At 46.6% G+C, this 288358-nt stretch overlaps 1 protein-coding gene and 1 pseudogene across 3 annotated transcripts; both read left to right on the top strand.

Annotated features, from left to right (window-relative positions):
- The first annotated feature begins 65258 nt into the window (after positions 1-65258).
- On the top strand, positions 65259-275981 carry LOC134910449 (rho-associated protein kinase 2-like). 3 transcript variants are annotated; one of them, XM_063918492.1, is made up of 11 exons: positions 65259-65397; positions 212967-213091; positions 214531-214617; positions 222929-223468; positions 233083-233208; positions 236812-237003; positions 238870-238965; positions 247176-247223; positions 256576-256744; positions 261442-261565; positions 273912-275981. In XM_063918492.1, exons 2-11 carry the CDS (start codon positions 213071-213073, stop codon positions 274042-274044), a joined length of 1536 nt encoding a protein of 511 aa, XP_063774562.1. In that variant the 5' UTR covers positions 65259-65397; positions 212967-213070; the 3' UTR covers positions 274045-275981. The 3 variants fall into 3 exon arrangements, with proteins under 3 accessions (XP_063774562.1, XP_063774563.1, XP_063774564.1); XM_063918493.1 differs by lacking the exon at positions 65259-65397 and adding an exon at positions 185886-185973; XM_063918494.1 differs by lacking the exons at positions 65259-65397; positions 212967-213091; positions 214531-214617 and adding an exon at positions 220410-220466.
- Positions 116220-116338, top strand: LOC134912954 (5S ribosomal RNA; annotated as a pseudogene).
- Positions 275982-288358: the final 12377 nt, after the last annotated feature.

Genomic DNA, 288358 nt, shown 5'->3' with positions numbered 1-288358 from the left:
GCTGACCAGCGCTCACTTCTGCACGCTGCACCGCCATTGAAAGCTGACCACCGCAGACCACAACTGGCGGTGGTCAGAGGGACATCAACGCCTCAGCGTAGAAGGACAGCTTAGTACCGCCGCATCCCCCGCAGACCATGGGCTCATCCGCCACCGACAACCACAGTCCCTTCCGCACCTCCGCTGCACATATCAGGTAATGTTACCCTATGTCCCTGCTGTCACGCTCTCAGTCCCTGCTGTCACTCTCTCAGTCCCTGCTGTCACTCTCTCAGTCCTTGCTGTCACTCTCTCTCCCTGTCCCTGATTTGTGGGTCATACCGTTTGCTATAATGTGAATTTCGGCTCATACCATGTGCTATAATGTGAATTTCGGCTCATACCATGTTGTAAAATCAGAATTTTGGCTCATACCGTATGCTGTAATGTGAGTTTCGGGTCATACCATGTGCTATAATGTGAATTTCGGTTCATACAGTGTGGTAAAATCTGATATTTTGGGTCATAGCGTGTTCTGTAACGTGAATTTCGGCTCATACCGTGTGCTGTAATGTGAATTTCGGCTCATACTGTGTAGTAAAATATGAATTTTAGCTCATACTGTGTGCTGTAATGTGAATTTCGGCTCATACTGTGTGCTGTAATGTGAATTTCGGCTCATACCGTGTGCTGTAATGTGAATTTCGGCTCATACCGTGTGCTGTAATGTGAATTTCGGCTCATACTGTGTGCTGTAATGTGAATTTCGGCTCATACGGTGTGCTGTAATGTGAATTTCGGCTCATACTATGTGGTAAAATATGAATTTCGGATCATACCATGTGCTGTAGTGTGAATTTTGGCTCATACCATGTGCTGTAGTGTGAATTTCGGCTCATTCCGTGTGCTGTAATGTGAATTTCTAGATAGTATAAGAATTTCTAGATAGTATAAGGGGTCCTAATACACTGAAGGACACGCCCCCATTTGAGTGGCCACACCCCCTCTTCCGGAGGCGTGCGCATAATTGCAACCTTCACTTTTCCATACCCCCACTTCAAAATGTCCACTTCGACCACTGTATATGTATATATATATATATATATATATATATAAAATCTCAGTGCCTCCCCAGCCAATGACCTCACCGCACGTCACTGCCACAAAGTTCTAGTTACAACCCTGGTGCCTATCTATAATACTGTATAAAACTACAGACTGTGGTATTATACTATATATGGATGTGGGGCTGGATGCTCTTTAACTTGTGTGCATTTAATATAATATTTGTCAGGTTTTCTTTTGCAGTTATTTGGCTGCTTCAGGAGGATCAACATACTGTTAACACAGCCTCTAGATAACGTGATCACTCCACTGTCCAAGCAACAGGGGAAGGGGAGGGACGGGAGGACGAGAGGACGGGGGGGGGGGGTGTAGGCAGAAATTTTGCCTAGGGTGCCGGGAAACCTTGTACCGGCCCTGGGCACACTGACATGCGGGGGGACGCCCAGCACAGGGCTAGTCTGCCCAGCATGTCAGGCCCGCAGAAGTACAAAAGCATCGCACAGCGGCGATGCTTTTGCACTTCAGGAGTAGCTCCTGGCCAGTGCAGCTTTTGCGTGCTGGCCGGGAGCTACTCGTCGCTGCTTGGGTCGCAGTGGCTGCGTGTGACGTTACGCAGCCGCTGTGGCCTGCCCCCTGCACGGTCCGGCCACACTTGCGTTGGCCAGACCGCACCCACAAAACGGCGGCCAAATGCCGCCGTGCCGTCCCCTCCCGCCCAGCGACCATCTCTGCCTGTTAATCAGTGGCGGCTGTCAGCCATGCACCGGCGTACTGCGACACCGGCGCATGCGCACTTCTGACATGATCGCTGGGCTGCGATGAACGGCAGCGTGCGATCAGGTCAGAATGACCCCCACGTGCACTGCAGGTGGGGCAGATATAACATGTGCAGACAGAGTTAGATTTGGGTGGGGTGTGTTCAAACTGAAATCTAACTTGCAGTGTAAAAATAAAGCAGCCAGTATTTACCCTGCACAGAAACAAAATAACCCACCCAAATCTAACCCTCTGCCTAGCCAATTTGATGCCCTAGGCAAGATTATGTCTTGCAGGATGACTCCTGCCGGCGCAGCTTAGCTGTGGCCGCAGGAGTCCCGGCGCCATTTTTGCTGTCGCAGCAGCTGCGTGTGAAGTCACGCAGCTGCTGCGGCCGCACCCCCGACATGCCCCCATTCGCACGTACCAACCCACCGTTTGGGCTGGCACGCCCCCACAACGCTCCGTTTGCACCCAGAGAACGGAGCTTTGCCGCCCCCCTCCCGCCCCACGACCGCTTCTGCCTGATTGACAGGCAGAGGCGATCGTAATTTCTGTGGCCCCCTGCAGAAAATGCGGGCGTATGCGCAGTAGGGCCTGCTGCGCATGCGCCCGCGGCCCCTCAGCAAAAATTCCGTACGAATCGCTACTTGCGATTCATACTGAATTTGCCCCTGAATTAGTTTACTGCAACATAGTAATGGTAACGAACATTACAGAAGTAAAAAATAAAGTAAAATCTATACATTGTATGCAATGACGTTATTTTCCTATGCAATTTGTGGGTTTAGCCTTTAAGTTGCTCTAAATACACTATGAATATGTGAACTTCTTGGAGCACATAATCTAAACATTTAAAATAAGGCAAAGGTGAGTTCCACCCATATGGAAGTCTTGTGCTATATTTTCTGTTCCTCTGTCGCCATCATGTGGGGACACACAATAAAAGATAGAGAGGCTCTTACAAGCTGAAGTCTTCTTACCTTCAATACACGATAATAAGCAATGCATATGAAAGCCTTCACGTCTGCTGCCCCCTTCCTAAACCAAGAGCTGCTGATATCCAGTTCTGTTTTACACACCAGTTAATATCATGTAACAACAGTTAGTCGCAGGCTTAGCTGTATTACTATAATTGGCTGATAGCAAGTATCCAACAGTGAATGGTGTGACCGTATACAAAAGGCTGACCAGCCCCCAGTAAATTACATTGGCTCTATTTCTCCACTTTGGACCTTTATGGATGACGTTGATCCAGATGTCTTTAGTTGTAACTTTACAAATCCATGCCATACTACAATGTGATTTTGGAAGGATGAGGCTCTACCTGTTTACTCTGGGGTGGGGACGTCAATGTGGCGTTTAGTGGGCAGCGTTGGGGAGAGCGCGATGCAGCCGATGCAGGCATGTCCAGCAACTGCCTTTGTAGCTAGGCTGCATAGGCTGGGGGCAACCTTAAACGATGTTCAGCAGGAAGGGGGGGGGGAAGGGGGCGACCGCCGGTCACTATACCGACAGAATCCCGCACGGGTGAAATCCCGACAGTCAGGGACTATACCCACTCGTGGGTGTCCACGACACCCATAGAGTGGGAATTGAACCTGTGGCGAGAGCAGCAAGCCACCGAGCCAGCAAGGGGCTTCGTTGCGCTTGTCAGAGGTAATGATTTATGTTTTTGCTGGTGGGTGCTTGGTGGGAGGCGGCAGTGGGACTGAAAGGGGCGGCCGCGGCAGTGACTAATGCCATTACACATTATGCCACACACCGTAATGCCCATTACACATTATGCAACACACTGTAATGTCCATTACGCAATATGCCCCACTCCGTAATGCCTATTACACACTGGGAGGGTGGGTGCAGCATCAGTATATATCAGTAAGTATACCGCTTACCCCTGCAGTGGAATCAGACGCACTGGGGGCTGCAGAAGCGCTTCCGTCCATAGCGGTGTAAAAAAAACCTCTTCGAATGCCCGCCGCCGAGGAGACAGGCAAATGTAACCTCTAGCGTCTGTCTCCTCCTTGGCGGCGGACAGTTTTGGGGTGTTTTTTTTACACTGCTATGGACGGAAGCGCTTCCACAGCCCCCATCACGCCTCAATGTACTGCGAGGGCTAGCGGCATACTTACTGATGCCCGCAACCGCCCTCCCAAACGTTACTGGGGCAGCAGCTGGTTCCGTGGGTGCTCATCATTTTCCGTGGGTGTTCGGGCCAGGGTGCACCCACGGAATCGGCGCCTATGGTGCTCACCCCCCTCCTCCGGCAACCTGACCTCCGGGAACCCGGCATCGGTATGGTGACTGAAGCCAGAGACTGTTTGGCGTGACTGAAGCTACAGTCTATAAGGAGTAAGGACACATCTGTTTTTAAACCAGTCTCTAACCAATCTTTTGATATACTTCCCCCTTCTGCATTACCAATAAGCTCTGCAGCAGTCCCCCAGCACTTGTATTAAGGGGAGGTTTAAAGAAAACATAAAAGAAACATCTTCACAAAAGGGCTTTCAGTCTTTGTGGGGAAACGTCTTTGATTAATCGTTCTGTATAAAATAAGGGCTTACCCACATGAGTGGCTTCTCTCATTGAAATACAAATGGAAAGTAATGAGGTAAAATCCCGGGTAAAAGACAGCAAATTAGAAATGTATATCTTTATACCATGCTGCATCAGCTGTCTGCATAGATGCAAATTAAATATACAGTATAGACAACAATGCAAAAAAGTGCACGGCACAGCCACGATTAGGTGTGTGTGTGTCTAGAACAGACTCGGTAGAGAGCTTCAGGAAGACCCTGCCCCTTCCCTCACAGCTCTCACTGGCTGCCAACTAGTCAGCCACACTTCTCCCCCAGCCCACTAGCCCATGCAGGGTGGGGGGAAGGGTTCTACTTTCTAACTACCCAGAAACCCTCCGTGATGGACCAAATGTATTTTTTTAAATCTGTCCATCAGCCAGCAATTGGTACCCTGCCCCTTGCGGCTATATGTATAGCAGCAATTCGCGGGTCAGTGGTTAGGAGCAGAGCCAATATGAAATGTTTCTCATAGAATGGTTTCATATTGGCAGAGCCTAATGATGAATGTTACCCGGGCCCTGCACAACCCCCAGCACTGCCAGCAGCCAGTGATTTACTCCTGCGGCATCAGACCTCAGGGCAGGCTCCATATATATCAGTGACGTGAGGTGGGGTGAGGCAGATGAGGCAGAGCCTTTCCTGTCATACTAACATTTGTTCTAGAGTTTTGATTGTATAAAGTATATGAAAAATAGAAAGAATATGTTTGAAATATCTTCTTTGCATTATTCAAATAATTTTTATATCCAAAACTCTGTAGTAAAAAGTCTATGGCAGGTTGGGCAGTGCCTCACCCGGCTAACTTTTCCGCACATCTCTGATCAAATCTCACCAAATTTCCAGGAGTTTATACTGCTGCACTTGTGTATAATGGCCAGATGTACGCTTTGGCTCATATATTGCGTGTAAATCTGGCTCTGGTGCTAGCCAGTACCTCCTGAGCTATTTAGCTCACCGAACGTCCCTGACAGGGCCGGCTCTAGGCATGTTCGAATAGAGCGGCCGCACAGGGCGCCACCCTTAATGGGCGCCGCGCGCTGGCGCCGCCATATTCGATGCTGGAGCCGGCCCTGTGTGTGCAGCATTGGCCCGTGTGCACTGTGCGCTATGCGCGCTGCGCGGCGCCGGTGTCTGACGTCAGACGCCGGCGCCATAGTGCACACAAGTGGCCACCCGGACCCAGGCTCACTCTGACTCGCCGGCCGCCCGCCCGCCCGCCAGCACTCCCGCCCGCTCGCCAGCACACTCGGACAGGCGGACAGCAGCAGTACTCCTCCCCAGCAGCGCCGCAGGTATTGGGGGGATCCGCACTGTGGGGGCATTTCTGGCTATGGGGGGGGCATTTCTGGCACTGTGGGGGGCATTGCATATCTGGCTCTGTGGGGGCATATCTGGTTCTGTGGGGGCATATCTGGCACTGTGGGTGGCATATCTGGCACTGTGGGGGGCATTTCTGGCACTGTGCGGGCATATCTGGCACTGTGGGGGCATATCTGGCTCTGTGGGTGGCATATCTGGCACTGTGGGGGGCATTTCTGGCACTGTGGGGGCATATCTGGCACTGTGGGGGCATATCTGGCACTGTGGGGGCATATCTGGTTCTGTGGGGGCATATCTGGCACTGTGGGTGGCATATCTGGCACTGTGGGTGGCATATCTGGCACTGTGGGGGGCATTTCTGGCACTGTGGGGGCATATCTGGCACTGTGGGTGGCATATCTGGCACTGTGGGGGGCATATCTGGCACTGTGGGGGCATTTCTGGCACTGTGGGGGCATGTCTGGCACTGTGGGGGCATATCTGGCACTGTGGGGGTATTTATCTGGCACTGTGGGGGCATTTATCTGGCACTGTGGGGGCATTTATCTGGCTCTGTGGGGGCATTTATCTGGCTCTGTGGGGGCATATCTGGCTCTGTGGGGGCATTTATGTATCAGGCACTGTGGGGGCATTTATGTATCTGGCACCGTGGGGGCATTTATGTATCTGGCACCGTGGGGGCATTTATGTATCTGGCACCGTGGGGGCATTTATGTATCTGGCACCGTGGGGGCAATTATGTATCTGGCACCGTGGGGGCATTTATGTATCTGGCACTGTGGGGGCATTTCTTGCACTGTGGGGGCATTTCTTGCACTGTGGGGGCATATCTTGCACTGTGAGGGCATTAATGTATCTGGCACTGTGGGGGCATATCTGCGCTGTGGGGGCATTTATCCATCTGGAACTGTGTGGCCATTTATGTAGCTGGCACTGATGGGGGGCATGTCACGTGTAGCTGCCACTGCTGGGGGGCATGTCATGTGTAGCTGGCACTGCTGGGGGGCATATCATGTAGTGTTCCCGCTAGGCGTCTGTGGCTGGGCAGTGTGTCTCAGTGCTCTACCTGGCGCAATGTGTCTAACGTGCTCTTATAGGAGGTTCTACCTGGTGCAATGTGTATTAGCTGCACTACTGTGTGGTGTAATGTGAATTGCCACTATAATGTGGCTACGCACCTTCCCCACGAAGTAACTCCCCTAAATTTTTGCTGCGCGCCTTCGGCGCGCACTGTCCATGCTTTAGCGTGTGGAAATGGGTACAACAAGCATTACAATATGTACATCATTTTGCCCACCTAACTTAAAAATGTGCCCTCCCTGTGATCAGCAACCTGCCCTAAAAAGTGAACACTATCATGTGTAGCTGGCACTGCTGGGAGTCATGTCACGTGTAGCTGGCACTGCCGGAGGGCATGTCATGTGTAGCTGGCACTGCTGGGGGGTGAGACCACGCCCACTTTTTCAGGAGGCCACACCCACTTTTTCAGGAGCGCGCGCCTTCGGCGCGCGCATAGGGGAGGGGGGGGGGGCACTTTTACATTTTCTCGCTCAGGGTGCTAGTAGGCCTGGAGCCGGCCCTGGTCCCTGATATATATACAGATGTGTCCACTTACATCTTTGCTAATTTGCTAAATTTGGCACAACATCAAAACATGGCTAAGGTGTTTTGCATGAGTAACGAGTGGATGGATTTTTAAATTTATGTTTGCCATAATAGAATATGTATAAAGTAACATATTAAAGAAGCAAGTTAAGAAAAATCACAAGGCATGGCTAAATCTCTGAGTCTATAGTATGTTAAACCAAGCCATACATGGCCGGATATAGCAAAGATGTATGTGGAGGACACATCTGTATATATGCAGGGCCGGTGCTAGGGTATTCGGCGCCCCCCTGCAAACTATACATTTGAGCCCTCCCATACTTTACAAAGGGACAGCCCACATTTTACCCTCTGTAGTAATAACGCTTACACACGTAACGGGTATGGGTCGGCACAACGTAGGTCGACAGTCATTAGGTCAACCTAGTCCATGTCGACCTAATGACCATGTCGACCTAGAAACCCTGTCGACCTAATGTATGTCAACCAATAGTGGTCGACCTAATGACTGTCGACCTAAGTGGTGTCGACCTAATGACCGTATCGCCATGTAACGCCCCTTGTAGTAGTGACGCTTACACACGTAACACCGCCTGTAGCAGTGACGCTTACACACATAACGCCCCCTTTACCAGTGCCGCTTACACACATAACGCCCCCTGTACCAGTGGCACTTACACACGTAACACCCCCTGTACCAGTGCCGATTAGACAGGTAACGCCCCCAGTACCAGTGCCGCTTACACATGTAACGTCCCCTGTACCAGTGCCGCTTACACACGTGACGCCCCATGTACCAGTGCCACTTACACACGTAACGTCCTCTGTACCAGTGCCGCTTACACACGTAACGTCCCCTGTACGAGTGACGCTTACATACGTAACACTCCCTTTACCAGTGACGCTTACACACATTATGCCGCAGTCACACATACACATACCACATATATATATATATATATATATACACACACATACACACATACATACTGTACATACATTACACACATAAATACAGTATACACACACACACACACACACACACACACACACACACACACACACACACACACACACACACACACACACACTCTCTTTCCAGACACTTACCTAAGGAAGTCTGGCAGCTGGCTGGCAGGAGCTGTAGCAGCTCATCCTCCTGCTGGAGCCTGTTCCCGTCTAGCTCCACCCCTTAGTCCCATCTAGCTCCTCCCCCTTTTGTCACACAGGGTAGGGGAGGGAGAGGAGGCTTCTTTGTGCTGCCAGCGCAGAGGGGGAGAGGAGGGGGCTTTGTGCTGCCAGCGCAGAGGGGGAGAGGAGGGGGCTTTGTGCTACCAGCACCTCTGCATGTCATTTAGGGGTCTATTCATGAAGCAGTGAAAAGTGTGGAGAAGTGAGCCAGTGGAGAAGTTGCCCATGGCAACCAATCAGCATTGAAGTAACATTTATAATTTGCATACTATACAATTGTACGGAGCAGCAGATTGGTTGCCATGGCCAACTTCTCCACAGGTTCACTTCTCCAATCTTTTCACTGCTTCATGAATAGACCCCATAGTGTGATTGCAGCAGCCGGTAGCAGTAGCAGGGACAGCAGCATCAGTTCAGCACAGGGATGCAGAGCAGGAAGAGCGCCTCTCCCACCTGGCGCCTACCTGCACTGCATCCCTTTGCTGAGCGGCTACCGCCAGGCCTGTATATATGTGTGTGTGTGTATGTATATATATATATATATATATATATACGATTTATTAGACCACTGCAACCGACATGTTTCGGGGCGAATCCCCGTCCTCAGGGTCAAACAGCAGATAAAAGACACAGTGCTAAACAACATATATATATATATACCAAAACCAATAAACGTGAACATACTCACCTGTTCATCAGCGCCTCCGCCAGCCACTCCGCTCAGCTGTAATCCACGTCACTGGATGATGGCGTGTCGGGTGCGCCGGAAGAACAGGGTGTCACTTGGATGGCACCGCAGCATATATGATTTAGGCATACAGGAGTGCCGGGCCATCCACAGCACGTATATATATATATATATATATATATATATATATAAAAAATCCTCCTTTCCTTGAGCTTAGATAAGCTTTTACTGCAGTGACCGAAAATCTGTGCACATTTTATCTTGTATGCTTAACTAGTTTTTTTTGTGTATGTGTATAATAAATTCTTTAAAAACATATTGCACTATATATATTTTTTTCTTTTTCAACTGTATATTATCCACTGCGAAATGAAATCCGGAGAGGACGGTGTAAGCGGAGAACCAGTTCCTGGATTTATTATTCATACAAGCGCTTTTAGCCCAAATGGTATACCCTGGGCTTTAATTTGGGTACGTGTGGATGAATACCTTTTATATGTCACCTTGAAAAATCATTTAATGCACTAGGAGGCGCCTTTTTGCCACTTTTTTTACCACAGGAATCCTGCTTATGGAGGCATAGGATCGAGTGTTGGGCAGCCACTGGACAATCCAGGGAGCAGTGCCGTTTCTTGCAGCGGGCAAGCCGTGCAACCGCACGGGGCGCCCGCCGCGACACTTCTTGAGGTCTTTGAATCCCCCCTCCTCCCGAGTTCTTAGCTCGGGGGGCGGAGTTTTGCGGAATGACGCAGGTGTGTCGTGACATCACGGCACAATTGCGTCATTCCACGAAACTCCGCTCCCCGAGCTGGGTACTCGGGAGAAGGGGGAGCCAAGCCGGCCGGCGCCGCAAAGACGAGGGAGAGGTGGCTGAAGAGCGGGAAGAACCGCTTGAAACGTAAGTCAGCCTCTCCCTCTCTCCCCCCTCGCCATCTGCCGTAATGTGTAAAATGGGGACACTTGCCTGCCGCAATGTGTAAAATGGGGATACTCGCCTGCCGTATTGTGTAAAACGAGGACACTTGCCTGCGTAATGTGTAAAATGGGGACACGTGCCTGCCGCAATGTGTAATATGGGGACACTCGCCTGCCGTATTGTGTAAAATGGGGACACTCGCCTGCCGTTTTGTGTAAAATGGGGGCACTCGCCTGCCGTAATGTGTAAAATGGGGGCACTCGCCTGCCGTATTGTGTAAAATGGGGGCACTCGCCTGCCGTAATGTGTAAAATGGGGACACTCGCCTGCCGTATTGTGTAAAATGGGGACACTCGCCTGCCGTATTGTGTAAAATGGGGACACTTGCCTGCCGTAATGTGTAAAATGGGGACACTCACCTGCCGTAATGTGTAAAATGGGGACTCTTGCCTGTCGTAATGTGTAAAATGGGGACTCTTACCTGCCGTAATGTGGAAAATGGGGACACGTGCCTGTCGTAATGTGGAAAATGGGGATTTAATGTATCAACGGCATTGCGGTGTATGGCATAATATATATTTTTTATTTTTTTCCTGTGCTCGCCGTGATCTGTCGGTGCAAGGTCAAAAACTATGGGTGTAAAGTAGTCTTTTTTTCAGATGAGGCCACGCCCATTTTACAGAGACCACACCCATTTTATCGATGCCACGCCCCCTTTGTCGGGAGTGTGCCGCATACATTTTACTTTTTATATCTATGGGGGGGTGGCGCATATTTTTGTTATGTCAAAAGTTGGGAGGTATGCATTTGTGTGTACTGTATGTGTTCTATGTGACGAGTGTATGTGTGCGCATGTATGTGTATGTATATATACGTCCCCACAAATCCTGCGTTTGCTCCTGCACCTGTTTCCCTTTGTCTACTTCGGCCTTCACAGCGCACATAGGGGGTCATTCCGAGTTGATCGCATGTAGCAACTTTTTGCTGCTCGTGCGATCAACTAGACACCGCCTATGGTGGAGTGTATTTTAGCATAGGAAGGCTGCGATAGCTTGTGCATCACTGCTATGCTAAAAAAGTTTTGTGCAGAACAAGACTAGCCCTGCAGTTACTTACCCTGTGCGATGGATCCAGCAACAAAGCGACAAAGGTCCCAAAATTTACGCCAGACAACCGCCCTCCAAACGCCTGGACACGCCTGCATTCGGATCTCCACGCCCTGAAAACGGTGAGTATCCGCCCCGGAACGCCTCCCCGCTGTCAATCTTCTTGCGATCGCGCTAACAATCACTTTCTTCTTTCTTCTGGTCTTTGCCCGGCAACGGCTGTTGCTGGGCAACGACGCGCGTGCGCATTGCGGGGCGCCGCTCATGCACAGTTCTGACCCAATCGCACTGCAGCAATGAACCGCTGCGTGCGAACAGGTCGGAATGACCCCCATACACAAAGATGCGCAGTGATACTGTTAGGATGTAACCTGGTACTGTCAATTTTCACTGACATAATTATTGATGAAAGTGGAACTATTTGTCTTAGCCTGAACACCAGCTTATTAGAGGCAATGATAAATTGTCCCAAAATGTGTTCCAAAATTGCTGGGAATAGAAAAATTTTTTTTGTACATTTATCACTATTTTAATGTATGTGCTGTTCTGATTTATTATTGCAGCAGCAAATGATTCCTACATAATTACGAATATTTACGTTTTAATGAGCATAGTGAGATATACCTCACTTACACACCTCTTACAGTATTTTAAAAACAAATGTTCAAATTCTGAATCATTACAGGCCTGCACTCTAGTGTGTTTTGGCGCACTCTTGTGGCAGCCAGTGGTGTTACAATGAAAATAATATTTAACCATGTCAAATTATAGTACTTTAAAAAAATATATATGCCTTGTGTCAGTAAAACAAAGAGAGATGCCTCATTCATGTGTGACTGCATAGGCACTTAACCCCAGCAATTTGTAATTAGTATGGAAAACTGTAAAATTTGTGACACTTATCTATCACTGTCTAAAGGCAAAATGAAATTTAACTGTGAAGAATAAGTGAATGTAGCTTATGATCATATAAACATGCAAATAAAATTACATGCGTATACTGTATGTTTTACTAGAAAAATAAAATACTCATGAAAGACTCATTTGGTCAAATAAATGTATAAACAGTTTATTTTTAACAGTTCAGCATATATTTTTCCAATCTGTAGGCCAAATATACAATTGATATTTGCAGTAGGCCGATGAAATAAGGACTTCATCTATTAACTTCACATTTATTGATCAGCTATTAAAGCTTTTCAGTTAGAAAACAGTGTAGAACACAAGGCGCCTGAGACACTTGCAGAAGCTTCCATTGGCGGTTGCCCATCTGGGACTTTATGCAAATGCAGCTACAAACTCCTTCCCTTGTGTATCCATGCACCTGAATGTGCAAAGATTGAGACACCCACTTTCCGTATTTGTACACGCTGTAATACCGACCGGTGTGTCTTTAGACTAGAGATTTGCGGTTTGGTTTTCCAAAGAAAGGGGTTTGGATGCCATTGAATTGAGCCCAGGGTTCCCATAATTTCATAAACGATTTGGAGGAACTATTAAGGATGCTTGTCTTAAACTCCATTTGATAGATGTACCAAAGTTTAGAGTTAAGACATGAATAGTAAGAGGACAAGGCTGTTTCCACGAGACTACAACTAGACAAGTATGCCATAGAGAGGATATGGTGAATCGTTTTGTTTTGGTGAAGTGTATTATTGGGGGCATCTATGAGGAGGAGGAAGTATTTAGGAGAAAATGGAATATCCACGCTTAAGATCACTTGAATTTTACTCTTAATGACTCGCAAAAAAAGTAGATAGCTTGGGTCAAAGCTGCCAAATATGGAGAAAAGTGCCATAAGTGTTGCATCTGTTGAGAAACTGCAATAGAGTGAGACTTTGTTGGGTAATTGCACAGGAGGAACAGCAGGTGGAGCTGACGTATATATGTGTTATGTGTTTTACAGTCTTTGATGTATGTCTCACACTTGTTTGTTCTTGTGTTCTGAAGGTGACATGAAAGAGAGAGATGGAGCATGCAGTGATTGCTGCTCATACACAGTTATACTGCTCTACCAGTTTGAATTACGATCGGTTCCAGTTTCATTATATAAACAAGTTATACCACAAAGAGCTTTCCAGTGTGTGCCTACTGATTCAAACATAGCTCAGAGGTGATTCTGACTGCGTGGGTAAAACACTCTAATGCCGACATCATCTTCTTCAACAAGAACGCGAGGCATCAGGGAAATATTTGTTCAAGTGCACTGCGACATTCCTCCTTGTCAAAAACCTCACCCAAATCCCTTTCCCAGGTAAATTCATGGGGGTCTTTCAGGATGGAACAAGAGGAAGTAATCTCCATGTACAACAAACAAATTAGTCTCTTTGTGGTGGATTTCCTAATGGAGAGAGTTTCGAGGAGGGTAAAAGGGCTACCATTTATGTGAGCAATAGTGGAAGCAAACAATCTGAATTTGCAGGAATTTAAAAATAATTTGTTTGGGGAAATTTCATCTATATTAAGTGTCCAAAAAATGAGGAAACACTTGAGTTTGAGTAATATTATAAAGGTACCAAATACCAGCCAAAAAGAATTTTTTTGTGGTTTGCAGCCTGAAGGAAAACTTGAATGATTAAAAAGAGGAACAACAGGATTAGGATAAGGCACCAGACCAAAGCGTTTAACAGAGTAGTCCTAAACTCTCAAAGAATGACAGCCGAGTGGGTGGGAGCTTATGGATTTAGGTCTGAAATGACGCGGGAGCCAGAGGTGAGAGGACGGCGACACCAACACCAAACTCTCACCTTCTATGAAAGACCACACTCTAGTAGAAGATGAGTTATTCCAGAGGATACACTTAGCAAGCTGCGCAGATATAGTATGGCTTGAAGTCTCGGATACCCAAGTCCGGGTAGGGCGCTGCAAGATTTTGAGTCAATTCTTGGTCTTTTTTTGCCCATTTGAACTTGAAGGAATTTAAAAACATGGGTAAAAATCGGTAAGGTTTGAAATAAATACAGCATAAGTCTACAAAGGATATTCATCTTAATGGAGTTGATTTGTCCGATCCATGAGATGAAAAGAGGGTGCCAAGTATCTATGTCTTTTTTAATTTAGGAAAGGAGTCGTGAGTAATTTGCTTGAAAAAATTGATGGTAGTGTTTAGTTATTTGGGTATTTAATTCTTTCAGTTGCCAATTAAAAGAAAACGATTGCTGAAGACAGCATTTTGAGGGCTCGTCTAATTAAGTCCAATGTTTCCATTTTATGAGGGTTAATTTTGTAACCTGAGTGAAGACCCTATAGGTTGATTTCTTTCAAGAGATGTGGAAGAGGAGAAGTGGGGGAAGCCAGTGAAAGAAGGATATTTGTCAGCATAAAGAGCAATCTTATGCTAAACCATCAAATTGGTAAGGGGAGAAAGGTAGTGGGTCTATACCAGGAAAAAGCAAGAAAAAGAAGAGTGGAGGGAACAGACTAAGTGAGAGACAAAACGAGATGAGAGGAAAGAGAAAAAAAAGGGAGGGGGGACAAAATGGGCAGTAGGGACAGAGTAGAGATATAGATTCAGTGAAGACAGCAGGTACTAGCAGATTGTAATGTAGACAAAAGGGGAAACCACCCTGCATCAATAAAAGTATATAAAAGGGGCACAAATAGCAGAGAGAAGTGTTAAAAACATACATAGAGGTATAGATGCAGAACAAGAGAAACGTGAATAAAAAACACAAAGATGGGGAGGAGCAGGGGAGAAAAGGGAGGCACAAGTCAGCTATATATATATAGGGAAATACAAAGTAATGTAAAAATGAGGAGACACGTTATCCAAAACTGAGAATATAAAGGAAGTCATACAAACAGAAAACATCTAAGTCAGGAGCCGGTAACAGCCATAAGTGTGGTAGAATAAATGACCAGTAAGGAACAACAGTCCACCAAGAATAAACACTTCAAGGAGGGGTGGAGTCACGGGTTGCCCGTTTGGAAGAATGGGACCATTCTGGGGCAGGCACTCTCGAACATTGAAGTTTGGGAGACAACTGTGGGGTTGAAGGAGTGACCAGTTCTATAAGAAGGCCATGCTTGTCCAGCATCTCTTGACCTTGTTGGAGTGTTTAACACTGAAGGAAGAGTTCTCCGTAGATACTTGAAGATGAAATGGAAAACCCTATCTATATTTCATGTCATGTTGTCGAGGAATTCTTGTAATCGGCTGAAGGTCCCTTCTTTTTTGTATGGAGGAGAGATCGAGGTCATGGAAAATTTGAATGCGCATGTCATGAAAGTCCACTGTGGAAGTGCTGCGAGTCGCAGACAGAATCCACTCTTTTTTCTGTAGAAGTGAAACATCACAAGGGTTTTGGGCTCCTGTGGGGTTGGTTCTCAGAGCTCTATGCGCACAATCTATCATCAAATCATTATTTGCAATATCAGGAAAAATATGATGGAAAAGTTCAGTAACAAAGTCAAAGATATTCATGTTTGTAACTGTTTCAGGGATGTTGCGGAGCCTCAAATTGTTTCAGCAAGACCTATTTTCGAGATCTTCCTGCTTTTCTTTCATAGATTCAAATTCAGTTCTCAAGGTCGAGATTTCCCAATTTAGAGTAGCTTGAGAGTGACATAGGTCATCAAGGCATCGGTTCTGTATCCAAGAGAGGAAAGTTCCCATTTGATTTTAGTAACAGCACTTTGCAATCCTTGGTGGAAAGACACCTGAATACTATTAATGAGGTTGGAGACCACTGCTCGTGTGACTGGATCAAGTTCCATCTCAGATGAGGAGGGAGAGCTAGATCCGTCTGAATGGTCCAGTGGTGGAGAGGAAGTAAAAGACTTCTTAGACAAAGAGAACATAAGAGCAATGTTGACTGACAATTGTGTCTTAGCTTTATGATACATCGTAATTATAGAAAATGGAAATATTAACTATGTTGTCAATTCTGAAAAATATGAAAGACAAGGACTCAACACCAGCCAGTAGAGCTGAAACCATGAAGATCCTGTAAGCCCATTCTGTTGTGCATCACACAGCAGCCAGACAGGGAAGTGAAGGAGGAGTCCGCAGGGAAACAGGAGGTCTGATAGGGATGCAAGAGGACAACTTGAAGGGAGAGACATCTGCGGGAAGCCAGAAGCATTCACCCTCTGCTTGCATTCCCTTCCAACACCCGATCACTGCAGCACCCAGACACACACTCTCTCCAGGAGTTCTGAGATGGGTGGTGTGGTGTGGGGGTTGGGAGGTGGGGAGGTACTAATTACCTGTGTGGATGCCTGTGCCACCTGTACAGCTGCGAGGAGGAGGGGATGTTAGGGTGGGGGCTGAGATGTGCATTCAAGAGAAGGTTTCTCCCCATAGGTGCCACCTGCTGTAGGAGGGGCCCTGCATCCAGCAGTTCACATTCAGCCTCCTCCTTCCACATTCGCTTCCACCACCCCAGCAGCACCCAGACAAGGAGAAGGAGGACTGCACCACATGCCCCTGGGCTCCCTGCTTATTCCTGCTCTGGGGCACATAAAGCAGAACCTGAAGCAATGGAGGAGGTCAGTGTGCCCCCTTCAGGGCTGGCTCCCAGCGGTGTCTGCCTTACGTTGTCTTCTGCATTTATTATTTATTTACTAACAGTTTCTTATATAGCGCGAAAAAAAGGAGGGGAGTATGCTTTGCGCTTGAAACAATATATCAAAAATTAGATGTGCAGTCGGACAAAGAAGATAGACTCAGTACAACTTCAAAATGATAATAAAAAAACACTTTTATGGTATCAATTAAAGCAGAGTATGCCACATATAGAATGAATTAAAATAATGACAGTTTTACAATTTGTTAGATAAACTAAACTGAAAATAAAAATAAACATAAGAATAAAAATAAAACAGTTAAATGATTATATTCAAATGGTGATAATAAAAAAATCACAACACTGGCGTCCCAGTGTATTATTTTGGGTTTGTAATTCCCGCAGGGATAATTGACAGTCTCACAGTCTCAGATATTAATATAGTTCTTTAAAGGAAAGGTGCAATCTGTAATTAATGCTCCCGTGCTGGTTCCTGCGTTAGTGTAGAAACAGGGTCCTCATTAAATGAAATACACGAGGAGTAATAATGTGTGCTTTATTTCCTGTTATAATTACAGCTGGTAGTTGCCGTCTTTCCCGGTAAGGTTTTGTTAATTATAAATATAGCAGCAATGTTCAATTTAGATGGATTTAGCCGCCGTGAACAAACTACTGGGAACGGTTGTTAGGCCCCACAGCGGGGGTCACACAGAACTCACCCGACCAGTGTTTGTACAGCCGTGCGGCAATGATGAATCCAGCGTGCGGCAAAAAGCTGTGACCGAAGCTGTCACGGTTATGCTGAGCTGCGGACTGGGTCCTTTCGGCGGGTATCACCAAGTGAGAAGTGTATCGAGAGTGGGCGTCAACGCGTTTCGTCTCCTAGCAACGGACTTGAGGAAGTCTCCGTTGCTAGGAGACGAAACGCGTTGACGCCCACTCTCGATACACTTCTCACTTGGTGATACCCGCCGAAAGGACCCAGTCCGCAGCTCAGCATAACCGTGACAGCTTCGGTCACAGCTTTTTGCCGCACGCTGGATTCATCATTGCCGCACGGCTGTACAAACACTGGTCGGGTGAGTTCTGTGTGACCCCCGCTGTGGGGCCTAACAACCGTTCCCAGTAGTTTGTTCACGGCGGCTAAATCCATCTAAATTGAACATTGCTGCTATATTTATAATTAACAAAACCTTACCGGGAAAGACGGCAACTACCAGCTGTAATTATAACAGGAAATAAAGCACACATTATTACTCCTCGTGTATTTCATTTAATGAGGACCCTGTTTCTACACTAACGCAGGAACCAGCACGGGAGCATTAATTACAGATTGCACCTTTCCTTTAAAGAACTATATTAATATCTGAGACTGTGAGACTGTCAATTATCCCTGCGGGAATTACAAACCCAAAATAATACACTGGGACGCCAGTGTTGTGATTTTTTTATTATCACCATTTGAATATAATCATTTAACTGTTTTATTTTTATTCTTATGTTTATTTTTATTTTCAGTTTAGTTTATCTAACAAATTGTAAAACTGTCATTATTTTAATTCATTCTATATGTGGCATACTCTGCTTTAATTGATACCATAAAAGTGTTTTTTTATTATCATTTTGAAGTTGTACTGAGTCTATCTTCTTTGTCCGACTGCACATCTAATTTTTGATATATTGTTTCAAGCGCAAAGCATACTCCCCTCCTTTTTTTCTCTCTAGATTTTAACGTTGCAACCTGGCAAGTTGTTTATGCTTAGCTGCTGAAACATCTCAAATATATAACTATTTACACTATTACAGCGCCGGGTTATCACAAACGGTCTCCGTTTTGTGATCTCTTTCTTTTCTTATATAGCGCAGCAAATTCCGTTGCGCTTTACAATTGGAAATAACAATGATATAACAAAACTGGGTAATAACAAACAGTCATAGAGGTAGGAAGGCCCTGCTCGCAAGCTTACAATCAATAATCTATATGCCCCTGTTGTTAACGTAGTCAGACAAATGAAAGTGAGCTGCGTCAAGAAATTGCAGTTATAACGCCGAAAATGACCCGCCGAGTGATGTAAAACTTCAGAAATCGATTACAAATGTGTATCAGGAATGAAGCCCACCATCTGGACAATATTATTTTCAAAACCAATTAAATATAAACTGTATTCCATGCCCTTTTAGATTATGTACTAAAAATGTAAAAATCTGGGAGGTTTTTTTGTGCCTCATTTGGTTGACATTGTTTGACATATCATATAGTATTATTTTTTTTCTGAGCCCAGCCAGTCTATTAGCCAGGACCCTGGCATTACATCCCACCCCACACCCTATGTCTTCAGGATCACTCTACTCTCTACTTTTATATAACTTCTGATGGGAACAGGGAACTAAAATAGAGATGTACAATATATAGGTGTCATTGTGCAAACATAACCAATCTTAAATGCCCAATGGAGATTAGTACCATAAGTATAAAGAAAAGACAAAAGAATTCCTTTTTGGGAACACTCTTATTTGAAAATAATAATAAATCAAAACAGTATATAATGAATTATGTAGTGATAAATAATCTAAAACGTAACATTTATTCTGTTCATTTAAAATATCGACCTGTACGGTCACAAAAATTTAAAACCTCTATCTTAATTCTAAAGAAGAGATAGAAAGGTGAAGTATAGGTTCAGATTGTGAGAGTGAGCAACATTAGTTGCTCCACCAGTGTTTCAGATGAAAGTACAAGTGATCATCTTGGTGATATCCACAGTGTCTGGTATTCCTAAGTGGTCTCCCCTCAAAGTACTGACCAGGCGTATCCTATCAGCTTTCGAGATTGAAGATCGGGCTACTTTCAGGATAGTATAACCTTGGACAATAAAGATGATATTCAGACCTGATCGTAGCAGCAAATTTGATAGCAGATGGGCAAAACCATGTGCACTGCAAGGGGGGCAGATATAACGTGTGCAGATAGAGTTAGATTTGGGTGGGGTGTGTTAAAACTGAAATCTAAATTGCAGTGTAAAAATAAAGCAGCCAGTATTTACCCTGCACAGGAACAAAATAACCCACCCAAATCTAACTCTCTCTGCACATGTTATATCTGCCCCCCCCCCCCCCCCCCATTCTCCCCTGAAGTCCACATGGTTTTGCCCATCTGCTAACAAATTTGCTGCTACGATCAGGTCTGAATTAGGCCCACTGTGCAGTTTGTTGTTACAGCCATAAAAGTTTGGCTCCATGCTTCACAAGCTGCATTGCTGTTCGTGCTTTTAAATAGCTGGGCCAACTTCACCATAATGATCACACTGTAGAATAACTTTCTGAATTTGGCAGAACTGTAACTAGACTGTTTGGTGCCCGGTGCCAGGGAGAGAATTGGCGCCCCCCATTTTTTTTCAATAGGGACACAAGGTGCATGCTTTGGGGGAAAGGGGCATGACTAGATTGACCCAGAGAAAGCCCATGCTATGATACCCCATTCCACATTATACAAATTTTCCAGTTAACAATGAGTTGGATGTAACTGTCAACATGTAAAAAATACTTAGCAGCTCTTCCAACACACCCATTAGGTGGCTACCAAATGTCGGGTTTTGTTTTGTTTTGGGGAGGGGTATCGCCAGTAGCCCTAATCCCGAGTTTTCATTTCTGTTCAGTTTTATAATCACTTTTACATTACGAGATGGGTTTTCCTTCTGTTATCAATGTTGCTATTCCAAGGCTTTTGAGTAGAGATGAGCGGGTTCGGTTCCTCGGAATCCGAACCCGCCCGAACTTCAGCTTTTTTCTCACGGGTCCGAGCGACTCGGATCCTCCCGCCTTGCTCGGTTAACCCGAGCGCGCCCGAACGTCATCATCCCGCTGTCGGATTCTCGCGAGACTCGGATTCTATATAAGGAGCCGCGCGTCGCCGCCATTTTCACACGTGCATTGAGATTGATAGGGAGAGGACGTGGCTGGCGTCCTCTCCGTTTATAGAGAAGAGACTAGAGTAGAGAGAGACACAGTATTTAGTAATTTTGGGGAGCATTTTTAGGAGTACTACTACTTGCTGAAGTGTAGTGTGACTGTATATGTATATCTGACTTGTGGGGGAGACAGTGGGGAGCAGTTAGAGTCTGAGAGCAGGAGTACATATTTTAACGTACAGTGCACACTTTTGCTGCCAGAGTGCCAGCCACACTGCCATTGTGACCACACTGACCACCAGTATATTGTGATTGTCTGCTTAGGAGTACTACTTGCAAGTTGCTGATAGTGTGACCAGTTTAATTAATCACCACCAGTTTAATATATATATATATATAATTGTATATATATATATAATTGTATACCACCTACCCGTGTTTTTTTTTTTTCTTTCTTCTTGATACATACTATAGTAGCTTACTGTAGCAGTCTGCGGTGCTGAGCTGACAGTGTCCATCAGGTCCGTCATCAGTCATTACATAATAAATATATATACCTGTCCGGCTGCAGTACTAGTGATATTATATATATATATATTAATTTCATCTCATTATCATCCAGTCTATATTAGCAGCAGACACAGTACGGTAGTCCACGGCTGTAGCTACCTCTGTGTCGGCAGTCGCTCGTCCATCCATAATTGTATACCACCTACCCGTGGTTTTTTTTTTTCTTTCTTCTTGATACATACTACTATAGTAGCTTACTGTAGCAGTCTGCGGTGCTGAGCTGACAGTGTCCAGCAGGTCCGTCATTACATAATAAATATATATACCTGTCTGGCTGCAGTACTAGTGATATTATATATATATATATATATATATATATATATTAATTTCATCTCATTATCATCCAGTCTATATTAGCAGCAGACACAGTACGGTAGTCCACGGCTGTAGCTACCTCTGTGTCGGCAGTCGCTCGTCCATCCATAATTGTATACCACCTACCCGTGGTTTTTTTTTCTTTCTTTCTTCTTGATACATACTACTATAGTAGCTTACTGTAGCAGTCCGCGGTGCTGAGCTGACAGTGTCCAGCAGGTCCAACATTACATAATAAATATATATATACCTGTCCGGCTGCAGTACTAGTGATATTATATATATATATATATATTAATTTCATCTCATTATCATCCAGTCTATATTAGCAGCAGACACAGTACGGTAGTCCACGGCTGTAGCTACCTCTGTGTCGGCAGTCGCTCGTCCATCCATAATTGTATACCACCTACCCGTGTTTTTTTTTTTTCTTTCTTCTTGATACATACTACTATAGTAGCTTACTGTAGCAGTCTGCGGTGCTGAGCTGACAGTGTCCAGCAGGTCCGTCATTACATAATAAATATATATACCTGTCCGGCTGCAGTACTAGTGATATTATATATATATATATTAATTTCATCTCATTATCATCCAGTCTATATTAGCAGCAGACACAGTACGGTAGTCCACGGCTGTAGCTACCTCTGTGTCGGCAGTCGCTCGTCCATCCATAATTGTATACCACCTACCCGTGGTTTTTTTTTTCTTCTTGATTCATACTACTATAGTAGCTTACTGTAGCAGTCTGCGGTGCTGAGCTGACAGTGTCCAGCAGGTCCGTCATTACATAATAAATATATATACCTGTCCGGCTGCAGTACTAGTGATATTATATATATATATATATATTAATTTCATCTCATTATCATCCAGTCTATATTAGCAGCAGACAAAGTACGGTAGTCCACGGCTGTAGCTACCTCTGTGTCGGCAGTCGCTCGTCCATCCATAATTGTATACCACCTACCCGTGGTTTTTTTTTTCTTTCTTCTTGATACATACTACTATAGTAGCTTACTGTAGCAGTCTGCGGTGCTGAGCTGACAGTGTTCAGCAGGTCCGTCATTACATAATAAATATATATACCTGTCCGGCTGCAGTACTAGTGATATTATATATATATATATATATATATATATATTAATTTCATCTCATTATCATCCAGTCTATATTAGCAGCAGACACAGTACGGTAGTCCACGGCTGTAGCTACCTCTGTGTCGGCAGTCGCTCGTCCATCCATAATTGTATACCACCTACCCATGGTTTTTTTTTCTCTTTCTTCTTGATACATACTACTATAGTAGCTTACTGTAGCAGTCTGCGGTGCTGAGCTGACAGTGTCCAGCAGGTCCATCGTCAGTCATTACATAATAAATATATATACCTGTCCGGCTGCAGTACTAGTGATATTATATATATATATATATATATATATATATTAATTTCATCTCATTATCATCCAGTCTATATTAGCAGCAGACACAGTATGGTAGTCCACGGCTGTAGCTACCTCTGTGTCGGCAGTCGCTCGTCCATCCATAATTGTATACCACCTACCCGTGGTTTTTTTTTCTTTCTTCTTGATACATACTACTATAGTAGCTTACTGTAGCAGTCTGCGGTGCTGAGCTGACAGTGTCCAGCAGGTCCGTCATCAGTCATTACATAATAAATATATATACCTGTCCGGCTACAGTACTAGTGATATTATATATATATATATATATTAATTTCATCTCATTATCATCCAGTCTATATTAGCAGCAGACACAGTACGGTAGTCCACGGCTGTAGCTACCTCTGTGTCGGCAGTCGCTCGTCCATCCATAATTGTATACCACCTACCCGTGTTTTTTTTTTTTTTCTTTCTTCTTGATACATACTACTATAGTAGCTTACTGTAGCAGTCTGCGGTGCTGAGCTGACAGTGTCCAGCAGGTCCGTCATCAGTCATTACATAATAAATATATATACCTGTCCGGCTGCAGTACTAGTGATATTATATATATATATATATATATATATATATATATTAATTTCATCTCATTATCATCCAGTCTATATTAGCAGCAGACACAGTACGGTAGTCCACAGCTGTAGCTACCTCTGTGTCGGCAGTCGCTCGTCCATCCATAATTGTATACTAGTATCCATCCATCTCCATTGTTTACCTGAGGTGCCTTTTAGTTGTGCCTATTAAAATATGGAGAACAAAAATGTTGCGGTTCCAAAAATAGGGAAAGATCAAGATCCACTTCCACCTCGTGCTGAAGCTGCTGCCACTAGTCATGGCCGAGACGATGAAATGCCATCAACGTCGTCTGCCAAGGCCGATGCCCAATGTCTTAGTACAGAGCATGTAAAATCCAAAACACCAAATATCAGTAAAAAAAGGACTCCAAAATCTAAAATAAAATTGTCGGAGGAGAAGCGTAAACTTGCCAATATGCCATTTATCACACGGAGTGGCAAGGAACGGCTGAGGCCCTGGCCTATGTTCATGGCTAGTGGTTCAGCTTCACATGAGGATGGAAGCACTCAGCCTCTCGCTAGAAAAATGAAAAGACTCAAGCTGGCAAAAGCACCGCAAAGAACTGTGCGTTCTTCGAAATCCCAAATCCACAAGGAGAGTCCAATTGTGTCGGTTGCGATGCCTGACCTTCCCAACACTGGACGTGAAGAGCATGCGCCTTCCACCATTTGCACGCCCCCTGCAAGTGCTGGAAGGAGCACCCGCAGTCCAGTTCCTGATAGTCAGATTGAAGATGTCAGTGTTGAAGTACACCAGGATGAGGAGGATATGGGTGTTGCTGGCGCTGGGGAGGAAATTGAGAAGGAGGATTCTGATGGTGAGGTGGTTTGTTTAAGTCAGGCACCCGGGGAGACACCTGTTGTCTGTGGGAGGAATATGGCCGTTGACATGCCTGGTGAAAATACCAAAAAAATCAGCTCTTCGGTGTGGAAGTATTTCAACAGAAATGCGGACAACATTTGTCAAGCCGTGTGTTGCCTTTGTCAAGCTGTAATAAGTAGGGGTAAGGACGTTAACCACCTCGGAACATCCTCCCTTATACGTCACCTGCAGCGCATTCATAATAAGTCAGTGACAAGTTCAAAAACTTTGGGCGACAGCGGAAGCAGTCCACTGACCAGTAAATCCCTTCCTCTTGTAACCAAGCTCACGCAAACCACCCCACCAACTCCCTCAGTGTCAATTTCCTCCTTCCCCAGGAATGCCAATAGTCCTGCAGGCCATGTCACTGGCAATTCTGACGAGTCCTCTCCTGCCTGGGATTCCTCCGATGCATCCTTGCGTGTAACGCCTACTGCTGCTGGCGCTGCTGTTGTTGCTGCTGGGAGTCGATGGTCATCCCAGAGGGGAAGTCGTAAGCCCACTTTTACTACTTCCACCAAGCAATTGACTGTCCAACAGTCCTTTGCGAGGAAGATGAAATATCACAGCAGTCATCCTGTTGCAAAGCGGATAACTGAGGCCTTGACAACTATGTTGGTGTTAGACGTGCGTCCGGTATCCGCCGTTAGTTCACAGGGAACTAGACAATTTCTTGAGGTAGTGTGCCCCCGTTACCAAATACCATCTAGGTTCCACTTCTCTAGGCAGGCGATACAGAGAATGTACACGGACGTCAGAAAAAGACTCACCAGTATCCTAAAAAATGCAGTTGTACCCAATGTCCACTTAACCACGGACATGTGGACAAGTGGAGCAGGGCAGGGTCAGGACTATATGACTGTGACAGCCCACTGGGTAGATGTATGGACTCCCGCCGCAAGAACAGCAGCGGCGGCACCAGTAGCAGCATCTCGCAAACGCCAACTCTTTCCTAGGCAGGCTACGCTTTGTTTCACCGGTTTCCAGAATACGCACACAGCTGAAAACCTCTTACGGCAACTGAGGAAGATCATCGCGGAATGGCTTACCCCAATTGGACTCTCCTGTGGATTTGTGGCATCGGACAACGCCAGCAATATTGTGTGTGCATTAAATATGGGCAAATTCCAGCACGTCCCATGTTTTGCACATACCTTGAATTTGGTGGTGCAGAATTTTTAAAAAAACGACAGGGGCGTGCAAGAGATGCTGTCGGTGGCCAGAAGAATTGCGGGACACTTTCGGCGTACAGGCACCACGTACAGAAGACTGGAGCACCACCAAAAAACGCCTGAACCTGCCCTGCCATCATCTGAAGCAAGAAGTGGTAACGAGATGGAATTCAACCCTATATATGCTTCAGAGGTTGGAGGAGCAGCAAAAGGCCATTCAAGCCTATACAATTGAGCACGATATAGGAGGTGGAATGTACCTGTCTCAAGCGCAGTGGAGAATGATTTCAATGTTGTGCAAGGTTCTGCAACCTTTTGAACTTGCCACACGTGAAGTCAGTTCAGACACTGCCAGCCTGAGTCAGGTCATTCCCCTCATCAGGCTTTTGCAGAAGAAGCTGGAGGCATTGAAGGAGGAGCTAAAAGGGAGCGATTCCGCTAGGCATGTGGGACTTGTGGATGGAGCCCTTAATTCGCTTAACAAGGATTCACGGGTGGTCAATCTGTTGAAATCAGAGCACTACATTTTGGCCACCGTGCTCGATCCTAGATTTAAAACCTACCTTGGATCTCTCTTTCCGGCAGACACAAGTCTGCTGGGGTTCAAAGACCTGCTGGTGACAAAATTGTCAAGTCAAGCGGAACGCGACCTGTCAACATCTCCTCCTTCACATTCTCCCGCAACTGGGGGTGCGAGGAAAAGGCTCAGAATTCCGAGCCCACCCGCTGGCGGTGATGCAGGGCAGTCTGGAGCGACTGCTGATGCTGACATCTGGTCCGGACTGAAGGACCTGACAACGATTACGGACATGTCGTCTACTGTCACTGCATATGATTCTCTCACCATTGAAAGAATGGTGGAGGATTATATGAGTGACCGCATCCAAGTAGGCACGTCAGACAGTCCGTACTTATACTGGCAGGAAAAAGAGGCAATTTGGAGGCCCTTGCACAAACTGGCTTTATTCTACCTAAGTTGCCCTCCCACAAGTGTGTACTCCGAAAGAGTGTTTAGTGCCGCCGCTCACCTTGTCAGCAATCGGCGTACGAGGTTACTTCCAGAAAATGTGGAGAAGATGATGTTCATTAAAATGAATTATAATCAATTCCTCCGTGGAGACATTGACCAGCAGCAATTGCCTCCACAAAGTACACAGGGAGCTGAGATGGTGGATTCCAGTGGGGACGAATTGATAATCTGTGAGGAGCGGGATGTACACGGTGATATATCGGAGGATGATGATGAGGTGGACATCTTGCCTCTGTAGAGCCAGTTTGTGCAAGGAGAGATTAATTGCTTCTTTTTCGGTGGGGGTCCAAACCAACCCGTCATTTCAGTCACAGTCGTGTGGCAGACCCTGTCACTGAAATGATGGGTTGGTTAAAGTGTGCATGTCCTGTTTATACAACATAAGGGTGGGTGGGAGGGCCCAAGGACAATTCCATCTTGCACCTCTTTTTTCTTTCATTTTTATTTGCGTCATGTGCTGTTTGGGGAGTGTTTTTTGGAAGGGCCATCCTGCGTGACACTGCAGTGCCACTCCTAGATGGGCCAGGTGTTTGTGTCGGCCACTAGGGTCGCTTAGCTTACTCACACAGCTACCTCATTGCGCCTCTTTTTTTCTTCTTTGCGTCATGTGCTGTTTGGGGAGTGTTTTTTGGAAGGGCCATCCTGCGTGACACTGCAGTGCCACTCCTAGATGGGCCAGGTTTTTGTGTCGGCCACTAGGGTCGCTTAGCTTACTCACACAGCTACCTCATTGCGCCTCTTTTTTTCTTCTTTGCGTCATGTGCTGTTTGGGGAGTGTTTTTTGGAAGGGCCATCCTGCGTGACACTGCAGTGCCACTCCTAGATGGGCCAGGTGTTTGTGTCGGCCACTAGGGTCGCTTAGCTTACTCACACAGCTACCTCATTGCGCCTCTTTTTTTCTTCTTTGCGTCATGTGCTGTTTGGGGAGTGTTTTTTGGAAGGGCCATCCTGCGTGACACTGCAGTGCCACTCCTAGATGGGCCAGGTGTTTGTGTCGGCCACTAGGGTCGCTTAGCTTACTCACACAGCTACCTCATTGCGCCTCTTTTTTTCTTCTTTGCGTCATGTGCTGTTTGGGGAGTGTTTTTTGGAAGGGCCATCCTGCGTGACACTGCAGTGCCACTCCTAGATGGGCCAGGTGTTTGTGTCGGCCACTAGGGTCGCTTAGCTTACTCACACAGCTACCTCATTGCGCCTCTTTTTTTCTTCTTTGCGTCATGTGCTGTTTGGGGAGTGTTTTTTGGAAGGGCCATCCTGCGTGACACTGCAGTGCCACTCCTAGATGGGCCAGGTGTTTGTGTCGGCCACTAGGGTCGCTTAGCTTACTCACACAGCTACCTCATTGCGCCTCTTTTTTTCTTCTTTGCGTCATGTGCTGTTTGGGGAGTGTTTTTTGGAAGGGCCATCCTGCGTGACACTGCAGTGCCACTCCTAGATGGGCCAGGTGTTTGTGTCGGCTACTAGGGTCGCTTAGCTTACTCACACAGCTACCTCATTGCGCCTCTTTTTTTCTTCTTTGCATCATGTGCTGTTTGGGGAGTGTTTTTTGGAAGGGCCATCCTGCGTGACACTGCAGTGCCACTCCTAGATGGGCCAGGTGTTTGTGTCGGCCACTAGGGTCGCTTAGCTTACTCACACAGCTACCTCATTGCGCCTCTTTTTTCTTTGCGTCATGTGCTGTTTGGGGAGTGTTTTTTGGAAGGGCCATCCTGCGTGACACTGCAGTGCCACTCCTAGATGGGCCAGGTGTTTGTGTCGGCCACTAGGGTCGCTTATCTTACTCACACAGCTACCTCATTGCGCCTCTTTTTTTCTTTGCGTCATGTGCTGTTTGGGGAGTGTTTTTTGGAAGGGCCATCCTGCGTGACACTGCAGTGCCACTCCAAGATGGGCCAGGTGTTTGTGTCGGCCACTAGGGTCGCTTAGCTTAGTCATCCAGCGACCTCGGTGCAAATTTTAGGACTTAAAATAATATTGTGAGGTGTGAGGTATTCAGAATAGACTGAAAATGAGTGGAAATTATGGTTTTTGAGGTTAATAATACTTTGGGATCAAAATGACACCCAAATTCTATGATTTAAGCTGTTTTTTAGTGTTTTTTGAAAAAAACACCCGAATCCAAAACACACCCGAATCCGACAAAAAAAATTCGGTGAGGTTTTGCCAAAACGCGGTCGAACCCAAAACACGGCCGCGGAACCGAACCCAAAACCAAAACACAAAACCCGAAAAATTTCAAGTGCACATCTCTACTTTTGAGTACACAATATTTTGTGTCTTCCCACTTCCATTTCTGTACAGTAATTTCTGGTCACTGAAAAATTGTTATTTCTGTCAGTTATTACAGTTCATTAACCACTTAACTGATTCATATTTTTTTCAAAAACTGCTCAAAATTGTTTTTTTTTTAAATAAAATTAAGAACATTTAAATGTATGTCCAATACAATTTTCTTTAAAAAAATAAATAAAACACACATATGTATGCCACGCATACATTAAACACAGACAAAGCTGGATTAACCATTGGGCGACAAGGGCAGTAGTCCCAGGGCCACGACACATAGAGGGCCCCCACGCACAGTGGTGTCTGCAGCCAATGCAGAGGAGGTGGCCGGAGGAGGAGGCAGCCGACATCGGGTAGGAGAAGACGCGTATCCAGGGAGACCCAGTGCACTGCTGATGCTTTGATCGTGCAGGTACAGAGCAGGGAATAGTGTGGATCCTGCAGCACCAGGTTTGTTGCCCAGGGGCCCCCACAGCCCTACACACAGAGTCACACATACATCAGGACTGGCCAATCTGGCTCTCTGTCCAGCATGCTTTGCCACAGTTTTGCTGGGATGTGTAGTTTTCCAACAGCTGGAGAGCCACGGGTTGACCATGTCTGCATAGATGATTACACACACATACATCCATATATACACACATATTCACTCATTCACTCATTCTCACCTGGCTTGCAGCTGCTGCCATGATGTAGATAGGCACCATTGTTATGCCCCCACCTTGTGGAGAAATACCACGATTGACAGGTCAATCGGGAGAGGGCGGGGCCAAAATGACATGATTTTAATGGATTAGTTTCATAATGGCTCCACCCCATCCCGATTAACTCGCAAATCACTGCATTTTTCCACGTGGCATGGGGCTTAATAAAACAGTGCTCCCTCTCCTCATCTATCAGGGGGGTTTCTGGGTACTCAGAACCCCCCTGAGTCCACCACTGTGACAGGTCACATAAGATACAATTATGTCAAGGACAGCCCAGCCTGGTGTGGGCGAATCTGATGCACCCATGCCAGGCAAGTGGTTAAAGTTTTCATCCAAATCCATCCATTGGAAGGCCCAGAACAGGCTTACTGGTTTAAAATTATTATTGATCTTCACTCACCGCTTTGGACTTCTGATCTTAGGATAAGGTTCACTGTTTCTGCTTCTGTTTGGTGTCCTTCAGATAAGGTGTGACAAAATGTCCAGGTCGTAGAACTTTGTGCGGCACATAGGGCAAACGCTGTTCATCTGTAGCCATTGTGTCAGGCAAGAAACATGGAAGGTATGGTGGCAGGATAATACAGCCATTTCCATTCCAACTTCAATGTCAGATTAGCAGATAGAGGAGTACTCTACTTCCTCTCCATCTGCAACAAAGCATCTGCTGTAGGTAGGAATACTGGACAGAATGGGTCTCAGGATGTTCTCCAGCCTCAGGAGTTTTGCCCTCAGTGTAGCTGCCCGATTTTCACTGGCAATGGGCTCATTTCTTCCTCTTCCCAATAATGGTCCAGCTCTTTCTCTTTCTGATGATGGTCCAGCTCTTCCTCTTCCCGATGTTGGTGCAGTTCTTCCTGATGATGGTCCAGCTATTTCTTTTCCCGATGATGGTCCTTCTCTTCCTCTACCTCAGCCATGTCTCACTGATGTTATGGGATGTTCCTTCATTTCCAAGCAGCTGGGCTAACTCCCTTTGGCTTATTGTAGCTGGTGACAGTACCTACACAAATTTAACTAAAAAAAACTGCCTCACTATTTTATTCATTTACAATGTTATCCATTTAAATGTTTATTCATTAAAAATTATTCAAATAAAGCAGCTTGTTCTGAACTATTTTTCCTCCTTTTCTGTATCTTATTTAACATATTGACCCACAACAGGGGCCATTTTATAACATAGATATACCACTATTGGATGTGCGGTTGCGCTCTGATATACACCCGCCTTGGGTAGTTAAAGTCCTCATGTGTATGTCAGAGCGTGACCGTATACCTAAGAGTAGTATATGAATTAAATATATATATACAGAAAATCTTATATCACCATGGGCAGAGTTAGGGGTCTATTTACTAAGCCTTGAGTTGAGATAAAGTGGATGGAGATAAATGTATGCAGGGCTGTTTCCAGCCAATTTAGCTCCGAGGTGCGAGATTTAAAAATGCACCCCCCCCCCCCCCCACTATTGACATAAAAAAATGCACGCACACCCCCATAGACATATAAAATATAAGTGTTCACGTGGCTATGACGCGTGCGTTCCTGGCAAGGGGGCGTGGCCTCACTGAAATGGGCATGACCTCGTTAAAATGGGCATGGTCTCGCCTGAAAAGACTACCTTACATCCCAGTTTTTGACCCTGCACCAACAGTTCATGGCCACATCAGGTGAAAAAAAATTAATTCCACCATATTAAGCCCCACACAGTAATGCCCCCTGCACCATATTATGCCACACACCACAATGCCCTTGATACATTATGCCCTACAGAGGAAGTTCCATACAAGAGCCTTACCCTCGTTTGGCTCCCGGTGCACGGCACACCTCACCCCCGTCTGGTTCCCAGCTCAGTCACGCTGCCTCCAGTGTGTAATGCTGCTGCCGCAGGGTCCTATATAAAAGTGTCCCCCGGCTGCAGCATCACCTCCCTGGCTAGTGGAGCCCGGTGCTGGTTTTAAAAATACGGGGGACCCCTACTTCTTTTGTCCCCCATATTTTTGGAACCAGGACCAGTCCAAGAGCCCGGTGCTGGTTGTTTAAATACGGGGAACACCTACTAATTTTTTACCCCGTATTTTTGCAACCAGAACCAGCTCAAAGAGCCTGGCGCTGGTTATGTTTTTTGGGGGTACCTGCACGTAATTTTTTTTTTTTTTACGTTTTAACTATTTCTGCAGTTTTCCAGACAGAAGCATGCACGGATCTCACTGACCTGTGCATGCTTCTGTCCATCTCGCCAGCCAGAAGCTGGTCTATTTTTGGGCGATTTTTTTTGTAATGTTTTAGGTATGACTTGAAAACTTGCATACTATTACATTGCCCGAGTTGTATGTTTGCAATGGCAAAACATCTGGATGTGATTTTTGCCATTGCAGGAAACATGCGATTTTGCATGTTGCCGCACTCCATTACATTTGCGATTTTCGGAAAACGTGCAATTTTTTTGGGGAAAAATCACACATTTTCAAAAATTGCAACCTATTACATCTGGCCCAAGGAGTCTATGTCACCCCAGAGCTTAACTCCTTAGGTAGAATGCAAATTTATTTAAGAGCATTGAGATGAGGGGCAGCTAAATACTATATATAGAAAAAAAAAATCCATGTCCAAACTGGGTTCCCCCAGACCACCATCTGCAGTAAAGGGTCTCAAACTGGTAGGGTCTGGGGCAGTGACATGTGGGGAGGTGAGGCATGTGAGGCAGAGCCTTCCCGGTCATACTCCATAGTTTTGATTACATAAAGTATATGAAAAATACAAAGAACATATTGTAAATATCTTCTTTGTGTTGTTTTAATCAATTTATAGTCAAAACTCTGGAGTAAAAAGTCTATAACAGGCGAGGCAGTGCCTCCTCTACCTGACTTGTCCACACATCTCTCATCAAAACTCACCAAATTTACAGCAGTATATACTACTGCACCTGTGTATAATGCCCTCATGAGGCTTGGGCTCATATATTGTGTGTACATCTGTCTCTGGTACTAACCAGTGCTTTCTGAGCCATTCACTTCACTGCACATCCATGGTCAGGGGGAGACAGAGCAGTAATTTTGAGCCTGAGCCAAGACACCATGCACAGGTCCTGGCATTAAGCAAAGTCAAAATACATTTTTGAACTGTAATGGCATTCAAGGAAAGATTTAAACCAATGTTCAGTTCAACCTCTTCTACAACATTTCATGTTTTTATGGTTAAGGGGGAATTTAGTAAATAGTGATTTGTAGACACTGGCACTCAATTCTCTATTTTCTTTCTTCTAAAGTAGCTGAATCTATCAAAGAGAAATGCCATAAAAACCACGTTTGAAAAGTTCAACATCTAAAAATGTAGAACATTGCAAAATCACAGTATCATTCACTTCTGCGCTGTAAGGTACAGACCAAGGGGAATCTAGTACACAGACTTTAAGTAAATTGTCCTGGATATCACCAAATACGAACTCAGTGGTTTTGGTCGGGATTGCCTCAAGATCAATGATATCAGTGAGCTGCCAAAAAAAACAAAAACACTTCCTTCCATCATGTACATGACTTTTCCTATTCATTTTAATGGCCCAACTGACCATTTTAAGGTAATTTGCACATACTTTAAACACAAGTTAAATAAATGGGGGTAACGCTCTTAAATAAATACAGAGCCTTCACCCCCATAAACCCAAATACTTCGACCAGAGAGCTTGGGTTGGTTTCTAGAACAAGAGGATCCCTTTGCTATCATGAAAACCACCCCCAGGCTAGGCTGTAGCTTTCCCCTCTAGAGACTACCAGCCTAGGACTGAAAAGCATTGCGGCACTTCCTCCACCACATGACCAGTGGCGCAGAGAGAGGGGGGAGAGGGTACAAATTACCAGGACCCAGGTCTAATAGAGGGGCCCAGTGAGGGCCCCAGGCTTCCTCCCCCTTGCAGTAGCAGCTGCAGCTTTTCTCCTTAGCCCCGCACATGCTGCTGTGTGCTGGGCTAGTATGTGGCCATGGTGGCAGGTAAAATACAATGTTTTCGGTATGTTTTCTAAGGATGTATGGTCACACCTCGTGTGATTAGGCCACGCCCCCTGAAAAGTACCTGGGCCCAGCCAGGCTCTCAACTGCCCTGCACATGACCTGGAGAATTTTGAGATATCTATCTATATTTGCCACCTCAAAGGTTTTAGAACAGTGGGAGAAGGTCCCTAAGACCCCTGTCCATTATATTGAAATGAAACACAACATGTAAAACAACATGCAAACACTATAGCTGCCTGCAGCTAAATAATTCAAGTGAGGAGTCCCAACTTTGCTGCCAGCCAACCCAAAGTGGTTTCCGACATTGCCTGCTTATTATTGGCTGACTCTGTATTTCACTATCATATCGTTAGAGCTTAGCTGAACTGATGGGAGAAAAAAAAAATGAATGGTTAGGAGCTCCATACATTTCAATTACCTGTTCAGTTCAGTGGGATTTCTACACGGGACACCCACTCCTTTGAAGTGAAGAGGAAAGGTTCAATATGTAGAAAGTAGTTTTACTAGAGATGTTCGGCGGGCACTTTTCGTGTTTTGTGTTTTGGTTTTGGTTCTAATTCCATTTTCGTGCTTTGGTTTTGGCTTGGTTTTTCCAAAACCACCCTTTCCTTTTTTTTTGGGGATCTGGATGATTTTTGAACCCCCCCCCCCCATAAAAACAGCTAAAATAACAGAATTTGGGGGTAATTTTGCTCCTACAGTATTATTAACCTCAATAGCAATCATTTCCACTTATTTCCAGTCTATTTTGAACACCTCACACCTCACAATATTGTTTTAAGGCCTAATAGTTGCACCGAGGTGGCTGTATGACTAAGCTAAGTGACACAAGTGTGCGGCACAAACACCTGGCCCATCTAGGAGTGGCACTGCAGTTACAGATAGGATGGCACTATTCAAAAACTAGTCCCTGTCACGATCCGGGTATCTGGACGCCATTTCTTACCCATCAGATGCCTCCTAAGGCTGGCTCAGCGCTCCAGGACCGGATCCCATCTGTTATCCTGATGTGTACATTCCTGTATCCTCTCCTGTCACTCTGGGACGCTGTCACAGTAAACGCCATATTACACCTGGCATGGCGTCTCCCGCGGCCTCCGCCGCCGTCCCTGAACTTCTGCATGCAGAGTGTCTGAGTGGCGATTACGTCAGCCGCGGCCTCCGCTGTGTCCGCGTGGTTGGATGTGCATCTGTCAGCCTGGCGCCTCCTGTCTCCGGTGGCCGGCGCCGCCATTACTGTTTTCATTACCACATGGATTACAAACCAAACTTCCCTCCAAGTGTCTGCATGGGCGCAGCCATCTTGGATTCTGTCAGCTGATCATTTCCACCAATCTGTTCTCAGTATTGATAATCTGCATAATTGCCTAGCCAATCCCTTCCTTGCTGCAGGTATAAATACACTGTGCCTGAGCAAGGAAGGCGTCAGTGCTTTGGTTGTCAAACCTAGTTCCTGTTTGTCTCTCTCCTGTGATTGTCTTCCAGGTTCCAGCTCCTGTCTCAAGACTTCCACCATAGAGACCCGCACCAGCATTCCACCTGCGGTGTAGCCTGACTCTCCAATCCATTGTGGATTCATCTGTTTCCAGCTACAACATTACCTGCTTCCAGCTCAGCTTTCAGCAGAGTACAGCTTCCCTTAAAGGGCCGGTGTCCTTTCTACACTTTACCACTCTCCACCGGTATTATTATTTCTCCGCTCTCAAGTTCTACATTTCAGTTCATATTTCATCGCTCCCAAGTTCATCTATTATTTTAACTGGTTCCAGCCAGTATCCACTCCGTGCTAACAACAGTCTGGTTCCAGCCAGTATCCACAGCAGCTGTTTTACCTTCAGCAACCCAGCTTTTCCTGGAACACCAGCTGGCACAATCCTGGGTTATCTCCATTGCTACAGTCGGGCCTGGTAAGGACTTTCCATCTAGAAGATCATAAGAACTATCTCACACTACCAGTGCCCTGTGGCTCCTGCCATCCTGTAGTACCCAGGAACTGTATTTATTATTTGCTGACTTTTACGTTTTCTTTTACTGCTGCTGTGTTGCGGAGTTGTCATAATAAACATCATTGACTTTTATCCAAGTTGTCGTGGTCACGCCTTCGGGCAGTTATTATTCATGTTACTTACATGTCCAGGGGTCTGATACAACCTCCCAGGTTCCGGTACATCTCAGCCCCTACAACTGAGGCTGCCTCCCGTCAGCTCAGGCCCTCAGTTGTGACAGTAAGCACTGACCTAATGAATCCAGCCGGAGACCAGGATCAAGCGGCCAGGCCGATGCAAGAACTGGCAGCCCGACTAGAACATCAGGAGGCTGCACAGGGCCACATCATCCGCTGTCTCCAGGATCTCTCTACTCGGCTGGATGGGATTCAGACAACTCTCCGTGGATCAGGCGCGTCTGGTGCGTCAACCACAGTGACTCCAGCTATAACCCCACCCACCTTACCCATTTCTGCTCCACGTCTTCATCTTCCAACGCCAGCAAAATTTGACGGATCTCCAAGATTCTGCAGGGGATTTCTCAACCAGTGTGAGATTCAGTTTGAGCTACAACCTGGCAATTTTCCCAGTGACCGTACAAAAATTGCCTACATTATTTCTCTTCTCAGTGGCTCAGCCCTTGATTGGGCATCACCGTTATGGGAGAGGTCCGACACCCTGCTATCTTCCTACACTGCCTTCGTGTCAACATTCAGGCGCATCTTCGACGAGCCAGGCCGGGTAACCTCAGCTTCATCCGAGATTCTCCGTTTACGCCAGGGGTCACGTACTGTAGGACAATATCTGATACAGTTCCAGATCCTGGCATCCGAACTGGCATGGAACGACGAGGCCCTGTATGCTGCATTCTGGCATGGCTTATCTGAGCGTATTAAAGATGAGTTAGCTACCAGAGACTTACCTTCTAAGTTAGATGAGCTAATCTCACTCTGCACGAAAGTTGATTTACGTTTCAGAGAGAGAGCAACTGAGCGTGGAAGATAATCTGCTCCAAAATCTTCTGCTCCTCCTCCTCGTCAACTGTCACCATCTAAAGATGAGCCCATGCAACTTGGCCGTTCCCGTTTAACTCCTGCTGAGCGCCGAAGACGTCTCTCCGAGTTTCTCTGTCTCTATTGTGCAGCTCCGTCTCACACCATTAATGCCTGTCCCAAACGTCCGGGAAACTCCAAATCCTAGCTCGCCAAGGAGAGGGCCGGCTAGGAGTAATGATCTCCTCTCCATCTCCTCAAGATTGTAATCTCCCAGTCTCGCTTCAAGTTGCTCAACGTTATCGGAACGTCATTGCCCTCCTTGATTCCGGAGCAGCTGGGAACTTTATTACCGAAGCCTATGTTAAACGGTGGTCCCTACCCACCGAGAGACTTCCTTCGTCCATTTCTTTAACTGCCGTGGATGGCAGCAAAATTTTTGATGCAGTTATTTCTTTAAGGACTCTACCAGTTCGTCTGAGAGTGGGAGTTCTTCATTCCGAACTTATTTCTTTTTTAGTGATTCCAAGAGCCACACATCCTGTGGTCCTGGGCCTTCCATGGCTCCGTCTTCACAATCCTACAATTGATTGGACGACTACGCAAATCCTGGCATGGGGTTCCTCCTGTGCTGAGACATGTTTGTTTAAAGTATTGCCTGTCTGTTCTTCCTCCCCCAGGTCGTCTGATGTTCCACCTCCTCCATATCAAGATTTCACGGATGTGTTCAGTAAAGCTTCTGCTGATATCCTTCCTCCTCATAGAGAATGGGACTGTCCGATTGATCTCGTTCCAGGGAAGGTTCCACCTCGAGGCCGAACTTATCCGTTGTCTCTGCCTGAGACGCATTCTATGGAGGAATATATTAAAGAGAACCTAGCAAAGGGGTTCATTCGACCTTCTTCTTCTCCAGCCGGCGCAGGCTTCTTTTTTGTAAAAAAGAAAGATGGTGGTCTGCGGCCGTGCATCGACTACAGAGGTTTGAACGACATTACCATCAAGAACCGTTATCCTTTACCCCTGATTACTGAGCTCTTTGACAGAGTTAGCGGAGCTACCATCTTTACAAAGCTGGACTTGCGAGGTGCATACAATCTCATCCGGATCCGTGAGGGTGACGAGTGGAAGACCGCCTTTAACACCCGTGACGGACATTATGAGTACCTCGTCATGCCCTTCGGATTGAGCAATGCTCCAGCTGTCTTCCAGCATTTTGTCAATGAGATCTTCAGAGACATTCTATACCGTCATGTCGTGGTCTATCTAGACGATATCCTCATTTTTGCCAACGATTTAGAGGAACATCGTTTTTGGGTTAAAGAGGTTCTGTCCCGTCTCCGTGTCAATCATCTCTATTGCAAATTAGAAAAATGCGTCTTTGAAGTCAAGTCCATTCCGTTTCTAGGGTACATTGTGTCCGGTTCCGGACTAGAGATGGATCCTGAGAAACTACAAGCAATCCAAAATTGGCCGGTACCCTTAACCCTCAAAGGGGTCCAGAGGTTCTTAGGGTTCGCCAACTATTACCGAAAGTTTATACGAGACTTTTCCACCATTGTGGCGCCTATTACTGCTTTCACTAAGAAGGGTGCTAACCCGTCCAAGTGGTCTGAAGAAGCCATGCAAGCATTTCATCTTTTAAAACAAAGGTTCATCTCTGCGCCTGTTCTGAAACAGCCTGACATCGACTCTCCTTTCATCTTAGAGGTGGATGCCTCCTCCGTTGGAGTAGGAGCGGTGTTATCTCAGAGGGCTAAAGATGGCCATTTACACCCTTGCAGTTTCTTCTCCCGGAAGTTCTCCCCAGCTGAGCGCAACTATGCCATTGGCGACCAGGAGTTGCTAGCCATCAAGCTCGCTCTAGAAGAGTGGAGGTATCTGTTGGAGGGAGCTTCTCATTCAATCACCATACTTACAGACCACAAGAACCTTTTATACCTGAAGGGCGCACAATGTCTCAACCCTCGTCAGGCCAGATGGGCACTTTTCTTTTCCAGGTTCGACTTTAAACTCCAGTTCTGTCCGGGCTCTCAGAATCGCAAGGCCGATGCCCTTTCCCGCTCATGGGAGCAAGAAAATGAGTCAGAATCTTCAGACAAGCATCCTATTATAAATCCGTTGGCATTCTCCACGGTAGGGATGGACTCTACGCCCCCATCAGGGAAAAGTTTTGTGAAGCCGATGCTAAGGAAGAAGCTCATGCATTGGGCCCATGCTTCCCGTTTTGCCGGACATACAGGTATCCAAAAAACCCTGGAGTTTATCTCTAGGTCCTATTGGTGGCCAACTCTGAAAAAGGACGTCTTGGAGTTTATTGCATCTTGCCCAAAGTGTGCCCAACATAAAGTATCCCGCCAGTCGCCTGCGGGGCAACTGGTTCCACTATCCGTTCCCCGTCGACCATGGACCCACTTGTCGATGGATTTCATTACAGACTTACCCATGTGCAACAAGTTCAATACCATCTGGGTGGTAGTTGACCGGTTCACCAAGATGGCACACTTCATTCCTCTCACCGGTCTTCCGTCAGCTTCCAAGTTGGCTCAAGTATTCATACAAGAGATCTTCCGACTCCACGGTCTTCCTGAAGAAATTATCTCAGATCGAGGAGTTCAATTCACAGCCAAATTCTGGCGAAGTTTATGTCAAGTCCTCCAAGTCAAGCTAAAGTTTTCCACGGCTTACCATCCTCAGACCAATGGTCAAACCGAGAGGGTGAATCAGGACTTGGAGGCCTTCCTCCGCATCTATGTGTCCTCCTCTCAAGATGACTGGGTTCAATTACTTCCCTGGGCCGAGTTCTGTCATAACAACCAGTATCATTCTTCATCTGCTTCAACACCATTCTTCACTAACTTTGGATTCCACCCTAAAGTCCCTGAGTTCCAACCGCTTCCAGCAACTTCTGTTCCCGCAGTGGATATCACCTTGCATCAGTTTGCCAATATCTGGAAGAGCGTACGATCAGCTCTGCTCAAGGCATCGTTCAGGTACAAGAAGTTTGCGGATAAGAAGCGTCGAGCAGTTCCTGCTCTCAAGGTGGGTGATCGGGTATGGTTATCCACGAAGAATTTGAGGTTAAGAGTTCCCAGTATGAAGTTTGCACCTCGCTATATCGGTCCTTTCAAGATTGAACAAGTCATCAATCCTGTTGCTTACAGACTCCAGTTGCCGCCCTTCTTAAAAATACCCAGGACATTCCATGTTTCCCTGTTGAAACCGCTGATCTTGAATCGGTTTCATTCCTCACTTCCTCCAACTCCGAAAGTCCAAACTCAACGAGGCGTTGAGTATGAAGTGGCCAAGATCCTGGACTCACGTCACCGTTACGGTCAACTACAATATCTTATTGACTGGAAGGGTTATGGTCCTGAGGAACGTTCATGGACCAATGCTTCTGATGTCCATGCTCCTGCCTTGGTCCGGAGATTCCATTCCAAGTTTCCTCAAAAGCCAAAGAAGTGTCCTGGGGCCACTCCTAAAGGGGGGGGTGCTGTCACGATCCGGGTATCTGGACGCCATTTCTTACCCATCAGATGCCTCCTAAGGCTGGCTCAGCGCTCCAGGACCGGATCCCATCTGTTATCCTGATGTGTACATTCCTGTATCCTCTCCTGTCACTCTGGGACGCTGTCACAGTAAACGCCATATTACACCTGGCATGGCGTCTCCCGCGGCCTCCGCCGCCGTCCCTGAACTTCTGCATGCAGAGTGTCTGAGTGGCGATTACGTCAGCCGCGGCCTCCGCTGTGTCCGCGTGGTTGGATGTGCATCTGTCAGCCTGGCGCCTCCTGTCTCCGGTGGCCGGCGCCGCCATTACTGTTTTCATTACCACATGGATTACAAACCAAACTTCCCTCCAAGTGTCTGCATGGGCGCAGCCATCTTGGATTCTGTCAGCTGATCATTTCCACCAATCTGTTCTCAGTATTGATAATCTGCATAATTGCCTAGCCAATCCCTTCCTTGCTGCAGGTATAAATACACTGTGCCTGAGCAAGGAAGGCGTCAGTGCTTTGGTTGTCAAACCTAGTTCCTGTTTGTCTCTCTCCTGTGATTGTCTTCCAGGTTCCAGCTCCTGTCTCAAGACTTCCACCATAGAGACCCGCACCAGCATTCCACCTGCGGTGTAGCCTGACTCTCCAATCCATTGTGGATTCATCTGTTTCCAGCTACAACATTACCTGCTTCCAGCTCAGCTTTCAGCAGAGTACAGCTTCCCTTAAAGGGCCGGTGTCCTTTCTACACTTTACCACTCTCCACCGGTATTATTATTTCTCCGCTCTCAAGTTCTACATTTCAGTTCATATTTCATCGCTCCCAAGTTCATCTATTATTTTAACTGGTTCCAGCCAGTATCCACTCCGTGCTAACAACAGTCTGGTTCCAGCCAGTATCCACAGCAGCTGTTTTACCTTCAGCAACCCAGCTTTTCCTGGAACACCAGCTGGCACAATCCTGGGTTATCTCCATTGCTACAGTCGGGCCTGGTAAGGACTTTCCATCTAGAAGATCATAAGAACTATCTCACACTACCAGTGCCCTGTGGCTCCTGCCATCCTGTAGTACCCAGGAACTGTATTTATTATTTGCTGACTTTTACGTTTTCTTTTACTGCTGCTGTGTTGCGGAGTTGTCATAATAAACATCATTGACTTTTATCCAAGTTGTCGTGGTTACGCCTTCGGGCAGTTATTATTCATGTTACTTACATGTCCAGGGGTCTGATACAACCTCCCAGGTTCCGGTACATCTCAGCCCCTACAACTGAGGCTGCCTCCCGTCAGCTCAGGCCCTCAGTTGTGACAGTCCCCAAACAGCAAATAATGCAAAGAAGACAAAATAATTACAATGAGGTAGTTGTATGACTAAGCCAAGCGACACAAACAATTAGGCCCATCTAGGCGTGGCACTGCAGTGGCAGACAGGAGGGCAGATATAAAAAAAGGCCCCAAACAGCACATCATGCAAAGAAGAAAAAGAATTGCAATGAGGTAGTTGTATGCAGGGGCAGATTGGGAACAAAAAGCGGCCCTGGAAAAAATTGTACTAGTGGCCCCACATGGGCAGCACCAGAGTTGTAAGGTCTAGCCATGGGCCATGGCAGCAGCACCCTCCCCCCAAGACTTTCCAGATAGTGGGCATGTCCAGCATCAAGGGGGAAGTTAAAAGGAAATAAAATTAAATATTATGAGCACATTATATGATACACCTTTAGAATTTAGGAAACTATATCATTCTTTAGAAAGATATATTTTCTTGCTTATTACACCAACCGCGTATCCCAATCACTATTCACTCAATCTTATATGTCAGCCAAGCAGACAGACAGAGCATACACTAGATCATCTGCAATCACAGGCTAAGTGGCAAAGAAATTTTCATATTAGCATCTTATTCATTATGTCTATAAATAGGACCACATGTCCTCAAACAAAACAGGCCCCGTGGGAGCGCCGGCCCACCTGGAATCTTCCCTGTGAACCCTATGGCCAACCCGCCTCTGGTTGTATGACTAAGCCAAGCGATACACACAATTGGCCCATCTAGGCGTGACACTGCAGTGGCAGACAGGCGGGCAGATATCAAAAAAAGGCCCCTAACAGCACATGATACAAAGAAGAAAAAAAAGGTGCACCGAGGTTGCTGTATGACTTAAGGTCCATACACACTTAACGATAAAATGAGCGACATCGCTCATTTTCCCACTCCTTGAGTGACGTCGCTCATTTTATCGTCAAGTGTGTATGCCGCCAGTGACGACTGATGCGCGGCCCCGCGGGTCGGCAACGATCGTCGCTGTCGGTAGGGCATGCATGAAGGATGTGGACTGTCGTCCACGACCTTCATGCAGGGCTGGCGGAGGCATGACGTCACTGAGCGATATGAGCGGTCATATCGCTCAGTGTGTACAGGCGGCCGCCGACCGGCCGGCCCGGGAGGGGGAAACATTAGACGATGTCGCTCACAGACTAATGTCTAATTTGTATGGGCCTTAAGTTAAGCGACACAGCCACCTGGCCCATCTAGTAGTGTCACGCAGTGGCCGAATGTCGAGAGTGGGCCGCAATTGTTCGGTCCACTGACAGCATCTCCAGCACGCTCCAGTCACTTTTAAAATAATTCTGCAATTGGTGGAGTTATACGGCAGTACCCCAGGACTAATACAGCAGTACCCCTGGACTCATACGGCAGTGTCACACAGGATGGCACTTTTCAAAAACTAGGCACCAAACAGCACCTCATGCAAAGATGTCGAAGAGGTGCAATGAGGTACAGTAGCTGTATGACTAAGCCAAGCGACACAAACAATTTCCACTGGAATTATACGTCCAAATCACTGTAATTATACGTCAAAATCACTGGAATTAATTGGCAAGATCACTGTAATTAATAATTATAAATCACTGAAATTAATTGGCAAAATCACTGGAATTATACGTCTAAATCACTGGAATTTAATGGCAAGATCACTGTAATTAATAATTATAAATCACTGGAATTAATTGGCAAAATCACTGTAAATATACGTCCAAATCACTGGAATTAAATGGCAAAATCTCGCTATCGCCTGCCTAGTAAAGTGGAATCTAGATGAGATTTGGTACCGGGGACACAATACCTCCATCAATGGTCTAAATCCCACTGCACTAATGGCGGATACCGGGCGCACGTCTAACACCAACATAAGTGTCAAGGCCTCAGTTATGAGGGCTTCCATCGTCATGTGACGCTGAACCACTAGTCATGAACATAGGCCAGGGCCTCAGCCGTTCCTTGCCACTCTGTGTCGTAAATGGCATATTGGCAAGTTTACGTTTCTCCTCAGACCATTTAAATTTATTTTTTGGGTCTTTTTACTGAACTTTGGCTTTTTGGACTTTACATGCCCTCTACTATCACATTGGGCATCGGCCTTGGCAGATGACGTTGATAGCATTTCATCGTCTATGTCATGGCTAGTGGCAGCAGCTTCAGCACTAGGAGGAAGTGGTTCTTCTTGATCTTTCCCTATTTTCTCCTCAAAATTTTTGTTCTCCATTATTTTTTGGGAGTTATATGAGACAATATGCATCACAGGAATGACTGGAATTACTGATGACACAGGACACTACCACTGGTCTGATGCAGCCCAACAGGTTGTTATAATTGTTATACTGCAGCAGTGGCTATATATAGCAGCAGCGTATATCGTCACTGGAATTACTGATGACACAGGACACTACCACTGGTCTGATGCAGCCCAACAGGTCGTTATAATTGTTATACTGCAGCAGTGGCTATATATAGCAGCAGCGTATATCGTCACTGGAATTACTGATGACACAGGACACTGACACTGCTCTGATGCAGCCCAACAGGTTGTTATAATTGTTATACTGCAGCAGTGGATATATATAGCAGCAGCGTAGATCGTCACTGAAATTACTGATGACACAGGACACTACCACTGCTCTGATGCAGCCCAACAGGTTGTTATAATTGTTATACTGCAGCAGTGGATATATATAGCAGCAGCGTATATCGTCACTGGAATTACTGATGACACAGGACACTACTACTGGTCTGATGCAGCCCAACAGGTTGTTATAATTGTTATACTGCAGCAGTGGATATATATAGCAGCAGCGTATATCGTCACTGGAATTACTGATGACACAGGACACTACTACTGGTCTGATGCAGCCCAACAGGTTGTTATAATTGTTATACTGCAGCAGTGGATATATATAGCAGCACCATATATGGTCACTGGAATTACTGATGACACAGGACACTACCACTGCTCTGATGCAGCACAACAGGTTGTTATAATTGTTATACTGCAGCAGTGGATATATATAGCAGCAGCGTACTGTATATCGTCACTGGAATTACTGAAATATATATACTGGAATTACTGATATATGGCAGCAGAGAACACCAACACTGTGAATGGCTGGACTGATACAGCACAATACACTGACTACACTGGACTGGTCTGCACAACACAGCACCACTTTACATCTACACTGGATATATGGACTAGACTGAGCAGCACAACACTTGTCACCCCACTTTCCCGCCCCAATAAACAGACACTGAGCACACTGAATACACGTCCACTCACTCTCCGAGACTGGAGTGAAAATGGCAGCGACGCGTGGCTCCTTATATAAAATCCAAATCCCGCGAGAATCTGACAGCGGAATGATGACGTTTTGCCGCGTTCGGGTTTCCGAGTCAAGAGGGAAATTCCGAGCCTGGCTCGGATACGGACTCAGAAGGCAAAGTTCGGGGGGGTTCGGTTCTCTGAGTTTTAACACATTACAGAACTGAGATCAATATATATAGTGATGGTTTAGCGGGTTGACGCTAATACACCCAAAAGAACATTCACATATTCCAAACCCCCCTAATTACCGGGACAGATGTGCTTTTAGAAGATGCACACATATATTTTATGAAATTTAACAAAATATCACATAAAGAACATGAAGCGAATGAGATATGACAGTAGTGTCATAAACCTCCAGGCCTGTACACTGGCACTCAGACCAGGCACTCAGGGGTTAAGGTTGTTGTAAGGAGGATCTGGTTTTAAATGGCAGGAATGGTTGATTGGTCCATTTAGCTGTTATGGGTGGTATTATGGGTTCTTGTTGGCTAGTTTGTAAGGATAAGGTACTCTTCTCTTCTGGACATTTGTCCTCCTGCCCTCCCTGTTGTGTATATTACTGTACAGTTTAAGAGTTGTTCAGTTGTGTCAGCTTTGTTGGGTGGTCGGTGTCAGAATGACTGTTGATAATTTTGGAATAATTTCCAGTTATTTCCCTGGGGGGGGGGGGGTGGGGGGGGTCAGTTCTGTCCACAGTGAAGGTTTAGGCGTTGATTCCAGTCTCAGGCAGGGGCCACCACCGCTCCAGGTGGGGCCCTTTCCTTCACCGTGAATGGGCGGTCGACTCAAGTCGATAGCGATGTGAGCAGATGGCCTCATTGTTTGGTGGTTATGCCCATCAATGGTTGGGCAGTAGGTCCTTCCCTTGTGAGTCGTTGGGGCAGGGATGGTGGCAGAAGGCCTCATCCTTGCTGCGGTGGGCCGTTGGCCCTTGTTTGAATTTCAGTTTAAGTTAATTGCTTATTCTTGCCATTCTTTACCCCCACCACCATACTTTAAAAATTAATCTAAAATTAAATCACCTTAAATAAAAAGCTGACCCCTGTCACCACAAATTCAGTTGTCCGTGTCATTATTTATTTTAGTAAAGATCGTGTGAATGGAGTGCGAGTGTATTGGCCGATAGAGAGTTTATGAATCCAAATATGAAATACTTAATAGAGAGCGCTTAAATTCTAATTTTCATTTATTACACATTATAAAGTAGATAAACATAAATCACATTTAAACACAACAATTATGTATGTATGGCACTTAAAACGGCTGTAAACCACTTCAATTTATATTAATGAACTATATAGCTTCGAAGTGTTCTTAAAGTTCATAAATGTATAGGCAGTCCATAACCATATGTATTTAGCTTATTAGGCTAATTTAGCCAAGATTAATTTAATATCCAGCTATTGGTTGTATATCCTAGGGGTTTCTTTAGATAAAAATATATAGGGGTATGTGCAATTGCGGTCGAATTCCCGAAAATGACAAAAAAAGGGACATTTTCGCCCAAAAAAAATATTCGACAATGCAATTTAGTACTTTTCGTCAAAAAAAATGGACTTTCCAAAATCGACTTTTTGAAATTCGACATTTGTCAAATTCGACATTTCTGCAATGGTACAAATGCGGCAATTCGACAAAAGTATATTCAATTGAAGATTGTAAATTCGACAACAGTGCTTTTAGACAGTAAATTCGTCATTTTCAATCCGCCACACTTTGCTGGCGGAATCTAATAAAAAAATTTAAAAACATGTTTTTTTTGTGTTTTTTTTATTGGTAATAGCATATCTATTTATATTAGAAGGGATTAGGTACTTGGTTTGTCTATTTTGGAGGCACAAGTATTATTTATATATTCTTAAAAATATATATATTTTTTATTTTTTTTAATGGAATGGTAAAAATCTGAAAAAAAATTGCGTGGGGTCCCCCCTCCTAAGCATAACCAGCCTTGGGCTCTTCGAGCCGGTCCTGGTTCTAAAAATCCGGGGGGAAAACTGACAGGGGATCCCCCGTATTTTTAAAACCAGCACCGGGCTCTGCGCCTGGTGCTGGTGCAAAAAATACGGGGGACAAAAAGAGTAAGGGTCCCTCGTATTTTTTACACCAGCATCGGTCTCCACTAGCTCGGTAGATAATGTCATAGCCGGGGGTCACTTTTATACAGCGCCCTGTGGCCGTGGCATTAAATACGCAACTAGTCACCCCTGGCCGGGGTACCCTGGAGGAGTGGGGACCCCTTCAATCAAGGGGTCACCCCCTCCAGCCACCCAAGGGCCAGGGGTGAAGCCCGAGGCTGTCCCCCCCATCCAAGGGCTGCGGATGGGGGGCTGATAGCCTTTTGAAAAATGAAAGAATATTGTTTTTTACAGTAGTACTACAAGTCCCAGCAAGCCTCCCCCGCAAGCTGGTACTTGGAGAACCACAAGTACCAGCATGCGGGAGAAAAACCGGCCCGCTGGTACCTGTAGTTCTACTGGAAAAAAATACCCAAATAAAAACAGGACACAGACACCGTGAAAGTAAAAGTTTATTTCATACATGCCGACACATACATACTTACCTATGTTGACACGCCGACTCTGGGCTCGTCTCCAATGTCGCCGACGATCCGGGGTACCTGTGAATAAAATTATACTCACCTGATCCAGTGTCCTGGTCTTTTATTATAATCCACGTACTTGGCAAAAAAAAAAAAAAACGAACACCCGGACCAGGCGGACTGAAAGGGGTCCCATGTTTACACATGGGACCCCTTTCCCCGAATGCAGAGACCCCCCGTGACTCCTGTCACAGAAAGGTCCCTTCAGCCAATCAGGAAGCGCCACTTCGTGGCACTCACCTGATTGGTTCTGCGCGTCTAAGCTCAGACGCGCATTGCACAGCCCCCTCCATTACTTTCAATGGTGGGAACTTTGCGGTCAGCGGTAAGGTCACCCGCGGTCAGCGGCTGACCGCAAAGTTCCCACCATTGAAAGTAATGGAGGGGGCTGTGCAATGCGCGTCTGAGCTTAGACGCGCAGAGCCAATCAGGTGAGTGCCACAAAGTGGCGCTTCCTGATTGGCTGAAGGGACCTTTCTGTGACAGGAGTCACGGGGGGTCTCTGCATTCGGGGAAAGGGGTCCCATGTGTAAACATGGGACCCCTTTCAGTCCGCCTGGTCCGGGTGTTCGTTTTTTTTTTTTTGCCAAGTACGTGGATTATAATAAAAGACCAGGACACTGGATCAGGTGAGTATAATTTTATTCACAGGTACCCCGGATCGTCGTCGACATTGGAGATGAGCCCAGAGTCGGCGTGTCAACATAGGTAAGTATGTATGTGTCGGCATGTATGAAATAAACTTTTACTTTCACAGTGTCTGTGTCCTGTTTTTATTTGGGTATTTTTTTTTCAGTAGAACTACAGGTACCAGCGGGTCCTTTTTTCTCCCGCATGCTGGTACTTGTGGTTCTCCAAGTACCAGCTTGCAGGGGGTGGCTTGCTGGGACTTGTAGTACTACTGTAAAAAACAGTATTCTTTCATTTTTCAAAAGGCTATCAGCCCCCCATCCGCAGCCCTTGGATGGGGAGGGGGACAGCCTCAGGCTTCACCCCTGGCCCTTGGGTGGCTGGAGGGGGGGAACCCTAGATTGAAGGGGTCCCCACTCCTCCAGGGTACCCCGGCCAGGGGTGGCTAGTTGCGTATTTAATGCCACGACCGCAGGGCGCTGTATAAAAGTGACCCCCGGCTGTGGCATTATCTACCCAGCTAGTGGAGCCCGATGCTGGTGTAAAAAATACGGGGGACCCCTACTCTTTTTGTCCCCCGTATTTTTTGCACCAGCACCAGGCGCAGAGCCCGGTGCTGGTTTTAAAAATACGGGGGATCCCCTGTCAGTTTTTCCCCCGGATTTTTAGAACCAGGACCGGCTCAAAGAGCCCTAGGCTGGTTATGCTTAGGAGGGGGGACCCCACGCAATTTTTTTTCGGGTTTTTTTCCCATTCCCCCCCGTTTTTTTAACATTTTTTAAAATCTAATCAAAATCCGTCAAATCGGACGTTTTTCGACAGCGGGACTGTCGAATCTGTTTTTTATTGAATATGTAGAATTCCGGCACCCACCTGCCGGAATTCGACGGTCGAATTGTGTCTAATTAAAAAACGGGCGAAAAAGTGCCGCGATTCGCCGGCAATTGCATATGCCCCATAGAGAGTTGCTATGTCAATTAGCTGTTATTGAGAGTGCAGTTATCGGATGGATATAAACGCTGCAGTCATTACATCCAAATTATCCTGGTGTGTGCACTCACCAGGATCCAGTATTTTTTATGCTCACCGCTCTATGTCACTTTCGTACTGCTAGCGTGGTATGTGGTCTAAACATATACCAATGACCGGTAAGGTCAGTGTAATGTTTTCACCTCACCTCGCCGCAGGCTGGATCGTGATTCTTCTTATTGAACGGGGTAGCCGGCGGCTGTAGCTGTATACCTCAGGCTGTATCTTTAACCAGAGCAAGACTGAATGGATAGTCTCAATCTACTTGGACCCAAACAGACCAAGTGTAGTGAAGCAGCAAGCAGCTGAAATCCCCTGTGGTGGAGCTGTATTATAATAACCAAAGGTGGCTGGATATACAACGCAAATGGAGATGTTAGTCCAAAGCCAGCAGTTTGTTCACAGCACCAGTGCCAATTTCCTTAACGCGTTTCTCCGTTATGTCAATAGAACGGTTTCCTCAGAAGGTATGCACCTGTGGTTCACATTCTGCTTTTTAAACAGAATCTCCTTCAATAGTGTGATCCTCCTCATTACAGGATACAGGCGTGCCACAGGTGTCCCATACATATAAAGTCTCATACCTGGATTAGTATTCGATCTAACCATAAATTCTAAAAGCCGTATTCCTATTACCTCTAATACAATGACATCTTTACAAATAATAATCCATTTCATATATACTCATCATTAAAACTTGGTTGTAAGGAAACTTTCATATCATTATTGTCAATGGCAACGCGTGAGCTTAAAGAAACTAGATATAATTGCAAATCATCAAGACAAATGGATGTGAGACACCACTTTTTATTAATGGCCATTATGGCCAAACGGTCAGAGACACTGACCCACAATCTCCCGACCCGGGTTCAAGACTATTATTTTATTTCTTTTGTGGTTATCACATCCATTTTTCTGTATATTTTCAAAATACTCCCTACCTTTATCATATCTAGATATAGACACCACTATAGACCTAAACAACAAAAATATATTATTGCTGAGAGCATGCTAAAGATGATTTTATCTAACATACTTCTTCTCTAAAGGACCCAGCCCAGATAGAGCTGTTTCTTACTTTATCCCACAGACATTTTTATAGCTAATAACTCTATGACCACAGTACATAGACGACATGTTTTTTATCTGGGAGGGAGATCTGTGCTCAGCACACAGATTTGTGGAATATTTGAATCAAAATCAGTTCGGATTAAAACTCACTAGTACAATACACGAGACTAGAGTCTCCTTTTTGGACATCGCCCTGGAAGTAAGTAATGGCTATATAACTACATCTACATTTAGAAAAGAGGTTGACAGCAACAAATTTTTAAATTATTCTAGCTGTCACTATTTACCATGGCTTAGAAACATACCAAAAACCCAATATATGAGACATAGACGCAATTGTACAGATATTGCAGAATATGACTGACAAGCTTGTGATCTTACCCTTGCACTTATAGAACAAAATTATCCTGAGAATATGCTGAATGAAGCAAGGGTACAAACTAGGGAGAAAGATCGAAAATCATTGTTGACCATTAATAAAACTAATTCCATTCCTCGTCAGGAGAATATGGAACTTAGGTTTATAACTAAACATAATTCTAGGTCAAGAGAAATTAAATATTTGATAAAGAAAAATATGTCGGTTCTGAAGCCAGATAAATTATTAGCACCTCTATTAGAAGAAGAACCACAGATTGTCTTTAAAAAGGCTAGAAATCTGCAGAGCTATCTTACACCTAGTCATTATGTGGGTATACCTCAAGATGCGAAAATAGATAAGACATGGCTTAATTATATTCCACTGAAAAATGTCTGCTTTAGATGCGGCCGCATAAAATGTATAACATGTAAACACATAATACATAAAAGTACACACTTTCGCTCGACAACCTATAATACTGAATTTGAGATCAAAGGGCATATTGACTGTAACGCCACATATGTGATCTATTTGATTACCTGTAGATGTGGCGTGCAATATGTGGGCCGCACTACTAGAAAACTTAACATCAGGTTTTTAGAGCATAGTCTGTCAGCACATATCAAAAATAGGCATCAGGGCAGTTTGGATTGACTAGAGATACAGGGGATTGAACAGGTACCAATAACAGCTAGAGGAGGGGATAGATATAAGAGATTAAGTAGAAGAGAGGCATTTTGGATCTTCCCCTTAGGTTCTCTATCTCCGCTAGGTCTTAATGATAATATAGAAATGAACAATATATGAAGTCTAAACTGAATACCCTTTGAATGACTAGGAAAATATATAAAGATATCAATATGTGAGACAGACTTTGGATAGACACTGTAATATGGATGTCTTTTGGTTCTTGATTTTTATGTGGCTTGCTCTGTGTTGTTTGCTTGGAAAAGGACACCTCTAAGTGAGTGTGTTGTAGATTAGGGATTATATTCTTGCTTAATACTGATAAGCAACATCTGTATGAATCTCTTTTAGTACTAATCCTTGTTGTCCGGTCTCCATATATAGTTGTCCTTTTCTTCTATATTTCTTTCTTAGTCTTTACTGTGGTCATAGAGTTATTATCTATAAAAACGTCTGTGGGATAAAGTAAGAAACAGCTCTATCTGGGCTGGGTCCTTTAGAGAAGAAGTATGTTAGATAAAATCATCTTTAGCATGCTCTCAGCAATAATATATTTTTGTTGTTTAGGTCTATAGTGGTGTCTATATCTAGATATGATAAAGGTAGGGAGTATTTTGAAAGTATACAGAAAAATGGATGTGATAATAACCACAAAAGAAATAAAAATAATAGTGATGTAATAAAATTATAATGCGGAGAGTGGGTCTTGAACCCGGGTCGGGAGATTGTGGGTCAGTGTCTCTGACCGTTTGGCCATAATGGCCATTAAAAAAAAGTGGTGTCTCACATCCATTTGTCTTGATGATTTGCAATTATATCTAGTCTCTTTAAGCTCACGCGTTGCCATTGACAATAATGATATGAAAGTTTCCTTACAACCAAGTTTTAATGATGAGTATATATGAAATGGATTATTATTATTATTTGTAAAGATGTCATTGTATTAGAGGTAATAGGAATACGGCTTTTAGAATATATGGTTAGATCGAATACTAATCCAGATATGAGACTTTATATGTATGGGACACCTGTGGCACACCTGTATCCTGTAATGAGGAGGATCACACTATTGAAGGAGATTCTGTTTAAAAAGCAGAATGTGAACCACAGGTGCATACCTTCTGAGGAAACCGTTCTATTGACATAACGGAGAAACGCGTTAAGGAAATTGGCACTGGTGCTGTGAACAAACTGCTGGCTTTGGACTAACATCTCCTTTTGCGTTGTATATCCAGCCACCTTTGGTTATTATACTACAGCTCCACCACAGGGCTTGCTGCTTCACTACACTTGGTCCGTTTGGGTCCACGTAGATTGAGACTATCCATTCAGTCTTGCTCCGGTTAAAGATACAGCCTGAGGTATACAGCTACAGCCGCCGGCTACCCCGTTCAATAAGAAGAATCATGATCCAGCCTGCGGCGAGGTGAGGTGAAAACATTACACTGACCTTACCGGTCATTGGTATATGTTTAGACCACATACCACGCTAGCAGTACGAAAGTGACATAGAGCGGTGAGCATAAAAAATACCGGATCCTGGTGAGTGCACACACCAGGATAATTTAGATGTAATGACTGCAGCGTTTATATCCATCCGATAACTGGACTCTCAATAACAGCTAATTGACATAGCAACTCTCTCTATATTTTTATCTAAAGAAACCCCTAGGATATACAACCAATAGCTGGATATTAAATTAATCTTGGCTAAATTAGCCTAATAAGCTAAATACATATGGTTATGGACTGCCTATACATTTATGAACTTTAAGAAAACTTCAAAGCTATATAGTTCATTAATATTAATTGAAGTGGTTTACAGCCGTTTTAAGTGCAATACATACATAATTGTTGTGTTTAAATGTGATTTATGTTTATCTACTTTTTAATGTGTAATAAATGAAAATTAGAATTTAAGCGCTTTCTATTAAGTATTCCATATTTGTGATATTAGTATAGTGAATCCTAGGCTATTAAGTGGGAGCAGCTTTTATAATTACCTGGTGATCAGTACAATTTTAAGCTACCCCAAAAACGGGGAAATGTAGTGATGAATTAGAGATTTAAGTGTTTACTATTGCGCCTGGATTTTTGTTCACTCACTGGTACATGAGGGAGCATCAGAAATATTCTGGTGTTTCCCTTTGCGTCTGTGAGTGCACAAAATAAAAGTGTTTTGTAGTTTATGAATCCACATGAATAGTTTAGACATTTATCAGTGAATTCATTTTAAACTGATGAACAAAAGTACAGATTCTCCCTGTAGTTTCCAGTTAAAGACTTTCACAAGGATGTTTCACATACAAAGAAATATATCTTAAATTATATGTTACCCAGAAAACTACAGAGGGTCTTTTTATTATTTCCCAAACATATTGTAAAATTTGAAAGAATGCATGACAACTCTAAGTAAACCATCGGCACAGACGTAGTAAATACCTAAGGTACACATATAAATATGTTGCATCTGGCTAGTTGCACCAGTTTTTATGACTTTACATGTACTGTTGTTTACAACTTGCAACTTTAGCACCTGTAAAATTGGGACAGAAATAATTAGTAGATTGCCAAAAAAGCATTCTTTTTTATAATTTGCAGGAATGCAAAACGGTGGGCAGCATTCTTATGAATGTCACAAAGAAAGTATTTTAATTAAGGAGATCTGTCTGCACATGATTTCTTCTGTATAATCGCTCACTAGTCAGTACTAGGTATGTTTAAACACAACAAGCTCTCCTGTGTGACTAAAGGTGCACACACACTGGGCGTTTTTGTACAATGTGTATGCAGAGAGATGATGTGAAAATAGTTGGCCGGAAAATCGCACAGTTGCATACACACTGAGCGATTTTCACCCGGCCCAGCGATTTTCACGGGGGTGAACCACTTTCAACAGTAGGAAACAGGTCGGTGAACGGCGATGATGCCGATCACCGCTCATCGCCCGGCCATACACACTAGGCGATTTTTGAGCTCAAAAGTGCCTAGTGTGTTCCCTAGCATTTTTCTATTGAAGTGATTTTTTGTGTATTTATTCCATTGCAATCCACAGTACATCATTAACCGAACAACTGTTTTAAGGGGATGTTATTAGATACAAGTTGGTTAATTGCCTTTGGTTTAAAGCTCCTTGTGCATTGTCAAGACAAATAGACTTTACATGATATTCTTTCTTGTAGGGGAGTCAGCATTTCCTAAAAAGTCAACATTTACCCATACTCTAAAGCAGGCATTCCCAACCTCGGTCCTTAAGGCACACTAACAGTCCATGCTTTACTGATATCCATGCTTGAGCACAGGTGACCTAATTAATACCTCAGTTATTTTAATTTAATCATCTGTGCTAAAGCCTAGATATCACTAAAACCTGCATGTTATGCTGGCTACACACTGGCAGATATATCAGCTGTTCAATTGAATGCCCGATATATTGATGGTCTGTTGACCAGTGTGTACCAGCGATGTATCTGTGAATGACGAAGTTCACAGACATATCGCATTGGCTGTGCAGCATAGCCAATGACCAATATATCTACAGATATATTGGTGCATTGTGCTGTGAGTACAGATGGTCAGCCGACTGCCCATAGTACAGTTGCTGCACAAGCCAGTGGTGATTGACATTGCAAGTGGCGGGCACATGTAAATGCCTGCACAGTTTGTGATGTCAGTCACTCACAACGGATCGGGCAGTGTAATACTATTCATTTATCTAGCATCTTCTAGAAGGTAATACATGAAATTTGATATGTTTCTATGGGCAACATCCCATCTTAAATAGGACTCTCATCTTAGTAAATTTACCCCTTTGAATCCATCTCCTAAAACAAATTGCTAGTTGATAAATCTTCTCCTGGCACTTCTAAATGTCATGTTGGCATTATTTAAAGACCAATTTGAAAGATCATCCATTCAGCAATATCTGTAACAATTATAAAGCTGCTGAATACTTTTTCTCCAACAGAATAGTTTCATATTCATCGTAAATTAGAAGTCCATATTGAATTAATTTATTTGATGTTTTAAGCTAGTTCTGTGTTTTCGCTCGAGCAGAGTATTTTTACATCATTGCAGTGAAGTGGAACAAATTGTCTCAGACTAAACACAAAATGCCCCTAGACAATTGTAACAGGCAGTGAATACAGAAATTTTATTCTGTATCAAGCAAGTACAGTTGAGACGTAACAGGTGAAATCTGGGAACATGTTTCTTGGCTTAGTAACACAGGCCCTCATTCCGAGTTGTTCGCTCGGTATTTTTCATCGCATCGCAGTGAAAATCCGCTTAGTACGCATGCGCAATGTTCGCACTGCGACTGCGCCAAGTAACTTTACTATGAAGAAAGTAATTTTACTCACGGCTTTTTCTTCGCTCCGGCGATCGTAATGTGATTGACAGGAAATGGGTGTTACTGGGCGGAAACACGGCGTTTCAGGGGCGTGTGGCTGAAAACGCTACCGTTTCCGGAAAAAACGCAGGAGTGGCCGGGGAAACGGTGGGAGTGCCTGGGCGAACGCTGGGTGTGTTTGTGACGTCAACCAGGAACGACAAGCACTGAACTGATCGCACAGGCAGAGTAAGTCTGGAGCTACTCTGAAACTGCTAAGTAGTTAGTAATCGCAATATTGCGAATACATCGGTCGCAATTTTAAGAAGCTAAGATTCACTCCCAGTAGGCGGCGGCTTAGCGTGTGTAACTCTGCTAAATTCGCCTTGCGACCGATCAACTCGGAATGAGGGCCACAATCTTAAATGTACTTTTCTGTATAACGTGCAATGGGGGTAATTCTGAGTTGATCGCAGCAGGAACTTTGGCCCTCATTCCGAGTTGATCGGTCGCAAGGCGAATTTAGCAGAGTTACACACGCTAAGCCGCCGCCTACTGGGAGTGAATCTTAGCTTCTTAAAATTGCGACCGATGTATTCGCAATATTGCGATTACTAACTACTTAGCAGTTTCAGAGTAGCTCCAGACTTACTCTGCCTGTGCGATCAGTTCAGTGCTTGTCGTTCCTGGTTGACGTCACAAACACACCCAGCGTTCGCCCAGGCACTCCCACCGTTTCCCCGGCCACTCCTGCGTTTTTTCCGGAAACGGTAGCGTTTTCAGCCACACGCCCCTGAAACGCCGTGTTTCCGCCCAGTAACACCCATTTCCTGTCAATCACATTACGATCGCCGGAGCGAAGAAAAAGCCGTGAGTAAAATTACTTTCTTCATAGTAAAGTTACTTGGCGCAGTCGCAGTGCGAACATTGCGCATGCGTACTAAGCGGATTTTCACTGCGATGCGATGAAAAATACCGAGCGAACAACTCGGAATGAGGGCCTTTGTTTGCAGTTGGGCAAAACCATGTGCACTGCAGGGGAGGCAGATATAACATTTGCAGAGAGAGTTAGATTTGGGTGGGTTATTTGGTTTCTGTGCAGGGTAAATACTGGCTGCTTTATTTTTACACTGCAATTTAGTTTGCATATTGAACTCACCACACCCAAATCTATCTCTCTCTGCACATGTTATATCTGACTCCCCTGCAGTGCACATGGTTTTGCCCAACTGCTAAAAAAATTCCTGCTGCGATCAACTTGGAATTACCCCCTATGTGTAAAAGATTTTGTGCATATTCAAGAATACATTTCTGTCTGCTGCAAGCATGACACAATAATGAATCAAATATGAAATTTTTTATACTAATATACTGTACTAGGTGATTCATCGCGCCCTACGGGCGCTCTTCACACGTCGTAAGGGGCTACGCCCCCTTAACCCTTGCAGGCCCTTGTGGTGTGCAATATTTTTATTATATGGAGTATTACCTCCAATCATAATTGTGTAAGTGGTTAAATATTGCACGGACAAAGGGCGTGCGATGGTTAAGGGGTTGTAGCCCCTTGCAACGGCGTGAACAGTGCATGCAGGGCCTGATGAATCGCCTAGTAGGTGCTGTGGTTGGGGGAGTGGCGGGTGCGGGGGAGACGCGGATGGGGGAGGGGGTCAAGGGGAGATGCGGGTGGGGGAGGGGTGGTTTGCGGGGTTGCCTCAGGTGGGGAAGGGGTTAGTGCGGTGGTGCTTCGGGTGGGGGAGGGGATCCGGAGCCACCACGGGTGGGGGAGGAGCAGTTGCCGGGGTGCCGCGGGTCAGAGAGGGGCGTGTGCGGTGGTGCCGCGGATGGGGGAGGGTCGGGTGCAGGGGTGCTGCGGGTGAAGGTTTGGAGCCACCATGGGTGGTGAGGGGGGGCGTGGGGGTGCCGCGGATGGGGCCCGGAGGTACTGCGAGTGCTTTTCCTGCTTCTCCACCTGGAAGCAGCTAAGCTGCTGTCCTCCTTTTGGCAGTGGCTCTCCCGGAGACTCGCACAGCAGCCAAGCAGCCAGTCACTATTGTTATCACCGGCGTCGCAATGCACCGCATTACAGGGAAGAAGATGCACTCAATAAACTAAGCTCCTGGCAGCCAATAGTATCGGAATGCTTCTGCGCTAAGGGCTGCTGGGAGCTGTAGTTTATTTAGTGCGTCTACTTCCCTGTAATGCGTCACATTGGGACACCGGCGCTAACAGTAGTGACTGGCTGGCAGAACTGACTCGCTGAATCAATGTAAAAGGTGAGTGCTGTGCAGTGATACTGCACACCCACTGCACTGCACAGCACTGTCACCTTTTACATTGATTCAGCATCCAGACATTACCCTCCGCGATATCACCCACTCTATCTGTTACATTAGCCATCTCGGGGCTTCCAGGCCGGCAGCCCAGGTGCTGTGTTGCGAAGTCAGGGCCTCTAGGAATCTGGGTGTGGCTGTGGTGGGGAGGCACTTCTGTAACATCACGCGCAGAGGAGGCTCCGGGGCTCAGAGAGTATGCGGCGCAAGAAGGGCTATGAAAGGCTTCCGCTGCGCTGATTTCATACACATCTATGCCGGTGGCCGCAGCAGCTTTTGTTCCACCTGCGCTGCGGCTAGGGAGTGGGGATTGTTGATGCCGGAGGGGGGCAGGCGGACTGGCAGCAGGACATAGGACGCTGCAGTAAAAAGTTTATTCCCCCCCCCCCCCCTATCTACAGCGCAGAGACTTGCTTCATACCCTCCAGCTCTACCTTTTTGGCAGGCACAGTACCTTTTTTTTATGGTCTGGACCGACTTTTGTCTCTCCAAACTTCCATTGAAAGTATATGAAAAGGGGTGTGGCCACACCGCTTTACCCATGGCCACACCCCTTTTTAGAATTTGTAGCAAATTTTATGTGTAAATTGTTGGAGGGTATGTTGCTACAGATGCAGTGGGCCTGTTTTGGGGTGTGGACCTGGAGCTGCAACTCCATCAGCCCCATTGTTAAATCTGTTCTGGTTTTGCCAAAATCACCCTTTCGTGTTTTGGTTTTGGTTTTGGATCTGGATTATTTAAAAACAACAACATAAAAACAGCTAAAATCACAGAATTTGGGGGTAACTTTGCTCCTACGGTATTATTAACGTCAATAACATTAATTTCCACTCATTTCCAGTCTATTCTGAACACCTCACACCTCACAATACTGTTTTTAGGCCTAAAAGTTGCACCAAGGTGGCTGTATGACTAAGCTAAGCGACACAAGTGTGCGGCACAAACACCTGGCCCATCTAGGAGTGGCACTGCAGTTGCAGACAAGATGGCACTGTTCAAAAACTAGTCACCAAACAGCACATGATGCAAAGAAGAAAAAGAGGTGCAATAAGGTAGCTGTATGACTAAGCTAAGCAACTCAAGTGTGCGGCACAAACACCTGGCCCATCTAGGAGTGGCACTGCAGTGGCAGACAGGATGGCAGATTTAAAAAATAGGCCCCAAACAGCACATGATGCAAAGAAGAAAAAGAGGTGCAATGAGGTAGCTGGATGGCCAAGCTAAGCGACACAAGTGTGCGACACAAACCATCTAGGAGTGGCACTGCAGTTACAGACAGGATGGCACTTAATAAAACTAGTCCCCAAATAGCACATGATGTAAAGAAGAAAAAGAGGTGCAAGATGGAATTGTCCTTGGGCCCTCCCACCCACCCTTATGTTGTATAAACAGGACATGCACACTTTAACAAACCAAACATTTCAGCGACAGGGTCTGCCACACGGCTGTGGCTGAAATGACTGGTTTGTTTGGGCCCCCACCAAAAAAGAAGCAATCAATCTCTCCTTGCACAAACTGGCTCTACAGAGGCAAGATGTCGACCTCATCCTCATCCTCTGATTCCTCACCCCTTTCACTGTGTACATCCTCCTCCTCACAGAGTATTATTTCGTCCCCACTGGAATCCACCATCACGGGTTCCTGTGTACTTTCTGGAGGCAATTGCTGGTAAAGGTCTTCCCGGAGGAATTTATCATTCATTTTGATGAACATCATCTTCTCCACATTTAGTGGAAGTAACCTCCTACGCCGATCGCTGACAAGGTTACCGGCTGCACTAACCACTCTTTCGGAGTACACACTGGAGGGGGGGGGGGGGGGCAACTTAGGTAAAATAAAGCCAGTTTGTGCAAGGGCATCCAAATTGCCTCTTTTTACTGCCAGTATACATACGGACTGTCTGACATGCCTACTTGGATGCTGTCACTCATATAATTCTCCACCATTCTTTCAATGGTGACAGAATCATATGCAGTGACAGTAGACATGTCAGTAATCGTTGGCAGGTCCTTCAGTCCAGACCAGATGTCAGCTTTCGCTCCTGACTGCCCTGCATCACTGCCAGGCGGTGGGCTAGGAATCTTATCCTTTTCCTTGCAGCCCCAGTGGCGGGAGAAATTGAAGGACGAACTATTAACGGGTCACGTTCTGCTTGAGTTGACAATTTACTAACCAGCAGGTCTTTGCACCTCTGCACACTTGTGTCTGCTGGAAAGAGAGATACAGCGTAGGCTTTAAACCTAGGATCGAGCACGGTGGCCAAAATGTAGTGCTCTGATTTCAACAGCTTGACCACCCGTGAATCCTGGCAAAGCGATTGAAGGGCTCCATCCACAAGTCCCACATACTTTGCGGAATCGCTCCATCTTAGCTCCTCATTTAATTTCTCCAGCTGCTTCTGCAAAAGCCTAATGAGGGGAATGACCTGACTCAAGCTGGCAGTGTCTGAACTGACTTCACGTGTGGCAAGTTCGAAGGGTTGGAGAACCTTGCACAAGACGGAAATCATTCTCCACTACGCTTGAGTCAGGTGCATTCCCCCTCCTTTGCCTATATCGTAGGTGGATGTATAGGCTTGAATGGTCTTTTGCTGCATCTCCATCCTCTGAAGCATATAGAGTGTTGAATTCCACCTCATTACCACCTCTTGCTTCAGTTGATGGCGGTGCAGGTTCAAGAGTGTTTGCTGGCACTCCAGTCTTCGGCATGCAGTGGCAGAATGCCGAAAGTGGCCCGCAATTTTTTGGGCCACCGACAGCATCTCCTGCACACCCCTGTCATTTTTCAAAAAATTCTGCACCCCCAAATTAATTGTATGTACAAAACATGGGACATGCTGGAATTTGCCCAGATGTAATGCACGCACAATATTGGTGGCGTTGTCCGATATCACAAATCCCCAGGAGAGTCCAATTGGGGTAAGCCATTCTGCGATGATGTTCCTCAGTTTCCGTAAGAGGTTGTCAGCTGTGTGCCTCTTAAGGAAAGCGGTGATACATAGCGTAGCCTGCCTAGGAATGAGTTGGCATTTTCGAGATGCTGCTACTGGTGCTGCTGCTGTTGTTGCTGTGGGAGGCCATACATCTACCCAGTGGGCTGTTACAGTCATAAAGTCCTGAGTCTGCCCTGTTCCACTTGTCCACATGTCTGTGGTTAAGTGGATACTGGATACAACTGCATTTTGGAGGACACTGGTGACTCTTTTTCTGACGTCTGTGTACATCCTCGGTATCGCCTGCCTAGAGAAGTGGAACCTAGATGGGATTTGATACCGGGGACACAGTACCTCAAACAATTCTCTAAGTCCCACTAAACTAATGGTGGATACCGGACGCACGTCTAACACTAACATAGCTGTCAAGGCCTCAGTTATCCGCTTTGCAAAACGATGACTGCTGTCATCTTTAATCTTCCTCACAAAGGACTGTTGGACAGTCAACTGCTTACTGGAAGTAGTGCAAGTGGTCTTCCGACTTCCCCTCTGGGATGACGATTGACTCCCAGCAGTAACAACAGCAGCGGCAGCAACAGCAGGCATACCACTCAAGGATCCTATGGAGGAATCCCGGTTAGGAGAGGACTCCTCAGTCTTGACAGTGACATCGCCTGCAGGACTACTGACGTTCCTGACTGAGGAGGAAGTTGACGTTGAGGGAGTTGGTGGTGTGGCTTGCAGGAGCTTGGGTACAGGAGGAAGAAGGGATTTAGGTGTCAGTGGACTGCTTGCGCTCTTACCCAAAGTTTCACAACTTGACACTGACTTCTGATGAATACGCAGCAGGTGACGTATAAGGGAGTATGTTCCTAGGTGGTTAACATCCTTACCCCTACTTATTACAGATTGACAGAGACAACAGATGGCTTGACACCTGTTGTCCGGGTTTGTGGAGAAATAATTCCACACCGAAGAGGTGGATTTTTTGGTAGTTTGCCCAGGCATCACAATGGGCTTCTTCATCCCAAGGACAACAGGTGTCTCCCCCGGTGCCTGACTTAAACAAACCACATCACCAGCAGAATCCTCATCGTCAACTTCCTCCTCAGCGCCAGCAACACCCATATCCTCATCCTGGTGTACTTCAACAGTGACATCTTCAATTTCAATAACAGGAACTGCACTGTGGGTGCTCCTTCCAGCACTTGCAGGGGGCGTGCAAATGGTGGAAGGAGCCACCTCTTCCCGTCCAGTGTTGAGGTCAGGCATCGCAACCGCCGACACACTTGGACTCTCCTTTGTGACTCTCCTTTGTGATATCATCTCAGAACGCACAGTTCTTTTCTGTGCTCTTTCCAGCTTAACTCTTTTAGTTTTTCTAGCTGGAGGATGAGGGCTTCCATCGTCACGTTAAGCTGAACCACTAGCCATAAACATAGGCCAGGGCCTCAGCCGTTCCTTGCCACTCCGTGTCGTAAATGGCATATTGGCAAGTTTACATTTCTCCTGAGATGATTTAAATTTCTTTTTTTTGGTTCTTTTTACTGAACTTTGGCTTTTTGGATTTTACATGCCCTCTACTATCACATTGGGCATCGGCCTTGGCAGACGACGTTGCTGGCATTTGATCGTCTAAGTCAGAGGTTCTCAAACTCGGTCCTCGGGGGCACACACAGTGCATGTTTTGCAGGTAACCCAGCAGGTGCACAGGTGTATTAATTACTCACTGACACATTTTAAAAGGTCCACAGGTGGAGCTAATTATTTCACTTGCGATTCTGTGAGGAGACCTGCAAAACATGCACTGTGTGGGCCCCCGAGGACCGAGTTTGAGAACCTCTGGTCTAAGTCATGGCTACTGGCAGCAGCTTCAGCACTAGGGGGAAGTGGTTCTTCTTGATCTTTTTATCCTCCAAATTTTTGTTCTACATTATTTTTTGGGAGTTAAATAAGACAATATGCCGCACAGGAATGACTGATGGACAGGACACTACCACTGGTCTGATGCAGCACAACACTGTAAGGGATTTGTGGTTGTTGTTGTTATTATTATTATACGTCAGTAGTGGACATATAGCAGCAGCATATATCGTCACTTGAATGACTGATGGACAGGACACTACCACTGGTCGGATGCAGCACAACACAACAACACTGAAAGGGACTTGTGGTTGTTGTTGTTGTTATTATATGTCAACAGTGGACATATAGCAGCAGCGTATATCGTCACTTGAATGACTGATGGACAGGACACTACCACTGGTCTGATGCAGCACAACACAACAACACTGTAAGGGACTTATGGTTGTTGTTATTATTATTATACGGCAGCAGTGGACATATAGCAGCAGCGTATATCGTCACTGGAATGACAGATGAACAGGACACTACCACTGGTCTGATGCAACACAACACAACAACACTTTATACAGCTACACTGGGTATATAGCAGCAGAGAACACCAACACTGTGACTATCTGGACTGATGCAGCACAATACACTGACTACACTTGACTGGACAGCATAACACAGCACCACTTTATACAGCTACACTGGCAGGAGTGGACACCAACACTGTGACTGGCTGGACTGATACAGCATAATACACTAGACTACACTGGACTGGACCTAGCAGCACAACACAGCACAAGACTCTCCACCCCACTTTCCCACCCCCACACAGACACTGAACACTGAGGACACGTCCCCTCAATACACTCTCCGAGACTGGAGTGAAAATGGCCGCGATGCGCGGCTTCTTATATGGATTCCAAATCCTGCGAGAATCCGACAGCGGGATGATGATGTTTTGCCGCGTTCAGGTTTCCGAGTTAAGCAGGAAAACCCGAGCCTGGCTCGGAACCGAACTCGGAAGGCAAAGTCCGGTAGGGTTCGGTTCTCTGAGAACCGAACCCGCTCATCTCTAAACAAAATACAAAACAAACTAAAATTATACAGCTCAATACAACGAACTTGGTTGGCATACTTATCTGTTTTCCTACTTGGAGGACCCCGATTCATGCAAGTGGGGCAGATGTAACATGTGCAGAGAGAGTTAGATTTGGGTGGGGTGTGTTCAAACTGAAATCTAAATTGCAGTGTAAAAATAAAGCAGCCAGTATTTACCCTGCACAGAAACAAAATAACACACCCAAATCTGTCTCTGCAAATGTTATATCTGCCCCCCATGCAGTGCACATGGGCCCTCATTCCGAGTTGTTCGCTCGCTAGCTGCTTTTAGCAGCATTGCACACGCTAAGCCGCCGCCCTCTGGGAGTGTATCTTAGTTTAGCAGAATAGCGAACGAAAGATTAGCAGATTTGCTAATAAATAATTCTTTGCAGTTTCTGAGTAGCTCCAGACCTACTCACAGATTGCGATCAGCTCAGTCCGTTTAGTTCCTGGTTTGACGTCACAAACACGCCCTGCGTTCGGCCAGCCACTCCCCCGTTTCTCCAGACACTCCCGCATTTTTCCCTGACACGCCTACGTTTTTTAGCACACTCCCGGAAAACGCTCAGTTACCACCCAGAAACCCCCCTTTCCTGTCAATCATTCACCGATCAGCACTGCGACTGAAAAGCGCTGCAGGATCCACAGCAAAACTGCTAAGTTTTTAGTTAAATAACTAAGCGCATGCGCCCTACGTGCCTTGCGCATGTGCATTTTGCAACAAATCGCAGCATAGCGAAAATCGGCAACGAGCGAACAACTCGGAATGACCCCCATGGTTTTGCCCAACTGCTAACAAAGTTACTGCTGCGATCAACTCTGAATTACCCCCAAGGTTTTGCCCAATTGCTAACTTTTTTGGTTTGCTAACAACTCTGAATAACCCCCTAAGTTCTTAAGAGTAGTATATCACATTAAAATGCCTATTTAAAATTAAAAAAAAGTTGCATGATGACACTTCTAAATTGCAACTCTGCTGTGGAATGGTTTTGCCAGATGAGGAGGTTTCAGTATCTCCGAATTTACTTATCTCCTGGGATTGGTCAGACTAATTGAAGCTTTCATTAAATAATAAATATATTTTCCATCATGTGTCCTCTGCTATCATCAAGCTCTAGAGAGCTGGCTAAAGCTGTCCTTGGCGATATATAGCTATCACCTGCCTGGTGGCTTTAAAAGATAAGGAGAAATTGTTTTTCTCCCTAATGAATAGACCCTTAAGATTAGTAATAATGTGCAAGCTAATTACAATTACATGACAGTTTACTAAGATAATGTTTATGTCACTTGTATTATACCTAAGGCTTAAGCAGACAAACATTTTACTACGTACTGACAGAACTAAACAGGTTAATGCGCAGTAATACAGTCAGCTCCCAGGTTTGGCAGTTCCATGAACCTGCCAGTGGGTTGCCTGTGGTAAAAGTTCTGTGTTGCTGAAAGAAGATGCTGCCAGAAAGAAAAAAGAAACACTTTGCACTCCTGCTTCCCTAGCCCACCCCCCTTTCTCCTTCCTCTCCTGCCTTTCCCCAAACCTCCCCTTATTCACATGTGAAGAACTCCCAGGGAATGAGATAGACTGGGAACCAGTCACACAGAACAGCACACACTGCAGTCCCTCTTGTACTACAGTTCTTCTGCTGTTCTCACTCCAGATGCTGAGAGTAAGCTTGTGACAACCATGGATGCTACACTCACCTCAAGTCATGTGACTAGACACAACTCTGCCATCAGGTAAGTCATAGGTACTAAATTAATAAATAATGCTTTCAATTTTCCATATAGTGCTGAATTTTACATTCCGTATCGTTGTATTGCTTACTGACACAAAAAGTGGTCAAACCATGATCAGCTTAGAGAGGCAAGAATTTTAAGAATGTAATCAATTATAGACTGTGTGTTCACACTCTTCTGCTTTTTGTTAATTAATAATGCTATTCACTAACTCAGGGGTGGGGAGCTTCTGTCCCTCCAGCTGTTGTCGAATTATACATACCAGCATGCCCTGCTACGGTTTTGCTATCTGGCCATGCTAAAACTGTTGCAGGGCATGTTGGGATGTGTAGTTGAACAACAGCTGTATTGTTTGCAAACTGCAATTGTTTTATTAGGATCATCCAGAATACAAAAATGTCATTAAAAAACTTGTACTGCAGCTTTAGTTTATATTTTTCAAGTAGTTCCTCTAAATCTGTCAAACATTGTATCCAATCAGTGTTCGGTACATTTTCAGTTGTCTTTGAGTAAGTTTCGGTGCATTGTTTATCGCCATGGATTTGTGCAATTAAATCTATTAATCTTGCTCACTTCTAGAATTTAGTTCTGCTGTTACCGGACCTTAGAGCTAATGTTTGTGTTGTATCTGCGCATGGAGTAAGCAGACATAAAACCATGTTTATTAAACTGCTGGTGCTTAAAACGTGTTGACAGAAAAGGTGACAATTTCAGTTACTGTGGGTTTATTTCTTTTTTAAGAAAAACATTACGGTGTCTATTCATGAAACAGTGAAAAGAGTGAAGTGAGCATGTGTAGAAGTTGCCCATGGCAACCACCAATGGCTCCGTACAATTAAATAGGTTGCAAATGATAAATGTTACTCCAATGCTTATTGGTTGCCACGGTCAACTTCCACACTGGCTCATTTCTCCACACTTTTCACTGCTTCATGAATAGACTCCTTAGGGGTCTATTCATAAAGCAGTGAAACGTGTAGAGAAGTGAGCCAGTGGAGAAGTTGCCCATGACAGCTAATCAGCTGCTCTGTTTAATTTTATAGTATGCAAATGATAAATGTTACTTTAATGCTGATTGGTTGCCATGGGCAACTTCTCCACTGGCTCACTTCTCCACACTTTTCACTGCTTCATGAATAGACCTCTAAATATTTAATCCATAAGTACTTTCCTTATTTAGGGGCCAATAAATATGCCTTCTTTTAGCTTTGCTTCACTTAACTTCAGAAACGTTTACTTAAGATAACTGAAAGCCTGGCCTTCTTTATCCAGAGATTTTGCAAAATTCTTCATTAGGCCCAACTTAATGTGAAGCGGAGGTAAAATTATTTTATGCAGCTCATCCAATGGGGTGAACTTGACATTTTTCTCTCCAGAAACATAAGTTTTTCTCTGGCCACTTCTTTGTGATATGATTTTTAATGTCTTTACTCACTGTCCCATAAACACAGACAACAGCAGTACTTTGTGAGTCCATCTTGCAAATCTAACAGCAGTGCAACTACCTAAGGGGTCAATTTACTAATGCTTGGATGGAGATAAAGTAGACAGAGATAAAGTACCAGACATGTTTAATTTTATAGGCTTCAATTTATAAATGTTACCTCAACACTGATTGGTTGCTACAGGCAACTTCTCCACTGGCTCACTTCTCCACACTTTTCACTGCTTCATGAATAGACCTTCTTAAGACTCACGGCTTTGAAAACTGACAAAACAATCCATCCAGTTTAGTACATTGTTAAACAATGCTAATTTTGTTAAGCAACTTAAAAATAAAACAATTTAAAAATAAAACAATTTGCAGCAATGTGTACATCTTCCATGTTGTATCCATCATTCCTCATCCATTCTAAAATTGCTAGTTCATATGCAACGCGCATTCCTCCTGAGTAACAACTATCTCTATTTTTGTTTGTTCCTGTAATACACTTTCTCTATTGAAGTATAGACCTTTGTTACATAGCATACCTTGCTGTACCAATGTTTGCAGCATTTATACATGCAGGAAAAAAGTTTCAGGCTAACTTAAAAGATCTCTCCGCAGAAATAAAATGTATAAAAAATAATTCCTAAAAACCTCTTCCACCAGCTAGTAAACCCTGGCCCCTTTGGTTCATGAGATTCTCCTATATCTCACAGTGTCAGTGGCAGCTGTTCAGTCAGCTGTGCTTTACACACTGGGTGAATGGCCGTCGCATTAAAAATTCACTGACAGCTATGCTTGGAAAACACAGTGAGTGCAGGCGCCAAAGGATACTTCTCTCATGAACCAAGGGGGTCACCCGCTTAGGAAGAAGCAAATAAATCCATCATTTATGTGGCGATAATAGATCAATTATTATTTTGTGATACAAATGTAAATCAGCATTACACAAAATGTAGCTCTGTGTAGTGGGCAGGATGTATGAAGGCAAAAGGGTTTAATTAAAGAGCACTGTTCATTTCATAGCTAAATGGTAATTGCGTTTCAAATTAATGGGAGTGATTTGTTTTTTTTTTCTATGTATTTCTGTTAAGAGATTTAGGGGGACATTTATTAAGCAGTGATAAGAGCAGAGAAGTGAGCCAGTAGAGAAGTTGCCCTATCATCCAATCAGCACTGAAGTAACATCTATAATTTGCATACTATAAAATGATACAGAGCTGCTGATTGGTTGATGGGGCAATTTCTCCCCTGGCTCACTTCTCCGCTCTTATCACTACTTAGTAAATGTCCCCCTGAAAGTGCGTTACAAAAACAAATTCTATGGGATAAATTTACTAAGATGAGGGTTCTATTTAAGATGAGATGGTGTCCATAGCAACCAATCAGATTCCAGATATTATCTTCTAGAAGGTGCTAGATAAATGAAAAGTAGAATCTGATTGGTTGCTATGGCCAACATCCCATCTTAGTGAATTTACCGCTATGTTTATTGCAGAAATTACTGATTCCATACCTTCCAACGGTGGCATAGCAATCATGGCACAAAATTTCCAAGAGCAAATCAGTCAGGTCATAATAGCACTGTTAAAAAATATTATATTAACCAAGGAAGACGCCGGGGTAGGGGTGGGTTAGGGGGTTGGGAGGGCTTGTCTTTTTTTAATGATAAAGGGTGAAATGTAATATCTGGCGGCATGCAAACCTCATGTCTTTTGGGAGATTTTTCCACTGGGTTAAAAACCGCTGTATGTAATAAAGTCTAAATTGCCAAAACATCACCAGAAAACCACAATAGTAAAACATGTTCTGAAAACAAACTCACCCAGAAATATTGCCAAAAATGAGAGGTTGTGACCGCTGAGCTAGCTGCAGTTGCAGCTCTCCGGCCTGTAATTCCGCATATAATAAAACAAAAGCCCCTTCTAGTCTCCGTCTAATCATCCTCCTTCTAATAAAAAAACAATGGTAACTCCTTCTAATAAAAGTGATGAGCTGATGCGTCTTTCTAATAAAAATAATGAGCTTGTGCCCACTTCTAATAAAAATAACTATCACTAGACCCCTTTCTGGGCCCACAGTGAGGGTCAGTCCCACCACAATACATATTATGTGATCCATCATGTTGTCAATTTTCTTACTGGTAATTTGCATTTTTTTTGGAAATTAGATTAGAATTTGATGGCAGATATGAACCACTTGGCCCATCTAGTCTGCACATGTACATGTAAAAGCTTACACACTAGGGTTGTCAGGAGCCAATTAACCTACCAGTATATTTTTGGAGTGTGGGAGAAAATCGGAATACCCGGAGGAAACAAATGCAAGCACAGGGAGAATATACAAACTCCACACTGTTGTGGATCAAACCGTGGTGGAAATCAAACCCATGACCTCAGTGCTGCGGGGTAGTAATGCTAACTATTACACCGTCCGTACTGTCTCTGGGGCTAATTCAGACTTGATCGCTGCTGTGCGTGTTTGCAGAGGCTGTCGCTGGGCGGGCCGGTGGCGTTTGGCCACCATTTAGGGGGAGTGGTCCGGGCTACGCAGGCGTGCCTGGGTCATTGGGGGGCAGGCCACCGTGGCTGCGTGACGTCACACGCAGCCGCTGCAAACTGGGCAGCAACGAGTAGCTCACCCCCTCTAATTTAACCATGTACAATGTGTAGGTGTCAGTAGCGGATCTTGCCACGGGCAAGCAGGACTTTTGCCCGGAGCGCCGCCTTCCGGAGGGCGCAGGGCGCAATCCGGAGGGCGCCGCACCAGGGCAAGATCCGCTGCTGCTGTGCCCCCCGCTGCCCGCTGCCGCTGTGAAGGGAAACTAGACACGTACGCGTCTAGTTTCCCTTCATGGAGAGGTCCTTTACTGTGCGGTGCGCGATGACGTCATCGCGCACCGCACAGCAAAGGTCCTCTCCACGAAGGTAACTAGACGCTAGTTTTCTTTGGTGGAGAGGACCTTTGCTGTGCGGTGCGCGAAGATGTCATCGCGCACCGCACATAATTTCTGTCTGTACAGAGGGCGTAAATGACCACGCCCCCTCTACGAAGCCACGCCCCCTAATGCCGCCCGGGGCGCACAGAGACCCAGAACCGGCCCTGGTAGGCGTCATCTGTAGTTAAGAGATGCCCACTGCAGCAGTGGATCATAGGACCCTGCAGTGAGTGTCTTTTAACTACAGGTGTCTCCTTTGGCTGTTGCATATTTGCATATTGCTGCAATTAGGTTCCTACTCTGCATCAGCCTGATGGTACACAGTCCATGGCACCTCTCTTACACGTATTATCCTAAACCTCACCGCCATACCTCCCAATTGTCCCGATTTTCACGGGACAGTCCCGTTTTTGGGGGACTGTCCCACCCGCGGGCCGCAGTGGTGGTGGGCAGTTGGGAGGCTCCTGTCACTCGCTGCTCTGCTTTAGAGCAACAGTGAATAGATGCTGTGCGCATGGAGACAGAGGGACAGGAGGCATGGCCAGCAGCTCACAGAGCGCTGGCCATACCCCCACTGTGATGAAAACGGGAGGTGTGACAGGCGGTCATGACATTGGCACAGAGTCACGCCCCTTTTTGCCAAGGCTACATCCCTTTTACAGAGGCCACCCCCCCTTTTTGAGTGCACACGGCTACGCAGCGCAGAAGAGTCCTGCCTCCGGACTAATAAACGTTGGGAGGTATGTCACCCACAGATGGGAGTCAGTTCTATCACCACAGGAAGATAATTTATATAAATGATATATAAGAATGCTCAGTTGTCGAATAGATAAATTCTATGAAGGAATAAAACACTGTAGTATTACAGAACTGTAAATAACAAATAAATAAATGTATGTTTCATCATGCATAAGGCGAGGAACCTATCAGTTGAGCCCTCACCACACTCTCCCTAGTGGCAGATGAGCCTTCTGGAAGAGTGTATCACCATTGCGAATAAACTGTTTGTTAAAATGGACTTCATTAACCACCATTTGGTAATGGAGTGTTACCATTTTCAACACATACTATTAAGTGGACAATCGGTGAGAGTGAGCTTCCTAGCCAGAGTACAATAATCATCTCTGTGATTTTAAAATCCTTCCATAAGAACAAGGTGCAATTCCCAACATTAGGAACATCGCCTGCACTGTTGGACATCCGAGCGACCCTATGGTTGCCCAGAATGTCCAGTATAGCTGAGATGCCGAGGACAATGAATCTGCATCCGAAGAAGCAATGGCTGGCTTCGTCACACCCCAAAACAGCACCAACACACCTGAGTTTTCTACAACACTCTCCATCGCCACGCCCAAACGATTGCATGATGTCAGAAAACATCATTATTTGCAGCAGAACTGGAACAGCGCCCACCTCTGATTCCCCCCAAAGATCAGTAAAAATTAGATATGGTCTTAAAACTGCTGCAGATTGCCAGGAAGTCTCACACAAACTAAATATTGTCAAGGGTTGTATATCAAAGTGCCTACTGCATTTTACATTAAATCCGTGTTGCCTCCCTTCTTGTAGATTCTGTTAGTAATGCCATTTGCGGACACACTTCAAAATAGCATTAGGTGTTACTAAAAATGAAAAATATTAGTCATTAAGGGCATGATTCCATTTGTGACTTTATGTAAATATACCACTAGAAAGTCCTTCCCTGGTGTAAGTCCATGCACCCACTTTCAGCATTTGTACATTGCTTTAATACCAATTGGTGCTTCTTTAGACATTTCATCAGTCGCTCCATCAATATGGCAGGTGGGTTCCAATATATAGGTCGACAGTCAATAGGCTGACCCCATATGGTCAACATACAGGAGGAAGGTACACAAGATCAACATTGACAAAGGTTGACAGGTAAAAGGTTGACAGTTTTTAAGGTCAACAGATATAAAAGGTCAACATGATAATGGTCAACACACAGATGGTCAACACAAGTTTTTTGGGGGGTTTTCATTTTTTTTTTCAACTTTTGCTTGATTTACTATCCACGTGAACTACGACTGGCAATAGTAACCTGTGGCAAGCACAGAGGTAGTAGAGCGAGCCCCCTTGCCCGATATGTGGTGAGTGAAGGGAGCTCATGAGGGTACATGTTTCCAGTGATTGTGCTTAGATATGGTTAAACATACAAAATGACAACAACAAAAAAACTTTAAAAAAAAAATGTCGACCTTTTCTTGTGTCGACCATTGCCAAATCCTTTTGGCCATGTCAACCTTTTGTACCTGTCAACCTTAACAACTGTCAACCTTTTACCTGTCATCATTTTGACCCTTTCACCCTAATGCATATTAACCATATAGGGTCGACCTAATAACTATATAGACCAGTGGTTTCCAAACTCGTTCCTCTGCAAGCCCCAACAGTTCACATTTTCCAGGTCTCATCACAGAAACACAAGTAGAATAATTAGCTCCACCTGTTAATCTTTTAAAATGTGTCAGTTTGTAATGTATACACCAGCGCACCTGCTATGTAACCTGGAAAACATGAACTATTATGGGTCATTGAGGACCTAGTTTGGGAACTGATCTAGACAGTGTAGATCGACTATACCACTTCCATGGCAGGTGTAGTTTCTCTGTCTGAGTATGGTCTCCAATGTGTGTAGTTGAGTATCACCAACACGCCTAGAAGATTGACCATCTCCGTGCTTGCGCTTGGACACCTCCCTGTCACCGCCAAGGAGCACTACTACATTTTTAATATACTTTGTGGGTGCGTCTGAAATCACAACTGTGACTCTGTACAGGCACAATTGGGAAACATGCATATTGCGGCTTAGATACATGCACAGTGACATGAAAAACGATCCACTATACCCAACATCGACAATTCATCCACTGCCAACAATTCAACATCGACAATTCATCCACTGCCAACAATTCAACATCGACAATTCATCCACCTCTGAATCAGCCCTAAAGTGTTTTACATTTGTTAGTATTTAAAAAAGAAACAAAGAAATTGATTTACTCTACATTTATTAAACTGTTTTTTCTTTATATGATTTGGGCCACAAGCATATACTGTAGATGCAAAATACATCCAACTGTATCCATTAAAAATTGGACAGCACTTGAAAATGTATTGCTGGAGGTCTGTGGCCAAGACAATGCGTGTATTGAGTTTATTATACCATTTTCCCCTGCCTTCCCCACCCTCAATCCCTACAAAAACACAAATTCACTCTAAATTGTTCCAGATGTTATAAATGTAGAAAAGTGTGTGTTTTTATACCAATCTCATTCTTTGGATTATTTTACTTATACTTAGTAGCTGTATGGAAAATTTTGTTATGAAAATAGAATTCTAACCTGTCACTGATTGAAATTCTGTCCTGATATCCTGGAAGTGATATATACTGACTTGATGTTCCATTTGAAGGGGCTTTAGACTTTATAGGGGGGTTGTTTGGAGACCTCCCTTGATACTTCTTTGAGAGTTACAAAAGCCAGAGTGGGAGATGTTGGTTTACACATCCTCCCTTTCTTTTATATTTCATGCTTTGTGTGTGAAGGATAATATTGCTCTCACCACACAGGACAAATTCTTGCATTCCTGGGAATTTACACTGGTGTAAACCAGTAGAAAAGCAAGTGATTTTGTTCCATAGTGCAGAGGTTCCCAAAGTGTTTTGAATCACAGCACCCTAGAGTATCAGCATTTTTTCCAGGGCAAGCCTAGGTCAATAGTTTCTTCTTGAGAAACTCAACCAAAAAAAATTTTCAAGTAAATTGTGCTTACTTGTAACCCTAAAGGCCCATACACACTGGGCGACTTTGGCTTCAAAATCGTTCATTTTTGCCGTTTTCATTGATTTTGAGGTATAAGTCGCCCAGTGTGTATGGCCCAGCGATGGAAGACTGGCGATGATGCGCGCTCCCGCATCATCGCCAGCGAGGTGCTCCGTCGGCTGGTTTGACCAGCATGCTTGTAGATGATGGTTCATTTTCCAGCCATAATCGCTCAGTGTGTACGGCCGTGAGCGATGATGGCTGGAGGATGAATTATTTTATTTTCTGCCCACCGGACCCGCCCTGTATTCTCCCCAAGCCCTACCTTCTTCAGCGCCGCAGTCCCGCCTGCTCCCTCCAGCGCCTGCTCAGCTCCTGCTCCCTCCGGCTACATGAAGCGCAGCAGCAGTGGCAGCACGGTCACAGATCAATGGAACTACATCAAGCAGCCAGCGATATCACTGAAGTGAGTCGCTGCATCCATCAGCTGTGTCCCTGGGTTATATACATTGCTGGCATAGGCCAGCAATGTATATACCACTGGTCACCAATGTTTGTTTATTGCTTTCTTATTTTAGCCAGTAATATATTAATTGCTGGCACAGGCAAGCAATGTATATATTACTGGCACCACTGGCCACCAATGATCAATATAAGCCAGAAATATATAAATTTCTGGCAGAGTCCGTCAATATATATAATTGCACCACTGGCCACCAATGATTATTTACATCAGTAATATATACATTGCAGGCAGAGGCCGGCAATGTATATATTGCACCACTGGCCACCAATGATTATTTACGCCAGTAATATATACATTGCTGTCAGAGGCCAGCAATGTATATATTACTGGCACCACTGCCCACCAATGAATATGTATAATATATACACAGGGGCGTATCTCCCAGAGGCAATGGAGATGCCTGCCTCCAGGCTCCAAGCTCTGAAGGGGCACCTGCATGTACAGCAGCACCTGTGTGGTTCAAGTGGGATCCAAGTGACCGCTGCTCTTCCAATGGAGCTCTGTGGCGCACTTGCTGCTGTAGATTTAACTGGCTCTGTTCCTGGAGCCCTGCTAACAACTGCAAAAAGGAACAGGATGGCTCCAGCCTGATACAGCTCAGCCTGCGCTGCAGCATACGATGGTGCACCTGCTGCAGCTGCTGGACTGTGAAATGGGACCAGCTGGTAGGCACTGATTCTGCAGGCTGAAGACAGCTGAATCTTGTAAGTCTGACCCTGAGGCCTGAATCACCGGCCGTTGTCCCACAGCGTAGCTGGAGCCCTGCCAATTTACCCTGTGCTCTGGTCCCTGTAGACCGCTTGAGAGAGCGCTATCTGTATAATTCTGTAAGTCGTGTATATGTATATATATATATATATATATATATAGCATTGGAAGCAGCGGCACTCAACAGACTAATGAATGAACATACAGCCTTTATTCCGGTCCTACGCCGTTTCGGGGCGATACCCCGTCTTCAGGGACAAGCAATACATACAGTCCGGCGCGGGCTGTTGACGTCAACGCTCTGTGACCCGCAATCTCAGCGGCTGGACGCGGCGGGAATGGCAGCGCCGGACAGGGAGAGCCAATAAGGGGATGTTTGAGGATGTTGCTAAGTGACGCCTATACATAAAAACAAAAACAAAACAGTGCATGTTAAAAGCTCATAATGAGTACATCCTTAACTCCCTCAGTGAACCTAATAAACCCTATGTTAAAAACATCGAGTAACATGGATCCATGTACTTAACACTGTATCCCCGGGGGGTTTGAATGAAACTCTGGGGCTACAGTGTTTTGTTTAATTAGTTATAATCAGTATATAGGGATTACAATTATTGCATTATTAATTTATATTAATTTATATTGTTATGTTCATTGTTCATGCTCATTGCTTTGCACTCTGTATTGACAGGCATCTCTCCATTCTTACTTATTGTTACATTAAGGCATGTCTGGTTTAATAGAGGGCTTAATATATAGCCCTAGTTTATTTTCCATAGTATGTTACACGGAGCAGTTCTGATTAAGCCCCGCAGCCAGCAATTGTTACTCAATGTTTTTAACATAGGGTTTATTAGGTTCACTGAGGGAGTTAATGATGTACTCATTATGAGCTTTTAACATGCACTGTTTTTTTTTTGTTTTTATGTATAGGCGTCACTTAGCAACATCCTCAAACATCCCCTTATTTGCTCTCCCTGTCCGGCGCGGGCTGTTGACGTCAACGCTCTGTGACCCGCGATCTCAGCGGCTGGACGCGGCGGGAATGGCAGCGCCGGACAGGTGAGTGATGTTAGACATTATGAGCACTTGTTAGAGTAGGTATAAAAGTTGTGGTATTTTGCACTTGTGTATGTATTGCTTGTCCCTGAAGGCGGGGTATCGCCCCGAAACGGCGTAGGACCGGAATAAAGGCTGTATGTTCATTCATTAGTCTGTTGAGTGCCGCTGTTTCCAATGCTATATACAGGATCTAGACTACATCCTCAGATGGCACCGCAGCAAGTATTCTCTCCCTTTTTAGGAGTGCCGAGCCTGACCGCTGCTTATATATATATATATATATATATATATGCACCAAGAAGATGAGCCGCACTCACAGACTAATAAATGGCATAAACACTCCGGCGTCAGACCAAAATAAGTCACATAGCCTGGATATATTTCCAACGTTTCATGTCTTTATGACATTTTTTCAAGGATAAAAACAAACAATGAAAAGTATCACACTTTTAAACACTCACCCAAGTTCGTGCGCTGGCTGCCGTCCCGCTCCGTGAAGAGACGTAATGACGTCACTGACATGCGACTAGCGCTGACGTACCGTCTCTAGGCAACGCAGACGTATTGCTGATAGTGCTACCGTCACCATAGCTACATACAATACACAAAAACACACGTAGAAGCTGTCAACACACTGCAATCTGACCATGCAGCTAAAGTCATCTACTGGATACAATGTATCTGCAATACTATTAGACTGACTGTATAAGAAATATGCTATTGATACCGACTGGGAAAACAAATACTATTAGTATAGGCTGGAAGACAAAGTGGGTCAAACTCAAATAAAGCAATTAAAGGAACATTGCTCATTTAATCCTGACGGGTGCAAAGTCTGTAATTTATATATCCACATTGATTCCTTCTGTAATAATAGACGTCCCCTGTCTCCCCCTCTATTGTTGAGGGGTACATGGTCTACAAGACTCTCTCACTGTTGATTATCCCAAGATCCCGTTGATCTATACTATACCCAAATTACACAAAGATGCAAGCAACCCCCCGGGCAGGCCAATCATCTCCGCCCGAGATTCTTTGTTTTATGGAATTTCAAAATTCCTTGATTTTCATTTGCAGCCCGTAATTCAGAACGAAAGAACATATCTGAAAGACACCACATCCTTTTTATTAAAATTATTAAACATCCCTCAGGTGGAGCCTCACTGGTGGATGGCCACCATAGATGTGATAAGCCTCTATACCAGCATTCCGCATGACAGAGGGTTGGCTGCTACCAGGAGGCTTCTTACCAATAATTCATCATACAATGGTCCTGATTTAGATTTCTTCATGTCCCTTCTCGAACTGACCTTGACTAGGAATTATTTCCAATATGATGGGAAATTCTATATCCAAAGACTTGGCTGTGCGATGGGTTCCTGCGTAGCACCCAGCTACGCTAATGCGTTCATGTTTGCCTTAGAGCAAGATTTGTTTTTTTCAGACACCAGATTTGGATTACCCATCCACAGTTTCCACAGATACATAGATGACATCTTTGTCATATGGACTGGAAGTAAAGAACAGTTTTCTTCGATGATGCTATCTATTAATCAAGCGGATGACAGTATCAAGTTTACATATACGATCAGCAACTGTACTATCCACTTTCTAGACGTCTCCATTACAATGCAGGATGGACGGTTCAACACAACAGTGTTTCACAAACCAACCGACCGCAATACACTTTTGAGAGCTGAAAGTCATCATCCATGGTCTCTAAAACAAGGATTGCCATTTTCACAGTTCATGCGTGCCCTTAGAATTTGCAGTGATCCCCAAGATCTTAAAATACAACTTAACCTGATGATGAACAAATTCATTGCTAGGGGATACAATCCTATATCCCTAAAGAAAATCATGCTTCAAGTGTTATCCATGTCCAGGAACAAATCTTTGGAACAAAAACCTGTTTCGGATCATCAGGACTCAATGATTTGGGTCACGGATTTTTCCACGGCTAGTGGAGAGATCAATTCAGCTGCCAAAAGATTAAGGCCCTTGGTGAATTCAGAACAAGAATTACCAGCTCTCCACAATAAACAGTTGATGATTGGCCAGCGACGGGGTAAGAACATAAAGAACTATGTAGTACACAATGATGTTTCCAAATTAAAGGGCACACCTTCGGAACATTTTCTATCCAGAAAACCGGGTAACTATCGCTGTCTCGGGTGCACTACATGCAGTTATCTCGACACGGGAGATACGTTCTCACACCCTAGGTCAGGCAAAGTGTACAAGATCAGATATCCTTTAACCTGTTCATCCAAGTATGTCATATACTATATTAAATGTCCATGTGGACTATTATACATCGGCAAAACGATCAGACAATTCAAGGAGCGCATGGCCATGCATAGAACGGCCATTAGACAAGCCCTTGAAGGAACGGATCAAGATCAACCGGTGGCCAGACATTTTAAGAATTTCAGACACAATCTGGCAAGTCTCAAATACAAAATGATAGACCATGTACCCCTCAACAATAGAGGGGGAGACAGGGGACGTCTATTATTACAGAAGGAACCAATGTGGATATATAAATTACAGACTTTGCACCCGTCAGGATTAAATGAGCAATGTTCCTTTAATTGCTTTATTTGAGTTTGACCCACTTTGTCTTCCAGCCTATACTAATAGTATTTGTTTTCCCAGTCGGTATCAATAGCATATTTCTTATACAGTCAGTCTAATAGTATTGCAGATACATTGTATCCAGTAGATGACTTTAGCTGCATGGTCAGATTGCAGTGTGTTGACAGCTTCTACGTGTGTTTTTGTGTATTGTATGTAGCTATGGTGACGGTAGCACTATCAGCAATACGTCTGCGTTGCCTAGAGACGGTACGTCAGCGCTAGTCGCATGTCAGTGACGTCATTACGTCTCTTCACGGAGCGGGACGGCAGCCAGCGCACGAACTTGGGTGAGTGTTTAAAAGTGTGATACTTTTCATTGTTTGTTTTTATCCTTGAAAAAATGTCATAAAGACATGAAACGTTGGAAATATATCCAGGCTATGTGACTTATTTTGGTCTGACGCCGGAGTGTTTATGCCATTTATTAGTCTGTGAGTGCGGCTCATCTTCTTGGTGCATGTCTATTACACTGAGCGGGCACCACAGCAGCTGTTGGAGGTGTTGGAGTGCCGGACAATCATCTGGGCTATATATATATATATATATATTTACAGACAGACACATTCATACACACCATATTTGTTTTCCCATTTTATTAAGGTGGGAAGGGGGCACCAAACTACAACTTGCCTCCGGGCAACTGGGAGGAACTTACGCCCCTGTATATACATAATAAATAAATTGCAGGCAGAGTCCCCATTTATACACATTATGGCAGCTGTGTCCCCCTTTTTACACATTATGGCAGCAGACTCCCCTTTTTACACATTACGACAGCAGAGTCCCCCTTTTTACACATTACGGCAGCAGAGTCCCCCTTTTTACACATTACAGCAGCAGAGTCCCCCTTTTTACAACCGCCCATGTTCCCACCCTTGGAATTCAAACCTAGCCCATTATATAAATAGCCTATCTAATGAAAGATTTTAAGCAAAGTCTTTCTCCTCCTGAAAATCTCTTGCTCTTTGGGAAAATAGCTCAGTGTGTATGCACTACTTTGGTTGAAAGATATATCATATACATTATGGCAGCTGTGTCCCCTTTTTTACACATTATGGCAGCAGACTCTCCTTTTTACACATTATGGCAGCAGAGTCCCCCTTTTTACACATTACGGCAGCAGAGTCCCCTTTTTACACATTATGGCACCATACTCCCCTTTTTACACTTTATGGCAGCAGAGTCCCCCTTTTTACACATAACGGCAGCAGAGTCCCCCTTTTTACAATGGCCCCCTTTTTACAATGGCCCCTTGGAATTCAAACCCAGACCATTATATAAATAGCCTATCTAATGAAAGATTTTCAGCAAAGTCTTTCGCCTCCTGAAAGTCTCTTGCTCTTTGGGATAATAGCTCAGTGTGTATGCACTACTTTGGGTGAAAGATATATCTTTCAGAGATGTTGTCAAAGTCGCTTGAAATGTGGGCCTTTAGATTCAGCTATGTGGTTGTGCACAGGGTTCCTCTTCCATTTGTCCACATATTTTATGATTTGCAGCCACCAGCACTGGTTTCGACCAAAAATATTTTTATTTGGTTGGGGACCACCAGCCCCTTGCACCCTGCAAGTGCACTGTGGCCCAGCACACAGTTTGTGAACCACTGCCATAGTGGAAAAGCTATTTAATCATGAAAGAGTATAGTCAAGTCAAGAATAGTACTGTATAGTATCATGAGCCTTGGTTCATCTAAAAATCAATAGTACTTGTCAAATTTGGGACTATTGGGGGTCATTCCAAGTTGATCGCTCGCTAGCTAGTTTTAGCAGCCATGCAAACGCTATGCCGCCGCCCACTGGGGAGTGTATTTTAGCTTAGCAGAAGTGCGAATGCTTGTACAGCCAAGCTCTGCAAAAAAAAGTTTGTGCAGTTTCAGAGTAGCTCTGAACCTACTCAGCGCTTGCGATCACTTCAGCCTATTCGTGTCCGGATTTGACGTCATACACCCGCCCAGCGAACGCCCAGCCACGTCTGCATTTTTCCAGACACGCCTGCATTTTTGCAAACACTCCCTGCAAACGGTCAGTTGACACCCAGAAACGCCCCCTTCCTGTCAATCTCCTTGTGGCCGTCAGCGCGACTGAAAACTTCGCTAGAACCTGTGCAAAACAACAATGGCCTTTGTACCCATATAACGCGCGTGCACATTGCGGCCCATACGCATGCGCAGAAATGCCCATTTTTAGCCTGATCGCTGCGCTGCGAACAACGGCAGACAGCGATCAACTCGGAATGATCCCCATTGTACGCAACACTTTTTAAATAGGGTCTGAATTTCCTCTCAGGCAATCTTTATGCTGTTCCATACCCTGGCTCAATAAGCATCAAGTCAATGGTAGATAAATTGATGGGTGGAGGAGCAGATGTGTCAGACCTTCTAAAGAGGACAAGTTTTGGTATTGCCCATATAAACCAATCAGTTTCTAGCTTTAATTTGTCTAGTACTACACTCTATCAAATTATAATTTGAATCTCATTAGTTGATGTGGACAACCTATTTAGAAGGTTTGCTAAATCTCATCCTTTCTCTCTAATAACTTTTACCCTCCTCCCACTCCAGAAATTTGAGCTACAGTAGGAATCTGTTCTGTGTAGTTTCACGGAGGAAGATTCTAGTTCCTCAATCTTCATACAAATTAAAGATAACTCCTTTAAGCTATACTATACGTGGCACCTTGTATCTTGCAGCTTACACAAAGAATTTGGGCTATCCTCACCTCAGTGTTGGAGAAGCTGCAGTGAAATGGGCTCCTTCCTCCACATTTGGTGGACGTGCTAAGAGTATGTGGGATGCAATCTCACAAATTCTCCCAGACATGGTACATTTAATATGCTATTAATAATCTCTCTTTTTAATGTGAGACCTAATTCTAAACCTCATTATAGTAAACATCTTATGTGTTTTCATAACACATGCATTTTCTCCTAAGTCAGATTCTACCTATTTGACCGTATTAGTCCCACATTGCCCTTCCTCCAGTGGCGAATTTCCATTAGGCACGTGAGACACGTGCCTAGGGGCTGCACTGGGATGCTTGTGTTGATACTGTCAGCACAAAAAATACCAGTAGCTGCAAAGTATTTCCACTGTACTGTATCATAAGCTATCTTAAATGAGTATAAATGGGTAGGACACGCACATACTGCCCCTGTAAGCTGTCCTACTTAGAAAATATGTGTATATATTTAGAAATAAAATGTCATAGTTAGTGGCCTTTTTTGATTATTCTATTAAATTTACTATCAATAAATGAGGGTTTATAACCAATCAATAAAAATAATAAAATTCGGGAGGAGGGGGCATCACTGTTGTGCCTAGGGGCGCCCTCACCCCTAAATTCGCCATCTCTCATCTTCTGTCCCACTCCTGGGGGAATCTGCTGTCCTGCACTCCTAGTACCCATCCCTTACTCAAATGTACTTGGTAGACTATATATACAGTACGGTTTAGCTTCTATGAACTAAAGGAAATGTCCACCCATAGTAAATATTTCATAGTGAAACCCAGGGGGGGATTGGGATGGAAAACCAGCCCGGGAAATTGATGGAGAGAGCGCGAATGGGGGCGGGGTCTGTGGGGGGGTGGAGTCTGTAATAGGGGGCGGAATCCCTCCTTATAGGGACTGATTCTGAATCAGAAGGTTTTCACAGTGTTCGGTTTAGATACCAGCATTCGGCATCCCAGCATTCGGAAATGCAGATGCCGGAATTCCGACACGAATCAGACTGCTGATGCTGGCATCTCGGCATCAATTGAAATGCCGTCGCCGGGATGCCAAACAACGGCATCCCGATCGAGCCGGTGGACTTCACTACTGGTAAGCCGCGGATGGGGGGGACTTAGGTTTAGGCTGCAGGGGGAGGGTTAGGCTGTGGGGGGTGGGAGGGTTAGGGTTAGGCTGCGGGTAGGGGGGGTTAGGTTGCAGGGGAGGAGGGTTAGGGTTAGGCTGTGGGTAGGGGGGGGGATTAGGGTTAGGCACCCCCAGGGAGGGTTAGGTTTAGGCTGTGGAGTGGGTGGTTAGGGTTAGGCACCACTGGGGAGGGTTAGGATATAGTATAGGAACTGTGCCCAGGGAGACGGACATTTCGAGGAAAGGATTTACTTTTAAATTAATGGTGAGATTCATACCAGCTCACACCTCAACCATGCCGCACAACATGGCATTCAACACAACACATGCCAACGGGCATGAACAACTTTTGCAGCAACATGCTGAAAATAATCGGAACACAACACTTGTGTAACTACAAACTAATACCTGCAGGTAAATTACGCACTGGGTCGGGTGCCCAGCATCCTCTACGGACTAGGAGAAAAGGATTTACCGGTAGGTATTAAAATCCTGTTTTCTCATTCATCCTAGAGGATCCTGGGGTCCACTTCAGTACCATGGGGTTATACCAATGCTCCAGTATGGGCGGGAGAGTGCGGATGACCCTGCAGCACCGATTGACCAAACTTGAGGTCCTCATCGTCCAAGGTGTCAAACTTGTAAAACTTTGCAAATGTGTTTGCCCCTGACCAAGTAGCTGCTCGACAAAGTTGTAATGCCGAGACCCCCCGAGCAGCCGCCCAGGATGAGCCCACCTTTCTAGTAGAATGGGCATTTACCGACTTCGGTATCGGCAATCCTGCCGTGGAATGAGCATTCTGAATCGTCCCTCTGATCCAGCGCGCAATGGTCTGCTTAGAAGCAGGACACCCAATCTTGTTGGGAGCATACAGGATAACAGAGCCTCAGTTTTCCGTATCCTAGCTGTTCTTGCGACATAAATCTTCAAAGCTCTAACCACATCAAGAGACTTAGACGCAGATAAGGTGTCAGTAGCCACTGGCACCACAATAGGCTGGTTTATATGGAAAGACGAAACCACCTTTGGTAGAAATTGTAGGCGAGTTCTCAACTCCGCCCTATCTTCATGGAAGATCAGGTAAGGACTTTTGTGAGACAAGGACCCCAACTCAGACACCCGCCTTGCGGATGCCAAGGCCAAGAGCATCACCACTTTCCAAGTGAGAAACTTCAATTCTATCGCCTGCAGAGGTTCAAACCAATCCGATTGAAGGAACTGCAACACCACGTTAAGGTCCAAAGGTGCCACCGGAGGCACAAATGGAGGTTGGATGTGCAGCACCCCTTTCACGAACGTCTGAACTTCTGGAAAGGAGGCCAATTGTTTTTGAAAGAAAACTGACAAGGCCGAAATCTGAACCTTGATTGAACGCAATCTTAGGCCCGCATCCACACCTGTCTGCAGAAAATGGAGAAAACGTCCCAACTGAAACTCTTCCATAGGAGCCTTCTTGGATTCACACCAAGACACATATTTTCTCCAAATACGGTGGTAATGTTTAGACGTTACTCCTTTCCTGGCCTGAACAAGAGTGGGAATGACTTCCTTGGGAATCCCCTTTTGGGCTAGGATCCAGCGCTCTACAGCCATGCCGTCAAACGTAGCCGCGGTAAGTCTTGATACACGCACGGCCCCTGCTGCAGCAGGTTCTTGCGAGGAGGAAGAGGCCGAGGATCTTACATGAGCAACTCCTGAAGATCTGGATACCAAGCCCTCCTTGGCCAGTCTGGGGCAATGTGGATTGCTCGAACCCTTTTTCTTCCTATTATTTTGAGAACTTTTGGTATTAGTGGAAGAGAAGGGAAGACATATACCGACTGAAACACCCACTGGGTCACCAGTGCATCCACTGCTACTGCTTGAGGGTCTCTCGACCTGGAACAATATCTCTGAAGCTTCTTGTTGAGACGAGATGCCATCATGTCTACTTGAGGAACTCCCCAAAGACTTGTCACCTCTGCGAAGACTTCTTGGTGGAGGCGCCACTCTCCTGGTTGGAAATCGTGTCTGCTGAGGAAGTCTGCTTCCCAGTTGTCCACTCACTTGCTGACAGAGCTCTTGCATGTCTTTCTGCCCAGAGGAGGATCTTTGTCACCTCTGCCATTGCCGCTCTGCTTTTCGTTCCGCCTTGACGGTTTATGTACGCGACTGCTGTTACATTGTCCGACTGGATCTGCACTGGTTGATCTTGTAGAAGATGCACCGCTTGTAGAAGGCCATTGTAAATGGCTCTCAATTCCAGAACATTTATGTGAAGACAGGATTCCTGACTTGACCATTTTCCTTGGAAACTCTTTCCTTGTGTGACTGCTCCCCAGCCTCGGAGACTTGCATCCGTGGTTACTAGGACCCAGTCCTGAATCCCGAACCTGCGTCCCTCTAATAGGTGAGAACTGTGCAGCCACCACAGGAGCGAAATCCTGGCTTTGGAGGACAGGATTATCCTCTGGTGCATGTGTAGGTGTGATCCGGACCACTTGTCCAACAGATCCCACTGGAATACTCTGGCATGGAATCTGCCAAACTGTATGGCCTCGTAGGCCGCTACCATCTTCCTCAACAACCGAATGCATTGATGTATCAACACTCTCGTCGGTTTCAAAACTTGTTTGACCATTTTCTGGATCTCCAGAGCTTTTTCTACTGGAAGAAATACCCTCTGAACTTCTGTGTCCAGTATCATCCCCAGAAAAGACAATCTTGTCGTCGGTTCCAACTGCGACTTTGGAAAATTCAAAATCCAACCGTGTTGTTGGAGCACTGGCAGGGAGAGTGCAATGTTCTGCACCAACTGTTCCTTGGATCTCACTTTTATCAGGAGATCGTCCAGGTAAGGAATTATATTGACTCCTTGTTGTCGGAGGACCATCATCTCTGCCATCACCTTGGTCAACATCCTCCCCTGTTGCCAGCAGTCCTCCCTGAAAATAAAAAAACCTAACATAAGTCTTTCAGAGAAACTCAGTAGAGCTCCCCTGGAGTGCATCCAATCTGCCTGGGCACATTTTCTAAACTGAGGTCTGGAGGAGGGGCATAGAGGGAGGAGCCAGTTCACACCCTTGAAAAGTCTTAAAGTGCCCATGGCTCCTGCGGAACCATCTATACCCCATGGTACTGAAGTGGACCCCAGCATCCTCTAGGACGTATGAGAAAATGACAGTTGAAGACAAAATGGGACAAGTACAGGGTAAATAAAAATCACTATAGCAGCAGATGACACTGACATAAGTATAAGGGTGGCAGAAAACCGCAGGATTTGGTGCCGTTGAATATGGTTTAAGTAAGAGAAGGATAAGCACATGAGGGTTGAGGGCCCTGCTCATGAGAGCTTACATTCTAAAGGGGAGGAGCAGACAGACACGGGTGACACAGATGGGGTAGACAGTGAGCGGGGGACAGAGGGTTAGGATGAGATCAGGCTGAGTTTGGTGAAGATGTGATAATCAAGAGGAGAAGGACAACTCTCTTTGTTGGGGCACTTTTGAATGGATTAAAACTTAACTTTTAATGTGACTTCAAAATAACTTACATAGACATAACAACATGTAACATTTAGTATTAAAACACACAGATGAAGCCGTGTATGTTGGATTCTCTCCTGTATGGATAATGAAGGTTATGTTTACCTCAATAAAGCCTTTCTTTTGAAAAACATGTTTTTCTGACAAATTCAGTGATAATCAGAGGATATTTTAAGACAATAGGAAATCTCTGACATTAGAACTCATGAAACCCCGTATATTTCCAGGGTATCTGCTTATGGGTGTAGTATGGTTTGCCAGCGGCCGGGATCCCAACCACCGGCATGTCGACAGCAGGATGAGCGCAAATGAGTGGTGCGCTATGTGCGCTACGCTATTTATTCTCCCTCCAGGGGGGTCGTGGACTCCCAAGAGGGAGAATAGGTGTCGGTATGCCGGGTGTCGGGATTCCGGCGCCAGTATACTGAGCACCGGGATCCCAACAGCCGGCAAACTGAATACCACCCCTTCTTATGTGTCACTGAATGTGCAACAATATATCAGAATGCAACTTGCTAAGTCCTTGTATGGAATCCTGATGATTGAGCTATTCCCAATGTAACATTTTCAAATAGGAAACGTATGTTGCAGAGCATTCTGGTTCCATAAGTAACACATGGCAAGGAGTGCTGAGTCATGAGACTGTCACAAAATCCTGATGTATATATGTCTCTTAGGATTATCAAAAGGGTGTTAAACGTCAGAAGGAAGAGGGGTATAGACAGTGTACCCGGTTTCTGCTTTTGCAAATCTGCTATTTAGCATAGAATTTGCAATGAGAGAACCGTGCTTGGCACATGTATAAACCCCACAGACCTGTATCTGCTTTTAACCTTTCATATGCCCGTGGGTTGGCATAGGTTAATGAGAGTACAGGGGAGAGGTCCCTACTAGAAATTAATTGTGGGGGGCGTGGTCTGGCCAGCAAGCTGAGTGGAAGGGTTTATCAGGAGCTCCTGCTAGCTTTCCATACATTTCATTTAAAAACAATATTATTTGGGACTCCCACCGACCCCATCGTATCCTGAGGCTACTCTTCAGCTTACCTGCCCAGGGGGTAGCGACTGCGGAGCCGGGGGACCCTTTTAAGGGTCCTTGCGGGTTGTGGCCTACCCCTCCCTGTGAAGCCGGGGACTGTAGTGGAGGTCCCCCCCCAGACTCGACACTCGGCCGAGTGTTGCATCCCTGCCATGGAGCTCGGAAGTGGAGGCGCCTGCACCCACCCACGCCTGGTGGCGGCGGCGCGAGGAGGAGGAAGCTGCGAGACGTGGAAGCGGTGACCCCTCGGGTCCTCACGTCCGAGACCCGGCGGCGGAGACGGCGGCCCTGAAAGCCTGCGGACCTGGCGGAGGTGACGGCTGGTAAGTTCCCCTTGCCTGCTGGTCCCTCGCCGCCCGGCGGCTCTGCAGCACACGTGGCGCCTCTCCCCCCCCGCTGACACCCATCCACGGCCGCTCCCAACGCAGAACCGACGGCTGAGGCCTCCGCATCCCGTACTTGAAGGCCGGGGATTAAAGTTCAGAGGGGATCCGGCCGCGAGTTCCGGGACCGGAACGTGGACACGGCGGGCCCCGAACACATACCCACAGACGCCTGCTTCTTATATATGAACCCCCCTCCACCCGTTGCAGGCCTGACAAGTGGCCATTTCCTTATACCAGCTCCTGGGGGTGATCACTACGCCTCCATACTACACACGGCTCACTGGTGTAAATACACCCCTGAAATGAACTGCACCATCTACTCTATTGAGCCCCACAGCATGTGTAGAGATCCTTAGAAGGCACTTTACTTTAATATTATACAGTTCTGATATTTTTTGCATTCCATTTGATCAGCGGGCCTATCTCCTATTTTACAGTGACAGTGCCCTTTGAGGTACATATCTTGGGTTGGAGCTCCCCCTAGTGGCCCACCCATATACATAGTTATATATGTGCAACTCAAGTGCCCTTATACTTGCCTGATAGAATTTGCAAAAGAGCCGTGAGCCGCCCTCTGAGAGCCGGTGATACGGGAGTCCTGCACCTGCCTCCACATTACCGAGGAGGCGGGATCCAGTGCCCACTATGTGCCCGTTATCTTAATGGCGGTGATCGATTAATGGCATGTTAGTGCCATTCCACTGGGAGTCACCATGCTGTAGGCACTTCACAGCGTACCGAGCAACACCGGGATTATGCTCATACCATCTCTTGCAATCACGTACCCACCTACCCTCTTCTAAGCATGGTCAGATCCGGGAAAAAGAAATGTAATACTACACAACCTAAGGAGACCGCGACCCAACCGGGAATGAGATCGTTCCTACAACCTACTCCTGCAAGGCTTTCTGGAAACCTCTCCCCCTCAAGCCCATCTTCCTGTCATTCTGCCTCCTCTGCCTCCCCGTTAATGATGGAGCAATCTACCTCACACACTCACAGCGATACCGCTCTTCAAGATATCCTGCAATTTATGAAAACACTCCCAACTAAGCAGGATCTCCAAGACACCATGCGAAGAGAGCTGGCATCTATGAAACATGATATCTCGCAGCTTTCTGATAGGGTGAACACACTGGAAGAGCATTGTGACTCTACTGATACCTTTATGGGGTCCTTAACGGATGTTATTAAAACCCAGTCGGATGAAATCCGATCACTGCGGACCCGTGTATTAGACTTGGATAACAGAGGTAGGAGGAACAATGTCCGGGTGAGAGGTATTCCTGAGGAGGTCCCCCAGACAGGCTTAGTAGACGCCTTGACGAAAATATTCAACACAATCCTGGGCAATGACCCAGCTGCCGTCATAACGTTCGACAGAGCCCATCGCGCTCTCAAGCCGAGGGGACTTTCTTCCGATTGACCTCGAGACGTCATATGTCGACTACATTATTATTCTCAGAAGGAAGAAATTATGAATAAAGCGCGTCATATAGATGAGCTGGTCCTCAACGGCGACCCTATCTCCATCTTTCAGGATCTCTCTTGGCATACCCTGCAACAAAGAAAGATCCTCCGCCCCCTCACGGAAGAACTCCGCAAGCGACAGCTGAAGTACAGATGGGGTTTCCCTTTCAGCCTACAGGTATCATCTTCAGGAAAGGTATACACCCTCCATACCCCATCTGACCTCCCCACCTTCTGCTCCGGTCTCGGTCTCCCACCTTTGAAGGTCCCGGATTGGGACTTCATCCTCCCGGATCTACACCCACCACAGCCTGCGGGGAATGGAGCGCCATGGCAAGTGGTCGGTAGTTCTCAAAAGAAACCTTCAAAACCACTCCCTGCACACCAGGATTCCTCCCCTACCTGAAGATACTGCTCCTTACTACTCTGCCAATTGATCCTTTTCGTTTTCTTCAGGAGGACTGAACATTCTAACCGTGATGTACCGGGTGAGACAAGTTCTATGTGGCCTTGTGCCACTTCTGCCTCGTCTTACTGTCCCCCCCCCCGGTTTCTTCTTCAGCCCTGGAGTTCAGTGATATGACTTTACTAGAGGATAGTTAATTGTCCCTACCGGTTAATACTATTGATCATTACAATTTTTCTTTAGTTAATATCGTTTTCTTACAATGTTTATGCTAAGAAATGGTGCCTGTGGGGGTGACTCCCTTACCCCAGTCCCGCACACGGCCGTTGTGCCTCATGGGGATGCTGGTAAATATACTTACCTGCTTCCCCATTGCGGATGTTTCTATGTTCATGATGTTTCTATTCTCTGTGACTTGCTCTTTTTTCCATTCTTCTCTTCCTTATTGTTTTTTTATTTTCTTTGGTGAACTGTCCGAGCGCTATGCTTTCCTGTGTTATGATACGATGTGATGTCTTTGCCGGGTATACTTAAATTCACCTCGATTAATGCAAAAGGGCTTAACACCCCCCGAGAAACGGTCCCATTTACTTCGGACACTGCGATCTGACAGAGTAGATGTGGCTCTGATTCAGGAGACACATTTTAAGATCTCTGCTCGTGGGCCCTCCTTAGTAAATCAAAGATTTCCCCTTGCTTTCTATTCCAACAATCCTGAAAGTAAATCTAAAGGGGTCGCTATAATTTTTTCCAAAGCCCTCCAAGTGACTAATGTCTCTGTCCATAAACTAGTTCCAGGGAGATTACTAGTAGTCCAATGCAATATATTTTTCCAGGCGTACACCCTCATAGCCCTCTATGCTCCAAATCAGGGCCAATTGTCCTTTTTTCGATCCCACCTTCCCCGACTTGAAGCCCTTATGATGGGTATAGTAGTTCTGGGAGGCGACCTAAATTGGTCCATGGACTCCTCCATCGACACCTCCCCGCCAGCCCCTAAATTCTCTGAACACAAATATAGACAGGTTAGGAAGGTCTTCTACGAATTTCAACTAGCTGACTCTTGGCGGGTCACACATCCCACTGACAGAGACTTTTCATTTTTCTCGCACCCACATCAGGTTTACTCACGCCTAGACTATTTGTTTTTGAGCCATAAACACCTCCCCCTAATAGTAGATGCCTCTATTGGTTCCATTACTTGGTCAGACCAAGCCCCAGTATTCTTGTCCCTCTCTGCCCCCTCCCGAACCCCTGGTCCTTGGACCTGGCGTCTTAATGAATCCCTTTTGTACGATGAATATTGCAAATCAGAATTAGATAAGGCATTATCTGATTATTTTGACATTAATGATACAGGGGAACTATCTGAAATTATGATTTGGGAGGCCCACAAATGTGTTATACAGGGTAAACTGATCCAACTAGGCTCCTTTGTGAAGAAGAACAGTCAGGCCTTAATCACCACACTACTGCATAAAATTCATTCCTTAGAGTCCCGCCACAAATCCTCCCTGTCCCCATCGGATTTGGTGGAGCTGTCTGAAGCCCGGACGCAACTCCGATCAACCCTTAATAATAAAACCCAAGCCTCCTTGCGTAAATGTAATAGCAAATACTATAAGTGGGGAAATAAGCCAGGACGCCTGCTGGCCCAGGCACTTAGATCCCAGAGACTGGCCTCCTTTATTCCCTCAATGAAAAATAGTACGGGTTCCATATGCTTTAAGTCCCCGGAGATAGCAGCATGCTTTAAAAATTATTACAATACTCTATACAACTTAGGTGACCCTTCCCAAGCCCATGACCCCCTTTCAAATATGTTGAGATCCAGGAAATACTTAGCTGACGTGGCGTTTCCTCAGTTGTCAATGTCTGATCGAGACTCCCTAGAAGCACCTTCACTTTGACTGAGGTGGAACACGTTATCTCTACCGCTCCCCTACGTAAAAGTCCGGGCCCAGATGGCTTCACAGCCACCTATTATAAGACATTTAAGGAAGCTCTCGCTCCCAAATTACTGCGGGCCTTTAACTCCATCTCCGCTGAAACCCACTTCACCAGACAATCACTTGAGGCCCACATTACTGTGATCCCTAAACAAGGAAAGGACCCCTCAGTATGCTCCAGTTACAGGCCAATATCCCTGTTTAATCTAGATCTCAATTTTTTTGCGAAATTAATAGGCTCTTAGATTGAACGAATTTCTCCCGTCGCTCGTCCATAACGACCAGGTGGGCTTTGTCCCCGGCCGTGAAGCAAAAGATAATACGACAAAACGCCTCAACCTCATCCATTTGGCCTCTAGCAGCAAGACATCCACTGTGTTGTTGTCTACAGACGCCGAAAAGGCTTTCGACAGGGTAAATTGGGATTTCATGAGGGCGGTGCTGGAGCATATTGGGTTGAGCCCACGAGCCCTCCATAGAATATTATCACTCTATACACAACCATCGGCCAAGGTACGGGTTAACGGGACCCTTTCTGACAACTTCCTTATAAGTAACGGAACGAGGCAGGGCTGCCCCTTGTCCCCCCTGATTTTTGTTCTTTGTATTGAAGCCCTGGCCAGGGCTATTAGAGCGAATGACAAGATTAAGGGGCTACAAATAGGTAACATAGACTATAAACTTGCTCTATTTGCAGACGATCTGCTGACGACGGTCACATACCCCGCGCTCTCACTTCCTAACCTGATGAGTGAATTGGACATCTTCGGCTCACTATCAGGTTTTAAAATCAACACATCTAAATCCTATGCCCTTCATGTCTCAACCCCCCATTCGGTCTTAACTGGTTTGAAAGCCACATTCCCTTTTCAATGGCGGGACTCCCACATCACATACCTGGGAGTCCAGCTTTCCAGCGACCCTTCACGTCTACTGTCCTTGAACTTCCACCCTATTCTCCAGGCCATTAGAAATTATTATTGCAGATGGCAAATACCATAATCTCTCTTGGCTAGGTAGAATCAACGTTGTAAAGATGAACACATTACCCAAACTGCTATATCTCCTCCAGACCTTGCCAATTCAGATCCCTGACTCCTGATTCCGGACTGTGGGATCTCTGATCCAGCAATTTATTTGGCGTCGTAAGAGACCCAGAATTAGTAGATCCATCCTGACTCGCCCGCCTCAAAAAGGTGGGTTCCTACTCCCAGATATTAAAACTTATTACCAGGCAATCCTCTTAAACAGAGTCTTGGATTGGACCAGGAGCCGGGAGATTAAACAATGGGTGGTCTTGGAAGGTTTATGCTTACAACTGTTCCCAGAAATCTCCCCTTGGCTCCCGGCCTTGCCCAAACTGCTGCACCCTCACCCGACTATTTCTCCTACACTTTCTTTTTGGAAAGGGATACGGCGAAGATCGTACATCTCCTCTGTTTTTGGCCCCCTCACCTCCTTTTTGAGCAACCCGACTTTCCCACCTGGCCTCTCACTGGGGTATTATCAAAATTGGGTGTTAGAGGGACTTTTTAGAGTGGGTCAGCTAGTTCACCCGTCTGGGATTAAGCAGTTCTCGGAGATACGAGAGAAATGGGAGATCCCACAGACAGACTTCTGGAAGTTCCTGCAGGTCCGACACTTTCTATACACGGATAATATGTACCGTCAGGCGTCAAGGGAGCTGACCGCGTTTGAAAAAATGTGTGTGGCCCCCATAAATCCCTTACATACTGTGTCCACCCTGTATAGACTCCTATGTACGTCTGACTCCCCGACCCCTCCCCTTTTCACCCAAAAATGGGAGAGGGATTTGAACATCTCACTCTCAGACAGGGAATGGGACTCTATTTTTCTTAAAGCCCATAAGAGCTCCATATGTATACAGGTCAGAGAAACACAATACAAGATCCTGATGAGATGGTACAGACACCCTACCCTCTTACACGTCATTTCCCCATCTATCTCACCTGCCTGCTGGAGGTGCCATAGGGACCTAGGCTCTCTGCTACACATCTGGTGGACCTGCCCCCTTATTAAAAGTTTCTGGGATGATGTAATTTCTATTTCCGGTGATATCCTACATGCTCCTGTCCCATCTGACCCGGCCTTTTGGTTGCTAAACCACTCCACTACCCCAATCTCTACTTACAAGTCATCTTTACTACGACACCTTGGCAATGCCGCACGGGCAGTAATCCCCACTTTGTGGAGATCCGCTAGTCCTCCTACATGGTATACCTGCTTCTCCAGACTAGACTATTACATGAATATGGAAGATGTATTATTGAGCGCTGGAGACAGACGCTCTGAATTTATTGCTATGTGGTGGCCTTGGATAGAATACAAGACCTCTGAGTCGTATAAGACTTACATTTCCTCTGCGAAATGAAGCGGGTGGTGGGGGCCACTCTGTTGTTCGCTATTTGACAAGGGTCCCGGACCAATATGTTTAAATCTATCAATTCATTACACATATTCTACCCTCCTTTTCAGCATACTCGGTTCAGTCACCTCTCTCTTTTGTTGTTTTCTTTTTCTTGTTCTATACCTATGCTCTATCATGTTTCTTAGTTCAAAATGTTAACATAGACTATAACTATATTGAACACTCGGCTACCAATTTGTCCATGCTCAAATTTGTCACTTTATTATGCCGTTGATTGATATTCAGATATGTTTACAAGTTGTTATAAGTCTGTATTCGTTTCAATAAAAACAGATTATACAAAAAAAAAAAAGAAATTAATTGTGCCCAGCGAAAAATTATGTAATTATATTATAAATCGTTTTCCATAGTACTGGTATTTATTACTTGAAATTAGCATAATTAAATTGTAAGTACAGGGTACCCTTTAATACTGGTGATACTGAAAAGAAGCTTCACATGGAGATGGCATCAGTGGTTTCTACTGCCAGCAATCATATCAGACGACATTGAATTGCTGATGAGGGGACCAAAAATGCTTCTCCAATGAATTAGACGTACTTCTACGGTTGGGGTCCTGGTAACCAGGTAGCCAATGAGAAGGCACAGAAAAAGGATGGTAGTAGGATTTTGAATTCAAAGCGTGTGGGTCTAAAATGTCCTACTCCACACTGTATGTTGTAGATCCTAAGGACATTGGGAGGAATGCTTTGACTAACTTGTGTACCCCTATATAAGTATATTGTATAGTTTGCTCAGCATCTGTGTATATTCTGCATGTACCATATCCATAATCAAATTCTGAATTGATTTGGTTATAAGAGTATTGGGATGTTTGATCTGAATCAATTCAATGTCCTTAGGATCTACAACATACAGTGTGGAGTAGGACATTTTAGGCCCACACGCTTTGTATTCAAAATCCTACTACCACCGATCTGCGGTTAACCGTGGGGTTAACTGGGGTCACTCTTGTGGGTGACCCCAATTTACTTTGCGGTTAACTGCAGACCGCAAAGTTCCCATCAGAATGGAAGAGCGCAATCCCCCATTCTAGCCAGTGCTCTACTCCTGCTTGACAGGCTAGTAGCGCACAGCCAACCAGGAGAGCGCCATTACGTGGCACTCCCTGATTGGTTGCTGGGATCTCCAGTGACAGGAGTCACGGGGGGCCTGGCATTCGGGGAAAGGGGTTCCATGTGTAGAGGGAGATAAGGTCAGAGATGTAAATGGGAGAGGAGTTGGTGAGTATGAGAAGTTTGAATGGGATTCTAAAAGGGAGGGGAAGCCAGTAAATGGCTTGTAGGAGAGGGGATGTGAATCATGTGGTACTAGCTCCTCTGGAGCCTCTGCAGTGGATCATTATCTTTCTGCAGGACTTAATGCAATAGGCATAGAGGATATTTCTCTAACGTCCTAGTGGATGCTGGGGACTCCAAAAGGACCATGGGGAATAGCGGCTCCGCAGGAGACTGGGCACAAAGTAAAAGCTTTAGGACTAGCTGGTGTGCACTGGCTCCTCCCCCTAAGACCCTCCTCCAAGCCTCAGTTAAGATTTTGTGCCCGAACGAGAAGGGTGCAATCTAGGTGGCTCTCCTGAGCTGCTTAGAGTAAAAGTTTAAATAGGTTTTTTTATTTTCAGTGAGACCTGCTGGCAACAGGCTCACTGCATCGAGGGACTAAGGGGAGAAGAAGCGAACTCACCTGCGTGCAGAGTGGATTGGGCTTCTTAGGCTACTGGACATTAGCTCCAGAGGGACGATCACAGGCCCAGCCATGGATGGGTCCCAGAGCCGCGCCGCCGCCGGCCCCCTTACAGAGCCAGAAGAGTGAAGAGGTCCGGAAAATCGGCGGCAGAAGACGTCCTGTCTTCAATAAGACAGCACCGCAGCTGTGCGCCATTGCTCTCAGCACACTTCACACTCCGGTCACTGAGGGTGCAGGGCGCTGGGGGGGGGCGCCCTGGGACGCAATGAAAATACCTTAAATGGCTAAAAATACATCACATATAGCTCCTGGGCTATATGGATGTATTTAACCCCTGCCAGTTTTCCACAAAAAAGCGGGAGAAAGGCCGCCGAAAAAGGGGCGGAGCCTATCTCCTCAGCACACAAGCGCCATTTTTTCCTCACAGCTCCGTTGGAGGAAGGCTCCCTGACTCTCCCCTGCAGCCCTGCACTACAGAAACAGGGTAAAACAAGAGAGGGGGGGCACTAAATTGGCATATTAATATATACAGCAGCTATATTAGGGAAAAACACTTATATAAGGTTATCCCTGTATATATATATAGCGCTCTGGTGTGTGCTGGCAAACTCTCCCTCTGTCTCCCCAAAGGGCTGGTGGGGTCCTGTCCTCTGTCAGAGCATTCCCTGTGTGTGTGCTGTGTGTCGGTACGCTGTGTCGACATGTATGAGGAGGAAAATGGTGTGGAGGCGGAGCAATTGCCTGTGTTAGTGATGTCACCCCCTAGGGAGTCGACACCTGACTGGATGGTCTTATGGAAAGAATTACGTGATAGTGTCGGCACTTTACAAAAGACTGTTGACGACATGAGACAGCCGGCAAATCATTTAATACCTGTACAGGCGTCTCAAACACCGTCAGGGGCTATAAAACGCCCGTTACCTCAGGTCGATACAGACACTGACACGGACACTGACTCCAGTGTCGACGGTGAGGAAACAAACGTATTTTCCAGTAGGGCCACACGTTACATGATCACGGCAATGAAGGAGGTTTTGAACATTTCTGATACTACAAGTACCACAAAAAAGGGTATTATGTGGGGTGTGAAAAAACTACCCGTAGTTTTTCCTGAATCAGATGAATTAAATGAGGTGTGTGATGAAGCGTGGGTTTCCCCCGATAAAAAACTGCTAATTTCTAAAAAATTATTGGCATTATACCCTTTCCCGCCAGAGGTTAGGGCGCGTTGGGAAACACCCCCTAGCGTAGATAAGGCGCTCACACGCTTATCAAAACAAGTGGCGTTACCGTCTCCTGATACGGCCGCCCTCAAGGAACCAGCTGATAGGAAGCTGGAAAATATCCTTAACAGTATATACACACATACTGGTATTATACTGCGACCAGCAATCGCCTCAGCCTGGATGTGCAGTGCTGGGGTGGCTTGGTCGGATTCCCTGACTGAAAATATTGATACCCTGGACAGGGACAATATATTATTGACTATAGAGCATTTAAAGGATGCATTTCTATATATGCGAGATGCACAGAGGGATATTTGCACTCTGGCATCAAGAGTAAGTGCGATGTCCATTTCTGCCAGAAGAGGATTATGGACGCGACAGTGGTCAGGGGATGCGGATTCCAAACGGCATATGGAAGTATTGCCGTATAAAGGGGAGGAGTTATTTGGGGTCGGTCTATCGGACCTGGTGGCCACGGCAACGGCTGGAAAATCCACCTTTTTACCCCAAGTCACCTCGCAGCAGAAAAAGATACCGTCTTTTCAGGCTCAGTCCTTTCGTCCCCATAAGGGCAAGCGGGCAAAAGGCCACTCATATCTGCCCCGGGGCAGAGGAAGGGGAAAAAGACTGCAGCAAACAGCCTCTTCCCACGAACAGAAGCCCTCCCCCGCTTCTGCCAAGTCCTCAGCATGACGCTGGGGCCTTACAAGCGGACTCAGGCACGGTGGGGGCCCGTCTCAAGAATTTCAGCACGCAGTGGGCTCACTCGCAAGTGGATCCCTGGATCCTGCAGGTAGTATCTCAGGGGTACAAATTGGAATTCGAGGCGTTTCCCCCTCGCCGGTTCCTGAAGTCTGCTTTACCAACGTCTCCCCCCGACAGGGAGGCGGTATTGGAAGCCATTCACAAGCTGTATTCCCAGCAGGTGATAATCAAGGTACCCCTCCTACAACAGGGAAAGGGGTATTATTCCACGCTGTTTGTGGTACCGAAGCTGGACGGCTCGGTGAGACCCATTTTAAATCTGAAATCCTTGAACACTTACATAAAAAGGTTCAAGTTCAAGATGGAGTCACTCAGAGCAGTGATAGCGAACCTGGAAGAAGGGAACTATATGGTGTCTCTGGACATCAAGGATGCTTACCTCCATGTCCCAATTTGCCCTTCTCACCAAGGGTACCTCAGGTTTGTGGTACAGAACTGTCACTATCAGTTTCAGACGCTGCCGTTTGGATTGTCCACGGCACCCCGGGTCTTTACCAAGGTAATGGCCGAAATGATGATTCTTCTTCGAAGAAAAGGCGTCTTAATTATCCCTTACTTGGACGATCTCCTGATAAGGGCAAGGTCCAGAGAACAGTTAGAGGTCGGAGTAGCACTATCTCAAGTAGTACTACGACAGCACGGATGGATTCTAAATATTCCAAAATTGCAGCTGGTTCCGACGACACGTCTGCTGTTCCTAGGGATGATTCTGGACACAGTACAGAAAAAGGTGTTTCTCCCGGAGGAGAAAGCCAAGGAGTTATCCGACCTAGTCAGGAACCTCCTAAGACCAGGCCAAGTGTCAGTACATCAATGCACAAGGGTCCTGGGAAAGATGGTGGCTTCTTACGAAGCGATTCCATTCGGCAGATTCCACGCAAGAACTTTTCAGTGGGATCTGCTGGACAAATGGTCCGGGTCGCATCTTCAAATGCATCAGCGGATAACCCTGTCTCCAAGGACAAGGGTGTCTCTCCTGTGGTGGTTACAGAGTGCTCATCTCCTAGAGGGCCGCAGATTCGGCATTCAGGATTGGGTCCTGGTGACCACGGATGCCAGCCTGAGAGGCTGGGGAGCAGTCACACAGGGAAGAAATTTCCAGGGCTTGTGGTCAAGCATGGAAACGTCACTTCACATAAATATCCTGGAACTAAGGGCCATTTACAATGCCCTAAGTCAGGCAAGACCTCTGCTTCAGGGTCAGCCGGTGTTGATCCAGTCGGACAACATCACGGCAGTCGCCCACGTAAACAGACAGGGCGGCACAAGAAGCAGGGGGGCAATGATGGAAGTGGCAAGGATTCTTCGCTGGGCGGAGAATCATGTGATAGCACTGTCAGCAGTGTTCATTCCGGGAGTGGACAACTGGGAAGCAGACTTCCTCAGCAGACACGATCTTCACCCGGGGGAGTGGGGACTTCACCCAGAAGTCTTCCACATGATTGTGAACCGTTGGGAAAAACCAAAGGTGGACATGATGGCGTCCCGCCTCAACAAAAAACTGGACAGATATTGCGCCAGGTCAAGGGACCCTCAGGCAATAGCTGTGGACGCTCTGGTAACACCGTGGGTGTACCAGTCAGTGTATGTGTTCCCTCCTCTTCCTCTCATACCAAAAGTACTGAGAATCATAAGAAGGAGAGGAGTAAAGACTATACTCGTGGCTCCGGATTGGCCAAGAAGGACTTGGTACCCGGAAATTCAAGAGATGCTCACGGAAGACCCGTGGCCTCTACCTCTAAGAAAGGACCTGCTCCAGCAGGGACCATGTCTGTTCCAAGACTTACCGCGGCTGCGTTTGATGGCATGGCGGTTGAACGCCGGATCCTGAAGGAAAAAGGCATTCCGGATGAAGTCATCCCTACCCTGATCAAAGCCAGGAAGGATGTAACCATACAACATTATCACCGTATTTGGCGTAAATATGTTGCGTGGTGCGAGGCCAGGAAGGCCCCTACAGAGGAATTTCCACTGGGTCGTTTCCTGCATTTCCTGCAAACAGGACTGTCTATGGGCCTCAAATTAGGGTCCATTAAGGTTCAAATTTCGGCCCTGTCAATATTCTTCCAAAAAGAACTGGCTTCTGTTCCTGAAGTTCAGACGTTTGTCAAGGGAGTACTGCATATACAGCCTCCTTTTGTGCCTCCAGTGGCACCTTGGGATCTCAATGTAGTTTTGGGATTCCTAAAATCACATTGGTTTGAACCACTCACCACTGTGGACTTAAAATATCTCACATGGAAAGTGGTAATGCTGTTAGCCCTGGCTTCAGCCAGGCGTGTCTCAGAATTGGCGGCTTTATCCTATAAAAGCTCTTACCTAATTTTTCATACGGACAGGGCAGAATTGAGGACTCGTCCTCAATTTCTCCCTAAGGTGGTTTCAGCATTTCACTTAAACCAGCCTATTGTGGTGCCTGCGGCTACTAGGGACTTGGAGGATTCCAAGTTGCTGGACGTAGTCAGGGCCCTGAAAATATATGTTTCCAGGACGGCTGGAGTCAGGAAATCTGATTCGCTGTTTATCCTGTATGCACCCAACAAGCTGGGTGCTCCTGCTTCTAAGCAGACAGTTGCTCGTTGGATTTGTAGTACAATTCAGCTTGCACATTCTGTGGCAGGCCTGCCACAGCCAAAATCTGTAAAAGCCCATTCCACACGGAAAGTGGGCTCATCTTGGGCGGCTGCCCGAGGGGTCTCGGCTTTACAACTTTGCCGAGCAGCTACTTGGTCAGGGGCAAACACGTTTGCTAAATTCTACAAATTTGATACCCTGGCTGAGGAGGACCTGGAGTTCTCTCATTCGGTGCTGCAGAGTCATCCGCACTCTCCCGCCCGTTTGGGAGCTTTGGTATAATCCCCATGGTCCTTTCGGAGTCCCCAGCATCCACTAGGACGTTAGAGAAAATAATAATTTACTTACCGATAATTCTATTTCTCATAGTCCGTAGTGGATGCTGGGCGCCCATCCCAAGTGCGGATTGTCTGCATTACTTGTACATAGTTATTGTTACAAAAATCGGGTTATTGTTGTTGTGAGCCATCTTTTCAGAGGCTCCTTCTGTTATCATGCTGTTAACTGGGTTCAGATCACAAGTTGTACGGTGTGATTGGTGTGGCTGGTATGAGTCTTACCCGGGATTCAAATCCTTCCTTATTGTGTACGCTCGTCCAGGCACAGTATCCTAACTGAGGCTTGGAGGAGGGTCATAGGGGGAGGAGCCAGTGCACACCAGCTAGTCCTAAAGCTTTTACTTTGTGCCCAGTCTCCTGCGGAGCCGCTATTCCCCATGGTCCTTTCGGAGTCCCCAGCATCCACTACGGACTATGAGAAATAGAATTATCGGTAAGTAAATTCTTATTTTTGATGGTCCGCAATTGCAACTGCTTTACAACTGACTTACAGGCTCTTGTACAGTGTTACTGGTCTCTACTGGGCCTTCAGGCATCAGAACTACTCTACTGTGTGTCTGTGTGACTTGGGCAAGCTGTTGTTAAGGGATGACAGGCGTAACAGAATGTTATCTTTTGGGGCCTATGAGTATAAAGAAAGCTGTCCACGCTTACTGAGATGCTGCCTATGAATTCTAAGACAGGATCACTGCAATATTTGGCTAAATCTGTAGTTCAAAATAAAACATTATTCCACTTTCTCAGCGCTCCTATATACTGTAAAGGTAGTATGTGTTCCCTATTCAAAGGAAAAGTAAAAGTAAATAGAATACGCAATGCTGCTTCTATTATAAAGGGTGAAATCAATACATAATGTACTTATATCCAGTCATAAAATTAGTGGAACCTGAATTCTTGTAAATCTTCCAATTCTTTGTGAGACAAATTAAAGGGATCTCTTTCTAATAAAATTGCCTGACTCACTGGTATTTCTCATGTAAAGAGACAAAGTAATAGATGAACTAATAGTGAATATCTGTCAAGGGGTGGTCTTCTGTATGTCGACTGACGGGATCCCGGCGCACAGTATACCGGCGCCGGGATCCCGACAGCCGGCATACCGACACTTATTCTCCCTCGTGGGGGTCCACGACCCCCCTGGCGGGAGAATAAAATAGTGTGGCGCGCGTAGCGCGCCACCGTGCCCGTAGCGTGGCGAGCGCAGCGAGCCCACAAGGGGCTCATTTGCGCTCGCCACACTGTCGGTAAGCCAGCGGTCGGGGTCCCAGCGCCGGTATGCTGGTCGCTGGGAGCCCGACCGCCGGCATATCGTAGTGAACCCCTGTCAAGAGCGTATTCAGTTACTTCATTGCGGATTGCTGGCCATTTTAGAAATATGCGCTCTTCAATAAACCCAGCAATACAAATGCTTTATGTGAAGGTAAAGGGGCCTATTTACTATACATTAGACAGAGTAGCTGTGGGATGGTCCCACAAAGACCAGGAGGAAGCTGCAGTTCAAATACATGAGTGGAAATGGTGCCAGGCCCCTATACCCTGGAGAATGCTCGGGCCACTCTTAGTTAAGGCCCTTTCTGTTTGCACTGTCCACTGATAGAGAGGAATACTTTAGCCCAGTGATTCTCAAACTCAGCCTTCAGGATCTCAAACAGTTCATGATTTCCATGTCACCTGTTCATCTTTTATTTAAATTATGACAGTCATACCCCTGTGCACCTGCTAGGTGATTTGGAAAATGTGAACTGTTTGGGGTCCAGAACACAAGGGTTGAGAAACACCAGACTAGTTAATACAGTATGTAGCTGGGCACAGGTGTATGACCAACTGCCACAATTTAAAGATCCAGAGGGAACCTTGAAAACATGAACTGTTTGGTTTCCTGAGGACCAAGTTTGAGAACCCCTGCATATAGCCCATAGTACACACTAGACGATGTGAACGATCAGATTGTTCAATCCCGTCGTTATCGCTATGGAAAAACTCCTCTAGTGTGTATGGGCCTTTAATTTTCCTAAAACAGGAGATATCTCTGGGATCTCTTATGCTGGGAAATTGTTTAATGGGTTTGATTCTTAAATTATGTGGAAACTGTCATTCCCGCATTAATTTCATCTTAATATATAGGCCTTTAAGTCTTTAGAAAGCTTGCTATAATTGTGACCTCTGTTAAATTTAAGTAGGGATAATTCATGAAGTTATATCTTGGGAGAATAAAATAATGACAGGATACTTAAGCCTACATTATATGGTACAGCTTTCTTTAGAAAAAAGTTTTTCGTTTGATGATTTGAGCCTAGTTGCTAGACAGCAATTTGTTTCCTGTATGTATAGATTTAGTTGAAGCATCTTTGGCCATTGTTAGTTAACGAGCTGTCTGGAATGTTTATTGCTTTACGTTGCTAAGCACTTTAAAGTAAGAAAGGATGTACTGGGAAAGGCCTATTCACATGATGGCTTTTGTGACTACACTAAAGTAAAGCACACCATGACCCCTCTCAGCTTCAGCTATAGACTATTTTCCACCTAACTTGGCAACCGTTCATTTCTTAAGTGATTTTTTCAAAATGTATTACTTTACTTATAGATAAATGAAACAAAATGTGACAGGGACATCAAACGCTTACAAGTTAATAACACAGAAATGGGATACAATCGGTACTCGTGAGAATTAAGCACTCCCGTAAATAGTACAGAGCACAGCAACCCCTAGAAAGGTTTCTCTCAAGCAATGTGGTTTTATCATGAGATTGAAAAGGGATGCAGTCTGAATGTCGACAGTTATAATGTTAAAATGGATAAAATGTCAACATAAAAATGAACATGAACACGATGGGGGGAATTCAAATGTTATCGCCCCCGATCTCCCATCTAAAGTGACGGGAGATCGCAGGAGGAGATATTCATTAGATGCCCCTAATCGTGCTGATCGTGCCCATTAGTGTCAGGTTTCTCCGCGTAAAGCGGCTAAACCCAACTAAACTAATGAGCGCAACACTTTTCACACATTTCAGCTCGCCATCCCCCGCGGGTGCAAGCTGAAATGTAGACGCCGGCAGCCAATCGCGCCTGAAGGGAGCTAGATTTTAATATCCGACTAGTGGCTGCCGGCGTCAGGAATATTTGAATCTCGCCCAATGTGGACCAGTGGTTCACAAACTTGGTCCTTAAGGACCCCCAACAGTTCACATTTTCCAGGTCTCCTCATAGAACCACAAGTGAAATACTTAGCTCCACCTGTGGATCTTTTAAAATGTGTCAGTGAGTAATGAATACACCTGTGCATCTGCTAGGTGACCTGTTGGGGGTCCTTGAAGACCACTGGTTTAGAGCAATAAGGACACAACTTATCTATTTTAAGATTAAATATACAAATATTAGTTCAATGCATGGTTCATATGAAATACAACAGATTGCAAAATGCAGTGTAATATTAGTTATAGGGTTAATGTTTGGGCTACTGTTAGCATTAAGATTAGCAAGAGGGTTACCGTTATGGTTATTGTAAGGGTTAGGGTTAGCATTAGAGATATACTCATAATAAAAACACATCCTGAATGTTGCCATGGTCAAAGTCAACATGTTCCATATCTACATAATGACCATGTTGGCACTCCTGATTGAAAAGTAGAGACATAAATTCTGTTCACTCCAATTGAAATGTTATATTGAATGTCCCTTCTTCAGAAGGAATGTTTGTAATTCCACATTTTGTTTCACGGGGAACTTTGGGGGTCATTCCGAGTTGTTCGCTCGCTGCCGATTTTCGCAGTGCAGCGATCAAGTGAAAAAATGGCAAAAAAGCGCATGCGCATGGTACGCAGCGCTCATGTGCTAAGTACTTTCACACAAAACTTTGTAGATTTACACAAGCTCGAGCAACGTTTTTTCATCGCTGGAGTGATCGTAGTGTGATTGACAGGAAGTGGGTGTTTCTGGGCGGAAACTGACCGTTTTCAGGGAGTGTGCTAAAAAAACGCAGGCGTGCCAGGTAAAAACGCAGGAGTGGCTGGAGAAACGGGGGAGTGGCTGGCCGAACGCAGGGCGTTCAAACCAGGAACTAAACGGACTGAGGTGATAGCAGTCTAGGAGTAGGTCTGGAGCTACTCAGAAACTGCAGTGAATTATTTAGTAGCAGTTCTGCTAATCTTTCGTTCGCTATTCTGCTAAGCTAAGATACACTCCCAGAGGGCGGCGGCCTAGCGTTTGCAATGCTGCTAAAAGCAGCTAGCGAGCGAACAACTCGGAATGAGGGCCTTTATTAAACTTTCTAAAGAGAACAAGTGGAGGATTTGCCCATAGCAACCAGTCAGATTAAAGCTAACATGTCTTAGAATGCAGTAAATAAATGATAATAAGAATGTGGTTGGTTGCTACAGTAGCTCTCTTTCCATTAGAAAAAAACTGTTATATTAGATTTAGTGATCCATGAAACGTATCTATAACAACAGACTAACAGACTTTATTCTAAAATTACATGTAGTATAGAAATATAGTGATGGCTGTTTTAAAAGACATGCATATGTTTATATAATGCATGTATGTTTGCTTCCTAGTAGTTACAAACTGAGCAGAGTTTTTTTTAAGGCAGATAAAACCTTTCTGTACTAAGGGCTTAATTCAAGATTGATTGCAAAATAACATTTTCCTCTAATGGGCAAAACCATGTGCACTGCATGTGGAGCAGATATAACATGTGCAGAGAGAGTTAGATTTGGGTGGGTCATTTTGTTTCTGTGCAGGGTAAACACTGCCTGCTTTATTTTTCCACTACAATTTAGATTTCAGTTTGAACACACCACACCCAAATCTAACTCTCTCTGCATATGTTATATCTGCCCCCCCCCCCCCTGCAGTGCACATGGTTTTGTCCATTAGAGGAAAATGCTGTTTTGCAGTGAACCTTGAATTGGGCCCTATATCTGATGTACTCCTAGCCCTTAACAATGAAAGTAAAGGGGGGTACTCACGGGAGAGATGTGTGCTGAGCGATCTTAACACAAACCGCTCAGCACACATCTCTCACCCCGCTCAGCACAGCGCGATGTGCTGAGCGAGGGGGAAAGCCGACGGGGGGCCGCTCACTTCACACAACGGCTCAATCTAGCATCGGCGAAAGCGATGCGCGGAGCCGCGCATCGCTATCGCTGGAGGGCATACACACGGCAGATCCGTGCTTAAAATCTAAGCAATCTAGCAAGATTGCTTAGATTTTAAGCACGGATCTCTCCGTGTGTACCCCCCTTAAATCTGATGAGCACAAATCTGGCTCCTGATCTCCCAGCTAACAATAGATGTGGCTGAGTGTTTGATATTTCCATGGTAACCTCACATGGAGCAAACCCTAGTAATAGCCAAGGAAATGCAGGAGCTCTCTGTTACTAGCCTGGGTTCTTACCTTGTTAAATCCAGTTTACATCTAAAACTGTAGGAAAGAGATAAACCCTGGTGTAACCCAGGCCCACCACCCAAGCGCACTTTCCCAGCCTATTTTCTATATCCATTTTACAACTACTTTACTATATTGGACAAAAAAGCCCTAAAAAAAGCATTACACATAAAAGGGGGCAGCACTGTAACCGGGATTTATGGCACCCTACGCAGCCCCCCCCCCCCCCCCCCAAATGCATGACGTCATGACAAGGGGAGGAACAGCACTGCCAGGAGTATCCTCAGGTACCGTATCCCTCTGCTAGCCAGATGCAAGGACTGTGGGGAAACTATGGTGCCGACCACACAGAGACCTGCGCTCTGTGTAATTGCAACGCTCGCACACCTCTAATTACAGCCCGGCAAGGAGGTATTAGTAAAGATTTACAGGTTCCAGTCATCATGTCGACATTCAGAGTGTCAATAATCAAAATGTTGACATGTTCTGAATGTCATCATATAAAAATGTCTACACTTAACATGTCACCTTCCACAATCTTGACATTTATATAATGTTGACTTTTAGGGTTAGGCAACAATCAGGGTTAGGAATAGGCAACTATTAAAGTTAGGGATAGGCAACAATTAGGGTTAGGCAACAATTAGGGGTAGGTTTACGTAAAAATTAGGGTAGGGTTAGACAACGGTTAGGGTTAGGCAACAATTAGGGGTATCAAATACTACCAGGACCTGCACTATACACCACTACTAGATCCAGATAAGGACCATCTACTGAATATTGTTTTGGAATTCTCCTATCTTCATTCTGCAAACAATCAGCTCTGTATGGATACCCTGTGAATACACCTTCACAGCCACTGCAAGCTGCCTCTGCTGACACCTGTGTGTGAGCGCCGAGAATCGGGTAATACCAGCTGCTAATACTATGCTACAGGAGCACAGAATTTCTATCAGTACTTATGCTACAATCATCTGATAAAAGGAGATTAAACTTAACATTAATGTTTGGTTCGGAATCCTACAGGTGGAAATGATCACTGGTAGCTTCTTGACATTTTAATATTGATTCTCAGAGCTATTGTGCAAAAATTCATATTCCATTTGTTTTAAACAAATCTAAGTTTTTAAATTAATTGTTTTATTTTTAGTTTCATCCATCGTATACATTTAATTTAGACAAACAACTTCGAACGCTGGTTCAAAATATTTCTTAGATTATACTGTTATTGGGCTTGACAACCCCTTTTCCAGCTGCTTTCTTTCAGGGCATTGGGATATATACAGTACTTTTTTTAATTAATAATTAGGGGTAGGGTTAGGCAACAATTAGGGTTAGTGTTAGGCAATAATTAGGGGTAGGTTTAGGCAAAAATGAGTGGTAGGGTTAGACATCAATTAGGGTTAGGCAATAATTAGGGATATGGTTAGGCAACAATTAGGGGGAGGGTTAGGTAACAATTAGGGGTAGGGTTAGGCAACGATTAGGGGTATGGTTAGACAACAATTAGGGGTAGGTTTAGGCAAAAATTAAGGCTAGGGTTAGACAACAATTAGGGTTAGGGTTAGAAAACAATTAGGGGTAGGGTAATGCAACAATTAGGGGTATAGTTAGGCAACAGTTAGGGTAAGGCAACAATCAGGGGTACCCCACATGGGTATCCAGGTTATTGTCTCTTAGGGTACATTTACTACAAATCAGTTTGGGGTTTGCAGTGGATTTCTGGAGGTTTTGCAATGTGCTGATTTACTAAAGGCAAAACCGACGGAAATTCAGACTAGGGGGTATATGCAATTGCGGTCGAATTCCCGAAAATGTCAAAAAACGGGATATTTTCGCCAAAAAAAAATAATTCGACAATGCAATTCAGTACTTTTCGTCAAAAAAACGGACTTTCCAAATTCGACTTTTTGAAATTCGACATTTGTCAAATTCGACATTTCTGCAATGGTACAAATGTGGCAATTCGACAAAAGTATATTCAATTGAAGATTGTAAATTCGACAACAGTGTTTTTAGACAGTAAATTCATCATATTTAATCCGCCACACTTTGCTGGCGGAATGTAATAAAAAATTTTAAAAACATGTTTTTTTTGTGTTTTTTTATTGGTTTTAGCATATCTATTTATATTAGAAGGGATTAGGTACATGGTTTGTATATTTAGGAGGCACAAGTATTATTTATATATTTTTAAAAATATATATATATTTTTTTAAATGGAATGGGGTAAAAATAAGAAAAAAAAATGCGTGGGGTCCCCCTCCAAAGCATAACCAGCCTCGGGCTCTTCGAGCCGGTCCTGGTTCTAAAAATCCGGGGGAAAAACTGACAGGGGATCCCCCGTATTTTTAAAACCAGCACCGGGCTCTGCGCCTGGTGCTGGTGCAAAAAATACGGGGGACAAAAAGAGTAGGGGTCCCCTGTATTTTTTACACCAGCATCGGGCTCCACTAGCTGGGTAGATAATGCCACAGCCGGGGGTCACTTTTATACAGCGCCCTGCGGCCGTGTCATTAAATACGAAACTAGTCACCACTGGCCGGGGTACCCTGGAGGAGTGGGGACCCCTTCAATCAAGGGGTCCCCCCCCTCCAGCCACCCAAGGGCCAGGGGTGAAGCCCGAGGCTGTCCCCCCCATCCAAGGGCTGCAGATGGGGGGCTGATAGCCTTTTGAAAAATGAAAGAATATTGTTTTTTCCAGTAGTACTACAAGTCCCAGCAAGCCTCCCTCGCAAGCTGGTACTTGGAGAACCACAAGTACCAGCATGCGGGAGAAAAACGGGCCCGCTGGTACCTGTAGTTCTACTGGGGAAAAAATACCCAAATAAAAACAGGACACAGACACCGTGAAAGTAAAAGTTTATTTCATACATGCCGACACATACATACTTACCTATGTTGACCCGCCGACTGCCACGTCTCCAATGTCGCCGACGATCCGGGTTACCTGTGAATAAAATTATACTTACCTGATCCAGTGTCCTGGTCTTTTATAATCCACGTGCTTGGCAAAAAAAAAAAAAACGAACACCCGGACCAGGCGGACTGAAAGGGGTCCCATGTTTACACATGGGACCCCTTTCCCCCCGAATGCAGAGACCCCCCATGACTCCTGTCACAGAAAGGTCCCTTCAGCCAATCAGGAAGCGCCACTTCGTGGCACTCTCCTGATTGGCTGTATGCGCGTCTGAGCTGGCAGACAGCGCATCGCACAGCTCCCTCCATTAGTTTCAATGGTGGGAACTTTGCGGTCATCGGTGGGGTTAACCGCGGTCAGCCGCTGACCGCGGGTGACCTCACCGCTGACCGCAAAGTTCCCACCATTGAAAGTAATGGAGGGGGCTGTGCAATGCGCGTATGAGCTTAGACTCGCAGAGCCAATCAGGTGAGTGCCACGAAGTGGCGCTTCCTGATTGGCTGAAGGGACCTTTCTGTGACAGGAGTCACGGGGGGGTCTCTGCATTCGGGGAAAGGGGTCCCATGTGCAGAGGCGTCACTGGGTTTGGTGTCACCCGCTGCGCGCCCCTGATCTCCTGGCGTGGCCTTGTACTTAGGGTGCGTGGCTTCGCGGGGATCCCGGAATCGCCACTCCGGAGATGCTGGGCTTCCCCCAGAGCCAGTCTCCGTCCGCTGTTGGCTCCTCTTCTGTGACAGGAGCCGGGTGCTGTAGGAGACTTTCTCACTGCAGCACCTGGTTCCTGTCAGTGCGGAGGAGCTGACATTTGGTGTCACCCTCCTCCAGGCGTCACACCCGGGTGCGGGCCGCACCCCCCGCCCCGCATTGTGACGCCACTGCCCATGTGTAAACATGGGACCCCTTTCAGTCCACCTGGTCCGGGTGTTCGTTTTTTTTTTTTTGCCAAGTACGTGGATTATAAAAGACCAGGACACTGGATCAGGTGAGTATAATTTTATTCACAGGTACCCCGGATCGTCGGCGACATTGGAGACGTGGCAGTCGGCGGGTCAACATAGGTAAGTATGTATGTGTCGGCATGTATGAAATAAACTTTTACTTTCACGGTGTCTGTGTCCTGTTTTTATTTGGGTATTCTTTTCCCAGTAGAACTACAGGTACCAGCGGGCCCGTTTTTCTCCCGCATGCTGGTACTTGTGGTTCTCCAAGTACCAGCTTGCGGGGGAGGCTTGCTGGGACTTGTAGTACTACTGGAAAAAACAATATTCTTTCATTAATCAAAAGGCTATCAGCCCCCCATCTGCAGCCCTTGGATGGGGGGGACAGCCTCGGGCTTCACCCCTGGCCCTTGGGTGGCTGGAGGGGGGGGACCCCTTGATTGAAGGGGTCCCCACTCCTCCAGGGTACCCCGGCCAGGGGTGACTAGTTGCGTATTTAATGCCACGGCAGCAGGGCGCTGTATAAAAGTGACCCCCGGCTGTGGCATTATCTACCCAGCTAGTGGAGCCCGATGCTGGTGTAAAAAATACGGGGGACCCCTACTCTTTTTGTCCCCCGTATTTTTTGCACCAGCACCAGGCGCAGAGCCCGGTGCTGGTTTTAAAAATACGGGGGATCCCCTGTCAGTTTTCCCCCCAGATTTTTAGAACCAGGACCGGCTCGAAGAGCCCGAGGCTGGTTATGCTTAGGAGGGGGGACCCCACGCAATTTTTTTCGGGTTTTTTACCGTTTTTTGACCATTTTTAAAAATCGGATCAAAATCCGTCAAATCGGCCGTTTTTTGACAGCGGGACTGTCGAATCCGTTTTTTATTGAATATGTTGAATTCCGGCACCCACCTGCCGGAATTCGACGGTCGAATTGTGTCGAATTAAAAAACGGGCGAAAAATTGCCGCGATTCGCCGGCAATTGCATATACCCCTAGAAGTTCTAGAACACAATTAAACATCAATTTTTTTTCATTATAAGTATAGTACTCCAGATTCAAGATGTGATGCAAAGATGCCGACAAACCCACCCAAATAATAAACCTTCCTGTGGCAGGCGAGTTTGCATCAGGCACTGCACAGATCACTAGGATCTCTGCAGACTTTGCTGGGTGCCTCGGGCTGAATCTGACTCCATGCAGTATGTGACTGCAGCAGTAGCTCACTGGGTTCACACCCTTTCCAGAGCTGTCTGCTGTGTCTGTGTTACCCCCCACCTTGTATCAACAACTGACCTGTTGGAATATTTGTGTCATACTTGCCTACTCTCTGGAAGCTGCTTCCATTTTTTTTTTTGTAGTAGTTCTCCGCACCCCCCAATAGATAGATCTCCCACATCCCATCCACTTCCTAATGAAGTGGGCAGGATGGGGGGAAAATATAGGAAAATTTGGGTCCATATGGAGGGGGCGGGACTAAATGACTCAAATCAATTCATTCAGCCCCCACACCCTCCACGCAGACCAATGAATTGCGTAATTGTTGCTGCAACTGGTGCAGGGCCTAATGCCGCGGGGAGTCCGGCCCTGCCTCCAAACTTCCAGTATCTCCTCTGCTTCGCTCAGAGAGGAGGTCAACAAAGCAGGCAAGTATTAAGTGTGTACTGTTGCAGGTGGTATGGCAGAGAAAATGTACACACCAACAGATGCCCTGAAGTCACTGAACAGCCAAGTGATGATACGGATGGCAGAGAGGAGAATGAAGACGGGGAGCATGTGGGAGCAACGGTAGTGCCGGGGAGTGGAGCGGTGACCAGTAGCCGCAAAGATAATACAAAGAGCGCTGAGAAAAGCCAGATAACGCGGCGGGGGAGGTTAGTACATCTTGCCCAGACGGTGGACATCTTTGTTAGAGAAAACTTTAACATGGCCAGGCCTCTGTTCAGATAGCCCGGTGCGTCTGGTGGCCACTGGCAGCAGGCGGCAGAGCTCCCCGTGCGACTGCACAGCTCACCCAGCCCAAGGAATGGCACTGCAGAAGGTCTATTATTACGGTAGGCTTGTCATCATCTTTGCAGCTGGTTTCTGGACGCATAGTAAAACAAGGATTTCTATACTTCTACTGAACAAACATTGATGGTGAGCTAATTGTGTTCTAAAGTTTGAACTCACGTCGGATTCCCATATGTTTTGCCTTTAGTAAATTAGCAGACCGACCCATCTAAACTTTGTGCCTTTATTTTATAGGTTATTCTATTAATATGTTATTTTATACACATTTAAAAAAAAATGGTAACTTGACCTTTAAATGATCACTAGTTTAGTTGTTTTAATGTCCATATTGCAGTGCTTAATCAGAAACAGGTTGCCTTCTTCCAGTGCTTGTACCTAACATCAGCAGCCGGGAGTCTAAGATAAATGACTCTTAATATTCTTTATAAAAAACAAACCTGTGAATTACTTACTCTTCTAATAATCAGCTGGCAGGCCCACGTACAGAAGGCGCTGCGCATATATGCTAAACCACAACAGATAATGTGAATTTCTGATTTTGATTTCCTTGGCACTCCTACCCTACATGTGACTTGGATGGTAAATACGAAACTGCCAGTAAACTGGAAATTAATAATACTACAGCCTTTCCTGCTGATAGTGTAATGAGAGATGAACGGCTTGCATTTATTTAAAGATTAAATAAACTTTGCTACTGGAGTCAAAGGTATGCATTTTAATGTCACAAAGTAGCATACAGCTACTGTATTTGTTCTGTGGATACTCTGAACCTCTTAAGCAGGGTACACACTAGAGTGATGTCAACACGATATGCCATTTCGTAACATATTGCCTACATCTCTCAGTGTGTACGTGGGATTTGCGCGCTCCCGCGGTCGCTAATGACAGACAGTTGTTTGGATGTACTGCACGTCTAACCAAGCATTGTCGCTAGCGTCCTGTAGTATGCTAGTGAAGGATAGAACATGTTTTTTCTGTCCTTCATTAGCATCGCCCCAGTGTGTACACATGATCTGGGCTGACGGGGATTCGTTCCGACGTCAGAACAAATCCCTGACGCTCTAGTCGGAACGAATCCCTGATGCTGTAGGGATGGCCATCAGCCATCGATGATTCAAAATCATTGATGGTATATGACCGATGGTAACTACTTTTACCATCAAAGGTGGAGAACCAGATGGTTTCCCGCTATCGATGATAAATAGCTATCAAATATTATATTATTTTTTCCAGGGTGTCAGGGACACAGAGCACAGCTCTGCCCCCTGATACCCGTGAAGCCACACCCCCAGGCCCTGATTGGCTTGCAACTCACTCAATATTAAAGTAAGGGTGACCAACGATAGGCAAAACCATTGATGGTTCCCTTACAGATGGTTTCCCACCATCGAGGTTATCCATCAATGGATAACCCACCGATGGCCATCGGTGGGTTATCCATCGATCGATAACCCACGATGGCCATCTCTAAAGCAATACTTATGCTGTGTCATTTTATCTCACTGAATATTGCAGCCCTATTATATTAAGGAGAGTCATACAGGCATCCTGTAGCTCTTCAGCTACTGTCTACTCTCCCGGAATGTCCGGGAGACTGACAAATGTCAGGATTGTAGCCGTCCTCTGGAACCTACCCAGTGAAGTGTGCGATCCTGGGGCTTGATGATGCAATTTGCAGTGAAACAAGTCCCCGAGGGTCTGACCCCGCTGCTCAGTAGTTGCTGCATTGAGCCGTGGGTGACTGGAAGAGTCGTGCCCCACCTATACCTCCCACCTGGACCTCCTGCAGGATCTTCCAGAAGGGAAGAAGTAAAATGCCAGCAGCTATGTTGTTGAACAGCACATATCAGCATTATCTGACAGCCTTTAGATGGAGGCATCTTGTAGAGCCTTGATAGTAAAAGGGTCGCTCGTTGCCCTTCTGCTCAGTAGGAGAAACACATGCTAAATCCATTCCACACATAGGGCCTAATTCAGAGTTGATCGCAGCAGCAAATTTGTTAGCAGTTGGACAAAACCATGTGCACTGCAGGGGGGGGGGGGGGGAGGGGCAGATATAACATGTGCAGAGAGTTTTAGATTTGGGTGGGGTGTGTTCAAACTGAAATCTAAACTGCAGTGTAAAAATAAAGCAGCCAGGATTTACCCTGCACAGAAACAAAATAACCCACCCAAATCTAACTCTCTCTGCAAATGTTATATCTGCCACACCTGCAGTGCACATGGGGGGGTTATTCCGACCTGTTCGCACGCAGCAGTTCGTCGTTGCAACGTGAACGGGTCAGAAATGCTCATGCATGATGCCTGCAATGCGCATGCGTGTCATTGCCCAGAGACAGCCATCGCCGGGCAACAACCAGAAGAGAGAAGAAAGTGATCGCCAGCGCGATCGCAAGAAGATTGACAGCGGGGAGGCGTTCCGGGGCGGATACTCACCGTTTTCCGGCCGTGGAGATCCAAACGCAGGCATGTCCAGGCGTTTGGAGGGCGGTTGTCTGACGTCAATTCCGGGACCTTCATCGCTGGATCCATCGCACAGGGTAAGTAACTGCAGAGCTAGTCTTGTCTGCACAAAACTTTTTTAGCATAGCAGGGCTGCACAAGCGATCGCAGCCCCGCTATGCTAAAATACACTCCCCCATAGGCGGCATCTAGTTGATCGCACGAGCAGCAAAAAGTTGCTACGTGCGATCAACTCGGAATGACCCCCATGGTTTTGCCCAACTGCTAACAAATTTGCTGCTGCAATCAACTCTGAATTACCCCCCTAGACAGTATAGCTCTCAGTTGACCCTGCTTGCAGGGATCAGTCCCTGCATCTATAAATATTTCCTTAACAATGCACTTTTTTTCTTTCTAAGGGGGGAATTAAATTAGCTGTGGTAAATTACAGCAGCTAATTGATCCCAATGGGGTAATTCAATTATCCCCATTAGCTAGCACTAGCAGGGTTTTTGTTTCACCTGTCCGGAGGCAGGAGTTTGCGGCTGCAATCGCGAAAATACATGGATCCAGGAACTTATCCCGGATCCTGTGTTTTTTCGCACGATAGCGGGTAAATTTTACTACGAAAAATGCTAATATTGACTACTACACAATGGGGGTAATTCCAAGTTGATCGCAGCAGCAAATTTGTTAGTAGTTGGGCAAAACCATTTGCATTGCAGGTGTGGCAGATATAACGTGCAGAGAGAGTTATATTTGGGTGGGGTGTGTTCAAACTGAAATCTAAATTGCAGTGTAAAAATAAAGCAGCCAGTATTTACCCTGCACAGAAACAAAATAACCCACCTAAATCTAATTCTCTCTGCAAATGTTATATCTGCCCCCCCTGCAGTGCACATGGTTTTGCCCAACTGCTAACAAATTTCCTGCTGCGATCAACCCAGAATTACCCCCATTAGCAGTTCCTTTGCATTCAAGGGATTCTTCTGAAAGATGATTTTAAAGATTATTTTTTTAAATTTGAATAGCATTCATCATTCATGCAATGTAATGTACTGTTAGTTCCCAGTAATGTAGAAGTTGGTAGTAATGTAGAAACCAAGAAATTAAACTAATGCTATTATATTCTGGAGGAGCCTGGCGAAGGTCTTTGCTCTCTTGTGCACATGCACTATCTTCCCAGATGTCACTAGGAAGATGGCGCTGCCACCGGCTGAGGATTGACCTGCTTCCGAGCAAGCAAGGTAGGAAGCGGGTGCCCTGCCCTGTGCCCTACCTGCTTTCCCTTGAATAAATGGCGCCCTGCAATCAGTGCCGTTTCTTGCGGCGGGCGAGCCGTGCAACCACACGGGGCGCCCGCCGCGGCACTTCTTGAGCACTTTGAATCCCCCCTCCTCTCTCCTCCCGAGTCCCCAGCTCGGGGGGCGGAATTCCGCGAAACTCCATATGCTGCAGCATTGGAAGTGAACAAGCCCAGAGGATGGGTGAAACGCATTTTCCAGTATGGATTCCAGCATAGACTAAGGACATGAGGAGCATCCTATAGATCCTATCAACACTAGACTGACCCAGGGACCTGGGCAGGGATCGGTACCCCCCCATATTTTTTTCCAGTGTATAGACTTTATGTACTAATGACAATAGTTAGTGGTGCAGACACCCAATTTTTTCTATAATACAGATTCCATACCAATTGTTTTTTTATTATGCAATTGATGAATGCAGGGACTTGGATAATCTTTGACCAGATAACTTGTCAGTATATATTCACACACTTTACAGTTTTTTTTATTGTATTTTTTTCTTCGGGAGTCTGTCTAAATTAGATTTTTAGTCCCATTTATTGCACCATTTGGACTCCATTTGAGGATTACCCAGGGATCTGGGCAGAGACTGTCAGTTTCCCGTGTTATATACAAAAATTTCTTCCAGCCACCAGTGGATATGGATGTTCAATTTTCCTGATCTCAATAACCCTCTTCTTGGATGTTTTTTTTTTCATGCCATGTACCTATATATGTGAGAATTAGGGCTATTCGCATATCAGGGCCTGTGTGCCCCTCTTTTCCTTTATTTATTTCTGAAAATAGGGTAATTTCCAAATTGACATGATATTGCTTATGCCTAATAATCCTAACTTTAATACAGTGCTGACATGATATTATGTACTGACACTTGACACAATTCCAAGTCATTCGGTTTTTCTTTGTATACCCCTTTTTTCTCTATTTTTCCTGCTTTGGTATATCCGCGGACTCGCATCTATGATCCACGGGGTAATCCTGTGCCTAACGTAGACAGTAGATCCGCAATTTCTTCTGTTCTCTGTTAAATCCTTCCTTAGGTGCACTCTCATTGGTAGGTCGACCAAAGTGGGCCCAAGAAATTACTACCATACCCCACCGATAGAGCCCGATCTCGTCCGATCTTGGAAGCAAAACGGTGGTGGGCTGGGTCAGTATCTGTGAGGGGGACCCACAGAGAATACCCGGTGTTGTAATTCGTGACCTATCTCGACCATACACCAACAGCAGGATCACCAATTGTTTTTCCTCCCTTCTCCTCCTCCCCTTTTTCTTTATCATCTCCACAGTCTAATTTTACATGTCTACACTGAATATTTGTCCTAAGTACCGATTCTCTCTGAGACTTTAATAATTTGATAAAGTCTTAATACTATTTACTAGGACCTAAACTCCCTATCAGAGTCCAGTCCATTGACCCTTTTAGGTCTCATTAACACAAGCTGTGCTTGTGCTGGTTGGATAGGATAAGGGTGTAGAATCATAGTGTCTGCATCCCCCTTCAAGTCTACCAACATAGACTAACCAGAACATTTCCAAAAATCAGGTCCTAACTGCCATGTCACAGGCTGTGTTTGCAAAATGTCAGTTAGGAGCTGATTGGCTGGTGCTTTTTCACTCTCCATTTTATCACTTTCCAAGCGCTGATGCATCTAGCCCACAGTCTTGAAAGCAGTGTCAGACTGAGGCATGAAGGGCCCAGAAGGAGAATGCAATGGCAAGGCTCTAAAAGGCAGCATGTGCATTGGCTTATCTGTAGAAGGGAGTATGGCCAGTCACCATAGGGTGTATGGCCAGCCACCAGAAAAGCTTTGATAGGCACTGAAGAGTCAGTCCACTACTAATGCTGTAATGTACTATATAAAGGAAAAGTATACTTTGCAACTAAGGACATTCTATGATATATTGTGCTTTCTTCTGCTTGGATAAATCTACCTCTTAGTGCATGCAAATCCGTGACAGGCAATGTCACACACCCACATTTGCTAATGGAATTTTGAGCTTTATGAATAGTATCCATAGCCAGGCTCGGACTGGCCCACAGGGGTACAGGGGAAACCACCGGTAGGCCCCACTGCCTGGGGGGCCCACCTCCTCCTCTAGGGATCAGGTTCTAGACTGTGCACTTGAATTATATATTATACATATATTACCTTATGCTGCAGAGGATTATGATGTATTCTCTACAGTACATTGCTGTCATTAATCTGGCACATTATCATGCATGCACTAGCATTAATTACTATATCAATTATCAAGGAGTCCAGACCTAGATGGTTAGCCAAACCTCTGTGGTAGCTGGCCATACCTGTGCTTATCTGCCATCTACAGGTTCAGTTTTATGGTGTTGGCAGTGATGCTGTGAGGGGTGGATACTATTTACCTGCAGCTGAGCCGGATGGAGGGGCCCAGGTTTACGATCACCCCTGCTGCTGCTCACTACCAATAGCTAGGTCTGTATAGCTGCACAGCCAAGCAGCACAATGGGCAATGAGAGGAGACTGCTGCTGCTGCAGTCCCCTCTCACTGCCCAGTGCCCTGCTGGGCTGTGCTACTATAAAGGAACAGCAAACGGTAGCAGGCTGAGAGGAAGGGTGTCCCCTGCAGCCACCCCCACTCCCCTAGATTTGGCCAGCTCTTGATGGCCCTGGGTGTTGGACGCAGCTGTGCCACTGTTCATCCATGCAACAGCCTGTACAGCCACCCAGAGTGTCCTAAGGATGGTCCTTATAGTGTCATGCTATATAAGAAACTGTTAATAAATAAATAATAAATAATAATACTTCCTGGAGCTAGCGACCCTGCCTCCTCAGCATAATGTCATGACGTTACGTGTTCAGGGGGCAGGGTCAGCACAGAACACAGTGCTGCACTGCTCCAGAACTGCTCACTTCTCATCCTCCTTGACCTCTTTCATATACAATTTTCTCTTGGATCATGGCCCACGTCTCTGAATGTTCCTTCCTGTCTGTAAAAGTCGGAAAAATATCATGCTACACGTTGCCATATATCCACCCCATGCGCGTGCCTGCTGCACGTGCACATTCTCTCCCGTGCGTGCGGATACTCGCAGCTGCGTGATGGCGCCTCCTCGGCCATGCGCTCGAGCGCGTGGTATGTGCATTTACGGTAGAGTTTGTGTGCGTCTAGCGGGCGACTCAATCGTTAAATAATAAAACCAAATAGTATGTTTTATAGATAATGTTCCCCTTAATAATGACTGTAAGTTTGTTTAATGTAACTGGTCGCTGGACAGAGGAATTCCTCTTTTCATGGTACGAAGGGTCAGACAGGGTTTGAGCAGTTGTGTTTGGTACCTAACTAAAGAACATTTTATTAGAAACAATCCAGTGCTGGTTAGGTAAAGATTAATCGCTCCTGCGTATAGTTATGTCTATTAGTGGTTTCTGGACATTTACTATATTTGCGGTTCATTATCCATGCGGCGGGAATTCTCAGATTCCCTCCCACCTGAGCAGTTTGATATAGTCACAGCCCACCTGTTCAAACTAACCTATGACCTTTTGTTATGATGCGAGGAGACATTCCTGTGTCCAATGAACAATGAGATTGTAGGTCCCTTTGTAGTATACTGTACGCAGTGTATATAAGGACAGCCAGCCTGGCCAGCTCAGTCTTCTCTCCACAAACGGTTTTCATCTTGACTAACTCGGAGCTGGTACCAGGACTGCGCAGCGATCATTCCCCAGTGTGTGTAAGTTATTCTCTGTGACCATTCTAAATCTCTGACTGTATTCTGCCACGATCTCTCTCTCTCTCTCTCTCATTGTATGTTATTGTTTGCGATTGTGACGCTATTGTATATTTATGTGTAGTTATTCTGCTTAGATATTGATGTTAGCCTGTAGTGTATGAACTGTTAACTGTTTATTTCTTTTTTTACATAGCTAGATATTGTTAGTAAAGGTGTTGGAACCTTAGCAAGGTATTGTGTGTTTATTACATTGCAGAGGGTAATCGGAGCGTCTCAATCGCTCAAGCAGCTTTAGTATTAACAAGGTTAAGCAGCGTTATATCGCTACAGTATTTAAGTAGTAAGGTTTACAGTACAAATTCAATCTTTCACTGTGTTGCATACAAGGTTTACTGAGTGTCATCCCGTGAGCGTCTGCGCCGCTAGTGTTCTCCTCGTGGTCACGAGTGTACGCTACGCTAGTAGCGTAGCATTACGGTAGTCGGCCGCCTATAGCGTGCTCGACACCACGCGTTAAGTTGTGAGCAAGCGTGTCGCATGTGCGTCTCGACCACGGCTAAGCGTCTGCTACGCTAAGTGCGTACCCTTACGGTACCCCATACGCCAATTGTGTACTGAGTCTTTTACCCATTTATAGTGAATGTTATTTGATAAATAATTAGCTTTATCATGTCTCTACTACTGATCACCTCTTCTTCCTCTATCTGTTGAGGTTCTTCAAGACTCTTAGCCACGTGCTAGTAGTTTTTTTATACATTTCTCTTAGGGTTGTATTAAGAGAGGAGGGGTCTGCGTGCAGTCTCCTTCTGGACCCCCTCCTCCCAAGCCTGCCATGTAAGTGAGTAGTAGACTCTGGGGCTGTGGCAGCGTCCTTCTGGCTCTGCATATACAGACTGCATACAGGGTAGAGCAGCGGCTCCAGAGTCCTCATATCAGTGGCACAGAAGTGATATGTCACATGACGCTATTAAGGGGACTAGGGAGCTGCTCTGCACTGTATACAGTTAGTTAATACAGAACGAAGAGCCACGGCAGCCCCTGACTGGGAACAGAGACCTGTTCTCAACAATTGCTGGTTCAGACTGCTGCGACCGCCCCTGTTTCCTGACTGATACTTTTCAGGGCTTTTCCATGTATTGTAGCGTTCGGTACAGGTTACCGGTGGCCGGGATCCCAATGGTCAGCATACCAATGCTGGGATCCCGGCCGCCAGAATACCGGCAGGGGGGCAAGTGCAACAAATCCCCTTGCAGGCTCGGAGGCAGGTTCTGTTCCCACTCTATGTGTGTTGTAGACACCCACGAGTGGGAATAACCCTGGGCCCCCTGCGGGCATTGTGTTGGTTGGGATCCCGGCGTTGGTATGCTGACCGCCGGGATGGTAACCGCATCCCATATTGTGTATTATTCACAAATGGTTCCATATTAGTGTCCACAAGAAACCTTGGGGCAGATATGTCAAATGGAGAAAAGATTGGAGAAGTGGACCAGTGGAGACGTTGCCCATAGCAAGCAGCTACTATCATTTTATAGAATGAAGTTAAAGCTACAGTACCTCAGTGCCAATTGGTTGCTATGGGCAACTTCTTCACTGGTCCTCTTCGGCACTCTTTTAACTGCTTGATACATCTGCTCCTTCTTTGGAAATGTATGTAGCCATAGGGTCTGATTTGGATCCCTACGCAGCTCTGGCAGCGACGCAAAGTACTGACGTTCGGTACTTTTAGCACACACTGGACCAGTACTGTGCATGTGCAGTATGGGTGCTATGTCTTTGCACTTGTTAAGTGACTGAGAGTGTGCAGCCATTTGGGGACTGCGACAGCAACCGTTTCCCAAAACCGATGGAGATTTCCTGGCCTTTTGGAAGGAGCTGCGGCGGCCGGCCTGCATGACCACATGGGTCACCCAGCCAGCCAGTGGTGTCACTAGTGATCTGATGCGATGCAGTATTATATTACAAATAGGTATGTGTTTAAAATACCGCCTGTCGGGATCCCAGCTTTCACAATACCAACGCCGAAATCCTGACAGGGGCACAATGCCGCTGCCAGAATACCGGCGGGGTAGGTGATTCTCCCTCTGTGGGCGTCCGCAAGGGGTGTTCGCCCCGCTAGTGGCATTCTGGTGGACGGGATGCTGCTGTCGGTATAGTGACATCCCATACCCTGTCGACCTTTTGAACTGTCTACCTGTTACATGTCCACCTTCTGACCCTATTGACCTTTTGACCCTGTCGAACTAATGCATGTCTTCCAATAGTGGTAGACCTATTGACTATAGACCTTTTTAGTGTAGGTCTATAGTCCGGATACCATCACGAATGCATGCAGGAGGCATCTACTTATAATACTAACCCAGCGATACTTAAACAAAACGTCGGCATCCTCAGAATGTAAACAATTCGCATGGTGACAGTTTGAAGATGTTGACATTGTGGTGTTGACATTATGAATGTTGACATGTTTACTGTCAACCTTCTGATCATATATTCTTCAGGGAGTCAGGGAGACTGCTACTATTTCAGGGAGTCTCCCTGACATTCAGGGACAGTTGGGAAGTGTGGATAATGAATATAAACAGGGGGACATGTACTAAGCAGTGATAAAAGTGGAGAAGTGAGCCAGTGGAGAAGTTGCCCATGGCAACCAATCAGCTGCTCTGTATACCTTTATAGTAAACCAAGACTCTTGAGGAAGTCCCGAGTTTGTACGGGACGAAACGCGTTGACGTCATCCCTGTTGATTGAGCGGATATCCACTGAGCCACGGATCGTTACAGCTCTCCATCTATGAGCTATTGGCGGCCGGCATTTGCCTACTATTACAACTACCATCTGTGTGCTGAGACGAGCCAAGTGAGCAGCGGCAGAGTGCCGATTTGGCTCTCCATCATTGTGCACGTGCTGTGCCAGTGAGCTGGAAGCGGCGGCTACACATAGCAGATCCACTGGTGCGGGTGTCTCCAATTGGAGAGAAGGTGTGCTATCCATCCCGCACATTGGAATCGGACACTGACACAACTGTTACTAGAGGCAACGTGCAGCTATATGTGGGGTGAGCATACACCGGACACTATTACACTGTCTGAGTATTATATACAATCCCGCTGGATCGGGTAATTACCGTTTGAACTGTCTCCTGGACCGGGACGCCGGTAACAGGTTAAACAATACTGCTACAAATTCATCCTACAGGACTTTGTCAACTATACTGTGGGTGCTCACAAATTGTAGCATTCTCTGCTACTCAATATCAACACGTGGCTACTTTATTTCAAAGAGTAACATTGTTGCTTCAAATACTAAAGATCTCCTATATATTAGCCCTGTGACTCTGTGCCTGCATTTCTAACGCTGGGCGGAGTCACAGGCACAGATCTGGGTGGCTGGATGCAGGCCAGGAACAGTCCCCTCCCTCGGTCCGCCCATCCCCGCCCAGTCCCCTCCCCATCTCCGCCCAGTCCCCTCTTTCCCTCCTCCCCGTACACTCCCTGCACCCTGGTGAGTTGTGACACTGCACCCGGTGAGTCTTGCCAGACAGTGAGGCTGAGAATGCTGTGGACGACCTCGGCCTGCTGCACCCGCCCCCCTCCCACCTGCGGCACCCACAGCCTCCACAATATACGCCCCCCACCCGCGGCACATGCCCTGCGCCACCCCGCACCCTCCCACCCGCGGCACCCACACCTGCAGCGCCCCTCGCCCACCCGCGGCACTCCCTCCCCCAACCGCGGCACACGCCCCTACCCCACCCGCGGCACTCCCTCCCCCACCCATTGCACCCACATCTGCAGCCCCTCCCCCACCTGCAACACTCCCGCCCCTCCCCCACCCGCGGCAGACGCCCCTCCCCCAACCGCAGCACTCTCCCCCCCGCCCCACCCGCGGCATTCCCCCCTCCAGCACCAGCGGCAGACGCCCCTCCCCCACGCTCGGCACTCTCGCCCCCTCCCCCACCCATTGCACCCACACCTGAAGCACCCCCCGCCCCTCCCCCACCCGCGGCACTCCCGCCCCTCCCCCACCCACGGCACTCCCGCCCCTCCCCCACCCGTATAACCCACACCTGAAACACCCCCCGCCCCTCCCCCACCCGCGGCACTCCCATCCCTCCCCCACACACGGCATACGCCCCTCCCCCACCCGCGGCACTCTCGCCCCCTCCCCCACCCATTGCACCCACACCTGAAGCACCACCCGCGGCACTCCCGCCCCTCCCCCACCCACGGCAGATGCCCCTCCCCCACCCGCGGCACTCCCGCCCCCTCCCCCACCCATATAACCCACACCTGAAGCACCCCCCGCCCCACCCGCGCACTCCCCCCCTCCAGCACCAGCGGCAGACGCCCTTCCCCCACGCACGGCACTCTCGCCCCCTCCCCCACCCATTGCACCCACACCTGAAGCACTCCCCGCCCCTCCCCCACCTGCGGCACTCCCGCCCCTCCAGCACCTGCGGTACATGCCCCTCCCCCACCCTCGGCATTCCCACCCCCTCCTCCACCCATAGCACCCACACCTGCAGCACCCCCTCCCTCTCCCGCGGCACCCCCCGCCCCTCCCCCACCCGTGGCACCCACACCACCCACCACATCTGTCCTCCACCGACAGTACACGCCCCTCCCCCACCTGCACCACTCCCGCCCCCTCCCCCACCCGCAGCACCCTCAAACCCCGGCACCCCCGCCCCTCCCCCACCCGCGGCACCCCCGCCCCTCTCCCGCCCCCATACCCACCTCTCCCCCCGCTACACCCTCCACCCCACCCGCGGCTCCCCCACCTGCGGCACCCACAGTGTCCACCACATCCGCCGGCACTCCCACCCCCTCCCCCACCCGTACCACCCACACCCACAGCACCCCCCGCCCCTCCCCCACCCGCGGCACTCGTGCCCCCACCCGCAGCACCCCCCGCCCCTTCCCCACCCGCCGCACCCACCACATCTATCCCCCACCCCGGCACACGCTCCTCCCCCACCCGAGGCACTCCCACCCCCTCCCCAACCCGTATAACCTACAACCCGCAAAACCCCTGCCCCTCCCCCACCCACAGCACCCCCGCACCTCCCCCACCCCCATACGCATCTCTCTCCCCCCCACTACACCCCTGCACCCTCCACCCCACCCGCCCCTACCCCACCCCCATACCCACCTCTCCCCCCCGCACCTCCTCCGCCCACGACACCCACAGCATCCACTACATCTGCCCCCCCACTCGCACCACACGCTCACCCCCGCCCGCTGCACTCCCTCCCCCACCCGTAGCACCCCCTACCCCACCCGCACCACCCCCGCACCTCCCCCACCCTGCTACACCCCCGCACCCTACACCCCACCCACCCCTCCCCAACCCGTGGCACCCACAGCATCCACCACATTAGCACCCACCCGCGGCACACGCCCCTCCCCCGTGCGCTGCACTCCTGCCCACCCCTAGCACCCCCCGCACCTCCCTCACCCCCATACCCACCTCTCCCCCCCGCTACACCCCCGCACCCTCCACCCCACCCGCAGCACCCACCACATCCCTCCCCCACCCACGGCACACGCCCCTCCTCCACCTGCAGCACTCCCACCCCCTCCCCCACCCATAGCAACCACAACCCGCGGCCCCCCCGCCCCCCCATACCCCCCCTACACTCCCGCACCCTCCACCCCACCCGCCCCGCGCCACCCCGCACCCTCCCACCGGCGGCACCCACACCTGCAGCACCCCCCGCCCCTCCCCCAGCCGCGGCACTCCCGCCCCACTCCCGCCACCTCCCCCACCTGTTGCACCCCCGCGCCACCCACAGTATCCACCACATCCGCGGCATCCACCACATCCGCCTCACGTCCCCTACCCCACCCGTGGCACCCACACCCGCAGCACCCTCGTCCCCCCCCCATCCACGGCACTCCCGCCCGCAGCACCCCCCGCCCCTTTCCCACCCGCGGCACCCAACACATCCGGCCGCCACATGCCCCTCCCCCACCCACGGCACTCCCGCCCCCTCCCCTACCCGTATCACCCACAACCCGCAAAACCCCCGCCCCTCCCCCACCTGCGGCACACCTGTACCTCCCCCACCCCCATACCCACTTCTCCCCCCGCTACACCCCTGCACCCTCCACCCCACCCTCCCCCAACCCACCTCCATACCCACCTCTCCCCCCCTCACCCTCCACCCCACCCGCACCTCCCCCACCCGCGGCACCCACAGCGTCTACCCACATCCGCCGCCCACCCGTGGAACACGTCCCTCCGCCACCCGTAGCACCCACACCTGCAGCACCCGCCACCTCTCCCCCACCCACGGCACCCCCATACGCACCTCCCCCCCCCGCTACACCCCCACACCCTCCACCCCACCCCCACCCGTGGCACCAACAGCATCCACCACATCTGCCCCCCACCCGCGGCACACGGCCCCCCCATCCACAACATCCCCCTCCCACCCGCTGCACTCCCGCCCCCTCCCCCACCCGTAGCACCCACACCCGCAGCACCCTCCGCCCCTTCCCCTGCCCACAGTGCATCCGGACCCCCACCACGCCCCCGCAGCCGCCACTCCCCCAGCCCCTCGGCCCCCTCCCCCACCCACATCATCTATAGACACCTTCCCCCATTCGTGGACCTACCACACCTCCCCCACCCTCAGCACCTCTGGACCATCTCCCACAGCACCTCCGGACCCCATCCACGGCTCCCCTGCAGCCACCCCTCCTCCACCCGCAGCACTTCTAGAACCCAACCTCACCCCCCCCTGCAACCCCACCTCCCCAAACACACTCCCACTACATCGCCCCTCCTCCACGCACACCACCTCCAGACCCCCTCCTTCATCCACAGCCCCCCGCACCCACCCCTCCCCCACCAACAGCATCTACACTCCCCTTCCACACCCACACCTCCCCCACCCGCACCCCCTCCCCCATCCGCGCCCCCTCCAAACCTACCCCTCCCCCACCCACAGCACCTCTGCACCCTTTCCGCCATCCGTGCCACTGCACCCACCCCTTCACCACCCGCAACACCTCTGGACCCCCTCCCGCACCCACACCTCCACCACACGTAGCACCTCGGACACCATCCGCAGCCGCTACAAGTGATTCCCTGAATCAGGGTGATCAGCGGCACGGATAGGCACCTCCACCTCACTGAACCCACCCCCTTTCCAAACCCGCCACACACACTGAACTTCTGTGAGTATAGATGCCACCAGTGGACATTGGATTAATTAAAAAAGTAATACTTTGGCCATTATGTGTCTAAGCGACACTGCTACCTGTGGCCATTGTGTATAAGTGGCGCTGCTACCTGTGGGCACTGTGTGTATACGCGGCTCTGCTACCAGTGGCCATTGTGTGTATAAATGACACTGCTACCTGTCGCCATTGTGTGTATAAGTGGTGCTGATACCTGTGGCCATTGTGTGTATAAGTGACACTGCTACCAGTGGCCATTGTGTGTATAAGCGGTGCTGCTAAAAGTGGCCATTGTGTGTATAAGTGGTGCTGCTACCTGTGGCCATTGTATGTATAAGCGGCTCAGCTAGCTGTGGCCACTGTGTGTATAAGCGCCTCTGTTACCTATGGGAATTGTGTGTAGAAGTGGCACTGCTACCGGGGGCCATTGTGTGTATAAGCAACACTGCTACCTGTGGTCATTGTGTATATAAACTGCTTTGCTACCTGTCGGCACGTTGTGTATAAACGTCTCTGTTACCTGTGGGCACTGTGTGTATAAGCGGGTCTGCTACCTGTGGCCACTGTGTGTATAAGCGTCTCTGCTACCTGTGGGCGCTGTGTGTATAAGCGGCTCTGCTACCTGTGGGCACTGTGTGTATAAGCGGCTCTGCTGCCTGTGGGCGCTGTGTGTATAAGCGGCTCTGCTACCATTGGGTATTGTGTGTATAAGCTGCCCTGCTACCTCTGGCCACTGTGTGGATACGTGGCTCTGATACCTGTGGCCACTGTGTGTATAAGCTGCGCTGCTACCTGTGGGCGCTGTGTGTATAAGCTGCGCTGCTACCTGTGGGCGCTGTGTGTATAAGCAGCTCTGCTACCTGTGGGTATTGTGTGTATAAGCGGCTCTGCTACCTGTGAGTATTGTGTGTATAAGCTGGCCTGCTACCTCTGGCCACTGTGTGGATACGCGGCTCCGTTACCTGTGGCCATTGTGTGTATAAGCGGCTCAGCTACCTGTGTCCATTGTGTGTATATGCGGCTTTGATACCTGTGGCCACTGTGTGTATAAGCTGCGCTACATACACTAGCAGTATATACTACACTATGTTATTCATTGTGCCCTGCGGCCACTCTTCACGCCCTCACAAAGGGCTACGTCCCCTTGACAATTGCATGCCCTTCCCCCTTGCAATATTTACCCAATAGCATAAACTTTTGTGAAGGTAATACTCCATATAATAACAATTATAGCACAGCTGAAGCCTGTGCAGGGGTTAACAGGTCGTAGCCTCTTGCAACGCTATTTTCTGTCTAACACCTTCCCTCTCTTTTATCCTCTCCCTACCACCCTGCCTCTCCCTATCCTTTACCCATCGTACAGCGTTTTTCTGTACATTCCCTTTCTCCCCCCCTACACCTGTCTACCTTTTCTCAACCGGAACCCATTTCTGTATGCCCTCTATACTGCCCTGCATTTCTGGTTCTATTATCTACCAGCCTGTGTATGTTCAAAGGCGTGCAGGGGTTAACGGGGCGTAGCCCCTAACGACGGTGTGAAGAGCGCCCGTAGGGCACGATGAATCACCTAGTACTAAATATATTCAAATTCTGGCTCTGGTCCAGAACGGACTTTAGATATCCAGCTCTGTATTTTTTATTATAATTTTAGTTTAGTATATTGCACATATAATTATTAAATTGTTATTCAAATATATATGAACCCAGTAAAGGTTTTTTATTGAAAGCAAGTTTCTCAATGTATTCAATGAATCCAAACTCACTGTCTATTTCAGTGGATACATAAATAATTAATTGTTAGCACATCAAGCGCACATTGGCCCTCATTCCGAGTTGTTCGCTCGCAAGCTGCTTTTAGCAGCTTTGCACACGCTAAGCCGCCGCCTACTGGGAGTGAATCTTAGCATCTTAAAATTGCGAACGAAAGATTTGCAATATTGCGATAAGACATCTCTGTGCAGTTTCTGAGTAACTCGAGACTTACTCGGCATCTGCGATCAGTTCAGTGCTTGTCGTTCCTGGTTTGACATCACAAACACACCCAGCGTTCGCCCAGACACTCCTCCGTTTCTCCGGTCACTCCCGCATTTTTCCCAGAAACGGTAGCGTTTTTTCACACACTCCCATAAAACGGCCAGTTTCCGCCCAGAAACACCCACTTCCTGTCAATCACATTACGATCACCAGAACGATGAAAAAGCCGTGAGTAAAATTCCTAACTGCATAGCAAATTTACTTGGCGCAGTCGCAGTGCGAACATTGCGCATGCGCACTAAGCGGAAAAACGCTGCGATGCGAAGAAATTTACCGAGCGAACAACTCGGAATGACCCCCATAGGCCCTCAATCCGAGTTGTTCGCTCGCTAGCTGCTTTTAGGAGCATTGCACACGCTAAGCCGCCGCCCTCTGGGAGTGTATCTTAGCATAGCAGAATTGCGAACGAAAGATTAGCAGATTTGCGAATAGAAAATTCTTAGCAGTTTCTGAGTAGCTCGAGACTTACTCCTCCACTGCGATCAGTTCAGTCAGTTTCGTTCCTGGTTTGACGTCACAAACACACCCAGCGTTCGCCCAAACACTCCCCCGTTTCTTCAGACACTCCCGCGTCTTTCCCAGAAACGGCTGCGTTTTTTCGCACACACCCATAAAACGGCAAGTTTCCGCCCAGAAACACCCACTTCCTGTCAATCACAATCCGATCACCAGAACGAAGAAATTTCTCCGTTAAGCCGTGAGTAAAATACCAAACTTTTTAGCAAATTTACTTGGCGCAGGTGCAGTGCGAACGTTGCGCATGCGCAGTTTGCGACTAATCGCACCGATGCGAGGAAAAATAACGAGCGAACAACTCGGAATGAGGGCCATAATCTGTTGGTTTAGCATTTGTGTTCTTTTGGGGCTTCGCAATAAGCTCAATATTGGGTGCAGCTGATGAGTGTTTGACTTTGGTAATTATTCAGTTAATTTGCGCCGGGAGATAGGGTGTTTTTCACCTTATACAAATACTTTTATATTATGCAAATTATAAATGTTACGTCAATGCTGATTGGTTGCCATGGGCGATCACAAGGTGAATGACAAGAAGAGGCCATTTGTGGGTGGCACTGGCAACTGACCATTTTGTAGGAGGGACCAGGCGTTTGGAAGGAGGGTGTCTGAAGTCAGCTCCAGGAAATCACCAGGAAACCATCGCAGCGGCTGAGTTAGTCCTGGGCTGAGCAGAAACTGCACAAACTTATGTTTGTGCAGTTCTACTACAAATGCAATTGCACACCTGCACACAGCAAATACCCTTCCCCTGTAGGCGGTGACTACCTGGGCCAGTATTTACTAAAAATTCGAGTTTGTCCGATTTGTGTTTTTTTTTCTAAGTCCCAATCCGGGAATTCACTAAGCACCAATCTCGGCAGTGTTTGGACTATTCGTAATGGTTTGAATGACAACGTTCACAAATACGAATGAATAGACCATCGGTCAAACGCGGCTGTTATTTCATAGAATACGGGAATTCACTATTCATTCGTATTTGGGTGTTTGTTTCTGAGTGCTCAATTGCGGTCGTTTTTTTTTTGCGAATCGGTAAAAAAAGCGGCAAAAAAATAGACCTGCTTTTTTCATCCGTGTTTACATGTGTTGACACTTACAAATCATTCCAACCTGAATTAGGTTGCTTATAAAAGGGACACAAACTTCTCTCATGCAAAATAATTTATTTCCTTATGTTTGCAGCCCAAAACTTGTAGATTTGTAAGGCAATACACATTTTTCAACATATATCCATTATTACACACATTTGTGTTCAACTTTCAAATATTTCAAATGTTGTTGTTTCTGCATCATGTTTTTAAATCTGATTACTTATTTTTAACACACACAAACATGGCACAACAATAATGTCAGTCATTTTCGGACTGAATTATCTAAATATTATCCCCAACATATTAGGACACTTTTAGCCAACTCAATTGTGTTTTTATTGTCAATTCATCTAGAGAAGAAAGGTTAAACAGTTACAATTCACATTGTAAATTGTATTGGTCATGGATGAATCTGCCTGGCTGCTAATTAGTCTGTCTTCTGGCTCAAAGAATGATTAGAATCTAGAAAGAGTAATGATTAGAAAAAATTCAAGTGGTCTGCTTTCTGCCTGCTTAAGACAATCTGCCTGGCTGCCAATTAGTCTGTCTGCTGGCTCAAAGAATGATTAGAATCTAGAAAGAGTAATGATTAGAAAAAAAATCAAGTGGTCTGCTTTCTGCCTGCTTAAGACAATCTGCCTGGCTGCCAATTAGTCTGTCTGCTGGCTCAAAGAATGATTAGAATCTAGAAAGAGTAATGATTAGAAAAAAATCAAGTGGTCTGCTTTCTGCATGCTAACATCTATGTGCAGCTCAAACAACAGTTTCCTGCTAACAAAAAATACAAAGATGATAAAGAAGAAATTTGCAAACAAAATTCCTGTTGTTGTTTGTACCAGTTATAATTAATGATGTTGTACAAATTGTCAAGGAGCTAAGTGTTATATATATTCTGTTAATCATACACTTGGTAAGTGTTTTGTTTCTCTTCTCTTTAAAGAAATGGGTGTGGTTTTTTTTTAAAATGTTTATTTGGGTGGTTGCTTGTCCTGGCCTTTGCCTTTACCACTGTCATGTTGGCGTGCTCTGGTGGAGTGCCTTGGTGGTGATGACACTGGCGTTACATTTGGAGTAGTCGTACCAGAACTGCTGCTTGTTTGCTGTTGCTGCAGGGATCTGAGTGTTTCATTGAGGTTAGTGAGGGTGGCATTGAGTTCACGTGTTGCAGCATTTTGATTGTCTACAATTCTGGACATGGATTCATTGATCATTTGATTGCTTTCTAAAATGTTGATATAGCTTTGCTGTTGTCTGTGCTGTTCTTCCATTATGCGCTGTAAGTTGCCCATGGCACGTGTAATGTCTGCACGCATGATTTCCATGGTATTTGCAATTCTTGTGTTTGTTTCATTTTGTCTACTCAGATTTCTGCTGATTCGTCTAAGGTGAGATGGTAGGCTTGCAAACATTTGGGTCTGCCTACGCAGGCAATCTTCATTAGTGGCCTGCTGTCTAGCCCAAATGGTCCAGAACACTTGATCAGGGCCTTGTGTTACTGGTGTTGTTGGGGTGGTGGTGTGCTTTGCTGTGGTGGAGTACTCACAGGTGCTGAGGGGCTGATTCCTTCGATTACTGGATGCATTTCTAACATGATTGTGTCATCCATGTCACTGTGTTGCTGTTGTTGCGGAGGGATGCTGGTACCAGGACTAGAAGCTGAAATTAAAAACATTTATCCGTTACCTATCCATATGTTTAATACATTGGTACAAAGCACTAAACATGGAACACATGTAATGGACTGGTGCTTTCAGATATCCGGCCTAGCAACATCATCACTCATTACTTAAATACATACATACAGATGTGTCCACTTACATCTTTGCTAATTTGCTAAATTTGGCACAACATGCAAAACATGGCTAAGGTGTTTTGCATGAGTAACGAGTGGATGGATTTTTAAATTTATGTTTGCCATAATAGAATATGTATAAAGTAACATATTAAAGAAGCAAGTTAAGAAAAATCACAAGGCATGGCTAAATCTCTGAGTCTATAGTATGTTAAACCAAGCCATACATGGCCGGATATAGCAAAGATGTATGTGGACACATCTGTATGCCTGTTTGTGGCAAATGTGTCTGGTTACTTCATTCTGAAAGCAAACACATGAGTTGTATGGTACATCAGACATACTCCTGACTAAAAACACATTGTAATCCATAATGTGTTGCCTTATAGTGTCTCCAACCAAAACATAGTAATGTATGCAGTTGGCAATGTTAGGACAAACACACATGTGTAAATGATTCTAACAACCTTACTATTTGCAAAGCTTACACATGAGTTTCTGTTGCAGCATCTTCCACACATTGTGCTACTGTTTGGCTGATGTGGACATACATATCTTTACTGGATGTTGTGAAGGCCATTTTGTTAGGTTTCCATTTTATGTTTTACATCCACCCATTATGCTTATAAACATTACATCTTTAAAAAATGGATGTTTTATTATGAATTTAAAAATAAGGACATTAAACACAAAAAGCACAACATCAAACCCAAAACAACGTCCAATAGCCATAAGCACTATGGAAAGTGCAACACAGGGAATCATATACAGGACACAGACATAGGACACAATTTCAAAAACATACACTAACAAGTCAAAACACACACAGCTTCATTTTCTAATAAAAGGAAAAAAATTACAGATGCAATATAGAAATAGGTCTGTGATGTGGCACTCCAAACACACATTACCACAATATGAGGCCAACAAAAAAAAAAAAAACAAATTAAAAAAAAAAAAAAACAGTAAGGTAACTAAGGCCTTGACTTAAACAATATTACATTGAGTACTAATGAAATTACACATGTAACTGCCTTCAAATACACTTTGCACTACTCCAGCCTCTAACATATCAACCACTGATTTGGGAACATTGCACATGGATAACTGAAATAAAAAACATATTCCAACTTTCAAAATGTACAATGTGCAAAAGGAAAACATTATTGCGGGACAATTCAATGACACACCAAGTCCAAACTACACATGGAAAATGTACTGTCCAAAAACCACATGACATACAAGCAAGTAAGACGTTACATTGACTTTTGTATAAAACATGACCCAAAACAATGTATTTGATGACGCACACTTGAAGATGGGAGTAATATGCAACGTCACATGACACACATTTAAAACATACAGTAAGCCAGAAGTAATGTCATAGAATGTTAAGGCAAATACACATGCTCACCATCCTACCTGGGGCGATTGGAATCCCGGACATGGGTTGCAGACACTACTTCTGGAGGGATTATAGTCCGCATGGGCTCCTCATAGTCCAGATATGTGGCAATAAAGGGCGGACCACCACCGGTTTTGCGAGCTGACTTCGCCTCCTTGGCCATTTTGGACTTGACACGTTGCTTTATGTCATAGTACCGTTTGCGGCACGTGTCCTCCGTCCGCTTGACCACCCCCTCACTATTTACAGCAGCAACTACTTTCGCCCACAACACCGTCTTCCTCCGTGTTGGCACCTTGGCTGACTCAGGCCCAAATAGCTGGCGCTGATACTTCATCAGCTCCCGCACCAATGCCACATTTTCTGCATAACTAAACTTTACATTCCGCCCAGTCTTAGTAGTGGTGCGTGGCTGCGGAGCTCTCTGACTGTCACTATCACTGTCACTTGAGGCTGCTGCAGCAACCTCACCCACCTCCTCCACCTCACTAACCTCACTCACACTCACCTCCTCCACCTCACTCACACCCTCCACCTCACCCACCTCTGAGTCACACATAATTGTGTGTCTAAACACATAACACAGAAAAAGAAAAGAACAAACAACACACTCCTCCACTACCACTGCACAACTCTCACACACACACACACACACACACACACACACACACACACACACACACACACACACACACACACACACACAGTGACAAGGGACTATAAAAAAAAAATTGGAACAAAAATTAGACAAAACCACAAAATACAAGACTACAAGAATGACAAGACTGGGGCGTGGCTTGGACGCTGTCCTGACTGGTCACGTTGAGCTGGAGCTCCTGGCTATAAGAGCTTTTATATACCCAAAATCTCCCTATATCAGCCTCTGCTGGCTCCTGATACCCCCCAGTGACCTGCTGCCTGCTGTGGGCTTCCCGGAGAGACCTCCCGTGCCGCTGAGAGCTGATCTCCACAGCTCCGAGTTCGGGGCCTACGCATCCTCCAGAGGCCGGGGCCTCGAGTTTGGGGACAGCCTGGCGCCGAGCTCCGGGACCCGCTCGCGGCCGCGGCGGGACCCGGCGGACCTCCTGTGGGCGCACAACACTTACCCTGACCGGCGGAGACCCTCCCCAGACCCTCAGGTACCTACAGAGAACCGACAGCTCCCTCCCTGTGCGTGCAAAAGCCAGTGGAAGTGGAGTCTCTGGCCTGTTAACTCTGACGGCGGCCATCTTTGATTCCTTCTAACAGCTCCTGAGATTACAAGCAGCATAATCCAGAGCTACTACATAGCTGCTCTGTGACGTCCTCTTAGCCCACACATCCTGCATGCTGTACATCTGTAAGCACCTTCTACCTATTGAAGACATATAATAAGCTGCTGGTTGCAGCCACTGCAATACGCTCTGCTATTTAACTGTGCCCTACCATACTAATCTGTCACTACTCTCAGCCCTGCCTGGAGTCTTCCTACCATCATTACCGAGCTTGAAGCAGCCCTCGTCTCTATACTCATACAGCCCGGCAAGATGTGACCCCTAATATGTGCTATCTCCGCCCAGAGTCTTACCGTTTAACATGGGAATACGTCTGAAAATCAGCATCCTGTCTACTTTATAACACATCAGCCTAGAGGGATCCAGCTGCTGCATTATCCTCAGAACACTTATTTTTCTCAATTCTTTTTTTCCCCTCTATCTCACTATGGCACCTAAAAAAGCAAAGGGCACGCTACCTCCTCAGGTATCTCTCCCGATTCAGAAACAAAATCAGGCGTCCCCGCCGCCTCGAAGAGTGTCGGCCCCCTCCACGAAAAGTCCGAACGCATCCGATCTGACCAGCTCGCTCTCAGTGTCGGGCGTAGACCCGAGCTCTGACGCTCCCCTTACCGTGAAGACCCTTTGCCAAGTCTTGTCGGCCTTTAAATCGGACTTAACTCGCGACCTAACAGCTGCTATACGGGAAGTTAAGGAGGAGCTGACAGCCATTGGCGATAGAACCGACACTCTAGAGCGTAAACTGGAAGAATTGGTGACATCACATAATGAGCTCATCACAGCTCACGACCAACAACAAAACGAGTTGGACATGGTTAAAAACAAAATGGCAGATATGGAGGACCGTTCCAGACGGAACAATATTAAAATACGTGGAATACCCGATTCGGTTGATAACGCCGATCTGACGAAATATGCGATGGCCCTGTTCCGTAAACTGCTACCTGAAGCATCTGATGCGGAGCTGCTCATTGACAGAATTCATCGTCTTCCTAAACCTCGGTTCCTCTCCAGCTCCTTACCTAGAGATACATTACTCCGGGTGCACTTCTTCACCATTAAGGAACGTATTCTCCAAGCTACTCGAGATGCAGAGAACTCTGATACCCTAGGAGGCTTGCAACTGTTTCCGGACTTTTCCGCAATCACCCTTTCTAAAAGACGCAGTTTAGCCCCGATTACCACCGCCCTCCGGGCCCAAGATATCCGTTATAGGTGGGGCTTTCCAGTGAAGCTGATTGTATTTTATGACTGCTCTACGTTTATTATATCAGAACTGGAAGCCGGAGTGAAGCTGCTCGAGGACTGGGATATCTCGGTGAAACTACCATCCTCTCATGAGAGACGTCCTCCTCCTCGCTCGGAATGGTCCACTGAGTGATCACATTACGTAATTAATGTTTTGTTCTAACATGCCTTTTCATATTTCGTTAGAGTTATCGTCTATATTATATTCTGTCTATGGTAGCCCTTACGGCTCTCGAACCCCTCTAGGTGAGATACACCGTATTACAACTAATCCATATAGCGCGTACTCCTCTACTTAAGTGTGGACGTTCAGCTCTCGCCCCAGTTTACCTGTTTACTGGCCTATCTTTCTAGTATTCGCTAATTGCAGCAGACGGAGGTCTTCCCGCTAGCAAGATACGCCAGGTCATTTTGTGATGTATTTGTGTTTTTCTGATGTGTATTTATACCCCACGTACCACATATGTTTAGATGGAGATGTGCAGTTATTCCCCTTATATATTAGCTGTCTGTTTTCTTAATGACTCTGGGCGGATTGAAGAGTCCGCCTGCCCCTCGTTTCTCTACTGCATCCATTTTTCCCCTGCAGTAGCTATGCAGACCTGATGTACTGGGTCGATTTACTTTTCTTTCCCTTTTGTTTTACTATGTCTATGCATATTCGCCCGTTTCCGTGATTTTTGTGTCCCCCCCCTCCCCCCCCCCCATCCGGATGGGATGCCGTCACTTGCATGATATTCTAACTGAATAAGTATGGTTGGTATTCTCTCATTGAACGTTAAGGGCTTAAACTCCCCCAACAAACGTAGATTAGCTCTATCCTCCTTCCATAAGTATAAAGCCGATATAGTTGCCCTACAAGAAACTCACTTTTCCTCACATAACCCCCCTGTATTGAAAGATCATAGGTTCACTACTGGTTATTTCGCTAACGGACCCTTTAAAAGAAACGGAGTAGCTCTGCTGTTTAGAAATGGTGTCCCCTTTAATCTCCACTCACAAATTGCAGATAAAGCAGGCCGGTACTTAATTCTCACGGGTATTTTGGAGGGTAAATCCGTCACAATAGTATCTCTATACGCACCTAACTCGAATCAAGTGGCCTTTATTCGGAAGCTATGCTTGCTTATCCAGAAGGTCCGGGTCGGCTCCCTAATTCTCCTAGGAGACTTTAACTTAGTACTAGACCCCAAACTGGATAAATCGTCCCAGCCCTCTTCAACTACACCTAAAACTCGCTCTGGCCCTTCACTAGCGCTGCGTAATGTGTTAGCGGAATTTGACTTATATGACACTTGGCGAATTCGCAACCCCTCAGGTAGAGACTACACGTTCTTTTCACCAGTTCACAATTCATACTCACGAATTGACCTCGTGTTGTGCGATAAGTGGACCTTGCAGGAGTCTGGTGGGGTGGATATCCTACCTATCACCTGGTCCGACCATGCTCCGTTATTCTGGAAGTGGCACATTGGACCTGCCCCCGCCCCCCCCAGACCATGGCGACTATCTCCCCATTTGCTACATGACGCGTTGGCCAAAAAGATTATCTCAGACAGCTTATCCCTGTATACAGATACCAATTCCCCTTCGGACACATCTTTACCAAACTACTGGTGTGCGTTAAAAGCGGTTGTCCACGGCTCTGCTATTCAGGCTGGAGCTACGCTTAAAAAGCAAGCCAAAAGACTCCAACTAGACTTGGAACAAAGACTTAAAATAGCTGAAGACAAGAATAAGATGCGCCCCACCCGACTTTTACGTAAGGAACTTGCTGACATCCGCAGCCAACTACAAAAACTCTTGGTTTTTGGAACCCAAATAGCTCTCAATAGACTACGACAGAAATTCTATTTAGTAGGTAACAGACCCGGTAAAATGCTAGCCCGCGGACTTCGTGCCCAACAAGCTCGTAACAGAATTAAATTCATCCTTTCCTCCACAGGCTCTAAGCTTGCTAACCCCTTAGATATTGCTAACCAATTCGCAGACTATTATACTAAACTGTACAGGGGCGGATCCAGAAAAAAATTACAGGGGGGGCACCATAAGGGGCATGGCTTCATTGGAATGGGTGTGGCTTCGTTGGAATGGGCGTGGTATTGCAGGAAAAGACTACCTTATACCCCAGTTTTGCAACCTGCACGCCCAGACGTTGGCCACCACAGGAAAGAAAAATAATCCTGATTCATGCCCCTTACATTATTTGTCATTTTTCCTCCTTATAGTAATGCCCAGTATACATTATTCCACATACTGCAATGGCCCTTAGACATTATTCCACACACAATAATGCACATGACACAATATGCACACACTGTAATGCCCCAGACACATTATGCCACACACCGTAATGCCTGTGACACATTATGACAGGAATCGCAATGCCCGTTATACATTATGCTACACACTGCACTGCCCCTGATACATTATAGCACATACAATGTCTGTGACACATTATGCCACACACTGCAATGACCTTGAGACATTATACCACAATGCCCGTGATATAGTATACCATACACCGTAATGCCTGTGACACATACCGCAATGCCCGTTATACCCTATGCCACACACCGCAATGCCCGTTATATATTATGCCACACTGCAATGACCCTGAGACATTATACCACATACCACAATGCCCGTGATATAGTATACCACACACCGTAATGCCTGACACATTATGACACACACCGCAATGTCCGTGATACATTATGCCACACACTGCAATGACCCTGAAACATTATACCACATATCACAATGCCAGCGATATAGTATACCATACACCGTAATGCCTGTGACACATTATGACACACACCGCAATGTCCGTGATACATTATGCCACACACCGTAATGCCCATTACACATTAAGTCCTACAGTAAGGCTTCTAATTACTTTTCAAATACCTGCTCGTTGTCAGGGGTTTCATGCACTGGGTGTCATGCTCGTTGCCAGGGGTTTCATGCTCTTGGTTCCATGCACGGTGCCAGGGGTTTTCATGCTCAGGGTGTCATGCTCGTTGCCAGGGGTTTCATGCACTGGGTGTCATGCTCGTTGCCAGGGGTTTCATGCACTGGGTGTCATGCTCGTTGCCAGGGGTTTCATGCACTGGGTGACATGCTCGTTGCTAGGAGGTAGTCCTTGTTGCTAGGGCTGTGCTCCCAGTGCCACATATGTCCCCAGTGCCAGATATTCCCCCACGGTGCCAGGTACTCACATGCCCCCAGTGCCAAATATAGCCCCCTCCCCATGTGCCAGGTACACATATACCCCCAGTGCCAGATATTCCCCGACAGTGCCACATATGCCCCCAGTGCCAGATATCGCCCCCCCCCAGTGCTATATATGCCCCCAGTGCCACATATGCCCCAGTGCCACATATGCCCCCAGTGCCACATATGCCCCCAGTGCCAGATATTCCCCCCCAGTGCCATATATGCCCCCAGTGCCAGATATTCCCCCCAGTGCCATATATGTCCCCAGTGCCAGATATTCCCCCCCCCCTCCCTGCCAAATATGCCCCCAGTGCCAGATATTCCCTCCCCAGTGCCATATATGTCCCCAGTGCCAGATATTCTCCCCCCCCCCCCTCCCTGCCAAATATGCCCCCAGTGCCAGATATTCCCCCCCAGTGCGTCCCCCCCCCCTTCCTCCGCCGCTGCTCCCCCCGCTCCCCTGCTGTTAGGAGGGACACGGAGGGCACAGTGCACGCCTCCCTGTGTCCCTCCTGTGTCTCCGGCGGCCGCGGGTCACTGTAATAAAGGAAGTGCTCACGAACGGCACTTCCTTTATGAGACCAGCGGCCGCCGGAGACCCAGGAGGGACACAGGAGAGGCGCGCATTATGCCCTCCGTGTCCCTCCTAACAGCAGGGGAGGAAACGAGACCGCAGACTGACATGCGGACGCTCGTCCGCATGTCAGTCTGCACTAAAAATGACAGGGGGGGCACGTGCCTTGGTGCCCCCCCCCTAAATCCGCCACTGAATCTGTATAACTTGCATTCTGACCCCCTTACATTCCAGCCTTCCCCTGACTCTATTCAAGCGTTCCTTTCTTCTATCAATCTCCCTACCCTAACCCATGATCAGCTAGACGCCTTAAATGCTCCTTGGACCGTAACAGAGGTCGAATCCACGATTAAATCTCTCCCTAAGGATAAAGCCACTGGCCCCGATGGGTTTATTAACGACTTCTATGCTTCCTTTGCAGACCGTCTCTCCCCCACTTTGACCGCTCTGTTTAATGAGATAACTAATACTGGTACCTTCCCTAAAGAAATGCTGGAGGCTCAGGTAGTAGCTATCCCCAAGCCTGGGAAAGACCCTGCCCACTGTCACAACTACAGACCAATTGCATTACTTAACAGCGATGTCAAGCTATATGCTAAATTGATAGCATCCCGACTTAGTGTTTATTTACCGCTGTTGATTCACCCCGCTCAAGTTGGATTTGTACCTGGCAGACAGGCCTCTGACAATACCAGCAACATTTTTAACCTGATAGATAGGGCCCCTGGCACAGAGGGATTCTTATTACTCTCATTGGATGCTGAGAAGGCGTTCGACAGACTGAATTGGCTATATATGCGTACTGTTTTGGTTAAATTTGGCTTCTCGGCCCAGATTCTGGCGTCAATCTTAGCATTATATACCTTACCGTCAGCAAGAGTTTTTAGTAATGGATTCTTGTCGGACGCCTTCCCAATCACTAATGGTACCCGCCAGGGCTGCCCTCTCTCACCTTTGATATATGCTCTTGGTATTGAACCCCTGGCAGCTAAAATTAGAGCAGATGCTGCATTCCCCGGCCTGACCCATGGCGGACTCTCCCATAAATTGTGTCTCTTTGCCGACGACGTTCTCCTCTTCGTATCTCAACCCTCCTCTTCTCTCCCGCAACTACATTCCATATTACACGACTTCAGTGAGGCATCATACTACAAACTGAATACAACTAAAACCGATGCTTTACCTGTCCAATTACCCGATACACTCACGGCCGCTTTACGTTCTCAATATCCATACAACTGGAAACTCAACTCACTTACATACCTCGGGATACATATCCCCCCTACCTCCTCGGCTGTGTTCGATTTAAGTCTCCCCCCCTGATACTCACTCTCCAGACCCTGACATCCTCGCGGTTGCTGTATGAGATATCCTGGCTGGGACGTTTATCTGCCTTTAAAATGTCCTTATTACCCAAACTCATGTATTTATTTCGCACTATACCTTATTCTTTTCCCAAACCGTACCTCGATAAATGCAAAGTTGTTCTGACGAAATACCTATGGAAATCGCACCCCCCAAAACTGGCACCTGCTAGAATGATTCTTCCCTGACACAGAGGAGGCCTCGCATTGCCTGACCTAAGTATGTATCAGGAAGCTTGTGTGCTTGCCCAACTGAAATCTTGGAACATATCCAATCCCGCTCCCCTCTGGGCTCACATTGAGGAGGTCGGGTGCATAGGATACCCCTTAGCAGATTTGCTGTGGACTCCTAAGGTCCTCCGTCCCAATGGTTTGAATGTTCTTCCCTCTACGGCTTCTTCCTTACGAATATGGGATAATTTGATGAGTAAACTTCCTGGCATTACTACCCCCCACACGACCCTTTCACTTAAAGCAGTGAGTAAGTTAATTCCCAACTTACATATCTCTACGTGGACTGCTTGTAATATTCATACCCTTGGAGACTTATTAGATGGAACTACCTTCCTTTCATTCGCCCAATTGCACAATAAATTCTCCCTCCCAAGTGCTGAACTGTTTCACTACTTTCAGATCAGACACTGGTTCCAAAGTCTACCCGCCGTACAAACTCCCCCCAGCTCTCTGGCTCAGTCTATCCGATCCCGCATGGTATTATCTTCATCAACTAAAGATATAACTTATTGGTACAACACACTCATCTCATTAGTCCCATACCAAAAGTCTAATGCTCAGAGGCGCTGGGAGGGGGACTTGGGTATTCCCATAGCAGAGTCACAATGGGAGAAATTATACCGTTTAACATTTCGCATGTCTCGCTGTTTAAATCATTCAGAAATGCATGTTAAACTACTGAATAGATTATACCTGACCCCAGACAGACTGCACACCTTCTGGCCTTCCTGCTCACCACTATGTTGGAGAAATTGCGGAGAGATAGGGCAAGTATACCATATTTTCTGGTCATGTCCCCTTCTCCAAACTTTCTGGGCAGAAGTATTTACGCTAATAAATAAAGTTCTAGGCCTATCTTTGAGGCCCATCCCCAGATCTGGCTCTCCTACATATGTATCCCCTGGAGGTATCATCCTCCCAGAGGTACCTGTTGGGACACATCTGTATAGCGGCAAGGGCAACCCTGGCCCAAGCCTGGAAGCAGGTGGCGGTCCCCCCTGTTCTAAAGGTGTTTCATAAAGTTAATTTCCATTATACTATTGAAACCGAATGTATGCCTTATTCCTCTTCTGCTTCCTCTCCCATGGTGAAATGGTTCCATTGGCATGAATACGTCACGGAGGGGGAAGGCTCTACCCTCATATCACACCCGGGGATGTCGTCCCCTTTACAATTGTAACCTGATTAATAGTTATTACTGATAGTTTATCAATAATTTAATATTTATTAATAATCTAATAAATGTTTGATGAATAAATATATATATATTGTGTTAAGGGAATTTTATAATAATTATATGTGGATACTGTAATAATAAATATATATAAAATAAGTATATGTATATAGATGAATTGTGAAGGGATAAATAGCTGTACTTTATTTATTAATTGTACATGTATATTCCAATTTTAATGTGTGGGTTTGGCTTATATAGTTTGCCATTTGGTAATGATGGGGGTATAGTTTATACCTAGTGGGCCAGCGATAGTCTGCAGGGTAGAGAGGGATTTGCGGCTTGGATCATTGGATGGTCCGCGCGCTGCGGGAGTAATACCCTGCATGGCGGGAAGAGCAGGTCCCCAAGCGGGGGGTACAAAGCTGACCGCGAGCCCGGGGACATACAGCTGATTGGTGGCGGTGATGGACAGCGCGCGGCTCCGGCGGGAAGGGAGCTGCACGAGCCGGAGTCTGGGGAGAATAAATAGAGCTCCCCGCCGGCGGTGGGTTAGACTGCGGTTCCCCCTGTGAGTGTGCATACCTGGATATCTGGCGCTGCTGACAGAGCTGTATATTGTCACAGCGGCCAGCGGAGTCCAGGGTATGTCACCGGAGCAGGGCTGGAGAAGGAGCACTGAAGGGCGGCAGTGTGAGTGCTAAGTAGGTACTCACAGCTGTGCCGGAGTTGCGGAGGACGCCAGCCAGTCTGAGTGCTGTGAGGTCCGGCGCCGACGAACGGGGCTGCTGACGAGGGAAGAGGAGGTCTAGTGCTGGCGGAAGTGACGGCTCATAGCAACCAGGGAAGCTACTCTGGTTGCTGGGAAGTGAGCAGCGTCAGTGCTGGTATAATGACGAGAGGGAGCTCAGCCCACCTTATGCAGTTTCATTGAAACAAGAGGAGGAGGAGTCGGGGGAGCGCTCCGCACCGCAACCGCTCAACTAAAGCGTGAGTGACCCGTCAAGCATGTTTCACATATTTCACACTTAAGCCACAGCACCTCCTTCACAGCAAAGCTATGCACAGAGTTATCAATAAGATGCAGCATTAGCTGATAAGATATAGAGACACATACTGTGCCTGGAGTGAACTATATCTTGAATTACTAAAAGTTGGAGACATATTAGTGCTACAAGTGTGGGAATTGATCAAGTAGCCTCCTGCAGTGGTTAATATAAATTCAAAGCGTAGACAGTTCAGCTTAACACAAAGGAATAGCATCATATCCTACAGCTTGTGAATATCAAGTTTATAATAGACCTTATTTATAAACTATTATTGGTGACCAAGCATGCACTTACATAATTTTAGCTAATGGTGCCAGATATATATATATATATATGTATATTCTTGAAGCAAGCTGAATGAACTGTCAGCAGCTGGGAGGAGGAGATACCGTGAGTTGTTACTACATCAGCATGGAGCATAGGTGTATTTACATTTAATCTGCTGTATACACCACAGCAATATAACTTTATTCATCACTAGAGAAGAATCGACTAAAGTAGCTTGCACTATTGGATATGGCACTATCAGATGGCAAACATAATTCAGTACAGCATGTAGTGTATTAAAGGAGCACCACCTTCAAACATCATAAATTCAACTACATTTATTGTATGTATAGTATTGGAAAGCTGACGTAAGCGACATCTGAGGAAAAGACACCTTTCTCTAATAGTAAGAAAGAAACATAGTGGCAATACATTGCAACATATGTGTCAGGAATTGCTACCTTAGCATTTAGCCTGGAGACAATTACTTTCTTCATAGACTGAAACAGGAGAGGACATTATTATTTTGCTACAAATGGAATGTGAAAGGTTTAGTATCTAGTACTGCTTCACTTTTATGAATTTTTTAGTCATTGTAGTGCACTACTAGCTTAATGAGTACCCGGGTCACTCTCACATTAATATTAATGTACTTTTTGTGTATTGCATGCAAAAGAACTGTATAGGTTCCAGAGTGGATAATAGTGGGGAGGGATAGTAAAGTTTATTTATTGTAATATGTTGGTAAGAAATGTTTACCTCCAACTTTTTAAATGATAATGGTAATAAATAAATACACATATTTATACTTACAAAGTACAAATATGAATGTGTCATTACATCCGGATATCCTGGAAGTGAAAACATAAGGACAGGTACATTATTATACTGTATAAATGTGCACCTATATACTTTTATTGTACATATAGATTATAAGAACATATAGGACATTATTATAAAGGGAGGCTTACCCAGGCAAGCCTAAGAAATTAGCTTGGGTGGAGGCACAAATACCTAGTACCCATCACCTAGTAATACACCAATGACTTATAGTATATGGGGAGGGGTTACACAATTCAGCCTGAATGAGGAATCTTCTGCTTCCTGAGTGCTCTATTTCCCATACTTTCCCCTCTGGTTTTTACTAGATATTACATTTATAATGTTATCAACCGATCCCCACCGGATTCTAGAGACGGAGTAGAGAAACCATATTGAATTAGCTATGCACATTTCAAACTGTTAACATGTCCAGGATACCTGTATACCTACTTAGTGTTATGCTATCTGTTCTATATGTATGTTGCATTTTATTGACGTGTACATCCCTCCCCACCCTGTTCTTTTTTCTGTACCCCCTCCTTTTTTCTTCCCTGTTTGCATTCAATATAAAATTCAATAAAAACTATTGATGTTAAAAAAAGAATGACAAGACTACTTTAAAATAGAGATGAGCAGGTTCGGTTCCTCGGAATCCGAACCCGCCCGAACTTCAGGTTTTTTTACACGGGTCCGAGCGACTCGGATCTTCCCACCTTGCTCGGTTAACCCGAGCGCGCCCGAACGTCATCATCCCGCTGTCGGATTCTCGCGAGGCTCGGATTCTATCGCGAGACTCGGATTCTATATAAGGAGCCGCGCGTCGCCGCCATTTTCACACGTGCATTGAGATTGATAGGGAGAGGACGTGGCTGGCGTCCTCTCCGTTTATAGAGAAGAGAGTGAGACTAGAGTAGAGAGAGACACAGTATTTACTTTAGTAATTTTGGGGAGCATTAGGAGGAGTACTACTACTTGCTGAAGTGATAGTGTGACTGTATATCTGACTTGTGGGGGAGACAGTGGGGAGCAGTTAGAGTCTGAGAGCAGGAGTACATATTTTAACGTACAGTGCACACTTTTGCTGCCAGAGTGCCACACTGCCATTGTGACCACACTGACCACCAGTATATATTGTGATTGTCTGCTTAGGACTCGAGTGCTACTTGCAAGTTGCTGATAGTGTGACCAGTGACCTGACCACCAGTTTAATTAATCACCACCAGTTTAATATATATATATATATATATATAATTGTATATAATATATATATAATTGTATACCACCTACCCGTGTTTTTATTTTTTTCTTTCTTCTTGATACATACTACTATAGTAGCTTACTGTAGCAGTCTGCGGTGCTGCTGAGCTGACAGTGTCCAGCAGGTCCGTCATCAGTCATTACATAATAAATATATATACCTCTCCGGCTGCAGTACTAGTGATATTATATATATATATATATATATATTAATTTCATCTCATTATCATCCAGTCTATATTAGCAGCAGACACAGTACGGTAGTCCACGGCTGTAGCTACCTCTGTGTCGGCAGTCGCTGGTCCATCCATAATTGTATACCACCTACCCGTGTTTTTTTTTTCTTCTTCTTCTTGATACATACTACTATAGTAGCTTACTGTAGCAGTCTGCGGTGCTGCTGAGCTGACAGTGTCCAGCAGGTCCGTCATCAGTCATTACATAATAAATATATATACCTGTCCGGCTGCAGTACTAGTGATATTATATATATATATATATTAATTTCATCTCATTATCATCCAGTCTATATTAGCAGCAGACACAGTACGGTAGTCCACGGCTGTAGCTACCTCTGTGTCGGCAGTCGCTGGTCCATCCATAATTGTATACCACCTACCCGTGTTTTTTTCTTTTTTCTTTCTACTTGATACATACTACTATAGTAGCTTACTGTAGCAGTCTGCGGTGCTGCTGAGCTGACAGTGTCCAGCAGGTCCGTCATCAGTCATTACATAATAAATATATATACCTGTCCGGCTGCAGTACTAGTGATATTATATATATATATATATATTAATTTCATCTCATTATCATCCAGTCTATATTAGCAGCAGACACAGTACGGTAGTCCACGGCTGTAGCTACCTCTGTGTCGGCAGTCGCTGGTCCATCCATAATTGTATACCACCTACCCGTGTTTTTTTTTTTTCTTTCTTCTTGATACATACTACTATAGTAGCTTACTGTAGCAGTCTGCGGTGCTGCTGAGCTGACAGTGTCCAGCAGGTCCGTCATCAGTCATTACATAATAAATATATATACCTCTCCGGCTGCAGTACTAGTGATATTATATATATATATATATATTAATTTCATCTCATTATCATCCAGTCTATATTAGCAGCAGACACAGTACGGTAGTCCACGGCTGTAGCTACCTCTGTGTCGGCAGTCGCTGGTCCATCCATAATTGTATACCACCTACCCGTGTTTTTTTTTTCTTCTTCTTCTTGATACATACTACTATAGTAGCTTACTGTAGCAGTCTGCGGTGCTGCTGAGCTGACAGTGTCCAGCAGGTCCGTCATCAGTCATTACATAATAAATATATATACCTGTCCGGCTGCAGTACTAGTGATATTATATATATATATATTAATTTCATCTCATTATCATCCAGTCTATATTAGCAGCAGACACAGTACGGTAGTCCACGGCTGTAGCTACCTCTGTGTCGGCAGTCGCTGGTCCATCCATAATTGTATACCACCTACCCGTGTTTTTTTTTTTTTCTTTCTTCTTGATACATACTACTATAGTAGCTTACTGTAGCAGTCTGCGGTGCTGCTGAGCTGACAGTGTCCAGCAGGTCCGTCATCAGTCATTACATAATAAATATATATACCTGTCCGGCTGCAGTACTAGTGATATTATATATATATATATTAATTTCATCTCATTATCATCCAGTCTATATTAGCAGCAGACACAGTACGGTAGTCCACGGCTGTAGCTACCTCTGTGTCGGCAGTCGCTGGTCCATCCATAATTGTAAACCACCTACCCGTGTTTTTTTTCTTTTCTTTCTTCTTGATACATACTACTATAGTAGCTTACTGTAGCAGTCTGCGGTGCTGCTGAGCTGACAGTGTCCAGCAGGTCCGTCATCAGTCATTACATAATAAATATCACGGGGCTGGATCACGTGATCGGGCGCACGTGATCGGGCCGCCGGACGAATCGGGACGCACACATGGAGATGCAGGCGAACCATAGGGCTGGCTGTATTTACATACAGTCAGTCATATGACCAGGAAACTCACCACAGGCCACCAATGATTGGCTATATATGCGTTCCAACCACAGGAAATTATCCTGGTGGTCATGTGATCGGACTTAAAAACAGGAAATGTGTACTTCTTTTACTTATTTTCATTATATATTGTAATAAATATATATCAAAAGCACTCTTTACATACATATACATTTGTCTTCTGCACTGACTAATATTTTAAACTGGATATGGTTTTGTTTTAAAGTTTTTTGATGATGTTAAAATTATCGTCAGCTGTCAGTAATGGGCAATTAGCACAGCCTTTAAAAAGGGCACTTTTACAGCAAACATCTATACCTTGAGAAAGCTGTTGTTACAGTGAAACGCGTTGGTTAGGAGAAGTTGGACATTACAGACTCCAATTGCCTTTATCTGGAACAAGCCTAGAAGTCCATTCACTTGCCTAAACGGGGATTTGACAGACATCCACTACAAACAAAGGAGACCAAGCTGCAAATAGGACTGAGTTGCTGCTCGGAACAAACCAAAGGTCTGTCCTTAAAGAAATCTGTGGACTTACATCTGTCAGCATTGCAAATTGCCCCCAGGACTGTGGCACAAGTTCCTTGGAGTACATGCACCAATTGATTGCTCAACTTCCTATATGGTAATATACCAAACTATTTTGCTGTGCTTGCCCAATAATTTTATACAAATACCTTTTTATAATTGATGTACATCTATGAATTAATTTTTAATTAATTGTTGCAACAAATTTTACTTAATAAAACTCAATTGTTTTTTCCATATCCAGTTTTTTTCAAGCGCTGTATATATTGCTTTTTCTTGTCACTTTCAGGGGCTAACTACCCCTTTCTTTACAGCAGCTTAACGAGAAGCATCTTATCCCATTAAGCGCCGAACCTATTACCTTGGTAATTTCTCTGTTACAGATATATACCTGTCCGGCTGCAGTACTAGTGCTATTATATATATATATATATATATATATTAATTTCATCTCATTATCATCCAGTCTATATTAGCAGCAGACACAGTACGGTAGTCCACGGCTGTAGCTACCTCTGTGTCGGCAGTCGCTCGTCCATCCATAAGTATACTAGTATCCATCCATCTCCATTGTTTACCTGAGGTGCCTTTTAGTTGTGCCTATTAAAATATGGAGAACAAAAATGTTGAGGTTCCAAAATTAGGGAAAGATCAAGATCCACTTCCACCTCGTGCTGAAGCTGCTGCCACTAGTCATGGCCGAGACGATGAAATGCCAGCAACGTCGTCTGCCAAGGCCGATGCCCAATGTCATAGTACAGAGCATGTAAAATCCAAAACACCAAATATCAGTAAAAAAAAGGACTCCAAAATCTAAAATAAAATTGTCGGAGGAGAAGCGTAAACTTGCCAATATGCCATTTACCACACGGAGTGGCAAGGAACGGCTGAGGCCCTGGCCTATGTTCATGGCTAGTGGTTCAGCTTCACATGAGGATGGAAGCACTCAGCCTCTCGCTAGAAAAATGAAAAGACTCAAGCTGGCAAAAGCACCGCAAAGAACTGTGCGTTCTTCGAAATCCCAAATCCACAAGGAGAGTCCAATTGTGTCGGTTGCGATGCCTGACCTTCCCAACACTGGACGTGAAGAGCATGCGCCTTCCACCATTTGCACGCCCCCTGCAAGTGCTGGAAGGAGCACCCGCAGTCCAGTTCCTGATAGTCAGATTGAAGATGTCAGTGTTGAAGTACACCAGGATGAGGAGGATATGGGTGTTGCTGGCGCTGGGGAGGAAATTGACAAGGAGGATTCTGATGGTGAGGTGGTTTGTTTAAGTCAGGCACCCGGGGAGACACCTGTTGTCCGTGGGAGGAATAGGGCCGTTGACATGCCTGGTGAAAATACCAAAAAAATCAGCTCTTCGGTGTGGAAGTATTTCACCAGAAATGCGGACAACATTTGTCAAGCCGTGTGTTGCCTTTGTCAAGCTGTAATAAGTAGGGGTAAGGACGTTAACCACCTCGGAGCATCCTCCCTTATACGTCACCTGCAGCGCATTCATAATAAGTCAGTGACAAGTTCAAAAACTTTGGGCGACAGCGGAAGCAGTCCACTGACCAGTAAATCCCTTCCTCTTGTAACCAAGCTCACGCAAACCACCCCACCAACTCCCTCAGTGTCAATTTCCTCCTTCCCCAGGAATGCTAATAGTCCTGCAGGCCATGTCACTGGCAATTCTGACGAGTCCTCTCCTGCCTGGGATTCCTCCGATGCATCCTTGCGTGTAACGCCTACTGCTGCTGGCGCTGCTGTTGTTGCTGCTGGGAGTCGATGGTCATCCCAGAGGGGAAGTCGTAAGCCCACTTTTACTACTTCCACCAAGCAATTGACTGTCCAACAGTCCTTTGCGAGGAAGATGAAATATCACAGCAGTCATCCTGTTGCAAAGCGGATAACTGAGGCCTTGACAACTATGTTGGTGTTAGACGTGTGTCCGGTATCCGCCGTTAGTTCACAGGGAACTAGACAATTTCTTGAGGTAGTGTGCCCCCGTTACCAAATATCATCTAGGTTCCACTTCTCTAGGCAGGCGATACCGAGAATGTACACGGACGTCAGAAAAAGACTCACCAGTGTCCTAAAAAATGCAGTTGTACCCAATGTCCACTTAACCACGGACATGTGGACAAGTGGAGCAGGGCAGGGTCAGGACTATATGACTGTGACAGCCCACTGGGTAGATGTATGGACTCCCGCCGCAAGAACAGCAGCGGCGGCACCAGTAGCAGCATCTCGCAAACGCCAACTCTTTCCTAGGCAGGCTACGCTTTGTATCACCGGTTTCCAGAATACGCACACAGCTGAAAACCTCTTACGGCAACTGAGGAAGATCATCGCGGAATGGCTTACCCCAATTGGACTCTCCTGTGGATTTGTGGCATCGGACAACGCCAGCAATAATGTGTGTGCATTAAATATGGGCAAATTCCAGCACGTCCCATGTTTTGCACATACCTTGAATTTGGTGGTGCAGAATTTTTGTAAAAACGACAGGGGCGTGCAAGAGATGCTGTCGGTGGCCAGAAGAATTGCGGGACACTTTCGGCGTACAGGCACCACGTACAGAAGACTGGAGCACCACCAAAAACGCCTGAACCTGCCCTGCCATCATCTGAAGCAAGAAGTGGTAACGAGGTGGAATTCAACCCTATATATGCTTCAGAGGTTGGAGGAGCAGCAAAAGGCCATTCAAGCCTATACAATTGAGCACGATATAGGAGGTGGAATGTACCTGTCTCAAGCGCAGTGGAGAATGATTTCAACGTTGTGCAAGGTTCTGCAACCTTTTGAACTTGCCACACGTGAAGTCAGTTCAGACACTGCCAGCCTGAGTCAGGTCATTCCCCTCATCAGGCTTTTGCAGAAGAAGCTGGAGGCATTGAAGGAAGAGCTAAAAGGGAGCGATTCCGCTAGGCATGTGGAACTTGTGGATGGAGCCCTTAATTCGCTTAACAAGGATTCACGGGTGGTCAATCTGTTGAAATCAGAGCACTACATTTTGGCCACCATGCTCGATCCTAGATTTAAAACCTACCTTGGATCTCTCTTTCCGGCAGACACAAGTCTGCTGGGGTTCAAAGACCTGCTGGTGACAAAATTGTCAAGTCAAGCGGAACGCGACCTGTCAACATCTCCTCCTTCACATTCTCCCGCAACTGGGGGTGCGAGGAAAAGGCTCAGAATTCCGAGCCCATCCGCTGGCGGTGATGCAGGGCAGTCTGGAGCGACTGCTGATGCTGACATCTGGTCCGGACTGAAGGACCTGACAACGATTACGAACATGTCGTCTACTGTCACTGCATATGATTCTCTCCCCATTGAAAGAATGGTGGAGGATTATATGAGTGACCGCATCCAAGTAGGCACGTCAGACTGTCCGTACTTATACTGGCAGGAAAAAGAGGCAATTTGGAGGCCCTTGCACAAACTGGCTTTATTCTACCTAAGTTGCCCTCCCACAAGTGTGTACTCCGAAAGAGTGTTTAGTGCCGCCGCTCACCTTGTCAGCAATCGGCGTACGAGGTTACTTCCAGAAAATGTGGAGAAGATGATGTTCATTAAAATGAATTATAATCAATTCCTCCGTGGAGACATTGACCAGCAGCAATTGCCTCCACAAAGTACACAGGGAGCTGAGATGGTGGATTCCAGTGGGGACGAATTGATAATCTGTGAGGAGCGGGATGTACACGGTGATATATCGGAGGATGATGATGAGGTGGACATCTTGCCTCTGTAGAGCCAGTTTGTGCAAGGAGAGATTAATTGCTTCTTTTTCGGTGGGGGTCCAAACCAACCCGTCATTTCAGTCACAGTCGTGTGGCAGACCCTGTCACTGAAATGATGGGTTGGTTAAAGTGTGCATGTCCTGTTTATACAACATAAGGGTGGGTGGGAGGGCCCAAGGACAATTCCATCTTGCACCTCTATTTTCTTTTTTCTTCTTTGCGTCATGTGCTGTTTGGGGAGTATTTTTTGGAAGGGCCATCCTGCGTGACACTGCAGTGCCACTCCTAGATGGGCCAGGTGTTTGTGTCGGCCACTAGGGTCGCTTATCTTACTCACACAGCTACCTCATTGCGCCTCTTTTTTTCTTTGCGTCATGTGCTGTTTGGGGAGTGTTTTTTGGAAGGGCCATCCTGCGTGACACTGCAGTGCCACTCCTAGATGGGCCAGGTGTTTGTGTCGGCCACTAGGGTCGCTTATCTTACTCACACAGCTACCTCATTGCGCCTCTTTTTTTCTTTGCGTCATGTGCTGTTTGGGGAGTGTTTTTTGGAAGGGCCATCCTGCGTGACACTGCAGTGCCACTCCCAGATGGGCCAGGTGTTTGTGTCGGCCACTAGGGTCGCTTAGCTTAGTCATCCAGCGACCTCGGTGCAAATTTTAGGACTAAAAATAATATTGTGAGGTGTGAGGTATTCAGAATAGACTGAAAATGAGTGGAAATTATGGTTTTTGAGGTTAATAATACTTTGGGATCAAAATGACCCCCAAATTCTATGATTTAAGCTGTTTTTTAGTGTTTTTTGAAAAAAAACACCCGAATCCAAAACACACCCGAATCCGACAAAAAAAATTCGGTGAGGTTTTGCCAAAACGCGGTCGAACCCAAAACACGGCCGCGGAACCGAACCCAAAACCAAAACACAAAACCCGAAAAATTTCAAGTGCACATCTCTCCTTTAAAACACAATACTACACTCAGAAATCGCCCAAAAAACTCCTCACCAAACCAACTACTCACCAACCTCCACAGCACAACCTCCCTCCTCACCACTAACTAAGCCCACGAGGTGCGGACGGTTTGGGGCGTATTTATATGGTTGCGCACAGACACTCCTACCATCTGAAACACAACCAATCACAAACGGGGATGAAAATCGAAACTAAAAGTGAAAATGCGGCCGTGGGAAAAAAAAAACCCTGCCGCGTTTAACTTAGAAAAGAACCCAGCAAAAACAACAAAAACACGTACGCAAACGACAATGACGGCCGCAAATGTGCCAAAAAAAAACGACTGGCATCGACATCGGAAAACACGAAAACTAAAAACTCGAATGCTTAGTAACTTGGCGTATATGGATTCAAAAAGTTGCATGAAAATGCACCCGATACAAAACGAGTTTAAACACTACACAAACCAACTCAAACACGAATATTAGTAAATATTGGCCCTGATCGCAGGGATGCAAAATCCGCACCCTAGCGATCAGGTCTGAATTACTCCCTATGTGCGGACAATATAAATGTCAAATAAATTAATAAATTCTTATAAGTAACGTTTCTGCCACTCAATATGTCTGGTCAGACATCACAAGATTGTGAATATTCCTCAGTCTTGTAACGGTTTGCTCTAGATCAGTTACCTGGACTTCCAGAGCAACCGTTTGCACATACCCCGCGCAGATGTATATTCACACTGGGACGGTTGCTCCAGGTGAGCATACATCTTGCACGACATGCGCTGAGTGAGATTCTCAATCATGGCCCCTTCCATTATGTTTAAAGAAACTCTAACTCCCTGTTACCTTCAGAAAAAGAATTCCTGCAGTCATTTAATGGGTCAGCATAGCACACAGGCAGATGTATGGTATATCGGCATTGGTTGTGCTGCAGAGCTGACAAGATGTGATTGTGAATTACATCATTCCCAGACATATCGTATACACACACTTCGATGTACTTGCAATATATTGTTCGTTTCTATAACAAACCATTTATCACATAGTGTGTACCCAGCAAAAGGTGGCAACAATTTGCATTGGAACGGAAGTTTGCACAGACTAAATGGAGGAGTTTGCTGCACCAAGGGTGCGCCCTGCAAAGTGTAGAGTAGGTGCGCTGATATGCCAACGTCCCGACAGCCAGTCTGATTAAGCAAGCTTTGTCTTATGCAGATGGCTGAGGGCTGCGGCTATCACAAATGATGATTGTGATACCTCCTCCTGCCTTCTGCAGCATTAGTATATTAGATGTACGGTATTGCCCAGCCGCTTCCCTCTGGCCGTGCAATACTGTACATATCAGAATCAGACCCTTAGGTAATCTAGGCATTCCTTGCTAAATGTACACTGGGCACATAAATAACTCTCATATTGCACCTAGGCACACTCAGCGCCATGTAATAAAACAAAGCTCCATACTCCAGAAAGTGACAAAATATAAATGCAGATATATTGGGCCTGATATACTGCCGCATGCAATGCCGATAGCTGAGCAATCATTAGCCACTGCGCATACGTCACGCAGATGTGATAGGCGGTATCAGAGAGGTGGCAGAAAAGTGATGGGTGTTCCTGGACGGTGACTGGGAGGTGGCTAATAGTGCATGCATAATGATCAACCCAGTGGGAATATTATGGTCAATGCAAGCAATTGTGTTCACAGACGCTCAGCCGCAGACATAGCAGGCCATGGTGAGAGGAGAAACTGCGCCTGCCGTAGGGCTGGTGTAAGTTTCGATGGTGCGACCAATGGCTGTGTATAAAGATGCACCAGTTGGTATTACAGCATGCAGCAGCATTAGAAGTGAGCGTCTCAGTCCTTGCACCTTCAGCTGCGCAGGTGTACACATTTACATAAACTCCTATAAGGGCAACCACCAATAGAGGCTGCTGTGTGTGACTCAGAATCACGCCCATTGTCTCCGACTCAGAATCACGCCCATTGTCTCCTCACTCACAAGAACAAATGACGCTAAACCAGGGGCATAACAGGTATTGCAGGACTCACTGGCCGCTTCCGAGCATGCATAGTCCAGGGTAGTGCGGCTCAGAAGAGTCAACAAAAGGGCACAGATCTTTTTGAAGTGGCCCACACCTCTGGGCTCCTTAGGAGCCACAACCCATCCACCCTTGCAGTTCTGACACTGGACTGAGGGGGTAATTCAGATCTGATCGCTGGGCTGCTAACCTTGCTGTCCTGCGATCAGATAGTTGCCGCCTCCAGGGAGAGTGTAAATTCGCTGTGCAAGTGTGCAGCTAAAATCCACTTTGTGCAGTCTCTGCGCAGCCCAGAACTTACAGATGTGATGAGAACAGGCTGATCAGGGCCGGAGCTGACGTCAGACAGCCTCCCTGAAAACGCTTGGACACGCCTGCATTTTTCCGGACACTCCCATTCACCTTGCGAATGCCCATGCGAGCGGATTTCTCACACCATCCTGTCGCTGACCGGTGATGCCCTTTGATACTGTCCGACGCGCGTGCGCATTGCGGTGCATACGCATGCGCAGTGACTACCTGGTCGCCCGCTCAGCAGTGATCAGGCCTGAATCACCGCCCGACTGAGCAGTATTTGATAACTGTTTTGCATCTCTTGATGCTTAGGTGTTTGCAGAGGAGTTTCCTGAGAGCAGAGATTCATACCTTTATATACAGATAGAGCCATCTTTATCTTGGCCCTTAATACAGTACCATGGTGTGCCTAGGCGCCAGAGCTGGATTAAGGGGGGTGCCCTGGGGGTACGTACTCCGGGCCCCAAAGGGGCCCCTGCCACACCACAGATCGGATCTCTCTTCTGATCCGATTCTGATCTGCGGTGCTGCGCTCCCGTCCCCACTGCAGCGGCGGCCGCACAGACAGGACAGCTGAGCTGAGCGACGGCTCAGCTGTCCAATAATGTATGAATGAAGCAATCTGCGTGTCCAGCCAATGACTGAGCGGCAGGCTGCTTCATTCATACATTATTGGACAGCTGATCCGTCGTTCATCTGAGCTGTCCTGTCCGTGCGGCCGCTGCTGCAGTAGGGACGGGATTGCAGTGAAGGAGTTTGGCTTTAGCTGGGGAGGCAGGCTGGCTGTCTAAAAAGTTAGGAGTGCTGCATTATCATCTCTGTATATGTATGTATGTATATATATATATATATAATATATACACACACACACACACACACACACACACACACACACACACACACACACACATTTATATATATATATATATATATATTGACATAATTCATCTGCCCTCTCTTTGTTAGGGGCCCCACTGTTTTAAGTGCCCCGGGCCCCCCATAGTCTTAATCCGACTCTGCAGTGACCATCTAGGTGCAGCATTGCAAGGCCAAGGTATGTTTTGTGCATAAATTAGACAAAATATGTAACATTTACAGGTATACATTTCAAGGTGGTACTGCTAAAAGTCCTTCATCTACAAATCGCCGTAAGTGACCGTTACAGTATAGAATCAGAAGCTGTCTCAGGTGCATTGGGCCCTGGTCATGTACGACTTTAAAAACGTCAGTAAGCCAATCTTGAAAGCAGCCAGTGGAGAGAGTAGAGAATGGGGGTTATATGTCTGGAATGGGGCTGGTTGGTTAATAGCCTAGCAGCCGCGTATTGTACCAGCTGTAAGCAGTGCAATTCTTTTGCTGGGAGACCATGGTAGAGGGCATTGCAGTAATCTAAACGAGATGATACTTTTTACTGTATGACTTTTTTTTCATGTATGACTTTTGTCAGAACTTCAGAGGGAATTAAGGGCTTGATTCTGGATATTATTATTACCAGTTATTTATATAGGGGGTCATTCCGAGTTGATCGCTAGCTGCCGTTGTTCGCAGCGCAGTGATCAGGCTAAAAATCGGCATTTCTGCGCATGCGTATGGACCGCAATGCACACGCGCGAAGTACGTGTACAAAGGCCCTTGTGGTTTTGCACCGCAAGAAGATTGACAGGAAAGGGGCGTTTCTGAGTGTCAACTGACCGTTTTCAGGGAGTGCTTAGAAAAACGCAGGCGTGGCTGGCTGAACGCTGGGCGGGTGTGTGACGTCAAAAGCCAACCCACCAACGTTAGAATCAACGCACACGAAGTACAGGGCTGGTCTTGTTCTGCACAAAATGTTTTTTCAGCCGCTCTGCTGCACAGGAGTTCGCACTTCTGCAAAGCGAAAATACACTCTCCAGTGGGCGGCGACAAAGCGTTTGCACGGCTGCTAAAAACTGCTAGCGAGCGATCAACTTGGAATGACCACCATAGTGTGCGCACATTCTGCAGAGCTTTACAGAGAATATTTGGCTGTTCACATCAGTTCCTGCCTCAGTGGAGTTTACAATCTATATTGCCTACCACATGTACACGCACACACATTCACTCAGGGCTGGATTAAGGTCCACATGGGCCTGGGGCTGAAAATGATCAAGGGCCTATTGTGAGAAGTTGACGAGGTGTGGCTAATGAAGTGTGGGTGTGGCCAGTGACATATGGGCATGTACACTCCCTACACCAGGGGCGGGGAACCTTTTTTCTACCAAGGGCCATTTGTATATTTATAAAATCCTTCGGGGGCCATACAAAAATTAGCAACTTAAAAATGACCTTCCCCCCCAGTAGTTATGCCCCTTAGAGGTACTGAGTGTGTGCTCCAAAAACTGTGTGTGGCCAATTAAAATGGGACGTGATACACATATGCCCCCAATAGTGCAGTGCCAGATACACAAATGCTCCCACAGTGCCAGATATACAAATGCCCCCACAGTGCCAGCTACACAAATGCCCCCAGTGCCAGCTACACAAATGCCCCCACAGTGCCAGATACACAAATGCCCCCACAGTGCCAGATACACAAATGCCCCCACAGCACCAGATACACAAATGCCCCTACAGCGCCAGATATACAAATGCCCCCACAGTGCCAGATACACAAATGCCCCTCCCCCCACCCCACTGTGCTGCTCACCGCTGCTGCAGCGGAGTGTCTCAGCTGTCTGAGGGTCAGGGCAGGGAAGAGAGCGCAGCTATGTCCGGCGGCGGCATCGTGAGCCAATCAGAGCTCGCTGACCGGCAGCCAATCAGGAGCCGCTGCTGCCGGTCCGCGAGCTCTGATTGGCTCATGAACCAGTGACTGGTTTGAGATTCTACCCGCTGCTGCCGCCGGATATATAGCTGCGCTCTCCTCCCTGCCCTGACAGCTGAGACATACCGCCGCCGGACTGAGCGGCGGCGTGTCTCGCTGACACACAAGCGGGTGGCCCAGAACAAACGGCTTTGCGGGCCTTATACGGACTGCGGGCCGGAGGTTCCCCACCCCTGCCCTACACTATAAGCCCCAATGTCTTCCAAATTACATAAAAGTAGAAAAACTGCATCACTTTCTGAGGAAATTTAAAATATAATTTTAATTCCTATCATTTATGGCATCCATGTGACTGAACAGCTGGACAGTTTATTATTATTATCATGCTGTAGCTCCATCTGCCCCATTGTTAATCCGGCCCTGCATTCACTCTAGGGTTAAATTTGTTGAGAACAAATTAACATACCAGTGTATTTTGGACTGTGGGAGGAAACCAGAATACACAGAAGAAACCCACGCATGCACGAGCTTGATATATATAAACTCCACACAGTTAGGGCCATGGTGGGAATTGAACCCACGACCTAAGTGCAATGAGGCAGTAATGCTAACTATTACACCATCCGTGATGCCCATACGCTCCTCAGACGAAAAAAATAGCATTTGAATGTGGCTGATATCTGATGTTTAAGTGTCAAGCCACCATCCAGGACAATGTCAAGATTTCATACATGATCTGTGTTTTGTTATTCTGTACCCCCAAGTGTAAGTCCAGTTGTGTGGCTATGCCGCAGTCTTGTCCTTTGATGTTGAGGTCCTATCATAAGGACGTCTGTTTTATCAGGATTCAGCCTCCGGCATCTGGCACTCATCCATTCCTGGAGCTCAGCCATTTAGGGTTGTTATTTGGTTCTTAGTACCTAGAGCAATGGACAGTAACAGTTGTGTATCATCTGCATAGTAGTGGTAGACAGGGAATAGTGCCTGATTATTTCACCCAGTGGTACCATGCATACTGAAAAAAGTATGGGGGATAGTATAGTAGTTTGTGGAACACCACATGGCAAAGGCATCGGTGACAATGAGTATACTCCATATGAAACTCTCTGTGACCTGCCGGTGAGAAATTATTTGAACCAGCTAAGGACTGTGCCATGTAGTCCATAGACATTTTCAGAAGCGTAATCAGAATTCCATGGTCCATGGTTCCAAATGCTACAGAGAGATCCAGAAGGATTAAGACTGAACAGTCACCTCTGTCTCTTGCCATCACACTATGGTCTTGGGTTCAATTACCACCAAGGCCGCTGTGTGGGGTTTTTATGTTCTCCTGTGTTGGTGTGGGTTTTCTCCCACAATTCAATAATTAACGTGTGTGTGTGTGTGTGTGTGTGTGTGTGTGTGTGTGTGTGTGTGTGTGTGGTAGAGGATATAGATTGTATGATCTACAAGGTCTTGTGTGAATGACTAAATATTCTCTGTAAAGTGCTGTTGAATGTGTGTGTGTGCTATATAAATAACTGGTAATAATAAAACAGCCATGCTGAAATAAAAGGATTCTGTAGGGCCAGCAGACTTATATGTAAATAATAATGGAAGCCTTCACACACAAAACTTATATTTAAATGTATGTCCTCATTTAAACAAGAAGCTAACAATTGAAAAGAGTGGACACAGTTCTCTGGCCTCTCTATAGATTTTCACACATTTGCAACCACTTTCAGCAAATTGGCAGCATTCAAATTTCCTTCCACTAAGCACATGCTGTATTGTAATCACTGTTTATACAGCTGTAAAGTAGGTTATATTTCTGTACGATACAATAAGGGTAGAGGAAGCCCACCACAATCTGTGGTTATTGTCTGACATGGTATCTCATTACGCCTTAGGAATTAATATATAGTATTTCAGGATTATGCTTCAGCCAGTCTCCTGTCTCTAAACCATCTCTGCTGACTTCCAAATGCAGAGCTGAGTGACCATAAATTCATTCTGCTTTAATGTAAACTGGTAAAATGAAGGAGATCACTTAACGGATCTATTGCATGGTCTGAAACCACAAGCCTTCACAGATGCTTATGTCAGGTCATTATGGTCCATCCTTCATCCTCTGTCTGGGCACAGCTTGAGATTTGGGGGCTTTGTATTCCAGATTCCACACTGCAAAGATAACTAACACAATATGGAAACACTTCTGGTTCACAGAAAAATGCTGTAACCCAACTTTCCTAAATTACAGCAAATAATTTGTTCGCTTAGATGTCCCTGGATGGTGCAAAATTAATTTAATGGATAGTTTGGGCTGTTTGCAGATTATTAGTATCTGCATAAAAATCTGGTTTCTTTTTGTTTAAGATGATCTTCCAACAACAGCTACGAGTTATAAAGTAAGAGTCATATCTGCTCAATAAGCCTGGCAAGAGGTTTAATGATTCTGCCTTTTTTAGTCTGGATATGTGATCCTTCACTCAAAAGAAGTAGACTCCATAATAGGATCATTTGGTGCTGAGGATGCTAAAGGTACTGTGATGACATTATCTTGACTTGGTTCATCAGAAGATAAAGATGGAAATATCTACTTGAAATGGGACACATTCCTTGTCACTGTTTGATTGTCTTTTCCTTTTCACTACAGTCAGTGGACTTGGGTGAAAAGCAGTCATGTCCTTGCGTACTACTCTTTGTTTCACCAGTACATGATCTCCCTCTTGTAAGTCAGAAACAGTAACCCTCCTTTTCCGATCAGCATATTGTTCAGCCTTTTGTTTATTGGCAGAATCCATCTTCCGAAACCTGACGATCTTTAGATGGAGGAGTCAAATTAATTTCTGAAAGTGTGGATCTGATCACTTTTCTTTGAAACATTAATGTCTGAGGAGGGACGTTTGTTATGGAGTGAAGCACTGAATGATATTGTCTTAGAAATTGATTTAAAGATTGTTGAATTGGAATTCGGGATACTTTACAAATCTTTACTTGCTTTCCAAGATTACACATGAAACGTTCAACAAGACCACTAGCTTGTGGCCACAGAGAAGTCATTTTTTGGTGTCGTATTCCAAATTGTTTCATGAATTTGCTGAAATCACTTCCTTAAAATTATGGACCATTATCTGTCTTTATCGTGCCTGAAATTCCATAAGTAGTGAAAATTCTATCCAATGCTGGTAAGACACATGTGGCAGATGTTGAAAATATTATTTCAAGAACAGGATATCGTGAATATTCATCCACAGCCACTAGTATGTATTTACCATTGTATAATGGGCCATAGAAGTCAACATCAACATTTTCCCAGACATTGTCAGGTAGGTCAGTCATCCGTAATGGTTCACTATTAGTTTGCGTAGAAAGAAGGTTGCATGTCATGCAGTTTTGGATTTCCAATTCAACATGTTGCTCCATGGAGAGAAACCATACCTTTTCACGTAGAAGTTGTTTGGTTTTGACAATCCCTAAATGACTGGCAAGGGCTATGTCAATTACCCGCTTTCTCAGAGCAGCTGGAATAACAATTTTGTCACCTCTGAGAATGATTGAATCATCATGAAGTTAGTTTTTGACAATGTTTATGAAGTGCTCTAAAATCAGAGGCCAGAGGGTGTCTGGACATGTAATCTGAAGGATTATCAGCATAATCTATGGAAGATAGAGAAGTTGTATGCCTGTAAGCGTGAGCCCCATCGCTGTATCATCCTAGCTGGTTATTTGGATTTCAGATTTACAAAGAGTGTCACCAGTGCTTGATGATCAGACTGGATGGTAAAGTCAACTAGAGATGAAAGCATTCACAACCCCAGACAACTGCAAGAGCTTCCCTTTCTGGCTGAGAATAACATTTTTCCACATCTGTCAAACTGCAACTCGCACATGCTACAATATGATGATCGCCATGGGTATTCACCTGAATCAAATTAGCTCCTAGCCCCACAGGACTAGCATTCACAATAAGTTCTGTTTTCCAGGCAGTGTTGTAATATGACATTGTGACACCATCCTGCAGACATCGTTTTATGCCATCAAATGCTTGTGATTGAGAGGAAGTCCATAAGAATTTAAAATTTTTCTTTGTGAGTTCCCTAAGTGGAGCTGTCAGAGCGGCATAGTTTGGAATGAATTGGTAACAATAGTTAGTCATCCCAAGAAATGACTTAACTTCACCAGCATTGGTAGGTTTCGACATAATCATGATAGCCTGAACTTTTTGTGGATTAGGACTCACCCCATCTTGGGAGAAAGTGTGACAAAAAGCTTTCAGCTTCTGTTGAAGAAAGATGCATTTATCTTTATTCAGTGTTAAATTCCTGTCTTGAAGACATTGAAACACTTGACGCAGAGCCACATCATGTTCCTGGTGTGTTGCTCCAAAAACCAGAATATCATCACTGTAATTGACTGTATAACTTGACGGATAGCATTTCGAAACACCTCTGCTGCAGACACAATTCCAAATGACAGTCATTTGTATCTTCGTGACCCAACATGATTTGAGAATGTTATTTGTCGTGACTCTTTATCAAGTTACAGTTGGTGATAACCTTTATTTAAATCCAATTTCGAAAAGAAACATGCATCTGTTAGTCTATGTATAATATCAGCCATAGTAGGAGTAATATGGCGCTCTTGTTTAATGGCAACATTTGGACAACACATATCAACACATATTCTCACTCCATTTGGTTGACCTGATTTGGGCACAACCACAATAGGTGATACCCATGGTGTTGGGCCAGAAACCTTTTCAATGACATCTAAGTCTTCAAGAGTTTGTATTTCCTCTTCCAATTGTTTCCTAATGTTGATAAGAATGTTCTTGAACAATTGGTATAACGGAGTGATCAATGTGAAGATGAACTTGATAGTCTTAAGTTTTCCAATGCAGTGAAAAAGATGATCATACTCCTGTAGTAAAACATCCACATCATTTTGTAGTGGTTTTGGTTCATGCAGGACAGGAGTGGAATTGGGAGTGTTGTTTATGACAGGAGCAGAATTCTGAGTGTGGGCCACAATTTGTATAAGACCCAGCTCTGATGCAGTATCAAATCCCAAGAGATTTCCTTTTGCATATTTAGTGACAAAAAATAAGGCTTTTGTAATTTTTGTGTGCAATAACTTCAAAAGAACCCTGTAAGGGAAGGGGCGTTTATTATCATAAGTGAATATTTGTACCGATGTTGGATTCAAAACCACCTAGCCATGTAGCTTCTTGAAACTGGTAGCATCCATTAGATTTACAGAAGCACCGGAATCTATAAAAAATTCAACAGAAGTGTCGCCTACGGTGATGTCAGTTTTTGGACTGAGCTTGTTTTTTCTGACCGGATGAATCATGGAGATAGAGCCTTCTGGTGTATCTTCACTGTCAGATGATTCAGCAGTTGGAGACGATGTAGAATGTTGTTCCACACAACGCACTTTCTCCTGGATTTAAACTGCCGTGAAGACTGTTTTGGTGTAGATTTTGTTTCTTTGGATTTGCAGACTGAGGAAAAGTGATTCATTTTGCCACATGCAGTGCAAATTTTGCCAGTGGCAGGACAGTCTCCTGAATGTGGATAGGAGCGTACACACTTGTAGCATGATTTAGATTTAGTTGTCTCCAGATTCTCACTTGTGTCAGTATGTAATTTATTGCATACTTGCAGCTGGTTCATGCCCCTCTCCATGGGGGTAATTCAGACCTGATCGCTGCTGTGCGTTTTCGCACAGCGGGTGATCAGGCACAAACTGCGCATATGTATGCACCACAATGCGCAGGCGCGTCGCACGGGTATAACGCAGATAGCCGTTCAGCAATGGGTTTGTGCGACGGATCTATTTGCACGGGTGATCGCAAGGAGATTGAAAGGAAGAAGGCATTTGTGGGTGTCAACTGACCATTTTCAGGGAATGTCTGGAATAAGTCCATGCGTTAGCAGGGAGGGTTCATGATGTCAGTTCCGGCCCTGGACAGGCTGATGTGATTGCAGCGGCTGAGTAAGTCCTGGGTTGCGCAGAGACTGCACAAAATCTGTTTGTACAGCTCTGATACACATGCGCTCGCACACTTGCACAGCTAAAATACCCTTCCCCTGTAGACGGCGACTATCTGATTGCAGCAGTGCAAAAATTGCTAGCTAGCGATCAGGTCTGAATTAGGCCACATGTCTTTAGCATGTGCTTCTGAGAATTCAAGACTTCTAGTATATTGCTGCAGCTCTGTCAGTGTCATTTCAGATTTAAGAGCACATCTGCGCAACTTTCCACATGTACCAAATGCAATTAGCTGCTGCTTTATTTCATCTTCAACATCATGGAGCTGACATGTTCTGGCAAGAATCCTTAATCTAGTAATATATGCATCAATAGAGTCAGTTTGCAGTTGCATAGCTGTCCTGAACAGGTATTTTGAATGTGATATGCTGCATTTTGGAACAAAGTAGGCAGTCAAAGAATCCCTGCATTTGGTATAGTCCTTGGTTTCTGCCTCTGCCATAGTATCATAAAGTTCATAAATCTTGGGGCCAGCACTGATAAGAAGCATGCTTTTCTTTTTGCAGTCAGAAGTTACCCCCATAGCTTCAATAAAATGATCAAACTGTGCAAGCAATTGTCTCCATAATTCTGCATTAGGAGTATCAACATGCAGGAACTGAGGAATTAATGCTAGCATGGTGAATGTGAGGGAGGTAGCGGAGTGAGGGCTAAATGTATGAAGCAGTGAAAAGAGCGGAGAAGCGAGCCAGTGGAGAAGTTGCCTATGGCAACCAATCAGCATTGAGGTAACATTTATAATTTGCATACTATAAAATTACACAGAGCAGCTGATTGGTTGCCATGGGCAACTTCTCCACTGGCTCACTTCTCCGCTCTTATCAATGATTCATACATTTACCCCCGAGTACTGAAAAGTTTATCCTCGTCGCCAGTTGTTGTATTCCGATGTACCTCCCATTATAGCAATGAATCATCAAGTATGTTGATTATGTATTTTATTTCTTAATGGTAATACTTGCACAAAGATAGACAAAAGGTGTTTACACACGGTGAGATCCTTGCTATGGCCGATTTTGACTATGCGATTTCCCTTGAACTTCCCAGAGCCCAGCACCACAGATTTTGACTAACTTTTCTTGAGATATGGACTATGTGTGCATACAATTTTGGATTATGTGAGATTTTGGCTTATGTGAGATGTCATTGACATGTGAGATGAACTAGATAGTACACCGATCTAGCAAGGATTGACTTGCCTGCACAGTCTATCTTTTCTTGCAATGCCGACCTGGCGGGACCGCGCATCGGGATCGAATCAGGATCGCAGGGTGACTTTCACTTTGCGATCTGCACTAACTTTTCTTGAGATTTTGACTATATAGTCAAAATCGAAAGAAAATATCTCACCGTGTGTACACACCTAAAGGCATCAGCTCCTCATAGCAGTTCTTCTACTCCTTCCTTTCTCTCTGTATCTACTTCCTGATCACATGTCCTTTTGTGCTGCAGGATTCTTCAAGATACACTACCTTACCTTACTATTACTTGACAATGCACATAAACGATCTATATACATAAGATACTACATGAACCATTGTTCGTTATTCTGGTTGTCAATAAAGGGGTCTTAGCTGTTACCGCCAAGGGATCGACTTAATGTTCCCTCTCCTCGGCGAGTCTTTTATTTTTGTAACATTTTTGGTAGCCAGTTCCTGCTTCGCAATGGTAGCAGACAGAGCAGGAGGGACTCACTCCACACTAAGTGGAGTCTTAAGGCAGGTACACACTAATAGATATATCTGCAGATCAATTGATCTGCAGATATATCTATGGACGGATCGGGCAGTGTGCTGTGCATACACACAGCCCGATCCGTCGGGGACTGATGTCATGAACTGGGCGGGCGTGTACACACGCCCGCCCAGTTCAGCTGTCAATCACCGCCGGCCGCAGCAGCATGTGTACGGGTTGGCCGACCGCCCCGTACACACACAGCGACGCGCCAATATATCGGTAGATATATTGGCCGTCGGCTGTGCTGCGCGGCCGACGCGATACGTCTGTGAACGACGGTTCACAGATGTATCGGCCGTACACACTGGCCGACGGTTCCGCGATATATCGGCCGTTCAAGAGAATGGACGATATATCGACCAGTGTGTACGGGCCTTAACTTAGTAAAGAGACCCCAGAGTACCAGGAAATCAGTTCCTAACTGCCATTTTTACAGGCTGTGTGAAAAATGTCAGGTAGGAGCTGATTGGTTGATACTATTTCTCTCTCCACTTCATCGCTCTCCAAATTTTACGACGTCTCCCCTCAGAAGTTTGCACCCTTAGTATTATATAACGGTGTATGTATCAGCATTCTGACAACTTTTTATTTACAAATGACCATTATGGGGGTGGGGCCTGGCTCTTCCTGCCATTAGGCCCTGACCTTCCCACATCAAAATGCAGTAATTTACAGGTCTGCAGTGAGGGGGCGGGGCTACAATGGCATGATTATTATATAATTGGCCTCCCTACCAACCTGCAATTCTAGTATTATCTACCCATCCTGCCCACTTCACTAGGATAATGCAGGAAATCCACTCTTGTGGGGATCCTGTGAACCTAGAGATGAGCGCCTGAAATTTTTCGGGTTTTGTGTTTTGGTTTTGGGTTCGGTTCCGCGGCCGTGTTTTGGGTTCGAACGCGTTTTGGCAAAACCTCACCGAATTATTTTTGTCGGATTCGGGTGTGTTTTGGATTCGGGTGTTTTTTTCAAAAAACCCTAAAAAACAGCTTAAATCATAGAATTTGGGGGTAATTTTGATCCCAAAGTATTATTAACCTCAAAAAACATAATTTACACTCATTTTCAGCCTATTCTGAACACATCACACCTCACAATATTATTTTTAGTCCTAAAATTTGCACCGAGGTCGCTGTGTGAGTAAGATAAGCGACCCTAGTGGCCGACACAAACACCGGGCCCATCTAGGAGTGGCACTGCAGTGTCACGCAGGATGTCCCTTCCAAAAAACCCTCCCCAAACAGCACATGACGCAAAGAAAAAAAGAGGCGCAATGAGGTAGCTGTGTGAGTAAGATTAGCGACCCTAGTGGCCGACACAAACACCGGGCCCATCTAGGAGTGGCACTGCAGTGTCACGCAGGATGTCCCTTCCAAAAAACCCTCCCCAAACAGCACATGACGCAAAGAAAAAAAGAGGCGCAATGAGGTAGCTGACTGTGTGAGAAAGATAAGCGACCCTAGTGGCCGACACAAACACCGGGCCCATCTAGGAGTGGCACTGCAGTGTCACGCAGGATGGCCCTTCCAAAAAACCCTCCCCAAACAGCACATGACGCAAAGAAAAAAAGAGGCGCAATGAGGTAGCTGACTGTGTGAGTAAGATTAGCGACCCTAGTGGCCGACACAAACACCGGGCACATCTAGGAGTGGCACTGCAGTGTCACGCAGGATGTCCCTTCCAAAAAACCCTCCCCAAACAGCACATGACGCAAAGAAAAAAAGAGGCGCAATGAGGTAGCTGTGTGAGTAAGATTAGCGACCCTAGTGGCCGACACAAACACCGGGCCCATCTAGGAGTGGCACTGCAGTGTCACGCAGGATGTCCCTTCCAAAAAACCCTCCCCAATCAGCACATGATGCAAAGAAAAAGAAAAGAAAAAAGAGGTGCAAGATGGAATTATCCTTGGGCCCTCCCACCCACCCTTATGTTGTATAAACAAAACAGGACATGCACACTTTAACCAACCCATCATTTCAGTGACAGGGTCTGCCACACGACTGTGACTGATATGACGGGTTGGTTTGGACCCCCCCCAAAAAAGAAGCAATTAATCTCTCCTTGCACAAACTGGCTCTACAGAGGCAAGATGTCCACCTCATCTTCACCCTCCGATATATCACCGTGTACATCCCCCTCCTCACAGATTATCAATTCGTCCCCACTGGAATCCACCATCTCAGCTCCCTGTGTACTTTGTGGAGGCAATTGCTGCTGGTCAATGTCTCCGCGGAGGAATTGATTATAATTCATTTTAATGAACATCATCTTCTCCACATTTTCTGGATGTAACCTCGTACGCCGATTGCTGACAAGGTGAGCGGCGGCACTAAACACTCTTTCGGAGTACACACTTGTGGGAGGGCAACTTAGGTAGAATAAAGCCAGTTTGTGCAAGGGCCTCCAAATTGCCTCTTTTTCCTGCCAGTATAAGTACGGACTGTGTGACGTGCCTACTTGGATGCGGTCACTCATATAATCCTCCACCATTCTATCAATGTTGAGAGAATCATATGCAGTGACAGTAGACGACATGTCCGTAATCGTTGTCAGGTCCTTCAGTCCGGACCAGATGTCAGCATCAGCAGTCGCTCCAGACTGCCCTGCATCACCGCCAGCGGGTGGGCTCGGAATTCTGAGCCTTTTCCTCGCACCCCCAGTTGCGGGAGAATGTGAAGGAGGAGATGTTGACAGGTCGCGTTCCGCTTGACTTGACAATTTTGTCACCAGCAGGTCTTTCAACCCCAGCAGACCTGTGTCTGCCGGAAAGAGAGATCCAAGGTAGGCTTTAAATCTAGGATCGAGCACGGTGGCCAAAATGTAGTGCTCTGATTTCAACAGATTGACCACCCGTGAATCCTTGTTAAGCGAATTAAGGGCTGCATCCACAAGTCCCACATGCCTAGCGGAATCGCTCCGTGTTAGCTCCTTCTTCAATGCCTCCAGCTTCTTCTGCAAAAGCCTGATGAGGGGAATGACCTGACTCAGGCTGGCAGTGTCTGAACTGACTTCACGTGTGGCAAGTTCAAAGGGCATCAGAACCTTGCACAACGTTGAAATCATTCTCCACTGCACTTGAGACAGGTGCATTCCACCTACTATATCGTGCTCAATTGTATAGGCTTGAATGGCCTTTTGCTGCTCCTCCAACCTCTGAAGCATATAGAGGGTTGAATTCCACCTCGTTACCACTTCTTGCTTCAGATGATGGCAGGGCAGGTTCAGTAGTTTTTGGTGGTGCTCCAGTTTTCTGTACGTGGTGCCTGTACGCCGAAAGTGTCCCGCAATTCTTCTGGCCACCGACAGCATCTCTTGCACGCCCCTGTCGTTTTTTAAAAAATTCTGCACCACCAAATTCAAGGTATGTGCAAAACATGGGACGTGCTGGAATTGGCCCAGATTTAATGCACACACAATATTGCTGGCGTTGTCCGATGCCACAAATCCACAGGAGAGTCCAATTGGGGTAAGCCATTCCGCGATGATCTTCCTCAGTTGCCGTAAGAGGTTTTCAGCTGTGTGCGTATTCTGGAAAGCGGTGATACAAAGCGTAGCCTGCCTAGGAAAGAGTTGGCGTTTGCGAGATGCTGCTACTGGTGCCGCCGCTGCTGTTCTTGCGGCGGGAGTCCATACATCTACCCAGTGGGCTGTCACAGTCATACAGTCCTGAGCCTGCCCTGCTCCACTTGTCCACATGTCCGTGGTTAAGTGGACATTGGGTACAGCTGCATTTTTTAGGACACTGGTGACTCTTTTTCTGAGGTCTGTGTACATTTTCGGTATCGCCTGCCTAGAGAAATGGAACCTAGATGGTATTTGGTACCGGGGACACAGTACCTCCAACAAGTCTCTAGTTGGCTCTGCAGTAATGATGGATACCGGAACCACGTTTCTCACCACCCAGGATGCCAAGGCCTCAGTTATCCGCTTTGCAGTAGGATGACTGCTGTGATATTTCATCTTCCTCGCAAAGGACTGTTGAACAGTCAATTGCTTACTGGAAGTAGTACAAGTGGGCTTACGACTTCCCCTCTGGGATGACCATCGACTCCCAGCGGCAACAACAGCAGCGCCAGCAGCAGTAGGCGTTACACGCAAGGATGCATCGGAGGAATCCCAGGCAGGAGAGGACTCGTCAGACTTGCCAGTGACATGGCCTGCAGGACTATTGGCATTCCTGGGGAAGGAGGAAATTGACACTGAGGGAGTTGGTGGGGTGGTTTGCGTGAGCTTGGTTACAAGAGGAAGGGATTTACTGGTCAGTGGACTGCTTCCGCTGTCACCCAAAGTTTTTGAACTTGTCACTGACTTATTATGAATGCGCTGCAGGTGACGTATAAGGGAGGATGTTCCGAGGTGGTTAACGTCCTTACCCCTACTTATTACAGCTTGACAAAGGGAACACACGGCTTGACACCTGTTGTCCGCATTTCTGGTGAAATACCTCCACACCGAAGAGCTGATTTTTTTGGTATTTTCACCTGGCATGTCAACGGCCATATTCCTCCCACGGACAACAGGTGTCTCCCCGGGTGCCTGACTTAAACAAACCACCTCACCATCAGAATCCTCCTGGTCAATTTCCTCCCCAGCGCCAGCAACACCCATATCCTCCTCATCCTGGTGTACTTCAACACTGACATCTTCAATCTGACTATCAGGAACTGGACTGCGGGTGCTCCTTCCAGCACTTGCAGGGGGCGTGCAAATGGTGGAAGGCGCATGCTCTTCACCTCCAGTGTTGGGAAGGTCAGGCATCGCAACCGACACAATTGGACTCTCCTTGTGGATTTGGGATTTCGAAGAACGCACAGTTCTTTGCGGTGCTTTTGCCAGCTTGAGTCTTTTCAGTTTTCTAGCGAGAGGCTGAGTGCTTCCATCCTCATGTGAAGCTGAACCACTAGCCATGAACATAGGCCAGGGCCTCAGCCGTTCCTTGCCACTCCGTGTGGTAAATGGCATATTGGCAAGTTTACGCTTCTCCTCCGACAATTTTATTTTAGGTTTTGGAGTCCTTTTTTTTCTGATATTTGGTGTTTTGGATTTGACATGCTCTGTACTATGACATTGGGCATCGGCCTTGGCAGACGACGTTGCTGGCATTTCATCGTCTCGACCATGACTAGTGGCAGCAGCTTCAGCACGAGGTGGAAGTGGATCTTGATCTTTCCCTAATTTTGGAACCTCAACTTTTTTGTTCTCCATATTTTATAGGCAGAACTAAAAGGCACCTCAGGTAAACAATGGAGATGGATGGATTGGATACTAGTATTGGATACCTGCCGACTGCCGACACAGAGGTAGCCACAGCCGTGAACTACCGCACTGTACACTGGTTGATAAAGAGATAGTAGTATACTCGTAACAACTAGTATGACACTATGACGACGGTATAAAGAATGAAAAAAAAACCACGGTTAGGTGGTATATATTATAATAATAATACAATTATGGATGGACGGACTGCCTGCCGACTGCCGACACAGCGGTAGCCACAGCCGTGAACTACCGCACTGTACACTGGTTGATAAAGAGATAGTAGTATACTCGTAACAACTAGTATGACACTATGACGACGGTATAAAGAATGAAAAAAAAACCACGGTTAGGTGGTATATATTATAATAATAATACAATTATGGATGGACGGACTGCCTGCCGACTGCCGACACAGAGGTAGCCACAGCCGTGAACTACCGCACTGTACACTGGTTGATAAAGAGATAGTAGTATACTCGTAACAACTAGTATGACACTATGACGACGGTATAAAGAATGAAAAAAAAACCACGGTTAGGTGGTATATATTATAATAATAATACAATTATGGATGGACGGACTGCCTGCCGACTGCCGACACAGAGGTAGCCACAGCCGTGAACTACCGCACTGTACACTGGTTGATAAAGAGATAGTAGTATACTCGTAACAACTAGTATGACACTATGACGACGGTATAAAGAATGAAAAAAAAACCACGGTTAGGTGGTATATATTATAATAATAATACAATTATGGATGGACGGACTGCCTGCCGACTGCCGACACAGAGGTAGCCACAGCCGTGAACTACCGCACTGTACACTGGTTGATAAAGAGATAGTAGTATACTCGTAACAACTAGTATGACACTATGACGACGGTATAAAGAATGAAAAAAAAAACACGGTTAGGTGGTATATATTATAATAATAATACAATTATGGATGGACGGACTGCCTGCCGACTGCCGACACAGAGGTAGCCACAGCCGTGAACTACCGCACTGTACACTGGTTGATAAAGAGATAGTAGTATACTCGTAACAACTAGTATGACACTATGACGACGGTATAAAGAATGAAAAAAAAACCACGGTTAGGTGGTATATATTATAATAATAATACAATTATGGATGGACGGACTGCCTGCCGACTGCCGACACAGAGGTAGCCACAGCCGTGAACTACCGCACTGTACACTGGTTGATAAAGAGATAGTAGTATACTCGTAACAACTAGTATGACACTATGACGACGGTATAAAGAATGAAAAAAAAACCACGGTTAGGTGGTATATATTATAATAATAATACAATTATGGATGGACGGACTGCCTGCCGACTGCCGACACAGAGGTAGCCACAGCCGTGAACTACCGCACTGTACACTGGTTGATAAAGAGATAGTAGTATACTCGTAACAACTAGTATGACACTATGACGACGGTATAAAGAATGAAAAAAAAACCACGGTTAGGTGGTATATATTATAATAATAATACAATTATGGATGGACGGACTGCCTGCCGACTGCCGACACAGAGGTAGCCACAGCCGTGAACTACCGCACTGTACACTGGTTGATAAAGAGATAGTAGTATACTCGTAACAACTAGTATGACACTATGACGACGGTATAAAGAATGAAAAAAAAACCACGGTTAGGTGGTATATATTATAATAATAATACAATTATGGATGGACGGACTGCCTGCCGACTGCCGACACAGAGGTAGCCACAGCCGTGAACTACCGCACTGTACACTGGTTGATAAAGAGATAGTAGTATACTCGTAACAACTAGTATGACACTATGACGACGGTATAAAGAATGAAAAAAAAACCACGGTTAGGTGGTATATATTATAATAATAATACAATTATGGATGGACGGACTGCCTGCCGACTGCCGACACAGAGGTAGCCACAGCCGTGAACTACCGCACTGTACACTGGTTGATAAAGAGATAGTAGTATACTCGTAACAACTAGTATGACACTATGACGGTATAAAGAATGAAAAAAAAACCACGGTTAGGTGGTATATATTATAATAATAATACAATTATGGATGGACGGACTGCCTGCCGACTGCCGACACAGAGGTAGCCACAGCCGTGAACTACCGCACTGTACACTGGTTGATAAAGAGATAGTAGTATACTCGTAACAACTAGTATGACACTATGACGACGGTATAAAGAAAGAAAAAAAAATACCACGGTTAGGTGGTATATATTGTAATACAATTATGGATGGACGGACTGCCTGCCGAGTTCCGACTGCCGACACAGAGGTAGCCACAGCCGTGAACTACCGCACTGTACTGTGTCTGCTGCTAATATAGACTGGTTGATAAAGAGATAGTATACAATACATACAACAATATACTACTATACTGGTGGTCAGGCACTGGTCACCACTAGTCACACTGGCAGTGGCACTCCTGCAGCAAAAGTGTGCACTGTTTAATTTTAAATTAATATAATATTATGTACTCCTGGGGGCTCCTGCTATAACAACCTGCAGTGCTCCCCAGTCTCCCCCACAATTATTATAAGCTTTGCCTTTTATACATTGATGTGCAGCACACTGGGCTGAGCTGAGTGCACACAGACTGAGTCACACTGTGTGACTGGCTGCTGCTGTGTATCGTTTTTTTTCAGGCAGAGAACGGATATAGCAGAGAACGGATATATTAAAATAAATAAAAGTTAACTAACAACAACTGCACTGGTCACTGTGGTAAACTCTGTCTGACTCTGCACAATCTCTCTCTCTCTTCTAATCTAATTTCTAATGGAGAGGACGCCAGCCACGTCCTCTCCCTATCAATCTCAATGCACGTGTGAAAATGGCGGCGACGCGCGGCTCCTTATATAGAATCCGAGTCTCGCGAGAATCCGACAGCGTCATGATGACGTTCGGGCGCGCTCGGGTTAACCGAGCAAGGCGGGAGGATCCGAGTCTGCTCGGACCCGTGAAAAAAACATGAAGTTCGTGCGGGTTCGGTTTCAGAGAAACCGAACCCGCTCATCTCTATGAACTACCCGAAAAATCGGGAGAGTATGTGTATCAGTAAGGGGGAAATACTATGCCGTTCCTTTTATCTTCCGTCGCTTTTAGGTACATTTAAGATTCACAACTAGCATTAAACAACATGATTTCCTGCTGTTGTGGTCCTGTGATTTTCAGCTATTGTCATGCTATAATTACATTTCATCAACAGATTAAACATGAGAGGATAACCAGTACGTTTTCATTTGCTGGTGTTTACAGTTCACAGGACCTCGTATCCAAGAGAAAGAAAATGCAGTAAATCCTTTGATGCCCCTAGTGTCTTTTGTGTAATGTTGTGTAACTCCTAGATAAACCTTTTGTAGACACAAGCAAAGGCATTCACAGAGTGTGCCAGCCTGCGCTTGCTGGATTAAATGTTGAAGGAATACTAAACCCTACTTAAAATGGAAACACAGAGGCAGATTCAATTAAACCCTGTGGCTAATTGTCAGCCCTGAGCTGTTTGCATTCCGCACGTGAAGCCCCAAATGGTGCACTTGATGCAAATTTTTGCTTGCAGCCTCAAGAGCTGTGAGGAAAATTCTGCATTAAGGTGGTCATTCCGAGTTGATCGCAGCCAGCAACTTTTTGCTGCTGCTGCTGCGATCAACTAGTCTACGCCTATGGGGGAGTGAATTTTAGCTTAGCAGGGCTGCGATCGCTTGTGCAGCCCTGCTAAGCTAAAAAAAATTCAAGCAGAAATAGACTAGGACTATACCTACTTACCCTGTGCGATGGATCCAGCGATGATGGGGCTGGTTTTGACGTCACTCCTCCGCCCTCCGTTCTGCTGGACACACCTGCATTATACTCACCACTCCCCGAAAATGGCTCCAAACGGTCCGGATCCGCCCTGGCACACATCCTTCCTGTCAATCTTCTTTGTGGTCGGCTCTGCGACTGCTTCCTTTGTAAGTCGCAACGTAACACGGCGACCCCTGTCGCCGGACAACGTTGTGCACGTGCACTGCGCCCGCCGTGCATGCGCATTCCGCACCCGTTCGCACCGCAGCGATAAACCGCTGCGTGCAAAAGGGTTGGAATGACCCCCTAAATGCGCTCTCTGGGGTTTAATGTGTGGGGTAACCCAAAGTTTCTACCACTTAGCACAGAATCTATGGGTCAATGCACATTACCCGCGGGGTTCACTGCATGGGGAAAGACTGTGCATGCGATGTGGTGGCAAAAATGGCCATTTTTAGGGGGTGTATCTGAAATCAGCTGTGATCATGGCATCTGTGTCGCTACTGTCCCGGCCAGTCTGCGTAGCCATATACAGTACCTGTTCAAGCATTCGATGTTCCTTGTTGTTGCATGTAGCCTACGAAGGTATACGCAGGTGCGAATGGGTTTGCGATGACTCCGATGGGTGGCTCTTGTCATTTTTGGACGGCAGCTTCACTTGCTAAGATTAGCAGTTCCGTAGCCTACACAATTGCAACTGTATAAGCGTACAACTCTGAATTAGGCCCTGTGAGTATACGGCTGCCTTATAATCGGTTAGAATGGTTCATAATGAATTCATAGGCTGCATTCTACTGAATGTTAGTTTAGATCATTCAATGGGTAAAATGTAGAAGCCTGTAATATGCATGAGCCGGCACTATTCCCACGATAGTCACTAGACTTAAAGCATCAATTGCTTTAAAGGCAAATCCAACCTGAAAAATTTTAAAAAGTTAAACCCACCGCTGTTCCTCATGTGTATACAGTAGGCCCAAATTCTTGTTCTTAACAACAGAGAGAATGGGGGCTACATGTAAGTTGGATACTGGGGGTGTGGGTTACTTTCCAAAAGGTGGAAATGGTCCTTAAAATACAGTTTTAGCTAACATGAACCTGTTTGATAGAGATCATGGCGAAAGCTGAGATTACAGCATTGCATACTTGCCTACCCTCCTGGAACAGCCGGGAGGCTGCTGAAAATTGAGAGGCGCTCCCAGCCCCCTGGAAAGGCGGGCAAGTCTCCCGCACCCCCATCCAGCAGCTTGCACCGCCTGCCAGCCTCTCGCCCCCCCCCCAAAAAAAAAAACAACCCTTCCGTGGCTGCTTACTTACAAGGCACAAGAGGGTGCCTGAATCGCATCGTCATAGTCCCACCCAGTGGCAGAACTACTTGCACTGGGGCCCGCCACTGTCCAGGGGTCCAAAGCCAACGCGGCATGTAATGAGTCAAGCTGACTCATTACTTGCCGCTGTCCGCCGCCCACAGAGGAGAGGAGCGCTGCGCCATGGGGAGGGAAGGTGGAGGAGGGAGCCGCATCAGGGCAGTGTAATTGGTGGAGGCGCTGCTGCTGTCCCTCTCCTTCACCACAGGCTGCCCTCCGCCGCTGTGAATGCTGGGAAGCGCATCCCAGCATTTACAGCGGAGGAGGGCAGCCTATGGTGAAGGAGAGGGACAGCAGCAGCAGCGCCTCCACCAATTACACTGCGCTGCTGTGGCTCCCCCCTCCACCTCCCTCCTCCTTCTTCTCCCCTGCTCGGGATCATCATCCGCCATCAAGCTGCACCGAGGAGCCTGACTGCCAGCGGAGACAGTAAGTATAATCTTTTCTTTCTTTCTTTCTTTCTTTCTTTCTTTCTTTCTTTCTTTCTTTCTATCTGTCTGTCTGCCTTAATGTGTAAAAAGGGGACGCTGTCTGCCGTAATGTGTAAAAAGGGGGACTGGCTGCCTTAATGTGTAAAAAGGGGACGCTGTCTGCCGTAATGTGTAAAAAGGGGACGCTGCCTGCCGTAATGTGTAAAAAAGGGGGCGCTGTCTGCCGTAATGTGTAAAAAGGGGGGCGCTGTCTGCCGTAATGTGTAAAAGGGGCTCTACCTGGTGTAGTGGTGCTACTGTGCGGCGTAGTTTGAATAATGGAGACTACTGTGCAATTGGTATTATTTTGTGGCCACGCCCCTGTTTTACATAGAGGGGGGGCTCCGATGCCGTTTCTTGCACACAGCGCTAAAATTTCTAGTTACGGCACTGTTGCTAGGTATCCATTTCCCTGGCCCTGAGCAGGTCCCCCTCACCAGATCCTGTCCAGGGGTGAGGGGGTGGACATGGATGGGATGGGGGAAGCCCAAAGCATTTTGTCGCACCTGGGCCCACTGCTCGCTAGTTCCGCCACTGGTCCCACCCCCTCCAATACAATGCCTGTTCTCTCAGCACTGTATAGCAGGGGATGCAGCTATGATTGATAACATGATTGTGCTGTCAGGCTCCCCCCCACAGTCCACCTATGTGGCCGACACACCCCTTATGCATTGACTAGGCTGCCCCCTCCTAGTCCGCACTGATGTAGATCTGTATACATTATGCATGAACAAAATCATATTTATTTGCATTTAAGCTATTGCCTTTCAAGAAATGGTGCGGCAGCCATTTTCCCAGTGATTTATGCATGTGTGTGGACTATGGATGGCCATCGACCATCGATGTTTACAAAGCATTGATTTTTTTAAACAGTATTTACTACTTTCACCATCGATGGCAGATCATTAGATAGTGTTCTGCCATTGATGGTGAGGAGTGGGGCCGATGGCGATGCACTGCACTGTGCCTGGAGTCAGGGGTAGATAGATGCTGCCTTGGCCAGACGTACCTCACCTCCTGGCTCCACTCATTGCTGCCGGGATACAGTAACGGAGGGGAGGGGAAGGGAAGGCATAGCGGCTGCTATTAGTCAGCACGTCACCAACCCCGCCCCAGTCCAACCTCTCCCAGCTCCCGTCCTCCCTCTCCCCACCCACTGTGTCTATCACTCAGTGGGAGACTGTGTGCAGCCAGCCGCCGGGGAAGCTACACCACGCATGCGCAGATGTAACTATTGCTTGCAGAGACGTTCTCCAGCATAGCCTCTTCTGCCCATGCGTGGCTATTCGATACCAGGAACCATCGATGGTAGATGATAGCATATTTTATAACCATCGATGGTACCGATGGCCATCCCTAACGTGGTCACCATGTTTAAGGAGACCTGCGCATGCTCAGTAGATTGTGGTACAGTGCCATAGTCTACAAACTTGCGCCCGCTGCTAGATAGGAGAGAGCCCATTGAGACATCACACGGGGCCCCCTCCTCTTTTAATGTACCCCTGCTGCCTGCTAAATATTTTCCATAGAAAGCAATAGCTAGTTCATTTCTGGATAGAAAAAGTGTACAGTACAGCATATGGCAAAGGTTTCTTACACAACCTCATTTACAAATAGTATTCCAGGAATAATATAGATTAAACCTAAGTGGAAAAATCATGGATTTGATTGATAACAAATATGCAATTTAAAAATTCCCATCTGGAGTGGTGACTTTGGGGGAGATGTCTCAAACCTTAGAGACAGATAAAGTGGAGTTTACCCATATCAATCAATCAATCAATCAATCAATCAATCAGCTTCTCGCTATCATTTACCTAGCATAATGTATAAAATGACAAAGGTTGATTAGTTACTTTGGGTGGCTTCTCCACTGCATCTCTTTCTAAGGTTTGATACATCTCCCCCTATTACTCCAGAAAGTGACAAGAAAATTGGTACCTAAGATAATGTGGTGTGGTTGGTCTTGGGGGAATTGTGTACTCTGCAGGGTGTGATAGCTGTCAGTGAACCAGCTTATCAGTCTAGCAAAGTATTTTGTTTCATGAGCTTTACACTAGTAAAGAAAACCATAACATGCCATGGCAGAGAAGCATGGTTTGACCTATTAAACTTATTTTTCTTAGCAAGGGAAGTTTAGTAAGAAATATAAGAACAGATTTAACAATTAGTGATATTCTTGTTATGACTCGTTAGGTATGATAAATTGTGCTCAAACCAATCAGCTTCTGTCATGTGTTTGAAAAATAACAGTTGGGAGCTGGGGAACTATTTATCATTCCTTGATAACAAGAATATCACTCGTTGTTAAATCTGCCCCATAGACTGGTAAGAATGTGCATGAGGCAGACTCGTTGTCTTGAAACTGAGGGAGTGACAGTCTAGATCTGGGCAATCTGGCTGGTTCAGGGGCAGAATCCCAGGTGCAAAAAATAAGAATTTACTCACCGGTAATTCTATTTCTCGTAGTCCGTAGTGGATGCTGGGGACTCCGTCAGGACCATGGGGAATAGCGGCTCCGCAGGAGACAGGGCACAAAATTTAAAAGTTTGACCACTAGGTGGTGTGTACTGGCTCCTCCCCCTATGACCCTCCTCAAAGCCTCAGTTAGGATACTGTGCCCGGACGAGCGTACACAATAAGGAAGGATTTTGAATCCCGGGTAAGACTCATACCAGCCACACCAATCACACCGTACAACTTGTGATCTGAACCCAGTTAACAGTATGATAAGGTAGGAGCCTCTGAAAAGATGGCTCACAACAATAAACAACCCGATTTTTTTGTAACAATAACTATGTACAAGTATTGCAGACAATCCGCACTTGGGATGGGCGCCCAGCATCCACTACGGACTACGAGAAATAGAATTACCGGTGAGTAAATTCTTATTTTCTCTGACGTCCTAGTGGATGCTGGGGACTCCGTCAGGACCATGGGGATTATACCAAAGCTCCCAAACGGGCGGGAGAGTGCGGATGACTCTACAGCACCGAATGAGAGAACTCCAGGTCCTCCTTAGCCAGGGTATCAAATTTGTAGAATTTTACAAACGTGTTCTCCCCTGACCACGTAGCTGCTTGGCAGAGTTGTAATGCCGAGACCCCTCGGGCAGCCGCCCAAGATGAGCCCACCTTCCTTGTGGAGTGGGCATTGACAGATTTAGGCTGTGGCAGGCCTGCCACAGAATGTGCCAGTTGAATTGTGCTACAAATCCAACGAGCAATCGTCTGCTTAGAAGCAGGAGCACCCAGCTTGTTGGGTGCATACAGTATAAACAGCGAGTCAGATTTTCTGACTCCAGCCGTCCTTGAAATATATATTTTCAATGCTCTGACAACGTCCAGCAACTTGGAATCCTCCAAATCGCTAGTAGTCGCAGGCACCACAATAGGCTGGTTCAGGTGAAACGCTGATACCACCTTAGGCAGAAAATGAGGACGCGTCCTCAATTCTGCCCTGTCCGAATGGAAAATCAGATATGGGCTTTTATACGATAAAGCCGCCAATTCCGACACTCTCCTGGCTGAAGCCAGGGCCAGTAGCATGGTTACTTTCCATGTAAGATATTTCAAATCTACCGATTTGAGTGGCTCAAACCAATGGGATTTGAGAAAATCCAAAACTACATTGAGATCCCACGGTGCAACTGGGGGCACAACCGGGGGCTGTATATGTAGTACTCCTTTTACAAAAGTCTGGACTTCAGGAACTGAAGCCAATTCTTTCTGGAAGAAAATCGACAGGGCCGAAATTTGAACCTTAATGGACCCTAATTTGAGGCCCATAGATAATCCTGTTTGCAGGAAATGTAGGAATCGACCCAGTTGAAATTCCTCTGTCGGGGCCTTCCTGGCCTCACACCATGCAACATATTTTCTCCAAATGCGGTGATAATGTTGTGCAGTCACCTCCTTCCTGGCTTTGACCAGGGTAGGGATGACCTCTTCCGGAATGCCTTTTTCCCTTAGGATCCGGCGTTCAACCGCCATGCCGTCAAACGCAGCCGCGGTAAGTCTTGGAATAGACACGGTCCCTGCTGAAGCAGATCCCTTCTTAGAGGTAGAGGCCACGGATCTTCCGTGAGCATCTCCTGAAGTTCCGGGTACCAAGTCCTTCTTGGCCAGTCCGGAGCCACTAGTATCGTTCTTACTCCCCTTTGCCGTATAATTCTCAGTACCTTGGGTATGAGAGGCAGAGGAGGGAACACATACACTGACTGGTACACCCATGGTGTTACCAGAGCGTCCACAGCTATTGCCTGAGGGTCTCTTGACCTGGCGCAATACCTGTCCAGTTTTTTGTTGAGGCGGGACGCCATCATGTCCACCATTGGTCTTTCCCAATGGACTACAATCATGTGGAAGACTTCTGGATGAAGTCCCCACTCTCCCGGGTGAAGATCGTGTCTGCTGAGGAAGTCTGCTTCCCAGTTGTCCACTCCCGGGATGAACACTGCTGACAGTGCTATCACATGATTTTCCGCCCAGTGAAGAATCCTTGCAGCTTCTGCCATTGCCCTCCTGCTTCTTGTGCCGCCCTGTCTGTTTACGTGGGCGACTGCCGTGATGTTGTCCGACAGGATCAACACCGGCTGACCCTGAAGCAGAGGTTTTGCCAGGCTTAGAGCATTGTAGATTGCTCTTAGTTCCAGTATATTTATGTGAAGAGATGTTTCCAGGCTTGACCACACGCCCTGGAAGTTTCTTCCTTGTGTGACCGCTCCCCAGCCTCTCAGGCTGGCATCCGTGGTCACTAGGACCCAGTTCTGTATGCCGAATCTGCGGCCCTCTAACAGATGAGCACTCTGCAACCACCATAGCAGAGAGACCCTTGTCCTTGTCGACAATTTTATCCGCTGATGCATCTGCAGATGCGATCCGGACCATTTGTCTAGCAGATCCCACTGAAAAATTCGTGCATGGAATCTGCCGAATGGAATCGCTTCGTAAGAAGCCACCATTTTCGAAGAAGGATCATCATTTCGGCCATTACCTTGGTAAAGACCCTGGGTGCCGTGGACAATCCAAACGGCAGCGTCTGAAACTGATAATGACAGTTTTGTACCACGAACCTGAGGTACCCTTGGTGTGAAGGGCAAATTGGGACATGAAGGTAAGCATCCTTGATGTCCAAGGACACCATAAAATCCCCTTCTTCCAGATTCGCTATCACTGCTCTGAGTGACTCCATCTTGAACTTGAATTTTTGTATGTACAGGTTCAGAGATTTCAGATTTAGAATAGGTCTTACCGAGCCGTCCGGCTTCGGTACCACAAATAGCGTGGAGTAATACCCCTTTCCCTGTTGTAGAAGGGGTACCTTGATTATCACCTGCTGAGAATACAGCTTGTGAATGGCTTCCAATACCGTCGCCCTGTCTGAGGGAGACGTTGGCAAAGCAGATTTTAGGAACCGGCGAGGGGGAGACTTCTCGAATTCCAACCTGTAACCCTGAGATACTACCTGCAGGATCCAGGGGTCCACCTGCGAGTGAGCCCACTGTGCGCTGAAATTCTTGAGGCGACCCCCCACCGCCCCTGAGTCCGCTTGTAAGGTCCCAGCGTCATGCTGAGGCCTTTGCAGAAGCCGGGGAGGACTTCTGCTCCTGGGAAGGGGCTGCTTGCTGCAGTCTCTTACCCTTTCCTTTGCCTCGGGGCAAATATGAATGTCCTTTTGTTCGCTTGTTCTTATAGGAACGAAAGGACTGCGGCTGAAAAGACTGCGTCTTTTTCTGCTGGGAGGGGACTTGAGGTAAAAAGGAGGACTTCCCGGCTGTTGCCGTGGCTACCAAATCCGATAGACCGACCCCAAATAATTCCTCCCCTTTTTACGGCAATACTTCCATATGCCGTTTGGAATCCGCATCGCCTGACCACTGTCGTGTCCATAGACTTCTTCTGGCAGATATGGACATCGCACTTACTCTTGATGCCAGAGTGCAGATATCCCTCTGTGCATCTCGCATATAAAGGAATGCATCCTTTAATTGCTCTATAGTCAATAAAATACTGTCCCTATCCAGAGTATCAATATTTTCAGTCAGGGAATCCGACCAAGCCACCCCAGCACTGCACATCCAGGCTGAGGCGATTGCTGGTCGCAGTATAACACCAGTATGTGTGTATATACTTTTTAGAGTATTTTCCAGCCTCCTATCAGCTGGATCCTTGAGGGCGGCCGTATCAGGAGACGGTAACGCCACTTGTTTGGATAAACGTGTGAGCGCCTTGTCCACCCTAGGGGGTGTTTCCCAGCGCGCCCTAACCTCTGGCGGGAAAGGGTATAACGCCAATAACTTCTTTGAAATTAGCAGTTTTTTATCAGGGGTAACCCACGCTTCATCACACACGTCATTCAATTCCTCTGATTCAGGAAAAACTACAGGTAGTTTTTTCAGACCCCACATAATACCCCTTTTTGTGGTACTTGCAGTATCAGAGATATGCAAAGCCTCCTTCATTGCCGTGATCATATAACGTGTGGCCCTACTGGAAAATACGTTCGTTTCTTCACCGTCGACACTAGATTCGGTGTCCGTGTCTGGGTCTGTGTCGACCGACTGAGGCAAAGGGCGTTTTACAGCCCCTGACGGTGTTTGAGACGCCTGTACAGGTACTAACTGGTTTGCCGGTCGTCTCATGTCGTCAACCGACTTTTGCAGCGTGCTGACATTATCACGTAATTCCATAAACAAAGCCATCCATTCCGGTGTCGACTCCCTAGGGGGTGACATCACCATTACCGGCAATTGCTCCGCCTCCACACCAACATCGTCCTCATACATGTCGACACACACGTACCGACACACAGCAGACACACAGGGAATGCTCTGATAGAAGACAGGACCCCACTAGCCCTTTGGGGAGACAGAGGGAGAGTTTGCCAGCACACACCAAAGCGCTATAATTATATAGGAACAACCTTATATAAGTGTTGTTTCCTTATAGCTGCTTAAATATATATAATATCGCCAAAAAATGCCCCCCCTCTCTGTTTTTTACCCTGTTTCTGTAGTGCAGTGCAGGGGAGAGCCTGGGAGCCTTCCTAGCAGCGGAGCTGTGTAGGAAAATGGCGCTGTGTGCTGAGGAGATAGGCCCCGCCCCCTATTCCGGCGGGCTCTTCTCCCGGTTTTTCTGAGACCTGGCAGGGGTGAAATACATCCATATAGCCTCATGGACTATATGTGATGTATTCTTTTTAGCCAGAAAGGTATTAACATTGCTGCCCAGGGCGCCCCCCCCAGCGCCCTGCACCCTCAGTGACCGCCGGTGTGAAGTGTGCCTGAGCGCAATGGCGCACAGCTGCAGTGCTGTGCGCTACCTCATGAAGACTGAAAAGCCTTCAGCCGCCGGTTTCTGGACCTCTTCTTACTTCGGCATCTGCAAGGGGGTCGGCGGCGCGGCTCCGGTGACCCATCCAGGCTGTACCTGTGATCGTCCCTCTGGAGCTAGTGTCCAGTAGCCTAAGAAGCAAATCCATCCTGCACGCAGGTGAGTTCACTTCTTCTCCCCTAGGTCCCTCGTTGCAGTGAGCCTGTTGCCAGCAGGACTCACTGAAAATAATAAAACTATCAAAACTTTTACTCTAAGCAGCTCTTTATGAGAGCCACCTAGATTGCACCCTGCTCGGACGGGCACAAAAACCTAACTGAGGCTTGGAGGAGGGTCATAGGGGGAGGAGCCAGTACACACCACCTAGTGGTCAAACTTTTAAATTTTGTGCCCTGTCTCCTGCGGAGCCGCTATTCCCCATGGTCCTGACGGAGTCCCCAGCATCCACTAGGACGTCAGAGAAATATGCTTTGGGCCCCTCACGAAAGAAGAATGAGGCAGTTAGTAGCAAGTTCCTATCAGTGCCTGTGGCATACTTGCCTACATTAGATTTCTCCTCTCTGGGAGAAGTCCGGACAGCAGGGACACTGCAGGAGACTTAAGGGGGTGGGGCCGGACTGTGACATCATCAAGCCCCGCCCCACACCAGAAAATGCCGCAATTTATGGGTCTGCGGGAAGGGGGCGTGGCTAAAATTACGCGATTTGTGTTATTTTAACCCCTTCCCCACCCGACGGACCAGCGAATACGGGAGATTATCTCTCCATCACTAGGGTGAGAGCAGGATGCGGGAGACCTGCCTACTCTTCCGGGGGTGCGGGGAGCTACCCAAAAAATCGTGAGCCTCCCGCAGCTTCTGGGAGAGTAGGCAAGTAGAGCCTGTGGCTATGTCCCCTCCACAGCAGCGTTTTTAACCACATGCATCTTTGTATGCCCCCAGTGTCTCACTGACATCCCCTCTTTGCAGCAGCATGTTCCCCACATCCCCACTACACAACATCACATCCCCCTATATGCTGTACTATATTACAACACTACATCACTGCACTGTATCCTCCCCATATGCTGCACTACATCACTACACTACATTCCGCCAACATGCAGTACTACATCACCACACTACAACCCCCTTACATACTGCACAATATCACTGAATTACATCCACCCCAATGCACTGCACTACATCACTACACTACACCCCCCTACACGCCGCACTATGGGGCAGATGTATTAACCTGGAGAAGGCATAAGGAAGTGATAAACCAGTAATAAGTGTAAGGTGATAAACGCACCAGCCAATCAGCACCAATATGTAAATTAACAGTTAGGACCTGATTGGCTGGTGCGTTTATTACCTTGCACTTATCACTGGTTTATCACTTCCTTATGCCATCTCCATGCTTAATACATCTGCCCCTATATCACTACACTACAACTCACCTTTCTCATACGTCCTAGAGGATGCTGGGGTCCACTTCATGACCATCGGGTATAGACGGTTCCGCAGGAGCCATGGGCACTCTTAAGAATTTTCAATGGGTGTGAACTGGCTCCTCCCTCTATGCCCCTCCTCCAGACCTCAGTTTTAGAAATGTGCCCAGGCAGACTGGATGCACTCTGAGGAGCTCTACTGAGTTTCTCTGAAAAGACTTATGTTAGGTTTTTTATTTTCAGGGAGAACTGCTGGCAACAGACTCCCTGCTTCGTGGGACTGAGGGGGCAGAAGTGGGAACCAACTTCCTGAAGAGTTTCATGGCTCTGCTTCTGGCTGACAGGACACCATTAGCTCCTGAAGGGAACTGAACGCTAGCTGTGCCTAGATGCTCACTCCCACAGCATGCCGTCACCCCCCTCACAGAGCCAGAAGTCAGAAGACAGGTGAGTAGAAGAAGACAGATCTTCTATCAAGAAAAGTGACGGCTGAGGTACAGCGCGGCTGGCGGGAGCGCAGCGCGCCATTGCTGCCCCCACACACAGGCACTGCCAGGGTGCAGGGCGCGCAGGGGGGGGGGGGCGCCCTGAGCAGCAAAAACACCTCTATAAACTGGCAAAAAGGGGGCATAAGACGTCCAGGCACAACCCATATGCCCACCAGTATAAATATTATGAAAAGTTTCTGAGGTAAAAAAGGCGGAGCTTCTTCCTCAGGCAGCCAGCACACTGCTCAGTGCCATGTTCTCTCCCCTCAGGCTGCAGAGACATCGCTGGTCCTCCTTCACTTCTGACTACAAGTATCAGGGTGCAAAACAGGGGGGGACAAGTGAATTTGGTGCTTTACAAGTGTGTTTTACTGTGTAAAAAGCGCTGCATGTCAGTGGGCATTCTGTGTTCACAGGCATTAGATACTGCGCTGGGGTTGTGAACTGGCTGCTCCTAAACTGTGTCCTTCTGACAGATTTTGCTGTGGGTCTGTCCCCTATAAGTCCCAGTGTGTCTGTGTGTGTGTTGTACACGTGTGTAAGACATGTCAGAGGCAGGGAGTTCCTCCCCGGAGGAAATCATTTTAGGGACACAGAAGTGTAATGGGTGGCGCTGCTGGCACACCAAGAGGCTGCATGGGTGAAAGAAATACGTGATAGTATGCATCATATCAATAGATTAGATAAGTCTGAATCTCATGCTGAGTGCTGGAGAAAATCTGTGGAGGATGTGATTTTTCAGGGCTCTGTTCTTCCATCTGCAGGCGACCCCTCTGGATCACATAAGAGACCATTTGCGAATATTGTGAATACTGATATCGACACGGACACTGATTCTTGTGTCGACGATAGTGACTCCAGAGAAATAGATAATAAATTGGCAAAAAATATACAATATATGATTGTGGCTATAAGGGAAGTTCTGGAAGTCACAGAAGCCACTCCTGTACCTCAGGAGAAGGCTTATTTCTATCAAGAAAAGAAATCTAAGGTCACTTTCCCTCCTTCCCACGAGCTTAATACACTCTTTGAAGGGATGTGAGTGAATCCCGAAAAGAAATTTCATATTCCCAAGAGAATTCAGATAGCTTATCCTTTCCCGGTGGAGGACAGGAAAAAATGTGAGTCACCCCGTGTTAGACAGTGCATTGTCCAGGTTGACAAAGAAGGTAATTCTCCCTGCACCTGGCACGGCTTCACTAAAAGAGCCGGCAGACTGAAAGATGGAAACTACATTGAAATCCATTTATGTTGCCAATGGTACGCTGCTCAGGCCCACAATTGCTTGCGCGTGGGTGAGTCGCGCTATTGAAAAATGGTCAGAAAGCGTGTCATCCGAAATTGACACGATTGATAAAGATGAGCCTTAAGTTAGGCAATATCAAAGACGCTGCCGTATACATGCTAGAAGCGATGAAAGATATTGGACTCTTGAGTTCACAAGCCGCTACCATGGCAGTATCGGCTCGGCGGGCATTGTGGATTCGCCAGTGGAATGCGGATGCAGGTTCCAAAAGAAATATGGAGGCTCTCCCATGTAAAGGTGAGGCCTTATTTGGTGATGGGCTGGATGAGTTAGTCTCGGCGGCTACTGCAGGTAAGTCAGCATTTTTGCCCTCTGCGCCTGCACCGGCAAAAAAGACATGTCACACGCACATGCAGTCCTTTCAGCCCAATAAATACAAAAAAGCGAGAGGTTCCCCCTTCTTTGCAGGTAGGGGAAGGGGAAAGGGAAAGAAGTCCACAGCAGCTTCAGGTTGCCAGGAGCAGAAGTCTACCCCTACTTCTGCCAAATCTTCAGCATGACGCTGGGGCTCCTTTGTGGGAGGCCGCTCGGGTGGGGGCACGTCTCAAACTGTTCAGCCAAGGTTGGATTCTGTCTGGCCTGGATCCCTGGGTTTTGCAAATAGTGTCCCAGGGATACAAGCTGGAGTTTCAAGACGTTCCCCCATGCCGATTTTTCAAATCGACCTTGCCAGCTTCTCTTCCAGAAAGGGAAGCAGTAACAGCGGCAATCCAAAAATTATGTCAGGATCAGGTTGTAGTCCTAGTACCTTTGTCACAACAAGGGGAGGGGTTTTATTCAAGCCTTTTTGTAGTTCCGAAGCCGGACGGCTCGGTCAGACCGATCCTAAACCTGAAAAATCTGAATCTCTACTTGAAACGATTCAAGTTCAAAATGGAATCACTGAGGGCAGTGATTTCCAGTCTGGAGGAGGGGGACTACATGGTGTCTGTAGACATAAAAGATGCTTACCTGCATGTTCCCATTTATCCTCCTCCCCAGGCTTATCCGAGATTCGCGGTTCAGGATTGCCATTACCAATTCCAGATGTTACCTTTCGGTCTCTCCACGGCGCCGAGGGTATTCACCAAGGTGATGGCGGAGATGATGGTTCTCCTGCGTCAAAAAGGAGTCAATATAATTCCTTATCTAGACGATCTCCTGATAAAGGCGAGATCCAGGGAGCAGTTGTTACAAAACATCACACTCTCCCTGTCAATACTCCAACAACACAGTTGGATCATAAATTATCCAAAGTCACAGTTGGAACTGACGACAAGATTGTCTTTTCTCGGGATGATTCTGGACACAGAAGTTCAGAGAGTATTTCTTCCGGTGGAAAAGGCTCTGGAAATCCAGAAAATGGTAAAGCAGATATTGAAATCATTGAGTGTGTCGATCCATCAGTGCATTCAGTTGTTGGGGAAGATGGTGGCGGCCTACGAGGCCATACAGTTTGGCAGGTTCCATGCCAGGGTGTTCCAGTGGGACCTGTTGGACAAGTGGTCTTGATCCCACCTACACATGCACCGGAAGATAATCCTGTCGTCAAAAGCCAGGATTTCGCTCCTGTGGTGGCTACACAGTTCTCACCTACTAGAGGGACGCAGGTTCGGGATTTAGGACTGGCTCCTGGTAATCACGGATGCAAGTCTCCGAGGCTGGGGAGCTGTCACTCAGGGAGAAAGCTTTCAGGAAAAATGGTCAAGTCAGGAAGCCTGCCTTCACATAAATGTGCTGGAATTGAGAGCCATTTATAACGGCCTTCAACAAGCGGTACATCTTCTTCAAGATCATCCCGTGCAGATCCAGTCGGACAATGTAACAGCAGTTGCGTACATAAACAGGCAGGGTGGAACAAAAAGCAGAGCGGCAATGGCATAGGTGATGAAGATCCTCCTATGGGCAGAAAGACATGTAAAGGCTCTGTCGGCAATTTTCATTCCGGGAGTAGACAACTGGGAAGCAGACTTCCTCAGCAGACACGATCTCCATCCAGGAGAGTGGGCCCTACACCAACAAGTCTTCACAGAGGTGACAAGTCTTTGGGGAGTTCCTCAAGTAGACATGATGGCATCTCGTCTCAACAAGAAGCTTCAGAAATATTGTTCCAGGTCGAGAGACCCTCAAGCAATAGCAGTGGATGCGCTGGTGGCCCAGTGGGTGTTCCGGTCGGTGTATGTCTTCCCTCCACTTCCGCTGATCCCAAAAGTGCTCAGGATCATAAGAAGAACAAGAGTTCGAGCAATCTTCATTGCCCTAGACTGGCCAAGGCCGGCTTGGTAACCAGATCTTCAGGAGTTGCTCATAGAAGATCCTCAGCATCTTCCTCTTCGCGAGGACCTGCTGCAGCAGGGGCCGTGCGTGTATCAAGACTTACCGCGCCTACGTTTGATGGCATGGCTGTTGAGTGCTGGATCCTAGCCCAAAAGGGTGTTCCCAAGGAAGTCATCCCCACCTGTATTCAGGCCAGGAAAGGAGTAACGTCGAAACATTACCACCGTATTTGGAGAAAATATGTGTCTTGGTGTGAATCCAAGAAGGCTCCTACGGAAGAGTTTGAGTTGGGACGTTTTCTCCATTTTCTGCAGCCTGGTGTGGAGGCGGGCCTAAGATTGGGATCAACCAAGGTCCAGATTTCGGCCTTGTCAGTGTTCTTCCAAAAACAATTGGCCTCTCTTCCAGAGGCACCATAGGACCTTAACGTGTTGTTGCAGTTCCTTCAATCAGATTGGTTTGAGCCTCCACAAGAGATAGAGTTGAAGTTTCTCACTTGGAAAGTGGTAATGCTTTTGGCATTGGCATCCGCACGGCGGGTATCTGAATTGGGGGCCTTGTCTCACAAGAGCCCTTACCTGATCTTCCATGAAGATAGGGCAGAGTTGAGGACTCGTCAACATTTTCTTCCGTAGGTGGTTTCATCTTTCCACATAAACCAACCTATTGTGGTGCCAGTAGTTACTGACACATTCACTGAGTCAAAGTCTCTATATGTGGTTAGGGCTTTGAAGATTTATGTCACTAGAACAACTCGAATACGGAAAACAGAGGCTTTGTTTGTCCTGTATGCTCCCAACAAGATTGGGTGTCCTGCTTCCAAGCAGACTATTGCGCGTTGGATCAGAAGTACGATTCAGCACGCTCATACTACGGCTGGATTGCCGTTACCGACGTCTGTGAAGGCCCATTCCACTAGGAAGGTGGGCTCATCCTGGGCGGCTGCCCGGGGGGTCTCGGCATTGCAACTTTGCCGAGCAGCTACTTGGTTGGGGTCAAACACATTTGCTAAATTCTACAACTTTGACACCTTGGCCGATGAAGACCTCAAGTACGGTCAATAGGTGCTGCAGGGTCATCCGCACTCTCCCGCCCGTACTGGAGCTTTGGTATAAACCCCATGGTCATGAAGTGGACCCCAGCATCCTCTAGGACGTATGAGAAAACAGGATTTTGATACCTACTGGTAAATCCTTTTCTCCTAGTCCATAGAGGATGCTGGGCGCCTGTCCCAGTGCGTACTTTACCTGCAGTTTAGTTATTAGAGTTACACAAGTTGTGTTAAATTAGTTTCAGCATGTTGCTGTAATTGGTTCATGCCTGTTGGCGTGTGTTCTGTTGAATGCCATGTTGTGCGGCATGGTTGAGGTGTGAACTGGTATGTATCTCACCACTAGTTTAAAGTAAATCCTTTCCTCAAAATGTCCGTCTCCCTGGGCACAGTTCCTATAACTGAGGTCAGGAGGAGGGGCATAGAGGGAGGAGCCAGTTCACACCCATTGAAAAGTCTTTAGAGTGCCCATGGCCCCTGCAGAACCGTCTATACCCCATGGTCATGAAGTGGACCCAGCATCCTCTACGGACTAGGAGAAAAGGATTTAAACTCTCCATGGCCCAAGCACTCACTCTCCCCGCACACACACTTATCTAATAAATAATACATGGACAACAATGGCTGCAGTGAAATGGGTCAGCTTTTTATTGAGAGGGATTAACTATTTAAATTTTAAACTAACTAAAGTATGGTGGCAGGATAAGAACGGCCTAGCATAAGCCAAAATAAAACAATAATCATTGATAACTCGAGCCAACTGCCCGACAGGCAAAGACGGACCAAATGCCCCTTTCCTTGCCCATCTGACTCGCCAAGGCGGACCAACTGCCCAAAGCCTTGGGGGGACAACACCACAAACTGATGAGGCCATCTGCCGACATCAGCATCGACTTGATGCAGCAGTTTAGCCATGTAGGAGGAGAAAAGGAGGGCCCACCAGGTCCGGTGATGCCCTCCGGTCCGCTTAGATTGACCACACCCATACTCCTCCCTGCCTGAACTGCCCCCCAGGGGAAATTAACATATACCTAATTCTACTAATACCTAAGCCATTCTGAAACCGGCCACACCACAAACCCCTCAATAATCAGCCGACACGGATAACCAGTAAAAATCCAAACGTAAGGGAGGGACGGGTGGGTAACGTCCAAACGAAGAGAGACTGCTTTCCAGAATATTCCATACCTAACAGACCCTATCCCCCTCCCCTATATACTTGACCAATCAGGAACCTGTCAACAACTTTTAAACCCTCCCAACAAAATAGCTAACCCTTTGTGTGCCTGCCAAGATCATAAGTTAGCCGGGCCAGGATGTTTATGACCCTACTGTCATATTCTGAATGCCATCTGTGTTCTTAAACTCTCCATGGCCCAAGCACTCACTCTCCCCGCACACACACTTATCTAATAAACTAGGTGCTTCATCGCGCACCCTACGGGCGCTCTTCACACCGTCGCAAGGGGCTACGCCCCCTTAACCCTTGCATGCCTTTCTGGGGTTCAATATTTGTGTTATATGGAGTATTACCTGCATTCCTTTGTTAGTGGTTAAATATTGCACAATGAAAGGGTGTGCGATGGTGAAGGAGGCGCAGCCCCTTGCGACGGCGTGAACAGCACCTGCAGGCCACAATGTACAGAATGTAGCGGGTGCGGGGGGTACTGCGGATGGTGTCTGTAGATGCTGCGGATGGAGGGGGGGCGGAAGTGGGGGTGGGGCCCGGATGGGGAAGGGTTGGGAGGTGCTGCGGGTGGGGGAGGGGCAGAGGAGTGGGGGATGCAGATGGGGGAGAGGTCCGGAGGCACTGCAGGTGGGGGAGGGGCAGGGGTGCCATGGGTGGGGGAGGGGCAGGTGTGGGGATGTTGCAGATGGGTGAAGGGTTCCGGAGGTGCTGTGGGATGGGAAGGGGCGGGAGTGCCGCTGGTGGGGTAGGGGTCCGCAGGCGCCATGGGTAGGGGAGGGGCAGGTACGGGTGTTGCGGCAGATGGGGAAGGAGGTCCGGAGGTGCTGCAGGTGGTGGTGGGGCAGGTGCGGGGGTGCCATTGGTGGGGGAGGGGTGGGTGAGGGGGGACCGCGGATGGAGGAGGGTGTCTGCAGATGCTGCGGGTGGAGGGGGGCAGGTGTGGGGGAGACATATAAGGGGGGTGAATGGTGGAGGGGGCCTGGAGATTGCTGGGGGTGGTGAAGGGGCGGAGGAGTGGGAGCCGCGGGTGGTGTAGGGGGTCTGGAGGCACAGCATGTGGGGGAGGGGTGGAGTGCCGCATGTGGTGGAGGGGAAGGTGCGGAGGTGTGGTGCATTGGGGAGAGGTCTGGAGGTGCTGCGGGTACTGTACCTGCCAAAAAGGTAGTTGGAGGGTATCCAGTAACAGGGCCAGGACAGGGGTGACAGGGTCAGAACAGGGTTGACTGGGCCAGGACAGGGGTGACAGGGTCAGAACAGGGGTGACAGGGTCAGAACAGGGGTGACGGGGCCAGGACAGGGGTGACGGGGCCAGGACAGGGGCGACGGGGCCAGGACAGAAATGACAGGGACAGGATAGGGGTGACAGGGCAGTGTAGGGGCGGCAGGACCAGGACAGGGGTGACAGGGCCAGTATAGGGTTGACAGGGCAAGCACAGGGGTGACAGGGCCAGGATAGGGGTAGCAGGGCCAGCATAAGGGTGACAGGGCCAGGATAAGGGTGAAAGGGCCAGGATAAGGGTGAAAGGGCCAGGATAAGGGTGGCAGGTCAAGGCCAGGGGTGACAGGGACATGACAGAACACAGGGCACGGGAGAGATTGGTATTAGGGACAGAACAGTGGTGACAAACAGATGTGTCTTACCGGAGTCACTGCTGCTGGCTGCTGCTGTTCCACTCCAACCTGTTGGCATCTGCTGCTGGTGGAGACTTGGCATGGCTGACTCTCTTAGGCTGTATTCCTGCTTCCTCTGCCCGTCCGCATCACTCCCCCCCTCCTCAGTTACACACCGCAGACCTCGCGCAGCTGCCGGGCACTGTGGTAAGGTGAGACTGGGAGTGACTGGTTAGCCCCCAGGAGATGCTGCGGCTGGAGGGAGGAGGGGGTCATAGCATGCACGTGGCGCGGACCTCACGGCTGCTGGGCACTATGGTAAGGGGAGACTGGGAGTGACTGGTTAGCTCCCAGGAGACGCTGATGCTGGAGGGAGGAGGGGGTCAGAGCCTGCAAGCAGCGCGGACTTCTGCAGCGCTACCCGCCGGCTAAAGTGTGTGAAGGAGCTGGGCGCAACTCACTGCGGGTGGCAGCGCTGCAGCTAGCGGTGGGGTCGCAGGGGTGCTGGAGATAACAGAGGCAGTACGGAAAGTGCACAGTGGCTGGTGACCCACAAAACTACAGCTAAGAAGCGTGGAGTGTGCCAGAAAGTGACGCTCCTCCCCGCCAGAGAGACCCTGCTGAGTATGCTGATGTGGGGGTCAAGTATGGCATACCCCCTCACACACCCCCATACCTCCCAAATGTCCCAATTTTCGCGGGACAGTCCCATTTTTTGGGGTCTGTCCCGCTGTCCCACCCGCGGGTCGCAGTGTCCTGCGGTGGGGGGGGGGGGGGGAGCAGTTGGAAAGCTCCTGTACTCGCTGTTCTGCTTAGCAGAGCAGCAGTGAATAGTGGAGACAGAGGGAGAGGGGGCATCAGGGGGTACGGATTAAGGGGGGGTTCCAGCAGCAGAGCCGGATTAAGGGGGGGGGGCAAGCGGTACGTACCGTTGGCCCCAGAGTTTTAGGGGCCCCCCCGGCTGGAGTAGCTCTGTCCCAGCTCAGAAGCTCCCCCGTCCTGCCAGTAACAGCGGCAGCATTGTGTTACAGTCAGCACACACTGCTGCGTATTGGCAGGTCTGTGGTGTTACAGGGAGGCAGCAGTCTCCATGCTTTCTTCTGCCTGTGCGGGTGTGTAGGGGGAGCGACCACCTCCTCTGGATTTACCCCTAGATGAGGGGCCAAAATTCCATAAAAAAAAAAAAAAAAAAAAAAAAAAAAAATCACGGAATTTGCATAATGGGGCGTGGCCTCGCGGGCCGCGATTAGGCCACGCCCCCAACCCAAAGCAGGCACAGCAATGAGATAGGGCTCCCCTGTCTCAAGTACCCTGTGCCCCCCGGACTCATAATCAGCCCCTGGGGGCATGCCAGCAGCTCACAGAGCGCTGGGCATGCCCCCTCACTGACGAAAACGGGGCCCTCCCGTGAAGCCACGCCCCCTTTTCGCTCTCTCTGTGTGTGTGTGTGTGTGTGTGTGTGTGTGTGTGTGTGTGTGTGTGTGTGTGTGTGTGTGTGTGTGTGTGTGTGAAAGCTGGGAGGTATGCACCCCTGCCTGTGCCATGTCCATACTATCTGCTTCTGCAGCTGCTCCTAGTGTCCTATAGATTTGGCCAGATCTGTGACTCATTTGACTAACTCCGCCCACTGTTGTGACTCCGCCCAGCGTTAGCAAATGAATCACAAGATCACAGATCTGGGCTATTATATAGGAGATAATACACGGACAACAATGGCTGCGGTGAAATGGGTCAGCTTTTTATTGAGAGGGATTAACTATTTAAATTTTAAACTAACTAAAATATGGTGGCAGGATAAGAACGGCCTAACGTAAGCCAAAATAAAACAATAATCATTGATAACTCGGAACAACTGCCCGACAGGCAAGGACGGACCAACTGCCCCTTTCCATGCCCGTCTGACTCGCCAAGGCGGACCAACTGCCCAAAGCCTTGGGGAGACAACACCACAAACTGATGAAGCCATCTGCCGACATCAGCATCGACTTGAGGCAGCAGTTCAGCCATGTAGGAGGAGAAAAGGAGGGCCCACCAGGTCCGGTGATGCCCTCCGGTCCGCCTAGATTGACCACACCCATACTCCTCCCTGCCTGAACTGCCCCCCAGGGGAAATTAACATATACCTAATTCTACCAATACCTAAGCCGTTCTGAAACCGGCCAACCCAAAGGTTTGCTAACAACAAACCTGCGCCGCCACCATACCTAAACTACTCCCTAGCAGCTACCAAAAATTTAAGATACGCCAATCTAACTAACTGACCTAAGGCCCTGACAAATGTCCTCAACAAATCTGGCAGTACCGGTCTCTGTAAGATGCACCCCGTCATCTTGGTACATCGAACCGTCCTTATAAGAAATGGCCAGATGCGGGATCACACTACCCCAGCCGCCGCCACAGCGCGGCCCACCACCACGTTCACTCTTCCCCTAACTAGGGATATGGCGCCCGGCTTCTCAGCACCATGCCAAACCCTACGCGGTATGATATCCGACCAATATACCCAACAGAAAGGCCACTCGCCAATCAAAACAACCAACTGCTGCCTTACGTCACATCGTAGGTCCAAAGATGACCTAGACGTTAAGTCATTGCCTCTGAGATGAACCACGAGGAACAATGGGTACCCAAACCTCTGTACTGCCTCATTTAACCCCTGCTGGAAAGCCTCCTAGCGCATTCCTCTCCAAACTAATGCGGTACATTCAGTTCTGGATACGTGGCGCAATCCGCCACCACCGATGACCTAGCGGTCCAGAAAATAAAGGAGCGACCGAACACCCATATAAATTGTTGGTCAATGCGTTTCCCTGTTGGAGAATATAGGACATCATTAATAATGAGCTACTCATATAAAACTGGGACTAAAAGCCAAGCAGCAACTTCTAGTATAAACACAACTTGGCGGAAGGACTAAATGGGCAACACTCCTACACCTAGCCAAGAATTGGACAGGGATTTTAGTGGGCACGGGTCTCCCAACTTGACTTGAGGCAAAAAACGCAAACTTCCGACAGCCGGTAGAAACTGTAACTAAAACTGACGGTTAAACAAAAAATTCCTCAAGACCCCCACCTAATGGTGGCGAGTAGCTAATCCTCAAGTTGGGTTGCACCGGACAAGTCAACGTCTAACGTATCTCTGAAATACTCCAGACCTCCACCTGCCTAGTGCCCGGATATCGTCTATGGACCATCCAGCCGCGGCGGCACCGATACGGAAGGAATGAGTGCCATATAAATCCGTTGGAAGACCCAGGTGGAAGATGCAGCGCTGCAAAACCCAGCCGAACTGATAGCGAGTCAAAGGTGTACCATCATGGTGAATAAGCCATGACCCCGCAAGCAACGGGCGTGATCGCTCATATGCCACCGCCAAGGTCACAGGACAAATCCTGCTTTCCGAGCAGCGACCCATGGAAATCCAATGTGTCAGGTCTGGGTGTTTTTGTGAATCCGTAAACCCTGAACCAACCACAGGTGTAGGTGCTGGTGGGAAATGAAAGCAGGGAGGACGAAGGAAGTTCCGTTTCATATTTTATTAGAAATAACAATTCAGTAAGGTGTTAAATGGCAAGTTGTTAATCATCATATTATACTGAAGTATTGCAGGAATGGCAGAAACAATATGCAGGATAACACTCAAAGATAAATAAAAGAAATGTTCATGAAACTGTATGCAAAACAAGCTGATGAATAAATGTAGAATTGTCCAAATATAAACAAGCTTTGATGCTGAACTGCAGAATGTGTTTAACTGGTTAATGCAGACATGAAGAAATAACTGTAAGGGTTCGCAATGGAGTTTTGAGAGTTAACTGAGAGACTGTGAAGAATTATCCTTGTAATGACAACATAACAAATAAAAAGTTCTGAATTGGGTTACTTGCGGGTTCCGGAGATCACTGTGAAACTGTAGTAGATGACAAGGTGATGAATGGGTTAAATGCAGAGTTGAACAAACGAACAGCTGAGAGAAACAGAATCCTCCAGGCTTTGAATGATAGGCAGACTGACAAGGTAACCTCATGCAGGACACTGGGAATCCAACTATTTCCAATAGGAGTGCAATTAACTGACAGCACAGCAGAGAACCGGTAGATCTTTCAGCAGTGAAGGCTGCAGACGGACCTCTGGGAACGGAGGCGATATCTGGACCACGGGAATCACACAGGAATGCACGGAGAGAGCTCAGAGCTAGAGCACAGCTTTGATACAACAAAGCACTGGCCCAGAGTGACATAATCCCAGCCTACTTAAAGGCAGCACAAGCACGGGATTGGCTTACCCCTGCCCACAGGTGTTTTCACAAGTGCTCAGTATTAGCTATTTGGTCTCCAACATGGCCACCTCCTATACAGCAGACACACCGCAGTGCCTTAGGCCATTTGGTCCCCGCACTCACAGTTCCCAGACTCTGCATTACCTGTGCCATTGATCACGCCGTGTCCCCACACGGGCGCACAGCACCGCGAGCAACCGCACTGGCAACGGATGAACCCCAGAACCCGCAAAGGTGAGAGACCGGTTCGTGACAGTACCCCCTCTTCTACGGGTGGTCTCCGAACACCTTTGAACCTTGTCAGGATTTTTGGAGAAGTATTTCTGTACCAGTCTTGGAGCATGAACATCTTCAGAGAAAACCCAGGATCTCTCCTCCGGACCGTAACCCTTCCAGTCGACCAGAAACTGTAAACGTCCATATCGGGAACGTGAGTCCACAATCTCCTTAACTTCAAATTCCTCATTCTGCAAAGAGTGAACTTTAGGAGATTTGGACTGGGTAGTACGGAACTTATTGAGAATCAAAGGCTTCAGTAAAGATGTATGAAAGGCGTTAGGAATTCTCAAAGACGGTGGCAGCTTGACTTTGTATGACACAGGGTTGAGTACCTTTACAATGGGAAATGGACCAATAAACCTGGGAGCAAATTTCTTAGAAGGAACTTTGAACTTGAGATTGCGCGTAGAAATCCAAACTTGGTCTCCCACTTTGTAATTCGGTACAGCTTTACGTTTTCTATCTGCAAAAGATTTATAACGAGCGGAAGTTTTGACCAAGGACTTACGTACACAACTCCAGATGCTAGATAGACGTTGAAGCTCTTGATCTGCCGCTGGGACCTCTAGGGCTGGCAATGGATGAAACTCTGGCACACGAGGATGAAAGCCGAAGTTAATATAAAAGGGCGTAGATTCTGAAGATGAATGGAAGAGATTATTATGAGCAAATTCTGCCAATGGAAGGTAGTCAACCCAGTCATCCTGTGAGGACGATATATATAGCCGGAGAAATGTTTCAAGGTCTTGGTTGACTCTCTCAGTTTGTCCATCTGTCTGAGGATGATATGCAGAAGAAAAGTTCAACTTGACATTTAAAGATGAACAAAGCGACCTCCAAAACTTGGCCACAAACTGTGTTCCCCGATCAGAGATAATTTCTCGAGGAAGGCCATGCAACTTGAAGATTTCAGAGATGAACAATCTGGCTAGTAAAGGGGCTGATGGTAACCCAGTTAATGAAATGAAATGTGCCATTTTCGAAAATCGATCCACTATCACCCAAATGGTATTTCGCCCTTTTGATGGAGGTAGATCGGTCACGAAATCCATTGAGATATGAGTCCATGGTTGTTTGGGTATGGATAGTGGCTGTAGTAGACCTGGTGGAGAACTTCTTGGACTCTTATGTTGGGCACATTTAGGACATGCTGCTATAAACTCTTGGACATCGGCTTTGAGACGTGGCCACCAATAAGACTGTTGAATAAATTTGAGAGTCTTTAGAACCCCAGGATGACCCATGAAGGAAGAGGAGTGAGCCCAGGTAAGCAGCCGTTTTCGAAGACTTGTGGCGACAAAGGTCTTGCCAAGCGGAGGAACTGGAGAGGTTCGAGTCATTAAAAAGGACGTAGGATTCACAATGGCTTGATTCGTGGTAGCATCGTTTAATTCAGAAGAAGCAAAGGACCGGGAAAGGGCATCTGCCTTTTTGTTCTGAGACCCTGGACGATAGGCGAGTTTGAAATCAAATCGTGAGAAGAAAAGCGCCCATCGAGCTTGTCGTGGATTCAAACACTGAGCTGACTGCAGATACAGAAGATTCTTATGATCAGTATAAACTGTAATGCGATGTTGAGCTCCTTCTAGAAGGTATCTCCACTCCTCAAATGCCAACTTGATGGCAAGTAACTCTTGCTCACCGATTGCATAATTACGTTCTGCCGGGAGGAACTTACGGGAGAAATATCCACAGGGATGGACCTTTTTATCTTCAAAGACTTGTGACAACACAGCTCCTACTGCTTCTGAAGATGCATCCACCTCTAGTAGAAAGGGACGATTCAAATCAGGCTGTCGAAGAATGGGGGCTGACACAAAGGCTTGCTTTAAATCAGAGAAGGCTTTGATTGCTTCAGAAGACCAGTTCGTAGGATTTGCTCCCTTGCGAGTTAGGGCTGTGATGGGAGCAGCTAACGTAGAATAATTCTTGATGAATCTCCTATAGAAATTCGCAAAGCCAAGAAATCGCTGAATCCCCTTGAGAGTTGAAGGAGTGGACCAATCTCGGATAGCTTGTACCTTACCTGGATCCATACATAGCTCTGATCCAGAAATGATGTAACCAAGGAACGGTATGGAAGATACTTCAAAAGTGCACTTCTCTAACTTACAATAAAGTTGATTTTTCCTCAGACGTGTCAGAACCTCTTTAACTTGGTGACGGTGAGACTTTAGATCCTTAGAGAATATTAGGATATCATCCAGGTACACTACTAGACACTTGTAGAGAAGATCACGAAAAAGTTCATTCACATAGCTTTGAAAAACTGCAGGTGCATTACAAAGACCAAAGGGCATTACGAGGTATTCGTAATGCCCATCCCGGGTATTAAAAGCAGTCTTCCACTCGTCCCCTGCACGGATGCGGATTAAATTGTAGGCCCCTCGGAGATCCAGTTTTGTAAACACAGTAGCTCCCTTTACCCGGTCAAATAATTCTGGAATTAAGGGTAATGGATACTTGTTTTTCACAGTGATCTCATTGAGTCCACGGTAATCTATGCATGGTCGTAACCCACCGTCCTTCTTCTTAACGAAAAAGAATCCGGCTCCTGCAGGTGAAGAAGATGGTCTGATAAATCCTTTGATTAGATTTTCCTGTATATAGTCAGACATAGCTTGCGTCTCTGGGATGGATAGCGGATAAATTCGTCCCCTAGGAGGGGTTTTGCCTGGAACCAGGACGATTGGGCAGTCCCATTCGCGGTGAGGAGGTAGAGAGTCTGCTGCTTGTTTACTGAAAACATCTGCAAAAGATTGATACACCGGAGGTAGGTCGGGAAGGCTAATTGACCGGAGAGGTACAATTGAGGCTAAACAGTCCTTGGTACAAGATTTACCCCACGAAAGGACTTCCATGGTTTGCCAATTGAGTTGAGGATTATGTTTCTGCAGCCAAGGTAAACCAAGTATCACATCTTGAGAGGCTTTGGGAATCACGTAGAAGGAGAGGTATTCGGAATGGAGCACACCAACTTTCATCTTGAGACATACGGTTCGATGAGTAATTATACCATCTGGAATTCGACTTCCATCCACTGCTGTAACGGCAACTGCTGCTTCCAGAGGCATGGTTTGAACTTTAGACCGCATGACAAAGGCTGAGGAGATGAAGTTCTCGGCTGCCCCGGAATCTAGGAGAGCTGAAACCTTCACTGTAGAACTTGGAACTTCTAATTGAATAGACAAGGTCGGCTCTTTCCCAGAACATGGTTCTAAAGTAACTCCTAGCTTAAGCTCCCTTGAATAAGCTAGGAGCGAGAGTTTTCCAGGCCGGAGTTTGCAGGATTTAACTAAATGTTCGGAGGACCCACAGTACATGCAGAGGTTACCCTGTCGACGATGAAGTCGTTCCTCCTCTGTGAGGCGAGAGCGCCTAATCTGCATAGGTTCTTCTGTTGTTACCGGCGACTGTGATGAAGAATCTTGTCGAGGCCTAGGATGATAACGTGGACTAGATCGCTCTGTCCTGGATTTCTCTAAAGATCGCTCTCTGTAGCGTAGGTCAAGTTTGTTACAGAGAGAAATCAATTCATCCAGTGTAGTAGGCACATCCCGGATGGTTAAATCATCCTTGATTTTCTCTGAAAGTCCATTCCAAAACGCGGCGATCAGGGCCTCCACATTCCAATTTAACTCTGAAGACAACGTACGAAACTGAATAATATATTGACTGACAGGACGTAAACCTTGACGCAGACGGAGAATCTCTAAAGATGCTGAGGTGGTTCTGCCTGGTTCGTCAAAGATTCTCCGGAAGGATGATACGAACTCCTTGTAATTAGAGAGGATAGGATCACCTCTTTCCCATAATGGAGATGCCCACTCCAGAGCCTGACCGGAGAGGAGGGCAATAATATATGCAACCTTAGAACGAGCTGATGGGAAACTGGCGGACAACAGTTCAAACTGGATCTCGCATTGATTTAGGAATCCTCTGCAAAGTTTTGGGGTTCCGTCAAACTTACTTGGAGAGGGTAACTGCAAACAGGACGTAGGTAGCGTCTCAGGAGAAGCTGTAGTGGTAACTGGGACAACTGGAGTTGGAATCTGGACTAGAGACGTTTTAATAGCTGTATGAAGAATCTCTAAACGGTCTGCCATAGTTTGCATAAACTGCACTATTTGTGTCTGTATAGACTCCTGGTTTTCCAGACGGGAAAGGATATCTGATGTAGCACCGCCTCCTGCGAATTGGTCACTTGACGGATCCATGTGGCCAGTGCTTACTGTCAGGTCTGGGTGTTTTTGTGAATCCGTAAACCCTGAACCAACCACAGGTGTAGGTGCTGGTGGGAAATGAAAGCAGGGAGGACGAAGGAAGTTCCGTTTCATATTTTATTAGAAATAACAATTCAGTAAGGTGTTAAATGGCAAGTTGTTAATCATCATATTATACTGAAGTATTGCAGGAATGGCAGAAACAATATGCAGGATAACACTCAAAGATAAATAAAAGAAATGTTCATGAAACTGTATGCAAAACAAGCTGATGAATAAATGTAGAATTGTCCAAATATAAACAAGCTTTGATGCTGAACTGCAGAATGTGTTTAACTGGTTAATGCAGACATGAAGAAATAACTGTAAGGGTTCGCAATGGAGTTTTGAGAGTTAACTGAGAGACTGTGAAGAATTATCCTTGTAATGACAACATAACAAATAAAAAGTTCTGAATTGGGTTACTTGCGGGTTCCGGAGATCACTGTGAAACTGTAGTAGATGACAAGGTGATGAATGGGTTAAATGCAGAGTTGAACAAACAAACAGCTGAGAGAAACAGAATCCTCCAGGCTTTGAATGATAGGCAGACTGACAAGGTAACCTCATGCAGGACACTGGGAATCCAACTATTTCCAATAGGAGTGCAATTAACTGACAGCACAGCAGAGAACCGGTAGATCTTTCAGCAGTGAAGGCTGCAGACGGACCTCTGGGAACGGAGGCGATATCTGGACCACGGGAATCACACAGGAATGCACGGAGAGAGCTCAGAGCTAGAGCACAGCTTTGATACAACAAAGCACTGGCCCAGAGTGACATAATCCCAGCCTACTTAAAGGCAGCACAAGCACGGGATTGGCTTACCCCTGCCCACAGGTGTTTTCACAAGTGCTCAGTATTAGCTATTTGGTCTCCAACATGGCCACCTCCTATACAGCAGACACACCGCAGTGCCTTAGGCCATTTGGTCCCCGCACTCACAGTTCCCAGACTCTGCATTACCTGTGCCATTGATCACGCCGTGTCCCCACACGGGCGCACAGCACCGCGAGCAACCGCACTGGCAACGGATGAACCCCAGAACCCGCAAAGGTGAGAGACCGGTTCGTGACACAATGCCCTCTACCCATCCGGCCCGTCCTGGATCGCTGCACCCGACACCACAATGTGTTGGTTTTAAGGATCACATGTGACATCAGAAGCGTGGGAGGACAATCACCTTGAAGAGGCAACCAACTCCCCCACCCTAAACGCCCCATGGAATGCCACAGCGAATGCCAGTCTGAATAATGCTGCCTCGAATCGCGAAGCGCAAATCGGCAAAACCCATTAAGCCTATAAAGCAGGGGTCCGTCTATAGGCAATCGCGTGTCCGGAGGCGTGGGCGCTGATCGAGCCCAACCCCTCATGACCCGCGACAAGAAGAATGATTTGGTGACATCCTGTTCCCCCGTAGGCAGAGGAAATAGGATATCCCTTCCAGGAGCTTGACGACGTACGCTCTGGCTCTTCCCGCCGAGTACAACTCCCAAATGAAGTCCAACAGTAAGGGAAGATGACTCTCACCTCCAGTGCCCCTGCGGATCAAAATTTAAGTCCACTGCTCCCACGCGGACAGGTACGCCGCATAAGTCGCCGGGGCCAGGGAACGGTGGGCTAGTCCCTCCAAGTCGGATGGATAACCTGCCATACATAACAGGGGCAAGAGTCACTGCATGATTTTGCGCCCGGCACCAGCCGCCTAAAGTGCGGCCAGTCAAAACGCAACAATGCATCCGCAACACAGTTATACACTCCTGGGACATGTTGGGCTCTAAGCATAATATTGCTCTCCAAGCAACGCAATACTATCTGCGTTAACACCCGTATAACCAGAAGAGACGTAGAGCGTTGTCTATTAATGGCTTGCACAACTCCGAGGTTAACGCACCAGAACACCACCTGCCTGTTCTCCAGCTCCGATGCCCACAGCTCAAGTGCTACTATTATAGGAAAAAACTTTGAGCAGCAGCATGTTCACCGTCAGCCCTTGCGTCACCCAATCCTCAGGTGAAGGAGCTGCGCACCAAGCACCATGAAATATTGCCCCAAAACCCGTGGAGCCAGCCGCATCCGCAAAGAGCTGAAGAACAGGACTGGTGATGGGGGGCAACAACCAAATACGAACTCCGTTAAAGCTAGCTAGAAACATGTCCCACACCAGAAGATCCCTTCGAATCTCCCTGGATAACTGTATGTAGTGATAGGCACGTCGCACTCCCACTATCGCCCTTTCCAGCTTTCTGCAGAATATCCTACCCATTAGAATAACACGGCAGGCAAAGTTAAACAAACCCAACAGCGATTGGGCCTGTCGAACTGTAACCTTACTGACTGCCAATGCCAGCAGGATACCGCCATGCAGACGCGCTACCTTATCCCGAAGGAAGCCGACACAAACCTTTCAAGGTATCAATTTCGATACCCAAATAGGTTATTACCTCCGATGGATCTTCCGTTTTGTCGTCCGCAATAGGGACCCCAAAACACCGAAACGTTGTTTCCGCATTTTCCGGGAGCCCTGCGCAACGCGGGGAACCTGCCGGGCCTTCCAGGAGGAAGTCGTCCAAGTAATGCGCCACTCCCTCCTCTCCCGAGTTCTTTACCACACACCAATGCAGAAATGAACTAAATCGTTCATAATATGCACAGGAAATGGAGCAACATAGTACCCGTCGTCTAGGCCCATGCACCCAAATGCAGTTGGATGTAACGGCAATAACCGAAACGCCGACTCCACATCTAGTTTACACCTAAGGGCTCCCGATCCGAACGAACGAACCATGTCCAATGCCGACTTGAATGATTGGTAATAAATGTTGCAGAGACCGCTCCCTATGGCATCATTCACAAAAAAAAAACCCTCAGGAGAGGATAGATGCTGGATAAGCCTAAATTTCCCTGGGGCCTCCTTAGGGACAACCCCCACCGGTGACAGCAATAAGCCTTTTTCCGGGGGGTATTCGAATGGACCCAACATACGTCCCAACGCCACTTCATGCATCACCTTTTTCCGCAATATTAAAGGAAACTCTTCTGCCGAGCGTAAATTTCTCCCAGTTCCCGACTTAACTTCCCCAGTTATAAGCAGGCCGAAACCTTCTGAGAAACCAGCCCTTAGAAATGCAGCCGTTTCGCGATCGGGGTAGGCAGAAAGACATCCCGACAACGCCTCTAAATGGATCGGAGAGGGGGCCCTATTTAGCATTGGCCACCGCGGGACCGCGGTTCTGCTGGCCTGCTGTTCCCCCTCCTCCCCCTCGCTCGAGTACACTCTTTGATCGGGTTTGGTCCACCGTCCCGGATACAAAGATGTTTAAACTTGCACATTGTTCCCAGTTATTAAACGCAAAACATTTTCCATGTCCCATTCGCGTGCCCCCCTGCCTGTCCTGCAAATGCTTTTTGTGGGGGTTCTAAAACCCCGCGACTTTCCCGCCGCGCCGGCGCTGCCTCCGAAGGTGACTCATCATTATTAATCACATCCACATAAAGCTCGACATCTGTTTTCCCGAGGTCCATCACCTCGCGACCGTGCTGTTTATGACGAAATTCTTCATCATAATAGCGCCATGCCGAGCCCTTTGTGGATAACCTATGGATCAAAACAGCGTTAATATGTTCATCCGGTCGCGTCCCCAAATAGCATGTCGCAAAGACATACATACAACGTAACCAATTCTGGTACGACATGTATGCCTCCTCAGCCGCTTCTCCTTTTTTCCTAGCCGCTGCAAGCGCTTTTTTGGTCATGCCTGTTAGGGCGAAGATGTTTACGTATCGGCCCTTTCTAAACCTATCCTTCCCACGCGGCCTTAAACCTCTAAGCACCGCCGTGTTAGCGCAGCGGACCTCATCCGATTGTCCTGACTCCACGGACATACTGAAAGTGCGGGATCTCCTGCGCCTCTTCCTGCCTCTACGCCCGGAGTGCCTCCTTTGATCCTGAGACGACTCCGAGGACCGTGAGGATGTGGAAGACAAACTATCCTTCTCCCAACTCCTTCTATGTCCTCTATGCCTATGCTTACTATAACGTGCAGAGGAAGATGCCCCCTCTGATGCCGACGCAGACGAGACAGCGGCACTTGCCCCCAAGCCAACCCAATCCGGGTTAGATGCGGACTCACCTGATGTTCCCGCCTCGTGCTCCGACACGTCCGTGCTCCTTGTCGATCTCCTGCTCTGGGTTTGATTCATCCCTTTGTCAGATCGGTTCACTTCAACTGCAGGTGTGAGAGAAGAGACTACTCCAGCCCTGCCAGGTACACTACTGACACTAGGAGCCATTACCTGACTTGAACCGCTCGTGCTAGCTACCGCTGATGCTACTGCCGGCCCCAGAGCCTGAGCCAATCGGGACGAAAATGCACCAGCGTCCGACGCCCCACCCCCCTGCACCGGGTCCGGTGGTAAGCAGGGGGACCAAAGCCGCCACCACTGCGGCACATATGGTCGACACTCCAGCTGCATCCGCAGCCACCCCATGCGCGGCCGGTGCTTAATCCGCCGTCGGCGCCCCCTGTCGCCCGGCTCGTCTCTCACCAGAGGCCCCTACCACTCCAGCATAGGACCTCTCGTCGTGCCCAGCAGGGCCACCACCCCTTCTATTACGAGACGTGGGCACGATGAGCAAATCGCCCTGTACCCACATCCCCAGAGGAGCTGCTGCTGGCCGATTCGCTAGTGCTGTCACGCTGCCTCTGCCGTCTCAGCCGCTTACGGGCCCTGGCGTTGCCCGAAAGCAGCGCCTCGCCCGCTACCGCGACGTCCTGCCTCCTATCTGCACCCTGCGGGGGCTGACCAACACCTTGCCAGGCTTCAACAACAGGGTTAAGCAGAGCAGATGCTCTGCTACCCCTGCCTCCTCCACTAGTGGCCACTCTGACAGCAGCGCGCGCTCCCGCACACTGCTGTCCTCGAGCCACCACATTTTGTTGTGCCCCAATGCTGGCCTCCTCCCCGCCAGCCCGTCCCGATAACCGAGACCCAGCGGCGGAGGCCGCGGCTGCCCTGCTACCTCGCCCCAGGGACCCAGAAAGGCCGCGCACCGCAGCCCGGTCCCTGGGACGGCCCCTGCCCCTAACCGCCGGAAGGACGGCTTCAGCCACAGGACCAGACGCAGCCGCCCGCCTCTGCGAGCGACTGCGACCAGCCCCAGCGCCCTGCAGCCCTCTGCTGCCCACTGCAGGAAGACCGACACCAGCAGCAGAGCCTGAAGCGGCCGCCCGCTCGCCTCCACGCGCAGGATCCCCTCCGGAGCCTGTGAGGTAACGGTTGGTTCTATATCGGAGTGGGAGAAGGGACCTTCTGACGTACCTAGGGGAGGAGACCCGTCACCATGGGGAGGAGCTACGGCCGAATAAGGTACCCAAAAAGTACCCTCGCGGGCTTGCTTCGCTCGCCACGCTTCGGGCACGGTGGCTCGCTCCGCTTCGCTCGCCACCTAAATACTAAAGGTAATAGTTGGTGGCGCGGATACTAGAGCAACTGTACCGCTGGCATAGCTCCTCCCCCTTGAGTCGTGGCTCCTCCCCCTGACGGAAAAGGTCCCTTAGGCCTCTTGGATCTAGCCTCAACCGTGAGGTAACACCCTGCACGGCCTACCAGCGCTGCTTCTGCCTATGCTCCTTCATTATCTTTAATGTATAAGGGTCAGAGAAAGGCCCAAAAGAATAATATGATAGAGTTCAGAAAGGCAAAATAATAAGAGGATAGATAGAAAGGTAGAAGTAGATAGTGAAATAGTAGAAATAAGGAGAAATATAGAAATAAGAAGCACAACAATAAATCACTGGTAATGATAAAGTACTTGTCTGTTCCAACGTCCAAACGAAGAGAGACTGCTTTCCAGAATATTCCCTACCTAACAGACCCTATCCCCCTCCCCTATATACTTGACCAATCAGTCAACAACTTTTAAACCCTCCCAACAAAATAGCTAACCCTTTGTGTGCCTGCCAAGATCATGAGTTAGCTGGGCAAGGATGTTTATGACCCTACTGTCATATTCTGAATGCCATCCGTGTTCTTACCGGTAGGTATCAAAATCCTGTTATATACCACACTACATATTTACACTACAACCCTCCTACGCACCGCACTACATCACTACACTATATCCCCCTATATACTGGACTACATCACTAAACCACAACTCCCCTACATGCCAACTACATATCAACACTACAGCGCCCTACGCGCCGCACTAAATCACTACACTACACTACACTATAACCCCCCTACACGCAGCACTACATAACTACACTACATCCCCTTTATATACCGCAATACATCACTACACTACAATCCCCCTATAAGCTGCTTTACATCACTACACTACATACCCTTTATACAATGCACTACATCACTACACTACATCCCCCTATATGCCGCACTACATCACTACACTATAACCCCCCTACACGCAGCACTACATAACTACACTACGTCCCCTTTAAACACAGCAATACATCACTACACTACAATCCCCCTATAAGCTGCTTTACATCACTACACTACATACCCTTTATACAACGCACTACATCACTACACTACATCCCCCTATATGACAAACAGGGCCGGTTCTAGACTTTGTGGCGCCTAGGGCGAAAGTTTCCTTTGGCGCCCCCCTCTGCCTGACAGGTAAAACAGAGTTGGTTGGCGCGCACCTAAAAATAGGTGCGTGGTTTCATAGGGAAGGTGTGTGACCACAGTTATGGCCCCTGTAGATGTGCCCCCTGTAGCTGTGCCCCCAGTAGATTTGCCCCCAGGAGTTGTGCCCCAGTAGTTATGTCCCCAGTAGTTGTGCTCCCTGAAGCTGTGCCCCCAGTAGATTTGCCCCCAATAGTTGTGCCCCCTGTAGCTGTAACCCCTGTAGATGTAGCTGTGCCCCAGTAGTTATGCCCCCAGTAGATTTGCCCCAGTAAATATGCTTCCTGTAGATGTACCCCCAATAGATTTGCTCTAAGTAGTTGTGCCCCCAGTAGCTGTACCCCCAGTAGTTGGGCTTACAGTAGTTGTACCCCCCTGTAGCTGTGCCCCCAGTAGTTGTGCCCCCAGTAGATTTGCCACCAGTAGTTGTGCCCCCAGTAGTTGTGCCCCCAAAATATTTGCCCCTAGTAGTTGTGCCTCCTGTAGCTGTGCCCCCTGCAGTTGTGCCCCCAGTAGCGCTGCTTAAAAACAGAGAAGAAAAAAAACACAATACTTACCAGTCTCGCTCCTGCTTACCGACCGCTGCTGCACTGCCCTCTGTCTCTGGCCACCCGCTCCTCTCTATGGGAGAGAGACGTTATGACGTCTCTCCCATAGCAGCGCCGTACAGACACTAGAGGTCAATTATGACCTCTAGCGTCTGATAGTGGTGCTCGCCCCGCTTGCCCGTACCTAGAACCGCTCCTGATGCCACACTACATCACTACACTATAACCCCCTATATGCCGCATTACATCACTGCACTACATACTCCTATACGCCGCACTACATCGCTACACTACATAACTGCACTAAACTACATGTCTCACAATAACATTAAAATATCCATGTGCCTCCCTCAACATGAATTTACTGTGAGGTCCTCTATCCAACCTAACCCCAGAGTAGAATGAGGGTGGCAGGGTGGAGTGGAAGGAGAGGTCAGGCTTGGTTCTCTGGACAGGACAGCAGAGTAGAGGGGAAGAAGGGGGAGGGCCGAGGGGATGAAGGAGGGAGGCCTGATTCTCTGTTTGGGAGAGAACAGGGTAGAGGGGAAGAAGGGGTCGGGCTAATGGGATAAAGGGGGCGGGCCTGGTCCTATGGATGGAAGGGAGCAGGTTAGAGGGTAAGAAGGGGGTGTGCCTGGTCCTGCAGTAGCTGTCCTCTAAGGGTAGAAGCCCCCTTCTTTTCTCTTACCTGACCACTGCCTTCTTGGATACAGGCCCGCGGCGACAGTCACTTAGACTGATTATTCGTACAGCTAATATCACCGGCTATAGCATTCATTGCTGCATGCCCTGGTGAAATTCTCCGGCTAGTAATCTGGTATTTTCGCCCCTGGTCTGACTACATTAATTGATACAGCTGTTTTTCCACACACCCCTATTACTGATACCCCTTTTAGACCAAGCCTCCGATCCTGGATAAACCATTGCAAACCAGGTCTTGGCTTGGTGTTAAAGGGTCAACTCCGGGTTGCGTGTCCCTGGATCTCTATGCAGGTAATCTTCTGAGTGAAAGCGCGACCAAGGTCATCCGACCCAGGTCCTGCTAAAAACATTCAGGGAGCCAGTTCACCGGCGCTTGGAGATGATGTCTTCTCCAAGCACCAGCAAAGAGACATCCTGGCAATAACCTGGGTTCAGCATGCAGTGTGAACATGGTTTCATGGAGCAAGACATGGCTTGAAACCATGGCCCTCATTCCGAGTTGTTCGCTCGCAAGGCGAATGTAGCAGAGTTACACACGCTAAGCCGCCGCCTACTGGGAGTGAATCTTAGCTTCTTAAAATTGCGACCGACGTACGCGCAATATTGCGATTACAAACGAGTTAGCAGTTTCTGAGTAGCTCCAGACTTACTCTGCCTGTGCGATCATTTCAGTGCTTGTCGTTCCTGGTTGACGTCACAAACACACCCAGCGTTCGCCCAGGCACTCCCACCGTTTCACCGGCCACTCCTGCGTTTTTTCCGGAAACGGTAGCGTTTTCAGCCACACGCCCCTGAAACGCCGTGTTTCCGCCCAGTAACACCCATTTCCTGTCAATCACATTACGATCGCCGGAGCGAAGAAAAAGCCGTGAGTAAAAATACTTTCATCATAGTAAAGTTACTTTGCGCAGTCGCAGTGCGAACATTGCGCATGCGTACTAAGCGGATTTTCACTGCGATGCGATGAAAAATACCGAGCGAACAACTCGGAATGAGGGCCCATGTTCAATAACCCAGGTTGGACCTGGGATTTTGGTCTGAGTATAATTAAGTTTATATTCTTCCTTGGGTTTTCTTCCAACCGGGGGCTTACTTGCCTCCTAGTTGGAGTCAGTGTCTCTCTCTCAGGGAAAAGGAGCAGAGCACTCAACACCTTGAAAGACTGCTAAGAGAGGGAGCGGGTAGTAAACATCTGTGCCCTGGCCTGTTGGAGGGGCTCGAGCAGCTGCTGAGGGTGACAAATGACCCCCTTTGCAGCACATGGCGCCAACCAGTCAGATTCTAGCTATCATTTTATAGAATGTATTAGATGAATGATAGAATGTCATCAGTCAGTTGATATACACACCACCACTCTTTAAGAGGTTTCATAAGTCTCCCACTAAGTCTGATTGTGAATATCTAGATGTACAGCAGCGCAGAGATATACACTGCTCAAAAAAATAAAGGGAACACTAAAATAACATATCCTAGAACTGAATGAATGAAATATTCTTATTAAATACTTTGTTCTTTACATAGTTGAATGTGCTGACAGCAAAATCACACAAAAATTATCAATGGAAATCAAATTTATTAACCCATGGAGGTCTGGATTTGGAGTCACACTCAAAATTAAAGTGGAAAAACACACTACAGGCTGATCCAACTTTGATGTAATGTCCTTAAAACAAGTCAAAATGAGGCTCAGTAGTGTGTGTGGCCTCCACGTGCCTGTATGACCTCCCTACAATGCCTGGGCATGCTCCTGATGAGGTGGCGGATGGTCTCCTGAGGGATCTCCTCCCAGACCTGGACTAAAGCATACGCCAACTCGTGGACAGTCTGTGGTGCAACGAGACATGATGTCCCAGACGTGCTCAATTGGATTCAGGTCTGGGGAACGGGCGGGCCAGTCCATAGCATCAATGCCTTCGTCTTGCAGGAACTGCTGACACACTCCAGCCACATGAGGTCTAGCATTGTCTTGCATTAGGAGGAACCCAGGGCCAACCGCACCAGCATATGGTCTCACAAGGGGTCTGAGGATCTCATCTCGGTACCTAATGGCAGTCAGGCTACCTCTGGCGAGCACATGGAGGGCTGTGCGGCCCCCCAAAGAAATGCCACCACACCATTACTGACCCACTGCCAAACTGGTCATGCTGGAGGATGTTGCAGGCAGCAGAACGTTCTCCTTGGCGTCTCCAGACTCTGTCATGTCTGTCACATGTGCTCAGTGAGAACCTGGTTTCATCTGTGAAGAGCACAGGGTGCCAGTGGCGAATTTGCCAATCTTGGTGTTCTCTGGCAAATGCCAAACGTCCTGCACGGTGTTGGGCTGTAAGCACAACACCCACCTGTGGATGTCGGGCCCTCATACCACCCTCATGGAGTCTGTTTCTGATCGTTTGAGTAGACACATGCACATTTGTGGCTTGCTGGAGGTCATTTTGCATGGCTCTGGCAGTGCTCCTCCTGTTCCTCCTTGCACAAAGGCGGAGGTAGCGATCCTGCTGCTGGGTTGTTGCCCTCCTACGGCCTCCTCCACGTCTCCTAATGTACTGGCCTGTCTCCTGGTAGCGCCTCCATGCTCTGGACACTATGCTGACAGACACAGCAAACCTTCTTGCCACAGCTCGCATTGATGTGCCATCCTGGATGAGCTGCACTACCTGAGACACTTGTGTGGGTTGTAGACTCCGTCTCATGCTACCACTAGAGTGAAAGCACCGCCAGCTTTCAAAAGTGACCAAAACATCAGCAAGAAAGCATAGGAGCTGAGAAGTGGTCTGTGGTCACCACCTGCAGAACAACTCCTTTATTGGGGTTGTCTTGCTAATTGCCTATAATTTCCACCTGTTGTCTATTCCATTTGCACAACAGCATGTGAAATTATCAATCAGTGTTGCTTCCTTTGTGGACAGTTTGATTTCACAGAAGTGTGATTGACTTTGAGATACATTGTGTTGTTTGTGTTCCCTTTATTTTTTTGAGCAGTGTATTTGTTCTGCAGAGATGTATCACCTTTCATGTATAACCTCTATTGTCTAGTGCTAGACGGAATAACTGCTGGCTGGCTGTTGTGATTATTGTGAACCTAAATGCAATATTAGTAAATAAGCTATACAGGCTTGTAAAATGGAACTGTGGAAACTATAAAGATTCCTAAAGTGTTCATGTCTCCTCCAGGATCTACATGGCTCATTGTGATGTGAACTGAAGCAGCATGACCACTGGGCAGTATGTCTGGCATCTGAAGTAAAGAACACACTTGACGAAGCAATACCAGCTTGATGCAAGACATTATTGAACAGGTACTATGGGATGAATGAAAATACACATTTGTTTAAGAGGAAATATTGTCTGTTTTGGTTTTAGTCTCACTTTAATAGAAAACATAAGCAAGAAAAGGTGTACTTATTCATTAGCGAAAACCATATTCCTACAACCCTCATTTTTTATAGTACTTTTTATGTTTGTAATTCCTTTTATATTTATAAATTATAGTATCTACAACTTACAGTCCTACTTAAAGAGGAATTAGGGAATACCTGTAATTACTGCTAATAAAATATAAGTTTATTGTGTTCCAATAATAAAAGGGAAAACAGGACTATGCTGATTTCCTTTTTTAAACATACATCAGTACAGATTCCCAGATGAGGTATCCATTAGAAGTCCATTATTACCCATCAGCAGTGCTTTGTTCTTGTTCTTGCAGTTTGTATTTGCAATACAGCAGTAGCAGAACTGGAACCGGGCATAAGCCATAGAGGCAAATACCTAGGGTGCCACTGTTTCAGGGGGCTCCTTGCACACAATGACAGGAGGAACTGTCAGCAGACATGACCTCTCAGCAGCAGTGCTTCAGTCTGTGCCATATTGTCATAATGACTGTGGTACTGCTGCTGGTAGAGTTCAACTACCCTGGTAGCTCCTCCATGCATGCTGGTGGGATTGGCTGCAAATTAAGGAGCATCAACTAAAATCTTGCCTACAGCATCAAATTGGACACGGCTCAGGCTGTCTATGCAGTGCAGGACAGTAATGACCCCATTCTAACGGCACCCTCCTACTACTGTGTGCCCAGTCCTTCAAATGGATCTTGGGCAGTCAGAATTAATACCGGCAGAGTCATCCTGATGCTCAGGATCCTGACACCTTGTAGGTGAGTATGCTATCCCTAATTCCAAAACCCGCTAAACCCTAACCCTCTTTTTCCGCAGCCTCCGCAGGGGTGCCTAACCCTAAATTCTCCTCCCTGCAACTAAACCCTAACCCTCCCCCAGCAGGTTTGGTTGCCGGCGCCAGGATAGTGATCAATGTCGGGATCCTGGCACCAGCATTCCGAGCAGTTTCGGGATTCTAGGGTTGATATTTTAACTACCGGGATCCCAACCACTGAGATCCTGACCAGATTCTCTGCAAATGATCTCCTTTGCACACCAGTTAGACAAGCTCACATAGCCCTCCTCGTAAAATGACTCGTCATCACTTAAACACCGGTTATGTAAGTGATCAGTGCATGAAATGTATGGTAGGAATCGTTATAAAAGAGGACAAGAGAGGTACCTAATAATGACCAGTAGGAGACAAGGAGACCACTTGTACCAAATGGTAGGAGACTTATGTCAGTTTGCATTGCATATATGGGAAATTGCAAAGTGTGTTTGCTAAATGTAGTTGTAAAATACAAACAATATGTAAGACAAAAAATACTACGCTGTGGATTGTAATGATGCTTTGTTTTAAGAGAGTAGGTGCTTGCCCTTCCCAGAAGAATATTTGGCGAATGGGGAGTGGCTCCTCAGATGAAAACATAAGTACAAGAAAAATTAAGGTAAACATTTCTATTTCAGATTATAATTTATGATATACTGTTTGGTTGCGTCTTTTGCCGGCACCACATTTCTATCTTTTTGCTTCTGCAAAGTCCTTCCCTGCTGTAGATCTGTGTGTCCGAATGTGCAATGAGGTGAGGCGCTTAGTATGGCCTACCAAGTGAGCGACTGTGCACCTCTGCAAGCAACTGCTTGCAGAGACACGCTTCTTCAGTGTCGGACTGGGACGTGAAGGGCCCACCAGAGAGTGCAGTAAGCACACATTTAAGTGGTATGGATAACTACCAGTGAGGCTGTGGCCACCACCACCGAGGGACTTGCTCAACCATTAAAGAAGACATGCAAATAACAAGGCTTTTTATAAGCATGGAGACGGGGCTGTCTGGGCCACCCACTTTGATTGACACACTAGAAGAGCCCCCACCGACGCCGATATTGGCAGCGGTAAGGACCAGGCGGGTGCCGGCATCAGCAAATGCATACACACATTTGCCGATGCCAGCGGGGAGGGGAGCGATAGCGCGCGGGGGGGGGGGGGGGGACGCCCATTCTGCATGTGCAGCATGGCTGCCTTTAATGAGGACCTACCTCGCCTGTATATGTTCAGATGAGGGAGGGGGTCGTTAACAACGCACAGGAGCAGAGGCGTAAATAGGATTCTTGGAGCCCAAGGCAAGATTAAAAATGGCGCCCCCCTCCCTACACACAACTGTGAAAAAAATTGTCTCCCAGTGCGAGCAGTAAAAAAATGCATCCTCTCCCCTAAATATTAAAAAACGCCTGCATTTTGGCTAGGGGGTGTGGCCTCACTACAAGGGTGTGGCTTCACTAAAATGGGCATGGTCTCGCAGGGAAAGACTACATTACACCCCAGTTTTTGACCTTGCTACGACAGACCTCAGCCACCACAGGAGGAAGAAAGAAAAAAAATCCCACCATCTTAAGCCCCACACAGTAATGCCCCTTGCACCATATTATGCCATACACCGCAATGCCCTTGATACATTATGCTCTACAGTAAAGCTTCTAATTACTTTAAAATTACCTGCTCTTTGCCAGGGGTTTCATGTGCTGGGTGTCATGCTTTGTTGCCAGGGGTTTCACGCACTGGGTGTCATGCTCGTTGCCAGGGATTTCAGGCGCTGGGTGTCATGCTCATTGCCAGGGGTTTCACGCGCTGGGTGTCATGCTTGTTGCCAAGGGTTTCATGCACTGGGTGTCATGCTCGTTGCCAGGGGTATCATGCGCTACGTGCCATGCTCGTTGCTAGGGGTTTCATGCTCTGGGATCCATGCTCGTTGTCAAGGGGTTGCTTAAAGAACACCCTTGAGTGTTATGCTCGTTGCCAGGGGTTTCACGCGCTGGGTGTCATGCTTGGGTGTCATGCTCGTTGCTAGGGGTTTCATGCCCTGGGATCCATGCTGTTCCCAAGAGGGTGCTTAAAGAACATCCCGTCCCCCACCACACAGAGAGAGAGAGTGTGTGTGTGTGGTTTCATCCCCCCTTACCTTCATGAGACGGTCTGTGAGGACTGCAGGGAGCTCAGGGAGCGTGACGCTGGAGTCGCGGTCATGCTCCCTCACAGCAGCAGCACTGTATTGGCCCCGCACCAGTTTGCGGTATCTCCCGCTACAGGAGAGGAGGGGCTGGCGGTGCGAGTTTATCCCTGGGGCTGCTGTCCGTGTGCAATGGGCTGTGCAAGGTGTCCGGGGGCGGAAACAACGGTGGCTCAGCCCCGCACTGGCTGATTCCCTCAGGCGGACAGTGAGAGATTGCTGTGGGAGGGAGGCTGGGAGCTGCTGCTGGAACGCCTCCGGGCACCACGGACCTAGCTCGGCGGCGAATTGGTAACGGGTGGGAGGACAGCAGCAGCAGTGCAACAACGGAGGCGAGTGGGTGGACGAGCACCCCCTCGGTGCCCAGGACACGCACCCTACTCGCACCCCTCTAGCTACGGCTCTGTGCGGGAGTGCACATCGTCAACGACATTGAGTGTGCACACTAGACGAGATTGTAAAAGATCTCACTCAGAATGGCCCTTCTGAGCGATATGTTTTGTTTTATTTTATCGTCTAGTGTGTAATATGTATAGGCCTTTAGTGTAGTTTCCAGTAGAATATTCCACAGTCAGAAACCAAGCGCCCAAGTTGATCCATGATTCTTTTCCACTAATACCCCTTTTCCACTAGCTCTATAAACACGGGTAAATGCGCGGGGGCGTGCATTTACTTGTGTTTTTTTCTAGTAGAAATGGCCCTCCCTGCAAATTCCCGGATCAAGTGATCCGGAAATCCTACCCGGGTAGCTTGCCGGGTTGAACACGTGTTCAACCCGATAAGCTGTGTAGTGTAAACGGAAGCCATGCCCATGCGACACGGCTCCCGTTCACAGTCTATGGAAGGGCGGCGCTGGGCGCCGCCCCTGCGGCTTCACCAGCAGCGTCACCAACCCGGCAATATGCCGGGTTGGTGAGCGCAGTGTAGAAGGGGACTCTAGCAAGGGTCACAGCCGTGTCAGGCTCCCGGCTGCGACCCGTGCTAGATAGTGGAAAAGGGGTATAAGTTACTGGCCCTCTAGTGATAGAGTAACAATGTATAACTTGAGTGCTTGGTATGGAACCTGACTCCTAGAGTAGTGTATGGGGCCCTCAAGCAGTGGGGCACATCGGGGACTTCCCCTGTACCCCATAGACGCAAGATCTCTGTGCATCTTTATAGTCACTCCTTTGTTACCTTCCCCTCACATTTTCTACTGTGCGCTCAAAATATGTAAAAAAAAAAAAAGGGGTGCAACTCAGATGGACGTGCAGACACAAAAACATCGCCCATTTGCATGAATATCAGGCGTCTGACTCAAAATCAGGCCCACAGTTTGATACATTTAAAATGTATTGTAGTTCCTTTTTTTTAACGTACATTTTTAGAGTGAACCTTATAGAGTTTAACTTTGGGTTCTTCCAGTTTGATGCTTTTTGTATGAAACATGCTTTTAAGATAGCAGTCAATAAAATAATGCTCAGTGGTCCTGTACACACAAACTTTCTGACCAGTACAATATATCAGTGGCGCACCCAGGAGGGGTTTCTGAGCACCCAGAAACCCCCCTCCACCAAAAAAAATTTTTTATTATTTTTGCTGCATGAGTATTATTAATGGCTGTCTAGCGTCCTCTGCAGCCTGCTGTCTTCCTGGTGGCACTTGTAAGTGCTTAATAAAAGTTTACTTTATTATAATTATAGTACATATATATCCATGTGCATACACATGTATATATATACATACATACATATAAACACACACACACATATGATATATATACATGTGTATATACAGTAGACGTGTACTGTATGTATGTATATATATATATATATATATATATATATATATATATATGTATGCATGTTTAATATATATATATATATATAAAAGGAAAAAAGATTCTAGTGGGAGACAATTTGCCTTTAGAATAACTATAAAAATTATTTATTCATGTACATACTGACATATACAACTTAAACATTCGTCTAAAAGGTACAGATTACTAAAAATTCTATATAGTGGTATGACAATTCTATATATAAAAATCTTTCAATTTAAGAGGGGATTTCACAGTCAGGTGATCACGATCAGAATTTTGAAGGGATATATCTCCAACCCGATGTTTGTGGTGAAAGCTTTTTTGTCCGAAATCACGAAACCCAACGCGTTTCGTCCGTTAGGACTTCATCAGGGGTTAACAATCAATTCTTATAATAGATTGGATTACCAAAGGTTTTGACAGGCTAGGGATCTCAATACTATATCCAATCTCAAGTACGTTTTCAATTTATTTGGTATCTAAACAGATTTCATCACAATATAGAATGACATTTTAGGTCGAAGTTAGTTGAAGTTATATTCCCTAATTTTATCAGGGATTTTGAATCTCTATAGTCCACCACGACTTCAATAGGTTTCACCCAGTGATTTTAATAGATGCCCAATCTTTTTAATGGGACATAACCACCTCACAGGATCACCACCACACTTGGTGGTGATCCTGTGAGGTGGTTATGTCCCATTAAAAAGATTGGGCATCTATTAAAATCACTGGGTGAAACCTATTGAAGTCGTGGTGGACTATAGAGATTCAAAATCCCTGATAAAATTAGGGAATATAACTTCAACTAACTTCGACCTAAAATGTCATTCTATATTGTGATGAAATCTGTTTAGATACCAAATAAATTGAAAACGTACTTGAGATTGGATATAGTATTGAGATCCCTAGCCTGTCAAAACCTTTGGTAATCCAATCTATTATAAGAATTGATTGTTAACCCCTGATGAAGTCCTAACGGACGAAACGCGTTGGGTTTCGTGATTTCGGACAAAAAAGCTTTCACCACAAACATCGGGTTGGAGATATATCCCTTCAAAATTCTGATCGTGATCACCTGACTGTGAAATCCCCTCTTAAATTGAAAGATTTTTATATATAGAATTGTCATACCACTATATAGAATTTTTAGTAATCTGTACCTTTTAGACGAATGTTTAAGTTGTATATGTCAGTATGTACATGAATAAATAATTTTTATAGTTATTCTAAAGGCAAATTGTCTCCCACTAGAATCTTTTTTCCTTTTATATCTATCCCATATACCTTATCTGACAGAAGGTATTTTTTAGTGGTTTGAGACTTGTGGTACAGCGCAGAAAAGGTTACCTTTTATTTTAAAGTATAATATATATATATATATATATATATGTGTGTGTATATACGGTATATATATATGTGTAGATATGTATATATATATATATATGTGTGTGTGTGTATATACGGTATATATATATATATATATGTGTAGATATGTATGTATATATATATATATATATATATATATATATATGGAGGTGGATCGACACTCCCACTGATGGCCATAGTAAGCACCGGTGCCCTCTTGACACAAATACTTACAAATACGGAAAGGAGGAAGCGCCACTCTGCGTCTTTAAACAGGCAAAAAGTGTATTCAACAACACATCTACAGGTCCTGTAGATGTGTTGTTGAATACACTTTTTGCCTGCTTCCTCCTTTCCGTATTTGTGTGTGTGTGTGTGTGTATATATATATATATACACATACACACACACACACACACACACTAGTTTTACGGACCCAGCATATACTGGGTCACCTCAGTCCCCATCCCCGTGATTGGCTCCACCCAGTTCTGGAAACCCCCCCCATGCAAATCCTGCGTTTGCCACTGTATATGGCTAATATAGTCTTTGTATACAACTTGTCTTTAATTCATAATTACTCATTCATTTAAATATGCAGCAACCCTTAACACCCATAGACATTTTTACTGTCATTGCCTATTTTTGCCAACAATCAGTACATTTCCTGAGAGTAAAAATATTATGCAATTTCAATTAATCAGTAAAAATAAATAGCCACATATCAGATGCACTTTTAGGGTCTAATTCAGACCTGATTGCTAGGCAGCGATTTTTGCACTGCTGCGATCAGATAGTCTCCACCTACAGGGGAAGGGTATTTTAGCTGTGCAAGTGTGCGAGCGCATGTGTAGCAGAGCTGTACAAACAGATTTTGTGCAGTCTCTGCGCAGCCCAGGACTTACTCAGCTGCTGCAATCACATCAGTATAGAAATGTATACTGGCGCCGGCCTTGAAACCAATAAGGGACGATAAAATTTTAAAATGAAAAATCACATAATTTTAATAAACATTAAAAATAATAAAAAAATCACGTGAATAAACACACTTTCTTTGTATATTCCTAATTCAGGGACAAAGAAGCTTTGATTAGGACCACTTGGATCTCGCTTAATATATCTGGTGTGTACAGTCTCCGGTTAGGGCTCATTCCTCAATAAACTTTGGTTCACTTTAGATGTAAGTAATTACCCAGTCCTTATGGATGTTGTCCCCATGGATCTCAGTTTGGCAAATGAAGATCCAATTAGCAGCAGCGGTGATTCCAGGTTCCAGTGGGGCTAATGGTGTCCAAATAGAGGCAAAGAGTCCAATCAATACCGGGGAAAGCAGGTGGATCCAATACTGGTGGTCAGTCTCCTTAGCCCAATGCATTTCGCTGGTCTAATGGCTGCCAGCTTCCTCAGGAGGACTGCATTTCAGAACCTCTGCACTAGAGGCTGGAAATTTAAACCACATTGATGTGTGTCGCTTTTCAAACCCCTAAGCTACATCTGGTTTTACCACATACATTTTGTAAGATCCCAGTGCTAATCAGCATTTTCTGTAGGAGGATCTAAAACCGACCTAAGCCTTGCATCCAAAGAAGACTGGCCCAGTAGCACCGGGTTATCCTGATAGCCTGAATAGCGGGTACCTAGGCGATTCTGTGAAAATAGAGTTCCACTACTAGAACACGCATGAACTCACAAGGCATGACTGTTCATGCATGCTGAAGCTCATAGAACTACAAGCACCAACATATCAAGCACCAACATATAGGAACTACAAGCGTCAACATCCACATAGGCACAAATGCATAGTAGTTGTAGTTCAATAAGTGTTATGTTACCCCCAAACATACTGTACATAAATTAAGGATTTTGCCAACAATGGTGACTAAACAATGCACAGGGACCTTGTAGGTAAATTAATAATTCATAATGGGGCTAATTCAGGTTGGATAGCAAATTCTGCTAATCATCGCTGGGCAAGGACGCCCAGCATGCTGACCGGAGCCTCCCCCAGCTGAACAAGCAGAAATTGTGAAGCGTTCGCAATTTATGCCTGTTAGCAGAAACTGTGGGAGCCTCCTGCCGGCACAGGAGACTTGCCGCCAGTTTCCTGATCGCAGCAGCTGCGTGTGACGTCATTCAGCCGTCGTGATCACACCCACGACACACTTCTGTTTGTCCACCTCCATCCCCCCGTTCACGATGCACTGCCCCCGCTATGCTCCGTCTCCTCCCTGGAAACAGAGCATTGACGCAACCCCCCCCCCCCCTCCCTGCGGCCGAGGCGACCGCATCTTCTGCGCCCCGCCTGCAGAAAATGTGGGTGCATGTGCAGGATGGGCGCAAGCGCAGGATGGGTGCTGCGCATTCGCCCGCATCTTTTCAGCACAAATTACGGTTGGATCGCACACTGCGATCCAGCATGAATTAGCCCCATTACCCACAGTAATATTAAAACAATTAGTCATAAATTAATTGTGCCACTGCACTATAGAATTAAATATGGCACTCTTCATTTCTTAATAAATGTCCCGTCCCGTCCCCCTCTAGTTAATACGTACCAAACAAATCTTCTTCTTTTCTTGCTCTGAGGTAATCCAAAGGGAAGATGGCTAATCCATATGGGGTGTTAAAATAAAAACCCTATGGAAAGAAGAGACCACTCCCGACCCAGAATTAAATCATCTCCAGTGAGCCCACCTACCTAATCGCTATGCATCCAATCAGCATTGGACCCTTAACTGTAAAGGACTGAGAGGTGTAATGCTGGGCATACACTATGGGGTGTATTCAATAGCTCTCGGAAGCTGTCGTCTTGTCGGAAAGACAGCAGCTTCCGACAGATTTTGGTCGGAAGGTGGTTTCGACCTATTCAATAGGGGCAGTTTTTTTCCGACGATCTCAATCCAACTTTTAAAAAAGTCGGATTGAGGTGAGGACACGGGGAGCGGTGCGACGGGCTACGGGGAGCGGGGCTGGCAGGTACCTTGACAGCCGTCCCCCGGCCAGGCATCTCTCTCCCTGCAGCGTGGCACTGGGCGGCCGTGATGTGCGGTTCCAGCAGCTCCCTGTGTTCTCTGGTAATGGATGAGAACAAATGACAATCGAACCTTTGCTCAAAAACACTGAGAAATAGAAAAAAACTGTTGTACAGACAAATTTGTTAAAATCATGGATTTAACCAATTTGTATAAACAGCAGTTTTTGTCCATTTTCCAGTGTTTGGGAGCAAATGGTCAATTGTAATTTGTTCTCATCCATTGCCAGAGTTTAATTTCAACCAGCCATATCTGGCAGATTATCTGCCAGATAATTGTATAGTGTATGCCCAGCATAAGACCCCACTTCTGAATAATTGATTAAGTAGGTGTCATCACCGAAGTTTTAAAGATTGAGAGATTGTAAATTCCAATGGGTCAGGAACTGAAAGACTTAAATATTTTCTAAAAAGTGCTGCACAATATATGTATGTCTGCAATATAAATAGCTGTTAATAAATCACATTTGGTCACATCTTGATAGAGTTCAACAATGCGTTGGTAAAAAAAAAAATGCCAATATGTAAATTATATATATATATTTGTCTTTCAGTTACAAACATCTTTCCCCCCAATACACCTCAGTCTTATCTCCAACTCTAAACCCCTGGATAAGAAATCCAAGGAACATGCATCAAATTCAGATCTCTCGAGACAAATGCGAGGAGACAAAATCAATTTGCCGCAGGTGGAAAAGGCATCAGAAAAACCCCCTAAGCCTGCCAAGTCATTCCCTGACAAGTCTAAATATCCCAAGGATTTTGGATGTAACATTAGCAATCTCGCAAGCACTCTTACATTTCCATATGAGGGACAAAAAGACTGTAGACTCGAAAAACAAACTTGGCTGGAGGTTCCACTTCCAAAGACAGCCTCAGAACGATTGTCTCCAGAGATTGTCAAGGTTCCGGATTGTCAGTCATGCAAGAGTGAGAAAAGAATCAGAAGTAATTATGACAAGATCCTATTACAGACAAAGATGGAAAAGGAGGCCTTGCAACTGAAGGTTAACGAGTTAGAGGATGAGTTGAGAAGACGAGAAGAAGTTAGTAAGAAAGCAAAGGAAGAACAAGAAGACATCACCATCAATTTGGTAAGTTGGATATACATTAACCACGTTTCCCCGCAAGTTGTAACACTTATTCATTTTAGGAGGAGTTTATCAAGATTCAAGTTATACTAAACCTCTGTGTAGTGTTGCCTCAATCTAGCAGGTCCTCTGAAGGCTGTAGGGTTGCAGCAATGTTCCCTACAACTATTTGTGTGATTTGGACTATAGGCATTCACATACTGTGCTCAGTTAATAGCACCACAGTAGAAAAAGGAATGCACTGCTTTGTATACTGTGAGCCTGGTTCTTAGTCACGCGTAATGTGATTGCATCCACGATCGATTTGTGTGCGCAGGGCCGGTGCAAGGTTTCTCTGCACGCAAGGCAAAGCTTCAGCCCCCTAACCTGCAACCTGCGCCAATATTCTGACCGCCAACATCCCATCTACCGGGATGCCAGCTACATCCCTTTAATTGTATGTGTATATATACATATATGTGCACAGACAAACATGTATTTGTATGCTCTTTATTGTGCTCCATCCCCCCATCAGTTCATTACTGTACTGCATATAGAGACATCTTTCAGTTTTTTGCTAGATGAACTCAGTGGTGCCCTCCAGTAGCCGGCGCACTTAAGCAGCCACCTAAAGCCTAAAGCTGCCGAATGGTAGAGCAGGCCCTGTGTGCACGTGGAAAATACGATCGGACTCCTGCAGGCATTTTGAGTCGCACGTAGCCCGGGATTGCAGTCTATTCCCCTAAACATCCACAGCAAAGAGCAGCTGTCACTATTATCACCAGGGTTTAAAGTGAGCCGGAACGGGGAGGAACTGCGTTCCGTCGGTTCCACTTGGAGACGGAACGCAGTTCCGCCTCCACCGGCTCACCTAACCCTGATGTGTGGCCAGCGCCGCAGGGAGATGCCAGGCGCCCGCTGAGATTGTGTTACCAGGGGGCGCCTGGCTCTCTTTCCACAGTGGCAGCCGTAGGAAGGAGCTCACTACTGAGCTCCGGCGCTGTCACTGTATGCTATGGGAGAGACGTCATGACGTCTCTCCCATAGAGCCGAGGAGCGGACGCCAGGAGGACTGCTGCAGTCGGACACGGGAGCGGGGCTTGGTGAGTATTGTGATTTTTGTTATTTTTTTTCCTTTTTGTAGCGCCGCATATACTGGGGGGCATCTACTGGGGGCAAACTACTGGGGGGCATTACTACTGGGAAGCATCTACTGGGGGCAAACTACTGGGGGGCATTAGTACTGAGGGGCATCTACTGGGGGGAAAATACTGGGGGGCATCTACTGGGGGCAAACTACTGGGGGACATTACTACTGGGGGCATCTACTGGGGGGCATTACTACTGGGGGGCATCTATTGGGGGCAAACTGCTGGGGGGCATTAGTACTGAGGGGCATCTACTGGGGGCAAACTACTGGGGGACATCTACTGGGTCAAACTACTGGGAGAAATTACTACTGGGGGGCATCAACTGGGGGCAAACTATTGGGGGGATTTACTGGGGGCAAACTACTGGGAGGCATTATTACTGGGGGCCAACTACTGGGGGCAAACTACAAGGGGCAAGCTACTGGAGGGGGCAAACTACAAGGGGGCAAGCTACTGGGGGCAAACTACTAGGGGAGACCTACAAGGGGGCAAACTACAAGGGGGCAAGCTACTGGGGGCAAACTACAAGGGGGCTAACTACTGGGGGCATACTACAGGAGGGCATAACTACAGGGGCATTACTACCTGGGGCATTACTACCTGGGGGCATTACTACTGGGGAGCTAAACAACTGGGGGCATTACTACAGGGGCTAAACTACTGGGGTCATTACTACTTGGTGGCATTACTACTTGGAGGCATTACTACTGGGGACATTACTACTGGGGGCTAAACTACAAGGGGGATATAACTACAGGGGCTAAACTACTGGAGGGCATAACTACAGGGGCTAAACTACAAGGGGGCAAACTACAGGGGGGCATTACTACTGGGGGCATTACTACTGGTGGCTAAATTACAAGGGGCAAACTACTGGGGCATTACCACTGGCAGGCTAAACTACATGGGGCAAACTACATGAGGGCTAAACTACTGGTGGCATTACCACTGGGAGGCTAAACTAAAGGGGTGGGGGGGGGGGTAAACTACTGGGGTCATTACTGCAGGGGCATTACCACTGGAGGCATAACTACTGGGACTAAATGACTGGGGGCATTACTACAGGCAACATTACTACTGGGGGCAGTACTACACAGCGGCATTACCATTAAGGGCATTACTACTGGGGGCACTACTAATGAGGGCATTGTAAAGGGGGCACTTCATAAAGGGCATCACTCCTGGGGACATAAGGGGCACTACAATTGTGGGCATTGCATAAGGGGCACCACTACTATGGGCTCTATATAAGGGGCACTACCAGTACCGTGGACATTGCATAAAGAGCACTACTACTGTGGGCATTGTATAAGGGGCGCTACTGCTGTGGGCATCATGTGTATTATGGGGTGATACCACTGTGGGCATTATTACTATTGTGTGACCACGCCCCTTTCTTTTTGAGACCACGCCCCTTTTTGCGGCGCATGCGCAATATCTTCATTACATGGGCGCCGTGGGGAGTGGGGGTGAGTTCTACCACCTCTCTAGGACCACTTTAAGCAATGATTATCACCCAGACTTGGCCATGCTGGGTGCAGAAGATCCATTATAAAGAAGCTGGCACACAGATTAGAATCACATCACACTCACCACCCATTGACAGAAATGTGCCCGGAAGTGTTGATCATTGCCCCTTGTGTAATGGTCAGAGTATCTCTGTACATACATATAGATGCATGTGTTTACAATGATTGTGGCCTCTACAAAGGCAACTTAAAATATGTCCCTGAATCCTTTGGCGAATCTGTCATTTATGTTTATTCGGGTGGCACTTGATATACCGGCTGTCGGGATCCCGGCGCTCAGCACACCAGTGCCTGTATCCCTACACCCGGCATACCGACAACTATTTTCCTCTTGGGGTGTCCACGACCTCCCTGGAGGGAGAATAAATAGCGTGGTGCGCGTAGCGTGCCACCATGCATGCAGCGTGGCGAGCCCAGTGAACCCGCAAGGGGCTCTTTTGCGCTCACCCCGCTGCCGGCATACCGCAGTCCTGATCCCAGCGCCGGGATCCTGAGCACCGGTATGCTGTAGTAGACCCGTTTACTCAACACAAAACTTTGTTTTGTAGAATTGTCTTTCTTTCTCCACGTGTTTGCGAACTTAAAAAGATTTATGTTTCCTTAATGATTTGGCTAAATGTATTATACTTAAACTCACAATGCCTCACAGCACATACCCTTTTCAGTCTATGGGGGAGATGTATCAAACCTTGGCGAGAGATCAAGTGGAGAGTGATAAAGTACCAAATTAGCTTATAACTATCACCCAGGGGTCTATTTACTAAGCCTTGAATGGAGAAAAACTGGATGGAGATAAATCAGTTACTAACTGCCATGTCACAGGCTGGGTTTGAAAAATGACAGTTAGGAGCTGGTGGGCTGGTACTTTGGGGCAGATGTATTAACCTGGAGACGGTATAAGGAAGTGATAAACCAGTGATATGTGCAAGGTGATAAACGCACCAGCCAATCAGATCCTAACTGTTAATTTACATATTGGAGCAGATTGGCTGGTGCCTTTATCACCGTGCACATATCACTGGTTTATCACTTCCTTATGCCTTCTCCAGGTTAATGCATCTGCCCCTTTATCTCGTGTATTTAGGGCTGTATTCAATAAGTGTCAGAATCTGCCGTCTTGTCTGAAAGGCGGCAGCTTCCAGTATATGGAGAAAGAGAAGACAAAAGAATTCCTTTTTGGGAGCACTCTTATTTGAAAATAATAATAAATCAAAACAGTATATAATGAATTATGTAATGATGAGTCATCTAAAACGTAACATTTATTCTATTCCTTTAAAATGTCGACCTGTACGGTCAAAAAGATTTAAAATCTCTATCTTAATTCTAAAGAAGAGATAGAAAGGTGAAATATAGGTTAAGGTTGTGAGAGTGAGCAACATTAGTTACTCCACCAGTGTTTTAGATGGAAACACAAGTGATGATCTTGGTGATATCCACAGTACCTGGTATTCCTAAGTGGTCTCCACTCAAAGTACTGACCAGGCCTATCCTATCAGCTTCCGAGATTGAAGATTGGGCTATTTTCAGGATATTATGCAAAAAATGGTGAGCTGCTCAATCAGATAGTGATGTCACTCAGGTGCTAAAAGGGAGGGGTAATTCTGTGTAGGAAAAAACAATGGTTCCCTAATGCACACCGAGTGAAAAATATTACTACATAATAGTCAGATAATACGGAGATCTTGGTTGCGTATATCTGCAGATATAGGGTTAAGCCCCCAGGCCGATCGACAAGGCTTCTCCGTCACTGGGGGTCCCTAATACTAGGTATGGGTCCGGGGTGCAGGACCCCATAACGTCGGCACAGGTTGGCTACCCCAGGTCAGCACACAGGTGAGAGTTAATAAGGGTTAATAAGAAGCACAGAAGTGCTATGTAAGTGGTGTGATTAAAATAATACAAAAATATATACAAAGTGATAGGGAAAAACATAAGTGTTAATAAAGTGTTAGGGTGTGCCGACCTGAAGCAGCCCAGCCATACCGGCACAGGGGCCACCACACCCCACACCCACCCCATAAATAATTACAAATATGTCTGGGTAAAATTCCCAGTGTAAGGCCACATGGTAATGGCTCCTACAGCATCTGAGAGCCAGCTTACCTGGAGATACCCCTAGCTTCTCCTATGGCAGTCTGGAATCAGCAATCCCTCCTAATGCTGACCCATCCATGCCTCTCAATACAATGCAAAAAATGGTGAGCTGCTCAATCAGATAGTGATGTCACTCAGGTGCTAAAAGGGAGGGGTAATTCTGTGTAGGAAAAAACAATGGTTCCCTAATGCACACCGAGTGAAAAATATTACTACATAATAGTCAGATAATACGGAGATCTTGGTTGCGTATATCTGCAGATATAGGGTTAAGCCCCCAGGCCGATCGACAAGGCTTCTCCGTCACTGGGGGTCCCTAATACTAGGTATGGGTCCGGGGTGCAGGACCCCATAACGTCGGCACAGGTCGGCTACCCCAGGTCAGCACACAGGTGAGAGTTAATAAGGGTTAATAAGAAGCACAGAAGCGCAGGTATGCTGGTCGCCGGGAGCCCGACCGCCGGCAGACCGTACTACACCCGGAAGAAAGAACCCACTTCTGCTGTCTGTACTCTGCCTGCTACGTGTCACTAGGTAAATGGGCCCCAGGCTTTTCCAGATGAGAGAGTGTTGGAAAAAAGAGCCATAACCAGTGTTAAAGTGGAATGAAGTTCACTGTATATCAAAATGATATTCCACTTTCAGTACAGGAAAAAAGAAAGAGGACACTTTTGCTTTCTGTTGTGACAGCAAATTGTACGCTGAAGAGGGCGAGGCCCTTGCCAGCAATGCTGTCAGCCAGATGAGAGAGTGATAGAAAGATATAAAGTGACAACACCTGGTTGGAATTGATTTTTGAGACAATTGATGCTTGATGGCTTAATTAATCCAATTCATTTCTTAGCAGAAAAAAGACATCCTGATTTCATACATAGCTAGGCACCTCATGATTTGACAGTTGAATGTGCACAAAAGACAGCAGTGGATAAATAATATAGATTTTAACTGACTTGATTATTCCAAATCATTTCTTGGCAGAATGGGGAACATCCTGATTTAATATATAGCTAGGCACCTCAGGATTTAACAGCTGGATATGCACAAGAGACAGCCATGGGTAAATAATATAGATATTTGTACTGGTTTTCAAAATACATAGACACAAAATAAATTTAATTATATGTAATATATATCATATGCATTAGGCATTCAAACACACAGTAACGACTATATTTGATAGCAATTCTGGGTTATATAGTCAAGCAGGAATAGCAGTATCTATGGAGGCAGCCAAAGTCATAATCACCATAGAAGATAAAGTCTCTCACATAAAGATAGAACAATGACAGTAAAGGGGGGTACTCACGGGAGAGATGTATGCTGAGCGATCTTAACACAGACCGCTCAGCACACATCTCTCACCCCGCTCAGCACAGCGCGATGTGCTGAGCGAGGGGGAAAGCCGACGGGGTGCGGCTCACTTCACACAACGGTGAAGTGAGCGACCCGCTAGATCAATCTAGCACCGGCGATAGCGATGCGCGGGGCCGCGCATCGCTATCGCTGGAGGGCATACACACAGCAGATCCGTGCTTAAAATCTAAGCAATCTAGCAAGATTGCTTAGATTTTAAGCACGGATCTCTCCGTGTGTACCCCCCTTTAGTCTGCAGGATTGCTTAAAATATTCATTCATCATCTGCTAGTATATCTAGACAATAAATCTGCAGGACTTCTGACACATTGGTTTGATAAATGATATTCCTCGATACAGAGTATTCATGAGAAAATAGCAACATATGTAACAGGTCACCTCAATAGCTTATAGGAGAGAGCAGGGAAAATTTAGACTGAAAAAGTATTAAATGTGTGTGCTGATTAATTCAAATACCAGTTCAGCAATAGTATATATACACACATAAGTCCCTGATCAAACTCCTCAAATAGCTGGCGTGGGTGTGGGGGAGGAGGGGGGAGGCAAGACATATGTAGCCGCAGTAGCGGAACTAGCGAGCGGTGGGCCCAGGTGCGACAAAATGCTTTGGGCCCCCCCTCATCCCATCCAAGTCCACCCCCCCCACCCCTGGAGAGGATCTGGTGAGGGGGACCTGCTCAAGGCCAGAGAAATGGATACCTAGCAACAGTGCCGTAACTAGACATTTTAGCACTGTGTGCAAGAAATGGCATCGGAGCCCCACCCCTGCATGCAAAACAGGGGCAGTGTGCGCCGTAGGCGCGCGCAAAAATACATAGGGGCGTGGCTTTGTGGGGAAGGGGTGTGGCCACAAAATAATACCAATTCATAAAATGGTGCACAGTAGTCTCCATTATTCAAATTACACCACACAGTAGCACCACTACACCAGGTAGAGACCCTTTTACACCTTACGACGGACAGATTCCCCTTTTTACACATTACGGCAGACAGCGTCCCCTTTTTACACATTACGGCAGACAGCGTCCCCTTTTTACACATTACGGCAGACAGCGTCCCCTTTTTACACATTAAGACAGAAAGCGTTCCCCTTTTTACACATAACGGCAGACAGTGTGCCCTTGTTACACATAGTGGCAGACAGCATGCACTTTTACACATAACGGCAGACAGCGTCCCCTTTTTACACATAACGGCAGACAGCATGCCCTTTTTATGGGTTCACTACGATATGCCGGCGGTCGGGCTCCCGGCGACCAGCATACCGGCGCCGGGAGCCCGACCGCCGGCTTACCGACAGTGTGGCGAGCGCAAATGAGCCCCTTGCGGGCTCGCTGCGCTCACCACGCTACGGGCACGGTGGCGCACTACGCGTGCCACACTATTTTATTCTCCCTCCAGGGGGGTCGTGGACCCCCACAAGGGAGAATACGTGTCGGTATGCCGGCTGTTGGGATCCCGGCGCCAGTATACTGTGCGCCGGGATCCCGTCAGTCGGCATACTGAAGACCACCCCTTTTTACATATAGCGGTAGACAGCGTGCACTTTTTACACATAACTGCAGACAGCGTCCCCTTTTTACACATAACGGCAGACAGTGTGCCCTTGTTACACATAGCGGCAGACAGCGTGCACTTTTTACACATAACGGCAGACAGTGTGCCCTTGTTACACATAGCGGCAGACAGCGTGCACTTTTTACACATAACGGCAGACAGCGTGCCCTCGTTACACATAGCGTCAGACAGCGTGCACTTTTTACACATAACGGCAGACAGCGTGCCCTCGTTACACATAGCAGCAGACAGTGTCCCCTTTTTACACATAACGGCAGACAGTGTGCCCTTGTTACACATAGCGGCAGACAGCGTGCACTTTTTACACATAGCGGCAGACAGCGTGCCCTCGTTACACATAGCGGCAGACAGCGTGCACTTTTTACACATAATGGCAGACAGCGTGCCCTCGTTACACATAGCAGCAGACAGCGTGCACTTTTTACACATAACGGCAGACAGCGTGCCCTCATTACACATTACGGCAGACAGCGTCCCCTTTTTACACATTACGGCAGGCAGATTCCCCCTTTTTACACATTACGCAGACAGTCCCCCTTTTTGCACATAAAGAAAGAAAGAAAGAATTATACTTACTCTCTCCGCTGGCTCAGGCTCCTCGGTGCAGCTTCTCCAGAGAACCCGGGTAGGAGAGAAGGAGGAGGAGGGAGGTGGAGGAGGGAGCCGCAGCAGCACAGTGTTATCGGTGGAGGCGCTGCTGCTGCTGTCCCAGTCCTTCACCATAGGCTGTTCTCCGCCGCTGTGAATGCTAGGATGCGCTTCACAGCGGCGGAAGACAGCCTATAGTGAAGCAGAGGGACAGCAGCAGCAGCGCCTCCACCAGTAACAAAGCGCTGCTGCGGCTCCATCCTCCACCTCCCTCCTCCTCCTTCCCCCCGTGGTCGTGCCCGCTGCGCTCCTCTTTTCTCCGGGCGGCTGTGTGCTGCGGGCAGTTGCGGGCGGCATGTAATGAGTCAGTTTGACTCATTACATGCTTTGGGCCCCTGGACAGTGGCAGACCCCAGTGCAACACACTGGTTGCACTGGCGGTAGTTCCGCCTCTGTGTAGCCGTGAATGGGCATTACCAATCACCTGACATTACATTACCAGTCACCGCTCTAAATGCAAACAGATTGAGCGCTGATCATGTAGGTCTCCTCCGCTATTCTAGTCCGGCACGCTCCCACTATCCCTCACACTCTCCACACGCCGAGGTCCAGCGGCCACCCAGACCAAGAAGGGGGCGTAGCCGCACGACGTCCCCTAATGACGTCAGTCCCGACGTACGTTTCACCGCTGGGCTTGTTCACAGGAGCCTCGGCAGCTTCCAACAGATTTAGGTTGGAAGGGGTTCCGACCTATTCATTAGGGCCCCATTTTTTTCTGGCAAGTCGGGAAATCTGACTTGTTAGAAGCCTGACGGAATAGACGCAGATTGGCGGCTTCAGCTGCCGAGCCGCATGTGTTGTCGGAAGCACGGCCTAACCCGACAGGTTTTAGCCCCGTTTCCGACAATGTCAATCCAACTTTAAAAAAGTCGGATTGGCAGTGTTGGGAACGGGTGAAACCTGTCGGGTATGGCCGCGGCACTGAATACTGACCTATCAGATCCTTTCCATTGGAAAGGATCCAACAGGTATTCAATATACCCCTTTAACTCCCTCCAGGGCTTAGTAAATAGACCCCCACAGTCTGTAAAATGGCAGTTAGTAACTGATTGGTCAGTACTTTATCACTATCCACTTTATCTCTCTCTAAGGTTTGTCACCCCCCCCCCTACTTTCCCCTTTATCTAGCTAATTTATGGTGTACATGCCACAATTCCTATCTGTGCTTCAAAAGAACGGCATAGAAAATGGTTAAACAGATCTATACATCTTCTGTGTATAGTCAATATAACTTTGATTTTATTATTTTGTTTTTGCGTAGGATCAGACAAACGAAGGCTGTGTCATCATGGATGGCTGTGACAATAATCCCAATAATAAATGTGCTGTTAATTGGGGAAAATATAGAAAACTGGAAAAGAGTAACAAAGACAAACAAGAGAAGATTGTGAGTAATTATAGCAGATGTGGTTTATATTGTTCTGCTTGTACCTCAAACATCTGTGGCCAGTTTGAGCTCTGGTGAAATCAACCGTTTACACCGGTATCCATCCATGAATCTCCCTTTTCTTCATTGTTTTCTGATTGGTTGTCTCAGTTAGCTGTCAGCAGGGATAGCCAGTCATATATGAGCCTAGTAGTAGCAGTACTGACAATGTGTGACTTATACATAAGAGTAGTCAGCGTAAGTTAGAGAAATAAGAAAGTGATATTTTATAGTATCACAGATTCTGCTTTCCTGGTTGTTCTTCTGAGTTTGTCTAATTTAACAAGAAAGCAGCAAAGTGGGAGACAAACTTCAGACAATGCAACAATGAATGAAATGGCTCCGTGACAGCGTACTTACCTCATTCCTGCAAAATCTGGTTCAGTTACATTGCAGGTGCATTCTTCTCTCATGTATTAGCCACCAGCTTCTCATTTGACTGCTCCCTTACCTGACATGCCAACTGACCCCTAATACCCCATTCATACTGCACAAATAACCCGGTATTAACCCGGTATTTTGCAGTATCGACATGGGTCGATGTGCGGTGTGAACGGGTCACTGCTGAATTACTGGGTCGCCTGACCCGGTAATTCAACCCGGTAATAAAGAAGGGTTATTCCCGGGTAAATACCGGGTCAGGCGCAGTGTGAACGGGTTACCCGGGTCTGTGTGACCTGGTACCCGTTCACAGCATAGGGAGAGGCGGCACAGAGATAATCTCATCTCCAGCGCCACCTCAGCACCCGCCTCTTATGCTGGCTCCGTCCCCGCCCCCGATGGCAACCCGACCCGGCATATTGCCGGGCCGGGAAACCTGTCTGAAAGGGTCTAAATCCGGGTCGCACCCGGGAAAGACCTGTTTCCAATTCCCGGGTGCGACCCGGCATTGCAATCCGAACAGGGTATTACTGAACACGGCGGCCTTGTTCATTCTGGTTCACTAGTGGTCAGCTGATCTCTGATGTCACCAGGGCACTGGTGTATATACATGCCTCTACATAAACAGTGCTTTGTTTCAGTTCTCATAGCCAGAGTGTAAAGTAAGTCCCCTACGTCTAGCTGTATTCCCGGTGATTGCAGCAGCATCAGCGGAAAGGTAAGTATAGTCGATGAGTGCAGAGTGAGCAGTTTGAACCCCGCTTGACTCAGGGGGCCATGTGTATCTCAAATCCTGAACCCATGATAGATATAAAGCTGAATGGTACCGTCAAGTGTCCTCCAGTACCTAGTATTCTGCTTCACAGACTTCCACTTAATACCAGTTACATGAAGGGGCAGGTCAGAGGGTTGCCTGCTGTGAAGTCCAACACTCCTTGTGGTGGTTGTGGTATAACAGTCATCAGGTCAACATAAGAAGGTTGGCAGGGTCAAACTGTCCACATGCAGCATGTGGACATTCATCATGTCTACCTGGATGATATGATGACATGATGAACTGTTGACAAACCATCCCTGGTGGTTTAGTGGTCTTTTACCTTCCACCGGTGGCAGTGCTGGCTTCAGCATCTTCGTCTGGTTGCCAAGTACTTGAGGATCAGTTACAGCACAGGCATCTGAGGATCGGCATTCCAGTGAGTGTTTCTCCCCTAACCCATAACCATTACCTTCCGCTAGTGCCTAACTTTAAGCTCACAACCTTACCCTAACCCTCCTGTCGGCGCCTAACCCTGTCGGAATCCTGAAACCTTGACATTTCACATGGTAACATTTCAAATATCAACACTGTGAACATGTCAACAGTTTGCATATGTTGACCTCGTGCCTGTCGACAGTTTGAACCATTCGATGTTCTGATGTCGACATTGTGGTGTCGATGTTATGAATGTCAATATGGTTACTGTCCCCCATTCGACAGGATACACTTGAGGGGGGCTCTGTTGAATTAGACATAGTGCCGCAAGAGAGGAAGACACATCTCCATGTAGTATTCAGACTGGATTGTAGCAGGGATGGACAGATGTGGTGAAAGCTTGAAATGATCAGGTTTCAGTAGTCACGCCAGGAGATAATGAGATAATCTTAAGGGTTTTGGTAACATTCTGTAGGGTTGATGTATCAAACTTTCTAAAGAGACCAAGTGAAGGTGTTGCCCAAAGCAACCAATCGCGTTTTAGCTATAATTTTATGGAATGTACTGGATAAATGATAGCTAGAATCTGAATGGTTGTTTTAAGTAGCACCTCTCTTTACCCTCTTTAGAAGGTTTGATGCACCTCCCCTAAGTGAGAAAGAGGTGTCTTCGTGTAGTGTTCTTCCTGGAGGAGGTGACATGACGGCACAAGGTACCAGATGTACAGTATGGAGTAAAGCTGAGGACAGAGGGCCTAATTCAGGGTTGATCACAAAATCTTTCTCTAAAGGGCAAAACCATGTGCACTGCAGGTGGGGCAAATATAACATGGTCAGTGAGAGTTAAGGTGGGTACACACTAGTAGATATATCTGCAGATCAGTTCATCTGCAGATATATCTATGGACAGATCGGGCAGTGTGTTGAGCATACACACTGCCCGATCCGTCGGGGACTGACGTCATGAACTGGGCGGGCGTGTGTGTTCAGCTGTCAATCACCGCCGGCCGCCGCAGCATGTGTACGGGCGGTCGGCCGACCGCCGTACACACACAGCGACGCGCCAATATATCGGTAGATATATCGGCCAGTGTGTACGGCCGATACGTCTGTGAACTCCATCGTTCACAGACTTATCGGCCATACACACTGGCCGACGGACCCGCGATATATCGACCGTTCAAGAGAACGGCCGATACATCGGCCAATGTGTACGGGCCTTTAGATTTGGGTGGGTTATTTTGTTTCTGTGCAGGGTAAATACTGGCTGCTTTATTTTTAAAGTTTGAACACACCCCACCCAAATCTAACTCTCTCTGCACGTTATATCTCCCCCCCTCCCCTAGCAGTGCACATGGTTTTGCCATTAGAGAAAAATTTTGCTTTTGCGATCAACCTTGAATTAGGTCCAGAGTTCAGTACTGACACCTTTGCGATTTTGCAGGCTACACACAGCACTTACAGTACACAGATGCAATTACCTACAATATGCTACTATCAAATACAAAACTGACACCCTCACTATGTAACAAACATTAGATGTATCAACCTGGAGAAGGCATAAGGAAGTGATAAACCAGTGATAAATGCAAGATAATAAAACACACCAGCCAATCAGCTCCCATATGTAAATTAACAGTTAGGAGCTGATTGGCGAGTGCATTATCACCTTGCACTTAACACTGCTTTATCACTGGTTTATCACTTCCTTATGCCTTCTCCAGGTTAATACATTTACCTATTGACTATTTGCTTGGTATGCATTGATGCATATAACATAAGCTTACACACAAATCACCCATACCCAACACAACACTTTACATGAACTAGCCATCCACTAACCGTCCATTATTATTGTGAAGTCATGGATATAGTTATATTATAATACATTTTTCATTTTGCCTACAATAAAACAATGGCTGGGCCATGTTTGCTAGTATGCGACCAATATTATCCATGTGTTTCCCCTATTATCCTTGTTCTTATTCGTAGGACTGTCTACTGATAGAAATTGAGAAGCTAAATGCAAACCTCAGTACAAGACTGCAAGCTGAAAGGAACCAGGAACAACTGTTTAACAGTAAGAAAAGCAAATTAGTTTCTGATATGGAAGACTTAAAGTCACAGTTTGAGAAGGCGAAAGAGCGTGACATACTGAAAGTTTCCTGTCTGGAGAGAGAGAAGGTAAAATGGACATAAAACATGCCATAAAACCTATATTCCTACTGTACAGCTCATCATCACCAAATATCACCTGAGAATACCTTGTACAGGAAGGAGACCTTGGGCCAAATGTAACAGAGTGAGAGTTTCAAAAAGTGAGAGATTTGGTAAGGTTTTGCATTTTTTTTTTAAGTGGCAATCATTTACACAGCAACATCAACCTGGTTTTGCAGTATAATTGATGTCACTTTAAAAAAAAAAACTGAAAAACCTTACCAAATCTCTCACTTTCTGAAACTCTCACTCTACATTTGGCCCCCTATATTTAGAGGCCACCTATTATTTCATCCTATTGCTAATTTTGTGCTTTCTGATCTGATTTGAGAGAGGTTTTATCAGCAAAAGAAATGTGCAATTGCCTCTCCATTCTTGCTATGTAGATCGAGGCTGGGATTAACAAGATGACCTTATCTTTTGGTATCAAGGTCGTATATACTTCAGTAAACTGTAAAAGTCCCCGTATTATCTGTCCTTTTTGTTCAAAGGAAATACAGGAGAAACCAATTTGTTATATCTTTATGAGATTCTTTTCCCTGATTTAGACAATATTTTCTTTGAGAAAGGTGCTTCAAGTAATATGATAAAAAGAAACATTTTACCAACTATTGATAGACCTTAAGTATGTTACTAAATCCACAGTAAATAGAATAAAATAAATCTAGGATTTAAAAAGTTATCCAAAAACTCTTGGTAGTTATTAGAAAGTTTAGATCTGTCTCCGAAGCTTTATTTCCCCAAAGGACAAAGCAAGTTTGAGCTAAATAAGAAAGTTATGTTACCAAGTTATGGGATGTGCGCCTGTTTACACGCAGAACATTTAATGGGAAATGCCAAACAAGTGGAGGTTTTGCCCATAGCAACCAATCAGATTCTAGCTATAATTTAGCTTATGCATTTTATAAGATACCTATAATCTGATTGGTTACTATGGACACCTCCACTAGTCCACTGTAGAAGAATTAACATATGTCCCTCTTATGTCTACCTACATTGTATACGAAGTTGATTATCCACAAAAATGTGTATATTGTAATACAATCTAGTAAAAGCATACTTGTTGACTTTTGTAGTCTCCTCTCTCGGAGAAGCCTTGAGAGGCTGGGCCAGGCCCCCACATCATTAGGCTCCAGCCCCACCACAGGAAAATGCTGTGATTCATGAGTTCTCGGGAAGGGAGGGGGGGGGGGGGGGGGTTGTGGATAAAATGGTGCAGTTTGTAATTAAGCCCCGTCATGCTGCGCTGTTCCCGGTACTATCTCCCCATCACTAGGGAGCGAACAGTATGCAGGAGATCTTCCTACTCATGCGGCGTGTCCCGCAACTTCAGGGAGTGTAGACAAGTAAGAGTGAACATCACTAGTCAGTGTAAAAGAGGAGTACAAAATGTCAGTGCAGATCTAATATCATCCTGCTAAGGCTCTATGAGGGTGAGCCAACACCTAGACAGCAGTAATACCAAACAGTCTTTTGCAGAGCATTTGGTTTCTCTTTGGGGCCGATTCAATTGTTGAGCCCTCCTACCACAGGACGACTATGCTAATGGAATTTGATCTGAGCTATTCAATTGTTGCTCCAATCAGACGCCTATTAGCATTTTATGCATCTGACAGCTCCGCGTTTAGCTGCGCAAAGCAGCTAAACCAATCTAAAGTTGCCATTCGGGTGTCTAAATGTCCAGGCTTGGGCGCTTTGGGCCTCCAGAGGCTGCAAGAAAAAATGTATGTGCCGCGGGTAATGGTTCCGATAGCTGCAACATGTGCAGAGAGAAATGGGATAGAGGTCTTTTTCCAATTTAGTTATTAGTTACCACCATTCCGTATTTTACAGGTAGAAACACTTACACATCTGGACAATGCAAATACTGAACTGGAGAAGTTGAGGAAAAGACGTTCACTAGTAATAGCCGAGTTACAAAAGGAAAAGGTGTGTTATATAATCAATATTTATTATTCATGTGTTTTCCCCAAACTAAACCTTTATTCTCCAAATCCAACTAAATGTAACCCTGGCTCACCTGGAAGGGTCTTATGAATTTCTTCTTCTCTGAGTAATCTTTCTCCTGCTGCCGATCTTCTCTTGGCAGTGCGTTCACCCAAGCCTCCAAACGTTAACCCACAGTCCATCAGGGTTTGCTTGGAAAAATCCTCTATTCCCCTAAAAACCAAGGGCTAGTGAATTACTTCTGTAACAACTCTCTAGTGTAGACACAAATATTGCTGGTGGTACTTAAAAAATTCAAATTTTTTTATTACACAGCAATTCTTCCAGACAAAATAAACATTGAAATTATGCTGTCAGCATATGAATTATTAGTTACAAACAACATTTAAGGACATCAATAAGTACACATATATTTAACACCACAAAGTAAATTCAGAGCTATGCGAATCACTACATGCTTATAAAAATCTTGCCATAAATACCCTTATTCCTGTATCTACTGTAACACAAATTCCAACTAATGGGCCATCCCTTTTAACCCTAATCACCCATATACTCCTATTCACACAGATATAATAAATATTACTAACTCTATACTGATTCCAAGTGATATATAAAGACCTGTATGTTATATTAGTAGTCTATAATCCATATACTTGTCAGATTGTATATATATTGTGGGCACAGGACTATCACCATGGACTGAGACCACTGGCAGAACTGATAAAACCTTGAGTATATTGTAAATGTTGATTTACTTACAGGATTAAAAGCAATACCTTAATACACTCAATACACTTAAATTCGAGCCGCTGCGGCTGCTGTATGTAATCCTTAACCTACGTACTTTTTACACAGTTAGCGTACAAAGGCCCGTACCGTGTACGCACTTTGCGTACACACGCTGCGACGGACGTACAAAGTACACGCAGTGCATACACACACACTGACACGCTGATAGCACTATGCAGCTACACGTGTGGCTGAGATACACTTTAAAACCTTAGCAGGAAAAGAGACATGACACCAATTGTATTTAAGATGTTGGGATCCGACCCACCAACATATAATTGCTGAAAAGGGGTTACAACAGATATACAATCACAATAACAGAAAAGAGGCTACAATCAATGGTACATACGTTTGGTTTCGCCAGCGCCACACGGTCCGGTGCTCAGTCAATCTAGCAAGATGACCTTCAGAGAGAGATGAATGACCGGCTAGGCAGCTTGGCTTTTATACAGTTGGTCAAAACTCAATACAATAGAAACTGTAACCTCTTCATCTATAGGACAAAGGGCTGGTCATTTACAGTACAGGAGGGGTCATAGGTTGGTTTGAATAGGTGGGCGATGTCTGGTCCAGGTGTGCTTGCAGTTGGTCTCCACTGGGTTCCCGCCGAATATCAGAGTACAGTAAATACAGTATAATATTAATATCCTGTTCCTGCGCATAATTATGCGCAGGAGGGTGCTATCTTCTGCAAACTGCTACCGGAATGTTGCCCTTAAAATACCCTACAGTTGGATACCAAACACCACCTCATAACCTAATGCTGTCCCCTCATATCCTGCAAAGGTGAATCCCTTTGTTGTTGTACCTTTTAAACAAGTATAACTTGCTGGTGTGGTGCGTGTGGGCTATGTGTACATTGTGCACTATGTGGATTAAATATGAAATATGTCTTTGTGGCTTTTCCATATGAATACAAATGCTACCGTAATTACTCATACCACGTGCTAATACGCAGGACCGCGTGAGCGGTCATACGCAACTTGCGAATATGCGCACGCACGGCAGAACAAGTACGCGCACGGAGGCCATCTGTATGTAGTTTGTACGTGATGTGTGTACTGTAATATTTTCCGACTTCGACAGTCCACTCTTTGGCAGTCATCAATAACTGCCACTCTTAACTAATAAACTAAAAATATTACCTATACAATATATACAAAGCTTGGATGATTGGGAGAGAGTTGTAGGTGGGAAATGTATAGCCTAGTGGGATAGTAAAAGCATGTATGTATGAATCAATGTCTGAGGGGCATGTATCATCATGCCGTATATGTTCTAAGTAAGCTTCAAGGTATTGCGAAATATACATTAAATCCTTCTTATCCCGTATTAAGGGTCTGTACTTGGGCAAACAAACACTACCGAGCTCCTTTCTGGCAAGGGCTTTTGACCCTCGCCTCTTCGGCTTCAAATACCAACAAATGGGGAGCACATTTAGTTGATGATACATGGAGGGGGAACATATGTGAATGCTACTATATGTGTATAACACCTGTTGACTATGTGTGCCATTAACTGAGGGTTGCAGAGATGAAGATAAGACACATATATAAAAATACATTCACATAAACATTGGGTAGGGTTGACGTCTTTTCCGGTTGGATGTTTCTGTGTTAAAAGGGGGAGACAGAGAAAAATGGTGAAAGAAACAGGCCATGAAATTCATTTGCAATCCTTATCATAACACTGTTTCTATTGATGGGTCATAAACCAAATCTGCTGCTGTGACAACGCCCTCGCTCCTTAGACTCATCAAATTTGTGCCGTGCTTGCGCCGCGTTAAGATTCGGACACACCTGAATATCAAGCCAATAATTATGACGACACCCAGGATACAAAGGAGAAAATTTCCCACACTCATAATAACATTCTGTGCCCACTCTCCTAACCCTGAGAACCATTTGCGTGGGTTCAGCCATGAAACCCAACCGGTCAGTTCATTACCCACAGCCGTCAAGGTAAGGTTGTGCTTCCTCCTGAACTCCCACTACAACTGCAAGATCTCGCCAATCTTTTGATCGATGATCTCTGTGGGGTCGTCAGTGCTATTTGTAATATACATACAGCACTTCACGCCATATTGAGTTGCCAGGGTAACACAGTACCCACCTGTCACAGCTGTAACGTAATTCAGAACCATCCTGTGCTGGATCAGCTCCGTCTTGTAGGCTTGTAACTCCCTTCCTGTATACCTGAAGGTGTCATCATACATCTCAGTGATATTATCTATCAAGTTCGCTAGCGCATGGATGTACCTATAATTTATAGTTCCTCTGGCAGTATGGGTGATATCTAATGCGAGTAGGAACTAAATCCAGGTGGATTCGTGGATCAAATCAGAGGCTGCGTGCTCTGCCCTATCTATGAGGTGTCTATTGATGATGTGTTCATTGTGGGTATGAGTATAAGGAGTCTGAGCGTTGCGGTGAACGTCTTTCATTTTGTCATGGGTTATGGTCATGACCTCTGGTAGTACTCTCCCAATATAGCACAATCTCTCAGAGCTCAGAGTAAGCCACTTGTACGCTTCCCTCCCACACATGAAATCGGCATCATCTGGGAGAACATAGGGGACAAAATGTAACATCACCATAATGCAAATCTTCCATGTAAAGAAACCAATCCCTAGTTCTCTCATTTGCTCAGTACAAGTATCGGGCTGGATGATATGGGCACAATACCCCTACGATACCTTTCCAACCCACATGGTTTTGCTCCCACGTGTATACCGGTACCGAAAATACTTCCCACTGTTGGCTATCTTGCGTACAAATTCAGAGTCGATAGGTATCCTATCAGCTCTGTGTGAAAAGGTCATTGTCTGGTTATTCCACGGCACTTCCCAATTTCCTGGTTTTTGGAAATTGGAAACATTAAAGCACAACAGTGACCTATCTGCATGATACTGGTGGAGCTTCAAACTAGGGGGCCTAGATATATTGAATTTCTTGTCCACCGGTCTCCCACCCCGTAATTCGAGTACCTCATCTATTGCTAAAGGGTATGGTGCTAATCCTGACTTACTGTGTCCTTGAGGTACCTGTGAGCACACCCAACATTCTGTCTGGTTTAAGACCTTACCCACTAATGAGTGGTAATCACTCAACGGATGTCGGTCCATGTCGATATTAATATTGGACTGACATCTCTGGATGCACCCATCTTCAACTATGTTCTCACAATTCCTACAAATACAATATTCATCAGACAATAACCCCTCACACCTCCGAGCTCCGTGACTACCAGAGCGCTTACTGATACCAGCCTTTACTAGAGTGATGTGCTGCTCCTGAGATCCTACAAATCCGTACTCACCATCAGAACCCATTCCAGATCCTTGCTCGACTTCTCTGGGACCCTCACCAAAACAGATTGTCCTGGGCAAAAACAGAATTAGCAGAAAAACCCGAAACACAGTCTCTTGAGGTAGATCCATTTTCGTAAGGGAAAAAGAAGGGAAATAAGAAGGTGGAGAGAGAGAAAAGGGCAGTGGGAGGTGAAAAAAGAAAACTGGTACGACAACCGTCTTTGATCTTGTTGTTCTCCGCGCTCAGGTGCCTTTTCAACACTCCTGCCTCTCAGCTTTCCCGGAACAAACACTCTAGTGATACGAGGTTCTCTTCACCTTGCTCTTTGTCACAAGTTTTCTCCAGGTCAGCGACCTTCTTGCAGTGGGACGAGTGGACCCAAGTCTCTCTTTCGGCGACCTTTAGTGCTGTCGTGCTGGTTAACAAGACTTGATACGGTCCTTCCCACCTGTTTATGAGGCAACCTGAGCGTAAAAAAATTCGAATCATCACATAATCCCCAGGCACAATGTCATGACAATTACTGTTCGGTAGGTCAGGAATCACCAGCTTTAGATTTCTTTGTTGATTTCTCAGCTGCCGGCACAACCTAACCAAATATTTCAGTTATTTCGTTATTGCATTTCAAATCATCCTGGGGGTTTATTATTACATGGGGTTGTCGACCAAAAAGAATTTCAAAGGGTGATAAGTTAAGCGGTGACCTGGGAGTGGGGGATCAGTACGTAATCCCGCTGGACGGGATCCCAGCGGTTGAAATCCCGACGCCGGAATCCCGACTACACAATCCCGACAGGGGTGGCGAGTGGAACGCAGCCCCCTGTGGGCTCGCTTCGCTCACCATGCTGCGGGCACGGTGCCTCTCTACGCTCGGCACACTATTATAGTCTCCCTCTATGGGTGTCGTGGACACCCACGGAGGGAGAATATGTCGGGATTGTGCCGGTCGGGATTCCGGCGTCAGTATTTCGACCGCCGGGATCCCGTCCAGCGGGATGTTGACCGCATCCCGGGAGTGGTTCTGATGCTGTACAACACTAGTGGCAAAGCTTCTGGCCACAGCAATCCAGTTTCAGCCATCACTTTGCTCAGCTTGTTCTTAATAGTGCTGTTCATTCTCTCCACCTTCACACTTGCCTGTGGCCGGTATGGAGTATGCAGCTTGCTATTAATTCCCATCAGTTTGCACATGATCTGAAAGACTTCACCTGTAAAATGGGTACCCCTATCACTTTCAATCATTCTAGGGATACCATATCTGCACACAAATTCCTGCATGATTTTCTTTGCAGTGAACGTAGCAGTATTTGTGGCAGACAAGCCGGCCACCACAGCTGCAATCTTGAGGCCAGGAAATCTCCATCCTCTGACGGAGATCCTGGCTTCTTCCCTCTCCTGCAACAGCGGCGATATGCCTGACTTTGGAGAGAAGGGGGCCATCGCATCCCCTCTCCTCCCCTAAATGGCATCAGACTGTCAGTCACTGATAGGTTGATACCGCTATGCATCCATTGTCGCAGGACCCATCCGCACGTGCACAGAACAGGTCCTGCATTCATATATATATATATATATATATATATATATATATATATATATATATATATATATATATAGTTATTGAAACCTTAAGAATTTTCTATATTTCAGCTGAAATTTGGCCTAAAACGACCTCCGATTGTCTCACAAGTCCTAAAAATAGATAAAGAGAACCAAATCAAACAAATGAGACAAAAAAAAAATTACTAATGTTTTTATTGAGATAAATGATCCAATATCACATACATTATCTGTGAGTGGCAAAAGTATGTGAACTTTTGCTTTCAGTATCTGCTATGACCCCCTTGTCCAGCAGTAACTGCATGTAAATGTTTCCGATAATTGTTGATTAGTCCTGAACATCAGCTTGGAGGAATTTTATCCCATTCCTCCGTACCCACAAACCCACCCACAAAACAGCTCTTCCACAATATTTCTATTGGATTAAGGTCAGGACATTCCAAAACTTTACATGTATTCTTCTTTAAGCATTTGTTGGTTGACTTGATTGACTTATGTGCTTTGGGTCATTGTCTTGCTCCATAACCCACATTCTCTTGAGATGCAGGTCATGGACAGATGTCCTGACATTTTCCTTTCGAATATTCTGGTATAATTTAGAATTCACAGGGCCTCGTTCAGACCTGATCGTAGCAGCAACTTTGTTAGCAGATGGGCAAAACCATGTTCACTGCAGAGAGGGGCAGATATAACAAAGTTGCTGCTACGATCAGGTCTGAATTAGGCTCAATGGGCCTGATTCAGACTTGATCGCTGCTGTGTGTTTTCGCACAGCAACCGATCAGATCTTAACTGCGCATGCGCCGGCACCGCAGTGCGCTGGCGCATGCAAGACAGCCGATGGCCATCTCAGCCCAGTAATCACCTATGCCTGATTGGCAAGCAGAGACATTCGCTGGGCAGGAGTGGGCGGGCTGGCGGCATTGGGCCGCCATTTTAGGGGCACGGTGCGGGCAACGCAGGTGTGCCTGGACTGTGCGCGGGGGGCGGGACGGCAGCTGCGTGACATTGTGGCCGCTGTGACCTGGACAGCGACGGAGAGCTCCCTGCCAGCACGCAGGAGCTGTGCTGGTAGGGAGCTACTCTTCAGGTACAAAAGCATCGCCGCCATGCAATGCTTTTCTACCTGTGTGGGGGGGGCAGGGCCTGACATACGGGACAGACTAGCCCTGTGCTGGGCGTCCCCCTGCATGTCTGAGTAACTGATCGTAGCCGTGCAAAATTTTGCACGGCTACAATCAGGTCTGAATTAGGCCCATTGTCCCATCATTGATCTCAAGCTGTCCTGGGCCAGATGCAGCAAAACAGGCCCAAACTACGATACCACCACCACCGTGTTTCGGAAATGGTATGAGGTTTTTATGCTGTAATGCAGTGTTCTGCTTTCTCCAAACATCGCTAGGTAGCCGTAGTGCCTGGCTACTTCTCACGTAGGTAGCCAGGCAGCACTGCTTTTTACTATCCCTGGGTACGCTCCGCCCCTCCTGGCTGCCCCTTCTGTGTCCACAGCATTTGATGAGCTACAGTGTTTGTGCGGAGGGGGCGGAAGCTGCTGCTCCGGAGCAACGTGAGTATAACCTAGCACACACACATGCACACACACTCGCCCCTCCTTCCCCCAATGTATTGCGTAATGGGCTTTGCCTGGAGTAATGTGTGAAAGGGGACTTTGCCTGGAGTAATGTGTAAAAAGGGGCTCTGCCTGGTGTAATGTGTAAAAGGGAGCTCTGCCTGGCGTAATGTGTAAAAGGGGGCTCTGCCTGGTGTAATGTGTAAAAGGGAACTCTGCCTGGAGTAATGTGTAAAAGGGGGCTCTGCCTGGCGTAATGTGTAAAAGGGAGCTCTGCCTGGTGTAATGTGTAAAAGGGGGCTCTGCCTGGTGTAATGTATAAAACGGAACTCTGCCTGGAGTAATGTGTAAAATTGGGCTCTGCCTGGCGTAATTTGTAAAACGGGGCTCTGCCTGGAGTAATGTATAAAATTGGGCTCTTCCTGGAGTAATATGTAAAAGGGGCTCTACGTGGCATAATGTATATAAGTGGCACTACTGTAGGCATAATTTAAATAAAGGAGATTACTGTGCAGCATAATATGAATTGGTATTATTTTGTGACCACGCTCTTTCCACATGAAGCCATACCCCTACATTTTGAGGTGCGCTTTAAGCGCGCACTGTCCCTATTTTAGTTATGAAGTGGGGGGCCTGGGCAACAATTCACTTTCTGGCACAGGGCACCAAAATGTCTAGTTACGGCTCTGTGTATATGTAGTATATGCAACATGGACACAAGTAATTTTTAAATAAAATTAAATTGTTCAGGCAAATACAGTTGACTTCAAGAACTTTTTGATATGTAAAGGACTATTCACTGGTATTAGATTTGGTAATATATTCTCTAAGTATTGTGTATTCAGAGGAATCACCAGACTTCCTATTCAAATGGTGTACATTTATGTGTAACATATCACTAAATAAAGGATTGAATATCACAAACATTGTTATTTTGAAGATTGTGTGTTCCTTTGCAGGATTGCTGTTTGCTGGAGATTGAGAGGCTGAAAGCTTATTCTGAGAAGGTACTAGATTTATTTTCATTTATAGACGAAAAGTATAATCAAAATGCATATTTAAATCTAAATGAAAAAATGTAACTGAATTCACTATATACACTTATTTTCTCTTCATGTTCAATTTGTTATAACCAGGGTAATATACATATTTTTCTTATTGATCATAAAGGTTGTCATAATGATGGGGTGGGGTTAATATCCATATATTAACTCTATGAGGTTTTTACTGTGAGACCTAGATGAGAGAACTGCTGAATGTAAAATTATGGTTCAGGTATCAAAAGAAAGGTCTTACCATGTAGATGTGCCAGATAAAGAGAAATATGAGATTGGAGCAAAGGTTCAGGCTTTGCGGAGCTGCAAAGTTACCATATAAAGTCTATGGGAGAAGCGTGCGCGAACAATGTAAACATTTGCTAGATCCAAAATATCCACTTTATACGTTTACCTTTCAAAGGTACAAATACATAAGGTGATCAGTTCAGTATCAGACATGGTGTGTGCATGGTGTTCTATGATCTATCCTAAAGTAAGTAAATACCTTATTGCATACTTAAACCCTTAACAGAATGTCTCCCCGGCAGCAAAAAAACAAACAAACAAGACGTAAGAGCCTTACTGGAAGGCGTGAGCGATTAATGGGTCGCAACTATATGTCTCAGACAAGAGAGAATGAAAAATATTCCGTCAATTTCGACAGGGTTTCACTAGGATAAGATATTTTTCCCAGTTTTTAAGGAGCAAAGTAAGGGACGTTTTAGTATTTCACAAACCGGTAACTTTACTGAATTTCTAAATAGGAAAAGTGGAAGGGTTGCCCATAGCAACCAATCAGATTCTGGCTATTGTTTTCTTTTATGTAGCAAGTAATTGAGTGCTAGAATATAATTGGTTGCTATAGCAAACACCTTTACTTTTTTGCTTTTTTATAAGATTTTGTAAGTCTACGTCTAAGGGGGTATTCAATTATCTCCGGTAATCTCGGAGCTATTGAATTCGCCCTCCTGCCTATTTAATTGCGACCCGTTTTTGTCAGTTTTTAAGGCATTTTCGCCAATGCCTTTTCATCTTTTTTTTTTGTGAAAAGACATTGGCGAAAATGCCTCTAAATCTGCTAGTCGTCTCATGGCCCTGTTATTGAATAAGGCGAATCCCTATTCGCCCCTAAAATAGCGAAAAGTCACGTTTTTTTGCCTAGGAAAAAAAACGGACCTAATTGAATACCCCCCTATATGATTTAGTATTTTGCTAAAACTTTTTTTTTTAATTCAATAATTTTTTATTGGTTTTTCATTTTGTAGTTAACCAATACAACAAAACTACCAAACAAACAGACAGTATTCCAGATAAGGGAATACGCAGATTCCCATCCAAAAATTTCAATCACAGCATGTGTAACTTGCATGCTCCTCTCTTGCATATACATTTATAAATCAGGAGAAGTGCCATATATGGAGACAAATTATTCAGATATATTAAGCATGCACATCTCAGAAACTACCCAACCATCTATACTGTACAGCATATAACCTCAAACACGGGCAAATGGGTGGCTGGCCGCGGTCCCATGGGCGATACACGAGAGGGAAAAACAACGCCATCAGTACAGACCCACCTACATAATTCAACACATTCCCCATGGTACATGGCCCATCCCTCCATCCCATCATCATATTGGTCACACTATAGCAAGTAATCAGTCACTATGGTTCGTTGAACTAGGAGAGCTGAGCCATCTGCCCCATAGGTCGTGATACTTTTTCCTTGCTTTTCTGGCCATGTATACATATTTTTCGTGAGCCGCCGTTTCATTGACAAGCGAAACCCATGACTGTACTGTGGGAACATCCTTGGCCAACCATAGTCTAGCGACACACACCTTGGCTAAAGCACACAAATTAATCAGATATCGTCTGCTAGGAGCATCCAGGGCCTCTTCCTCCAAAGCCGACAACACACATACCACCGGAGTACACAGATCCAATGGAATACCAGTCGACACCAGAATGTTAATAATACCAGACCAAAACACTGCCATCCTGGGGCAAAGCCAAATAATATGCCAAAAATCAGCATCCAGACTGCCACATTTAGGACATCTGGTAGTATGAGTACCGCCCATGCGGGCCAATCTCACTGGTGTCATGTACACTCTGTGTATTATGAACAACTGGATTTGCTGATATCTAGTGGTAGTGGTAGATAACCGTGGGGAGCAAAGAGCACTCTCCCATACCTCATCAGAAATTGTTCCCAGGTCTGATTCCCATTTATTTCTAAGAGAGGATAATGGGTCAGAGTAGTGAGACCGGAGCATACTTGTATAAATACTGGATACCAAATGCCCGTTACCCAGATTCTGTAAAAGTGACTTGACTGGGGAGGCCAGAATCTTCGGAGGGGTATTAGAAAACTGTACATTAATCGCATGTCTCAGTTGCAAATAACGGTAAAAATAAGAGGAGGGTAAATTATAGTCCTGTTGGAGCTGCTGGAAAGATTTCAATATATCGCCATTATACAATTGCCCCAGGGATGTTACCCCCCACCTACCCCACACCGCCCTGGTATGGAGCGAGGCTAATTCTGGGAGACCAAGGACATTATGTAATGGAGTGTCTGGGTCTATACCCTGGCCCAGCAGTATAGTATGTACCCGCTTCCACACAAGAGTGGCCTGCCTTATTATAGGGACCCTAGACAATTTAGTATTCCCACAGAGTAACAACTGCAACGGCGTGCCATCAGGATACTCCTGCAGAAACATTTGTGAGTGTAAGGTGAGATTGTCGGAGTCAGACATCCACTCCCAGATATGTGCCAACTGCGCTGCATAATAGTAAAATTTAAAAACAGGGAGGGCCAGTCCTCCCGTCAGTCTTGGTCTAGACAGGGTGTCAATCTTCAACCGTGCTCTCCTGCTAGCCCAAATCAAGGAAGACAGTAGGCTGTCAATTTGCCTGAATACTTTTAAGCCGATATATATAGGTGACTGCTGAAGGACATAAAGGAGCTTAGGGAGGTACACCATTTTCACTAAGTTGACCCTACCAGTAATAGTCAGAGGCAAAGCCCCCCAAACCTTAATTTTTGAGCGGAGATAAACAATCTGCGGCATAATATTAAGAGAAACATAAGTACAAGGGTCATTTGATACCCAAATACCCAGATACTTAAAGGAGTCTACCCACTTAAGCGGGATATGGATCAATGGGGCTACCGGGATTGGACCCTTAAGTGGAGTGATGTTGGATTTGTCCCAATTAATTTTGAGGCCGGAGAATTGTCCATGGGTATTGATCATATCCAGAATTATTGGCATAGAGGAGACATAATCCTGAACAAATAGCAAGAGATCATCAGCATATAATGCTATTCTATCTTCTCTTGTGCCCACCTTAATACCCATAATATCGGGACTAGCTCTAATCAAACATGCCAGTGGCTCAATAGCGACGGCGAACAATGTGGGGGAGAGCGGGCAACCCTGTCTCGTTCCCCTGGACAAAGGGAAGGAATGTGATACGTATCCATTCACTGAGACCCTGGCCATGGGCAGAGAATAGAGCAATCTAACATATTTAATAAAATTGGGACCCATGCCAAATCTACTCATGGTTTCCCATAAGAAGGCCCACTCCACCGAATCAAAGGCCTTTGCGGCATCTAACGAGGCTACAACAGAAGAGCAGGCCTCCCCACGAGAAACCTGAAAATGAGTGAACAAGCGCCTTAAATTAACGGCAGTGGATTTACCAGGCATAAAGCCTGTTTGGTCCGGGTGAATGATTTGGGTTATAACCCGATTGAGTCTGGAAGCCAGGACCTTAGCCAGGATTTTAATATCCGTGGGTAGCAGAGAGATAGGACGATATGACTCAACCCTCTTGGGGTCTTTATCTGGCTTGGGAATCACTATAATCAATGCCTCCGCCATAGAAGGGGGAAGCATATTTTGCTCAAATATAGTATTGAATAGTGTAAGCAACTGAGGGGCGAAAAATCGAGCGTGTTTCTTATACAACTCCGATGGGATACCATCAAGGCCGGAGGCCTTACCATCTGGAGATGCGGTGATCGCTGCCTCTACCTCCTCCAACGACAGAGGAGCATCAAGAAGAGCTCTAGACTCACTGGAGATACAGGGCAACTGGATTTGATCCAAGTAATTACACAAATCTAGCGGGGAACATGTTAGTGTGGAGCTATATAACGCTTGATAATATGATACAAATTCCGTGACAATTTGGGGGGTGCGGTCTAACACTGTCCCGGCCGAGTTCACAACCTCTAGCACCGTATGAGAGGAACGGTCCCCCCTTGTAAGATTAGCCAAATAAGAGCCCGGTCTATCCCCTGTAGCGTAGTGAACATGCGAGGAGAATAGAAGCCTGTGCTGGGTTTTCCCCCATAGATACTCCTTCCATTCTTTCTGAGCATGGAGCCAGTCTAATTTAGAGTTGTCCAAGCCATCCCGTATGTATACCATCTCAGAAGCAGTAACCCGAGCCTCAAGCTCAGTCTCGTGTTTCTTAAAAGAAGATTTAAGACTACCCACTCTTTTGATCAAAGTTCCTCTCATGAAAGCTTTAAAGGTATCCCACAATAAGGAGATGTCGGTAGTGTCCGTATGTGAATTAAAAAATTCTAGCCAGCTAGCTTCCAATTCGGATCCCTCACCCATATGCGTGAGCCAGAAGGGGTTAAATTTCCATACTGCTTGGCCCCTCTGACAGCTTAAGTCAATATGTACCGATACAGGGGAGTGATCCGAAATACCCCTAGTCTCATATTTAACACCATGTATCATAGGCAGGAGCTCCCGAGTGAGGAGAGCCAAGTCTATCCTAGAGAAGGAAGTGTGGGAGTGGGAGAAACACGAATATTGCCTTAGGTCAGGATATTTCAATCTCCAGGGATCGACCAAGCCCAGCTCAGAGACAACATCTGCAAATGGAGACCGCTTCGGCTGGGGGTTGGAGGATGCCATGGAGAACCTATCCAGTTCATGGTTTAAGACATTGTTAAAGTCACCCATACATATTGCAGCCACACCCGGGGACGCGGCCATGAAGGTAGATACTTTTTTAAGAACGTCAGGCGAGTAAGGAGGGGGCACATATACAGCTAGCAACAGTAAAGGGACGGAGTTGATTTTACATTTTAGAAACACATATCTCCCCCATTGATCTGTTTGTACACTATCAAGCAAGAAAGGAACAGACTTTCTAATCAGAATCGACACTCCCCGGGACGCCGCGGTATGCGTGGAATGGAAAGCCCACCCCACCCACGGCTTTTTAAGGGACATAAGTCTAGTGCCTACCAAGTGGGTCTCCATCAAACAGATTACATCCGATGCATATTGTTTGATCTGTCTAAGTACCAGGGAACGCTTGATTTTGTCATTGATCCCCCTCACATTCCAGGACAGTAACCTAACCAGAGCCATACCATAGCACTTTCAATGATAAAACAGATGACCCGCGACCAGCCACCTCCAGCACACATCCACCCACCCATACCCGTGAGCAGCTGCAACAGAATCACATCTGAAACAAGCACATTGCACGTCAGAGGATACAAACAAAACAATACTGTCTTAACATAACCCCCACCCCCACCCCGTATACCACTGAAAACTTGCAGCATACCTGATTCCCTAACAAACAACTCTCCCAAAGAGCGAACACTAGCGACTAAGGCAAGAAATACCTTTACACATTTTGCAAAATCAAGAAACAAAGAAAAAACAAAACCAAAAGGGGGCCAAGAATTCAATGACCTTGCGGCAGGAGTAACCTCCAGCTAAATTCAAGTCCCCCCTAGGGCCGTCAGAACAGCCCCATCTAAAGAACTATTTTGGACCATACATCGGGACAGAGATATACCCAGGCGGACCTGAGAGTAACATATAGATCTGAACAGGATGCTAGTCCAGGGCAACAGGAGGCAGATATAAGGACATAAGTGAGCACCGTAGCATATTAGTGAAAGCAGAATAACAATTCTAAAGATATCCCCGCATTTACCCCGCCAGCAATGATCACACATCCCTCAGAAACCCAATGCTTGAGTTCAGTCAGCGGCCAACGCCCGCCGTGCCGGAAAGTGTCTGTCCAACCACACCGAAGCCTCACGGGGAGTCAAGAAGAATTTAGTGTCTCCATCTGAAACCACACGCAGTTTAGATGGAAAGAGCATGGCATAGGGGATGTTCAGTTCACGCAGCCTGCGTTTCACAGGGACAAACTGAGCTCTATCCTTTTGCACATCAATAGCGAAATCCGGAAAGACTGAGATCGGAGAACCGTTCCACTTGAGGGGGCCCCTAGTGCGGGCCAATTTCAGAATCACATCCCTATCCCGGTAATGAAGCAGCTTGGCAATGAAAGTACGGGGAGGTGCCCCTGGAGGTAAAGGACGCATCGGAACTCTGTGAGCGCGTTCCACCGCAAAATGTGAGGTGAACTCTTCCGCTCCAAACGCATCCAACAGCCACTTCTCAAGAAATTTTTCAGGGGAGGCACCCTCCTCTTTCTCAGGGAGGCCGACGAAGCGAACGTTGTTCCGCCTCAATCTCCCCTCCATATCGGTCATCTTTTTATTTACCTCCAACATCTGCGACTCCAGGGCAGAAGTACGTCTGCCAATTGGCGTAACCGTGTCCTCCAACGTGGATACCCGCGTCTCAACTTCACCGACTCTCTCTCGCACCCGCTGAAGGTCCTGATGAATAATAGATAAGTCCGCCTGGACCTGACCGATCCTGTCGGCCAAGCGGGCTTCGCTGGCCGTGACCGCATCCAGCACCTTTTGCAATGCCGCATCCGTAGCCTCCGCAGAAGAGGAGCCAGCCGACGGAGAAGGCGGCGATGAGGTCGACTGTACCTCCCCCCCCTGTTGGGACCGTGTCGGAGGGTTTCTAGCATATTTCTCTAACTTCGTCGCAGCCGCGGTAGATTGATGTGGCTTGACCATTGCAGCCAAGTCGGTGACAGAGAGCAAGGAATTGTAGTATATCAGAACTGTCCAGGTGCTACGTGTGTAACTGTGAAGTATATCAAAACTGCCCAGCTGCCGCCTATGGATATATAGTATATCAAAACTGTCCAGTGGGTGTTTATGGAGAGGGCAGTACAACAAATCCGTCCAGGACCAGCCTGTCTAGATGCTGCCCGGAAGTATCTGCTGGGGGCCAACAGGATAATGTACTGAATGCCTCACACAGTGTCCCAGTATATGTGATGTAGCAGGCAACAGGGCAGCCCAGCAAAGGAGCCACTAGTAGCTTATATAGAATGTAGGGAGATCTTAATATAAGGATGCTCACACACGTCTGCCCCAGGGCAAGCTCCGTCCCCCCAGCAATGTGAGTGCTTCTCCAAGAGGCAGACATGGGAGTTATGTAGGAGCCGCAGCGGTAGGCAGGAGATCGGCGGCGAGACCCGCGGCAGCGCTATAGCAGGGGTCAGGCAGAGTGCTCACCAGTGCCTATGCGGCTCAGCACAGCAGCAGCAGCAGCAGGAGCGGAGACGGGCAGCATAGGAGGCGGCCGCCAGGCACAGTCTCCAGCGCGGAGAAAGGAGAGCGGCGGCTCACATGGTGTAACAGGTCCCGGCGCCCCGCTCACACATCAGTCCGGCTGCAGCGGGGATCAAACGCACAGCTCCCACTCCAACACGGCTGCCCCACCGAGGGTTTACACAGGTATTGGGGCTATTTTCGGGCCCACGGGGGGACACAGGATCTGTTTGTCGGATATTGAAGCTGGAGAGCCACAGAGCCTGTGTGCTACTCCATGTCCGCCTTGGCCACGCCCCCTTTGCTAAAACTTTTAATTATATTTTGGTATATTTACTTTTCTGTTTGTCTGGTTTCTGTTTTCAAGAGAAATAAAAGTTGTTACAGTATGGGGCTGTGTGAGAAGTCTTATTCACTGTTCCAAGCTAGCTTGTATAAATGGGGTGCATGGATTGCCATTATGCTTTTTAGGAGAACCTCGCTCTAGGCGGGTAGGATAAACTATAAGGATGGGGTGATGAGAAATGATTCAAGGAAGTAGTAGGAGTAAGAACTAACAGTGAAATAAATCTATTCTATCAATTTCAGTCTACAGCATTCATTAACCCCTTCAATGGTGGGTTTTTAAAAAAAAAAGACACACCGCCCATAGGGAGTTTTTACATTTTGGGAGTGCAGGGGTTAAAGTACAGGAGGGGAGTGCAGAGGGGCGATTGCCCGAGGGGAAACACCCGCGGGCATCTCCAGCGTCAGTACTGATGCAAAAAAAAACATAAAACAGTGGGTTTTTTTGCAAAAAAAAAATACACACCTAGCATGGTGTTTAATTTATTCCCGGGATGCAGGGGTTAAGTGCAAAGGGGGGAGCCAGCTGGTGAGCATGTGCAAGGGGGGGGTGGGGGGTGAGCAGGCGGGGTGTGCACCGCGGGGATCGTCCGCATAGCGGGGCCCGGGAATCAGCATAAGCCATTACACAGTTAAACAGTCAATAGGAGTCTGGGGGTGGGCTTAACTCTGTAATAGCTTATGCTGATTCCCAGGCACCATCACGCTGCATGGCTGTCCCCGGGGAATCAGTCAGTAGCATGCCCGGAAATCTTCAGGGTAGTCAGCGCTGACACCGCTGGCTACCCCAGAAGATTTCCGGGCATACCACTCTTTTTGTAAGCACCTACCACTGGAGGGGTTAAGTACGTTCTAATATAAATGCCAAGGGGCAAGGTAGTCATGTTTGTCTGTCTCTGGAACTAGTAGTCACCAAAACTAAGGAGGAGATGTATCAAATATTAGAGAGGAATAAAGTACCAACCAATCGGCTTCTGTCATGTTACAGGCTATATTTGGAAAGTGACAGGAGCTGGTTGATCGGTACTTTTTCTCTTTCTTTTATCTCACGCCAAGATTTCATAAATCTCCTCCTAAGGGTGTGTCACAGTAGTTTATATGAGTATTCCCAGCATCCATGTACTATCTATATTTATATAATATGTAAAAAATACTATATACACAGTACATTTGAATCTAATAATCCAATGTGCTTAGATTGATGCAGAATCAAAAATCATAATATTGTATATAATATCTGTACAGATTGACTGTATATACTGTATGCCGGATCTTTTGGAATTATACATATACATATATACAGATGTGTCCACTTACAATGTTGCTAATTTCTGTTCATGTGCCGGACACAATACGCCACACTGCAGCACCATTCACACCGCGCAATACAATGGGATTGTGTGTGCAAACGCGCCAGATGGTGGGTCCCTTTTTCACTGCATGCATGCAGCAATAATCTTTCCAAGTATAAACGTGAAATGTTTTGCAGGTGATGATAGAGAACGCGTCTCTAACAGAAAGCATCAGGGTCTTGCAGCAGGAAATGGAGAAGAGGTCAATGTCTTCCATTTTCAGTCCCCAGGTGTATGCAGCCAGAGCTGAGGTTCTGCTCATTTCCCACCAGTCCTTCCCAGAAAATACTCATGCAGGTGCCGCAGGTGAGGGAGTAAGATACTTTATTGATGACATTTGCTGTTGTGATGTGAGCAGAAGAAGATGATTTCCTTTTACTGAAGCAACTGGAAGTATTGCTCATTATAGTTTATGACTGACACTTCCTTTCAGTGCCGTAACTAGACATTTTAGCGCTGTGTGCAAGAAACAGCATCGGTGCCCCCACCACCACCAAATAGAAAATAGGGCCAATGTGCGCCTTAGGCGTGCACCAAAATTATGGGGTGTGGCTTCATGGGGAAGTACGGCAGGCAGAGCTCCTGTTTACACAGTACGGCAGGCAGAGCTCCCTTTTACACAGTACGGAAAGTAGAATCCCCTTTTACACATTAGGCAGGTACAGTCCCCCTTTTACACAGTACGGCAGGCAGAGTCCCCTTTACACATAAGGCAGGCAGAGTCCTCTTTTGTTCTAGAGAGAGAGGGAGAGTGTGTGTGTGTGTCTCGTATCACCTGTTGGGGCAATACAGCATCCATGACTACCAGGCGCCGCAGACACTCAGTTACAGGTGCTCCCTTTCCAGTGCTGAGGCGGGTCTCACTAGCGGCATCAGTATAGGCACCGTCGGCTCATTCACGTGTGCAGGTGCCTGAAGGAGCACTCCCACTCCCTCTCCACTGCTGAGGCGGTTCTCACTGGCAGCAGCTGTAGAGGCAGTGGCAGCTCATTCACGGGTGTAGGCGGTTGAAAGAGCGCTCCCTCTCCATTTCAGAGGCGGCGGTGTGGCTCACAGGCGGCTTTATCGCACAACGGGCTGTGTATTGCCAAATGGCGCCTACGGCACCGCTTCCCATCCCTGACAGAGGCGGCGGCTGGAGACGGGCGCTGGGAGACAGCGGAAATCTCACTCCTCCCTCACTGAATAAAACGGCCGAACGTGGGGATGTGCTGCCAGATGGTGCGCCTTCAGTGCGCTGTGGGCAAGGCACCATCGGCACACACCTAGTTACGGCCCTGCTTCCTTTTACTGTTCACATTATTAAACTGCAGAATTACTTTATCTCTCAAGATCTGTAGGCCATTGCCTCGTTCAAAAGCAACTTGCCACAGAAGTCTATTTTGTAAGCATGTCATACTTAAAGGAATCGGCGTTCATTTTAGGTCAACACTTCTTCTTTCAGTCCTAAAACTGCTAAAAGCTATATAAGAAACTATGTGAACAGGTCAGGAACCCCTAAGCCTTCCTGTAACAAATACTGCTCCTAGCATCTGCCAGTCAGGAGAGTTGCCCGTATTCCCCTACCAGTGGCGGAACTCGTGAGTGGTGGGCCCAGGTGCAAAAATATAATAATGGGCCCCCTCCTCCACCTCAACCCAAGTTCACAATATGCCACACAGCATTGTGTGATGTGCAGGCAGAGGGTGACAGCGGAATGTAGGGGGAGGCAGAGGGTGACAGGGAAAGACAGTGGGTGACAGGGAGAGGCAGTGGGTGACAGCGGTTCAAGCACAATGTCCTGTGTGGTGTGGAAAACAGAGGGCATGTACCTTGGTGGGAGCAGGAACATATCGGCCTCTACTCTGCCCCCTTGTGTTTGCCTAAGTTTGGCACCTGGTCAAACAGGTTCTGACAGTTGCAGTTACACAGCTGTGAGCTGCATTTAATTCACAGACAGCAGTGAATCAGTAAAAAATGTCCAGCTGCTGGTTAATTAGAGGCAGTATGTAGCTGATAGGTGGCAGGACTCCTCTATCAGTCCGGCACACACAAGGTCAGCCCTGCCTACCTAAGGTAAGGGGCAGGTCCCTCAGGCAGTGGGGCCCACCCTGCTCTCTGCACTGGGCTATTTACCTGACATTGCTCAAAATGGTCTGCAGGGGATAACTCATTGCTGGTCTGGGCAGCAGTAAGTCCCTTAATCCTTAGGGGCCCGGTGCAATGCACCTGCTGCACCAGTGGTAGTTCGCCTCTGTCCTCTACCAAACCAGCGATTAGTCAGATAAATAATGCCATAGAATAACTCTAATATGCAAGATGCGAAAGCAGTAGTGTACCGAAGGCGCCATGTTGGAAAAAAATTCCTCTCCATGTTGGCTTGTCCAGCACTGCCAGCATACTTGACATCCAAAATAAAGAGCCCTATGCCAGTATACAAAGCATAGCTCATTTACTAAATACAATACAGATATATGCTACTACGTAAAACAAACCAAAATATGCAATTATAAATATCATCATAAGCCAGTATTCAGAACTCAGGCCCATGACAATGTACACACCAGCCACAAATGCTATAGAGAGCAGCAGGGTAATAAAAGCAGCGTTACACTTACTGCAGCCATCGGCAGTATTGGAGCAATTATATTGTAGTCCCCCAATTCTGGTTTGCCTCTGAACAAAGTGATTTTCTATGGAGAGAGCAGAGCTTCCTATACACAGAAACAGCGTACCCAGTAGCATTCTGTCCACCAGTATGACTACAAGGAATAAAGCTGTGGACAGTAATACTGGAGGTATTCATGGAAACCAAAAGCCGGGTCTAGACCAAGTAGAGCCCAGGCCAAAAACTCAGTTTTGTCCCCCCTTAAAAAAATCTATACTGGTTTTTGTGTGTACTAAATAAAAATACACCTTACCTATATGGTGGTTTCTCTGTAACGGGGAACCTTTGAAGAAATTCTTCCATTGGCAGATGGTGTCTTCAGTTGGTATTCACTAATCATGCAGGAGATGACCTGGTCCAGAAGATACCTGTTCGTGAAGAAATATAACCAATGTCATCCTCATACAATATAGGTTCAACGAGACTCGTGCCCTCTATGTCACCACCTGCCCTATTTCCCCTCCAGCTTCCTGCCCTCCCCCCCCCCGTGTTTCCAGTCTCCTCCCCCTCCAGCCTCCTGCCCAATCTTTTCAGCCTTCTGTCTTTCCAGCCTCCTGCCCCATCACTCCAGTCTTCTGTCATCACTGCAGCTTCCTGCCTCCTGTCTTTTCAGCCACCTGTTTTTCTAGCCTCCTGCCCAATGTGCCTCTCCATCTTTCTGCCCCCTATAATTCCAGCATCTTGTCCCCATGTGACTACAGCCTCTTTGTCCCCCTGTAATTCCAGCCTCCTATCCCTATGTATCTGCAATCTCCATGCCCCCTGTAATTCCAGCCTCCTGCGCCCTGGAACTGCAGTCTCCTTATTTCCCTGTAGTTCCAGCATCCTGCTCCCTGTAATTCCAGTCTCCTGTCCCCATGTAACTGCAGCGTCCTGTCCCCTGAGCCTCCTCACCTCACCCCTTACCTTTGTCTTGGACAGTCTGGCTCTGCCCCTCACTGCTGGGTGCTGGCACTGTGCCACTGGGTGCTGGTGCTGTGCTTGGGTGGGCTGCAGCTGGCTGGGGCTTTGCGGCACCAATGGGCCGCCCCGGCTCCGATGCACTGTACACTGGAGCTGAGGCAGTGGGGCGGGTTGGGACTGTGATGCACCGGCGAGTCTCCCCAATCCGATTCTCAGTGCACATGGGGGGCGGGTCCACTATGTCATGTCATGATGCAGCATGATGTCTGCCACATGCGCACCAAGTGCTCCTCAGGGAACAGAGCCTCCACTTTAAACACACTCCTCAAAGGTACTGCTAAACAGGAACGGATTTCATGGGGCCCGTCTTCAGACTCCTTGTGATCTGCCGGGCCCTATGTTGCCTTGCAGAAAATCCAGCCTTGCTTTTGGTCTCAGAAAAATGGCACACTGATACTTCTGGTCCCAGAATGATGGCACACTGATACTTCTGGTCCCAGAACAACAGAACACTGATACGTCTAGTCCCAGAACAATAGAACACTGATACTTCTGGTCCTAGAATGATGGCACACTGATACTTCTGGTCCCAGAACAATAGAACACTGATACTTCCGGTCCCAGAAAAATAAAACACTGATTCTTCTGGTCCCAGAACAATAGTACACTGATATTGCTGGACCCAGATCAATGGCACGCTAATACCAAGCTAAATAGAAGTGAAGCACCACTGCTATAGGACATCGTTACCAGTCATAGAACATAGAGGACACCCCTAAGTGAGTAAGGCCCTGGGTAAAGGTGTCCTCTATATTCCTGAAGGGAAAGGTGTACATACCAGCTGAACCCAGGGCCTTACTTTCTGAGGGAGGTCCTGTATATACCAGCAGAATGCAGGGCCTTACTTCCTTAGGGGTGTCCTCTATTTCCTGAAGGGAAAGGTGAATATACCAGCAGAACCCAGGGCCTTACTCACTTAGGGGGGTCCTCTATGTTCATGGAGGGAAGAATATCCAAAATATACCAGCAGAACGCATGGCCATACTTGCTTAGGGGGGTCCTCTATGTTCCTGGAGGGAAGAGGGTTTGTAACAGCAGAACCCAGGGCTTAATTGCTTAGGGAGTTCCTCTATTTTCCTAGAGGGAAGGGTGTACATAACAGCAGAACCCAGGGCCTTTCTTGCTTCGGAGGGGTTCTCTTTGTTCCGTGAGAGAAGTGTATACATGGTCATGTGGTCTTGGTGGTGGTGTCTGCCTTCTGCCAGGAACCTCAAATTTATGATGCTTAATATACTGAGGGTCTGGTTCAGCACTACTGGCATCACTGACTATTGTATATGAAGATGATGATAATGGAATGTAACTGTGGAACCACCACATAGCCAATATTCAGCCTTATGGGCGACTTCTGGACCACACTTATTTTATGAATCTGTGTTTTGGTGTCTTTCAGACCACACATTCCCTGAGATTTGCAGTTGTGGCAGAAGCCTTCAGAATTTAAGTTCATCTTCCAATAAAAGTGCAGTGACTCAGGCAGAGGAAGCCGTGACAGTGAAAGAGATCTACAAGCAAATGTAAGAATTTACTTTAGCTTCTTCTACAGTATGTCACCAAACAAGATGGTTACAGCTCCAGTAACACTAGTTTGACACTGGCCTACAGATGGCAAAAATCAACAGAGTGTAAACTGTCTATGGTGAATAAGGAAGCCAATTAATAGCTTGGCAAAATATTAGTAAAAAAAAAATCTTTTTGAGAGGTCAAAATTTATAACATGGTAATTTGATAAAACTATATATGTATTTTTTATACCTATACTTAATCTTTTAAACATTTATGCATAATTACTGTTTGGTATACTCACTTTATAATGCACAACCCCAAATAAATAATTTTTAACTGGCACAAGTAGAAAAAAAGAAAAAATAAGAATTTACTCACCGGTAATTCTATTTCTCGTAGTCCGTAGTGGATGCTGGGACTCCGTAAGGACCATGGGGAATAGCGGCTCCGCAGGAGACTGGGCACAACTAAAAGAAAGCTTTAGACTACTGGTGTGCACTGGCTCCTCCTACTATGACCCTCCTCCAGACTTCAGTTAGGATACTGTGCCCGGAAGAGCTGACACAATAAGGAAGGATTTTGAATCCCGGGTAAGACTCATACCAGCCACACCAATCACACCGTATAACTCGTGATACAACACCCAGTTAACAGCATGATAACAACTGAGCCTCTCAACAGATGGCTCAACAATAACCCTTTAGTTAAACAATAACTATATACAAGTATTGCAGACAATCCGCACTTGGGATGGGCGCCCAGCATCCACTACGGACTACGAGAAATAGAATTACCGGTGAGTAAATTCTTATTTTCTCTGACGTCCTAAGTGGATGGTGGGACTCCGTAAGGACCATGGGGATTATACCAAAGCTCCCAAACGGGCGGGAGAGTGCGGATGACTCTGCAGCACCGAATGGGCAAACTCTAGGTCCTCCCCAGCCAGGGTGTCAAACTTATAGAATTTTGCAAACGTGTTTGACCCCGACCAAGTAGCTGCTCGGCAAAGTTGGAGAGCCGAGACCCCTCGGGCAGCCGCCCAAGAAGAGCCCACCTTCCTCGTGGAATGGGCTTTCACTGATTTAGGATGCGGCAGTCCAGCCGCAGAATGTGCAAGCTGAATCGTACTACAGATCCAGCGAGCAATAGACTGCTTTGCAGCAGGTGCACCCAACTTGTTGGGCGCATACAGGATAAATAGCGAGTCAGTTTTTCTGACTCCAGCTGTCCTGGAAACATAAATTTTCAGGGCCCTGACTACGTCCAACAACTTGGAAGCCTCCAAGTCTTTAGTAGCCGCAGGCACCACGATAGGTTGGTTCAGATGAAAGGCTGATACCACCTAAGGGAGAAATTGGGGACGAGTCCTCAATTCTGCCCTGTCCATATGGAAAATCAGATAAGGGCTTTTACAAGACAAAGCCGCCAATTCTGATACACGCCTGGCCGAAGCCAAGGCCAACAACATGACCACTTTCCACGTGAGATATTTCAATTCCACGGTCTTAAGTGGCTCAAACCAATGTGACTTTAGGAAATCCAACACCACGTTGAGATCCCAAGGTGCCACTGGAGGCACAAAAGGGGGCTGAATATGCAGCACTCCCTTAACAAAAGTTTGAACTTCAGGTAGTGAAGCCAGTTCTCTCTGGAAGAAAATCGATAGAGCCGAAATCTGGACCTTAATGGAACCCAATTTTAGGCCCATAGTCACCCCTGACTGTAGGAAGTGCAGGAAACGGCCCAGCTGAAATTCTTCCGTTGGGGCCTTCCTGGCCTCACACCACGCAACATATTTTCGCCATATGCGGTGATAATGGTTTGCGGTTACTTCTTTCCTAGCTTTAATCAGCGTAGGAATGACTTCCTCCGGGATCCGGTGTTCAACCGCCATGCCGTCAAACGCAGCCGCGGTAAGTCTTGGAACAGACAGGGCCCCTGCTGCAGCAGGTCCTGTCTGAGCGGCAGAGGCCATGGGTCCTCTGAGATCATTTCTTGAAGTTCCGGGTACCAAGCTCTTCTTGGCAATCCGGAACAATGAGTATAGTTCTTACTCCTCTTCTCCTTATTATCCTCAGTACCTTTGGTATGAGAGGAAGAGGAGGGAACACATAAACCGACCGGTACACCCACGGTGTCACTAGAGCATCCACAGCTATCGCCTGCGGGTCTCTTGACCTGGCGCAATACTTTTCTAGCTTTTTGTTTAGGCGGGACGCCATCATGTCCACCTGTGGCCTTTCCCAACGGTTTACAATCAGTTGGAAGACTTCTGGATGAAGTCCCCACTCTCCCGGGTGGAGGTCGTGCCTGCTGAGGAAGTCTGCTTCCCAGTTGTCCACTCCCGGAATGAACACTGCTGACAGTGCTAACACGTGATTTTCCGCCCATCGGAGAATCCTTGTGGCTTCTGCCATCGCCGTCCTGCTTCTCGTACCGCCCTGTCGGTTTACATGGGCGACCGCCGTGATGTTGTCTGACTGGATCAGTACCGGCTGGTTTTGAAGCATGGGTTTTGCCTGAGTTAGGGCATTGTAAATGGCCCTTAGTTCCAGAATATTTATGTGCAGGGAAGTCTCCTGACTTGACCATAGTCCTTGGAAGTTTCTTCCCTGTGTGACTGCCCCCCAGCCTCGAAGGCTGGCATCCGTGGTCACCAGGACCCAGTCCTGTATGCCGAATCTGCGGCCCTCTTGAAGATGAGCACTCTGAAGCCACCACAGCAGAGACACCCTGGTCCTTGGAGACAGGGTTATCAGCCGATGCATCTGAAGATGCGATCCGGACCACTTGTCCAACAGGTCCCACTGAAAGGTTCTCGCATGGAACCTGCCGAATGGAATTGCTTCGTAGGAAGCTACCATCTTTCCTAGGATCCGCGTGCAGTGATGCACCGACACCTGTTTTGGTTTTAGGAGGCCTCTGACTAGAGATGACAGCTCCTTGGCCTTCTCCTCCGGGAGAAACACTTTTTTCTGTTCTGTGTCCAGAACCATCCCCAGGAACAGTAGACGTGTCGTAGGGACCAGCTGTGACTTTGGAATATTTAGAATCCAGCCGTGCTGTTGTAGCACCTCCCGAGATAGTGCTACCCCGACCAACAACTGCTCCCTGGACCTCGCCTTTATCAGGAGATCGTCCAAGTACGGGATAATTAAAACTCCCTTCTTTCGAAGGAGTATCATCATTTCGGCCATTACCTTGGTAAAGACCCTCGGAGCCGTGGATAGACCGAACGGCAACGTCTGGAATTGGTAATGACAATCCTGTACCACAAATCTGAGGTACTCCTGGTGAGGATGGTAAATGGGGACATGCAGGTAAGCATCCTTGATGTCCAGTGATACCATGTAATCCCCCTCGTCCAGGCTTGCAATAACCGCCCTGAGCGATTCCATCTTGAACTTGAATTTTTTTATATATGTGTTCAAGGATTTCAAATTTAAAATGGGTCTCACCGAACCGTCCGGTTTCGGTACCACAAACATTGTGGAATAGTAACCCCGTCCTTGTTGAAGTAGGGGAACCTTTACAATCACCTGTTGTGAATACAGCTTGTGAATTTCCTGTAACACTGCCTCCCTGCCTGAGGGAGTGGTTGGTAAGGCAGATTTGAGGAAACGGCGGGGGGGAGACGTCTAGAATTCCAGCTTGTACCCCTGAGATACTACTTGAAAGATCCAGGGATCCACCCGTGAACGAGCCCACTGATTGCTGAAATATTTGAGACGGGCCCCCACCGTACCTGGCTCCGCCTGTGGAGCCCCAGCATCATGCTGTGGACTTAGAGGAAGCGGGGGAGGACTTTTGCTCCTGGGAACTGGCTGTATGCTGCAGCTTTTTCCCTCTACCTCTGCCTCTGCGCAGAAAAGACGCGCCCCTAACCCGCTTGCCCCTATTGGGCCGAAAGGACTGTACCTGATAATACGGTGCTTTCTTTGGCTGTGAGGGAACATGGGGTAAAAATGTAGACTTCCCAGCTGTTGCTGTGGAAACTAGGTCCGAGAGACCATCCCCGAACAACTCCTCACCCTTATAAGGCAGAACTTCCATGTGCCTTTTAGAATCTGCATCTCCTGTCCACTGCCGAGTCCATAACCCTCTCCTGGCAGAAATGGACATTGCACTTATTTTAGATGCCAGCCGGCAAATATCCCTCTGTGCATCCCTCATGTATAAAAGTGCGTCTTTAATATGCTCTACGGTTAGCAATATAGTGTCCCTGTCTAGGGTATCAATACTTTCCGACAGGGAGTCTGACCACGCAGCTGCAGCACTGCACATCCATGCTGAAGCAATAGCTGGTCTCAGTATAACACCTGTGTGTGTATATATAGACTTCAGGATAGCCTCCTGCTTTCTATCAGCAGATTCCTTCAGGGCGGCCGTATCCGGAGACGGTAGTGCCACCTTCTTTGACAAGCGTGTGAGCGCTTTATCCACCCTAGGGGATGTTTCCCAACGTGACCTATCCTCTGGCGGGAAAGGGTACGCCATTAGTAACCTCTTAGAAATTACCAGTTTCTTATCAGGGGAAGCTCCCGCTTCTTCACACACTTCATTTAACTCTTCAGATGGAGGAAAAGCTACTGGTAGTTTTTTCTCTCCAAACATAATACCCTTTTTTGTGGTACCGGGGGTAACATCAGAAATGTGCAACACATTTTTCATTGCCTCAATCATGTAACGTGTGGCCCTACTGAAAGTTACATTAGTCTCATCGTCGTCGACACTGGAGTCAGTATCCGTGTCGACATCTGTGTCTGCCATCTGAGGTAGCGGGCGTTTTAGAGCCCCTGATGGCTTTTGAGACGCCTGGGCAGGCACAGGCTGAGAAGCCGGCTGTCCCACATTTGGTATGTCGTCAAACCTTTTATGCAAGGAGTCGACACTGTCGCGTAATTCCTTCCACAGCACCATCCACTCAGGTGTCGACCCCGCAGGGGGTGACATCACATTTATCGGCATCTGCTCCGCCTCCACATAAGCCTCCTCATCAAACATGTCGACACAGTCGTACCGACACACCGCATACACACAGGGAATGCTCTGACAGAGGACAGGACCCCACAAAGCCCTTTGGGGAGACAGAGAGAGAGTATGCCAGCACACACCAGAGCGCTATATAACACAGGGATTCCACTATAAAGAGTGTTTTTCCCTTATAGCTGCTTATATTATATATACTGCATCTAAATTTAGTGCCCCCCCTCTCTTTTTTACCCTTATGTAGCTTGACACTGCAGGGGAGAGCCAGGGGAGAGCCAGGGAGCGTCCTTCCAGCGGAGCTGTGAGGGAAAAATGGCGCCAGTGTGCTGAGGGAGATGGCCCCGCCCCTTTTCCGGCGGACTTCTCCCGCTTTTTCTGGAATTCTGGCAGGGGTATTTTTACACCTATATAGCCTTCCTGACTATATATGGTGTAGATTTGCCAGCCAAGGTGTCTTATATTGCCCTCAGGGCGCCCCCCCCCCAGCGCCCTGCACCCATCAGTGACCGGAGTGTGAGGTGTGCATGAGGAGCAATGGCGCACAGCTGCAGTGCTGTGCGCTACCTTGTTGAAGACAGAAGTCTTCTGCAGCCGATTTTCCGGAACACTTCTTGCTTCTGGCTCTGTATGGGGGCCGGCGGCGCGGCTCCGGGAACGAACACCAAGGTCGGGTCCTGCGGTCGATCCCTCTGGAGCTAATGGTGTCCAGTAGCCTAAGAAGCCCAAACTACCACCAGTTAGGTAGGTTCGCTTCTTCTCCCCTTAGTCCCTCGTAGCAGTGAGTCTGTTGCCAGCAGATCTCACTGTAAAATAAAAAAATAAGAATTTGCTTACCGATAATTCTATTTCTCGTAGTCCGTAGTGGATGCTGGGGACTCCGTAAGGACCATGGGGAATAGCGGCTCCGCAGGAGACTGGGCACAAAAGTAAAGCTTTAGAACTACCTGGTGTGCACTGGCTCCTCCCCCTATGACCCTCCTCCAAGCCTCAGTTAGGATACTGTGCCCGGACGAGCGTACACAATAAGGAAGGATTTTGAATCCCGGGTAAGACTCATACCAGCCACACCAATCACACCATATAACTTGTGATCTAAACCCAGTTAACAGCATGATAACAGAGGAGCCTCTAGAAAAGATGGCTCACTACAGCAATAACCCGATTTTTTTGGTAACAATAACTATGTACCAGTATTGCAGACAATCCGCACTTGGGATGGGCGCCCAGCATCCACTACGGACTACGAGAAATAGAATTATCGGTAAGCAAATTCTTATTTTCTCTGACGTCCTAGTGGATGCTGGGGACTCCGTAAGGACCATGGGGATTATACCAAAGCTCCCAAACGGGCGGGAGAGTGCGGATGACTCTGCAGCACCAAATCAGAGAACTCCAGGTCCTCCTCAGCCAGGGTATCAAATTTGTAGAATTTTACAAACGTATTTGCTCCTGACCAAGTAGCTGCTCGGCAAAGTTGTAAAGCCGAGACCCCTCGGGCAGCCGCCCAAGATGAGCCCACCTTCCTTGTGGAATGGGCTTTTACAGATTTTGGCTGTGGCAGGCCTGCCACAGAATGTGCAAGCTGAATTGTACTACAAATCCAACGAGCAATAGTCTGCTTAGAAGCAGGAGCACCCAGCTTGTTTGGTGCATACAGAATAAACAGCGAGTCAGATTTTCTGACTCCAGCCGTCCTGGAAACCTATATTTCCAGGGCCCTGACAACGTCTAGCAACTTGGAGTCCTCCAAGTCCCTAGTAGCCGCAGGCACCACAATAGGTTGATTCAGGTGAAACGCTGAAAACCACCTTAGGGAGAAACTGAGGACAAGTCCTCAATTCCGCCCTGTCCGAATGGAAAATCAGATGAGGGCTTTTACAGGATAAAGCCGGGCCAATAGCATGACCACTTTCCATGTGAGATATTTTAACTCCACATATTTAAGTGGTTCAAACCAATGTGACTTTTGGAACCCAAAAACTACATTTAGATCCCAAGGTGCCACTGGAGGCACAAAAGGAGGCTGTATATACAGTACCCCTTTCACAAACGTCTGAACTTCAGGGACTGAAGCTAGTTCTTTTTGGAAGAAAATTGACAGGGCCGAAATTTGAACCTTAATGGACCCCCATTTCAGGCCCATAGACACTCCTGTTTGCAGGAAAAGTAGGAATCGACCTAGTTGAAAAATTCCTCCGTCGGGGCCTTACTGGCCTCGCACCACGCAACATATTTTCGCCAAATGCGGTGATAATGTTTTGCGGTTATATCTTTCCTGGCTTTGATCAGGATAGGAATGACTTCATCCGGAATGCCTTTCTCCTTCAGGATCCGGCGTTCAACCGCCATGCCGTCAAACGCAGCCGCGGTAAGTCTTGGAACAGACAGGGTCCTTGCTGGAGCAGGTCCCTTCTTAGAGGTAGAGGCCACGGATCCTCCGTGAGCATCTCTTGAAGTTCCGGTTACCTCTTGGCCAATCCGGAGCCACGGATATAGTGCTTACTCCTCTCCATCTTATAATTCTCAGTACCTTGGGTATGAGAGGCAGAGGAGGGAACACATACACTGACTGGTACACCCACTGTGTTACCAGAGCGTCTACAGCTATTGCCTGAGGGTCCCTTGACCTGGCGCAATACTTGTCGAGTTTTATAAACATGTGGAAGACTTCTGGGTGAAGTCCCCACTCTCCCGGGTGGAGGTCGTGTCTACTGAGGAAGTCTGCTTCCCAGTTGTCCACTCCCGGAATGAATACTGCTGACAGTGCTATCACATGATTTTCCGCCCAGCGAAGAATCCTTGCAGCTTCTGCCTTGCCCTCCTGCTTCTTGTGTCACCCTGTCTGTTTACGTGGGTGACTGCCGTGATGTTGTCCGAATGGATCAACTCCGGGTGACCTTGAAGCAGAGGTCTTGCTGAGCTTAAAGCATTGTAAATGGCCCTTAGCTTCAGGATATTTATGTGAAGTGATGTCTCCAGGCTTGACCATAAGCTCTGGAAATTCCTTCCCTGTGTGACTGCTCCCCAGCCTCGCAGGCTGGCATCCGTGGTCACCAGGACCCAGTCCTGAATGTCGAATCTGCGGCCCTCTAGAAGATGAGCACTCTGCAACCACCACAGGAGAGACACCCTTGTGCTTGGTGACAGGGTTATCCGCTGATGCATCTGAAGATGCGACCCGGACCATTTGACCAGCAGGTCCCACTGGAAAGTTCTTGCGTGGAATCTGCCGAATGGGATTGCTTCGTAGGAAGTCACCATTTTTCCCAGAACCCTTTCATTGATGTACTGAGACTTGGCTCGGTTATAGGAGGTTCCCGACTAGCTCGGATAACTCCCTGACTTTCTCCTCCGGGAGAAACACCTTTTTCTGGACTGTGTCCAGGATCATCCCTAGGAACAGAAGACGAGTCGTCGGAATCAGCTGCGATTTTGGAATATTGAGAATCCAATCGTGCTGCCGCAACACTACCTGAGATAGTGCTACACCGACCTCCAACTGTTCCCTGGATCTTACCCTTATCAGGGAATCGTCCAAGTAAGGGATAACTAAAATTCCCTTCCTTCGAAGGAGTATCATCATTTCGGCCATTACCTTGGTAAAGACCCGGGGTGCCGTGGACCATCCATACGGCAGCGTCTGAAACTGATAGTGACAGTTCTGTACCACAAACCTGAGGTACCCTTGGTGAGAAGGGTAAATTGGGACATGAAGGTAAGCATCCTTGATGTCCCGAGACATCATGTAGTCCCCTTCTTCCAGGTTCGCAATCACTGCTCTGAGTGACTCAATCTTGAATTTGAACCTCCGTATGTAAGTGTTCAAGATTTTAGATTTAGATTCGGTCTCACCGAGCCGTCCGGCTTCGGTACCACAACCGTGTGGAATAATACCCCGTTCCCTGTTGTAGGAGGGGTACCTTGATTATCACCTGCTGGGAATACAGCTTGTGAATGGCTTCCAAAACTGCCTCCCTGTCATAGAAACATAGAATTTGTCGGCAGATAAGAACCACTTGGCCCATCTAGTCTGCCCCATCTAGTCTGTCAGAGGGAGACATCGGTAAAGCCGACTTTAGGAAACGGCGAGGGGGAGACGTCTCGAATTCCAATTTGTACCCCTGAGATATCACCTGAAGGATCCAGGGGTCTAATTGCGAGTGAGCCCACTGCGCGCTGAAATTCATTGAGACGGGCCCCCACCGTGCCTGATTCTGCTTGTAAAGTCCCAGCGTCATACTGAGGGCTTGGCAGAGGCGGGAGAGGGCTTCTGTTCCTGGGAACTGGCTGATTTCTGCAGCCTTTTTCCTCTCCCTCTGTCACGGAGCAGAAATGAGGAACCTTTTGCCCGCTTGCCCACGAAAGGACTGCGCCTGATAATACGGCGTCTTCTTATGTTGAGAGGCGACCTGGGGTACAAACGTGGATTTCCCAGCTGTTGCCGTGGCCACCTCCGCCTCACCTGACCACTGTCGTGCCCATAACCCTCTACTGGCAGAAATGGACAACGCACTTAGACTTGATGCCAGTCGGCAAATATTCCGCTGTACATCACGCATATCTAGAAATGCATCTTTTAAATGCTCTATAGACAATAATATACTGTCTCTATCTAGGGTATCAATATTTTCAGTCAGGGAATCCGACCACGCCAACCCAGCACTGCACATCCAGGCAGAGGCGATTGCTGGTCGCAGTATAACACCAGTATGTGTGTAAATACATTTTAGGATACTCTCCTGCTTTCTATCAGCAGGATCCTTAAGGGCGGCCATCTCAGGAGAGGGTAGAGCCCTTGTTCTTACAAGCGTGTGAGCGCTTTATCCACCCTAGGGGGTGTTTCCCAACGCACCCTAACTTCTGGCGGGAAAGGATATAATGCCAATAACATTTTAGAAATTATCAGTTGTTATCGGGGGAAACCCACGCATCATCACACACCTCATTTAATTTCTCAGATTCAGGAAAACTACAGGTAGTTTTTCCTCACCGAACATAATACCCCTTTTTGGTGGTACTCGTATTATCAGAAATGTGTAAAACATTTTTCATTGCCTCAATCATGTAACGTGTGGCCTTACTGGAAGTCACATTTGTCTCTTCACCGTCGACACTGGAGTCAGTATCCGTGTCGGCGTCTATATCTGCCATCTGAGGTAACGGGCGCTTTAGAGCCCCTGACGGCCTATGAGACGTCTGGACAGGCACAAGCTGAGTAGCCGGCTGTCTCATGTCAACCACTGTCTTTTATACAGAGCTGACACTGTCACGTAATTCCTTCCAACAGTTCATCCACTCAGGTGTCGACCCCCTAGGGGGTGACATCACTATTACAGGCAATCTGCTCCGTCTCCACATCATTTTTCTCCTCATACATGTCGACACAAACGTACCGACACACAGCACACACACAGGGAATGCTCTGATAGAGGACAGCACCCCACTAGCCCTTTGGGGAGACAGAGGGAGAGTTTGCCAGCACACACCAGAGCGCTATATATATACAGGGATAACCTTATATAAGTGTTTTTCCCCTTATAGCTGCTGTATTTTTAATACTGCGCGTAATTAGTGCCCCCCTCTCTTTTTTAACCCTTTCTGTAGTGTAGTGACTGCAGGGGAGAGCCAGGGAGCTTCCCTCCAACGGAGCTGTGAGGGAAAATGGCGCCAGTGTGCTGAGGAGATAGGCTCCGCCCCCTTCTCGGCGGCCTTATCTCCCGTTTTTCTGTGTATTCTGGCAGGGGTTAAATTCATCCATATAGCCCAGGAGCTATATGTGTTGCATTTTTTTGCCATCCAAGGTGTTTTTATTGCGTCTCAGGGCGCCCCAGCGCCCTGCACCCTCAGTGACCGGAGTGTGAAGTGTGCTGAGAGCAATGGCGCACAGCTGCAGTGCTGTGCGCTACCTTGTTGAAGACAGGACGTCTTCTGCCGCCGATTTTCCGGACCTCTTCTATCTTCTGGCTCTGTAAGGGGGCCGGCGGCGCGGCTCTGGGACCTATCCATGGCTGGGCCTGTGATCGGTCCCTCTGGAGCTAATGTCCAGCAGCCTAAGAAGCCCAATCCACTCTGCACGCAGGTGAGTTCGCTTCTTCTCCCCTTAGTCCCTCGATGCAGTGAGCCTGTTGCCAGCAGGTCTCACTGAACATAAAAAACCTAAAACTAAACTTTTCACTAAGCAGCTCAGGAGAGCCACCTAGTGTGCACCCTTCTCGTTCGGGCACAAAAATCTAGCTGAGGCTTGGAGGAGGGTCATAGGGGGAGGAGCCAGTGCACACCAGGTAGTTCTAAAGCTTTACTTTTGTGCCCAGTCTCCTGCGGAGCCGCTATTCCCCATGGTCCTTACGGAGTCCCCAGCATCCACTAGGACGTCAGAGAAACCTAAAATATACTTTCTTTCTAGGAGCTCAGGAGAGCCCCTAGTGTGCATCCAGCTCAGCCGGGCACAAGATTCTAACTGAGGTCTGGAGGAGGGTCATAGTGGGAGGAGCCAGTGCACACCAGTAGTCTAAAGCTTTCTTTTAGTTGTGGCCAGTCTCCTGCGGAGCCGCTATTCCCCATGGTCCTTACGGAGTCCCAGCATCCACTTAGGACGTCAGAGAAAAGGTTTTTTTATTTAAAAGCTATAAATAAATATATAAAACTTTAATTTGAACCTAATTTTAAAGGCCACTACTTGCATCTAGTTCTTAAGAAACCCATGTGAGGCGTACAGTACTGTCACCCACTTACCTCTAATACAAATCTCCCTTGGTCCCCAGTAGACAATCAAATCATGGATCTCATCTATCCAACTGCTCTATCAGGCTGTGTGTGGGCACTGAAAGGTATCAGGCCATTTAAACCAGTTTGGAGGAGTTTTGCGTCATGGCAGGGGGACCCCATAACGTGTCTCCCTGTTATGGTGTAACCACCTTGGCTGATTCAGCTTGGTTCTGGTTACTGTAAAAATGAAGGGGGACCGATTTTCCAGAATAGGCTCAGAGGTCTGGGGCTGGTTGTACTTTTTTTTTTTTTTTTGGGGGGGGGGAGGATGGGGGGCCTCACGCTGACCTACTTTTACTATTTCAAATACTTTTAACCCTAAGAAGCATAATGATATGTGCAGGATTCTCCCAACCTAGACAGCCACAGTCAGGTCTATTGTTCAGGTGGGATGGACCTCGATTTTTAAGGCAGGTTTTGTTCAGTTCAAGATCAAACCGTTAGTAAATCTGGGTATCCTGTAGTCGCCAATATAAAAATATCAATGTTTTCCAATATTTGATTTTGCTCGGAAATAGTGTTTCGGTTGTTTCTTCCATTGGTTTTGCCTTTAGTAAATCTCCAATTTAGAGCACTTTTGATATTTTATTTCTATCCCTGCAGGAAGCGAGAGAGGAACCTGTTATTAGATGTCATGGTTATTATGTATGAGAGAAGATGGTTCGTGGATGAAGCTATCCCACACGTCAGGAGGGCCCTGAGAAAATGTGGAGCACTATCAGCTCATACAGAATAGAAGTGGAAAATGTGTGATATTTATTGAAGTATCCGGACTGATGTTTGGTGTCACTACCAGGGATCACTGCGCTACACTGCTGCACAGGGTCTGGAGCAGACGGTGTTAGTGGTTACATTTTTTGCAGGAGTTTATACAATCCTAAAAATACAGTGTTGCTCTTCTGTATTTTTGTGAGACTAAATGGAACAATTTCCTTGATTATGTACTAAAATGTATAGTACCAGTTATACAATGGCTATTAACAGTTACTAAAATAGGGTCTGCTTAGGGCATAACGGAGCCCTGATCCAGCACTGCATAACCATACTATGTGGTGACTGAAGAAACCAATACATTAATATTTAAACCTAACGTCTGACTTTGGGACTAGATCACTAAAGGCAAAATACAATGCTTATGTTCTACATTTCTGTATACGTGCAGAAGAAAGTATAGGTACAGCTGTCTCTACAGAAAGATTTTCTTTGATTTTTGTACATATCTGTATTTTTTACTGTGAGCGCAAGATGCGCGCGTTCTACTCAGCGAAGAGAAAAATTAAACAACTGTAAAGCGCAATGGAATATGCTGGTGCTGTATAAGCAAATAATACTAATAATGCATTACATATACAGGGTGAACTAAAAGTAGGTGGACAGTTGATGGAATAGAGTTTGTGTGGATTGAAAGGTAGACTTCAAAGCTGTATAAATAGTGATGGACAGCAGTTTGAGAACCTGCGTTGATAAAATAGGTGATAAAAATTTGAGTGCTTTGGTATTGTATTAGTAAATATAATTGTATATGTAATCTCAAAGTATATGTTATCATTTACTGTCCACCTACTTTTGGTTCACTATATATTGTAACACTGTAGGGGTGCAAGGCGCCTTTTCCTGGGGAATATGGTAGCACGCAGCAGCTGAGGAACAACACAAGTCCAGTTTCTGGTACAACTGACCCCGGCCAGTTTTATTGAAACAGAAAATAAAACAAACCCCAAAATAAAAATACCTTGCCTGTCCGGCACTAACTAAACATAAGATATTCCTAACTGTCACTAAACAAAACACAGAGTTCTTCAGTACATACTGTATAGCTTACTTGCATCAGAAAGCGTGTCTCTCACACACAGATCCCTCAGCCTTCCCAGGCAGTCTGCCCATACTAATCAGGTTAGCAGCACTATAAACACACTTACACAGCTGAAACCCTGATTAGCCCTCTGTGAGGCCAAAGACCCGAACTGGGCCCAATGTCTAGAACTCGCCTTATCTCTCTCTCAGAGCCTTTACCCAGCTTTTACAGCAAACTGAAAAGGTTCAGACAAAACAAAAAGCATTTTTCCTAGAAGTTAACATTTTCTAAAACATGTAAGACAAGAACCTGGGACAAATATACCTGCCCTCAAACACTATCCCAGTGTTCTTGTCACAATATATACACCTAAGGGCCTAAATGAACAGTCGGGGATCTATGCATGTATCTGACTAGGGTTCTGCTTTTCCTCCTTATCCTTATTTTATTGTCTTACTGTTCAACAATGTTTTATAAAAATTTTGTAAGCTGTATTAATATGTCATCTTGGAAATTTACAGTTATGCATCCTCCTGTAAACTTCATTGTATTCCGTTTTTCTATATGTTTGTTTTGTTAGGCGGCTATGGCAACGGGCAGCGGTTGATGACGTCCTTTGTGGACGACGTCCCTCTGATTTCCGGATGCCGCCGTCAACACGTGGGTTACCTGGGGTATAAGGTGAGATGGTTTTTCATTGTATGTTGTGCCTGACGATGAGGGAATAAATCCTTTGAAACGTTGCTATACTTCTGCTTCTGTGCGTATTATTGACTGAGTGCCGTGGATGATTTCTTTGGATATATTGGTGTATTGCCTGTGCACCTACCGCTGGCACCGGGACTTTTTACTCTTATCTACAACAGGTGTGCTGTCCGTCTCCATGTATATTGGTGTTTCAACTTGGCAGTAAGTTGTTTCACACTGGATGTTGCACCCTGTATATTTTTGATGTTTATACCTTCTGGTACCGGGCTTATCTGTGCTTGAGGACTGTGCTACGTCCATATGATGGCTGAGGGTACAAGTGGAGGGGAGGATGCATTCCTTGATTCGGTGAATATATCACGGATTACACAGGGTTCAGCCCTGTCGTTTTCAGATTCAGAGGCTGAGCAGATTCTCTTTAAAGATGCAGCTCGTGATGACATGGAATTTAAATCCAAGGATCATTTGTACCATGATTGGATCAAGTTGAAGCAGCGTGAGATAGACTTTTATTATCATGGATTGACTTTAAGTGACTATTATAAACAGAAACAGATTCCTCGTGGGTTTCGGGCAAAGAATTGCCCTACGATTGGTCGTCACAGCAGTGTTTTTTGCAAACGTTGGATAGCTGTGCTTAATAAGTGCAGCTATGATTTGATGCTTTTGGTGATTGAGGAAGCAAATAAAGAGCTGACTCTGGTACGTGAGAAGATTAATGCCTTTGAGACCCTACATAAATCTACTTTTATTGAAGATACCACTACTGATTGGCTTGATAAACTTGGCAAAACAACTGGCGATTTATAAACGTGATCTGGTGCACTTTAAAAAACAAAAGCTTGACAAAGTCACTCTTGATTACGATCAGAATAGAGTCTACAGCTGGATCAGTGGTAATTTCAACACGACTGCACAGACACAGCGCTACACGCACCGACATAATCGTCCTCTTTTCCAATCTGATACTGCGACCACTAGTGATTCTGACTTGAATGGTGATAACTTTAATCGTGACAGGTCTTATGCACCTTTAGGGGTTCGCACTCGTTACCGGATAAAAAATCCCCGCAGCGACCGACACGCAGGGGTGGGCAGAGGACGAGGTCGCGGTCGTGGAAAAAGAGGCAGGCCCCCGCTACCCAACAGATAGTAGTCAATCTGTCTAATAGGATATTAACTGATCTAGAACTGAAGGTGTTAAACCGCGGACTTTCATTTGTGCCCACTTGTCGATTCGACAGCTTCAAGTGGGAAATTGAGAAATATTCATTAAATCGTCAATTACGCTTGCATGAACACTTTAATGGTTCAGGGGTGACCCGATCGGTTCTAGAAAGGGCTTCTACGGTACCGCCACAATTGCGGAAATTACTACCCCGATCTACCTTTGAACCATTCACGAATAATTCTTCTATTAAGACTTTCTCCCGTATGCTTGATTCTGATATTAATAAAGATGTTTTGCAGTATCATGAAGCTATGTACAATAATTTATCTTTTGGTGAATTTGAGGCTTTAAAGTGTATTGCTAGCTATGATGATATAACAATTCGCCCCGCTGACAAAGGCGGGGCAATTGTTATACAGGATTTAAAACAGTATCGTGATGAGATCAATCGACAATTAGCCGACACTAGAGTTTATAGATGTCTAGATGGGGATCCGACTGATGTTTTTGTTGCTAGATTATCTTCTAAACTTTTGTCGGCTGTAAATGAGGGGGTTATAGATCAATCATTGGCTGATGCACTTTGTCCCAAATCCCCCAAGGTGCCATTGATCTATACCCTCCCCAAAATTCATAAGGATTTGACTAACCCGCCTGGTCGCCCTATTATTTCCGCACGTGGATCTTTGTTTCAGAACTGCTCTGTTTATTTAGATTCTTTGTTACAACCATGCATTACTAATCATGTTAATTATTTATCTGACACGACTGCTTTCTTGAACAAATTAGGTGAGATTCATGTCCCAGCCGGTAGTTGGCTCTGCAGTGCCGACATAACTAGTCTGTACACTGTGATTCCTAATGAGGATGGTATTAGGGCAGTCAGACAGTTAATTTCTGAACATGAGTTATATGTAGGCCCTAACGTTGACTTTATTTGTGACATTCTTGAGATGATCTTAACTCATAATTATTTTTACTTTGATGGTCATTTTTATCTGCAGGTGTCCGGCGTAGCGATGGGGTCGAATGTGGCCCCGTCGTACGCCAATGCCTATATGTTTGTTATGGAAAAACAATTTTTTTTCTCTAAACCCGCAGTATTTGATAACATCTTATTTTTTGGTCGCTATATTGACGACTTGTTCATTATTTGGACTGGTTCCAAATATGCTTTTGATCATCTCATGAGGGTGCACAATGCGTTGGATTGCCCTATCAAATTTACTTATAATATCGATCAGAGTAGTGTACATTTCTTGGATGTTACTGTTGAACTCTGTGGTAACCGGCTTGTTACTTCCCTATTTAAAAAAACCACCGATAGGAATTCAATATTACATGCAGGTAGTTTTCATCCGAAACCACTTAAATATGGTTTGCCATACTCTCAATTTATTAGAGTTTGCCGGATCTGTTGTGACACCCAAACTGCAGTTGTGAGTATTGATAAGATGATTTCTGACTTTTTGGCGAGGGGGTATAACTATAATATGCTCATCAAAGCAAAAAATAAAGCACTTAGAATACCCCGTTCTGCTTTACTGAAACCTAAAGACACTAAGAGTTCGGCTTCTAAAATGCCATGGGTGACACACTTTAATACATCTAGTCAGATCATTAAACAATCCAGTAAAAAACTCTGGCCCATTGTTAAGTCCGATAAATCCCTTAATCTGTCTGAAACTAACCTAATGAACTGTTACACTAGAGGTCGGAACATCCGCGACCTCGTTGTTAAGACTGACATAACCTCTCAACGGGTTAATACATCTGACTCTGGATTCTTGGGTCGTAAAGCGGGATGTTATAAGTGTTTAAATTGTACGACCTGTCGTTCCCTTGTAGCTAGTACTACATTTAATCATCCCCATAGTGGCCATAAAATTGCCATTATGCATCGTGTCACCTGTACCACTCGTTATATAGTTTATCTTTTAACATGTCCGTGCGGCTTAAGTTATGTCGGAAAAACGGAACGAACCTTGCGGGAGCGTATGGCTGCACACAGGTATGCCATTCGCAATGCCTTTTTGAAGAAGCAGAGTGATCAGCCTGTTGCCAGGCATTTTTTGAATGCGGGCCACAGTCTGGCCACTCTCCGTTATATTATAATTGACCATATCCCCCCTGACGTGAGAGGAGGTGACCGGTCACTAAAATTACTTAGGTGTGAGGCCAGATGTATTCATCGGCTACAGACTTTAGCACCAAAGGGCCTGAATGAACAGTCGGGGATCTATGCATGTATCTGACTAGGGTACTGCTTTTCCTCCTTATCCTTATTTTATTGTCTTACTGTTCAACAATGTTTTATAAAAATTTTGTAAGCTGTATTAATATGTCATCTTGGAAATTTACAGTTATGCATCCTCCTGTAAACTTCATTGTATTCCGTTTTTCTATATGTTTGTTTTGTTAGGCGGCTATGGCAACGGGCAGCGGTTGATGACGTCCTTTGTGGACGACGTCCCTCTGATTTCCGGATGCCGCCGTCAACACGTGGGTTACCTGGGGTATAAGGTGAGATGGTTTTTCATTGTATGTTGTGCCTGACGATGAGGGAATAAATCCTTCGAAACGTTGCTATACTTCTGCTTCTGTGCGTATTATTGACTGAGTGCCGTGGATGATTTCTTTGGATATATTGGTGTATTGCCTGTGCACCTACCGCTGGCACCGGGACTTTTTACTCTTATCTACAACAGGTGTGCTGTCCGTCTCCATGTATATATATACATACATATTAAAAGCGCTAGGGGGTTCTTGGGTGTGGCAGATAATACTCCTTTATATATGTCCAATGACTTCAATAATACCTATCTCTTAATATTCCTTTTGGTAATATACCCAATGGAGAAGATTTGTGATAAAGTCTTCTAGATATTACACAGAGATCTTTATACCAGAGTTCACCCAATTACACAATCACTATAACATTCCTTTATACATTTGAATGTTTGAAAAATCAATAAAATCCACAAATCAGCCTTATTAAGAGCACATGTGGCCATGTTATAGGTTTGCTATTGTCTCGCCTTAGGGGTATAAGTTCAAGAACACAAAGTCATCAACCTTTGGGTCACAGTAGCCTTGTCCACCCTCTGACCCAAAGGTTGACAAAGGTCCGTGTGGGGGCCGAAATGTTGATATGATCTGATATTCCCCTATTTCAATGAACCTTAATTTCTGTGTATAAGCCTAGTGAGGACACCCTCCATTCATGTCTATGTGTTTGGAGCCTAATAGCCCCTACATGGGTAGCTACCCCAGCAAGTTTCTTTATATGGCATGACTGTGCACCATATAGGAGTATGTGTGTGTATATATATATATATATATATATATATATATATATCCACGCTTTCTTAATGGAGCTATATTGCCCCCTTGGGAAATAAGTAGACGGGACTCCTTGCTTGATGCAAAATATATATACTGTAGGGCCTAGTTCAGTAAGGGTGATCCTTACTTCAGTTTCCCCATAATTAGGAAACGGCATATGCGCAGGACACGTTCTTTGCATGTGCAGAACGGAACCTGCGATTGCATCGCAGGGATGCAAACGCCTCTGCCTGATTGACAGCCAGAGGTATTCAGAGGGAGGGGTGGGGGCAGCCGGTTCCGGTATGAATGGTCGACCATGTTATGGTCGACAGTCATTAGGTCGACCACTATTGGTCGACATGGACACATGGTCGACACATGAAAATGGTCGACACATGAAAGGTCGACACATGAAAAGGTCGACATGCGTTTTTTTACTTTTTTTGGTGTTGTTTTTTGCGTAAAGTGACTGGGAACCCCAATTAGTGCACCGCGTCCCCTCGCATGGTGCCTTCGCTCCGCTACCGCTTCGCTCGGCACAGTTTACCGTTCCAATCGTAGTCCACGTGGATCGTAAAGTATGGATAAGTTCCCCAAAAGAAAAAAAGTTAAAAAACTCATGTCGACCTTTTCATGTGTCGACCTTTCATGTGTCCATGTCGACCATGTCAATGTCGACCAATAGTGGTCGACCTAATGACTGTCGACCATAACATGGTCGACCATGTGAAAGGATACCGGGGCAGCCGACATTAGGAAAAAAGGGGGCAACGCCCCCTTTTCTGGGAATGGCGAGGCCAAGGACTGCGTCGCATATGCAGTTTCCTTGGTCTCGTAAGCCGCACTGTGACAGTAAGCCTGAGTAAGCTCAGACTTACTCACCTGCCGTCATATATTAACATTGCGACCGATGGTCACAATGTTCATCACAGATGCGATCGCATTGCAAATGCTGGAAGAAGGTGGTATGCACCTTCTCCTGCATTTATATTGCAAAAAATTGCAATTTCAATCTTTACTGTCAATCCTTGCCGTTCACGTCAATCCACGCCCCTACGAGTTTCGTCACGAGGACTTCGTCAGAGGGCTGACGAAGTCCTCGTGACGAAACGCGTAGGAACGACGCTGGACGTGAACGGCAATCCCGGTCTGAAGACTTGATGGCGAGTGTGCCCGCTTGGGATTCTTGTTATTTATGCTAGCGGTGGTTTAAACCGCCTCCTTTGGTACGCCTTTTTATCAATGTGATCTGTGAATGAAGTCCTTTATTAAAGTGTTACTCTTTTAATGCGCTATTGGCGCCTCCATTCATCCTTGTATTTAGATTTGATTTGCCCTGTTTGGAGTCGGGTTACTGTGGAGGACTACAGCTGGGTGCTTCACCATGCATACATACTGAGAGAGACTCAAAAGTGCTGGGAAAAGAAAAAGCACTGGCCTGGAATCAATTATATATATATACATATAGATATAGTGGATGTCGCCCATGCAATAAATGTATTTGCTGTAAGCATTTGGAAAGAAAACCCTTTATACACACTTTGGAAGATGGTTCCACCTACAGACTAAAAGATACTGTAAACTGTAATTCAAATTTTGTTGTATACAGAATCTCCTGCAGCTGTAAACTGTCATATGTGGGGAAAACTAAAAGAGTCCTGAAATTACGCTTACAAGAGCATTTGCGTAACATTAAAAACAAGATTAAATCTCATAGTCTACCAAGACACTTTGTAGAACATCACAATTCGGATACTAAAGATTTTTCATTCACTGTTTTAGAACAAATTAAACCCAACCCTAGGGGAGGAGATAAGGAGTTGGTACACTCAAGGAGGGAATCCTTTTGGATATTCACCCTCGACACTCTCTCCCCAAAAGGTTTAAACGAAAAATAAGAATTTACTCACCGGTAATTCTATTTCTCGTAGTCCGTAGTGGATGCTGGGTACTCCGTAAGGACCATGGGGAATAGACGGGCTCCGAGGGAGACTGGGCACTCTTTAAAGAAAGATTAGGTACTACATCTGGTGTGCACTGGCTCCTCCCTCTATGCCCCTCCTCCAGACCTCAGTTAGGGAAACTGTGCCCGGAAGAGCTGACATTACTAGGAAAGGATTTTGAATCCAGGGTAAGACTCATACCAGCCACACCAATCACACCGTACAACTTGTGATAACTATACCCAGTTAACAGTATGAACAATAGCTGAGCCTCATTCAACAGATGGCTCATACAATAACCCTATAGTTAAGCAATAACTATATACAAGTATTGCAGAAGTCCGTACTTGGGACGGGCTCCCAGCATCCACTACGGACTACGAGAAATAGAATTACCGGTGAGTAAATTCTTATTTTCTCTGACGTCCTAGTGGATGCTGGGTACTCCGTAAGGACCATGGGGATTATACCAAAGCTCCCAAACGGGCGGAAGAGTGCGGATGACTCTGCAGCACCGAATGAGCAAACTCAAGGTCCTCCTCAGCCAGGGTATCAAACTTGTAGAATTTTGAAAACGTGTTTGACCCCGACCAGGTAGCAGCTCGGCAAAGTTGTAAAGCAGAGACCCCTCGTGCAGCCGCCCAAGAAGAGCCCACCTTCCTCGTGGAATGGGCTTTTACTGATTTAGGATGCGGCAGTCCAGCCGCAGAATGTGCAAGTTGAATCGTGCTACAGATCCAGCGAGCAATAGTCTGCTTAGAAGCAGGAGCACCCAGCTTGTTGGGTGCATGCAGGATAAACAGCGAGTCAGTTTTTCTGACTCTAGCCGTCCTGGAAACATAGATTTTCAGGGCCCGGACTACGTCCAGTAACTTGGAATCCTCCAAGTCCCGAGTAGCCGCAGGCACCACAATAGGTTGGTTCAAATGAAACGCTGATACCACCTTAGCGAGAAATTGGGGCCGAGTCCTCAATTCTGCCCTGTCCATATGGAAGATCAGATAAGGGCTTTTACATGACAAAGCCGCCAATTCTGACACACGCCTAGCCGAAGCCAAGGCCAAAAGCATGACCACTTTCCCCGTGAGATACTTCAACTCCACGGTCTGAAGTGGCTCAAAACAATGTGATTTTAGGAAATCCAACACTACGTTGAGATCCCAAGGTGCCACTGGAGGCACAAAAGGGGGCTGAATATGCAGCACTCCCTTAACAACGTCTGAACTTCAGGCAGCGTCTTTCCTAGCCTTTAACAGCGTAGGAATCACTTCATCTGGAACGCCCTTTTCCGTTAGGATCCGGCGTTCAACCGCCAAGCCTTCAAACGCAGCCTCGGTAAGTCTTGGAACAGACAGGGCCCCTGCAGTAACAGGTCCTGTCTGAGAGACAGAAGCCATGGGTCCTCCAAGATCATTTCTTGTAGTTCTGGGTACCAAGTTCTTCTTGGCCAATCCGGAACTACGAGTATAGTTCTTACTCCTCTCTTACTTACTATCCTCAGTACCTTGGGTATGAGAGGAAGAGGAGGGAACACATAAACCGACTGGTACACCCACGGTGTCACTAGTGCGTCCACAGCTATCGCCTGAGGGTCTCTTGACCTGGCGCAATACTTTTTTAGCTTTTTGTTGAGGCGGGACGCCATCATGTCCACCTGTGGCCGTTCCCAACGGTTTACAATCTGCGTGAAGACTTCTGGATGAAGCCCCCACTCTCCTGGGTGGAGGTCGTGCCTGCTGAGGAAGTCTGCTTCCTAGTTTTCCACACCCGGAATGAACACTGCTGACAGTGTGAGCACGTGATACTCCGCCCATCGGAGAATCCTTGTGGCTTCTGCCAACGCCATCCTGCTTCTTGTGCCGCCTTGTCGGTTTACATGGGCTACAGCCGTGATGTTGTCTGACTGAATCAGCACCGGCTGGTTTTGAAGCAGGGGTTCTGCTTGACTTAGGGCATTGTAAATGGCCCTTAGGTCCAGAATATTTATGTGTAGGGAAGTCTCCTGACTCGACCATTGTCCTTGGAAGTTTCTTCACTGAGTGACTGCTCCCCAACCTCGGAGGCTTGCATCCGTGATCACCAGGACCCAGTCCTGAATGCCGAATCTGCGGCCCTCGAGAAGATGAGCACTCTGCAGCCACCACAGCAGAGACACCCTGGCCCTCGGGGACAGGGTGATCAGCCGATGCATCTGAAGATGCGATCCTCACTTGTCTAACAGGTCCCACTGAAAATTCCTTGCATGGAACCTGCCGAAGGGAATTGCTTCGTAAGAAGCTACCATCTTTCCCAGGACTCGCGTGCACTGATGCACCGACACCTGTTTTGGTTTCAGGAGGTCTCTGACCAGAGATGACAACTCCTTGGCCTTCTCCTCCGGGAGAAACATCTTCTTCTGTTCTGTGTCCAGAAACATGCCCAATATCAGCAGACGCGTCGTAGGAACCAGCTGCGACTTTGGGATATTCAGAATCCAGCCGTGCTGTTGTAGCACTTCCTGAGATAGTGCTACTCCGATCAACAACTGCTCCTTGGACCTCGCCTTTATAAGGAGATCGTCCAAGTACAGGATAATTAGAACTCCCTTCTCTCGAAGGAGTATCATCATTTCGGCCATTACCTTGGTACACACCCTCGGTGCTGTGGACAGACCAAACGGCAACGTCTGAAATTGGTAATGGCAGGTCTGTACCACAACCTTGAGGTACTCCTGGTGAGGTGGGTAAATGGGGACATGTAGGTAAGCATCCATGATGTCCAGTGACACCATAAAATCCCCCTCTTCCAGGCTTGCATTAACCGCCCTGAGCGATTCTATTTTTAACTTGAACTTCCTTATATAAGTGTTCAAGGATTTCAATTTTAGAATGGGTCTCACCGAATCGTCTGGTTTCGGTATCACAAACATTGTGGAATAGTAACCTCGTCCCTGTTGAAGGAGAGGAACTTTGATTATCACCTGCTGGAGGTACAGCTTGTGAATTGCCGCCAGTACTACCTCCCTTTCCTTGGGAGTAGCAGGCAAGGCTGATTTGAGGTAACGGCGAGGGAGAGACGTCTCGAACTCCAGCTTGTATCCCTGAGATACCTGTAGAACCAAGAGATCCACCTGTGAGCGAACCCACTGGACGCTGAAGTTCCGGAGACGGGCCCCCACCGCACCTGGCTCCACCTGTGGAGCCCCAGCGTCATGCGGTGGACTTAGTGGAAGCAGGGGAGGATATTTGTTCCTGGGAACTGGCTGTCTGGTGCAGCTTTTTCCCTCTACCCCTGCCTCTGGGCAGAAAGGACGCGCCTCTGACCCGCTTGCCTTTCTGAGGCCAAAAGGATTGTACTTGATAATACGGTGCTTTCTTAGGCTGTGAGGGAACCTGAGGTAAAAAAGTTGACTTCCCAGCTGTTGCTGTGGACACGAGGTCCGAGAGACCGTCCCCAAACAATTCCTCACCCTTATAAGGCAAAACTTCCATGTGCCTTTTAGAATCAGCATCACCTGTCCACTGCCGAGTCCATAATACTCTCCTGGCAGAAATGGACATTGCATTAATTCTAGATGCCAGCCGGCAAATGTCCCTCTGTGCATCTCTCATATATAAGACTACGTCTTTAATATGCTCTATAGTTAGCAAAATAGTATCTCTGTCAAGGGAATCAATGTTATCTGACAGGGAATCAGACCATGCTGCTGCAGCACTACACATCCATGCTGAAGCAATAGCAGGTCTCAGTATAGTACCTGAGTGTGTATACACAGACTTCAGGATAGCCTCCTGCTTTCTATCTGCAGGCTCCTTTAAGGCGGCCGTATCCTGAGACGGCAGTGCCACCTTTTTTGATAAGTGTGTGAGCGCCTTGTCCACCCTAGGGGATGTCTCCCAGCGTAACCTATCCGTTGGCGGGAAAGGGTACGCCATTAGTAACCGCTTAGAAATCACTAGTTTCTTATCTGGGGAACACCACGCTTCTTCACACAATTCATTTAACTCATCAGATGGGGGAAAAGTCACTGGCTGCTTTTTCTCCCCAAACATAATACCCTTTTCTGTGGTAACCGGGTTAATGTCAGAAATGTGCAACACATTTTTCATTGCCGTAATCATACATCGGATGGCCCTTGTGGATTGTACATTTGTCTCATCCTCGTCGACACTGGAGTCAGACTCCGTGTCGACATCTGTGTCTGCCATCTGGGGTAGCGGGCGTTTTTGAGCCCCTGATGGCCTCTGAGACGTTTGGGCAGGAGCGGGCTGAGATGCCGGCTGTCCCAAAGCTGTTACGTCATCGAACCTTTTATGCAAGGAGTTGACACTGTCGGTTAATACCTTCCACATATCCATCCACTCTGGTGTCGGCCCCGCAGGGGGGCGACATCACACTTATCGGCTCCTGCTCCGCCTCCACGTAAGCGTCCTCATCAAACATGTCGACACAGCCGTACCGACACACCGCACACACACACACACAGGGAATGCTCTGACTGAGGACAGGACCCCACAAAGTCCTTTGGGGAGACAGAGAGAGAGTATGCCAGCACACACCAGAGCGCTATATAACAGAGGGATTTACACTATATACAAAGTGAATTTTCCCCCAATAGCTGTTTATATCACAATTTTGCGCCTAAATTTATGTGCCCCCCTCTCTTTTTTACCCTTTCCGTAGTGTATACTGCAGGGGAGAGCCTGGGGAGCGTCCTTCCAGCGGAGCTGTGCAGAGAAAATGGCGCTGGCTGTGCTGAGGAAGATAGCCCCGCCCCTTCAGCGGCGGGCTTCTCCCGCTTTTTTAATGATAATTATGGCGGGGGATTAGGCACATACACAGTTTAGAACTGTATTATGTGCAGTTTGCCATTTAAGGTATACTAATTGCAGCCCAGGGCGCGCCCCCCCCCCCCCCAGCGTCCTGCACCCACCAGTGACCGAAGCGTGTGGTGTGCTGTGGGAGCAATGGCGCACAGCTGCAGTGCTGTGCGCTACCTTATTGAAGACCGGAGTCTTCAGCCGCCGATTTTCTCCGGAATCTTCCGTCTTCTGGCTCTGCAAGGGGGACGGCGGCGCGGCTCCGGGAACGGACGATCGAGGTCGGGCCCTGTGTTCGATCCCTCTGGAGCTAATGGTGTCCAGTAGCCTTAGAAGCCCAAGCTAGCTGCAAGCAGGTAGGTTTGCTTCTCTCCCCTAAGTCCCACGTAGCAGTGAGTCTGTTGCCAGCAGATCTCACTGAAAATAAAAAACCTAAAAAATACTTTCTTTATAGTGAACTCAGGAGAGCCCACTAAGTGCATCCAGCTCTGGCCGGGCACAGATTCTAACTGAGGTCTGGAGGAGGGGCATAGAGGGAGGAGCCAGTGCACACCAAATGTAGTACCTAATCTTTCTTTAAAGAGTGCCCAGTCTCCTGCGGAGCCCGTCTATTCCCCATGGTCCTTACGGAGTACCCAGCATCCACTAGGACGTCAGAGAAATATAGATATTGTTTCTTTCTTATAGAGCAGCATTCTATCTTTATGGACATTGAGAGGTTTCTTACCACTAACTGTACATGACATTGTGATAATGTATTATGTATGTATAAATTACTGTGTTGTTGTAAGACACTTTGCGAAACTATGAGTGAGTTCAGATGTTTGGAGTTAATATAATTTATGAGTTTAAATATCACAAATTAACATAATATTCTAGAAAAGGCATTGACAAATAGAATTTAGCAGACCAGTCAATTAATATTTGCAGTTTATTAAAAATATTGTGACATTGACAGATCAGTATTATTTCCTATTGTATATATTAAAACCACTAATAGCCACATGGATTAAGTACTATAAATACAAGACCTTATCTATTAATTTGCTCTAGGTGTTGGGTACGTTTGTCACTAAAGGGATGTGGGCAGGCTTCTATTCTTGCAGATAATGCGGCGCCTATGAGTGGAATAACTATTCACTTCCTATCCCAGACGCATGAACTCCGTTAGTTGGAGCATGCGCAGTTGTGGACCACTTCCGGCTTTGATGTGTGCGTTCCGTCTAGCCGGAATGTGTGCACTCCAGATAGGGTGCGCGCGCAAACGCGGGGAGAACGAGACTTCCTGGTGCCGCGCGACACAGGGT

This window comes from Pseudophryne corroboree, chromosome 4 (assembly GCF_028390025.1).
Source record: "Pseudophryne corroboree isolate aPseCor3 chromosome 4, aPseCor3.hap2, whole genome shotgun sequence".
Taxonomy (NCBI): domain Eukaryota; kingdom Metazoa; phylum Chordata; class Amphibia; order Anura; family Myobatrachidae; genus Pseudophryne; species Pseudophryne corroboree.
This window is presented reverse-complemented; position numbering and strand designations above follow the sequence as displayed.

Excerpts from the sequence above, each read along its gene's own strand:
- LOC134910449 (XM_063918492.1), top strand. The coding sequence starts at position 213,071 with ATGCAAGACATTATTGAACAG. Across the intron at positions 233,209-236,811 it reads AAGACAAACAAGAGAAGATT|GACTGTCTACTGATAGAAAT; the intron begins GTGAGTAATTAT and ends TCTTATTCGTAG. Across the intron at positions 261,566-273,911 it reads AAAGAGATCTACAAGCAAAT|GAAGCGAGAGAGGAACCTGT; the intron begins GTAAGAATTTAC and ends CTATCCCTGCAG.